The 288,358-nt window shown below is 43.3% G+C and overlaps 6 protein-coding genes across 7 annotated transcripts in view; 2 read left to right on the forward strand and 4 right to left on the reverse strand.

Annotated features, from left to right (window-relative positions):
* CYP27B1 (cytochrome P450 family 27 subfamily B member 1) overlaps positions 1–3,341 on the reverse strand; it is a gene marked incomplete at its 3' end in the record, with an annotated part of 13,066 nt that extends 9,725 nt beyond the window's left edge. The window contains exon 1 of the mRNA XM_081939208.1: positions 3,116–3,341. Coding sequence (XP_081795334.1) covers positions 3,116–3,319 — 204 coding nt within the window. The 5' untranslated portion in view covers positions 3,320–3,341. The remainder of the gene's footprint in view (positions 1–3,115) is intronic.
* A 16,465-nt stretch (positions 3,342–19,806) lies between these two features.
* On the reverse strand, positions 19,807–40,737 carry METTL1 (methyltransferase 1, tRNA methylguanosine). Its single transcript, XM_081938338.1, has 6 exons — positions 40,578–40,737; positions 38,166–38,332; positions 29,837–30,021; positions 27,315–27,428; positions 24,175–24,276; positions 19,807–20,266 (listed from the first exon to the last, which is right to left on the reverse strand). Exons 1-6 carry the CDS (start codon positions 40,661–40,663, stop codon positions 20,138–20,140), a joined length of 783 nt encoding a protein of 260 aa, XP_081794464.1. The 5' UTR covers positions 40,664–40,737; the 3' UTR covers positions 19,807–20,137.
* Positions 40,738–87,894: 47,157 nt separating this feature from the next.
* On the forward strand, positions 87,895–94,709 carry EEF1AKMT3 (EEF1A lysine methyltransferase 3). Its single transcript, XM_081937661.1, has 3 exons — positions 87,895–88,607; positions 90,713–90,824; positions 91,707–94,709. Exons 1-3 carry the CDS (start codon positions 88,425–88,427, stop codon positions 92,099–92,101), a joined length of 690 nt encoding a protein of 229 aa, XP_081793787.1. The 5' UTR covers positions 87,895–88,424; the 3' UTR covers positions 92,102–94,709.
* A 745-nt stretch (positions 94,710–95,454) lies between these two features.
* TSFM (Ts translation elongation factor, mitochondrial) lies at positions 95,455–103,778 on the forward strand. Its single transcript, XM_081937174.1, has 6 exons — positions 95,455–95,613; positions 96,502–96,645; positions 97,916–98,044; positions 100,377–100,499; positions 102,342–102,426; positions 103,132–103,778. Exons 1-6 carry the CDS (start codon positions 95,518–95,520, stop codon positions 103,548–103,550), a joined length of 996 nt encoding a protein of 331 aa, XP_081793300.1. The 5' UTR covers positions 95,455–95,517; the 3' UTR covers positions 103,551–103,778.
* Positions 103,779–107,564: 3,786 nt separating this feature from the next.
* On the reverse strand, positions 107,565–157,528 carry AVIL (advillin). The gene is made up of 20 exons (XM_081937626.1): positions 157,419–157,528; positions 139,567–139,663; positions 138,706–138,780; positions 137,522–137,718; positions 136,396–136,504; positions 136,192–136,302; positions 133,890–134,095; positions 131,885–131,963; positions 130,978–131,076; positions 128,551–128,704; positions 127,079–127,179; positions 125,269–125,406; positions 123,929–124,087; positions 117,629–117,808; positions 116,636–116,781; positions 114,963–115,107; positions 111,602–111,790; positions 110,601–110,669; positions 108,847–108,957; positions 107,565–108,094 (listed from the first exon to the last, which is right to left on the reverse strand). The coding sequence occupies exons 2-20, from the start codon at positions 139,630–139,632 to the stop codon at positions 107,981–107,983; spliced, it is 2,448 nt and encodes an 815-aa protein (XP_081793752.1). The 5' UTR covers positions 139,633–139,663; positions 157,419–157,528; the 3' UTR covers positions 107,565–107,980.
* A 4,150-nt stretch (positions 157,529–161,678) lies between these two features.
* CTDSP2 (CTD small phosphatase 2) lies at positions 161,679–215,191 on the reverse strand. 2 transcript variants are annotated; one of them, XM_081937658.1, is made up of 8 exons: positions 214,372–215,191; positions 176,720–176,868; positions 174,945–174,983; positions 171,839–171,940; positions 170,179–170,235; positions 167,271–167,363; positions 166,358–166,543; positions 161,679–165,109 (listed from the first exon to the last, which is right to left on the reverse strand). In XM_081937658.1, exons 1-8 carry the CDS (start codon positions 214,433–214,435, stop codon positions 164,984–164,986), a joined length of 816 nt encoding a protein of 271 aa, XP_081793784.1. In that variant the 5' UTR covers positions 214,436–215,191; the 3' UTR covers positions 161,679–164,983. The 2 variants fall into 2 exon arrangements, with proteins under 2 accessions (XP_081793784.1, XP_081793785.1); XM_081937659.1 differs by lacking the exon at positions 174,945–174,983 and having other exon boundaries at positions 214,372–215,187.
* Between the last annotated feature and the right edge of the window lie 73,167 nt (positions 215,192–288,358).

A 288,358-nucleotide genomic window follows, 5' to 3' on the forward strand; every position in this document is an offset into this window, starting at 1 on the left:
TTAGCCTTCTTTGGATTGATTTCCTGTGATGTAGACTCTTAAAAGTGGAACAAAAGGATTGTTGGCTCTCTAAACATGTGTAGGATTGTGCTTTTCATTCATTTGGTTAGACTAGACTAGAGCGTTCTTCAGACTCTTGAGTAGCTTTCATTATTTAGTCTCATCTTCTGTAAGTTGCTTACTCTTTATGGTTCTGTGTCTCTTTGATAAAGTAGAAAAGTGAAAAAAACTCTTAAGTAACACCAAACTGAGTTCTTAAGTTAAGCATCTGCAAATGGTTCATTTGCTTTCCCTTCTTTGGGAAATACAATAGCACATCAACAATAATAAAATAACAAAAAAGGATCATGACAATGCATATATGCCAGGAGTGTCAAACCCGCGTAGTCACGTCATCATGTGATGTATCATGACTTTCCCCCCTAAAATGGGGGTGGGGATGGCCGGCACATAATGCATCCGGCCCACGGGCTGTGAGTTTGACACCCCTGATAAAAACAATCGTTCTTAGAGGATACACATGCAAAAAGAGGATATCTATTTAATCTCAATGCTGTCCACACAATCCAAAGACAGCAGTGGTGCATAAATCAAACAGCCTCACCCACCCTAAAACCATTGTGGGTTTTTTTTTTACCTTTATGAAAATAATTGACATTTGATTACCAGTAGAGCATTCAACAAATTTAACACTGATATGATATTCCAAAATTGTCTGCTCTTCACCCTTCAGATTCTTTCCAGAGATAATCAGGACAGTGAAATGCTGGCATTTCACAAGATAAGTATTTTGAATAATTTTCTCTTCCTATCTAATGATGTACTGCTAAACCTACAAAACTATTTTGACAATGTAGGGTAGTAGCTTGCACATTAATATAACTCAGTTCAGAGTTGTCAGATATCTTTGGAAGGAAGAATTGGATTGCAATAGGAAAATATTTTATATAATAGGATCGTTGCAAATTTAAATAAAGGCAATTTAAAAAGTCAGCAGGAAAACAACCAAACCCCCTCAGTACCAAGGACACTTCAATTACTATATATATATCCCAGTAAGGGTATGGCTAGCTGATGAGAGCTAAATAGCTTGAAATAGATCTATTTATTTATCAGCACAAATACAACACAAACATAGCAAAGGCAACATTAAAAATAAAATATGGTTTTCTGCCTGGATGATTTTCTGTAATGAGCCAAAGGACAGAAAGGGGGAGTAATGAGCTCCCTCCCATATTTGGGCATACCAGGGGTTGTAACACACATACATACATACATACATACATACATACATACATACATACATACATACATACATATGTCCATTGTGCTAAAGCTATAGGAAACACAAGAAATGATGAATGGCAAAGAGATTTTGGAAGTAAAATAAAACATTCTCTTTTTTTAGAGCATGCAGAAAAGATAATCTCCATAATTATAATAAAACACCGTCTTATTGAGACAATTATTGAACATACTCATTTGAACATGTTATGTTAAAACAAGAATGGGCTAGGGCACTCTCATCCATATACACCTCAAAGAACTATCAGTGATTCAAAAATTGTGCAATTTGTCTCACGCACACGCAAGTGCAGTTTAATGCCATAAATGGCCACAAGGTCAAAATGGTTTTGCTCAACTCAGTGGCTTAGGCTTTTCAACGAAAGCTGCTGCCCGTATAACAGAGCACAGTAGACAAGCAAGCTAGGAAAGAATGGGCTGTACTGACATTCCTGAAAGAGCCTCCTGGTTGGAGACAAGAAGTGCGCACTGCAAGGTTTCCATAAATGCAAGTGAGGATCTTGACAACACAACGTTTGCACCTTGTGGGATACCTGCTGCCGTTTTATAAATATGCCATCACAAACCAGGGGTGGTTGGGGTCAGGGATGTCTTAATGTCCTTCTTGCCCTAGCTCTACTGAATTGTCATTAAATGTCCCATTGATTCCTGGGGAGCAACAGAGATCTTTAAGCAAATCTTGCAGAATTGCTCAATATTGTTTATGAGGGTGTATTTTTATGCCATGTCCTTAACTTGGAGGGTTCATTTCCACACTGCTTTAAGGATGCCAAGGGTCAATCTCTTCACCACAATTCATACAATAAGTCATTTGGATAACTGGAATTCTGGGCAGAAGCTTAAAAAAGAAATAATCAAGGCACCATCCATGAAAGATTCAAAGGGCAATTTGAGAAATCACGGGTCAAGAGCCATACATTCAGAAGAAGTTTGCTTATCCAATGGCTGTTGCCATTTTTTTCTTTTCTGGAGCTCCCCCTTCTCCAAGCATCCTTTTTTTTTGGGGGGGGGGGCATAGTAAAGAAATACTTGGCTGCCTCCAAACAGTTGGCCCTTGGAGACACCCCTGGATAAACAACTGGGGAGAAGAAAACAGAATTCATCGTATTGTATATTATTGTATATTACTTCTGTTCCCCAAAGATGCTCTATGCCTGCTGCCCATCGTCCCCTTCCAAAAAAGGAAGGAATTGCAATTGAGAAAAAGAGCTCTTAGATTAGGTTTGGATGGTGCAACTACCTTGCTTCATTCACAGACATTTTACAGGAGAGTCAGTCTTGGTTATCTCCCATCTGTGAACCTTTCTTTAAAACACACACACACACACACACACACAACATTTCCTTAGGCACATAGACATACCACACCTTGCAAAGGAAGCCTAAAATGCCACACATCTTTTGATTGCTAATCCCTTGTTTTTCTTATTTCAATCTTTTGATTGCTAATTTTTTTCCTTATCAAGTATCTTGGATCAATATCAAAGTGGGGAAGTGTCCCTAGGACCAGGTTTTTTTAGACTATGTAGTTTATTGGTTTTACATAAGCCCTGGCAAGAAAAAGGGTTTGGGGATTAAAAACACTGCGTAATTTTTAATTTTTAATTTTTTTTGATGGGGAAAAGCATTAAGGAAAAGACTCACTAGTTTCAAGCCTTAAAGGTGGAGAGGGAGGGTGGGAGAGAGAGAAAGCCATTATCAAGTTGGTGACGAGGGTGTAGGGATGATGTCTGCCTGCCTCTCTGTCTGTCTGTCTGTCTGTCTGTCAGTCAGTCAGTCAGTCAGTCAGTCATCTCAAGGCGGCTCTTACCTGGAGTTCATGCAGTCGCGAGAGCCCTCTTTTGCAGAAGAGGTCGGAGAAGAAGCTGAGAGCGCTGGGTCCCGGCATCTCCTCCAGAGTCTTGTGGCTTTTAATAACTTTCGATCGCGCCCCGAGGAGAGATTCCCCCCACAGCTCCGGAAAGAGCTTGGCGAGCAAGGATGCCTTCGTGGCCAGCTTGAGCGTCTGAGACATCTTTGCGCGGGGAAGTCTGAAGCCGCCGAGAGCGTCGGGAAGCTGTGTCGCCGCGGCATCTTGGACCACCTGTATTTATCTCCGAGCAAGGCTGAGTCGGCTGTCAGGCAGGGCCCCGCCCCCGCGATGCGTCACCCGTCCAATCAGAGGCGGGCAATTGAAGGGCTTTCACCGTCTCGTGCACGTCTGGAGGCAGCCAACTATTTCTTTGAGACTTCGGGCATAGTATCCTCTCCTCTCTTCTCCCTCTTCCCTTTCTCCTCCCTCCCTCCCTCCCTTCTTCCTTTCTGTCTTCTCCCTTTCTCTATTCTCCCTTTTTATCTTCTACCTTCTCCCTTTCTACCTTGTCCCTTTTTGCCTTCTCCCTTTCTTTCTCCATTCTCCCTTTCCCCCTTCTCTCTTTCTCCTTTTCTCTATTCTCTCTTTCTCCCTCTCCCTTCTCCCTTCTCCCTGTCTCATTTCCTTTCTCCCTTCTCCCTTTCTCTATTCTCTCTTTCTCCCTTCTCCCTCTACCTTCTTTTTCCCTTCTCCCTTTCTCCCTTCTCCCTCTTCCTTCTCCCTTTCTCCCTTTCTCCCCTCTCCTTTTCTCATTTCCTTTCTCCCTTCCCCCTTTTTCCTTTCTCCCTTTCTCCCTTTCTCTATTCTCTCTTTCTCCCTTCTCCTTTTCTCATTTCCTTTCTCCCTTCCCCCTTTTTCCTTTCTCCCTTTCTCCCTTTCTCCCTTTCTTTATTCTCTCTTTCTCCCTTCTCCTCTCCCTTCCCCCTTTCTCCTTCCCCCTTTCTCCCTTCTCCCTCTTCCTTCTCCCTTTCTCCCTTCTCCTTTTCTCATTTCCTTTCTCCCTTCCCCTTTTCCTTTCTCCCTTTCTCCCTTTCTCTATTCTCTCTTTCTCCCTTCTCCTCTCCCTTCCCCCTTTCTCCTTTCCCCTTTCTTCCTTCTCCCTCTTCCTTCTCCCTTTCTCCCTTCTCCTTTTCTCATTTCCTTTCTCCCTTTTCCCTTCTCCCTTCTCCTCCCCTCTTTTCTCCAAAATCTTTAAATCTTATGAAAATTTAAATTCTTAAGTGCTTAGTAGAGGAAATAAATTGCATCAATCCTAGCAATGAGTTATACTTGTTATATAATCACAATCAAGTCCTTTTTAAAAAACAAAATCTTCCTGGTATTTTCATTCTATGATTGAAGTTGACAACATCATAGCATTGGAATGAATGGTGTTGTGTATGTCTGGGAAATGTATCCATAGGAGGGCAACAAAACCAACCAAAAAGAAAAAGGCAGTTCACATGAAGAAAAACTAAACTGCTGAGTACATTTAGGAAGGGAAAAAATCAGAAACATGCCAAGTGTTGCACATAAATTAGGGTTGGAATTAAGAAGGCATTTATGAGTCTGTAATAGATCACTGCATGACTCATAAATTTCAAATTGCATTTGTTTTAAACACTAATGGTAACAACATTACTCTCTCCCGCATTATAGTGCTGAAATTCAGAAAGCTTGAGCTAATTAGTTGTAGAGTTAGGTAAAAGGATTATGAACTGCTTCAAGTTGCAAAATGAAGGGTGCTCTGAGTCCAGAATGCTTTCGTGTGTTTTTTTTAAAATCTGGAATGAAGACTAGCTTTCCCTGTAAATATCTATCCATAAAATGGAAACACCATCTCGTGGCTTTTACAGATGATCAGGTCAAAGTGCTGCCCTCCAGTCCTCAATGTGGAAATTGCAATGTGCTCATTGCCAACTTCTATTCTGCCACAATAAGGCTGGTAAAGAAGGTTATCTGTGTTTATTTCTTGTGGGCCAAGTTACCAAAAGGGATCAGTGGTTTTCCCAGCTCCCTTTTTCTCCCACCAAGCACTGCCTTTATCTGCCTGCACGCACACGCACACACACACACACACACACACGTGCGCACCTACGACTCAAAGTTGACTTCTGGCAAATGGCTAGATAAGTCATTGCAAGCCAAGGTAATCCAGACGACTTTGTATCTAAGGCAAGACGAGAATTCAGAGTATCCTGGTTTCTAGTCCAGAGTCTTAAACCACTACACCAAATGGTCTCTTAAGCATCATATTACTCAGGGTCAAATTAAGGCCAACTGATGCCTACGCAAAGCCCAACAATGCCCTTGCATTGCTTAGTTGACAAGACATGAAGAAGGTGAAATAAGAGGTGAACAATTCAGATATTTTTTTTCCCGGTCCATTCCCCCAGGCCAGATCCCACATCTATATTAAATACGAACTTTTAAAAAAATAGCACTAAAAAAAAATCAGCCAAAGAAATAATAAAGAAAAAGCTTAAAGATCCCTTATATGAGCCAACTGATAAGCTAAATGCTAGCCAGACCCGGACAGCTGTGCGTCACGGCCAGTTTGGACTCTGAGAAGTCCGACAATTCGCAAGCAGTTCCGATGAACCGCTGCCTGAGGAGCTGCAAGCAGAGGAGGCTGCATCGCCGCTAACCAGGAAACACAGCCGCCCCACCGGGTCTCGGAAGATGCGGAGTCTGAGCAGCCACTCCGCCCCCTCCCGGTGCAAAAGCTCGCCTTGCGGACAGCAGAGCGGAGCGAAGACGTTCTGCGAGGCTCCTCGCAAGAAGGGAATCTCGCACTTCCAAATGAGCTGCATGAGAGCTGCTTCCGTTTAAGAAAAGCAGCGAGCGCCAGTTCCCAGCAATTTATCCGTTTATCCGGACTCCGCGCGCCTTGGCTTCCCGACTTAAAGCCTCGTGACCGTGACTCTGGATTTGAACCGGCTGATAACTCTGCTGCAACGTTCAGACCCTTTGGAACCTCGCTTGACCACTCTGGTTCCTTCCTTTTGGATTTGGCAACTCTCTCAAGGCGCGTTTGCTGGACTTTGGGGGACCTGGTTTCGTGTGTGTGTGTGTGTGTGTGTGTGTGTGTGTGTGTGTGCGTGCATTTGCACTCACATTTCATTGCCGTTTGTTTATTCGCTTTTGCAACCACCTCTCGGTGTGTTTAGAACATAGAATAACAGAGTTGGAACGGACCTTGGAGGTCATCTAGTCTCAACACCCTGCTCAAGCAGGAAGTCTCTACCATTTCAGACAAACGACTGTCCGGTCTCTTCTTGAAAGCCTCTAGTGATGGGGGCACCCACAACTTCTGAAGGCAAGCTATTCCACTGGTTGATTGTTCTCACCATTAGGAAATTTCTCCTTAGTTCTAGCTTGCTTCTCTTCTTGGTTAGGGTTCCAGCTGTGGGTGCCTGGCCTGAGACAGGACACTGTGCTTCTACTGGACGGGCGCAAAGCTCTCATGGCATGGGTCGAAACAAATGTGATACCTTGAAACTTTAGTCACTCTCCATACCAATGATTTTTTTTAAAAAAAATGCAAATTAAAGCTGAACACAGCAGAGAAGGACAATTGCAAGCACATTGATTAAAGCTGAGTGGGGCAGTGAGAGGTCTAAGGACATGACAGCTGGGGAGGGGGAAAACTCTATGGTGCCTTCTCCATTTCTAGGTGCACTGAGAATATGTCGAGTGATGGGAAAAGCAACCAGAAATGCTCTTCCTCAATGTGGGTGGGGCATATTTAGACAGCTTGCAGAGAGCGGTGGGTTTGGCAAAGATGGCAAAACATGCTGGCCGGAGTGGGATGAAGGAAGGATGAAGAGAGAGGGAGGGACATCTCCAGATGCTTCTTGCAATCTCTGCAAAACCGCTAAACCCACGTTCAAAAATCATCTGGCTAGAAGACATAGGAGGAGTTATGTGGTTAAAGTGAGAGACTTAACTCCACAAGTCCATTCTTTTCAAGAACTGTAAGCACTGATTATACTAACATGAGTGGCAATGCATCCATTCCTAACCTGATGACCAAGAAGGGCAGAAAGATCTGTCCCAGAGCTAATTGAAATTGCTCTAAGAACCGTGGCCCCTGCAACAGCCAAAGCCAGAATCAATAAACCCCATGCTACCACTGTCCTCCACTGACAGTCACCTGGGTCATTGTCCTAAAATCCAATGAAAGGGCACCGAAAGTGCTTTTTCAGAAGGCAACTGGACTTTCTTGTTTTTTCTTTGAAGTCTTTTCGCTTCTCATCCAAGAAGCTTCTTCAGCTCTGACAGGATGGTGGGGAATGGAAGGATTTATATACCTTGCAGACAGCAGACAGCTGGTAATTTGCATCCTTTTAGAGAGTCATCCTTTAAAAGGGCTGCTGAGCTTGTTGATCATAAAGGCCAGCAGTTTGGCGATTCGAATTCCTAGCGCCGCGTAACAGGGTGAGTTCCCATTACTTGCCCCAGCTTCTGCCAACCTAGCAGTTCGAAAGCACATAAAAATGCAAGTAAAAAAATAGGGGCCACCTTTGGTGGGAAGGTAACAGTGTTCCGTGCACCTTCAACATTTAGTCATGCCAGCCACATGCCCACAGAGACGTCTTTGGACAGGGCTGGCCCTTTGGCTTTGAAACAGAGATGAGCACCGCCCCCTAGAGTCAGGAACAACTAGCACATATGTGTGAGGGGAACCTTTACCTAAAAGTCATTGAAGCACTTGGAGGCTTATCTTTGTCCTTGAGGTCACCTGAGTTGTGGTCCTGGTTTCTGTAGTCCGTATTTCCAGAGGAAAAATTTCAGACTACAGGAATCAGGAGCACAACTCAGGTGACTCTGAGGACACAGATAAACCTCCCAAGTGCTTCAACAATCCTCTAAAAGGATGCATATGACTAAGCTGTCTGCAAGGAGTAGAAATCCTTCCATTCCCCACCATCCTGTCAGAGTTGAAGAAGCTTCTTGGATGAGAAGCGAAACACCTTCAAAAGAAAAAACAAAGTCCAGTTGCCTCTTGAAAAAGCACCTTTGGGACAACCATGACCTGGATGACTGAGAATCTCTACAGACAATGAAAGTGCAGTTGCAGGATGCAGATGGGACCAAGATTGAGTTTGAGTTTGAGTTTTATTAAATTTATATACCGACCCCCTCTCCCCGCAGGGACTCGGGGCGGTGTACAGACAATACATATAAAACAACAAAGCAGAAACAACAAAACATTAGACAACCAACATAAACATACAGTCTGTATAATGCCCAAACTCATTTCTAGTTAAAACGATCTAAAACCAAATTAAAACCCCAAAATTTACAATATTAAAAAGCCATCCAGGAAGGTCGGTAATAGATTGTGCTTGCTTACAATTAGGCCAGGCCGGCTAGTCGGAACAGGTGGGTCTTGAGTTTCTTACGGAAGGAGCGGAGATCAACAGTAGTTCTAATATCAGGGGGGAGTTCGTTCCAGAGGGTTGGGCCCATCACAGAGAAGGCCCTACCCCTGGGCACCGCCCGCCCTCATTGTCTAGCAGAGGGTACCCGGAGGAGACCCTCCCTGTGTGAGCGGATTGGTTGTAGGGATGTATGGGGTAGAATGCAATCTCGCAAATAACTAGGTCCCAGCCATGAAGCGCTTTGAAGATGACAATCAACACCTTGAAACGCACTCGAAAAGCCACAGGCAGCCAGTGCAGCTCGCGCAGAAGTGATGTTACATGGGAGTACCTGGTACTCCCCATAATTGTCCGCGCGGCTGCATTCTGAACCAACTGGAGCCTTCGAGTGCATCTCAAGGGGAGCCCCATGTAGAGAGCATTGCAGTAATCAAGACGGGAAGTCACCAGGGCCTGAGTGACTGTGCGAAGGGCGTCCCGCTCCAGTAGGGGGCACAATTGGTGCACCAGGCGCACCTGGTGGAACGCCCTCCCGGCCACGGCCGTCACATGATCATCCAGCGACAGCCGGGAGTCTAGGAGGACGCCCAAATTGCGTGCCCTATCCACCGGGGGTAGTTGTTCCCCCCCGAGGGCCAGAGATGGAGCAAACTGGCTAAAGCGGGGCGCCGGTAGCCACAGCCACTCCGTCTTGGAAGGGTTGAGCTTGAGTCTGTTGTCCCCCATCCAGACCCGGAAGGCTTCCAGACACCGGGACATCACCTCGACGGCTTCGTTGGGGTGGTTCGGGGTAGAGATGTATAACTGAGTGTCATCTGCATACAGATGGCACTCAACCCCGAATCCTCGAATGATCTCACCCAGCGGTTTCATGTATGTGTTGAACAGGAGAGGTGAGAGGACCGACCCCTGTGGCACCCCACACGTGAGCGGCCTCAGGGTTGACCTCTGCTCCCCCGTCAACACACATTGCGTCCGACCGGAGAGGAAGGAGGAGAACCACCGCAGCACGGTGCCCCCCACCCCCATCCCCTCCAGCCGACGCAATAAGATACCATGGTCGATGGTATCGAAAGCCGCTGAGAGGTCTAATAGGACTAGGATGGAGGAGCAACCCCCATCTTTCGCCCTCCAGAGATCATCCACCAACGCGACCAAAGCCGTCTCAGTGCTGTGCCCGGGCCAGAAACCAGACTGGCGCGGGTCTAGATAAACAATTTCCTCCAGGTGTCGAGGGAACTGTTGCGCCACCACACTCTCAACAACCTTCGCTAGAAAGGGAAGGTTGGAGACCGGACGATAATTGGCTAACTCTACTGGGTCCAGAGAAGGCCTCTTAAGTAGGGGCCTCACCACCGCCTCTTTCAAGATGGCTGGTAGGAACCCCTCCCTCAGCGAGGCGTTCACTAGTCCCAGGAGCCAGTCTCGTGTAACCTCCCAGGCTGCCAGTACAAGCCAGGAGGGACACGGGTCCAATAAACATGTGGTGGCCCGCAGTCGCCCGCGTAACCTGTCCATATCCTCGGCGTCAACAGAGTCAAACTCCTCCCAGCATGGTGCCTCAAGACTCTCCACCGGTGTCTCCCCGAGATCACTCAAGGAAACCCATTCGCTCCGGATCTGAGCGATTTTGTCCTGCAGATATTCCCCAAATTCCTCTGCCCTACCCTGCAAAGGGGCTTCCCGCGGCCTCTGTGAAAGGAGGGAGCGGGTCACCCGAAACAGGGCGGCAGGGCGGTTTTCTGCGGACGCAATAAGAGTGGCATAGTATCAACGTTTAGCCACCCTTAGTGCCACAAGGTAGGTCCGTAAATGGGCTCTTACCTGTGTTCGGTCAGATTCGGCGCGAGAGGATCTCCATCTGCTCTCTAGGCGTCTCTTGTGGCACTTCATCACCCTCAGCTCCTCGGTAAACCAAGGGGCCAGGGTGGTTCGCTGCCACCAGAGAGGCCGCAAGGGCGCAACCCGGTCCAAGGCCCCGGCCGCCGCACTATTCCATGCGACCACCAGGTCCTCCATCCGGGCGCGGGTCAGGGTTACAGGCAGTGGCCCAAGCTCCGTCTGGAACCTATCAGGTTCCATCAGTCGCCTGGGGCGGAACCATCTAAGATCTTCTGGTTCCGCCTCCCCGCAATGGGGGGTAGCGGAGGGGAAGTCGAGACGGAGAAGCGAGTGATCTGACCATGACAGGGGAGTGGTAACCAAATCCCCTATTCCCAGATCACTCTTCCACCGACCAGAGATAAAAACAAGGTCCAGCGTGTGGCCTCCCTCGTGTGGGGGGCCCTGAATTATTTGGGTCAGGTCCAGGGCTGTCATGGAAGCCATGAACTCCCGAGCTACCTCGGATGATTCACCCGTCGATGGCAGGTTGAAGTCCCCCATAACTAATAGTCTGGGGGTCTCAACCGCCACCTCTGCAATCACCTCGAGGAGCTCTGGCAGGGCCGCTGATGCATAGCGAGGAGCCAAGTATGCAATCAGCAAGCCCAACTGACTCCCTGGGCCCCATCTCACACCCAGGGAATTAACCCAGGAAAACAGGAAAACAAAACCCAGGGGAATCAGAAACACATCAAAACCCATCAAACTGCAGTGAGTCACTTAACCACTGTGGCAAGAAAGGTTGTAGAATGGGGCAAAACTCGCTTAACAAACATCTCACTTAGCAACATAAATGTTTGCACTCAATTATGGTCGTATGTCGAGGACTACCTGTACTCGTTGCCCATGTAAAGCACTGGTTAAGGTGTTGGAGTAGAAATAGAAGACCTAGGTTCTAATTTACCTTCAGCTATAGAAGCTCCCTAGATAACCATGGGCCAGTCACTCTCTTTCAGTCTACGTCCTGTTATGCTATAGTGATTAAGGAATTAGACTGGCATCAGAACAATTGTATCAGCATAGGTGTTCACATTATTTTAAGATGTTCATTCATCTAGTTAGAAAAAAGCAGTGCCATCAAGAAGAGACAGTGGTGGCGCAGTGGTTAGAATGTAGTATTGGAGGCTAATTCTGCCCACAGCCAGCAGTTCGATCTTGACCGGCTCAAGGTTAATTCAGCTTTCCATCTTTCCAAGGTTGAGGACCCAGATGGTTGGGGGCAATAGGCTGACTCTGTAAACCGCTTAGAGAAGGCTGTAAAGCACCATGAAGTGGTATATAAGTCTAAGTGAGTATTGCTGTTGCTATTGCTTGTTTGTGACCCTTTATGATCCCCTCATCAGCGGTTGGGATCTCTGAGCAAGCAAGGTGGAGGACAAAAAGAAGGAGGCACACTCCCTGTACGTCTCTTTTCTTTCTCTGGATGGTGGTGTGGATTCCTAGGTATATCCCCATGTGCAGAAGGGAGAAGAGACTGTATCCTTCCAGCTCCATATTCAGTCAGGGGACTTAACATGAATCTCAATATACATACGAAGAGAGCCTATTTACAATGCAGAATTTTGGAATTTTGGCAGTCAGGATCTCTACTTACAATCCATGTATTGGTACACAATTAGATTCTCTTCTCGTGTGTGCCAACTCTACAGCAGGAAGGGATTGGTCACTGAGTGAAAGAAGGGCAGCAGTGTGTGAATATAATTCCTCCAATCATAAAGCTACGAACTGCTTTTAACCTACAATCTCAGCAACATGGAGCTGGATGGCGGAGGGAAAACATCCTGTGAGCCAGTAGCAGGGCAAGACCATATGACAGTCCATCTTACTCATTTTCCGTTGAATACCGGAATAATATTAGTAAGAGGGCACTTCTGAACTTTCCTTGAAAAAAGTGTGTGTTTGATTATGTGTGCGTGAAATATTCCATCCCAAATCCTGGCTGCAGACAGAAGACAGTTGTTGCCTTATCAACCAGCTGTGTTTTAATGAATTACCACTCAACAGAAAGGTCAAATCTTAAAAATTCTGACCTTAAGTTAAAAATGGTTGTAGGGAAGTGAAATTATACAATTGATCTCAGAGTTTATTTTAAACGCCATGACTGTATTTCTCCAAATAAACAAAGCATCAGGAGATTCAGATACTGGTTGCATGGTATAATATCATGCAGTTCTGGCATCATTCGCCGAATCTTTTCTTTCCTTCTTCTTCTTTTTTTTCTTAAGGCATTTATGATCTGAAGATACCATTTTGACTTCAGATTATGTTTACTGAAATGAGGAAATAGGAAAGTTTATTCATCTGAGCAATTTTTATCTAGTTTTATAATCAAAGAAGTCCCCTTTGGTATAGAAAGTAAAAAAATATATGCATGACTAAAATCCATTCGTAGTATAACTTCTTAAAAAAAACTATAAGCTTCACATTTAAAAAAAACATTGCAGCAATGGGTTGTATCATTTGCTCAATAATGCACTGAGGTCACTGTCTTTATTTAAATGATGGATGAGACATTCTGGTTGCTTCTAAACCATTAGTTGCATTCATGCATTAGCAATAAAGTAAGATGAAATTGGTAGAATTTTAATTAAATCGGTCACCTTGATCTTTGATCTTGGATATTTTAGATCCACAGCTTGTAAACCACACACCTTTGCAATTACAATGGGTACAAATACAATGTTGCTTAAAATATGAAGTCTAATGCTGTATGTTCGGCAAATATATTGTACAGTGGAAACTTGAGTGCTGAACTAACCTGTTCCTGGACTTCAGTTGGCATCCGATTTGGTCGTGACCAGAAGCAAGTCTGACGCGCACACACAAAAAATGGTGTGGCAGGGGAAATTGTCACATGTGTGCTTATTTGGCACCTGAGGATGTGCTCATGGAGTGAGTAAAACATTTAGTGGATTTTTTGATCGGCATCCAAATTGTTTGTGGTCTGAGCTGTTCAGGACCCGAGGTCCCACTGTACTTGGTACCATTCAAGGTTGACCCAGCCTTTGATCCTTCTGAGGTAGGTAAAATGAGGGCCCATATTGTTGGGGGCAATTGGATGTTCTGTAAACCTCTTAGAGAGGGGGCTGTAAAGCACTATGAAGCGGAATATAGGAAGTCCAAGTGCTATTGCTATTCTGCAGTTTTTAGTGCTCTCCCAGTATCACGATTCTAGTCATTTCCCAAGCCCGGAGAATTGCATATTGGTCCTGCCAATTTCTACCATGTTTGCAGTGTTTACGTTTCATTTTGTAAATAGAAAACTTGGAGACAGCTGCCTTGCCTGCTTATCCATCTAGCCTTCTTGATTACAATTGAGCTCTCCAGCAAAGGGAAGTCTTTTCTACTACCGACTTCTTGGGATGATTTGAACTGAGGATGCTAAGGAATAAAATGCAGGACCGTTTGCAGGCAAGATTAAGCAGCCCCTTGTCGGCTATCCCCCCAAAAAGGAGGCAAAGGAGTCTGGATTTCCGAAATTGGCATGTGTCAGTTTTAAGCAGAAATGGAAAAGTGGAAATAATGGATGTGATTTAAGTGAAAAAAATAGGACATGTAATCTGCATCAACGTCCAATTCAGAGGATGGAGCAACTCAGTTACAAGATTGGAAGATGTAGAGATCTTGGCCCATAGACTCTCCAAGAGTTGGTCATGACTGAATGGGTGATAGTCATCACCATCATTACAAGAGCTGTGGTGGCCCAGTGGTTAGAATGCAGTACTGCAGCTACTTCTGCTGACTGCAGTTTGGCAGTTCGAATCTCACCAGCACAATGTTGACTCAGCCTTCCATCCTTCCGAAGTCGGTAAAATGAGGACCCAGATTGTTGGGGGCAATAGGCTGACTCTGTATAACCGCTTAGAGCAGTGGTTGTCAACCTGTGGGTCGGGACCTCTTTTGGGGTCGAACGACCCTTTCACAGGGGTAGCCTAAGACCATCGGAAAACACGTATTTTTGATGATCTTAGGAACCAAGACACCAATTCTATGGTTGGGGGTCACCACAACATGAGGAACTGTATTAAAGGGTCGCGGCATTGGGAAGGTTGAGAACCACTGGCTTAGAGGGCTATAAAGCACTGTGAAGCAGTATATAAGTCTAAGTGTTATTGCTATGACCAACATCTGCACAGTAATAGAAGGATGACCAGGCAACCCAAATACTTCCTCCATCTGCTGTTCATATGTTATTTGGAAGTGGACCACTTTGATGCACCTCCTTCAGGTCTGCCTACATGTTTTTTTAATCTTAAACTGCATTTTAACAAGAAACTCCTCTCTTAACATCTTTTCTGCTTGGAAGACAACTGTAACAATGCCCTGTGGTCCTTTGCTTGAGCTGTTTGGGCTCAGGATACATCCGGTGGATTGTTATTGGCCACTGGGGCTTTTTAGCAGGGACCACATTGAGACTTGTGTAACTCTGAAGAGATTCAACCCTTTTTCCTACTTTGGGGCATTTTTAGGTAAAGCTGTAATTTATTGTCTAATTTCCAGCCACTGAGTTGCAACATGGTTCTTTGCTTATTTGTAAGCTCCACGACTCATTTGGGAAGAATGGATTTCCTGCAAAAATACAGGTGGTCCTCGACTTATGACCTGAGACAACTGAGGCCAGAATCTCCACTGTTAAGCAAGGCAGTTCTTAAGCGAGTCACATCTAATTTTATGACCTTCTTGCCATGGCTGTTAAGTGAATCACTTGCAGTTGTTAATAACATGATTGTTAAGCAAATTCGGCTTTCCCCACTGACTTTCCTTGTCGGAAACTGGCTGGGAAGGTCCCAAACGGCAATCAGATGACCCCGGACTCCGTCATCAATACATGTAAATTGCCAAGCAACCAAATTTTGATCTCATGACAGTGGCGAGGCTGTGACAGTTGTTAAGTGCGAGTATCGGTTGTATGTCACTGATGTCAGTTGGAATGGTCGGTAAATGAATAGCTGCAAGTTAAGGACTACCTGGACGTGATGGCTGAGTGGCTAAGACGCTGAGCTTGTCGATCATAAAGGTCAGTTCAGCGGTTCGAATCCCTAGTGCCGCGTAACGGAGTGAGCTCCCATTACTTGTCCCAGCTTCTGCCAACCTAGCAGTTCGAAAGCATGTAAATAATGCAAACAGAAAAATAGGAATCACCTTTGGTGGGAAGGTAACAGTGTTCCGGGAGCCTTTGGCATTTAGTCATGCCGGCCACATGACCACGGAGACGTCTTTGGACAGCGCTGGTTCTTCGGCTTTGAAACGGAGATGAGCACCGTCCCTAGAGTTGGGAACGACTAGGACATATGTGCAAGGGGAACCTTTTATCTTTACCTTAAGGACTACCTGGACTACGTATACTGTATGCTTGGATAGACACTGTCAATGTGACTTTTGTTGTTCCTTGTGTCTCCTACTTCATTGCTGAATGATTGGCTCAAATTTGCAATTTCTGCTTATTTACAAGAAAGTTACTCAGAATGCACCAACTACACATATGCAGTTTGGACATAGAAAGTAAACATTTGGTCGTAATCCGCTCTGGGAAACTTCCAAGATGGCTTTGTGTTTGGTGCATAAACAAAGTAGGCTTTAAGGAGTTCGCTGATTTATTTTAATTAAAGGCAAACAAACAAAATCTAGGCAGGAAAAACCCAGGTGACTGGAGTTTTGTAGTCCAGATAAAGTGGCCCTATCAAAGAGCAGGATAAATTTGATGGGAGGAATTTGATCTTTGCACTTTTTCTTCCATGAAAAAGCATTCACCCCAAGTGAATTTTGATGACTTTCCCACCTGCACTTTCAAACTTTTTTCCAAAACACAAGAAATGGCTCTGGAGTAGAATCCTCCCCAAAAAATCAAAGACCCCTTTGAAATTCTGAATGCATTGTTATGACCATTCACACAAAATAGTTGTCTTGGTGGCTAAGACCAAGCATTGTATGTCCAGAAGGCAAACCAAACTGTAAAAAGTCAGCTGCCATTATATATTTCTCCTCTGAGACCAAGAGGATTTTGGTCTAGACAACCACAAGAAGATTCAGACCAGACTCTGCTGGGGGAACATAGTTTTGCTTTGCAACGTACTAGTGAGTAGCTTCCCATTCATTTTTTAAAAAATTAAAAATCATCAGGGGGGCATCTTAGGGACCCCTGGCTCTGTGGGATCTGCTTTTGAAATTGCTGAACACTCTGGTTGGAATGCATGTACCAAGTGATTGAGTAATCATAAAGACCAACACACAACTGGCTTCGAAATGAAATATGCACCCAAAGGGCGGGTGCTTTTTAGCCCTAAACTGCTTAGACGGGAGTCTTTCAGACAAAGGTTTTTGCCTTCTGCTCAACAGGTATTTTAAGAGCATCTTCTTTCAAACTGAAAGCATCTCCCCTACTTTATGTATATTCATCCTTGGGCTCTCACAGAAGGTTCTTGGGGGGAAAAATAGCTGATTATTACAAAAGGTTTTTTCATGGTATTAAAAAAACAGCCATCTGGAATTGATCTGCCGTGTGCGATGGTAGGGCACCCATTGCTCAAATAAGGCCATTTTTTTACAGGTTGGAGAAAAGGACCAGAGTGGCAGGACTTTCGTTTTAGGTTCTTGGCCCCAGTGTACAAATACTGATAACTTGCAGGACCATCCAATACAAAAGGAACAAAGGTCATAAAAATCTAGCCTGATCCAGCTTTGGGAAGAATAAGGGTGGTTTTCCTTAAAAAGGCAACCCAATCAACTTAATCATGTTGAGGTCTACAGATTCTCGTGTCTGGACTTTGGGAGACATGCCTTTACCCTGAGCCACTCTCTCATCCTGCGCTTTGCTTCCTAGGAATTACCCAGCTTGCTACACCGAGCCTTTGTTACTCAAGAATTCAACATTGATGCACATCACGGTTCAGGCTGCCAACCAGAAAGTAACGAGGCCGCCTGGATCAGCGGGGAAGCTGCAGGGTGGGGGTGGGGTTAGCAACGACAACAACCCAATAAACGCAACAAGAATTTCTAACCCAACTGAGAAGTGACTCACAACTTGGGGAGTGTTTACAAGGTTTGCGTGCACACAACAATCACCTTGCATTTCCCTTTGACAGTGACTCACCCTGAATGAGAACACATTAAGTCTCTGAAGATAGATAACGTTATGCGTGATGAGCTTTTATGACACATTGCCAATTCTGTGCATTCCGATTCTGCACAAGTTGAGAAGATAGCACTGGTAGTACGGTAGTAGAAGTTACTAGTGAGAGTATCTTTAATTCCCCTCCCCCACCCCCATTTTAAGTGTTTTAAAATACATTTCTAGCCCTTAACAGATGTAATGAAAGGGCTGAAGTGGTGTAAGAAATGCCATTTTAAATTTCCTTTAAAAACAAGGAGTTCCCAAGCTCTTGCTGGGGGTGGCACAGACATTTATGGGAATCTTCAATGCTCCCGACTCTTCCTTGAGATTAGTAGCAGCAAAGGAAATTACAGAAAATACGTAAATATCTTTGTGTAATTAAAATTTATGCTTATTTAAATAATAATGTGGATGTTTGTGGTATTTTACATGCATAATCTTGTACCTACGCTAAAATATACGTTGTGTGCACGGAGGTGGGTGGGGAGTGATAAACACGTCATGCAAATTCCTCAAACTTATGTTAATTTAACTAGCCAATTAATCCAGGTAGGCTTAGATTTGGATGTCGACTGACCCCAGGTTTGTTTGAGGCTGAACTATTTCCATCCAAGTGAGTTATTTTTAAGTGGTGACATTTAATAATATTTTTCCTTTCTGATCTTGGTCTATTGGAAGGTTTTTATTCTTAAATTTTAGCTCTCCTTTGTAATTTTGCCCTACAATTTCAGGTCTTTTTAACTTTTCTAAGCCACTCAGAACTGTATAGTTGAAGCAGATATAGAATTAATGCAAAAAAAATAAAAATAAACTACCCCCATTCATATTGTGGGTAGAACTATTTGCCCCCCCCCCCCAAAATATTTTTTAATGGGGGCAAAGACCAAAAGAGGCCTTCTAAAAAAATGGGGCCTAACGTGCCTATTGGGTCATTTCAGCTACCCCCTTGCAGTCAGACATGAAAGAGATAGATTCGGATAGGGGCCGTGGTAGCACAGTGGTTAGGATGCAGTATTGCCACCTAATTCTGCCCCCTGCCTGGAGTTTGATCCTGACTGGCTCAAGGTTGATTCAGACTTCCATCCTTCCAAGGTTGGTAAAATAAGGACCCAGATTGCTGGGGACAATACGCTGACTCTGTAAAGCACTGTGAAGCGGTATGTAAGTGCTGTTGCTATTGCTATGTAAGCTCTCCCAGCCTATTCGTAGTCGCACTGATTATGATCTCACCGTTTTACTTTTAATTCCATCCTGGAGGGGAAGTGAAATATCGAAAAGGCAAAAAGGGAAGAGAAAATGACACCCACCCACCGCAATGGACTAAAAACTTTGGTGTGGAAAGACTAGCTGAAAGGTGTAGGCAGGACAAGAAGTGAGTCAACGGATTGGGAAGGAGGGAAGTTAGGTCATTTGTCATGGCTGCAATGGATCATCATTATCCCAGAACAAGCATTTTTCTCCCTCAAAGGAAGCCGCCTCAGCAAAGGACCTGCTCTACAGTCAACATGGAAAATGACAGCTGTTGTGTTTCTGCTGCTTTCGAAGGACAGGAGCTTTTTCTACCTCCTGTGTGTTTTAGGCAGCGAAACATTTAATGAGTAAGCAAAGAACCTGGCTTTCATACAGAAAAGGGGGTGAGCAAAGTACAGTTTCTCCTGCAACTGAAGCTAGTGAAGGGATGAATCACGAAAGATCAAGGATCCTAACAGATGGCTTTGGGCAGAAGGCATTTCACCCATCTGCATCTCAGCTTCTGTGCAAATTGCACTGGCTCGCTGCATAGGGGCCATGGTGGTGCAGTGGTTAGTATGCAGTGTTGCAGGCTAATTCTACCAACTGCCAGCAGTTCAATCCTGACCGGCTCAAGGATTTGACTCAGCCTTCCATCTTTCCAAAGTTGGTAAAACAAGGACCCAGATTGTTGGGGGCAATATGCTGTAAACTGCTTAGAGGGCTGTAAAGCACTGTGAAGCGGCATATAAAGCTCTACTGCTATTTTTTTTCCATATGACATTATGAGGTGAGCAGGCTGGCAACTTGTCGCTGCAGTAATTCCCCCCCTCAAAAAAAAATTCCCCAAAGGATTTTAGAACTGGCAAAGATCTGGAGGAAGAGGGGATGGCACTTGCCCTGTAACATGTACCAGTTATTGGAGGTACAAGATGTAGGTCTGAAAGTGAGCTCTGGGGAAGATAGAAGAGGAGGACAAGAAATACAAGGAGGAACCACGTCCCAAAGAGGTCTTACACATGCTCTCAAGTCAAGGGGAGATGGATCCCCTAATTCCCTTATTTTAACAAAAATTTCCAAGTTTATTATATAAAAAATAAAGTGTCAAATCTTAAAAGAGCCTCGCCTTGGTCCTGCTGTGTACTTCTGACCTTTATGTGGTCATCAGGAACGCCCATTGGATGCATTCCTTCTAGGGGCAAAATTAAGAAGCAAACATGTGAACCAAGAAAACCCTTATGCAACAGTGAAAATGTTTCACCAGAAAGGATTATCCACCCCCATTTATGAAAGGTCAATTCCAGTGCAGCCAGAAGCAACCAATCCTATACTTTCACCAGGCTTCTTGCTGCAGATATGAATGCCTACAAGGATTTAGGAAACTCTCAGTCATGTTCTTGCCATTTCTTGTTCCCTGATCCGACGGAAGACAGCTGGGAAGACTTTGCCTCCATTCCTCTGAACCTTCTTCCCTTCTTCAGTTGAGGTTCCTAGGAGGCTTACAATAGGGTCAGCCGCCTGTTTAAAGAAACAACAGTAGGAGTTTACGGGATGGTCACAACATCCAGATCAGCAAATTCATCCAGTGAAGACACGTCACATCACATAGCTCCACATAGCTCCTCAATCAGTCCTTGCCCAACTGGTGAACCCAAGATGGAAACAAAATTGTTCCAACCATCTGCAACTTCTGCAAAGTGCAAATAGCAAAGCTAAGTATTCAGAGAGTTTTGTCCCTCCCTCCCTCCCTCCCTTATTATTATTATTATTATTATTGTTGTTGTTGTTGTTGTTGTTGTTGTTGCCATTGCCCAATCATCTACATGTTTAGACTGGATTTGGCATTTTTATCCGCTAATCAAGGTGTTCCCAAGAATCTGGAATACAGAGTTGCTGTTAGATAGTGTTAAAGGTATAATCACAATATCTAAACTGTTCCAAATAAGGCTGCCTTTTCAATTGACTAATGACGATTTTGTCAATGCTGATGGTGTTCCAGGTGTTGCTCCAGTTGCTTTGGGATTGCAGTCCAGGTGCTTATTACTGTTGGTATTATCTTCGCTGCCTTTTGCCATAGTTGTTCTACTTCTATTTCCAGGGATTGCCAAATGTACTAAAAGTTAGCAAGCTGCTTTTGTGAATAAATCTTGCAGCTCTTTACTTGCAGCTCTGAATCTAGGTTTTCAATCCTAGGTACTCTTACTAGTGAGTCAACATTATGATCTCAATGCCAAGTTTGTAGAACAGAGGTGTAAAACTGGTGGCCCGTGGCCAGATGCAGGCCACACCCAGCTCCAGGAATGGGGAAAGTGTCACAAAATGGCAACATGATGCGGTGAGTTTGACACTCGTGTTATAGAACAACTTTTCTCAACCTGGTGGGATCTACAGGTGAAACTCGAAAAATTAGAATATCGTGCAAAAGTTCATTTATTTCAGTAATGCAACTTAAAAGGTGAAACTAATATATGAGATAGACTCATTACCTGCAAAGCAAGATAGTTCAAGCCGTGATTTGTCATAATTGTGATGTTTATGGCTTACAGATCATGAAAACCCCAAATCCACAATCTCAGAAAATGAGAATATTGTGAAAAGGTGTAATATTCTAGGCTCAAAGTGTCCCACTCTAATCAGCTAATTAAGCCACAACACCTGCAAAGGATTCCTGAGCCTTTAAATGGTCTCTCAATCTGGTTCAGTAGGAATCACAATCATGGGAAAGACTGCTGACCTGACAGTTGTGCAGAAAACCATCATTGACACTCTCCATAAGGAGGGAAAGCCTCAAAAGGTAATTGCAAAAGAAGTTGGATGTTCCCAAAGTGCTGTGTCAAAGCACATTAATAGAAAGTTATATGAAAGGGAAAAGTGTGGAAGAACAAGGTGCACAAGAAGCAGGGGTGACCACAGCCTGGAGAGGATTGTCAGGAAAAGGCCATTCAAAAGTGTTGGGACCTTTCACAAGGAGTGGACTGAGACTGGAGTCAGTGCATCAAGAGCCACCACACGCAGACAGATCCTGGACATGGGCTTCAAATGTCGTATTCCTCTTGTCAAGCCGCTCCTGAACAACAAACGTCAGAAGCGTCTTACCTGGGCTAAAGAAAAACAGACCTGGTCTGTTGCTTAGTGGTCCAAAGTCCTCTTTTCTAATGAAAACAATTTTTGCATCTCATTTGGAAACCAAGGAACCAGAGTATGGAGGAAGAATGGAGAGGCACACACTGCAAGATGCTTGATGTCCAGTGTGAAGTTTCCACAGTCTGTGTTGATTTGGGGAGCCATGTCATCTGCTGGTGTTGGTCCACTGTGCTTCATTAAGTTCAGGGTCAACATAGCCGTCTACCAGGAGATTTTGGAGCACTTCATGCTTCCTTCCGCAGATGAGCTTTATGGGGATGCTGACTTCATTTTCCAGCAGAACTTGGCAACTGCCCACACTGCCAAAAGCACCAAAATCTGGTTCAATGACTGTGGGATTACTGTGCTTGATTGGCCAGCAAACTCACCTGACCTGAACCCCATAGAGAATCTATGGGGCATTGCCAAGAGAAAGATGAGAGACACGAGACCGAACAATGCAGAAGAATTGAAGGCCGCTATTGAAGCATCCTGGTCTTCCATAACACCTCAGCAGTGCCACAGGATGATAGCTTCCATGCCATGCCGCATTGAGGCAGTAATTGCTGCAAAAGGGGCCCAAACCAAGTACTGAGTACATATGCGTGCTTATACTTTTCAGAGGTCCGATATTGTTCTATGTACAATCCTTGTTTTATTGATTGCATGCAATATTCTAATTTTCTGAGACTGTGGATTTGGGGTTTTCATGAGCTGTAAGCCATAATCATCACACTTATGACAAATCACTGCTTGAACTATCTTGCTTTGCATGTAATGAGTCTTTATCTCATATATTAGTTTCACCTTTTAAGTTGCATTACTGAAATAAATGAACTTTTGCACGATATTTTAATTTTTCGAGTTTCATCTGTATAATTCCCACACCCAGACATCATGGGAGCTGAAGTCATAGTTATTCTAATTTGTGTTCCTCAATGACCAAAATAGTCTTTTCCCTCTCTCAACTCTAAGATATAAAAGATGCATAATGCACCTAAATTTAGCCGCTTAATGACTTGTAGAACAGCAGAATTTGCCCCAAACGAATCCATTCTGGCATATATGCATCGTCTTCTTCACTGAAATCCCTTGCTTTCATTCAGAGTTACTAAACATAATCATTTAAAGTGGCTGTTGCACAACTGGATTATCAGTGAACTCCCAATATGTCACATAAATAAAGATGGTGTGGGTGGAGAGGAATAGAAATCTCTTTTAGAGAAGTGTGGAAGTACTTCCTGTGGTTTTTAAGCAGTTGCAACCCTATCCTCTTTCTTTCATTTATATACTGTAGATAGATGATAGATAGATAGATAGATAGATAGATAGATAGATAGATAGATAGATAGATAGATAGATAGATAGATAGGAGACAGGCAGGGAGGCAAAAAGTATATGGATGTCCATCTCATAAATACAAAAGAATTGAAAAAACAAAAATATATATAAAAACAGCTCCTTATTTCTTTAAAAAGTTAAAAAAATCACAAGGCACAAGGGAGAATAGATATTAATTATGGTAACGGAGCCACCTCAAGCTCTCACTAAGTCTTCTAAGCTTGTAAGTCAGAAAAGTTCTTAATGCCTATAGTCCGGCTTACATCCATTCATTTAGTGACCAAAGCTACAACAGCATTGAAAAAAGTGACTTATGGGCAGTTTTCACATGTATAACTGTTGCAGCATCCCCCTAGTCACAGAATCAAAATTTGGGGGGTTGGGGGTGGTGGTCTTGGCAACTGGCTTGCATTTTTGACAGTTGCACTGTCCCAGGGTTATAGGCCTGTAACCTTCCCAGTGGCTTTTTTACGAGCACATCCAATGGAGGAAGCCGGATTCACTTAAAAAACCACATAATTCACTTAACAACTGCAGTGATTTGCTTAACAGCTGTGACAAAATAAATGTCGCAAAGGGAGACACAAATCACTTGCTTAGGAACGGAAATTTTGGGCTCAATTGTGATCCTGAAGTTGAAGGCTACCTATAATTGCTTTGATTCTTTTTCTATTGCTCCACGGGTTTGATATTTTGGTCACTGTTTTAAAATGCACTTCGCCTGATTGCAGATGGCCCCAGAGAAAGTCCCAGGAGCTGCAACCGGAATCAGGAACTTTAATGCAACGTGCAAGGAGTGACATACTTGTATAACAGTCCCCATCCCCCCCTGACACATAGACCCATGCACAATCATGTCTGTAATTGCAACATCTGTTACGACAGAAATTGCCCGGTCACACACACACACACACACACACACACACACACACACACACACACACACAAAATCACTTTCTTACCAATTCTTTTAGTGGCACTTCCTCGAAAAGTGGGTGTTCTCGAAAATGCTTCACCATCCATGTGTGCACCTCTTCTACATCCGTTATGGTATATACTAGGCCCTAAGCGAATAAAGGGTATGTTATATAAACAGGGGGCAAGACAGACCCTCATGAATCAAATACCAGACTGCTGACCAAGAGAAAAAGTAGTTCAAAGACACCCCCATCTGCAAATTTCAGGTTCACTAGAAACATCTTAAGAACAAAAACTATGCAAAAACTACCTGTGCAGTAGGAAGACCAATGTCAGGCTCGTGATTAATTCCCAGCTACCTCTGACTCCCTCCCCACCTGAGGCAAAATGTTTGCAATCTTGGGGTTGCCGGGAGGATACCGCGGCCATCATTAGTTCCGTCATCCCCATAGAAAGCGCTTGGGTTGGGCTTTTCCCAACCTCTTCCTCCAGAGCGCTAACTTTGGGGAAGTCATGGAAAAGCTGAACTATGATTCATCCCAACTGGGTGAGGCCGGATGCCGCTCATCCCAAAGACAAGATTTTGCTGGGTTTCAACTCCAAAAAAGGATGGCGCACAAGCACTTTCTACTTTTTTTCTCTGGCAGGTGAAAGTGGAGTCAGCCAGAATGCCCTGCAGGAAGCAGCTAGAAATCAGGATCTTCCAAGGTTTCTTGCCAGCACCAGCTCCCTATGAGATGTAGGGGAAAGTTGATCCTTTTCCTCCGGCAAGCAACTGGCACTCTTCCCTATTCTCAGATCAGAAATTCCCAAATGGAAGCAGGGCCCTTAGGGTTTAGGGCATGCTAACATGACGGCACATCTTGACAGATTTCAATCAAGAAATTAATTGCCCTTGTGATTTAAAGGCAAAGTCCCCTCTAGAGGCCACCAATTAAAATCTGTCCTCATGAATTAATTAATCCACGAAGGGAAGACGTATCTTCCCTTCAGACCCTGTCTTACAGCAGGGGTCTCCAACCTTGGCAATTTTAAGACTTGTGGATTTCAATTTCCAGTTCTTCAGCCAGCTTTGTTGGCTGAGAAATTCTGGGAGTTGAAGTCCACAAGTCTTAAAATTGCCAAGGTTGGAGATCCCTGTCTTAGAGCACAAAGGAGAGATAAGACTGTCCAAACCAGAGGTGGGGAACAATGGCCCCTTTATGGACCATCCACTCCCAGCATGGCTGTCTCAGGAATTCTGGGAGTTGAAGTCCACAAGTCATAAAGGGGCCGTCATTCCCCACCCCTGGTCTAAACTAATGTTGAATATATACTACTGTATTCTGCTTTGACCCGGTGCCTTAACCTCTAAACCAAACTGGCTCTCGCTTCACTTATCCAGTGAAGCCAAAAATGTTGTGTGGATGGGCAGATACTGTATATGGTAAAAAAAAAATAAGGAAAAGGGCTATCTCCAAATACTGCAAACACTTAGGAATGGTCAATACAAATGTACGGTCATCATTTTCCAGTCACCCGATTTAACAGGAAAATCTCAATAGGGACTTTTGTTAGATAATTGAGAATCTAGGACTTTTACTGGCTTAATGACAAGTCATCCTGTGATCTATCGTTTGCTCATCTTTTGTTTAACTCTGCTTGGGAGTTGGCTGACTCTCCAGGGACTTATCTGGAATTTCTTCTCTCAATTTGTCAAGAGTTCTTAGAAGCCTGTCTAAGAATCTTCTAGGACTCCACCATCTGGATATACAATGTCTATTTGAGGCAATACAATTTTTCTGTCTGGACAATTTAAGGCGGTAAGCTTAACAAACCTATTTTGTCACATCGCTTCAAACAAAAAGTTTTTAAAAGAACCCAAATGTCTAGTCCTTCCATTCCACCGATTTTTACAGCCTCACTAGCATGTGTACTCCAATTCTCCCAAATGATGAAAACAAATGGATGAATTAGAAGGGCAGTGGAATTTGAAAAATATAGCCCACTTCTTTGTCAGTAACAAAATACTGTTTGGATCCTCTTTAACCTTGATGGCGAACCTATGGCATGCATGCTGGAAGTGGCATGCAGAGCCATCTCTCACGGCACATGAGCCGTCGCCCATTGCTCTTCCAGGTTCCGGCGTGCCGGCCAGCTGGTTTTCACGCCTGTGGGAGCGCCGTAAACCGGAAGAGCAGCCACCTGGTGTGCATGAAGACAAGCTGGCCGGTGGGCATGTGCGTGCTGGAAACCAGAAGATCATCTTCCCGGTGCATGCATGTGCACCGGGCAGCTGCTCTTCCGGTTTACGGCACACCAGCTGGTCTTTGTGCCCGCATGCGTGCCAGAAACCGGAAGACCAGATGGCCAGTGCACATGTGTGTGCCGGAAACTGGAAGAGGAGCCATCTGGTGTACACATGCGCGAAGGGCAGCTGCTCTTCTGGTTTCTAGCATGCGCACGTTTCTGTTTCGGCAGTTGGTGCCAAAAAGATTCACCAACACTGCTCTATAACTAAAGAAAAATGTATGCTGTTTCTCCCAGGCATGGTTTCTCCACACTACCCTATGTGTCAAAATTGGCCACTTTATTTAGATTGATTTATCTATACTATGCCCAAATCCATGATGATGTGCAATCATATGCAAAATTAACTTCAGAGTCAATGCCTTCCATTCTAGCTAGCTAGCACTACTTCCCAGTATCTTGAACAGATGCAATTGCTCAAAAATAAATAATATTTCACTGGAAGGACCCATTGTCCACAGCAGTTTTTATGGCAATTGGCTAGCACAATGATACATGTCTACTTGGCATTCAGAAAGACTCCAATTGTTGGCACTTATTTAAATATCTGAGATCAATATTGGGAAAATCCTGTGCCCCATACTGTGAAGAGTGACTTCCACTTTTCAATTTAAAAGTAGCTTGCACTGTTGCCGGAGTAGGCAAAGCAGTAATCTGAAGGTATCTGCCTGCTGACGAGTCTCGCTATTCTAAAATTGTTTGAATCACCATGGTAGGAAAGAAGCTCTAATTAATCTTTCTAATATTGTACTTATGTTTTCTTGTATGCCAAAATCAAAAGAGCCCCTGAAATGTAGGCAAGCAGGGGAAGAAACTTTGCCGAGTAATTTCATTGGATTGTAAACACATGATGCTTTGGGGAGGTCTAAGCTAACCCAGAATATCCCCTGCTCACCTGTTCGCGCAAGATGTAGGCATATTCTGCCAGCAAAGTGGAGCTGATAATCCTCCACTTGTGTTTTGTCTTCTTGAAATGAGGATCAGGGAAGAGGAAGAACATTTTGAGGAGCTAGAGAGGCAAGAAAAGATAAAAGGCTCGGAGGTGGTCAGCCTGACCTTTCAGCAACCCAGCTCTCCTACTCAGCATTCAGACAACGTTCAGTCGCTAAAGAGCATTACAAGCAGTCCTCGGCTTCTGATCACAACTGAGCCCGGGATTTGCATTGCTAAGTGAGTAATTTATTAAGGGAGTTTCGCCTCATTTTGTGACTTTTCTTGCCACATTGGTTAAGTGAATCACTGCAGTTATTAAATCTGTGACTCGGTGGTGAAGGGAACCCATGGACTTTGCTCATCAGAAGGTCCCAAAAGGGGATCACTATATGACCTTGCAACCGTCATAAATATCAACCGGTGGTCAAGAACCCAGGTGTAAATCACATGACCATGGGGAGGCTGCGATAATTGTGAAAAATGTCACTTTTTCCCCAGTGCCGTTATAATTTCAAACAGTCACTAAGTGAAAAGTTCTAAGTGGAGGACTACCTATAATCGTCTCTCCCTTTTGAATGAAGGCTGCCCCTCAGCAGCAGGACCTATGGATAATAATAATAATAATAATAAATTTGAATTTATTAGCCGCTCCCTCTCCAGACAGGACTCGGGGCGGCGTACAATAAAACATATAAAACATAAAACATATGTGCAAACACATAAACATCCAAATACACACATATACAAAGACATACATGCACGGAGGAGGTAACAAATTACATCACATTTAGACAGCTAAAAATCACCATTAAAATACCCCACTAGTAATAACACAATTTAAAAATTTAAAAGGACTGTCAGGAGGAATGAGAAAAAATATTTACGGATCATGTACAGCAGCTTCCCCTAGCGCAGGGTGTCAAACTTGTGGCCCGCAGGCCGGATGCGTCATGTGCCAGCCACGCCCATGCCTGGTTTTAAGGGGGGGCGGAGTCCCGTTATGTCATGTGACGACAACGTGGCGCAACAAGTTTGACATCCCTGCTCTAGAGTCAATCTTAGCTTTTTAGATTAAAAAACTCTTCAGGCAACAGAGACATCCGAAGCATCTAGTTGATGCTTTGGGAAGTCAGTGCAAGATGTACATAAGATGTCTTTTTTAAAAATATAATAATTCCCTCTCGTGAGCCATCCCAAAGATCCCTGAAATCAAAACTGCCCCAGAGCCAAACAGGGTGGGAGAAGACTCTCTTCCCTGCAAGCACGGAAGTGCCTTTCTTGTGCCCCGTCAGCGGATCTGGCAGCAGATTTGGACAGTGAGGATGTTGGGGAGGAACATGGTCCAGTCCTGGGGAAGGCTCTGATGAGGGCTCTGTGCCAGAGGCAGAGGGGGGGGGGCAGGGCCATCAGACAGTTATCAGTTATCAGTCGGACATCATCAGTGGGGTAGAACAGCTGGAGAACTGTTCCCAGTGTGCACAAGCGCAGAGTTGCTAGAGAAGGGAACAGCTAAGGAACAAGGGACGACTCGGGAGTAAAGCCACAGGTGGACAATGAATAAAGAGCAGCAAAAGGGGAGGGGAATTTGCAGGAGACAATGAGTTCAATTCATTAGAGTGAAGATCTGTTCCTGACTTCTTGCCAAGTATTGTCTGCTACAGAGTGGCTTTTGGAAGATAGCCGCCTGGCAGCTCTCCGAGCCTAATAAAAGTCTGTAGTTGTGAAATCTCTTGAAAGACTGTTGGCTGGTGTTCTGACCGAGGCTTCCCAAGAGCATGAAGCAAACTCCTTGTCCCGACAAAAAACCCTTTTATTCATTTTCTGTGAATACTGCTCATTCACACCCAGCAAAGTCTTTCAAGGGAGGATTTACAGTCATAGACCTTATCTGGGTTGGAGAGCTGACAGGCTGATATTGAAAAGCTTGGCAAGGAGTCTCGGAGAGTCACAAACCAATTAAATGAACAAATTGTCTCCAGCAAATTCCACTTCCCCTTCACTCCTTTTTTATTTCCTCTGGGAGGGGCCATTCATCATCCATCTGTGGCCTTATTCCCAAGTCAACCCCTGTTCTTTAGCTTTTCCTTTTGTCTGGCAACTCTGCACATGCACACACTGGAAACAGACTCCAGCTGTTTGTCTGCCTCACTGATGTCTGCCTCTGAAGGCAGCTGATAGCTGGCATACGGCTCTGCCCCCCTCTCTGCCTCCGACACAGAGCCCTCATCAGAGCCTTCCCCAGACTCCAGGACTGGCCCATGTTCCTCCCAATCTCCTCACTGTCGGAATCTGCTGCCACCTCCGCTGACCACAACAGCCGGGACTTTGCTTGAGAGGAATTAACTTTAAACTAAATAAAAGGGGTTTTATCAGGACGAGGAGTCGGCGTCGTGCTTTTGGAAGCCTAGGTCAAAACAGTCTTTCAGGGCTCCGAGATGGCTGTGCTTCGTGCAGGATCCCCAGTGATGCTTTCTGGAGACTCACCTGTCCCTTGCAGAAGAAGTTGGGCAGGTGCTTCATAGCATTGCTGCGAACACAGGAAATATTCTGGAACTGCCCTGGGTGAGAAACTCTGAGTGCCTGGATTCGGTCACAAACATAGTCGGAGACTTTTACACGGAGCTCCATGCCCAGCATTAGAATATTTGGGAACAGGGGGGACAGGGCCACTACAAAAGGAAACAGCAATCAGCAATTTTATGCCCATTTCCATATTCCACCTGCATAAAGTCCTATAGGTTAAGTGAAGTCTCCAAATGTTCTGCCTCCACCTGAATATATCTTTCCTTCTTTTAATTTCAAGAGCAGGGAGTTGACGTGTGGCAAAACACCAACCTCTCACCTCTCTTTTAAGTTGGGGCAGGGACGTGCGGTCAGGGGAGGCAAGGGAGGCAGAGCCTCACCTCTCTTCATGAAATAATAGTATATAATATAATATAATAAATATAATATAATAAATATAATATAATAAATATAATATAATAAATATAATATAATAAATATAATATAATATAATATAATATAATATAATATAATATAATATAATATAATATAATATAATATAATATAATATAATATATAATTATAATTTTATATACATCCGTCCGGCTGCGCCCGAGAGCTGCGGAGGCAGAAATGTTGTCGGCGCTCCGGGATGCCGAAGCCACGAAAGCGACTAGGGGAAGGTTCTTGTCATTCCCCAGTCGCTTTCGTGGCTTCGTCATCCGGGAGCGCCGACAACATTTCTGCCTCCGCAGCTCCTGGGCGCGGCCAGACGGATGTAGCCAGAGTGACGCTGAGGTGGTCCGGGCGGACGAAAGAGCGAGCGCAAAGTCCAGCAGAGGCAGGAAGGTTCTCGTCGTTCCCCAGTTGCTTTTGAGGACTGCGGAGCGCGAGCTGGCGGAGCACGCTCAGGAAGGCGGGGAATGGGATCATGTGTGCTGGAGGCTGAGGCAGCCTCAGTCTCCAGCACACGTGGTCCCATTCCCCGCCTTCCTGATGACGTCACCAGCCTCACCAGCCATAAACCTCACCGCACGTCACTGAGTTGGGGTGGCAAAAAGCACCCTGGGACAAGGATGGGAAACAACCGTCCCACTTTGCCTGCTGAGGAAGAGGTGTCTAAATGCACGGCAGGTCTGTCCTGGCAGAAGTTTTCCTATTCAGAAAAATCCTACAGTAACCCTTCTTTAAAGAGGAGGGAGCATTTGTGAATTCACTTTACAAATTCATTCCTAACCGACCCAGAAAGGCTGCATATCACACCTACAGGAAGACAAAATTATAGAGGAGGGAAGATAATTTTAAAGAGGTGCCTTGGATACCTTTATGTGACTCTCTTACTACCATGTTGGTGTCATTGCCTTTTTTGTCAAGTCGCAATCTTGTCTCATGCTTATTTACTCTGCTGAAATAAGTGGAACTTTTTTTTATTAAACGTGGTCAGGAGCACTTTGTCACCTACTTAGATTATAACCCTGTTAGGGCTTTTATATTTAAGGAATGGGCTTCTTTGCTTGAACTGCTCACACGATCAAACTTAATGTGATATTATAAGAGGTAAATACAGGTAGTCATCAACTTATGACTGCTCTCTTAGTGACCGTTCGAAGTTAGGTACTTATGATCCAGTTCCTAAATTCCGACAGCTGACTCTTCTCCCGCATTTTGGATGCTTAGCAATGGCCCTCATTTATGGCTGTTTGCCCACAGTCACATGCATTATGATGCTTTTACCAAAAACTGGCATTTACTTCCATGTTTTTGCAAAAATGCCTAATGGTAAAACAAAATTGCTGCATTTAGACTTCCGGTTCCGGCGGCTGACGGCGACGGGCAGAGACTGCTCGCCCCGCGCATCCCCGGTGGGCTCCCCACCTCCTGGGGGGCACAGGACGCCCCGTAGAGGCGTTCTGCTGGAGGAGCGGCGCGGCGGGAGGACCCCTGGATCAGCGGCGGCCGTCAGGGGGCTCCCACTTCGCTCCAGGCACCGAGGAGCACGAAGGGGAGGCGCTCCGGCGTCTTCGCTGTGAGGCTGTACGGAGTGAAAAAAGAAAGCTGAAGGATGCGGCGGCGGAGCGCTGAGGTGTAGACTTCCTTCATTCGTATTACCAACTTTAAAATCTGTCAGCTGTGCAAACTTGAACTTTTGGCTTGATTTGGAGAGGTGCGGCTGGAGGGGAGGGGGATTTCCCCCCCCCTTGGACAAGCGGCTGGAAACAAGTGTGCTCTCAGCCCCAAGGGAAGGAGGAGGGGGAGAGCCAAACCAAAGATGTCACACCCCTACTAAATGGATTTTCAGATTTAAACTTTTAAGTTTTAAGACAATGAGATCTGGAAGCCTTGGGAACTTTGAACTTTGAAAATTTTATTTGTTGCCTCAATACCCGAAGTTAGCAGGGCAAGATGGCACACTTCCGTTGTCTTCATGAAATGTGAAACTTGACTCCACCTTTTAGCTTCAGGCTTCCGGTCTTTGTCTCCGTGCTACCTGGATAATTCTCTTGTCGATTGTTTGCTACTGAACCTTCTGGAGTGAAAAACGTCTGCTCTTTTGCCAGGGTGATTAGAAAATTTCCCTGTGCCTGGACTCTCTGCCTCCTGGACTCTCTTAGCTGTTCTACCACTCTGACTGAACTTCCTCTATATTGACTGGACTCTTTATTACTAACAATGGCATCTAAAAGACCACCTCCTGGAAAGTCAGGCTTTGCTGCCTCTGCCCCGACATCTGCAACCTCAAGTCCTAGCACACAATCAACATTAACAGCCTTTAAACAACCTAAATCTACGGAATTGGAGTTTCACCAAATGTTTCAGCAAATTTTACAGGGACAAGAGGAAATAAAGAAACAACTGAAGGAGATGAAAGAAATTAGAGAGAACCAGGAAAAAATTAATAAGAACTCACAGAGACTGGATCTTTTGGAGGATGGGGCGGCTGAGATGAGGGGGGGGGGATAGAGGGCGTGCAGAAGGGAAACAAAGAACTTGACACCCAACAAATGAAAATAGAGTTTGAGAGAATGTCTTTTTATCTTAGGTTTCAAAATGTGATGGAGACAGATGATGAAAACATAAGGGACATCATGACAACCATTTTGGCTGAGTATATTCAGAAGGAAAAACAACAGATGGGGTGGGAAATAGACCTGGCCTATAGAGTGAACTCAGCGTATGCTAGAACACACAATGTCCCCAGGGAGGTACACATTAAATTTCTTAGGAAAAGCACAAGAGATGAAATCCTGAATGCACAAAGGGGGCAAGCCTTGACATACAAAGATAAGGAGATAACCATTCTGAAACAGATCCCCAAGAAAGTGAGGGAGAAAAGAAAATTTTATTCGCAATTGGCGAATAAACTATACCAGAAGGGGGTGTGGTTTCGATGGTTACTGCCTGAAGGTAGGCTAATATTCTGGGAGGAGACAAGAGTCAGAATTAATACACCCAAAGAGGTGCAGGCCTTTATGGAAAAAAATAAACTACTCCTAGAAAAACCAGAAGACACTTCAGTAGATATACAAGACACAGGAGGGGCCGGAGCACTGCCAACGGGGGGAGATGGGGCGACATCAAGAAAGCTCAGATCACACAAATGAGTAAGAAAATCCACGTGATATAAACTGACCGAAATTACCAATTGAATTTACCACACTGACTATATGCTATTATGTAATATTTGAACTTTATGCAAATGTATACTATGAGTCTGGAGGGGGGGGGTGCACCTACCGCATTTCGCGGCTGCCAAAATTTGTAATCTTTCCCATACCTTTTCCCTTTGTAAAATATTAAAAAACCAATAAAACTTTGTTTAAAAAAAATTGCTGCATTTAGCAACTCAGGCAGTCACTTTACATTTGTTTAATAACTAAAGCAAATAAGGTCAAAATTTGGACCAGTTATGTGATAACCTGCTTTATGACCATCACAACTAACAACTATAACAACCGTCATAACTCGAGAACTACCTGTATACAAATAGTTCTCTTGTTGAAATCAGGAGGAAACATTCACTTAACATGAACTGGATTGTCACCAGCATTGATTGCAGTCTCAATTTTTTCATTCATCTTTTTGTTCCAAGCAAACAAATGTTGTTTGGAATAGCAGGTTCTACCAATCTGGTGGCCTCCAGGTATAATGTTGTGGCTGGCCAGCAGAGCTGGCAGCAGATTCAGACAGTGAGGAGGTTGGGGAGGAACATGGGTCAGTCCTGGAGTCTGGGGAAGGGTCTGATGAGGGCTCTGTGTCGCAGGCAGAGACAGGGTCAGAGCCATATGCCAGTTATCAGCTGCCTTCAGAGGCAGACATAAGTGAGGCAGACGGACAGCTGGAGCTTGTTCCCAGGGTGCGCATGTGCAGAGCTGCCAGACAAAGAGAACAGCTAAAGAACAGGGGTCAACTTGGGAGTAAGTCCACAGGTGGATGATGAATGGCCCCTCCCAGAGGAAATAAAAAAGGAGCGAAGGGGAAGTGGAATTTGCTGGAGACAATTTGTTCGTTTAATTGGTTTGTGACTCTCCGAGACTCCTTGCCAAGCTTTTCAATATCAGCCTGTCAGCTCTCCAAGCCAGATAAGGTCTGTGACTGTAAATCCTCCCTTGACAGACCTTGCTGGATGTGAATGAGCAGAATTCACAGAAAATTAATAAAAGGGTTTTTTGTCGGGACCAGGAGTTTGCTTCATGCTCTTGGGAAGGCTCGGTCAGAACATATAAGAGAATTTGAATGTCACCCTAGCTGGCATTTTGGGGACCAGTGGATCCACACCTAAAAGGCAACAGCTTGGGATAGCTGATTTAAATTGGGTGGGATAAAATATTTCTTTCTGTATTTAAATTCCACATTTGTATTGTAAAAGCCAAGGCTAAATTTGCTTAGGATTTCTAAGCAATCTTTTATTCAGAGAACTAATTTGATCTACACCTGCCTTCTTTCAGCAAAGTGGCTGCTGCCACAACTCCTTCAGATTATGGCCCATGATGACGATATTGTGGAACTCAACACCATATTCAACTGCCTGAGCTGCCTCTTGCTGTTCTTCAAAGCAATTTTTGAATGCTTCTGGCAACTGAGATGCTCCTTGAAGCGCACGGCAAGCCTCGGCAATCTCTCAAACATGGTCATGGTGGCAATAGGTTAAAGCTTCAGGATCCTGCTGGTCCTTCCCCTCAAGCAGCAGAGGGAAGCGGAAATATTTTTTAACAACCTGTCAGGTTTTATACCCATTGTGGACCCAGAGCCATTTTGCAGAATTGGTAACCTATACGACCCCGGGTTTATAACATGTATATATTTTGTATTCTTGAGCTCTGATCCCAGCACACACAGCCCTGCAATTCTCTATCGTTCAATTTACTCTAAAGAAAACTTTAAAGAGACAAGCCTTTTTTTTTTTTTGCTGCAATTCCCATTGTCAAGCAGCATGTTATAAATCTGCAAAACAAGCATGCGGACTTAGTTAACAGCTTACATATTATGAATATGATACTATATCCTCGTGCTTAAGGGTAGAATGGTAGAGCAAGGTCCAGCTCAAACTAGCATTGTTTGCAAGATGCATAGAATTGGTGGGCTGCAAAGAGCATGCTAGCCTGACAAACACACATCTCGCTCCTATCACCTCCAAACATGTCTAGAGCCTTGGTGGCGCAATGGTTAGAAGGCAGCACTGCAGGCTACTTCTGCTGATCACCAGCTGCCAGCAGTTTGGTAGTTCAAATCTCACCAGATTCAAGGTTGACTCAGCCTTCCATCCTTCCGAGGTGGGTAAAATGAGGACCTAGATTGTTGGGGCCAAGAGGCTGACTCTATAAACCGCTTAGAGGGCTGTAAAGCACCGTGAAGCGGTATGCAAGTCTAAGTGCTATTGCTATCATCCATGCTGGCTGGGGAGTTGTGGGGGGGAAGAGGACATAGCAAGGTCAACAAAAGGTGAACAGGAGATGCATACCTGGAACTGAATACAAACATCTATCCATAGGATATGTAAGTAACAGACCAGATGTGCTTTTTTGACTCTACCCATATTTATATTTAGACTATCACCTATTGACACCAAACTACAATGAATAAATTTTGCTTCCATGGAATCTCAGCGTACCAAAGGGTAGGAGCTTTGATAGACTTACAAGTAGCCCTTGACATACTACCACAACTGAGCCCCAAATTTCTGTTGCTGAGTGAGACAGCGGTTGAGTGAGTTTTGCCCCATTTTATGACCTTCCTTGCCAGAGTTGTTAAGTGAGTCGCTGCAATTGTTATGTGGGTCACATGATTGTTAATTGAATCTGGCTTCCCCATTGACTTTGCTGGCCAGAAGCCCACAAGAGCTGATCACCAGGAACACTGCAATCGTTATAAATACATGCCAGTTGCCAAGCATCCAAATTTTGATCGCATGACCATGGGGGTGCTGCAAAGCTCATATATGTGAAAAACTGTCGTAAGTTATTTTTTTCAGTGACACTGTAACTTTGAACGGTCACAAAATGAAAGGTTGTTAAGTCAAGGACTACCTGCGGGAAGCATGCCACAGCCCCACATTTTCATGTGCTATAACCATTACAGAATTCACTGAGTCGTATCTTCAATGGGGGAACATGCTGCAAGGAGTTAAAATTTTTGACCGATGGTATTTCAGATAGAAGTAATTTAAGTCTCAGAAGCCTTGCAGAGTCTCCAAACTTTATTTCCTATGAATTCACACTTGCCTGGATTTAAAAAGTAGCTTCATAGAATCAATTCATGCAGGAACAACTAACCACGTGAAAAACTGAACACAAACAGCAGAACAGTTTTTTTTTCCCTGAACACCGTCACTCTGCTAAACAAATAATTTCCTCAACAATGTCAAACTATTTACTAAGTCTGCATTGCTATTACTATTAATCTTCTCATCGTTCCTATCACCCATCTCCTCCCACTTATGACTGTAACTTTGTTGTTTGTATCCTTAGGATTTATATTTATTTTTTCCTAGTATGATTTGATTGCTTATTTGTACCCTATGACTATCATTAAGTGTTGTACCTTAGGATTCTTGACGAATGTATCTTGTCTTTCTATGTACACTGAGAGCATATGCACCAAAGACAAATTCCTTGTGTGTCCAATCACACTTGGCCAATAAAGAATTCTATTCCATTCTATTCTAAACTAACTATATTTATGTGATACCTAGAACAGCAAGGTCATTTTAATCAGATTGTACACATGGTGGCCACAATCATAACCTAAAAATCACCTCAGTGGAAATCAGACTATAGGCCTGTGATGGAAAACCACACACATCCCTGCGGCCATCCCACACACATACCTGCGGCCAATTCGCTCTCACAGGGAGGGACTTCTCCTGGTGCCGTCCACTAGGCAATGCCAACGGGCGACACCAAGGAGTAGGGCCTTCTCTGTGATGGGCCCAACCCTCTGGAATGACCTCCCCCCCCGACATTAGAACCACCACTGACTTCCGCTCCTTCCGACAAAAATTGAAGACTCACCTGTTCCGATTAGCAGGCCTGGCATAATTATAACTGTAACCTCCTGGGAGACATATTTTTAACGGGTTATTTTAGGGGTATTGCTTTTAAATTTAATTTGTGTGATATTTTTAGGGGTTTTAAAATTATATTTATACATACTTTACTCAGCTGTACAGTTCTTTTAACTTTATTTTTAACCTCCTCCATATTTAACTCTACCTATTTAACTCTAATTGTTCAGCTATTTAATTATATTATGATGTATTTTTGTATGGACTGTACACCGCCCCGAGTCCCTTTTGGGAGAGGGGGCGGTCTAGAAGCGCAGTAAATAAATAAATAAACCTATGCACACGTGCCAGAGGTAACACAGAGAGCTCTCTCTGTGGACATATGTGCTGTCGCCAGCTGCTCTTTTGGTTTCTGAAGCACACATGTGCACCAGCCAGCTGGTCTTGGCGGGAGTGCCGGGAAATGGCCTGAAAACGCCCCAAAACCGGGAAAACAGCCTGAAAACCAGCCAAAAAACAGGCATGCACACCGGCTAGCTGGTCTTTGGGTTTCCGGCACTCTGGCAGGTGTACATACACATGCATGTACACACATTCTGGTTTGGGCACTCAGTGCCGAAAAGGTTTGCATCATCAGATGGCAAAAAAAGATATACCTTACTCCCTTCTTGACTTATATCACAAAACCTTCACAAATCTTGTCCCAAAAGCAAAAAAAAAAAAAAAATCTTGAAAAGGTTTATGATGGTATGAATATTTTCAAATAAGCTTAGTCATTTCTTATGAATCAACGGAAGGAAAAAAAATTACCAAGTAATCCTCCATAACCGCAACCGATATCAGCAAATTCCACTTGATATCTAGGCTTGGTTCTTTCCTCCACGTCCTTTGGATCATCGTGCCACTTATCCTTGGTTAAAGGAGCAAAGAACTCTGGATATAATGCAGACCAATCCATTTCCTCAGGTCTGGCAGGACTAATTGGGGGGGAAAAACAGAGGTATATGAAACAAACACTGCAGAGGGGAATCTATTAAGGCTATGCACACTTCAAAAACAATGCAGACAATCCATTTCAGACTAGACATAAATGCAGGGCTTGTCTAGTATTCAATACAGCTGTTTGGGCTTAAAAAAAAAGACTGCTTTAAAAGTTGCATTCATTTGAATAAATGGATTCCTTAAAGCATCACACCCCCCCCCCTTTTTTTTTTTTTGCAGAAGCCGAACAAAGTCTGGCTGTATTTATGAGCAGCAGAACTCCTCTTGTGTGAGTTGAAGGCCTTCTTTTGAGTCATTCTCATATCTTTGAGCGTATAATCTGGAATTTAATTTAATGTGGAGATTTTGGTGCTTTTCGAGCTTGTTTGTTTGCACCTGACTAGGTAACATTGCTAATGAATGCAGGTTTGCTCCCTGTTTACATATAGCAGCTTGCCCTGCCAGTATCGGTGGGACGTGTGGTTTTCTCCCTGGTAGTTCTTTGATTAGGGCACTGCTGTTAAACAATGTCCATCTGGGTGTAGGCTGCTGGAGAGGATTTGTGTTTGTTTATTTCCTTTTTATTTTTATTGTCTTTTGAATGATGCATAAATGTGGTTTGTCTTTATGTGTCTATTGATGGCTGACGGCTGTGGTGATGTTATAACCATGTTATAACCATGTGGTTATAACAATCTGTTGGTTATTTCCGAGATGCTTCTGAGATGACTATTTTAAAACACAGGAATATTCAAATGAGTTATACTGCTACTGACATTCCAAGGATATGTGTTAATAGTCAAATGAAGTACTAATCTGGAAGCAAAATATTTCCCAAATACAATAATTTAGGGACTTTCATGTTAAGACTAACCACGATAAATTCCAATGATGTCAATAGATTCTTAGGATTGCAATCAACCCACTAATTCAATAAATTCTCACTTTGGGAATAAAATTATCTGAGTTGTCTTCTAAAGATAGATTAAACTAGTTTATCTACCTTATTTCCTAAAGTTTTTACATACTAACATTTATTTCACATAATTATATACTGTACCATAAGTTTCTATGAGTCATTTAAGTGATATAATTTTGTAATAGTAATTCTAAGTGTTACTTTTCATAACTTATCAGCTAAACTGCACATATTGAGATGGCTGCAAAGTGCCATCTTTGATCAAAACAAAAATTGACTGACCTCTACATCAATCCATTTCTGTTTCATAGGATTACTTCTAAGCAATTATGCAGAGGACTGTAGTGTTAATGGTATTTTGAAATCAAGTCCCAAGGACATTACAGTATTTCTAAACAAAATTCAACTCAAGCAATAATGGCTGAATTAAACAAAATTTACTCCTAACACTGAATAAACACACGCTGCCATCCTCCCATAAAATGGGATATGCCAATCTTTTCTAACCGGGCACTCTCCAGGTAGGTTGGCATTGCAGTTCCCAGAATTCTTCGCAATGGCCAGGGAGGTTTTCTTTGAGCTGGTTTGCAAATAAGAATGTGCAAGATACTGGGCTATGCCTACATTCTGCCATCTCTCAATACCAGCTTGATGCTAGCTGCACGTTCAACTGTCCTTCAGACAGCCTTCCTTCTGTACATTAAACTCAAGAAGAGTCTAATCTGGTTTACCTAATATTATAAGATAGATGTCAGGTGTAAATCCTGGTAAAACACTACATTATTGCCAGTGGCCACATAAACTGGAGGTTTCCCTATCTCCCTGTTGCCATCTGCACTTCTGTAGCAATGATTATAGTGTTCTAGTGAGAAATATGTTGTCTTGCTATCTTTTAGAACGATCGTCCTTTAAAATCAATAACCTGGGTGAAAGAAGATACTTTCGTGCCCTTACCCAGGTACAGAGATAAAGCCTGACTCCTGATTATACACACACACACACACACACACACACAATCCAAATCGCTTTACATTCGGGTGACTGTTAACAGCTAGAATCACCGATAGATGTTCTGAACCACAGCTCAATACGACCAGCAGCAAAGGGCTGCATCAACATTTGAGTAATTCAGAACAGCCAAACGGGAAAAAAGACCCACAGGGACTCGTGAACAAATGCATCCCCAAGAAATGAAAGCACTAGCTGAAAATTGGACGCTCTTCCTTTTCGGAGGGACGGGCGTTTGTTGAACTTGTAGGAAAACTATTTGAAAAAAATTGAGGAGAAGGCACCGTTTACGGGCAAACCCTGTCTACACTCACTAGAGTAAGGTGTGATCCGCCAGCGGGTTTGAATGAGCGCGCTGCCGGTAGTAACGCTTCTGGGGCACCGCCGTTGCCTCCTCCATGGCCAACCCGAGTCGGAGACCCGGAAATGCCGAAACACGTGGATACCCCTGCAAGTAGAAGTCGCAGATAACTGACGTCACGGCGGAACGCAAGTGCAGGAGGAAAGTTGCCCCGCCTTTCTTTTTTAAATGCTGGTTGTGTGCCTATCATACTTGATGGACGGGGAATTTCTGGCAAAAATTGAAAAAAAAAAACCCAACATATTCAAATAAAAGACATTTTTAAACGACCACCTCCTTGTCTTTCCACCTTTATCATTCTGTATCTAGTAATTATGAAGTTAGGTTATGAGGTTAGCAAACGTTTATCGAAAGATGTATTGGGAGCCAACCTTTTTTTTTATAAAAAAAAGGCATTACAGGTACTCTTTGACTTACAACAGTCCATTTAGTGACCATTCAAAGGTACAACATCAGTAAAAAAAGTAAGGTAAAGGTAAAGGTTCTCCTTGTGGATATCCGGTTCTAGGGGGCGGTACCCATCTCCGTTTCAAAGCTGAAGAGCCAGCGCTGTCTGAAGACGTCTCTGTGGTCATATGGTTGGCATGACTAAATGCCAAAGGTGCACAGAATGCTGTTACCTTCCCACCAAAGGTGGTTCCTATTTTTCTACTTGCATTTTTACATGCTTTCAAACTGCTCGGTTGGCAGAAGCTGGGATAAGTAACCAGAGCTCACTCCGTTATGTGGTGCTAGGAATTCAAACCACCGAACTACTGACCTTTCTGATCGACAAGCTCAGTGTCTTAGCCACTGAGCCTCCGCGTCCCTGTGAAAAAAGTAACATGACCATTTTTCACATTTAGGGCCATTGCAGCATCCTCCATGATCACTTGATCAAAATTTAGATTGTTGGCAACTGTCTCACATTTATGACAGTTGCACTATCCCGGGATCATGTGATAACCTTTCATGACCTTTGACAAGCAAAGTTGATGGATAAAACAGATTCACTAAACAACGGTGTTACTAACTTAACAACTGCAGTGATTCACTTATCAAATATGGCAAAAAAAGGTTATAAACTGGGGCAAAACTCACTTATCAAATGTTTCGCTTAGCAACATAAATGTTGGGCTCAATTGTTGTCATATGTCGAGGACTACTTGTATTGTGCCACAACTCAACCCACTTCTCAGAAGTAGTAGTAATTTTTTTTTAGTGTTCAGAACTAGCCACATACATTATCTTGTTAAAGGTTTATAAACTAGGTTTTAAATTTATTATAATTCGTCACATAGTCAACAGGATGGTAAGAATGGATTTGGCATTTTGGTCCACCTACCTAGTGTACTGTACTTCCCAACCACCTGGGATAGGCAGATATTGTTTGATGGTGTTAAAGGTATCATTTTCATGGTTGCACAGAAGCTACACGTCTAAATTTTGTAGGATGTTAGCACCGATCCATCTCCTAGAATACATGATGGTGAGCCTATAACACAGGTGGCACGTGCAGCCATTTGTCAGGACATGCGAGGCGTTGCCCTGTCAGCTGGTCAGCTGACTTCAGCCTTCTTTTGAGGACAGCAGACCCATTGAGTCTGTGGGTGAGTTTTCCTGGACCTTGGCCATTTGGAACAAAGGTTTTAAAGGGGTTTTGAGTGTTGAACTCAAAGGCTGCTTGGAAAGAAGGATGCTTGCAAAGCGCGCACTCAGCGAACCAGTCGATAGACTGGTTGAGTCACACTACTGCTATCCACCCACCCCACTATACATCTACATCTCTTATCCTTCAACAATGCCTTTCCTGGAAAGATTATCCACAAAGGGGGTGGGTGGGGCATCTCTTATCCTTCAACAATGCCTTTCCTGGAAAGATTACCCACAAAGGGGGGGGGGGCTGTTCACATGTTTTTCAGCCCTTCACAGATTACTCTGCAACATGTGGAAGCAGATAACACTGACCCAGATGCTGCCTCCAGAGGAGACCTTCCATCCATTTGAGCCAGGAGTTGGGTTTGGATCCAGCCCTCCACTAGAAAGTCATCACAGCAATCATAGTGGAGCAGATCTTCCCAAGTCTGACTGACTACCCTTACCACCAAGGCAAGCCTAATGCCAGCCAGCAGACATGAAAGAAAGGACCCTGAGATGGACAAGTAAAGACTAGAAGACTCTTTTCAATCCCCAGAAGACAACTGGAAAGACTGTGAGGCAATGTAGAAATAAGTGTAAGGTTTCCTTTCTTGTCTCATTTATGTTGCAATCAGTTAAATGGACTCTTGGAGGGATTGCATTTGGGAGTGATTGCTACAGCAAGTTCTGAACACCTTGGACTTCTGTCTGGTGGGAGGGAAATTTGTCTAGCATGTTTGTATTGCCTAAATTATAAAAGTAGCTGCATACACATACACACACAGAGACACCTCATTGAGAATTAGACTGAAAGTATCCCCTTCACCTACCTACACACAAAGCTTCTCCTTTTTGTTCTGTGGCACTACGGCCTGTTGGAAGAAATGTCCTTCTGGGTTCGGCTCCAAGTGGGGAAAAAGACACTGGAGACATGGAGGCTGCTTGGAAAGATGGTTTTAATGGTGGACAGGACCACATGGCTTGAGTCCTGAACAGAAAAGGTGATCACATGCTTCAATGTTGGTGGAGAAGAGAAGAGAAGGAAGGAAGAGAAGCTGAGTCCCTGGCTTTATGCCCTCTCTGGCCTTTGATCTTGAGCTTGTATTCTGATTGATTGTCAGACTCCCATGGGACCATGCAGGGGCAACTCTCTAGGCTGCGTTTTGAATTCAGGTTTGGTTGAGTTCTCAGATGCCATGTGGGGAGTTGGGTAAAAAGGAATGCCTTAATCCCATCACTCTGGAGCTGAAGGGGGGAACTCTTTATTATGTAAAGTGGACTAGCTCAAGCTTTAATGGCTCATTGACAAAGGGGGATGGGCAGGAAGCTACAGGGAGCTATTCTGTCTTTATAATATGTTTCTTCCTTTTTACATCCAGAGAAATATTCTGCCTTTTCAATATTTCCTATGATATTTCATTTTTCTGGGGAGGGCTGGGTCATAACTTCCTACAATCCCTCCTTTTTTTTCAAAACATGTGCGTGGAACGCACATGTTCTTGACAAAAGATCAACATTGGTTAGATCAGGAAGGCTTAATTTTTCTGATGGAAAGGCACTGAGAGAGAGAGCAAAGGATCCCTTCAGTGGCTCCCAGAGAGCTTTCAACCATGAAGGTCTAGCAACCAGGGAAAGAAATTTACAGTATCCAATTTTTCATGCCAATTAATATCAGATATCACTTTCTGTGAGCTTCCAGACAGGTTTCAAGCAAGCAGAAGTCCCAAAATTCCTCACAGCCATGCTTTTCCTTTAAGTTATAGGCTGCCCATTTTGAAGGGATCGTTCTTGAACCTGCCCTAGCTCTTATTCAGGGCTCAGGTTTTGAAGATCCTTTCTACTACTCTTCCAGTGGGGGAATTGCCTGAGGGGAATTGACCCTCCCCCATAGAATTAACAGGGAAATATCCCTGCTTAGGCTTTTGTGCCAGGGCAAAAATCAACCCAGGAAAAGCTTTGTGCGGAGTTAAGTCAAGGAGATATTTCAATCTAATTCTGAATGGGGCCTCTCTCTCTCTCTCTCTCTCTCTCTCTCTCTCTCTCTCTCTCTCTCTCTCTCTCTCTGTCTGTGTGTGTTCTGTGTGTGTGTGTGTGTGTGTGTAGCTGCTTCTACAATACAGAAAATACAGACATTTTGGACAAACTTTCCCTCCCACTAGACAGAAATCTAAGGTGTTCAGAACTTGCTGTGCTAGCCATTCTCAAATACAGTTCTTACATGAATACATTAAACTGATTACAATATAAATGAGACAAGAAAGAAAACCTTACAATGAATTTCTGTGAAGGAGGCAAAGAAAGAAAACTCAGGTTTTATCAGGACGCAATCACCAGCAGCCAATTCGAGAGTTATGGTTTGAGCTAGCAGTCCTTTGTTTCTGAGGTAAAAAAAAAGAAGAAGAGAGGCCCAGAATACAGTTCTTAACAGACATATCTTTAGTCTCATGTTGTGGAATTTCCCCCATTCTGTCCAAGTGTAGAAATCCAAACATTATTTCAGAAGACAGACGATGATACATGACATTCCCACTGCCTGTATGATTGAAACACTTCCCCCCCCCCCCGTAAAATGAGTAAACTTCCAAAAGGGACAACAACTTGTGTTGCAAACAAACAAACAAAATATCATAGGGTAGAGCACCCTGACTCATAAGCATTTAAAAGTGCACTCAGGCGTAAAAGAGGGAGGGAAGAAGAACAGCTTTAAAAAAAATTGCAATTAAAAAAAAGGTACTTTGAGTCAACACTCCAAAATATCAGATTCCATTCAGATGGAAGCATATTCTCATTAAGTATGTTAAAACATTTACAAATGTAAGCAAAATATCTCAAAATTATTTCTTTTTATAGGTTTAATTAAGCATTTTAAACCTCAAAAGTTTCCAGAAGAAAAAAATCAAAATTGTATTCAGAGCAGACAAGGAACTGTAACCGCATAGCTTTTATATGCAGATGAAAAGATCACAACAGTGAAAGGTAAAGTTGCAGGAGCAGGTCACCCATTTACTCCAAATTTCTCAGAAGAGAGAGAAAAAAGTGGTTAAAGTGAGCTGAAAAACTTCAGCCGCCTTTAATGACCCAAAAAGAAGGAGGGAAAGAAGGGGGGGGGATACACAGAGGCATTCATAAGTATCACTGGGGGCATTTCATACACACACTCATGGTAAAAATGAGCACACACTCATTCTCCCTGCCTTTCCTGCTTCCCTTCAAAGAATGACCCAGAAGGAAGAGTGGGAGTGGAAATTCACGCAGGCAATCACAGATCTCTGGATCCCTTCACTTATCACTCCCTGGGGCATCAGGGACACATACTCACATTCATACTGCAATCAGACCTTCATGCTTGCTCATGCCAACCAATCATAATAAGTATTTCAGGAAGCTTTTTTCACAAGCCACAAAGCTTCATTTTCTTTTATTAGAGGATCTCACCCTCCCTTCAGGTTTGGGAATGATAACACACATGCATACACACACATACCATTAAACAACCTTGCAACTTACTGTTTCTTTATATGAAAGAGAATCAAAGTGCATTCACACCAACTTTTACCATCAACATACTCACATTTGCACTGCAATCAGACTGCTTGTGTAAATTAATTTCACATACAAAAATCCCATTTCATTCTTTCTTCATGCAAAGCAGTTATTACAATTATTTCAGGGAGCAGTACATAAGCCAATGAGCTCCATTTTCTATTATTAAGGGATCTCAACTTCCCTCCAGGTCTGGAAATGATTACACACACACATACATGCACAAATACCATGGAACAACACTTTCAGGCCTGGGGGAGGTCCTGTCCCTTTAAATCTTCATTTTTTTCCTTGGGGAACAAGAGGCTCATTCTCCAAGCATGGGGAAACTCAGAGAGCAGTTTAAATCCTAACTACACTCCCCTACTCTCCCTCTATCTCCCATAGCTTCAAGCCCAAGGTGAGATCCTTACTTATTTTGCCAGCTGGTCAAACATATCACAATCAATTCAATGCCATTCAATTCTTCATGTTATTAGTATAGATGCACACCTAAGAATTTTAACAGACATTACATCAAATTAATCAAGTCCAATTACCTAGGTCTTCCCACTCAGACAGGCTTTACCTTATTATCTGCTAAATTTCTTGCTTTTGCTCGAAATTACGCTCATTGTTCTATCTCCTTAAGCACTAGATTGTTAATACCTGTCTCTGCCCTGGGGTGTTCAGTGTCCTCCTCCTAATTTGGCATTAACACATCGTTTGCATCTGGGTGAGGCTCATGAGTCATCTGATGGTGGCCAGAAATCAGCAATTTTGTTGATAAAATCTAAATCAAAACTGCCTTCTGGAGGCCAGGTTTCTACTTTAGGACCAATAGAGTAGGTTGGCCAGATAAATGTGCAGAGAGTTTTTACTCAGGTTGAAGGCAAATCTTTAGTAGGAATTTCCTTCATCTCATACATGCACACACAAGGCAACACTCTCCTCCTCCCCCCAAAAGGAAAAAAATCTATACTCATCTGAAGAGTACAATCTTCCAGGGCTGAAAGACATGAGAACAAGGTCCCCTCCCCCACAGAAAAGGCATTGTTGCAGGCAGAGTTTGAAAAATAAAACCATCAGTTACTAAACGGATAAACTGGTAACAGTATGGGGATATCACAGATGAGAAATGGGGTCTAGATTCACATGCTTCAGGAAAGAGATGAACAGGTAAAATCATTTAAATACAATAAATGCAAGGATGAACAGTGACGTGCGGTGAGCTTTATGGCTGGTGAGGCTGGTGATGTCATCAGCGTGAGCCATGGTCCCCTTCATGTTAACTCAGGAGTCAGGAAGGAGGGGAATTCCCCTCCTTCCTGACTCCTGAGTCAACATGAAGGGGACCGCGGCTCACGCTGCGCAATCCCTCCTCCGCGATCCCTCCAGCCTCCCTCCTGCGCACGTCCCATTCCCCGCCTTCCTAAGTCAACATGAAGGGGACCATGGAGCGTGTTCCGCGGGACCGCGGCTCACGCTCCGCGGGACTGTGGCTCACGCTCCACAGTCCCCTTCATGTTGACTTAGGAAGGCGGGGAATGGGACGTGCGCAGGTGGGAGGCTGAGACTAGAGGAGCCTCCTGCACACGTGGTCCCATTCCCCTCCTTCCTGACTCCTGAGTCAACATGAAGGGGACCACGGAGCGCTCCCATTCCCGACCACGTGTGCAGAAGGCTCCTCAGCGCCTTTTCCCTTTTCCCTTTTTTAAAAAAAAAATTCATGATGAGAGCGGTGCGGCTCTGCCTCCCCTGACTGCACGTCCCTGAGGATGAAACTTTTCTTGTAAATGAACTTAAAACATTTCGTGGGTTGTTACTTTAAAGTATAGGGAAGGAAGGAAGAAAGAATACTTCTCTTTACTCTGTTCCTGTTGGCCAAACAAAGTAAAGACTCCCCTCCCCCTTCACTCAGTTTTCTGGGCCCAACAAATTGTAGCCAAATTAGTTTTTCCTGCATCATCTTTCAGCAAAGCCCATTTCTCTACATATCTGTTTTGCTTTCCTTTTTTTTCATTCCGGCCAGGACAGGCATCTTCTTTTCGTCCCAGGCTCCAAACAGCTCCCCTAGTGGGGTTTCCATGGCTGCCTGTGAGCTACCGCTTCCCATGATCCCGCTCAGATGTGGGGCTCACTTCATCCTAGCCGGGCTTGCTGCTTCATATTCCCCGCTTCAAATTCGCGTCCTTAGAGAACCTATCACGCCCTTTTAAAGGGACTTTTTTTTGCCCTTCGGAGGGACTTTTCGCGCCCTTTGGAGGGACTTTTCACGTTCCTCACCGCGGGAATCTTCTTTCGCGCTCTTATTCGCAGGGACTTTTCGAGTTTTCAAGTCTTGGGGAAAGACTCAGGAGGACCAGCTGCACAGCTACCCAGAAGGGGTCCTGTCATCAGCAGGTATGTGCACCTCCTTTTTTCCTCTCTCTTTACACACAATGGGCATTTGCTTTTTGCTCTCACAGGACAAAAACAGCAGCAGCAACAACAAAAAAATTTCATTCACTTTTCCATCCATTTTCACACACACTAGTCACACACATGCAAGCATACACACATTTCCCATACTTTAAAATTAAATTTTAGAGAATTAAAATTTAGAGGTACTCACCTTCTTTCCAGGCCACCTTTGAGCTCAAACTCAAAACCCCTTTAAAACCTACATCCAAATGGTTAAGGCCAAGATAAAGTCCACCCACAGACTCAATGGGGTCTGTGCCGGCATGGGCCATATCCATTGGTTAGGCTAGCTTGGAGTCCCATCTGAGTTGCCAATTGTTGGAAGAAATGTCCTTCTGGGTTCGGCTCCAAATGGGGAAAAAGACACTGGAGACATGGAGGCTGCTTGGAAAGATGGGGTTTAATGATGGATAAGACCACATGGTTTGAGTCCTGAACAGAAAAGGTGATCACATGCTTCAATGTTGGTGGAGAAGAGAAGAGAAGGAAGGAAAAGAAGCTGAGTCCCTGGTTTTATACCCTCTCTGGCCTTTGATCTTGAGCTTGTATTCTGATTGATTGTCAAACTCCCATGGGACCATGCAGGGGCAACTCTCTAGGCTGTGTTTTGAATCCAGGTTTGGTTGAGTTCTCAGATGCCATGTGGGGAGTTGGGTAAAAAGGGATTCCTTAATCCCATCACTCTGGAGCTGAAGGGGAGAACTCTTTATTATGTAAAGTGGACTAGCTCAAGCTTTAATGGCTCATTGACAAAGGGGGATGGGCAGAAAGCTACAGGGAGCTATTCTGTCTTTATAATATGTTTCTTCCTTTTCACATCCAGAGAAATATTCTGCCTTTTCAATATTTCCTAGGATATTTCATTTTTCTGGGAGAGGGCTGGGTGATAACTTCCTACAGGCCCAAGCGGTCATATCTCCCTGCTAATTCCATGGTGGTGGTGGGGGGAATCCCCCTCAGGCAATTCCCTCACTGAAGAAGTAGCAGAAAAGAGATTTCCAAAACCAAAGCCCCGATTGTGAGTCACAAATGATGCTGCCCCGTTGCCTAGTAAAAGCAGGATATGTTGCACTGGTGGTCTCATTAGTAGGAGTCTCAGGGCTCATTATGTGTAATTTGAAAAATATTAAATAGCCTGGTTTGCACACTGGCTAACCTCAATCTGGCCTTACAAACCCTGGAAACTAAGAGCTAGGGCAGGTTTAGTAACCAACCCTTGGAATTGGGCAGCCTGTAATTTAAAGGAAAACCATGGCTGTCAAGAATTTTGGGGCTTGTTGCTTGCGTAAAACCTGACTGGAAGCTCACAGAAAGTGATATCAAATCTTTGAAACTAATTGGCATGGAAAATTGGATACTGTAAATTTCTTTCCAGAACTTTTGCCCTGACTGCTAGACCTTCATGGTTAAAAGCTCTCCTTTTGGAAACCACTGAAGGATTCCTTTTCTGTTGCCTCTATCAATGCATCAGAAAAATTAAAAGCCTGATCTGATAAAGTCTCCCTGATCTGATCAATTTTGAATCTTTTACCAATAATATGTGTGTTCCACCCACATATTTTGGCAAAAGGGAGGGATTATAGGAAGTTAGTACCCACCCATCTCCTAGAAGAATGAAATATTCCAGGAAATATTAAAAATATAGAATATCACATTTTTCCTAAAGGAGAAACATGTTTCTAAAGACATAAACTCAGAGCCTCAGTTCCCTGCCCCCCCCAGCAGATATTTTGGTGACAATCTATCTCAGGGGTGCCCAAACTTGGCAACTTTAAGACTTGTGGACTTCAACTCCCAGAATTCTCCAGCCAGCATAGCTTGTGGACTTGTAGACCTCAACTCCTAGAATTCTCCAGCCAGCTGGCTGGAGAATTCTGGGAGTTGAAGTCCCCAAATCTTAAAGTTGCCAAGTTTGGGCACCCCCAATCTATCTACAAGACAAAAGACTGGGCCAGTTTATCTACAAAACAAAAGACCTTCACCCTGAGGACATAATAGGATTAGCCCTCTATCCATCTCAGCACATGGACCTGGGAAGATTGCATCACCCAGCAAGGTTCAACGAAGCCTGGGACTCAAGACAGCCTATAAAGTTACCTCTGCATAGCCCCTGGAAGTCTGACAACCAATCAGAATACATGTCCTTGCCACAGAAATAGGAAGCTCAAATTCAAAGCCCAAGAAAGGGTATAAATCTCTCTCTCCCTCCCTCCCTCCCCCCCTCTCTCTCTCTCACACACACACATACTCACTCACTCTCACTCTCTCCCATGTGTTCATTTACCTAGGACCCAAAAAACCCCATGTGGTCCTCAGCTCCCTGCCATCTTTCCAAACAGCCTCCATATTTCCAGTGTCTTTCTCCCCACTTGGAACTGAACCCAGATGGACATTTCTTCCAAAAAAATGATTTGATATTTTTGTCTAATTTATCAAGTCCTTCCCAAGGAAAAGGGCATATGTTGTTTGATGGTATTGCTGTTAAAGGTATTGTAAGCATTTTCAAGTAAAGCTGCCTTCTGCAATTGACTGACGGCGATTTTGTCACGAGAAACCAAGAAGGAGAGCTGGAAATCTACTAACTCTGTGCAGTTATGTTGTTGTATTGTAGATACGATGTTGCTTCTGTGGATACAATTTTGAACAGCCTATTTTTAAATCATTTTACTACTTTTATTATTTCGGAAGGTTCGTATAAAATCAGCACAATTCTTGTTCTGATCATTCAGTGCTTCCAGGTTCAGTGTCACCAAAGAGAGATCCCACCTAGAATTAAGGAGAAATTTCATGTCAACAATTAATTGTAATTAAAAGAACAATTAATCAATAAAATGACTTGCCTTCAGATTGGACAGCCATTTGTCTGGCATATATAGGGTTTCCTCAGGGGTGGGTTCCAGCCGGCGTTACTGCCAGTTCACTCGTGGGCACACTTCGCGCGTGCTGGTTGCACGCTGCGCATGCATGGACACAGTACAATAGAAATTGTTCTGCGCATGTGCAGAATTCAAAGCAAGATGGCCGCAGTGACTGCAGCGACCAGGGAACCAGTTCGGAGGCATGGCCAGGCCAGCATACCACTACTGGACAGATGGATATGCAAAGAGGAATTACAAGGAACATCAGGCAAACTCCCACTTCACCACATCCCCTCCACCCCCAATGCCTGCCTCTTGTTAATTGGGCTAAATTCATTTTACTGCTCTGTCCTATTTTAAGGAAAGAGAGTGGTCATTGTTTTTCATAATATTATTACTTTCTAATACTTGTTGGGAGGGAAACAAAGCCAGAAGAATTTTCTTCCTTAACATATCTGCTGAGGCATACTGTGATGACAACACCATTTGTTGCCTTATTTATTTCAAAATAGAAATAAAAAATAGGGCCACATAATTTATGCAGGCATACTTTTCTGCTGGCTCGCGAAATTGATGGATAACCCTTTAACTCAGTCTTCTGAAAGAGCTATGTGTATCTAAAAACAAGTGTTTGGATTTCTTTGAAGATCTCAGGGTCTTTAAAAACACCCCACAGAAAGGACTCCTTGAAGATTATTCATCTTCAAACCAGAACTCAAAGGTGGGATCTTGTCCGAATCAGTCCATTTGCCCTGGTCACTACTGTAGCAGTGGGCTCTATAATATCTTCTATATAAGCCCAAGTGGCACAGTGGTTAAAATGCAGTATTGCAGACTAATCCTGACTGCTAGTTGGCACTAGTTTGGCAGTTTGAATCTCACTAGGCTCAAGGTTGACTCAATCTTCCGTCCTTCTGAGGTTGGTAAAATGACTCCAATTGTGGAGGCAATAGGCTGACTCTGTAAACCGCTCAGAGAGGACTGTAAAGCACTGTGAAGCAATATATAAGTCTACTGCTATTGCTATTTTCCTTATGTGCTTCTTTAGGTAATTGCTGGGGGACATAAGCAGTGTACCAGCAATTCAACCAGCCAAATTATGTTATTTCAAATTTTACTGAATTACAGTTGGTGGAATTACCACTTGTTATGCTGGTTAGATGTTGTGGGCCCTGAAGTCAAGCACATTGGCCATGAGATGCCAAGCTTGCTCTAGAGGCAGACTATGGTTTATAGTCTCCTATGTTGCTAGATTATTTGGGGTGATCTCTGAAGCAGATCTTAATACTTGGGTAGGCTCATGTAAAAGAAAGCAGTCTCTGCCTGGTACTGCAATTTATGAGTTTAAAGCTCAAATAGCACTTAGCAATGGCACGTAGACTTATATACCACTTCATAGTGTTTTACAGCCCTCTCTAAACGGTTTAGAGTCAGCATATTGCCCCCAACAATCTGGGTCCTCATTTTACCCACTTCGGAAGATGGAAGGTTGAGTCAACTTGAGCAGGTCAGGATCGAACTCCTGACAGTAGGCAGAATTAGCCTGCAACACTAAGCACTGTGCCACTAATGGCTCTGGGTAGCCAAAGGCTCAAAACCAACACTTTGGGGTTTATTTGGATTTGGCTTTGCATATAGTGTGAATTCAGGCAAGTGTGGCTTATTCAAACTTAGTGTAAAGATCATTGAAAAGTGTCTGGAAGTCATTGGGATTTAGAGCAGCTGATTCAAAACAGATGTGGCAAGTTGTGTTCATCAAATCAGAGGCAGACATAATTCTGCTATATTTTGGACTGACTGGATAGTCTTTGAATGCAGCTATCTGAATGCTACATTAGTTTATCCAAGTAAGCAATTATCAAGGCATAGGCAGATGGTTAGCTCACATTCCAGAAACCACACGGCCTTCTGAAATCAAGATTGGAATAAAAACACAAAGAACTGCTATTCTTTGATCTAAATAGCCCGAATCTTATATCTTCTATTTCCCTCGTCACTCATTTCCCTGGAGAGTATGATCTCAGGAGTAGGCAGGTTATAGGCATAATCCTTAAATCAACCAGAGCATCAATAGGAATGCTGACCATGTGAGCAAGAAGATTCTCTGGAAGTGGTTCCCAATCTTACCACTGAACCACAGTAATCTGCTAAAAATGCATTGTGTTGGTTGGAATCTTTTGAAGTAGACTTTCGATAAGTGTGACCTCAGTATGTGACCTCTTAGCCTCTTTCTATCAAAATGGTCACTTTGCAATATGTTATTCGGGGTCACAAGAAGTTGAAATTCTTTGATATTACTATTGAGTCTGTATGTCAAACTTTTTTTTTAGTGCAAAGTTAAAATACCTGATAAAGTACAGATAATATGTCTCACATGTCTTACATCTTTACAACCAATCTCTTTTCCTGCCTTCCTGTCCTTCATCTTGTCAGGACCTAATCCTTCCATTCCCCCATCATCACCACCATCAAGCTAGAATTGTTGAAGTTTCTTGGATGAGAAGCAAAACATCTTCTTCCTCAAAGGGAAAAAAAGTTCAGTTGCCCTTTGGGGGAAAAAAAAACACCTTTGAGAAAATTAGGTATGTTTAGCTGGACAAAGAGAAGGCTTAGGGGGTCACATGGCCAACCTCAATTCTTGAAAGGCTGTCCCAGGAAAGAGAGGTGGATTTATTCTCCAAACCACCTGAACAGGGATGAAATGCTACCAGTTGGCACCAGTTTGCGCGAACCAGTAGGGACGATTGTCATTGGTTCTGTGAACCAGTAGTAAAAAAAAAAGGTTCCGAAGATCACATGGATCAGCTGTGAGCTGTGCGATCGTTGGAAGCTTTCCTCCCCCCCCCCTTTTTTTATAAAGCATTTTTTTTCCTGCTGGTTTGCCCGAACCTGTAGGAAAAAAATACTTTAAAAAGTGGGAGGGGGAGGATAGATGACAATCAGCTGCGCCATGCAATCGTGGGAACCTCTTCTTTTTCACTTTTTGAAGCATTTTTTTTTCCTGCCTATTCGCTTGAACCGGTAGTAAAAAAAAATGCTTTAAAAAGTGGGGAAAAAAAGGTTCCCATGATCGCATGGCACAGTTGAATCTTTACAATACAATACAATACAATACAATAGTAGAGTTGGAAGGGACCTTGGAGGTCTTCTAGTCCAACCCCCTGCCTAGGCAGGAAACCCTATACCGTTTCAGACAAATGGCTATCCAACATCTTCTTAAAGACTTCCAGTGTTGGGGCATTCACAACTTCTGGAGGCAAGCTGTTCCACTGATTAATTGTTTTAACTGTCAGGAAATTTCTCCTCAGTTCTAAGTTGCTTCTCTCCTTGATTAGTTTCCACCCATTGCTTCTTGTTTTACCCTCAGGTGCCTTGGAGAACAGTTTGACTCCCTCTTCTTTGTGACAATCCCTGAGATATTGGAACACTGCTATCATGTCTCCCTCTCTTTTTTTCCACTTCTTAAAGCATTTTTTTTTACTACCGGTTCAGGCGAATAGGTAGTAAAAAAATGATTTAATTTGTTTTAAAGTTGGCCACGCAGACCCAGTCATATGACCCATCCCCACCCCCACCACCAAGTCACGGCCGCCAAGCCAAGCTCAGAGAACCGGTGGCAAAAAGTTTTACATTTCACCACTGCACCTGAAGGCAGGACAAGAAGCAATGGATGGAAGCTTCTCAGAGGAAAATCCAATCTGGAACTAAGGAGAAGTTTGTTGAAAGTAAGAACAATCAGCCAGTGGAACAAGTTTGCCTCCCAGGGTGCCCCATCACTAGAGGTGTTCAAGAAAAGATTGAACAACCATTTGTCCAAGATGGAATAAGGATTCCTGCCTTTGGGTTGGACTAGAAGACCTCCAAGGTCCCTTCCAACTCTGTGATTCTATAGGTCAGTGATGGCTAAACTTTTGATTGTTGGGTGCCAAAAATGCAAGGGCGTGCGCACAATAGTACACGGGCATGCTGGCACCAATAATGCAAAGTGTGCCCCCACTTGCGCATGCGCAAACAACCCCCCACATACACACACTCCCCAAGCGCGCATTGCACTACTCGCCTCCAAGCTGAGCTTGGTATTTCCTTCCGGGGGCCGGGGGAAGCTGTTTTCACTCTCCCCAGGCTCCAGAGGTTTAACTGAAGCCTGGGGAGGGCGAAAATGGCCTCCCCCGACCCTCTAAAAGATCGAAAATCAGCTGGCCGGTACAAACATGCGCTCTGGAGCTGACGGCTCCCGTGCCAGCAGATATGGCTCTGCGTGCCACCTGTGGCACATGTGCCATAGGTTCGCCATCGGGGCTATAAGTAATGAAAAGAATTGCAAAAAAGATGAGAAAAACCGAGAGGAATTGTAGTAAATGAAGAAAACAATGCTACTTGAATAGCAGCCTCCGTAATGCAGACCAGGACAAGAGGAAACATGGTATGAAAAAAAAAAGATCTGTTGGACAAATGAACAGACACCAATCCAAATGGACCTTTCCCAAATCAGCTGATTTTTCATTCTTCTTTGTGTGGGATTGTTGGGGCTCTTTTTTACTGGAAGAATGGCTCCACAGGGAATTTTTTTTGTTAATATGAATGAATCACGCACTCGCTCACTGAATGGCAGCTGTTTCCAGTTGAAGAATTTGCTACATGATTAAACATTTTATTTCTTAATATAGATGTAAGGATTGTTCCATGCCCCAAACAAACCCTCAAATATTTTCAGGTAGGCAGGAAGGGATTCAGAAGAAACCTATATAAAAGCAACATTCAAAAAGAATTCTAACTGTACTCAAAATCCTAATTAATTATTACAGATTGGTGAATCTGTCAAAGAAAATAAGGACATAATATAGATACTTTATATTATTCTTCCTAAATATCCTGCATGTACTACATGGGGTTGAGTGTTTCCAGAGAGCTCAGGGTAATTAAGTGATAAGAGCAATTACAATGGCAAAATGTATGGGCTAAAACTTCTTGCTATTTGAAAAAAACTGTTGTCTTTATATATTTTATTTGCATTTCTACCCAGCAATAACTGCGCTGTCTTCAGCATGGAAAACTACTTAACTATGATTAAATTAAATATTACCTAGTTTTATTATTCAGGTTTAGATGCAAATTATGACACTCCCACTCAGAAGGTTGAGAGTTCAATCCTAGGTAGTGGCAAATATTTCTCTATCACTGCGCAAAGGAAAAATATGTGCTGCGAACTCTGTATAGGTGCCAGGAAGGGCATCTGATCAGTAAACACTCAGCTCTGTCTAATTGCCCTGATTTTATCCAAGGTAGGAACCACAAGGTCATAAAAAGGTAGGGTTTAAATGCAAATTGCATATGAAGTCTCACTACTCAACTGCTGGTAACACAGACAAAATGACACTGTCACTTTATTTAAGACAAATAGGCCAACCTCAGAACTGTTAGATATTTGGATATCTTATCCTTGCATCTCCTAATTATATTTCTGTTGTAAATGAATAGGAACTTTTCTCAGACATCGATGATCCAGAGTATTTATATGATCCATTCAATTTATATGACTCAAGTCATATCCTCATCCAACTGACTTTGTCGGGACACTTTACCAAAGGTTGGTGGGAGTTTCTCACGTTATTCAAATCTCTGAGTCATTTATTTAATTTCTTCCTAATTTCATCAGCAATTTGATTGAATCTTTTTGGAACATCGATGCGATTTATGAAAAATGCAAGTTATTTTTCTACTTTCCAACAGGCTTACAGTATTTCAGTCATAGCACCCTAACAAAGAGTCTGTGATATCATCATCTTAGTAACTATTCTTGTACTATTTCTCAGTAAACATTTTTGCTCATCCTCCAAGAATCCTTTGTTTCAGCTTGGAATTTTGCCTTTTGGTTTCCACCCAACAACACTCATATTTTTCAGAAAAGAAGCATTTTTTGGTGAGATTATTAATCCTGGCACTTGACCACTTAGTTAGATCCCTTTCCAAAGAATCATCTAAAATGATAATTTTAGCTTCACCTTTCTTAAGGAATTTAGTTCCTACTAATGTACGTGGTATAAATCTAGAACTGATCATGGAGAATGGATTTCTAGCTAATACACAAACTTCCCAAATTCTGGATCAGCAACACTTCCAATAGATAAAGTTCCATTACTTTACAATGCTATTAAAGTTCCATTACTATTACAATATTATTACAAGGTTGAAAGTTCCTTGACTGTTTGTGCTGTTATCAGACATAAAGAATCTTATCAGACACCTGGACATCTTCCACTATTTCTTCAAAATGTAATGTACTGTAGTTTGTGCCAATCCATTCATCAAAATGTGAATCAGCTCCATAAATAAAGGACAATCCCATCCCCATTACTATCTTATATTTCTGCAAGTCGTTTTTTTGATGTTTGAATTGAGTTATTCTGTTACTGTGTTTCCCTTGCTGTCCTTACAGAATGAAAACATCTAATGCATCAGAAGCAGAGGTGGTATTCAGCAGGTTCTGACCAGTTCTGGAAAACCAGTAGTGGAAATTTTGAGTAGTTCGGAGAACCGGTAGATACCACCTCTGACTGCCCCCCACCATCTATTCTCTGCCTCTCGAGTCCCAGCTGATCAGGAAGGAATGGGGATTTTGCAGTAACCTTCCCCTGGAGTAGGAAGGAAATGGGGTTTTTGCAGTACCTTCCCCTGGAGTTGAGTGGGAATGGAGATTTTACAAAATCCTTCCCCTGGCATGGCCACCATGCCATGCCCACAGAACCGGTAGTAAAATATTTTGAATCCCAACACTGATCAGAAGGGAGATTGGCCCCATTCATTTCAAACCATGAAATAATTCTTTCCTTTCCTCTCAACAGCTAAATGCTGCTAATTTAAATATTTATACAGAAAATTGTTAATTTAACGGTCATCGTTTCTGATTTCAGTCCAAGAGCAAGTTGTTTTCAAGGAGTTTTGCTTTGATGATCTTAGTAAACCCAACTTGGAGTAGAGTCAGTTGTTTAGAAATGTTGTAAGAACTGACAGCAAACTAAGCTTAATAACATTTATAAGGAAAAGATGAACATAGATTTAATCAAACAATAACAATAAAGACATAATCATTTCCTGTTTCCTGTAAGCCATCTTGAGTTGCTTTAAGTTAGTAGGCGGCAATATAAATTTTCCAAATAAATGAATAAAAATAAATAAATCATTTCCAAAATAAACTCCCCCAAAGTATTCCTTCAAATAACCCAAATCAGTATGAGCATTTTGATAAGGCCTGATCCTCTCAGCAGATCTGTGTGTGTTCTGAATGAAAGTCCCTTTTAAAAATCATTTCACACTAACAGTGGCATTTTTTTCACTGTTATTTCTCCCTGTTACTCTGGATTGGTCCCTCAGCTTTCTCTGTTCTTTTTCAGAATTTATTACCTCTCTTTCATCCAGAGTACCTTCCTCCTTCCCTCTCTCCCTGCATCCTTCCCATTCTTCTCTCTTCAATCCAATTGACTTTTTCTTCCGTTGCCTAGGTAACCAGCTGTAACCCCAGATCTGCTGTAGCCACTCAGGCATTCCATGTCTAGCTGTAGCAACACCCATCAGGTCAAGGTGTTCCACCCATCACTGCTTTGGGAAGGGTTAAAAACCTACCTATAGCTAACTGTGGGATATAGGAGAGTGAAAACTCCTAAATGCTGAAGTGCCACATGTCTAGTTTAATACCCAATCATGTATTCACAGATAAGCCAAGAATTTTAGATAGCAAAATACACCCCAAGAAATCAGATTTGGGTTATCTGTGGATGGGCTTATTTGCGAGGATAATTTAAAAAATGACAACCTGCATTTCCTGATATACTCACAGATAAACCCATCTGCAGCTAAGCAGACTCTCACATTTTTAACCAAAATATTAAAAATGTGGGTCAGTTTATCCATGGGTGGCCCATTTTTCATGGTATCATGGTTGATGATTCATCTGATGAGTTTGCCTTCAATCCTGAACAAAGGTAAATGTCAATCATAAACTTAAGAATTCAAAGAATTTAGCAAAAAGCTAAATAAGATTTTGATCCTAGAAAGTTATAAAAAGGCTAAGGCAAATTAGATAAATTTGGAGTATTGAAATCTTTGCAATAGGATTTTTTTCAAAACTATAAAGCGCAAATAAAATCTCATGGAAGTAGATCCTGTTTTTGGTTTTGCAGGTTATGACAAAGATAAGTAATTGCATGATTTTAAAAACTAAGCACTTCAGGGAAATAAAGGTAGACAAAAAATAGAAGGCTGCAAAAAATACCAATGAAAATAATGAAGGACACTTTTGAAGAATGGAATCAGAAATTAGCAGGCAGCAGTATCAACAATGTCAGTACAGTTAGTCCTCAACTTATGACCACCATAGAGTTCAAAATTTCTGTTGGTAAGTGAGACAGTGGTTAAGCAAGTTTTGCCCCACTTCACAGCCTTTCTTGCCACAGTTGTTAAGTCAATTACTGCAGTTGTTATGTTAGTAACACAGTTATTAAGTGAATCTGGCTTCCCCATTGACTCTGCTTGTCAGAAGGTTGCAAAAGGTGATCACATGACCCTGGGATACTGCAGTCGTCATAAATATGAACCAGTTGCCAGGTATCTGAATCATGTGAGCATGGGGATGTTGCAATGGTTGTAACTGTGAAAAATGGTCATAAGTCACTTTTTAAGTGTCATTTTAACTTCGAACAGTCATTAAATGAACTGTTGTAAGTCAAGGATTACCTGTAATGGTGTATGCTTATATGGATAGACTATGTTAATATAGACATATAAATATGGCTCTTGATAACATTATATAAACTATTTGCATACTTGAACCCAGCCATTGTATTGTGGGATTTTATTCCCCACAAAGGAGAATTGGAAATAACGAAGATTAAAAAAGAATAAAAAATATGTTAAGATAGAGTTATAAACAAGATGATAACTGTTAGTATTATGATGAGGAAGATAATTATGCTTAATGTTATTATAGTTTTTTATTAGAAGTTATGTTAAGAGGAAATGAATAGATTAATAATTTTTAATTGTTTAATAAACTTCAATTTTAAGATTAGCAAATTAATATGAATATGAAAGCTGAAAGCTGTTGCACAGAGATATTTGTACCCAGATGACACACTGTTTAAGGAAAGATTAAATGTACAGTATGTTGAAAAATTAAAAAAAACTTTTTAACATAAAATAAAATATAAAATATTTCACAGCATTGTATTATTGTTATTGTATGGTATCACTGTGGTAGTTGCCTTTCTACACTGCTTCTAGTAGCTTTGATTGAAGTAGTTGATAAATTAATTAATTCTTTATTCATTAATCAGTAAATAAGATGGTATTATTCCATCTAGTTGTGTGCTGCCTATTGTGAAATTTCTTTTGAAAATCCCAAAGTGGATGATGGCCAGTCTCAAATTTTCCACTTTATTGCAAAGCACTCAGACATGAAATAGCACCTTGATTTCGTGGATATTGGATTTTCTTTTTTTCTTTTTTAATTGGTAAAGCATATCTTTTCAATTTACCATTGTAAAAACACTGGATTTCATTTTAATGTTGTTTAGTTTTATTTCTGCAGAAATAGCAAAATAAAAAATAAAAAAAACCCCACCCTCCTGGCCTCTTTAGTTACCTAGAATCTGCCAACTTTTTGGTGTTCCCATTTTGATTGGGATGATTAACTGGAAGTATCCATCTTGGTTGATTCCATCCCTTCCTTGGTGGTAAGTAAAGTAAAGTAAAATAAAAAGGTAAAGTAAAATAAAGTTTGGTTTGGTTTGGTTTGGTTTATTTGGATTTATATGCTGCCCTTCTTCAAAAGGACTCAGGGCGGCGTACAACATTAAAAAACACACACCCCAAAAGTTAAAAAAGATTAAATCCATATCCAAAAAAACCAAACCGAATTTTAAAAAAACCAATACATTTAAAATAAGTTAAAATTAAAATTAACAGGCCAGGCCGCCTTGGTGGTAAGTAAAGTAAAGTAAACTTTTATCTTATTAAAATGGTATTCCCTCTCTTTTTCTAATACACATCTTGCCATACAAACCCTGAAGACTCTGTGAAAAACCTAGTGATGACACAGTCGGGCAGTAATATGACCTGGCATTTAAGTCTGCTGCAGGTCCCCTTGCCATCCAGTTACAGGGCATTGCCCTCTGTGCCATTTGGCTTGGGACATATAGCTTCTTTCTATTGTTTTTGACAAGAGAGTATTGATCGCCTGAAAGACTGATACTATTTTCCAAAGAAATGTTTCCAGAAGATTGAATCACATGTGTTAAAAACTAGCAAACAAATATTAGCTGACAAGTTGGTGGCCTTTGAGATGGACTTGGTATACTGAGAAGATCAGTTGATCTGCCTGCAAGCTGCAGCCTGATTGACAGGGGTAGGGTTTTCTATTGCTGTTTGTTGTCATAGTTGTATCAGGCAAAATAAAGAAAGGAAGGAAGGAAGGAAGGAAGGAAGGAAGGAAGGAAGGAAGGAAGGAAGGAAGGAAGGAAGGAGAAAGGAAGAGAAAGGAAGAGAAAGAAAAAGAAAGAAAGAAAGAAAGAAAGAAAGAAAGAAAAGAAATGAAAAGAGAAAATAAGGAAGGAAGGAAGGAAGGGAGGGAGGGAGGAAGGAAGGAAGGAAGAAAGAAAGAAAGAAAGAAAGAAAGAAAGAAAGAAAGAAAGAAAGAAAGAAAGAAAGAAAGAAAGATCTCTTGATCTAGTGCTGGAAACTATCCTCTGCATCCATTTTAAGATGGGCTACAAGACAGACCAGATATCCGCCTTGCATAGAGTAGAATTGTCAGCTGAGGTATTTTATTTGTTTATTTATTCTGGCACACTATCAATCACCCAGGAGATTGATATCTTTGTGGCAAAACAAACAGTAACATTCTGTATAGGAAAATCACTGAATGAAGAACACCTCCCCAACCCCATCCTGTCACAGGTTACAGAAAGTAACTAATAGTTGTTTTTCATGCCAGCAGATGATTCTGTACGGGAGGGGGGAAAGCAGCCAGGATATCTGTCAATCATTGCCTGAAATTCTTCTACAATAAATCTACAAAGACAGCACTGCTCCCCAGCCTAGTTCCTTCTATACTATAAAGCTGATTCAAATTCTGCTAGCCAACTTTTCTGCTGACTCTAAGACAGGAGGAATGCAGATAGGATAGCTGGACACAAGGACACTCTAGGTGGCAGTGAAAAAAATTGTTTATTACCTTAAGCTCCGACTTTACTAACGATTAATAAGTTACACAGCTTCTTTAATAAAAGCCAAATGGCATTATTGGAGTGAGAGTCAGACCAAAACAAACCACATTAACTTTTTGGACATGTTTAGGCTTCTGTGGAAGTAGTCTGTGCTTTGCTGTATTGTTGGATAAAGTGATTAAAATGGTCAAGTTAGCAGCTGCGACCTCACAATCAACCCTCCCTCTTTTTTATATATGTTTCTTCTAGCTCAGTACAAATTTCATTTGTTCCCTTCTTCTATGATTAAAATATATTTCCCATAGTAGAACATCTTATTCCAAATGTGTTGGACCAGAATTCCCAGCCCACACCAAAAAGTTGGCTTTTCCAGCAAGCCGGCCTGGCCTGTTAATTATAACTTATTTTAAATGTATTGTCTTTTAAATTCGGTTTGTTTTTTGGATATGTATTTAATTTTTTTTTTTACTTTTGGGATGTGTGGTTTTTTTTATGTTGTACGCCGCCCTGAGTCCTTTTGGAGAAGGGCGGCATATAAATCCAAATAAACAAACAAACAAACACACACACACACACACACATATACACACACACCAGTGGTGAGATTCAAAATGTTTTACTACTGGTTCTGTGGCCGTGGCTTGGTGTAAGTGGCGTGGCTTGGTGGGTATGGCAGGGGAAGGATACTGCAAAATCCCCATTTCCTCCGGACCAGCTGGGACTCGGGAGGCAGAGAACAGATGGGGGCGGGACAAGTCAGAGGTGGTATTTGTTAGATCTGGGCAACGAGAGACAGACTGCAGACACGAAGTGACTTAACAGCTCTTTATTAGTAGTAGTAGTGATCCAGCTTGCTCTGTGGTCGGAGGGTTCCCCTTTTATAGGGATCGGGTACGCCCCTCGACCAATCAGAACGATACCTGTTTCTCGCTGTAGCAGCGGACCAGAGGGGAGACTTGCCACGATATATGCTAATATCTAACACCCCTCCCCTCCTAGACGGAACGTTGCGGTAGGTAACATAGTCTTTTAGGTATGTTGGGGGTTGCCTTACTCGGGAGGAACGTCGTGGTTCCTGTTGGTCAGAAATGGTTTCCGGATCGGATGCTTTTTCCGTTCCACGTTCGGGAGGTTTCGTGCCCTCGTTGCTAGGGCGTTCCGGAGTCTGCTCGGTTTCGTTGCCTGGGGGTTGCTCTGCTTCTTGCGTGCTTTCTTGTTCCGAGCTTGGTTCGCAGGTGTCGTAGTTTTCTATGATGGGGCTCTCGCGTGGCTGACTTTCTGTAGGCAGGAAAATCTCGTCTTCGTTTCGAAGGTCTGAGTGTGCTAGGCGACCCCGAAGTTGATCGATGTGCCTTTTCCAGTTCCGCCCATCTTCCAGTTCCAGCAGATACGATCATGGACCCGTGATGCCAATGACCTTTGCCGGCATCCACAATGTTTCCCCTGCATAGTTGTGGGCGTATACTGAATCCCCTATGCTAAAAGACCGAATTTTGCTTGTGGAGTCTGGGGGAGCTGTGGCAGAGTAATTTGGGTGAAGACGGTCCAGGTGAGACCGTAGACGGCGGCCCATGAGTAGTTCAGCGGGGCTCCTACCCGTCGTTGCACTTGGGGTGATATGCTGAATTAAAAGATAATGATCAATGCGTGTTTGCCAATCACCTGGACCCATCCTAGCGAGGGCCTCTTTTGCGAATCGTACCATTCTCTCCGCCTGTCCATTTGATGCCGGATGGAATGGCGCGATGAGGGCGTGCCGAATTCCCTGACCTGCTAGATATGTCTCAAATTGCATGGCCGTGAACTGGGGCCCGTTATCGGAGACCAGGAGGTCGGGCAGGCCATGGGTGGCGAAAAGTCGCCGTAGAACCTTAATGACTGCCTCTGCCGTGGTTGAAGTCATTAGGACTACTTCTAGCCATTTTGAGTATGCATCCACAACTATGAGGAAAGTCTGACCTTGGAATGGCCCTGCGAAGTCGATGTGTATTCGCGACCAGGGTGCTTTAGGTTTCTCCCATTCTGTGGTGGGCGCTTCCGGGGGTGCTGGTCTCGATTCCTGGCATGGGTCGCAAGTGGCCACCCACTCCTCTATTTCTTTGTCCATGTTTGGCCACCAAACGTAACTTCTTGCTAACGCCTTCATCCTAACAATCCCCAGATGACCCACATGTAAAGCATCTAATACATTCCTACGTAAAGCATACGGAATAACAACTCGATCCCCCCACAATAAACAACCTTGCAACACTGAGAGTTCGTCCCGTTTTGACCAAAACACTTTGAATTCCGGGCCCACGTTTCCCTTCGGCCACCCCCTCCAAACCCAAGTTTGAACTTGCTTTATTAAATTGTCTTTAGAGGAGAACCTTGCAACGTCGTATGAAGAAACCGGTCCAGAGTCCAAGCAGTCAATGAGCAATACCGGTACTTCTGGAGTGGGGTCTGGCAGAATTTCAGGTAATGGGCAACGGCTGAGTGCGTCTGCGTGTCCGAGAGTGGAGCCCGGTCGATGAATCAATTTGTATGAGTACGCAGCCAGGAAAACAGTCCACCTGGTCATGCGTGGAGAAAGGGAGACCGGAGTGGGGCGGTTTCCCGCCAAAAGTCCCAACAACGGTTTGTGATCTGTAATTAGTTCAAAATCGCGGCCGTAGAGGTATTCGTGGAAATGCTTTCCTCCAGCTACAGCAGCCAGCGCTTCCCTGTCCATTTGGCTGTAATTCCTTTCGGCCGATGAAAGAGTCCTGGAGTAGAAGGCGATGGGCGCTTCTTTTCCATCGGGCATCCTGTGGCTGAGGACTGCTCCAACTCCGAAGGGTGATGCGTCGCAGGTCAATACCAGCGGTAGGGTCTGGCTGTATTGGACAAGCAGTGAGTCAGTGGTGAGCAGGCGCTTTACCCCGGCGAAAGCTGCAGCTTCGGATCGTCCCCATTTCCATGTTGCGTTCCTCTGGAGTAGACGGTGTAGTGGCTCAGCAACGGTCACCTTCTGCCTCAGAAAAACGCTGTAGAAGTTAAGTAGTCCGAGGAAGGCCTGCAACTCGGTCTGATTTCGTGGTGTGGGGGCGTCCTGGATCGCCTTAATTTTCTTTGAAGTGGGGTGAATTCCCTGACCATCGATTCTATAACCCAGGAATTCTACGCTAGGCACGTTAATTTGGCATTTTTCCTTTTTGAGGCGGAGACCCTTTTCTCTGATTCTGGCCAAAACAGTTCTGACTCTTTTATTTAATTGCTCCTCGTTTGCAGCGGACACCAAGATGTCGTCAAAATAGGGGACAACTCCCGGTATCCCTTGCAAAAGTCGTTCCATGACGCTCTGGAACAATCCTGGGGCAATACTCACACCAAATTGTAGCCGGTTGCATTTGAATGCTCCTCTATGCGTCACTATAGTTTGGGCCTCCGCTGTGGCGCTATCAACTGGCAGTTGCTGGTAAGCTTGTGCCATGTCTAATTTAGCAAATACCTTTCCTGGCCCCAACGAGTGCAATAAGTGCTGTACTACAGGCACAGGATATGCGCTCTGTTGTAGCGCGACATTAATTGTGCATTTATAGTCCGCGCAGATGCGGACTGATCTGTCTGGTTTGACTGGGGTCACGATGGGTGTTTCCCAGCGCGCGTGATCCACCGGCTCAAGGATTCCTTGCTCCACTAACTTATCTATTTCCTTATCTATTTTTGGGCGGAGTGCAAAAGGCACTCGTCTCGGTTTAAGTCGGATTGGCGCCACTTTGGGGTCTAAATTGAATGATATTGGTTTACCCACATACTTACCAAGACCGGGGCTGAACACATCCTCGAACTCCTTAAAAATCTGCTCAGCGCTGCTGTTTCTCACGGCGTTGATTCCGGTGACTTCTAACCCCAGGGCTTCAAACCAATCAAGCTCCAGAAGGTTCTGTAATGGCGCGCTGGCGATGGTCACGGGCAGCTGGGCTTCGATGTCCTTGAAACGGATTTGGAATGTGCCTTGACCCACGATGGGGACTTGGTTCCCCTGGTAGTCTCGTAGCAGGACGTCTGGAGCGCGTAGTTGGCTCTTTCTGAGGCTAGGGATAGCCTGTTTCATGGATGCCCATGAAATAATCATCAGGGTCGATCCTGTGTCAACTTCTAGCTCGCAAGGTGAGCCCTCCAAGAGGACTGTGACTCTCAGCCTTTTGGGCCGCTTAGGGCGGACCTGATGTATTGTGGTGAGATACGTTCGCAACTCCTCTCTCTGGGTCAACTCTATCTCATCGTCTACATCCTGAAAATACTCTCGTTGAGCGTCTTGATAGAACGCTCTTTCAGCTCTTTGTGTGTATTCTCTCTGGGGATACGCTCGCTCAGCTCCTTGTGAGTAATCTCTCTGGGGATACGCTCGTTCAGCTCTTTGGAAATTTTCTCTCTGGGTAAACACTTGTGGATTTCTCTCTGGGCGCCCTTTTTGATTTCGCCAAGCCCCTGGGTTGGGCTTCTGTTGGCCGTACATGGGTGGCTGCCGTGAGGCAGGGACTCTGCTACGGCACACTCGTGCGATGTGCCCAAGTTTGTTGCAATGCGAACAAACAACGTTCCTGAACCTACAAGTAGACCTGGGGTGATTCCCTCCGCAGCTTGTGCAGGGCGGCAAACGGAATCCGGGTCTCCCCCCAGGCCTCAAGTGACTGCTCTGCATCAGGTGACTGTCCTCGAACTCGGAATTCTCGTAGTCGGGGCTTGTGTCCTCGTAGTGTACTCTGGTTTGCCTTGGTGCTGGCTGATTTACGTTGGCCCCTCGTTGTATGGTCACCGATGATTTCTCTGCTGACTCTGACGCTCTTGCTTCGTTTAGCGCTATCTGTAGGGTTAAATTTGGGTTTGCCAACAGCTTCTTTTGTAGTGCAATGTCTCTTAACCCACAGATGAGCTGCGCTAAGATGTGCTCGTCCAGATCCCTGAACTCGCAGTGAGTTGCTGCTTTTCGTAGGGCTGCAACATATTGATTGATGGATTCTCCCGACTTCTGGTTCCTCGTGTTGAATTCCTTGCGGCAGACATGGCGGGAAGGTTTTGGCGCGTAATGAGTTTGCAGGGCCTGTTGCAACGCCGTCCACGATACTGCCTGTATTGGAGTTGGCGCGGTGAGGTCTCTTGCCGTGTTGAAAACTTCTTTTCCGCAGTAGCCGAGGAAGATGTTTTTCTTCCTGGCATCGGTGATCCCCGTGTATTCGTTCGCTTCGAGGAAACACTCGAAACGAATCATGAAGGCTTCCCATTCGTCGTTCGCTGGGTCGAATGGAGCGGGGGGAGCGTGCATCGCCATCTTCTTTGCTTGAATTTGCCGCGCTGCGGTGACCTGAGATGGCTGCCGGAATTTCTGCCGAATTCCTGGGCTGGATCAAATCCGGAGATTCTGGAGGTAGCGTTCTTCGTCCTATCTGTCTCTCAATCCCACCCTCGTCGCCAATGTTAGATCTGGGCAACGAGAGACAGACTGCGGACACGAAGTGACTTAACAGCTCTTTATTAGTAGTAGTAGTGATCCAGCTTGCTCTGTGGTCGGAGGGTTCCCCTTTTATAGGGATCGGGTACGCCCCTCGACCAATCAGAACGATACCTGTTTCCCGCTGTAGCAGCGGACCAGAGGGGAGACTTGCCACGATATATGCTAATATCTAACAGTATTTACCGGTTCTCCTCAAACTCCTCAACTACTCACAATTTCTGCTACCGGTTCTCCAGAACTGGTGAGAACCTGCTGAATACTACCTCTGACACACACACACACACTCTGAGGAGTTGGAGACCAATACAGCTACAGAATATAAGATTGGAGAAGACTGATGTTCGCCGTGAGATGTATTTTTTCACTTTCTTGTTTCATTAAGCCTTTTTCTTACTGGATTTATCACCTTCAGTTTTAGAATATTTTTATCTGCTAAACTTAGTTCATTGTCATTTTATTGCCATGTTGTCATTTTAATACAGTGGGACCTCGGGTCCTGAACGGCTCAGACCACGAACAATTCAGGCGCTGACCGAAAACTCCGCTAAATGTTTTACTCATATCACGAACACATCCTCAGTTGCCGAATAAACACAGCCGCTGCGATTTCCCCTTCCACACCGTGTGTGTGTGTGTGTGTGTGTACGTACGCATGTGCAGTTTCTCTTGCTTCTGGTCATGACCAAATCGGGTGCTGACCGAAGTCCTGGAATGGATTATGGGTGGCACCCCAGGTCCCCACTGTAGTACATTACAGCAAATGGCAGTTTCTGGCTGACCTTCGCTGATCCTGCAAAGCTAAACCCAATAGGGCCAGAACTTGTTAGTACATGTATTCCTCAACCTACGATGAAAGTTGACCCTGAAATTTATTTTGTTAAGTGAGACATTTGTTTTGAACCATTTTACAACCTTTCTTGCAATTGTTAAGTGAGTCTGGCTTCCCCATTGACTTTGCTTGTCAGAAGGTCACAAAAGATGATCACATGACCCCTGGACACTGCAACCCATCATAAATATGAACCATTTGCCAAGCATCTGAATTTCGACCACGAGACCATGGGAATGCTGCAATGTTTGTGTGGAAAAAATGGACATAGGTAACTTTTTTTAGTGGTGTTGTAACTTTAAACGGTCACTAAATGAACTGTTGAAAGTTGAGGGACTACCTGTACTTGGATGGGAATTCACCAGGACTAACGTCCAGGGCTCTAGGTTGGACTAGAATCATGATGGCAAACCTATGGCACGTGTGCCACAGGTGGCACATGGAGCCCTCTCTGTGGGCATGTGAGCCGTCGCCCAGCTTAGCTCCACTACGCATGCGCCTCCTGCCAGCCAGCTGATTTTCGGGCCTCTGCCACCAGGGCCGGATTTAGATGAAAAGAGGCCCTAGGCTATTCCACTTATGGGGCCCTTTCACCTCCCTTTTTTAAGTTTGTAAATTACATGAAAGATAATAAAATACATCATTACTGTGATATATATCAATATATTAAATGAAACATGTTGTAATTGGTACTAACCTTTATAAAAAATGTGGCACGGATAATAAATAAAAATAAAAGGCCCCTCTTGATCTTGAGGCCCTAGGCTGAAGCCTAGTTAGCCTATAGGAAAATCTGGCCCTGTCTGCCGCACATGCAGGAGACATGTACATGCGCATGCACAGGGGTGGGGGGAAAGCGGTAGGGGTGTGTGGCGCACTCCCCCACAGCCCCTTTTTGGTCCCAGGAGGCTTCAGGGAGGCCTGTTAGGCCCAAAATGGACCGGGGGTTGCATGCTCGTGCAGGGGGGCGCAGGGGTGGTGGTGTCACACGCATGTGTGGGGAGGGAGAGCATGGGGAAGTTATGCCAGGTGCGCAGATGCGCATTGCATTATGAGTGTGGGTTCGTATACTATGCACGTGCAATTTCGGCACGTGGGGAGAAAAAGGTTAGCCATCACTGGACTAGAAAGCTGGGGGGGGGGGGAATCCTGGAAGAAGGCCAGGTAAAAATTCTGCACTGCTGTTTAAAAAACTCTACAGAGCTGCCCACATGGAGGGATTACTTTCCCCTGCCCAGCGATTGACCAAACACGATAAGTTCCAGGTCTTCCTGTTCTTTTTCCACTGTTTTAAAACAGGTGATAACACTCTGCCCTGTTTAGAAATCTGCTGTTCTTTCTGTGGATGGAAATGTTTGTGGGTGGTGAGGTTGGCCTGTACCTGCCAGTTTCCGCCGAGGATTAATTGCCCATTGGATTCCAGAAGTCATGGCCATATCCATCACCAGGAGGACCTTGAATCGGAGAAGCAATCTGTAGGCAGCATTGCCAGCTTCATCCTCCATTTATTTGCAGGCTTGCTTGCTGTGTAGAGGATGATGGGATGTGCGTGTGTTTTGTGTGTTTGTGCGTGGGGGAAATACATCAGAAGGAAAAGGAATACTACTCATCCTGTATCTACGATTTTCAAAATCCCCCCCCCCCATTGCTACATTTACTGTATGAGGGGAAATTCCCTTGCAATTAAAGTAAGCTGTTTTTCTAAACTTAATTATTATTTTTTGTCTAGGGGATTTTTCAGGAGGGTATAAATGTGGAGGAGAAATCTAACTCTTCACTATTCTTCTCCCTCCCTCTCCCTCTCCCCACCTTCTCTCCCTCTCACCAACACTTCTGTAGGAAGTTAAAACCCATCCCTCTCCTAGAAGAATGACATGTCCTAGGAAATATTGAAAAGGCAGAATATTATATTTCCCTGGATGTGAAAAGGGAGAAACATGTTTTACAGACAAAGTAGCTCCCTGCAGCTTCCTACCCATCCCCCTTTGTCAATGGGCCATTAAGATGCCGAAGCCAGTCTATTGTACATAATAAAGAATTCTCCCCTTCAGCTCCAGGGTGATGGGATTAAGGCATGATAGTATTAGCCCTTTACCCACCATATGGCATCTGAGAACTCAACCAAACTTGAGACTCAAAACACAGCTTAGAGCAGCGATGGCGAACCTTTTTTGGCTCGCGTGCCACAAGTGGGGGGGAGCGCAGGGGGGTCGAGTGCGGGCATGCCACACCCATAACGCAACTCGCAACCACCCCAGTGCGCATGCACACAAAACGCGCGACCACCCCATTTTTACATGTTTTTTTCCCTCCCCAGGCTCCAGGGGCTTTATAGGAGCCTGGGGAGGGCGAAAAGAGCCTCCCCCGACCCCCCGGAGGCCCTCCGGAGGCTTCAGGGACTGTCCAGAGGCTTCCCTGAAGCCTTCGGAGCGCTTAAAACCACCCTCCGAGCAAACCGGAAGTGACTTCCGGGTTGCTCGGAGGGTCGTTTTAAGCGCTCCGAAGGCATCAGGGAAGCCTCGGACAGTCCCTGAAGCCTTCGGAGCGCTTAAAACCACCCTCCGAGCAACCCAGAAGTGACTTCCGGGTTGCTCGGAGGGTCATTTTAAGTGCTCCAAAGGCATCAGGGAAGCCTCGGACGGTCCCTGAAGCCTTCGGAACGCTTAAAACGACCCTCCGAGCAACCCAGAAGTGACTTCCGGGTTGCTCGGAGGGTGATTTTAAACGTTCCGAAGGCTTCAGGGACGGTCCCTGAAGCCTCCGGGGGAGCGGGGGAGGCTCTTTTCACCCTCCCCAGGCTCCTGTAAAGCCTCTGGAGCCTGGGGAAGGCAAAAAATAGCTTTTAAAAAGGTGAACTCAGCTGGCCAGCGCGCGCATGCGCGCTGCCAGCTGACAGGGCAGCGCCTCGCGTGCCCTGACAAATGGCTCCGCGTGCCACTTGTGGCACGCGTGCCATAGGTTCGCCATCACGGGCTTAGAGAGTTGCCTCTGCATGGCCCCATTGGAGTCTGACAACCAATCAGAATACATTTTCTTACACAGGAACAGGAAACAGAGAGGTGGGGCCAAACAGAGAGTATAAATCCAGGAACTTTCAGCATCTCATCCTCTTCTTCTCTTCTCCACCCAACATTGAAGCATGTGATCACCTTTTCAGTTCAGGACTCAAGCCATGTGGTCTTGTCCACCATTAAACCATCTTTCCAGGCAGCCTCCATGTCTCCAGTGTCTTTTTCCCCACTTGGAGCCGAATCCAGATGGACATTTCTCCCAACACTTCCACTGGAGAGATTTGGGAATATAATAGCACATAAGAACAGGGAGGTAGTGGTTAAAATGTAGATTAGTTCTGGGGAGACCATGGACATTCACCGGGTAACTTTGTCACTCCAAAGACTTCGTCACTTAATTTTTTTTTAAAGCAATAAATAAGGTTAACCTTCCCAAGTATAACTTCTCTGGAAATACCTTTCCAGCATGACCTCCTCCATTGGCACCTTATGTGGGCACCATATATACTGTAGTAAGATAGTTTCTATGAGAATCTTTTGTCTATTCTCAAAAAGCTTGTTACATGGTTTTTCTCTATTTTTTAAAAAAAAGGCACAATCTGTTATTTTCCAGAAAGGGTTGATGCAGAATACGAGCAGATTCAATGTAAGAATTTTAACCCATAAAAATGGACATGTGCACTGCAACCCTTGTTAATAACTGACAAATGAAAGGAAGTGCGTAGTAAGAGAAGTGAGATTCTTTGTTGAGTTTGAAAAATTTAAGGTTATCTAGAAGTTGCAAAAACAATATTTAGGTGCTCAAAAGTCTGAAAAGTAATACAGTGGTCTGGGACTTTTATTCCCTTAATTTAATATAATATCTTGTTTTAGTTTATGATGTTTTTATAGGTTTTTAAAATTAAAATGTACCCCTGAGAACTGCTGCAATTAGTCAAAGGGTGACTAATATCAATAGAAGAGAATGTTCGTAGTTCAGGGTTGAACAGTTTTGGTTATAAGAGTTGGTCAGATGTGAAATCAATTTACCTTCGTTACCGGTTCGCAAATGTGCATGCGCAGGACCTTCAGTGTATGTGCAGGACCTTCCACGCATGCGCAGAATGTCAAAAATGGGGCATGATGACGTCCTGGTGGGTAGGCAGAGCCTCCCACCGCTGCCGCTATTGGTTTGCCCGAACCAGGTAGAACCGGCTGACTTTCACCACTGAGTTGGGTTGACTTGAGAGTTCCTGTCAGCTAGGGGGGAGGAAAAGGGATTTATATAATGGAGATTTGAGTCCTTTTCCAGTCCTTCCATTCATTGTGGCTTTACTGACCATGCTGAGTCACCAGTGAGCCTGGGGATGCTCCTCTTGAACTTCAATTCATTCTCAAACAGAACTTAGAATATATGACTAAGAAAATAGAAATCTTTCCAGTATTCCTGACAGTGGTGGGTTTCAAAATTTTTTAGAACCTCTTCTGTAGGTGTAGCCTGCTTTGTGGGAGTGGCTTGCCAGCCATGTGACCAGGTGGGAGTGGCTTGCTGGCCATGTGACCGGGTGGGGGTGGCTTGCTGGCCATGTGACTGGGTGGGCGTGGCCAACTTGTAAAATGTGGTGAACCTCACTTAACAACGCTCTTGCTTAGCAACCAAAATAGCAACCAGAAACTCTGGCATTTGAAGCACGCAAGTCTTAAAGCTGTCAAGTTACAAGACCCTTGCACCCCTAACCCTTTAGAAAAAAAACCCCAGGGGTGTTCAAACTTGACAGCTTTAAAACTTGTGGACTTCAACTCCCAGAATTCCTCCTCCAGTCATGTTGGCTCAGGAACTCTGGCATTGAAGTGTGCAAGTCTTAAAGCTGTCAAGTTACAAGACCCTTCCACCCCCAACCCTTTAGAAAAAAAAAACCCCAGAGGTGTTCAAACTTGACAGCTTTAAGACTTGTGGACTTCAACTCCCAGAATTCCTCCTCTCACTCTTCATCTTGATGATGTGCGGATGGGTGGGGGGAGGGAGCTGGAACCGGTTCTAAATGGCTCTGTAGATTTGTGGAATCTCTTCTATAGAAGAGGTTAGAACTGGCAGGAACCCACCTCTGATTCCTGAACTAATTGAAATGATAAATGGGGACAGAAATAAAGCATACGGAGGCATTTTTAAGCAATGCGACTATGGGGCCAATTTTGTTCAACATTTATTACTGTGCCCCTCCCGAATTCATCATCTTTCCTAGGCAAAATTTATTCAGTTGTAGGTATTATAAGTTTTTTCTTCGAATTAGTTTACTTTGCTCAGAATACTTCCTACAGTTGTGCAATTTATACTTGTTCTGACTCATGGCTTTTTCTTTAAGATAATCCTTGAAAATCTTCTAACAGCCTATCTTAGTGCATAAATGATGGGGATGGAGAAATTATATTTGGGGCTGTAGTTCTCCTTTTTTCATATTCTTAAGTGGCTTTATAAGAAAACAAATATTTTACGATTCAGCTAAAAGCTAAATTGAAAAAGAAATAGCAGCTGTGGATCGATCCCTATTAGTTTGTTTTTTCTTTCCAGTAATCCTGGAAAATCTTGAGTGGAGCCACAACAGATCCCAGTGCAGCTTAATTTGAATCGCTGTCATTTTCTTTTTCTCTCACATACCTGGTTCTGACCAGCCGGATGTCATTTCTTCAGTATTGCCGCCTTCTTTCCTGCTTCCCTGTCTTCTACTTTTAGCAATATTTTTCTTGGTGGTAAAATCAAGATTGTTTTTTATTCTAATATGGTTTTTGATTTTTTTTTTCTCATGGCCAAAGCAAATTACCTTTCTTTCTTGTGTCTTATCACTACAGGTAGTCCTTGACTTACAAAAGTTCTTTAGTGACTGTTCGAACTTACAGCAGCACTGAAAAATGTGACTTATAATTGTTTTTCACACAACTGTTGCAGCATCCCCATGGTCTCGTGGTCAAAATTCAAATGCTTGGCAATTGGTTCATAGTTTAATTTTAATTTATTTATTTGGTCAAGCATGTATAAGATAACAGATCAAGTATAAACATGACTATGAATACAGGAAATGGATACAAATAAGTGGGGACAGTAGGACAGGGACATTAGGCATGTTAGTGCACTTATGCAGACCTTACAGACTTCTGAGGAAAGGGGTGAGGTCCACGCTAGGCAGTTTAAGGTTAAAGTAGTTTGAGAATATAATAACAGAGTTTGGGTAGGGCATTTCAGGCGTTGACCACTCTATTGCTAAAGTCGTATTTTCTGCAATCGAGTTTGGAGCGGTTTACGTTAAGTTTGTATCTGTTGTGTGATTGTAAGTAAGTAAGTAAGTAAACTTTTATTTATAACCCGCGCCCTTTCCTAAACAGGACTCAGGGCGGTGTACAGACATATTAAAAACCATATAGATACAAAATATAAATGTGCATAAATATATAAACATATAAACGGAGGAGGTAGAATGTGCTGTACCAAATTTAAATTAAAATACAAATATAATTAAAATTTCCCTTAAAAATTACACAGTAAGATGTTTGCCAGGAGGTTAAAGATGGGACTATACATCAGTCAAACCAGCTAATTGGAACAGGTGGGTCTTAAGCTTTTGTCGGAAGGAGCGGAGGTCGTTAGTAGTTCTAATATCGGGGGGGAGGTCATTCCAGAGGGTTGGGCCCATCACAGAGAAGGCTCTACTCCTAGGCGCCGCCCGCTGGCACTGCTTGGCGGATGGCACCTGGAGGAGTCCCTCCCTGTGAGAGCGGATTGGTCGTGAGGATGTGTGAGGTAAGATGCGATCCTGCAGGTAACTAGGTCCCATACATGATTGTGTACTGTTGCGGTTGAAGCTGAAGTAGTCATTGACAAGTAGGACATTGTAGCAGATAATTTTGTGTACTATGCTCAGGTCAGACCGAAATCGGCATAGTTCTAAGTTGTCAAAGCTCAACATTTCATGTCTGGTGTCATAAGGCATTCTGTTGCGAGCAGAGGAGCGGAGGACTCTTCTCGTGAAATATCTCTGGACTCTCTCAACTGTAGTAATATCTGATATGCAGTGTGGGTTCCAGACAGATGAGCTGTATTCGAGAATTGGTCTGGCAAAAGTTTTACATGCCCTAGTTTGCAATGCAGTATTACCAGAGAAGAAGCGCCGCAAGATTAGGTTAACAACTCTTAATGCTTGAAATCTTAATCTTAAAATTTTAATTTAAAAAAATTAATTTAATTTAAAAATCAAATCTTAGTTATCATGGTTGCAGTATCCCAGTGTCATGGGATCACCTTTTGACATGCAAAGTCAACGGGAAAACAAGATTCGCTTAATAACCGTGTTACTAACTTAACAACTGCACTGATTCACTTAACAACGGTGGCAAGAAAGGTCATAAAATGTGGCAAAATTCACTTAATAAATGTTTTGCTTAGCAACATAAATTTTGGACTCAATTGTGGTCATACATCAAGGACTACCTGTATCAGAAATACCAAGTTTGTCTTCGATGAGTCAGATGGTTGTCTATCTACTCCCAAAATTATTTAAATATCCCAAATCATACACCTACCAAATCTGTTTGCCTGCATTGGTCATCATTTTAATTAAGGACTTGCAAACTAATTAATTAATTTATTTATTTATTAGATTTCTAGACCGCCCCCTCTCCCCGAAGGGACTCGGGGCGGTGTACAGGTATAAATTTAAAAAACCATACAAACAATAGTATACATAGCTAAAATTAGATTAAATAGCCCCTGTACGAATTTATAAAAATTAAAAACTTAAACCATAAAACCAATCATAAAAATTTAAAAATAAAACTGAGGTGGGAAAGCTGGGATTAGGCCAGGCCGGCTAGCTTAAACAGGTGGGTTTTGAGTTTCTGACGGAAGCAGCGGAGGTCCATAGTCATTCTAATGTCAGGGGAAGGTCATTCCAGAGGGTCGGGCCCATCACAGAGAAGGCCCTTCCCCTAGGTGTCGCCCGCTGGCACAGCCTAGTGGACGGCACCCGGAGGAGTCCCTCTCTGTGTGAGCGAATCGGCCAAAGGGATGTATGGGGCAGGATACGATCCCGCAAATAACTAGGTCCTGTGCCATGGAGCGCCTTGAAGATGATGTCAACACCTTGAAACATCTGAAGGGAGCTAGGTGGCAGAAGGCTAGTCTATCTAGACTCATTTCAAATCAATCCCCCCAAATTCAGACAAAGCCTCTTTCTCTTCCTCCTTCGGTTGTTCTGAGCAACAACAGACATTTGGTGGCAATGAACATTATAGTGGCAAGTGTCCCTCCTGTGTTTGTGCAGCTTTACCACCGCAGCATGTGATTAATTGGGCTTATCCCTCTTTCCAAAGCACATTTTTACAATGCCGGTTGTCTCAGGGTTAAGTTAATGAAGTGGGAGACACTGGTTTGAGAAATCTAGACTCCCCCTTCAAACCAGGGTGACCCTGTGGAATAGGGCCCAGGAGGAGAAGGGATGTGTCCACATCTGTCTGAAGTAGCCAATAGAAAGATGGGCCAATCCCGCCTCCTAGGGGTTTAACACTAAAAGAATGGCTGATCCAGTGTTCAGACTGTGTACCTGGCTAACCACTGTTGGAATGGGAAGTGGGAGGGGACATAAATGTAACACTGGAATAGCAGAGGAAAATGTAAGGGTATCCAAGGTTTGAGCCAGGCATTAGGTAAAAGCAACACTAGAGCATAGCAGGAAAAAAAACCTCATTGCCAGAATATGTTTTATAAGAGTCAACTACAAGAAAGCCTTAAAACTACCTATCGCAACCCTGAATTCTATATTGGATGGGTGAAAAGCAAGGATGATGGGAATATACAGGTAGTCCTCAACTTACAACCACAATTGAGCCCCAAATGTAGATTGTTAAGTGAGAATTTTGTTAAGTGAGTTTGCTCCATTTTACAACTTTTCTCACCACATTTGTTAAGCGAATCACTGCAGTTTTTAAATTAGTAACACAGTTCTTAAGTGAATCTGGATTTCCCCCATTGGCTTTGCTTGTCAGAAGGTCACAAAATGGGATTGCGTGACCCCCCAGGCCACTGCAACCGTCATAAATGTGAGTCAGTGGTCAAGCATTTGAATGTAAACCATGTGACTAATTGGATACTGCTACAGTCATTACGGTGAAAAATGGTCATGTTGCTTTTTTCAATGCCGTGGTAATTCTGAACCGTCACTAAATGAACTGTTGTAAGTCGAGAGCTACCTATACCATAACAGCTCCCAACTGGGAATAAGAGCTTTTGCTTTCTCTTGAAATATGGGATCCAGGGGGAGGGAGAAGTTTCATGGTTTGGGAAACGAGGTAAGATGGGGGCTTTAGGAGAGGGTGAAGGCCTGGAGAGCTGAAGGAGGGGGTGGGGGAATCTCCTCAAAGCAGATTAACTGGCTCTATTTTTAAAACTCCAAGTCCACCAAGTAATGGACATTCCCAAACTACAATTTGCATTTCTGTTTAGTTATTTTTGGCAAAGAGTCAGAGTTTGCTTTGGGATTACTTACAGTAATTTTCCAGAACTCAATTTAATCAGGTTCTGGGGGGAAATTGGAATCAGTGTGCAACGATGCCTTTCTTTAATAAGATATCAGTTCAGGTTATATTATCTCTATGTGTGAGGTCTCCTCTACTTAGCCAATTTGGACCAAATTTTCCTCTAGGGACTGTGGCTCTCAACAGAAAACAATTTCCCCTTCCTGATTTCCTAAAGTGACAACCAATCAATGTCTTCTTCCACTGCTTAGCTGAAGTATTTATTCACCCATTCTTGGGTAGGCACAAAACTACAGTCCTAGTCTTCCCTCAGTTTCCAATTGTTGCCAGGCCCCTGTCCTCCCTCTGAGGTGAAGTCATATTCAACCCTACAGGTTTTACATGTTGAGGCTGTATTCACTTCATACTAAGGTCACTTCCATGAGGCAGCATCCAAGTATCCAAGCATCCAAGTAAAATTTACTAAAGTAAAAAACCTCCATGTAGATGTAATTCCATTAAGGACTACAGTACCCAACATGTAGTTCACAATGGAATTACAGCTACATAGAAGGAAACATGCAATGGGGAACCACAAGCTTCTGTATTGCGGCTAAGTATACTCTTCAACATCTTCATAAATGTTCTAAACAAGGAGATAGAAGGAAAACTGATCAAATTTGCAGATACCAAACTGGAGGGAATTGCTAGAAGATAGACTCAAGATTCAGAAGGATTTTGAACAGACCTGAACATTGGTCCCTAGCCAACAAGAGGCAGTTTACTGGTGAGAAAAATAAGCTTCTGCACTTAGGCAGGAAAAACCAAATGCCCAGGTATAATGTAGGTAGTACCTGGCTCAAAAATAGTAACTGAGAGAGAGATCTAGATGTTCTATTGGACCACCACTTAAGTATGAACCAGCATTGTGCTGCAGCTGCTGAAAGAGTCAATGCCATCCAAGGTTGCATCAACAGAGGGATAGCATCAAGATCATGGGACGTGATAATACCCCTTTATACTGCAGTGGTGAGGCCACACTTGGAATACTGCGTATATTTCCAGCCATCACAATACAAAAAAAGCTGCTGAGACCTTAGAAAGTTTGTAGAGAAGAGCAGCAAAGATAATAAAGGTTCTGGAGGCTAAATCGTATGATGAATGGTGAGGAACCAGGTATGTACAGCCTATCAAAGAGAAGGATTAAGGGGACATGATAACTGTCTTCTAGTACTTGAGGGGCTGTCACAAAGAAGACGGGATTGATTTATTCTCCAAAGCATCAGAGAGCAGGACAAGAAATAATGGATGGAAGTGTGTTAAAGTGAGATCCAACCTAGAAGAAAGAGGCATTTAACACCTATCAGTGAGAACAGTTAATCAATAGAATAGCTTGCCTCTTGGAGTACTGGGTGCTTCATCATTGGAGGTTTTCAAATTTAGACTGGACAACCATTTGATCAAGATGGTATAAGGTTTCCTTCTTTGAGCAGGGCAAAGGACTAGAAGACCTCCAAGGTCCCTTCCAGCCTTATGATTCAAGACAGAGTCCTGGTCCCGATAAAACTCCTTTTATTAAATGAATGTGAATTTCTCTCATTCACATTCAGCAAAGGCCTGGCAAACAGTCTTTCAAAGGAATATTTATGACCACAGACCTTACCTATCTTGGAAAGCTGCCATGTAAATATTTTTCAAATGAGATGCTGTGCAAGGAAAGACTGGGCACAGAGACCCTGAGATTCATGGACGGATCTTCATGCTTCTGAAACGGATCTAATGACTGAACAAATTAATTGTTTCCTGCAAAAGCCCACTCCTCTTTCGCCCCTCTTTTATTTCCTATGGGAGGAGCCAATCACCTTCCACCTGTGACTTTACTCCCAGGTCTACCCTGATTTCTGAGTTGTTATTTTCTTCTGGCAGCTCTGCGCATGCGCACACTGGGAATAGGCTCCAGCTGTTCCTCTGCCTCACTGTTGTTTAGCTCTGTAGGCACCTGATCACTGCCAGATGGCCCTGGCCCCCTCTCTGCCTCCAATGCAGACCCCTTGTCAGAGCCTTCCCCAGCCTCCAGGACTGGCCCACGCTCCTACCAAACCTCTTCACTGTCCCGACTCTGCTGGCCGCTGGTGGGCCACAACAGATTCTGTGTTCTATGCTTTTTATCACAAACACATTTAATTTGTATGCTCATTTCATTGTTGGGTTTTATTTATAAAATTATTACTGGTATTCTCTAAATCCATTCATAAATACAATATTCTGCAGAGTGCACATATTAGTGCTGAATACCATAGAGCAGCTGTGGAGGAATTTATCGCAGTACAAGTAGAAATATCCTGCACTTTTCAGAAATGATGTTTTAAAAATCTATCCAGTTTTTCTTGTACTGTTTTGAAAAGCAGAACTTTCATTTATTTAGTCATATTTCTTGAAAAGCAGAACTTCAATTTTCTTTGAAGGAGTGTACCCCCTCATTTTATGAGCTCTGCCAGTAACAGGATGCAAGCAAACTGAAATTTCAAAACAGCTGCACAATAATAAGTCCCATCTTTGTTACGCAGATGTCTAGTAGAATGATTCACGTGATTTTCAGAATAGGAAATAGAAATAAAATTGCAACACTCAGAAATTGGCAGAAAGAGGCTACACGGGAGCCATAATTAGTAACGTTGCGCCATCGATGTGAAACGCTGTCTTCAGAGAAAATACCTCTTGAATAAGGCAAATTTTGAAAAGAATCAGACTTCTTCAGAAAACCCAAATACTGTTTTGGTTTGGACTTGTGAGCTTTTTAATCTATGCAGAAACACAATCAGAGAAGTGTAAGAGGAAATTTCATCTTGCTTCAACCAGCTTGTCAGGCAGAATGAGAGCCTGGTCAGACTACATTCCCTCTCTGCAATGATTTCATTGATTTATTTAACTGAATCATTCAATTTATACTGCTGCCATCTCACTCTACTAAACAAAAAATTCCCTCAACACTGTCAAACTATTTACTAAGTCTGCATTACTATTACTATTCATCTTCTCATCATTCCTATAAACCAGTGATGGCGAACCTATGGCACGCGTGCCACAAGTGGCACGCGGAGCCATTTGTCAGGGCACATGAGGCGCTGCCCTGTCAGCTGGCCAGCGCACATGCGTGCGCTGGCCAGCTGAGTTCACCTTTTTAAAAGCTATTTTTCGCCTTCCCCAGGCTCCAGAGGCTTTATAGGAGCCTGGGGAAGGCAAAAAGAGCCTCCCCGCCCCCCCGGGGGGCTTCAGGGACCGTCCCTGAAGGCTTCGGAACGCTTAAAACCACCATCTGAGCAAACCAGAAGTGACTTCCGGGTTGCTTGGAGGGTCGTTTTAAGCGTTCCAAAGGCTTCAGGGACCGCCCGGAGGCTTCCCTGACACCTTCGGAGTGCTTAAAAGCACCCTCCGAGCAAACCGGAAGTGACTTCAGGGACTGTCCGAGGCTTTCCTGATGCCTTCGGAGCGCTTAAAACGACCCTCCGAGCAACCCGGAAGTCACTTCTGGTTTGCTCGGAGGGTGGTTTTACGCGTTCCGAAGGCTTCAGGGACGGTCCCTGAAGCCTCCGGGGGGTCGGGGGAGCCTCTTTTCGCCCTCCCCAGACTCCTATAAAGCCCCTGGAGCCTGGGGGAGGGTGAAAAAAGCATGTAAAAATGGGGGGGTTGCGCGTTGTGTGCGCATGCGCACTGGGGGGGTCGCACGTTGCATTATGGATGCGGCACGCCCGCACTCAACCCCCCTGCGCTCCCCCCACTTGTGGCACGCGAGCCAAAAAAGGTTCGCCATCACTGCTATAAACCATCTGCTCCCACTTATGACTGCAGGACTGTAACTTTGTTGCTTTTATCCTTATGATGTATACTGATTGTTTCTTAGTATGATTTGATTGCTTATTTGTACCCTATGACTATCATTAAGTGTTGTACCTTATGATTCGTGACGAATGTATCTTTTCTTTTATGTACACTGAGAGCATATGCACCAGGGGTGGTACTGGCAGCCGCTTACTGCCGGTTCGCTCAGGGGAGCGCCGCACACCCATGCATGCTTCACACGCTTGATGCACTCTGCGCGTGCATGCACAGTACCACTAAAATTGCTCTGCACATGTGCAGAAGCAAAAAGGAAGATGGCGGTGCTGTAGGCACCACTGGGAGAACCAGTTTGGGGACATAGCAGGCCTGGGTTGTTGCCAGTTCTAGCAACCCAGGCTGCCAAGTTACTACCAGTTTGGCCAAATCGGGCCGAAACGGTAGGAACCCACCTCTGATATGCACCAAATACTTGTGTGTCCAATCACACTTGGGCAATAAAGAATTCTATTCTATTCTATTCTATTCTATTCCATTCCATTCCATTCTATCTATACTTGGTTCTCAATTGCCCTAGCTCAGGGATGTCAAACTCGATTTTCCTGAGGGCCGCATCAGCATTGTGTTTGACCTCAGGAGGCGGGGTGGGGATGGCTAGCTATATGTCAACTCGTGTTAGGGGTGCCAGTGGTGGCCCAAAAGCTCTGCCAACGAAAGTGGGCTGTTTCCAGGGTGGCCCTGTGGGTCAGATCTAAGCACCCCATGAGTCGGATCTGGCCTCTAGGTCTTGAGTTTGACACCACTGCCCTAGCTCATTACCCTTGACAGTGTCCACTGCAGAGAGTGATCTAAATGTCAGAAGGTGGGAAAGAGGGGCAATTTTTCCCTTCCCGTTGTGTTGACAATTACTCTGCATGACAGAGGGAAGTGTTGAAAGCATTATCTGATGGGTTCAAGCAGCAGTTGCAGTCTTAGCAACCAAGGAAACCAATGCAACCAAGGGTACCATCCCAGTGGTGATGGAAGCTGCCATACTGGATGCACTATGGAAGAAACACAGCGGTCCCATTAAGGGTGCTGCTGTTCTGGTGTTGGAATGTCAGAGACCAAACAAGAGGGTACAAAAGCTAGAGAGGAGAGGAACAAATAGGAGTGGAAATGTGCCCTCCGGACCAGGCTCCATCGAAGTCGCTTACCGCTTTACTCATTGTTTTCTGCTACGAAAGATTCATGCCTACAGTGAATTACAGCCCAATAAATTGTAAAGAGATGAGCCAAGCAGGGGAAAAAGAAAGGAAGACAAAAAGAAAAAGGGGTTTTGCTCCTCCTGCTTCTTCCTATTTGATTTGAGCACTAGGAGCATTAAATACAGCATATGGACTTCAAAGCAGGGACGTGTGGTCAGGGGAGGCAGGGGAGGCAGAGCCTCACCGCTCTCATCATGAAAAGAAAAAAAGGGAAAAGGGAAAAGGCACACGTGGTCCGATTCCCTGCCTTCCTGAGTCAACATGAAGGGGACCGCGGAGCACACTCCGCCGGCTCGCGCTCCGCGGTCCCCTTCATGTTGACTCAGGAAGGCGGGGAATCGGACCACGTGTGCAGGAGGCTGAGGCTGCCTCAGCCTCCTGCACATGTGATCCCATTCCCTGCCTTCCTGATGATGTCATCAGCCTCACCAGCCATAAACCTCACCTCACATCACTGCTTCAAAGCCTTGATTTGGCCATGGTTTCTCTTCTCTGTCTAGACCTGAAGGCACCCACTTTCTTTTCCATGCTCCATGTCCATGTTCTCTTCTTTCCAATAGGATTTTCAAGTCCTGCACTTTGTAATATTTTCATGACATTGGGGAAGTGCCATGTTGTGTTCTTTGTGGAATATTTCTGGATGTTGCTAGCTGTGGCTGTTTCTTGCCAATATTGCCATCCCTGGCCATTACACGCTTCTGTGGAAACTAGGATGAAATCAATAGTTTTGCCACTTTATCAAGTGTAGAGAAGTCCATTAAATCTGGGCCTAAAAACACGTCATTTGACAAGCTGATGGAGCAGGGGATCAACCAGGAAGGAAGTAATTTCACTGTATCATATAAACTCTTTATCTGCATCTCTTCTCTAGCCTGTTTTGGAATGTATGGTTATCGGAAGTGGGCTCCAAATCCCGGCGCTACAGATTTGCTGTGCTGATGCGCACATGCTTCTGCGCATGCACCAAAGCGTCTGGGCGGATGGGCAGAGCTTCCTGCTGCCACCATTACCGTTTCACCCGATCCGGGCCAAACTGGGAGCAACATCCACTTCTGAGGTTGATTACTTGGACTGGTAAAGCAGCCCAGCTGACAGATCTGTGGGGTGATGGATAGATCTGGGATAAAGCAGGAGGAAGCTATTTTGATGTGCAGTTTTTTTTTCTTGGGTCTCCTCTCCATTATGGCACCTTTCACCAGTTTGACCACGTGATGGCTCTTAGTTGATTCTTATACTGGCTTCCCACTCACTTCCAGAAGGGTTTTGTCTTTACCTTGTATCCCATCCCATCCCATCCCATCCTGTTCCTTCTGTTAGCCCATCCTTTAATTCATCCAGTTGAACCACATTTGGTCTCTGAAGCTCTCCTGTTCCTCAAATGTTTCTGTCCTTATTGGCTTCCTCACTCATTATTGGCCATTTTGCCATTCTTTATGGAGTTGTGGTTTCAGCCAGCACTTGGAGGATGGCTTGCTATGAACCCACTCTAAAAAAGAAACATGCACACAGAGAAACATACACAGACACATAATTAAAACATTTGAATGTTGTGTGCTATTTTCAAAGAATTTGCTTGCAAAAAAAATGTCAATGGGCCATCAGCAGAATTTCCAATGCAATGGGATGTTAAAAAACCCATACCATGAAACTAAGTAGTACTCTCTTAGTAACTGTGTCATGAGCCTCCAGCTCACTTCATGGTATATCAGCTAGGAAATCATCTTCAGAGAGTTAATTGCCCAAGATTTACTTCAGAACATCACAATGACCTGTGGCTTTGACGCACATTGACAAAGAGAGATGAATGGCTTGGCTACTCCAGCAGGAAACTGAAAGGGCAGTAGTTAAAGAGTAATCACCTTTGTACAATTGACAGCCTATTGCTCTGTGAAGAGATGTGGATGAATGATCAGAGAGAGGATCTTAATTTGATACATCTTTCCTTTTTCCTACAACCATCCAGCAACTTAGTTGTTTTTATTATTAGTTACTTTCATCCATTTACCTCTTCAAGGCTATAATTTTATAAATAAATCACCCCAATATTAATTTTGAACAAGATAGTCTTGCTTAATGAGTAAAAAAAATCTATATAGAAAATATCGGAATGCTTGGTTATGTTATTAGATAGGGAAACTTAAAGTGAATGGTAATATTTCTATAAAAGCAGCAACGCAATAAAATGTGAATGATTCATTCTTTGGCACCTGTATCAGTGGTGGGTTCCTACCAGTTTGGACTGGTTTGGCTGAACTGGTAGTGGTTTGGTGACCTGGGTCACTGGAGCTGGCAACAACCCCAGGCCTGCCATGCCCCTGAACCGGTTCTCCGGCCGGCACCATAGGTGCCGTCATCTGGTTTTTTGCTTCTGCGCATGCGCAGAACAAATTTTATTGCACGGTGCATGCGCACGCAGCACACATCAAGCACACGGGTGCACAGGCAAGCGAAGCGGCAGTAGTGCATGCCAGAACCCACCCCTGACCTGTATGTATCACATGGACATAATTGAGAAGCATTTGGACTTTTTGTGTGTCTCTGCTTTCCAGAATATTTGACAGCAAAATATTAAACTGAGCCAGTGTTAAAGCTGTTCTCAATTTGAATATCATGTTATAATCTAAGTGTCTTGCCACTCTGAAAATACATGATTGATTACTCAACATTCCTGGGCAGGAGAGGCTAGTCTTGTTGTCTTTCAATGTTCAGAATGTGTTGTATCAGAATCGTTTTGACTTGCTCATATCGAAAGTAGGGCTCCTACACATCACCTATAGTAATGTCACTATACTCTGCAACCAAGTCCAGCACATTTGCCATAGCAGTAGAATTAGTCCAATGTGTAGTTCTTTCTTTTTAATAATTTTGTAGAACAAAGTATTAGTATTATTGAAGGTTGTCAGGTAGGCTATTACAGACTATAGATTCTTTATTACATCAATGCCCAGTTTATTTAAAAAACACTGAATATATACAATTGATTAATTAAGTAGATAAGTATGTTAAACTGCTATGTATCTTACACATTATTTGATAGAATTTGACATACACTGAAAAAAATAGAATCACCCAAGTCTGAAAATCGAGTTGTAAATAAACCTGATCAAAAGGACCAAGGTACTTGATTAAAGGTGGGATTAACCACATCTTTATTAAAAAGCTATTTTGCCCCAAACGAACATCATAAAATGAACAGTGTATTAAAACATGTCTGATCGTTTCAATAACGTCTGCAAATATACAGTACATTTAGCATCTAGCTGGTACCATAATTATTTTCAGTTTTTATTCTCATATAGAGAATTTTTTTAAAAGAAAAGAGAATGAGGAGCGGAGTTGGAATTATGTTAGCAAATACAACTTCAAAACAGCAAAACAACTACTCCCCCCCCCTTCTGACAAATAATAGAGAAGGACGTGGATTTTTAAAACCTGACAACAAAAACAAGTACCTTGAAATACCCTGAAAAATTAAATAAAAAGAATGGAAATATACCAAGGATTCAGTGGACCTTTTAATCTTTAACTCTGTGTCAGTTTCTGTTAAATGCTTTAACTAGATCAGCCAAACAAGAGCATCTTTTCTGTCTGGATGTCTTGCAAAGATAACTTTTAACTGTGATATGCGTCAAGAGCTGACCCCACCTCTCCATGCTCAGCATTCAGCAAACAGATGACTTTTCATGAATGTGGGAATGGCTTTCCTTCCCTGTTCTTAAACCTCCAGTCTTGTGAAGCTAACAGAGATGGGTCAGGGAACACAGAATGTCCTTCTGATCCTTTGGGACCTAGCTCATAAATCAGCTAGCAGCAGCGTTATTATTTTACTAGTCAAACGCATAGTATGACGCTAGAGAGCAGGGTTGCCAATGGTAGGGTACTTCAGCAGGCTCCAAGCCAAAAAAATTCATGAAAATAAGCAAGTAGGACATTGAGGACTAAAGGTAAGTGTATGTTTGTGTGAACGATTGCCATGACTTAAATTATATGTTGTCTAATACAGCACATGTAATAGTATAATGGATAAACTAGTACATTTGCCAAAAAGAAAATCTGCATTAATGAAAGCAAGACTTTGGAGGGGAGAAACTGTCCTTATTTTGATACAATTTACAGATTTGTTACTGTTTATTAGCTAGATTTCTATTCTGTCTTTCTTTTATAGTGAGAGCCATGATGTTTAGCAAAACATTTGTATTACATTTTGGGCCCAGCCAAGTTACTGTAATCATGACTAAAGCTGTGATTTTACACACTTACTTGTTACAGTGAATTAAGTCAGAAATATTCAGTGAGATTATTTGGACTAGCATTCTTTGGGCAACTACCCAAACCTAGCCTTCTGGCAGGGTTAATCACTGATATTCCCCTGAGCCTCCTCCCTGTTGAATATTTTTGGACAAGTGTTTTTGTAATTCACAGCTGCATCAAGCTTCTGGCATAGTGACTATTTGAATTCCCCTCCCAAATGTTTGCAGCGCATCAGACTATTTTACAGAAAAATAATAATATTGCTGGTCATAATGACTTTTAAGAATTTCTGAGGTACCAAATATAAAAATAGCCCTGTTTTTCAATAAAACAAAGAAAAGACATCCAGGGATGCAAATACCCTGTATGATCCTATCTATGGATGTTCTAGAAGAAAATGTTATTGTTCCCCCGGGGGTGGTGGGTGGGGAATGAATGCAGTGTTGCATTCTGAATAACGACTTCCTTGGTTTCAATAGCAGAGTAATTTACTTTGATCTCATTTGTTCAGATAGTTGTCAGAAGGAAAAGTTATGTCAAGATTCTTTAGCTCCTGTTACCAACGTGTGGAAATGTTTTCCTCATCAGAGACAATGCTGTTCTATGTAATAAGTGTTTTGATTCCGCATTAACAGAATGGCCAGATGATCTTCACTATCTTCGTTCCCATCTAATATTCGTCTGCGTTTGTTTTTTTTTGTTTTTTTTTGGCATGGATCTGGTAGCCCTGAGATTAAATCTTTGGGATGTCTAAGGAACACCTGCGACCTGTCGCTCATTCCGAGTGGAACCAAAGTAAACACTCGCCACCAAAACAAATCACGTGGAGAAACTCAGCAAGAGTAAGCTCCTCCCCTTTTCCCATTGAGATCCAATAGTGATTAGAGGCGCTGTCCCTCCCGTCCAATCAGAATAGGGTACGCCAGCTGTTCCAGGATCTTTCTGTGCTACCTCCCCCCTCCCTGCCCCCAGGAAAAACTTGGAAAGATGGCGGCGCTGGTGTTTGCAGGCGACGTGGAAGTGGGTTTAGAGTCGGTGTTTCCGCAGGAACTGGAGTTGTTTGCTGATGCTTTTCCTGTGCAGACCCGGTATCGGCTCTGTGGGCACGAGCTGAACATCACGCAGTACCACGGGGCGCGGTTGGGAGTAGCTGCTCCGGTCTGGGAGGCGGTGAGCGCAAGTCCAGCTTGGGACGGTCGAGATTGAAGGGTCCTTGATGCTCTCTGAGCTCGGGTTGCAAGAGAGCACAAAGGAGCCCTCATTTCAACCCTGAGCTACAAAATATTCTCCTCCTTTAATGGTCCAGATGGTTACGCCAGTAACTGGCGCTGCTAGTTCAAGCAGATCTTTTATGCACGTATAAGTAGTTGGCAGAACAAAGAAAGTTCGGACTGTTTAACCTCTTAACAATTTATGTAACGCCTCAACAACAACAGAAACATTACGAATATTTAAAGCTTCCTTAGGAATATTTAAAGCTTTTTGTGTTACATAAATACATGGGAGTGTTCTGGTTTCAAAGAGGACAATGTGGATTTGGCAGCCCTAAATGCACATATTTAACTCCCTTTTGGCACCTCTTTTCCTCAGTTGACTTCGCTTTGAAGCTGGATTGGTTGCATATCGTTAATACATGGAAAATATAAATTATACAAAAGAAACTCGCAACAAGGAATGAACATAATTGTATCGGTTTCTTTAGGGGTGCTTAATGTACTTTGGAACATCATTTGCCTAATTTCTCAGTGCATATTCAGATCTGCGTCTTGACTTTACCAACTTTGTCAAGTAAGACAATATAAGACGTGTGCTTGGCATGTGATAATCCAGAACAATTTAATATGTTTGTGCAAGTATTTTCATAACACTATTCTATTTGATTGAGACTTAAAACCAAAAGAAAACTTACAAACATAAAGAAAAAGTCAAAATGCTAAAATAACATCTGAATCAGCAGTCCATTATAATGAATAAGTCAAGCCCTGCTACCAAGTTTGCTTAACCTTTTTATGTATTTATATCTTAATGGCCATATTAGCATCTCTGAGTAAGCATATGACTATTCTGAAAGTCTAAGGATAAAGGGTATCTCAGATAAAAATGCCTCATAGGTGTTTGCAGTGGGGAGCACAATGGAGAGGGGCTGAAAAGTGTAGCAATGTCATGATGACACAAATCCAGTGAGTTACATATGTGGATCTAATGTCAAAGTGCACGGACAAAAGAGTGATGTTTACACCGTGGCATTAATGTATGCATGCTGTCACTTTTTCATTATCATGGTTACCTGCCAACAGTCAGGTACCTGGGGATAAGTAGAGATAAAAGTGCCAAAGGAAGGAAAGAGTGTCTTCTTTGGATAAATAGCAAGGCCAGGATGAAGAAATGAAAGAAGAGGCAATTGAATAAGAACAATAAGAAAGAGGGCTAGAGGAAGATGTTAATTGAGTTGTACGTAAACTTGTGCAAGATATATTTAGTTATAAGGAACACATCAGGTATCGACTCTAATTACTTATTTGGAAAAATGTAAACATCGGGGAATCATAACATTTTTCCTTGCAAGAAAAAAACATCTAGAAAAAGGTCAATCCGATATATAATATTTGGTGGTAAATAGGATTCTTCCTAGATTTGTTACATTCTAGGTATGAACTCTGTTGAGATCACTTGAGAGGAAGGAGCACCTAGAAGAGTCACAAGGAATATGGATGAACAAAGACAAGTCCTTCTAGGCCAGTGTTGAATAGAGGTCTGAGTAGAATACACCTGGGATGTCCAACCTTCGGCAACTTTAAGATGTGTGGACTTTAAACTCCAGAATTCCCCAGCCAGCACCCCTGAATTAGACTAAGACCCATCTCATCCAGCATTCTGTACTGTACAGTGGCCACCCAGATGTGCCTGAAAAAGACCTTCCTTTTTCCAATTGGCAGCACCACTCTCAGTGTTTCAGTTGTTCTGGGAAAACATTGTTTCTCAGAAATTTGACGGATAAATGAATTTTGCAAGTAATAACTTGTGATGTGTGGGAAACAAGGGTGATGAAATAGAAGGGAATAACTGATGTTAAAAAAATAATTGGCTGCAAAATACCTCAAAAAAATTGCTAGAACATTGCCCCATTGGAAACAAAAACCCTGTAGAATAGAAAACATGGTGCCCGCATCAAAAGAAGTCTGTGAAGCATAAATAACTCATATATTTGGACTGATCTATTAATTTTTTATTTGAATTTTTCATTTCAAAATGTTATTCCCTCATCTGTTTTTAAGGCTCTAGCTCTCTGTGAATATTTTGAAGCAAAGAAGGTGAACTTTCAGGACAAGAAAGTGATCGAGCTTGGTGCTGGGACAGGTGTTGTCGGGATCCTCGCATCGCTTCTTGGTATGTTGAATTAACTGCAGACAAAGATAGGGAAGATAATCCTCAATTTACAACCACAATTGACCCCAGGATTTCTGTTGCTAAGCAAAATAGTTCAGTGAGTTTTGCCCTGTTTTACAACTTTTCTTGCCACAGTTGTTAAGTGAATCACTGTTAAGTTAGTAGCAATAACACTTAGACACATATACCTCCCCATTGTGGTTTACAGCACTGTCTGTATAGTTTACAATGTCAGCATATAGCCACCAACAATCTGGGTCTGCGTTTTACTGACCTTGGAAGGATGGAAGGCTGAATCAACCTTGAGCCCATTAGGCTCAAACTCCAGGCTGTGGGGAGAGTTAGCTTGCAATATTACATTCTAACCACTGTGCCACCAGCACTCACCAAGTTAGTAACATGGTTGTTAAATGAATCTGGCTTCCCCATTGACTTGTCAGAAGGTCACAAAAAGTGATCACATGACTCTGGGACACTGCAACCGTACGTCATAAATACATGCAGTTGTCAAGTCTCCCAAATTTGATCATATGATGATGAAGATGCTGCAATAGTTGTAAGTGTGAAATATGATCATAAAGTGACTTTTGGTAGCACTGTTGTAACTTTGAAGATCACTAAATGAACTGTTGTAAGTTGAGGATTACCTGTACATAGTTTTTTTATTACATTTATATGCCACTCAATCTCATGGTTCCTTATTGGTATATTATTATGCATGGAATTATTGAATTCAACATGCAGCTTTATGATGATATTTTTGACTTGCTATTATTGTTTTTGACACAGTTGGAGATAATTTGGTTATTTGTGGATAATACCTGTGGTCTAAACCCTTGAAAGCTTTTTGTTGTTCAGAGTTCCCTTTCTTTTTCTTTTTAGGAGGCCATGTAACCATCACAGATCTTCCTGTAGCCTTGAAGCAAGTAGAGGAGAACGTCCATCGGAATTTGCCTGCACAATGCATTGCACGAACCAGGGTTTGTGCTCTATCATGGGGTCTGGACCACAAGGATTTTCCTCAAAATTATGACCTCATCCTGGGTGCAGATATTGTCTATCTCAAGGACACTTACCCACTCCTGATAAGGACTCTCCAGCATGTATGTGGTGAACAGTCTATTATCTATCTGTCTTCAAAAATGAGAGAGGAACATAGTACGGCACTGTTTTTTGAGAATCTGCTCCCTATGCACTTCACCACAAAACTCACCTTTAGGAATGAGAATGAGAATATTAATATCTACAAAGTGACCAGCAAGAATTACATTGGTTAAAGACTATCTTTGGACCTACACAGTAGAACATTCATTTTCCATCTCTTTTAAGGAAAACAAACATTGTGATTTGAGAATTCAGCGTGGAATGAACTTGGTAAAGGTAAAAGTAAAGGTTTCCCTCGCACATATGTGCTAGTCGTTCCCGACTCTAGGGGGCAATGCTCCTCTCCGTTTCAAAGCCAAAGAGCAAGTGCTGTCTGAAGACGTCTCCGTGGTCATGTGGCCGACATGATTAAATGCCGAAGGTGCATGGAAAGCTGTTACCTTCCCACCAAAGGTGGTCCCTATTTTTCTACTTGCATTTTTATGTGCTTTCAAACTGCTAGGTTGGCAGAAGCTGGGGACAAGCAATGGGAGCTCAGCCCGTTACGCGGTGCTAGAGATTCGAAGTGCCGAACTGCCGACCTTTCTGATTGACAAGCTCAGTGTCTTAGCCACTGAGCCACCGCATCCCATGATGAACTTGGTATCTCTCACTAATTTCTGTCAGAACAGATCTGCAAACCTTGCAAGGAGGAATCCTGTCTGAGAAACAACAGCAGTCCTACCAAGCATATATTACCAGTGAAAATTTAACAATAGGAGACAGCCATTCTCTACTGTTTTCCTCCTCTTTTCCTGAAGAGACCGTGAGTGAAGTCTGAAGTTATGTCTTTAGGAGTGTGTATTTTCTAGAGTGAAATGGCTTTCAGGGATGGCTCATTTTGGGTTTTTTTTTTTTTTGCAGGTATGTTCAAAAGTGGCTATCAGGCACCAAATGGTTTGTGTGCAGAAGACAGAATAGCAATAGCACTTAGACTTATATGCCGCTTTACAGTGCTTTACAGCCCTCTCTAAGTGGTTTGCAGAGTAACCATATTTTCCCCAACAATCTGGGTTCTCATTTTACCCACCTCGGAAGGATGGAAGGCTGAGTCAACCTTGAGCCTGGTGAGATTTGAATTGTCAAATTGCAGGCAGACGGCAGGCAGCAGAAGTAGCCTGCAGTACTGCATTCTAACCACTGCACCACCGTGGCTCATATGAATGCAGTAGTTCTAATGATGAACAGAGGTGGACTCTTTGCTGCATTTAGGAAACTGTATTCATTTATTTGAATTGCATGTCTGCCCTTTGACATTCGATCCTGGGTGGGAAAAACAGCAAGTTAAAAACACACACTAAAGCACATAACAGTTGGGGCAATATAAAAATCCACATCAGAGTCAGGGCATCTGAATCTCAGGTGATATGCTGTTTCACAGGGATGAACAAAGATATATTTTGTAGATCCACTAAGATGGTACTGTTGAATGAAAAGGATTTAGAACATGTCCAGAAAGAATTGGAAACAGGTGATCCCATAAATAATCTAGACCCTGAGTCATGCAGAATAACAACCAGCATCTTGAATTGATGCAGAAATCTACTAGGAGCTTATGCAGCTTGTGCAGTTATATTTACTTGGGTGTAGCAAGGTGGTTCCTACTTATTGCTGCTGCATTCTGGTTCAGTGATAGGCTTCTCGTGGTTTTTCAAAGTTAGCTCCATAGAGCACATTACAGTAGTGCAAATACAAGGTGATCAAAGCATGAATGATTATCCCAAGGGCCTCCTGGTCCAGGTAAGGGTGCAAATGATGCACAAGATGGATTTGTACAAAGTATCTTTTTTGACTCTTAAGCAGGTTAGAACTCCCTGAATTGCATATCAATGATGCCTAGCTCAATGCAATCCCATCCAATACAATGAACCAGTGATGGAAAATCCCCAGATAAACCCCATAGCTATTCAAATTTTATTAAGATTGAACCTAAGCTTGTTTCTCTCCATTTGGGCCCCGGGAGTCTGCACACCCCAAAATAGAAGCTCAATAACATCACTTGGTTTATCAAGAGTCAATATATATAGCAATCATCAGCACACCTATGATACCTGACCTTGTGCTGTCATGATTTCACCCTTGCCCAATAGGTTCATGTAACTTAAACAGGAGTGGGGAAAGCCAAGAACTCTGGGACCTTGTAAAGTGGGACCAAGGAAGGCTTAAGATAGATGCACCACTTCTGACCTCCAAAGCTGCAAATTAACCCACTTCCCCAACAGACAAATTGTCCAGTGTTGTTGAATTTAGTGACTGCTTCTAGAGTAGGGAGTCCCCCCCCATGACTAAAATCCTGATTTTGCTCTTCACCCTCTTCCAGCAACATTTTATCATTTAATCTCTAACTAGAAAGTCCTTTGAAAACCAGGGCTCTCTGGAATCAAGCCATATAGGCACAATGTGATGCAAGGCTGTCACATTCTCAATCCAAAGTGGTAATTAAGGCCGCAGTTAAACCACTAATCAGAATCTCAGAAACAGACTCAAATTCCCTCTGAAATCCACAGGGTTCCATAAAACTGTCCTAAGAAGGATGTGGAATTCAAGGGTTGGTTCTTGCTTAAAAGTACACGTTCAAGAATGTGCCAGCTAGGCGAAGTGAAGCATATAATATGTGCATTAAAACACATGGTGCCTTTTCTCATTTTGAGATGTTTTTATGTCTTCCTCTTTATAATAACTTCTACAAAGTGGAACGTGATGTTTGTATGTGCCTGTAAATAAACACTGTGCATTTGTATTTCCAACACTATACTGTCCTATTCATTTAGGAATCAAGGCTTCAGTGGAATATTATATACTGTATCTTAAAAACCCCTGGTATGCCTAAATATGGGAGGAAGGTCACTACTCCCTCTTTCTGTCCTTCGGCTTCATCACAGAAGACCATGCAGGCAGAAAACCATATTCTTATTTTTAACGTTGCCTTTTATATTTGTGTTGTATTTGTACTGATAAATAAATAAAGGGAGACTAGTATAGATCTATTTCGAGCTAATTAGCTCTCATCAGCTAGCCATACCCTTACTGGGATTTGAACCTGTGCTGTTATATATCTCAGGCAGGAGCCTTAGCCACTAAGCCACAGGATCGCCTCCTTATATATATAAAATCTACATTGCATATCAATTGTAGAAGTACAGCTGCAACAATATTTATTCTTGCTGCATTGGATAGAAAATATTATGGTTCCTTGGGATTTTTTGTCAACTGTCATATGCCAACTATTTCATGAACTAAAATAATTTCTTATTTACGTTACTTGACCTCCGTCAATTACTATACCGCAAATGGTAAATCGCTAAGTATTTGCATCATTAAACAGCATTAAAGCCCATGTTTTTAAAAAGTGCCAATTTTTTTTTTGTGGGGTGGGGAACCATCTGCTCCCTTCCCCTCCCTACGGCTCAGCGGCGTCTTGCTTCAACCAATGAAACGCCTAGGTGAGTTAGAGCGAATCAGCTTCGAGGGAAGGAGGGCCTGTTCTGCGCGCGCGCGGGCTTCACCCCTAGGAAGCCAGGGCTCCCTTGTCGCATAGCGTACAGGGTTGATGACGTCTAATTCTCGCGTCCTCGACATGCTGCGCGTTTCGGGGCTGGGGGGGACTCTGGTCTCCTTGCAAGCGAGGGGCGCTCTGGTGCCGCAGGTGAGAAGGGCGCCTGCCGGGGGGCGATGCCGAACTTGACCCAGTTTACCGGCAATGGTTCTGTTTGCGGTCCGTTTCCATCTCTCTCTCTCCCTCCCTCTTCCTGCCCTTCCCACAAGTTGGATATTTTATTGTGGAATTGCGTGTTACAGTTTTTAACCTATTAGTAAATACACTGTGATATTATAGGTGTTGTATTTTGTATTGTAAACTTCCTAGAATAATTTATTATAAACATTTTAAGAAAAGAATAGAAATTTGCTCCCACACTCCCAGTTTCAGCTGGTTGGGAAAAACTGAGAGGTTTCTTCCATGCTTCAGAAGCCAGTTTAGCACTATGGACTACATATCTGCCCTCTCATTTCTTCAGCATCTGAGAAGAACATCTCATTTCTGTTACGTTCTCACCAGATCAAAAGACAGCCTTGCTACAGGTGAATCGGTACCTGCACATTCTCTTTGGGACTTTGTCAAACTTAGAATTCTGATTGTATGTTTTTCTGCTAGAGGTCATTTCTAGTAAGATCAGTGGAACTGATTTCCAAGTGTCTTTATGGCAAGTCCCCAACCTATGGCCCATTATCAGGCCTTGAGAACTGGGCCGTGGAAGTGGCATAAGCAGCGGGCAAGCACATGCGTGCACACTTTATTTGTGTGAGCGGCGGTCACACCTGCCCACCGCTTGTGCAAATGGAGCTGTGCATGCTTGTCTGCCACTCACATAGAACCACCCCACCCTAGAACAGACTGCAAAGCCAGAAGGGTAGGGGAACTCTGCTGTATGGGATCACACTCTTAATTCTTCTGATTAATTTTGCTATCCACAAGATGGATCAATGTAGCAGTATCAAACCTTTTCATTTGGTTTTGTTGTTTTTCCCCATACAGCAATGGCATTTGCCTCATTTCCTTCATCTTGGCATTCCTGCCCTGCCAGCAAAGGAAGCACTGATGAAACTTAGGAAGAAAACTGGCTATTCCTTTGTGAACTGCAAGAAAGCCTTGGAAAAATATGACGATAACATTGAAGAAGTAAGAATAATTTGTGCATGTAAATGATATTGTAATCCATATTTCTCATTTTCTCATTCTTTCTCTGTCTATCAACATGCTGCTTCCAAAAAAATTCTTGTTTTAAAATCAGAGGTACAATTTCATCTTAAAGCAGCAAACTTGTGCTTGCTGACAAAACAGTAAATCTGATCGACATTGGAGAATTTAGCCTGGAGTAAAAATAATTAAATCTGTACTGACTCTTGTTTCTTCTCGCCTTGTTTATCCATGCATACTTTCATAGGCAAACAAATTATAAAATCATATTTTTGGCACTGTCTTTTCTGTGCCACTGACAAACTTTTATACCGTTAAAGAGTGAGCAGGAAGGGGAGTGCTCAGATATGTAACCACACACTGCTATTCCTGCTACTCTGAAAATCCATGCATGGGAAAAACTGGAATGTGACCGAGGAACTTTTAAATGATTTTCTAACTTTCTACATACAAAGTATTTTTATAATAGGAACACGTTCAGAGCTGTTCACTACTTTTGTAGAAGTATAATGGGAGAAAACATTTGTTTTTATCTAATATCCCTTCAATTGAACAACGTCACTTTGGGATACAGGAAGTGGGCATTCTTTGTCATGGTACTGCCCTCTTGAACACTATTCTTCCCAAGATTTATATGTTCCTCAGGCCCTGTTTAAGTTAGCCGTTTAACATATGTCTGTCTCTCGATCAGAATGGGTGGTAGTTCCCTTGTGAGATGTTTGATGGTTTAATTTATTTTGGTTTTTTTTTTCTGAATTTGCTTCTGGATTATATATGCTTTTCTCTTTATATACAGACAGTCCTCAATTTATGACCACAATTAAGCTCAAAATTTATGTTGTTAAGTGAGAAATTTGTTAAGTGAGTTTTGCCCCATTTTACGACTTTCTTTGCCACATGTGTTAAGTGAATCACTGCAGTTAAATCAGTAACACATTTGTTAAGTGAATCTGGAAGCTTCCTCATTGACTTTGCTTGTCAGAAGGTCGCAGAAGGTGATCACATGATCCCAGGACACTGTAACCGTCATAAATGTGAGTCAGTTGTCAAGCATCCAAATGTAAATCACATGACCATGGGGGGAATGCTACAGTGGTCATAAGTATGAAAAACGGTCATAAGTCACAATGTTTTCAATGTAACTTTGAACAGTCATTAAATAAACTGTTGTAAGTCAAGGACTAACTATTTGTATGTATGGGTGGATAGATGGGCAAATAATTTTATTTCATGCTGGGGTTTGTCTTCAAAGGCTGAGGTCTGGCTGCATGAACAAGCAAAGAAGGAGGGATGGAGCAAAGCGTTGAAACTTCAAGGGCGGAAGACCAAAGAAGGTCTCATAGGGCTGCTTCAAGAGGGAAGCTCAGCCGTAATGGTAGAGGTGAGTTTTCCTGTAATGGTAGAGGTGAAGACCTTGTTTTCTTCCAGGCACTGAGGCCAAAATGTTTATAAAGACGGCATAGGGTGGGTGGTGGGTGGGTGAATGTTTTTATCAGGGTCTCAGTGCAGTTTACTGTTTGAAGTGGCTTTATTGAATTGTGTTTCTGTGTTGTTCACTGCTCCGGTTTCCTTTTGGCAGATGGGCAGCTATATAAATTGGTTAAAGAAATAAACAATAAACAGCTTGGAGTAAGAATGATTATATGGGAATATGCTTCCCCTTAGCATATAGGTCTGCTCTGCCTTGAACATGCTGCTCTTCGACGTTTGGGGCTACGAGTCTCTTTAGAAGGGGTCTTTAATTTTTAAAAAAATTGAACCATTTAAATTAAAAGAATTCATCCTAAATTCAACCTTAGAATAGAATAGAATAACAGAGTTGGAAGGGACCTTGGAGGTCTTCTAGTCCAACCCCCTGCCTAGGCAGGAAATCCTACACCACTTCAGACAAATGGTTATCCAACTTCTTAAAGACTTCCAGTGTTGGGGCATTCACAACTTCTGGTGGCAAGTTGTTCCACTGATTAATTGTTCTGTCAGGAAAGTTCTCCCCAGTTCTAAGTTGCTTCTCTTCTTGATTAGTTTCCACCCATTGCTTCTTGTTCTACCTTCAGGTGCTTCAGAGAATAACTTGACTCCCTCTTCTTTGTGGCAGCCCCTGAGATATTGGAACACTGCTATCATGTCTCCCCTGGTTCTTCTTTTCATTAAACCAGACATACCCATTTCCTGCAACTGTTCTTCATATATTTTAGCCTCCAATCCCCTAATCATCTTTGTTGCTCTTCTTTGCACTCTTCCCAGAGTCTCCACAACTTTTTTACATCGTAAATTTCAGACAACCCTTTTGCGTTTAAAATAGGCTGCCTCACTTGCTTAATAGCGAGTTCAAAGTAAACAGTGTCAAACTTAAATGACTGCTTCTAAAATTCCAAAATGGCCTATTTCAAATTGCAAATGGGATAATTTGACTTTGAAACGGGTCTCTGCACCACTGCTCTCTGACCAGAGGCAGCAGAACGAGTGATCAGGGATAGCGAGAATGTCAAAAGACAAAGAGAAATGAACGTTTGCATGATAGTTTGCTGTAATTCCGAAAAGCCTCTCTGGGTATAAGTTTGGAAGGAAGTGCTCTCTTTAAAAAGTCACTTTCTTTTACGTCTCCGGGTAACACTATAAACATAAATACTTGCTTTTGAGGCTGCTGAGGTAATGCAGGAAATATTCCTGGTCTTTCCCAGATTCAAATATCAGGAAATCTAATTTATCTTAAAAGTATAGGTCAGTTCACTGGTCATAGGTTTTTAAACACATGGCTTCCTGGGTTTTCCCCTTTATTTTCTTGTTTTTCTTGAGCAATGCTGGCATTGAATAAAATGATATAGTGCTGGGATTCTGTTTTTGTAATAGGATGCTGCTCAGATCAAGAGGTATGCAATGGTTTAGCAGCTGTTTTCATTTTTTTTAATCTGGCGGTGGGATGGGGGTGGGACAGCCAAAATCACATGGCCATGGGGGGAATGCTATAGTGGTCATTAATGATCCTATTAGCAGCCATTTTACATCTACTTCTTAGACAAGCACAAACCGTACAATAGTGGGGCTATCTTTAAAAGTAAGTCCAGACAATAATTAACTAGTGGTGTTGAACATGCCTGACGGACACAGTGGCTAAGACATTGAGCTTGTCGATCAGAAAAGTTGGCAGTTCAGTGGTTTGAATCCCTAGCGCCACGTAAAGGAGTGAGCTCCCGTTACTTGTCCCAGCTTCTTCCAACCTGGCAGTTCGGAAGCATGTAAAAAATGCAATTAGAAAAATAGGAACCAGCTTTGGTGGGAAGATAACAGTATCTGTGCGCCTTCGGTGTTTAGTCATGCCAGCCACATGACCACGGAGACGTCTTTGGACAGTGCTGGCTCTTCGGCTTTGAAACGGAGATGAGCACCGCCCCCTAGAGTCAGGAACAACTAGCATATCTGTGCGAGGAAAACCTTTACCTTATTGAACATGCAGTAAACAGAGCGCTAAAATAGTATTTATCAATTGTTTTGCATACAATGCTATATTTAGCTTTCATTCATTGTAGTTTTAGAATACAGGATATTCTTACAGGGTAAGGAAAAGAGAAGAATGTCAGATTTCTAAAAATTTAGGATCTCACTTTTACCCAGCTTTGACTTTGGGAAAGTCTTTGTGTCTAGCTCTATTTTAACCTCTTTAGTAATATATCTGCTAGTGAGATATTTCTAAGTTAGCCATGCTTTTCTGCCAGGTAAACTGTGAGACCGATTTCGTGGCCCAAAATGTTAAATTTCAACAGCTGGTTCAGCAAGTAGCTATTGGAACAATGATTCACCATAAGGAGACCATAGACCAGTCAAACACATATGCTAAGGTAAGAACGATGTAAACATGTATTTGGGGCTCAAAAATATCTGGTAATTTTAAAGAAACGATACTGATGTTTCAAAGCACTGCATTTAAATCTTCTTGCTGGTTGGTTCTTCAGGAGCACCTTCAAACAAAACTCTAGTTGGGCAATTAAAAATGTAGGAGATATCAAAGGTAGCTTTTTAGGTGGGGGCCTGGCCAGCATGGCACATGAGACTTAGTCTAAGAAACTAGTGCATTGCTGATCAGAAACAGGTATGCATTCCCCATACTGATACTAAGGTATCTTCTCAGAAGCGCCTGCAAAAATGCAATGATTCTTTGGTAGTAAGTCCTTCAGAAGAAAAAATGCACTTTGCTGCAAAATTGCCTTGTAGCCCATGTCTTGCATCTATTAAGTAAATGGATGACATTTATTTATGTACAATTTCATCTATTGTTGTATTGTGAGAAAACCTCTAGTAATCTAGGCCATTTCCTGGTTCAGGATCATGTTACCTCGAATCCACCATTCTCTGTTTTTTCCAGGCTAAATATGTTCTATTCTTATGGTGGATAAAATTCTCCAGAAAATATAGGAGCTTAATGCTCCAGGACAGGGGTCACTTGTTTGTTTTTCATGGCAATGGTCCATTGCTGACATCTTTTTGTGAGGTGATGGGCATAGTACATGGACCAATGATGCAAAATAAACAGAATTTCCACGTCAGTTGATCTGGGGGTTTTGTTCTATTTTGGGAAGTTGAGAGTAGTAGTTATTTACATTTTGAGTTGTGTAAAGAGTATCTCAAAACACACAGATTTCAAGTGTTGCTTACTTTAAAATACTATAAAACATAGGGGATGCGGTGACTCAGTGGCTAAGACGCTGAGCTTATCGATCAAAAAGGTTGGCAGTTTGAATCCCTAACGCCGCATAATGGAGTGAGTGCCTGTTACTTGTCCCAGCTTCTGCTAACCTAGCAGTTCGAAAGCACGTAAAAATGCAAGCAGAAAAATAGGGACTATCTTTGGTAGGAAGGTAACAGAGTTCTGTGCACCTTTAGCATTTAGTCATACCGGCCACATGACCACGGAGACGTCTTTGGACAGCGGTGGCTCTTCAGCTTTGAAACGGAGATGAGCACTTCCCTCTAGAGTCGGGAAGGACTAGCATATATGTGCGAGGGAGACCTTTATCTTTACCTATTTTCAAAAAAAAATTATAACTAGGAATTGAAACTTGGCTAGAAGGAAGGAGGTGTCCTCTGTAGCTCTGTTGCATGTTGCCTTACAGGAAAAGAATAGAACCTACAAGTCAGTTAGGCTTTTTCTCCCTCAAATGCTGGTCCACCAGTGTTGTTGTAATTACTATGCGTGTTTAAAACTTATTTACTGTTTGTTTAAAAAAATAGTTCTACTGTATAATTTATTTGTAACCCAGCACTACATTAACTAGATTGCAAATGGTCTTTAAAAAAATTAAATGCATTTTAAGTTAAATAACTTACAAGCCAGTAGCTGGCAATTTCTTAAGCTTTCTAGATATGATTTGCTTTAAGAGCACAACAGTCCTATTTGTATTTGTGGGTGGCAAATTGAATGAGTTTCATAAAAGAAAAATACTGCAAGAAAATAGTGTAGAAGCTGTTGCTGGGATGTTAGACTACTGCTTCTTGCTGACAATTTGCTGCTGATGTGGTTTGCACCTTTCTCTTCATTCTATTTTTATTATTCCAAATTCCTTACCACATCAGAAGAAAAGCCATGCATACAGCCAAGTTGCTAAAAAGAACTGTCCCTGGATTTACTTAGCAGGTTTCCATTAAAAAAAAATTAATTGACACCATGTTTGAATGTTTTCTAGCATTTCTTAAATTCTGATGAGCTTTCTCAACTCAGGACAGGCCCAGAGGGATCTTTGCTTACTGACCAACTTGCTCTGGCGATAGGTGAGTGTTTGGTGCCCAGTTAATAACCAGCAACGGGCAGAAAGGGCTGGTAACAATTTCCTGTTTTCATGCACTGTCACTTTTGAATGGATGGCATTTATGACTGATGGAGAGATGTAATATTCTATCTACCCTGTTTTTTCCCCAAAATAAGACCCAACTGGAACATAAGCCCTAGCATGATTTTTCACGATGCTCATAATATAAGCCCTATCCCCAAAATAACACTCAGTTAAGATCATCAACCAGATGGATGCATTTAGTACTGTATTTCCCAGAAAACAAGGCCTAATCAGAAAATAAGGCCCAATGTGTCTTTTGGAGCAAAAATTAATATAAGACCAAATTTTGTTTTTGGGAAAACATGGTATTTATATACCTGTTTTCCCAAGAGCTCAAGGCAACATACATGTAGGCCCCTGCTCATTTATTCCTCCGGCTACAACATTCCTGGGAGAGGGAAGTTGGACTGAGAAATTGGCCTAAAGAGACTCAGTCCAGTCTCCACCATCTGGGGGATATCCAACTCTTAAACTAGTATCCTAATTTTAAGGGAACTCTTCAAATATTCCATTTTATTCACATTGTTGCTTTGCCACATGTTGGTGAGCCCCGAAACGTTCTCTGCACCTTTAGTGGTTCATGCTGGCCTCTCTGCTTCTCCTTCTCCGCCTTTTTAATTTTTTCCCCTCCTTTCTTTTAAAGGCAAGCTAGGCGAGAACATGATTGTTAAGAGGGCAGCATGCATATCAGTGCCTGAGAATTTCTTCATCGGCTCTTACGTACATGGGTCTCCCTCCGAAAGCAGCTCATGGCTTTCTAACATGTTATTTGGCAAATACGGTGCCATGGTGATCGGCAGTTCCTCGGAGGAAGATCCAAAGCCTGACATTACTGAACTGAGCAGGAGACTGGCCCAGCATGTGGTAGGTATGGCCCCTCTCTCTGTGGGCTCTGCGGAAGACGAACCCGGAGATGAATCTGAAACAAAGATGCTTGCCCAGCCGTATGTGATGGAGCCAACTATTTCCTTGGGACAATTCCTTCAGCCGACTGGTATATCTGTCTTGGATTTTGTGCGGTTCGAATGTGGAGAAGATCCAAAGTTGTCCGAATCAAGCTAAGCAAGATTGGTTTGTCAGGCTGGGAATGTCAGACTAGTTCCCAGTTCTGCTTGGGCTTGGGAGCGATTCGCAGAAGTAGCTGGGAATGCCCGTAATGCTATGTCTACAGCCAAGAGTGAAAAACATAGAACGTCTTTCGAAAACACAGAAATGACTTTTGTGGAATGTGACCAACTAAATATGGCAAACAGATGTTAATGTCACAAATAAAGTACGAGTTCCTTCTGTGATAGTAATGGTAAGTTTATGAGGGGTTGTGGCCTCTGATTCAAGCCCGTCATATTGTTCGCATTAGCATTCTGAAATGTGACAAGTCTGTCTTTATTTTCTGTAAATGAAATCAATAGGATTCTTTGAAACTTACTGTCACAAACGCCATGTTGCCTTTGGCCTACATTTAAAGCGTTTAACCAGAGGGGCAGGATATGTATTTTGCTGAGTAATTAATACCTCTATTATTCTGATTAATGGTGTGTTTGTGAAGAAGTAGTAAAATAAATAGGGTAAAGGATTCATGGGGGGGAAGGAAGGGGTGGGTTTTTCTGAATGCCAGTGACAGGTTAGGACTGACAGTCATCCGGAAGACACCAAATGAGAGAGAATTGTCTGTGATGTAAATAGCTGAATCATGAAGAACAGACATTCCTCATAGCCCTTGGAAACTTCCTGCAGCCCTTCCCAGACGAGCACAGATCCAACTATCCTCAGTTGTATTGTGTTAACAAGACTAGAATTGCCTTCCTCCTCCTATTTAAGTCAGCTGTAAAGTCCCTTTAACATAGTTACTACCAATAAGTAAATTAGTCTTACATTTTTCTTGCCGTGCGCCCTTTGCCCCACATCCTGAAAGTGTCTGGAATAGCAGTGGTGGGGCATTGTGGTTGCCATCCACCAGAAGAATGGCTCTTCTTTAATAGAAGATCGCGTTCTGTTTCCTGCTGTAGTTTGTAGTATTTGAACAAACGTAACAGGTTACTGGGCCACTGTTGTAGACAAACACATATGTTTAGTAACCCATGCTGAAACTGGCTTTTGGACAGTGTAAGACGGACGTCTTCAGTACCCACATGCAACATCAGTCTGGTTACTTTATATCCATATTAACTTTCTAAAGAGTTGGCATCTTTTAACATAGCTTAGACCAGTGATGGCGATCTATGATACATATCTTAAAGGTGACACGCAGTGACATTTTAGGTGATAAGCCAGCATTCACCAACACTCAACAACTATTCTTGAAAGTGCACTCCACTATTACATAATTTTCAGAGGCTATGTGAGAATGGGGTAAGCGCTCACACAGCTTCTGAGTCCTCTGAAAATTGCGCAAGAATAGGGTGTGCTTTCATATGGTTTTTGGAGGCTGCAGAGAAGTGTCTCTGAAGTTTCTTCAAGGACAAAGGCCTCATGAACCTGAACTAGCCTGGGCTAGTTCCACAGGGTTCTGTCAACAGAAAGAGAATGCTGCTTGAAATAATGTGTGGCAGATCCTGGTAAGTACTGAATCTCGGGGGCAATTACAGTGTTCCCCAAGGTTTGTGCATCTTGGGGAACAGCGTGAGATGGCCTGGTGGTGGTGGACAAACTTAGGTCTAACCTTGGTGGTGCTGATACTGAATGTCACTGTTCAAAGTGGCCTAGATGGGGGCAGGAGTTAGGTTTTTTTTCTTTTATCCAGGGGTGTGTGGTCTGATACATCAGCAGAGTGAAGTTAGACAATTGCTAGAGACCAGCATGGCTTTGTCAAAAACGAATAATGCCAGACAAACCTTATTGCCTTTTTTGACAAAGTGACTAAATTGGTGGATCAGGCTAATACTGTGGACATAGCAGACTTAGACTTCACGAAGGCATTTGACAAAATAGATTGCATCTTCTTGGTAAGCTAGAAAAATTTGAGATAGACAATAAGACCACCAAATCTTGACAGACTTGAACACTGGGTCCTATCCCACAAAGTGCAATTCAGTGGTGAGATTAGTAAGGTCTTACACTTAGGCAAGAAAAACCAAATGCCCAGGTATAGTATAGGTGGTACCTGGCTCAACAACAATAACTGAGAGGGACCTAGATGTCCCAGTGGACAACCAGAGAGAGCCAGGAGTGTGCTATGGCTACCCAAAAAAGCCAATACAGTCCTGTGCCTCATCAATAGATGGGTAGTATCAAGATTATGTGAAGGGTTAGTACCATTTTATACTGCGCTGGTAAGACCACACTTGGAATAATGGAATGCTGTGCCCAGTTTTGGTCAACACAATACTAAAATGATGTTGAGACTCTTTAAAAAAGAGTGCAGAGAAGAGCAAGAAAAGATGATTCAGAGACTGGAAGCTAAATGATGCCATGAATGGAAGTGGTGTTTCTAGTCTCATGAAGAGAAGGACTAGGGGTGACATGCTAGCTAGTCTTCTGATATTTGAGTGGCTGCCACAGAGAATGGGGTCAACCTATTCTCCAAAGTACTTGAGGGCGGAACAAGAAGTAACGGATGAAAGCTTATCAAACAGATGATCTGATCTAGAATTAAGGAGAAATTTCCTATCCAGTGAGAACAATCAATCCATGGAATGGCTTCTCTCCGGAGGTTGTAGGTGCTCCATCGTTGGAGGTTTTAAAGAAAAGATTGGGCAGCCATTTGCTTGGGATGGAGTGAGAGTGCTACTTGAGCAGGGGGCTGAACTAGAAGACCTCCAAGGTCCCTTCCCACTTGGTTATTCTGTACACTATAACTTTGTGACCCATCCTCACATTCATGACCTTCACGGTCCATAAAAGAAAAGTTGGAGTAAGATCATATACCCAATTGCTGCTTCGTTTAGTAACAGCTTTACCTAATGACCAAGTTGCCAATCCCGATTGTTCAATGAGACCTGCCTGACGCAGGAGCTGAAAGCATCCTGTTTGTTGGTGCTGGGTAAAAGATGGCTTACTTGTATACAATGCCAACATGGCAACTGCTGAGATGTGCTCCTGCAGTAGTGGGTGCGCACAGGAATTTGTTGTGCACTATGCCTGATTGTGAGTAATTGGAAGCAGATCAGGGAAAGAAAGCATGGCAGGCTTATTCGAGTTTCCTCAAGTCAAAGCTAGAACAGAGGTAGAAGACTAAGAAGGAAAATTGGGCTTTTGGTATATATTCTTGTTCTTAGATAAGCCTTGATAGATGGCAATCAATGCTATAGATGACAGGTCCTGAAACTTGTGAGCAACTTAAAGGAGGGTTTAAAAATTTTTTTTAAAAAAAAATGTATACTATCAAAAAAAAAAAAACATACAGCATATGTATCTTGTCCAGAGAAATTAGCTTATTCCATTATTTAATTTTCTGGGCTTTGTATCTGGCATTCCCTTCAGGTACTTCATGTGGTACTATGTAATTTGATGTAGGTTGAACTGAGAATGAGTGTCTGTCCCACTGAATGAAATCCAGTCGTTAAAAGTAAGTGATATGCTTGTTTCTTGCCCAGCCCTAACCTCCGATTGTTTGTTTTATTCATGGGTAATATAAAAATTCACGTAAAATTTCAAAAAGTGGAAGGGCAAGAACAATCACCTTGCTAAACTTCTGAAATGAAGCACCTATAATCCAGGGCCCTTTGTGTGCAACCTTAAAGGGGAAGGCAATCACTGGATAACCTCGGGTACCCATCCATCCCAATAGCAATATACCGCTTCACAGTGTTTTACAGCCCTCTCTAAGCGGTTTACAGAGTCAGCCTATGGCCCCCAACAATCTGGGTCCTCATTTTATCCACCTCTGAAGGATGGAAGGCTGAGTCAACCTAGAGCCAGTCAGGATCGAACTTCTAACAGTGAGCTGAATTAGCCTGCAATACTGCATTCTAACCATTGCGCCACCACGGTTCCTAACCAGCATAATCATTAGGAATAATGGGAGTTGCCATCCAAGAAGGCCTGAAAGTTCTTCCTTTCACAGTTCCAATATTCCTTGAAAATAGATAATACGGTTCAGAGCAAATAAGGTACTATTCACATGTTTAATAGTGATCATGTAACAGTACATGCTTCAAAGCGGCAGCCCTTCCAAAAAGCTTGGATTTCCAGGAGTCAAACCAGTTGCTATTTATAGGGTAGATATTTGCCCAAAGCACAGCCCCAATTACTAATGGGTCTGCCAAGTTTCAGCAGTTCAGTTTACTTTAAAGGCAGTGACTTTTCTGCTAATGGAGACTTGCTAGAGAGTGGGTAGTTGATGATAGCGGGGAGAATAAACTTCCTGGGCAGCAGCAGCCCTTAATAGATTAAAACAACTTTCTGAATGTACTTAGGCCCAATATGGATACACTCTTAAAAGAAAGACAGCTCCTGAAGCAAGCTGCTTCTGGACTTGGCTCCTCAAACGAAGAGAAACCCAAGAAAGATGGTTCCCAATTTCAAGTTTGAGAAATGCCGTATTTTCTTTTTCCTCAGAAAAGACCCTTTTCTTTTTTCATGTGACGTTGCTTCCAAGTAGGGAGGGTAGCGAACGTTTCCCGGGGGATTCCAAAGACTCTCATAAAATCATCATCTGACAGGAAATTCTATGGATGGGGAAAAATAACAACAGATGAGTAAGAAGGATGAGGCTGGAGCAGAGTGTAGAAACAGTGGGATTTCTCCCAATTCGGTTAACATTAGCTCTACAGTTCCCACCAGACTAAATTAATCATGCCATTTGCTCTTAAGGGTCTTATTTTGATTAGAGGAAGAAACCACACTGGCTAGTCTATTCTATTGAAACTTAAAGGTCTTACCACACTGAACAGTATGCACTAAGAAACATAACTTGATGTTGTTTAGAATTTGATTGTCATGAGAAACGTTTGGCAAAGGACTAAAAAAAATGGATTGAGGTAATGATAAAGGAATTAACACATGCTGTCCTAGTTATTTAACTGCAGGCTGACCATATAAGAGGGAAAAACAAGCCTTCAATGAGAGAGTTAGAATCCTTGCTAATATGCCAATTTTGTAGATGAATGAGAACTGGGGAGATATACTTGCCATTGAGTTGCAATTCCAACTTCCGAAATCCCTGTATGTGTGTAGGCGGGGTGTTTTATCTCTTAATTTTCTGTTTATGATTTCAGAAGCCCGGCACATTACCAGGTATAATCCAAAATATTTAGAGGTGCTTTGTGCAGCCAAGAGAATTAGGATATATACTACCTGCAAGCCTAAAATGAGCAATCCTGCCTCTCAGTTTTAAAACAACCGGCATGTCTTTAGGGAATCTTTGAGGCTAAGTCTGGTTACTTTTCTCAGCCCGTGGAAAATGCTCAATAGGACTCACCTCCTTCTTAGTTGGATCCACATCTTCAGGTAAGTCCTCCAGGCTGGAGAGCAGAACTTCTAGAGAATAGATTGCACTCTTGCTGCTGCTCAGGGTTTCAAGTCCGTCATCCTAAACAGAGCACAGCAAATTCTTAAAAGCTTGCTGAAAATTTTATCTCCTGGACCAGCCTTCTGGTATCCTCAAAAGCGGAACTACTGAGCTGTGGTGGCACAGTGGTTAGAGTGCAGGACTGCAAGCTATTTCTGCTGACTGCCTGTAATTCGGCAGTTCAAATCTCACCAGGCTCAAGATTGACTGAGCCTTCCATCCTTCTGAGGTGGGTAAAATGAAGACCCAAATTGTTGGGGGAAATATGCTAACTCTGTAAACCACTTAGAGAGGGCTATAAACATTGTAAAGAGGTATATAAGTCTAAGTGCTATTGCTATTGCTACAATTCCCAGGCTTCCCTGCTAGATTGTTTTCCAAAACATCTGGAGGTTATTGGCGGGATATTCCATAGCAAGGAAAAGACATCCTCTCCAGATGTGGCTCTAGATAACAATGGTAAATGAGGCTAGAAATTATAGGTAAACATATGGATGGTCACAGGTTTCCCATTCCTCTTCTAGCCTAATCTTTGCTGGTGCCCTTTTTTTACAAAGATTTAGTCATATCTCATCGTCAAATACCAAATGGCTTAATTGAAAGAGTAAGAATCACCTTTTCTACCCCGTGTTCTCTCACTGTTTTAGGTATGCAGTGTTTTCTCCTGCTGATTCTCTGCTTTGGGGACAAGTTGTGCCTGATACAGAGATTAGGCAGAGCATCTAGTCTTCAGTAAAGGTGTTTGAGGGGAAAAATAACAATAAACTGTGTATGATGTTGTGGAAACCCTTCTCTGAAATTAGATCCTTTGGTCTTAACAGGAGCTTTAAATTGTTCTATCACTGCCACCATCTTTCAGCAGCACACAAGCTTAGTAATGGCTTTTGCCCAGGAAACTCGAAAAACACGTCATCAATCCAAAGCCGCCTTCACTGAGGTACTGAAGAGGCTTAAGAGGAGATGTATAGAGGAAGGTGAACAAAAGTGTATTAGCACGAGCCCAGTGTGACTACATTGTTTGATAAGGCTGCAGGTTTTATAAGGCTGCAGGATGGAGTATGTAACGTGACCGGAGCTCATAGGCAAATCATGTTTTCAGTTTCCAACGTTTCCTGTTTAAAGGATCTTAGGAAGCAGTTTCTGAGAAAGCCCCTCTATCCAAGGCCATGGAGAGCTACTATAGAAAACACAGAAATGTATCATCTCAGATCACATATGTTCCTTTGGTATTACTGAATTGTAATGTCTAGTATCGTCTCTGGGTTGACAAAATCACAAATGAGGTGGTGATAAGCCGCCTGGGAAAGCAAAGGGAAATAATCAAAGCCATTAAAAAGCGAAAGTTAGAATATGTTGGACATGTGATGCGACACCCAGAAAAATGCAGCATCCTTCACTTAATCCTCCAGGGAAAGATTGAAGGCAAAGGAGGTCCAGGCAGAAGAAGAACATCATGGCTTCAAAACATAAGGGACTGGTTTGGACAAAACTCAGCAGCACTTTTTCATGCGGCTGTTGACAAAAATAGGATTGCCAACATGATTGCCAACGTCTCATAGGATTAGTGACTGGATATGATTGAAATACAGCAGCTTCCAATTTCTCTTCCAGCCAATTGCTTAACCATGGGCAGTGGTTCTCCCAGTATAAGCAGAGTGACTTACACCTGCGATTCTGATAACGTCATTGGCATCTCTCAGTTCCTTCTTCAGCTGCTCGTACGTCTTCCCTTCCTGCAAAAAAAACAAAAGCCCATCACTTAAAGAGTTATTTCACCATTAAATATGAATGCTGGGAACTGAACTTGTGATATACACATGGAGGAGAGTCACTCTTAGCCGTAAACCAAGAAGTTGAGAAAACTTCTCTACCAATCTGCACTCCACCCTGGTCACACCACACTAGTTCAAGAGGTGCTTTAAATCAGAATTCTACCAAATATGGGATAAATGGTATAAGTAGATGGAGGAAAGAAACAAGAATCAATGAAGGAATGTAACAGATATGGTTTCTAATACGGTACTAATAATACCAGGGGTGGGCTTCAAAATTTTTAGCAAGGGGTTCTCTGCCTGGTTGCTGGGTGGGCGTGGCTATGGTAGTCATGGCCTAGTTGGCCTCCTGCACCACGGAGGGGGGGGGCATTTTTGCCCTCCCTGGTCTCTGGAGGCTTTCCTACGGGGTGGCGAAAACAGCCTCCCAGGCTCTGGAGGTTCTTTGGAGGCCAGAAATGGGCCCATTTCCGGCCTTCCTGAACTTCTGGTAGGCCTGTTTTTCATCGTCCCCACGCTCCCTGCACTTACCTGCATCCAAAACAGGCCGCTTGGGGACTCCGGGGAGGGGAAGGGAGGGCCAGGAGTGGGACTTGGGGTTCTCCGAACTGCACAGAACCTTAAGCTAGAAGTTCTCCTGAACCCCTACGAATCCCCAGCAGCCCACCCCTGAATTTATAATACTCTGAGGGAGATGGGTAGTTCTTAAACATTATAAATGAATCGATAAATAAATATTTGCAACACTAAAAGTCCAAATACACAAAATATGTGCTTTATTCGTTTTAAAAAGTAATATGCTGATGGCTTCTAATTAAATATTCCAGGGCTGAGGTAATAATCCTCAAAAATAAGAAGTAGTGCGTTTTAGATACACTATAATTTTTACTTACGCTCCATTTGTTAGGGTCCCAAGCCAGGAACCAGCCAGTGAAGTTGGGCGGTTCAAAACCTTGCTTAATCAGTAGAATGGGAGTATCAACCTCCCTCCCACTAGGGTGGGTTTGCAGATATTCCTGAGCAGTTGCCAATGCCTCCTTCTTCTCTACCTCGTTGGCTTCTTTGCCAACCCACATGAACACCTGAGGAGGGGGAAAGGGGAGAAGAGGAGCAGTTTTCATGTAACTTGAGCGAAAGGCGAAACTTTTAGTTTGGAAATGGTGAGAGTTAGGAACTCTTCTGCTGAAACAAGTTTCTAAGTAGACATGACTTTTATAGCCTGTTGAGTTTTAGGACCAGGGCTGTAGGAAGAGTTTACAGTAGTCTATTGTAGTAGGGACGTGGTGACTCAGTGGCTAAGATGCTGAGCTTGTCGATCAGAAAGGTCGGCAGTTCAGTGGTTCGAATCCCTAGCGCCACGTAACAGAGTGAACTCCCTTTACTTGTCCCAGCTTCTGCCAACCTAGCAGTTCGAAAGCACGTAAAAATGCAAGTAGAAAAATAGGAACCACATTTGGTGGGAAAGTAACAGTGTTCTGTGCGCCTTCGGTGTTTAGTCATGCTGGCCATATGACCATGGAGATGTCTTCGAACAGTGCTGGCTCTTCGGCTTTGAAATGGAGATGAGCACTGCCCCCTAGGGTTGGGAACAACTAGCACATATGTGCGATGGGAACCTTTACCTTATTGTAGTTAAAAAAAATAGAAGAATCTGGTAATATCTCTTCTAACTAACACATTTTATTAAAAGGCACAAAAGGTAGCTCACTTCAGCAAATGCATAGGTGGATACACTAAAACAGCATTTAGATTAGGAAGTGGTGAGGGGAATACAGGTTTTGTTATATAGGTTGGTTACAGATTACATATGAGACCAATTCCTAGTATCATATCAATTACCAATTCTGTTAAAATTCCATTGTGTTTGTTGAAACATTGAGATAAATCTCTAAGTGAATGTGAGTTTGCTGAACTCACATACTGTACATCAAAAGATTTCAGGCTATTTTTTTCCCTCCCTTCCCTACCTCATCCCCACTTAAATCCTACATCTGTCTAGCTACCCCATGCTGAGATTGCGGGAAAATCTAAAAGGGGCACAAGTTCCTCATTCACAGTCAATAAAAATACTTCCCCCAAGTTCCCCTGACTGGAAATATTTTTCCAGTCAGTTGTCCAAAGTTAGCTGAAGGGCCATCCGTTGTGAACTCTTGTGAAAGAATATGTTGGCCTTCTCATGAACTGAGGGAACAGGGCTATATCATCATTCAAGTTCATTTCCATAATGAACAACATTTTTTCTCCCTCCCTGAATCATTCATTCATATTTAATAAATAAAAATAAAATCATGTGGCAGATGCTGAGGGCAGCTATAAGGAAAGATAGGGGAAAATTCTTTAAAGAATCACAAGCAGGGACTGTCTGCTCTACCACATAGTTCAAAGCATGCTTTGCATTGACTGCATACAGTAGAAATGTCCATGCTTTGTCAGACTATTGGTAGTTCTTGACTTACGACCACAATTCAGTCCAAAATTTCTGTTTCTAAGCGAGACAGTGGTTAAGTGAGTTTTACCCCATTTTTACGACCTTTCTTGCCAGGCTGTTAAGCGACTCACTGAGGTTGTTAAATTAGTTGCATGGTTATTAAGGGAACCGAGCTTCCCTGTTCACTTTGCTTCTCAGAAGTTCGCCATCATCATGCGACCCTGGGACATTGCAATCGTCACAAATACGAGTCGGGTTGCCAAGTGTCTGAATTTTGATCACGTGATCGTGGGGATGCTACAACGGTCGTAAGTGTGAAAACTGGTCATAAATCACTTCGATCCGTGCCGTTTTAACTTTGAATGGTGACTAAACGGATGGTTGTAAATCAAGGACTACCTGTATAAGAGCTGTACCTTCCTTCCTAGACTCTACTAGCTGCTCTTGTAAAACTTTGGAAGCACAGAAAAACAGTGACAGCTACCCCCTGCTCTAGACAGTCATGGATATATTAACCCAGTTTCCTAGAAATGCAACAGGCTATGGCTATTTTCATTGTATATCCTATTTGTCCTTCACGAAGCCTATGTCAGAAAAGCTGTTTTTGTTATCTTAGAAGCTTAACATTTTGAGCATGAAGCTAACTGTGGGTCAGCCTAACCCACCTCCCTTTCCATCCTCTTCTAAATAGCTGACATTTGAGAACTGAGGCTGTCTGTTACTCAAGGTTGTACTCAGTCCTTAACACTAACATTCATTAAAGGCTTTATCCTCCAGGATTTTGTGAGTCCTCTCAAGTCCATCCCAGCTTGTAGCCATCAATATATCTTGTGACATGATGTTTTAGTTAAACAGAAGTACATTACAAAGCTGCTGTACCTCTGTAACTGTCTAATTGGGCTCTGCAACCAAACAAGAGGGACACAGAATTCAACGGATAATTAGAACTGCAGAAAAAACAATTGCCATCAACCTGCCTTCCATTGAGGACCTGTATACTGCACAAGTCAAAAAGAGGGCTGTGAAAATATCTACAGACCCCTCACATCCTGGATATAAATAGTTTCAACTTCTACTCTCAAAATGACGCTATAGAGCACTGCACACCAGAACAACTAGACACAAGGACAGTTTTCCCCCCGAATGCCATCACTCTGCTAAACAACTAATTCCCACAACACTGTCAAATTATATACTAAAACTGTATTACTGTTGTTGTTCTCTTCCTTCCTAGTTCCTATCTCTTCCCACTTATGACTATAATCATGTTGCTTGTATCTTTACAATTCTTATTGTATTATTTGTTTCCTAGTATACTTTGATTGTTTATTAGTAAACTATGACTATCACTAAGTGTTGTATCTTATGATTCTTAATGAATGTATTCTATTTTATTTTTTTCTTTATGTACACTGAGAGCATTTGCACCAAAGACAATTCCTTGTGTGTCCAATCACACTTGGCCAATAAAGAATTCTATTCTATTCTATTTTTGCATTTAGCTTCAGTGGAGTGAAGCACGTTGCACGCTCTAGATGGGAATTTTTGAACATCGGAGTTCATTGTTTTGCTTTTCTGCTTTTAGCTAAATTTTCATCTCAACCTCTAAGCTATTTATGTATCTATCTTCTATCTATCATCTATCTATCTTTCATGTATCTTAGAATATAACACAACCCTCCAATGCTAAAAGGAACTAAAACGTCAAAAACTGCCTTGAACTTTCTAGTAAGCAAGATTAACACGGGCAGGAATCAGAGATATGCATATGTAAAAAAATGATAAGACATTGAAAAGAAGGAGGTTTTCTTGCTGCCAAATATCACCTGGTCCCAAGTATCCAGCAGCATAACATCACTTTCACTCAGATCATCTTGAGTAAAGTCAGTTATCTCAATGACCACAAAACGTCCAGTTTTGTTGGAGCATTCAAAAAGCCGTGGAGGATGGTCAGGGATTTCTTGCTGCAGTCTGTAAGACAAAGGTGGATAAGGTGACCTAGAGATCTTTCAAGATGGGCAACCACTGAGGTTGCTAAACTGTCCCTGCAGAAAATAATAATAATGAACCCTGGACGCATCCTCAAGAATATCTGGAGAGCCACAAATCCTCCACCCTTGCTCTAGGTCTCACTTACAGAGGCTCCAAAATTGTATGGATGGAGGATGGATAACAAAGCCTCAGATCAGCTGACTCTTTCCCCGACCTCTTTGTTTATATTAGGCTGTATCCAGTGGTGGGATTCAGCCAGTTCGCACCACTTTGGGAGAACCGGTTATTAACTTTCTGAGCTGTTTGGTGAACTGGCTGTTGGAAGAAATCATTAGGGCAGAGAACAAGTTGTTAAATCATTTGAATCCCACCACTGGTTGTATCTAGCATAAATCTCTCATGAATGGAATAGTTTACTGCAGGGGTGTCAAACTCAAGGTCCGGGAGCCGGATTTGGCCCATGGGGTGCTGAGATTTGGCCCATGGAGCCCCTGGAAACAGCAAAAGACCGGCCCTAATGGTGCCTCTGCCAGCAAAAATGGAGGTCGCCATTTTCACTGGCAGAGGGTTGCAGGAGGCCGTTGCAGCTGAAAACAGAGCTCGGGAGCCTGTTTTCTCTGGCAGAGCACACAGGCGACCACAGGCCTCCCGATACGAGTGATGTCGAGCTGGCCACGCCCATCCCTCAAGATCAACACAACCCCGATGAGACCCTGAATGAAATTGAGTCTGACACCCCTGGTTTACTGCATCTGGGGGAAGCTTTTCACCTAGTGAAGCTTTTCTGCATTCCTTGCAGTCTCAGGATCCCTCAAAAATCTGCTCTGGGTGATCCTTCTTTTTATTAGTTAGAGTATTTTGAGTTGAACTCTAGTGGGAAGATCCTGCCAATGGAATAATTTTTAAAAGTTCTTAATTCAGCTGTACTTTATACATTACATCACTTGATTTTTGCTTTTCTTTTACCATTTATCCTTCCAAAGTGCTACGAAATCCTTAAAATCAATGTGAGGTTTTCAGTAAAATACGCTTCAATATTTGAGTTAGTGTACAAATGCACAAATTCAAACATCAAACATAAACATTTAACTCAAAAGATTATACAGTAATAAGTAATAGCCATAGAAATAATTTCAGCTTATGAGTTAAAGACCCTATAAAATAAAATTAAAAAAAATGGCCTCTTTGGAAGATTTCACATTAGGCTTAATTAACATTCTGAAGAAGGCCAAAATATTAATAATTGAGATAAAAGTCATTAGAGTGCTGCAGTGGCCTAGAGGTGAAGCTCTCGCCTCACAATCAGGAGACTGTGAGTTCGATCCTAGGTAGCGGCAGATATTTCTCTCTCTGGGCACAATGTGAAAATATCTGCTGTGAACTCTGCATTGGCAACAGGAAGGGCATCCGGCCAGTAAACAATCAGCTCCATACTGTTGCCCTGACGCTACCCTGATGCAAGGGATTACGGGGTCATTAAAAGACCAAAGAAGAGAGAAGTCATTACTTTTTATCACTTGAATAAGGGGCTTTGCCTCCGAGCAGCTCCCAAAATTCAGCTGGTTCTTGTCCCTCAGCCACAGTCTCTTGAAGTCCGTCACAGATAATAGCAGCTAGCTCCTTAGCCATTTCTCGTTCATCTCCGCTAGAACCCTGCCATGAAAACCACAGAAGTGGGGGGGGGGGGACCACAGAGAAATTGAGCCATTGGGTAGTAATGCCATCCAATTGCATTTCTTCCCAAACTTTCTTAAATAAAAATCAATGAATTCTCCCTCTTCCCTAAAAGCCTAGATTCTGCGTGCCAAATAACCATTTTATTTTAATTGTACATGTGCACACCGTTCCTTCTGATGTAAAATCTTCTTCTTTTCTTTTTTTCCTCTATAAAAAGGATGTATGTATGTATGTATGTATGTATGTATGTATGTATGTATGTATGTATGTATGTATGTTCGTTCCAGCACTCTGGAATGCCTCGAGCAATTTCAACCAAACTTGGTACACAGATGACTTCCCTCTGGAAACAAATACTATGGGGGGAGGAGGGGGAGAGACACCCCTGGTGTGTGTGTGTGTGTGTGTGTGTTCCAGCATAACTGTGGAACACCTTGCCCATTAAGGAGAGCAAGTGGGGCGTTGTTTGTGATGTCAGTTCCTTCGCAGCTTCCTCTGAAAGCCAGTTGTGACATTCGCCCTCCAGTGGACCAATGGGGAAGTGCCTGATGGATTTGGGGCAATGTGCCAGGATTGTAGACAGGGTGGGAAAGAGGAGTGCATGGGAGAGGGAAGGGAGAGGGCAGGAATGATGGGCATGGGAGCAGGAAGACAAAAAGCCCCTCTCAATGGCTCCCTCTCAAACGCTTCAACATCTATAAGTACCCGGGCAATACCAGGTCATTGGCTAGTAGTAAAATAAAGGCCATTGTCTTAATGACTTGGAAGTTAATGGAAGGCTAATGTAGAAATTTTCTCCAACTCCTAAGGCTATTGATCTCACCTTGCCATACCATAGGTAATGGTCTCCCTGTGTCTTAAGCAAGAAGACATCATTGGAATTGAGAGATGCAGCAGAAGCCGGCACCTCCACTGCTTTTCTGTTGAAAAGCTCTATTCCACGGATCTGAAAGAGCCTCACTGAGGGTTCCAATTCATTTCTGTCTTTCCTGGATGTCCCGCCCTGCAGAGAATGTGACAAAAAGGCAGAACAAACCAACTTTGCTGCAAACCAAGTTCGTGATGCAAAAGGCACCCTCCGGGTGGTTTTTGACCAACTCCCAGCTGATGGCAAAGGTTTCTGGGAGTTGTAGGCTGAAACTTCTGAAAAATACCATGTAATTTAGACTTTTTTATTAAGACGATCTGCAGTTTTGTTAAGGTTAAAACCGGCTGAATAATTTTCATTTATCATGCAAATCACTGGAAGACTTGAAGGACCAGGTTAGGTTATTCTAGAGGAAATCTGTATAGTAACTAAGGAACAACATTGGCTTGATGGCACATAGCCAATCAAAATTTAATTAAAAATATTTCAGGATGGAATATTTGACTTTCCAAATTGTTCTGTGATGACTTATTTTCCAATGTCATTGGAATTACGCAATATTGTCACTACATATGGAAGAAGGATCTAATCTGTTTATTGCATTCCCAATGTTTCAGGGAAACAGAGCTGCTAATTTTAATAACTGTAACTGGAATATTTGAAGTAAATTTAATACTTTGTCTGTTCCCATAGCTCCATCTCTATTAGGGTATTCAACCTTTGCATCCATTTAATCATATCATCTTTGACTTGTTCAGATTCTGAGACATATTTTACTATATTCCACTGTTCCTAACAAATGTTGAGAATTATGAATTAGAATATTTTTTCCAGACTCTCAAAATATCCTTTTGTTTCCCTAATTCTTTTGTTGCTGAGCTGTTTATCTAAAGGTATTGAAACCAGTGAAGTATAGGAATCCACCGGGTAGCAAAAGACTCAAAAATCTTTAATGCTGTCCTGCTCATAATAAAACCTTTTAATCTGAACAAATCTTTGCCTTTCTATTTCTTTAGTATCTTCCTCAACATAGACATTCATAGGCAAGAAGACATAACTTTCCAGGAAAATAATAGGATCATCTAGCAACAGTGCTCATTGCATTGCAAAATCTCCTAAGGACGTTACATCAGCCCAAGCTTCAACCAAACTTCTCAGACAACCTACAGGGTTAGCTATGACCCCTACCATAGCCAATAGAATACATGTTCTTGAACAGGAACAGGAAGTTCACGTTCAAAGCCGAAGAGAAAGTATACCGTATTTTTCAGAGTAAAAAACACACTTTTCTTCCTTAAAAAAGAGGCCGAAAATCTGGGTGCGTCTTATACATCGAATACAGCATTTTTTGCCTCTTAAAGCTCCACCCTTTCACCAAAATGGCTGTGCATACCCTTTTGGAGGCTTTCAGAGAACTCCTGGGGGCTCTGGAGGGCAGAAATGAGCAAAAATGGGCTGTTTTGCCCCCCCCCCCAAGCCCGCAGCAGCACTCTATAAGCCTCTATAAGGCTATGCAAGTATGTGTGACAAAAAAATGGGCCCGTTTTCACGAAAAATGGGCCGTTTTGGGAGGTTTGCAGAGTGCAAAACCTTTTTTTTCCCTTTTGGAAAGCTCTTTAACTGATTAATGAGAATTACATTGATCAAGTGCTGTGCCAGCAGAAACAAAGTCTTAAGGTGCTGCAGGTTGTCAGCGATTTCCTTCTCCCGCACATGGATAAATACGCCTGGAAACATCTACCTACCTACCTACTCTCTCTCCCTCCCTCCCTCCCTACTGTATCTCTCTCTCTCTCTCCCTCTCCCTCTCCCTCTATCTACCTACTTACCTACCTACTCTCTCTCTCCCCCTATTTACTGTATTTCTCTTTCTCCCCCTCTATCTACCTATGTACCTACCTACTCTCTCTTTCTCTCCCTACCTATCTACTGTATTTCTCTCCCCCCCCCTCCCTGTCTACTGTATTTCTCTCCCTCTCTCTATTTCTCTCTCTCTATCCTTCTACCTACCAACCTACCTACTCGCTCTCCCTCTCCCTCCTTACCTACTGTATTTCTATCTCTCTCTCTATTTCTCTCTCTCTCTCCCTTTATCTACCTACCTACCTATCTAACTACTCACTCACTCTCCCTATCTACCTACTGTATTTCTTTCTCTTTCTCTCCCTCTCTATCCCTCTATCAGTGGTGGGTTCCTGCTGGATCGCACCGGATCGCGCGCGCTCCCTTTCAGCGCTCCACCTGGTTTGCGCGCTCCCTTTCAGCGCTCCACCTGGCTTGCGCGCTCCCTTTCAGAGCTCCACCTGGCTCTCGCGCTCCCTTCCGGCGCTGAAACCGGAAGTACAGTCTTGCCCCGCCCCTGGCGAAGCAACGACGCCTGCCTGCGCTCCACCAGCTCGGCTGGGAACGGAGATGTTTCCTCAGCGGAGCGGAGCGCCTGAAAAGACTTTTCAGGCGCTCCGCTCCGCTGAGGAAACATCTCCGTTCCCAGCCGAGCTGGTGGAGCGCAGACAGGCGTCGTTGCTTCGCCAGGGCCGGGCAAAACTGTACTTCCGGTTTCAGCGCCGGAAGGGAGCGCGAGAGCCAGGTGGAGCGCTGAAAGGGAGCGCGCAAGCCAGGTGGAGCGCTGAAAGGGAGCGCGCAAGCCAGGTGGAGCGCTGAAAGGGAGCGCGCGCGATCCGGTGCGATCCGGGAGGAACCCACCACTGCCCTCTATCTACCTTCCTACTTTTTTTTAAAAAAATGGCCTCTTCAAAACTTTGATGCGTCTTATATTCCGAAAAATACGGTAACTATCCCTCATTCTCTGCTCCATGTGGTTCAGCTGCCCAGAATCACCCATGTGCTTCTGCTTCACCATTAAACCTTCTTTCCAATCAGCCTCCATGTTTCCAGTGTTGCTGAAATTTTTGAAGCCCACCCCTGGTTTAGACCTTAGGACATGTTAACCCTAATTATGTGGAGATTTTCTATTAGAATGTCTTTTTCTTGTAGCTTTTCCCTTGAAGAAAAAAGTGAGCAAAAAGGGAAGTGTGAGATTCTTGTGCTGAATATAAAAAGGACCCCAAATCTAACCATCACAGTCCTTTGACAGTCCCTAGACTTCAGGTGATCCTTAACCTAAGCCTAAATTCATGGTTTTTTTCCTCAGAATACAGGTGAAACTCAAAAAACTTGAATATCGTGCAAAAGTTCATTTATTTCAGTAATGCAACTTAAAAGGTGAAAGTAATATATGAGTTAGACTCATTACCTGCAAAGCAAGATAGTTCAAGTGTCATAATTGTGATGATTATGGCTTACAGCTCATGAAAACCCCAAATCCACAATCTCAGAAAATTAGAATATTGTGAAAAGGTGCAATATTTTAGGCTCAAAGTGCCCCGCTCTAATCAGCTAATTAAGCCATAACACCTGCAAAGGATTCCTGAGCCTTTAAATGGTCTCTCAGTCTGGTTCAGTAGGAATCACAATCATGGGAAAGACTGCTGACCTGACAGTTGTGCAGAAAACCATCATTGACACCCTCCATAAGGAGGGAAAGCCTCAAAAGGTCATTGCAAAAGAAGTTGGATGTTCCCAAAGTGCTGTGTCAAAGCACATTAATGGAAAGTTATGTGGAACGGAAAAGTGTGGTAGAAAAAGGTGCACAAGCAGCAGTGTTGACCGCAGCCTGGAGAGGATTGTCAGGAAAAGGCCATTCAAAAGTGTTGGGGACTTTCACAATGAGTGGACTGAGACTGGAGTCAGTGCATCAAGAGCCACCACACACAGACGGATCCTGGACATGGGCTTCAAATGTCGTATTCCTCTTGTCAAGCCGCTCCTGAACAACAAACAACGTCAGAAGCGTCTTACCTGGGCTAAAGAAAAACAGACCTGGTATGTTGCTCAGTGGTCCAAAGTCCTCTTTTCTGATGAGAGCAACTTTTGCATCTCATTTGGAAACCAAGGACCCAGAGTATGGAGGAAGAATGGAGAGGCACACACTGCAAGATGCTTGACGTCCAGTGTGAAGTTTCCACAGTCTGTGTTGATTTGGGGAGCCATGTCATCTGCTGGTGTTGGTCCACCGTGCTTCATTAAGTACAGGGTCAACGCAACCGTCTACCAGGAGATTTTGGAGCACTTCATGCTTCCTTCCACAGACGAGCTTTATGGAGATGCTGACTTCATTTTCCAGCAGGGCTTGGCACCTGCCCACTGCCAAAAGCACCAAAACTTGGTTCAATGACCGTGGGATTACTGTGCTTGATTGGCCAGCAAACTCGCCTGACCTGAACCCCATAGAGAATCTATGGGGCATTGCCAAGAGAAAGATGAGAGACACGAGACCGAACAATGCAGAAGAGCTGAAGGCAGCTATTGAAGCATCCTGGTCTTCCATAACACCTCAGCAGTGCCACAGGCTGATAGCTTCCATGCCACGACGCATTGAGGCAGTAATTGCTGCAAAAGGGGCCCAAACCAAGTACTGAGTACATATGCGTGCTTATACTTTTCAGAGGTCCAATATTGTTCTATGTACAATCCTTGTTTTATTGATTGCATGCAATATTCTAATTTTCTGAGATTGTGGATTTGGGGTTTTCATGAGCTGTAAGCCATAATCATCACAATTATGACAAATCATGGCTTGAACTATCTTGCTTTGCATGTAATGAGTCTTATCTCATATATTAGTTTCACCTTTTAAGTTGCATTACTGAAATAAATGAACTTTTGCACGATATTCAAATTTTTCGAGTTTCACATGTATGTTTGTCCCTTAGTTTTTTCTATGAGGTAAACAATCAAAAAGAAAATGTAATATGCTCACTATACATACATTCTCAACCTGAATTTCAATGTCATGCTTATTCTAAATTAGATTTCAGGAATTGCTAACCCTAACCCTAGATGCAAATCTTATCTCAGGTTCAGTTTTTTCCATAGGATAAAACTAAGCCACTCCCCCCCCCCCCCCAGATGTAACAGCTCACTAAGGATAAAATATCAGCTCCAATCTTATCATCCACTGCTTAAAAGCCATTGCCAAATTCAAATTGAATGAGTGTTGACATACAACATAATTAAAAATCACCCATCTGAATAAGTAGTTTGCGGGAGTTTCTAGCCAAGCTATGGAAGCCCATCCTTATTATCCTGAATCAGACAAAATCTATTAAATTAAAGTATTATGTTAGGAAAAATCAACTGCAGATGTTGTACAAGTTTTTGTGCAGAATTATACTCCATAAATGGTCTCTTAGGTTAAAAAAATTAATTAACAGATTAGTTATTTAAGTACAAAGTTAATTCTTGACATTGAAGCATGCTGACAAATTTTTGTCTGCCTTTCTTCTATGAAAGGAATTATAATTTTCAGTAAGACGTGCAAAGAAACTTAGTATCTTCTATCATCTATAGAGCCAATTCTGTATACTTTTTTCAGAAATTGTGTGGCAAGAAAATTAGTGGTGAGAGGGAGAAGTCAGTATTTAAAATTTATTTCAATCCTCCAGAGTCTTTGAACTTTGTACAAAAAGTGTCACTGTGTACAAAAAGTGATCCAGCCTGATTATTGCATTTCCAGCAGTTTTTGAGCACAAGTTATCTATTTTGGCAATCAGTTTGGCGGCAAGAAAAAGCCAACAAATAAGCATCTTGCACCAATTTTCTCTGAAGATTTTTGCCGTAAATGTAATATTTATTTTCTATTGGCATCGTCATTGCTGCATATCAAATTTATAGATTATCAGAGTTGGAGGGGACCTTGTAGGTCATCTAGTCCAATCCCCTGCCCAAGCAGGGGACCCTACACCATTTCTGACAAATGGCAGTTCAATATCTTCTTGAAAGCTTCCAGTGATGAAGCTCCCACTACTTCCGAAGGCAACTTCTGTTCCATTGGTTGATGATTCTTACTGTCAGAAAATTCCTCCTCATTTCTAGGTTGAATCTCTCCTTGATCATTATTCCTTGTCTGGCCTTCAGGTGCCTTGGAAAATAGCTTGACCCCTTCCTCTCTGTGGCAGCCCCTCAAATACTGGAACACTGCTATCATGTCTCCCCTGGTCCTTCTCTTCACTAGATTAGCCATGCCGAGTACTTGCAACAGTGCATCATACGTTTTAGCCTCCAGTCCCCTAATCATCTTGATTGCTCCTCTCTGCACTTTTTCTAGAGTCTCAACATCTTTTTAATAGTGTGGTGACCAAAACTGGATGCAGTATTTTTGCGGGAGAGTTGATGCCGCATAAACCTGTTTCCTACCTCAAAGATAACAAGCTTGCCTTTGAAGATGGCCAGGAAGTGACGTGGCTCCTTGCCCATATTCACTCGGACCTGCACAGGTTCCCCATTCAATTGTTGATCCATTTGCACTGCAAGATAAGCCGAGGCTGCAAGCTCATCCACTGTTGTATGGCGTCCCTGGATAACATAGTGAAAACACTACATGGTTTAATTGAGAAGGAATTGTGGGTGCTTTTGTCATCTTACACTTACAGTACACATTGGTTAAGAATCACCACTTGCATGTCCCATTAGCGGTCTTGGAATTAGATCTGACGAGATCTGGGTTCAAATCTCCATTTAGCCCTATCATCACTGGCTGATTGTAACATCAGGATTTCTCTAAACTACTTCACAAAACGTTTTATGCAGGAGAAATCTCTACCTGTCTATCTAAGCTTGTTATGGAGAGATTTTGAATTCAGATTTTATAGGAGTAGGTACTAACACTTTGGATTAATCGCAAGAGATGATATAAATCTACTTCACAAGCAAGTAATACATCTTTATCTCCAGCTAGCTTTGAAATTTCAGTTGTAAAACACTATGATGAGATATCTGTGGCGATTCTCAGTCTCTATGATTTCATCATAGCTGAGACAACTATGATGAAACCGGCAAACGTGAAAAGGGGTTATACAATTTTCTGTCCTCGCATCAATTGTCTCACTGAAATACTGACATTTATCCTTACATTTTCTCCTCCCCAGTAAAAACATGGGAGGGGGAGAGGGAAGGATTAGAACAAGGCAATTACATTTAAATAAAGTTCTGGACCTGTTCCTAAACAACCTGGCTCCAGCGCCATCTATATGAAGGACATTCTGTTGAAATTGCTAATATATATTGTGGACCTAGGAAGATCCAGGGAGGGTTCAAGGAAACAAATCACTTTATAGCAGATTCTAGCACAACGTAAATATTCTCAGGCCTTGGAGAAACAATTCTTTCATTGCCTGGCCAGATCCAGTGCATAAGCCAGTGCTTCCCAATTTTTTTCCTTTCATAACTCCAAACTTAGCAGAATGTCCTTTTTACCCAATGTAGGGAAAACGCTTTAAGTCAATCTAAATATCCCTGTTGTGATAGGTGTGTCTGTTGTTACCCAAACAAAACCCACTTTTACCCAATTTGGGATAATTGGAATGAGCAATAAGTAAATCTTGAAATGTAATTCAATTGTATCAACGATGGGCAATTCAGTCCTGGTTTGAATGCAAAGAAATTGCTTGTACCTGTTAATAATGTCTATGGAGTTTCTCAGTCATTCAGGTCATGGTTATCCCAAAGGTGCTTTTTATTTGAGATTCTACACCTACCTGCCAGATGTAAAGTATGTAATGTGGCTTATTTTTCAACTCATAGGTATACAGGATTAAATAACAGTCTCCACCATAGAAAAATCCATGCCATTGTTTGTCCACTTCTACCAACTCCAGGTTCTCAATCCTCCAGATCTAAAGATGACAAAACAAAGGACAGACATAGCTGTTGTTGGGGAGGGGATGTGTAGCCTAACTTTTAACTTCTTGAGATGGAGAATCATCATCATCGCCTTGGAAGCAATCCCAAAATAACTGGAGCACCACTTGGATACCACAGGCATTGACAGATTTGCCATCAGTCAATTGCAGAAGGCGGCTTTACTTGGGAATTGCTTCTATCCTGCAATGATATCTGTAACACCATCAAACATCCAGAATTGCCTATCCCAGGTCCTTGGTAAGGACTCGATAGGTAGACAAAAATGCCAAACCCAGACTGAACATCTGGCTGACTGTGCAATTATTATTATTATTAATAATAATAATAAATGAGGCATTTGCTTTGTGGACTGGTAGTTGAAATGGATGCACAGCCTTATCTACATCTTTTGACCTACCAACATTTCAAGACCTGCATACCATAGATATTGTAGATATTTCCTATTGATCCTTACTTGCAATGAAAAAAACATATATGAAATCATAGTAAAATGTGGGAAAGTTAGAAATTGATGATGATGATGATGAATGTGTCTGGACTTTCAGTACAAATCTGTGAATAAGACAGATTATTTGCACATTAATAGTTTTATCCGGTTGTTTGCATATTAATAGTTCATCTGGAAGCACAACAGATTCCAGCAGGCATATGTTTCATGCTTCCAACTTTCTAGCATTTAGGACCTAGCACATGTATAAGCACAGATATGGATCTCTCCAAATGTCAAAAGCTAAGGGACAAACACTCTTATTCAGTGGTGGGATTCAACTGATGTAATAACCGGTTTGCTGAGCTCGTGCTTCTCACACACACGCTCGCTTCGCTTGCAGCTCGTTTCAAAACAGTTCTAAAACTTACCTTGCAGCCCCAGTGAGTAAAACAACTGAGGTGCAGCAATCAGTTCTGCCACGCCTATCAGATGGGCTTCAAAACAAAAGAAATATAGGACAGACTAGTGCAGGGACGGGTGGGCAGGCCCAACTGATCACCAGAACTACCGGTTTGCACGAACTGGTCCGAACCGGCTGAATCCCACCCCTGCTCCTATTCTGTAGTCAGTATATATAATAGGAACATAAAGGAGTTGCTGCAGGTTTTAGTCCGCTAGTCGTTGCTGACTATAGGGGGCAGCATTGCTCATCTCCGTTTCATGGAGCCAGCCCTGTCCAAAGACGTTTCAAAGGTCATGTGGTCAACATGATGTCACAGTGTGCTGTTACAGAGCGCAGAATATATAATGCCTGGCATGATAATGATGCTATGTCGTGCATCTCTGTGCCTGCAGAATTCGCTATTCCCCATCAGAATAGAATGAATGAGCTGGAAGGGACCTTGGAGGTCTTCCAAGCCCCCTGCTCATGCAGGAGAAGCTATGCCATTTCAGATAAGTGACTGTCTAGTCGCTTCTTAAAAACATCCAGTGATGGAGTGCCCATGATTTCTGAAGGCAAGCTGTTTCACTGGTTAAGTGTCCTCACTGTTAGGAAATTTCTCCTTAATTCCAGGTTGCTTCTGTCTTTAATCAGTTATCAAGAAGATTCAATTTAAGGAACATGGGGAAAAAAAAGTCAGGTTATATTCGCAAGAAAGTCAACAAAGAGAATCCAGAATTCCACAGCAGAAAACAGAAATTGTAACTCTTACCTCAACGTTTCCTTCCCCATCATCTACCATCCTCTCCTGGGCTGCCAGCTGTGGCAAAGTGTGCAAGGCCATGACGTCAAATCTCTCCTGGCTCACCTTAGCTTGAAAAGAAGGATGGGATCGTTCAGACTAGAGCTCTGCCAGGGGGAAAGCATGCTCTCACGCGCGAAGACGGGTGAAATTAAAGTAACCGAAAGCACTCACAAATCATGATTAAGTGGAGGCATATCACAAATCAGATTGGCCTGAATTAGGCAAGAAGGACACGTGGCACTCCAGAGATTGCTAAACTATTCAGTGCATGTAATCCTCGACTTCAAAATGTTCGTTTAATGACAGTTCAAAGGAAAAAAATTGACATATGATCATTTTTCATACTTACAACCTTTGCAGCAGCCCCTCCGTAACGTGATTTACATTTGGATGCTTGGCAACCGGTTCGTATTTATGACTGTTGCTGTGTCCCAGAGTCATGTGATCCCCTTTTGCGATCTTCTGACACGCAAACTCAATTGGGAAGCCAGATTCACCTAACAACCCTTACTAGCTTAACAACTGTGGTGGTTCACTTAATAACGGTGGCAAGAAAGGTCGTAAAATGGGGAAATGCTCACTTAACAAATTTCTCACTTAGCAATGTAAATGTTGGGCTCAGTTGTGATCGTAAGTCAAGGACTACCTGTATCTCTCTCTTAAGACCTGCAATGGTAGGGGGAAATTGGCCATTAACCCATTTGTAGTTCAGCAACAGATGGCAGCTCATAGTTTTTCTACCTCTGGCATGTGGGTTGCAGGGCAAGTTACCGTCTAGTGTTTGATCCTAATTTTTTTTAAAGGGAGGGGGAGCCAAAATTCTGGATAAAAAGTTTAGAAATCAAGGGATTAATGTTGCAGATGGTGACAGAATATTATTACAGAGGGAGAGATTGGCATTGTCTGTTTTGGGGACTGGAGCAAGGATTTGTGCAAGGGTGAATAATGACTGAGCAGTGACATATGGTGTGTGTGTGTGTGTGTGTGTGTGTAAAACTCATCCATCCCGAAATTATGTTGATGAGATGGTTTCAGCATGGAAATCATTATATTTAGATTTTACTTTTCATTTCTACAACTCAAGATGGCTCATATAATGTTCCGACCTCCTATTTTCCCCACAATAGCCCTGTGAGGTAGATTAGGCTGCAAAGCCACCCAGCCTCACCTGTTTCATGACCATTTAGCCCAGCACCTAACTAGTACACCAAATTGGCTCTCTATTACTTGAGTTGATCACTAAATAGCGGCCAAAAGACCCAGAGAGCTCTATAATTCTTTGGTGCCATCTAATGGCCATCTGAATTTTTGTAGCCCTGGGATTCTGTAGCCTTGTTACAAGATGGTTTCAACGACAAGAAAAAATCAGATCAGGATGTTCTGAAATTCTATTTTCAGATGGCATACCGCATCATATTCAGCAACAAGATCTTTCTTACCGATTCTTTCCACGTTGTAGGCTATTCCTAGCCCTACAGTCTGTTCCTGGACTGTCCAGTTTTGAAACAGCTGCTTAAACATGGCAGACTCTGCTCCATCATGTACAGTCTCCACATTGGTGATAGAAGAATAGCCTTTCTTCCTAATAAATTCCTATAGGAAGAAGACAAACAGCATAACAACTCTGTTTACACTCTGTTATCACCTGTCAAGCCCGAATTTGACATATGTGTAGCCATTTTATTTAGCTCTCTATTATGCTCATGTATTCCTTTTCTTTCTCTTTACTGTGTGAGGAAGATTTTCAGGCTCGCCACATTTTTAAGGTGGAGGGGAAGGAGCGGATAGATAATGAGGATTGTTTTGGCTAGGTGACATTCTTTCCCGTGGAAACACAGGCTACTCCTGGTGAGAACGGGAGATGGAGTTTGAAGACACCGGGCAATGTGGATTGAGTGTTTATTGGAGAATGTGATTTTTGAGGGATGTTTCTAACTTACAATATTATGTGGTGTAATTCCTGTTTGTGTCAGATCTGGAATTACAACAGACTTTGCCAATTTGATGTCTACCTAAATAAAAGTAATTTGTTTTCGAAGATGTTGCACATTTCTTCTTTGAATAGGTTTCATCACTTGGAAACCTGACAATCACCCTAACTCGGTAACTTTAAGATGTGCAGACTTAGGAAACTGGTTGGGGAATTCTGGGGATTGAAGTCCAGAACTCTTAAAGTTGTCAAGGTTGAAACATATTGCTTTCAGTAAATCTGGCCTTTGCTTTTCAACAGAACATTGACAAATGTTTGTTAATAGGAAAGTTGTGAGGAGTAACTGATCTGTTCTGTCAAATTAGATAACAGAAGTGAAAATGGTTATTTATATGAGCAATTTGAGCATGATTCTGCTGACTTGATCCTATGGAAGTGACAATTGTACATGTCTTGTGAAACATAAAGTAAGTCAAATGCAATGAAATGGAGTATATTGGAAGTGTGTATGATAAAAGAGAGTTTTTTGAATGGGTGATGAATTAAGCTTGATTGAATCCAAATTGGTGAATAGCTGGAAGGAAGTCTATTGATATGATTGGGTAATATAGAAAGAATGACTTAGGAGAACAGGTCGAGGGAAAGGAGAAGACAACGAATAGCGTGGATGAACAGAGATGACAAAATCCTACAAAACTTAAAAGAATAAAAGGGAAGACACAAAGTAGTGTGTATAGATGGTTTGTCATGAGAAAATGTTCCACAGAAATAGAGTGAATAGTGATAGTATAAATCATATCTACATCTACATCTACGTAGATATAGATAAAGATAGATACACACACAGACACACACACACACACATACACACACATAACATATTTCCATTTGTTTTACAATTAAAACTTTTTATTAGTTTTATTACTTTTTTATTTTTTATTAAACCTTTTCCATATGCTGTATTTTTTGGCTTACTCTTTCTTACTCTTTTTCTGCTGCTTGTGTAACCCTGCAGATCCCAAAAGGGAAATGCATGATAGATGTACCAGTATATAGCTGCCTTTTCTCTCCGACAATTTTTCTTAGATATATTATGTTATCTGGGCTGCAGAAATCCAGACAACCACAAGATGGCAACAAAGCTACATAAGGTTCTCACTCTACTGTCTTCTTAATAGGGCTGATTCAGAATTTCACTGTGCAGCTCTGAGCACTAAGTAGTTCAGGCGTACAGTAGGCCTGCTGAAGATCCTGCTCTGTCTAGGGATTATACTGTATGTGTACAATCTGCAAAGGTTTGGGTTGTTCTGTTAGAATAGAGCCTGATGCAAATTAACACTGATTTTAAAAACAAACAAACACACAAGTGTATTAATTTTTTTAAAAAATATTTCACACCACTAGCCACTGGAGCACGTAAGCTTTACTTTTTAAAGTGCCACGTTAAGAAATCTATTTAGAATCTAGTTTTTAAAAGGGAAATAATGGGGAAGCAGGCAGGGGTGGGCTGCTCCAGGTTCAGAGAATTCTCTAGCAAAGATTCTGCACAGTACGGCAAACCCCCAAACCCCACTCCTGGCTCACCCCGCCCACCCCAACCTGCCACTCTAAAAGAGTCTCCACGGGGCCCATTTCGGATGCCAGGTAAGTGCAGGGCCGCGCGGAGGCTTAGGAAGGGCGAAAAACGTGCCTCCCGAAGGCTCCGGAAGGCTGGAAATTGGCCTATTTTTGGCCTCCAGAAAGCCTCCGGAGCCTGGGGAGGGCGAAAATGCCCCCACCCTCACCCCCTCCGTGGTGCAGGAGGCTGACTAGGCCATGCCCACCATGGCCACGCCCACCCAGCAACCAGGCAGACAACCTGTTGCTAAAATTTTTGAAGCCCACCCCTGGGTTTCAAAAGCGGCCATTTGAGTTGGAATGGATTACTCCACCATACCAGAGCTTTCGACATGGCTGTTTGTTTCTCCAGTTTAGTGGCTCCTTTTCCCTTCCAGACATAGATTTTCATCCCGCTGTGGTCCAGAATGTAGCAATCCTAAAGCCCAAAGGAGATTATTAAGAGTATGGTATGCATAGTGTGACTCACTTATTGCAAAGACGTAGTTTAATTCAGTGCAAAAATGGCTTTCATGGGCCGCTAAATTGATTTTACAGCAATTGGGAAGTTAATAACAATTAAGAATCCTGATTTCCTGCCCACACCCCTGACAAAAAGACTATAGGAAAATGCCTCTGCACACCTAGGGCCATTCATCCACCTGGCTCAATTCTCTAAGGTTTTAAGGCAGGAGTCTTAGTCTTACCAGCAAAGGCCGAAGCTCAAATCCCTCTTGAGCAAAATAGGTGTCCGCTACTAAGCTAAGGTCCCTGTCTAACATCAACCCTAAATTGGACAGTGAGCAAAAATATTTGATATATTTTGTGAGGTAGCAAGCAGGATAAGGTCAAATTTACTGACAGACAAGTGGAGAAAAATTTCCACTTGTAGCGTTCAGATATTCCCAGCTGTATTCACACAACACACTGAGATACAACTCAGCCAATCACATTTTAGCCTAGCCAATTGTGCAAACCCAAGCTATGTTATTAATGTTCAAGAGTATCATTTGCCAGAAAATAGAGTTTTCTGACTAAACTGATTAAATTGACCATAGCAAACATACACTTATCTCTCCAAAATCTTGTGCCATCATATGTTTGCCATATGTTTGGATTTTAGTTAAACATTTCTAGGAAAACATTGCTAGCAAAAGAATGTAGGGCTTCAATCCGCTTTATGTAATAATCCAACAGACTATTCGGTTGATATATTTGAGCTCAGTTTAGCGCAATCTTAGACTTACATTGTGGTTTAATAATTCCTGCCTGAGAGGACGTTTGGCTTCTTCTGTGATTTCTATTTGTCCTCCAGAGTCTGTAACACTAGAAAAGAAGACAAGATTGCTTGTTTGGTTAGTTTGAGTGCTGGAAGTGGCACAATTCCTGAACTATTTCTTTTAGAATTTCTTATAGATTTGATTAATTCTTCCCAGAGTATCCAGTGTGAAGTATGAGCGTGAGACCACACAAGTAAATGTTAATTAATTGATTGATTAAGTGTAAATTAACCATCACAAATGAAACACTTATAGCAATACTTCCCATTCTGACAATCTCAATAGAGACAATTACCATTTCATCTCTAATGCAGGGACCGCCCAAGTTACTATAAATAACTGATGCATAAGCATGTCTGAATTCATCCAAACAGACCCTCATTCAGTTGTGTGATTCTTTAGCTGTTCCTTCTCTGTTTTAATACCTTGGTAGTTAGTTTGTGATTGTATTAACTATAGTCTGGCAAAGTCAGGGGTGGGCTGCTGCGGGTTCGCACGGGTTCAGGAGAACCTCTAGCTAAGAATCTACTCACTTTGGAGAACCCGCGAATCCCATCCCTGGCTGGCCCTGCCCACCCTGCCCCTCCCCTCCCACCCGATCCCTCCCCTCCCAGGAGTCCGTCTGTGGCCAGTTTGGAATTCCAGGTAAGTACAGGGCTCACCTGGAGGCTTGAGGAGAGTGAAAAGGGGGCCTCCTGGAAGTTTCGGAAAGGCAGAAACAGGCCTGTTTCCAGCCTCCGGAGGGCCTCTTAACAGTCGCCCAGGGGAGACTGTTTTCGCCCTCCGGGAGGCTCGAAAAAAGCCCCTGGCGCCCAGAGACGATGAAAATGTCCCCCACACCCCATGGTGCAGGAGACCAACTAGCCAGTGCCCACCACACCCATGCCCACCCAGCAACCGGGCAGAGAACCCATTGCTAAAAATTTTGAATGATTTGTGAATGTACAGCAAGTATATAACCCTGATCTAGAGCAGAAATGGGTGTTAAGTTACTATCGGAATATAATTTTATAGATTTTATTTAAAACAAAACAAAACAAAAATCTAGAAAAAGTAAGCAGCATCAGTGAAGAAATTCCAGTAAACTTCAGAGATAGTTTCAAAGATAGCTACAGTAGCTTCAGAGATATTTTTGGTTTGGGTTTTGAAACCATTCACAGACCTACAAGTAAGATTTATTTTATCAAGATTGACATATTTATCCCAACTTTTCTTGCCTGGCTGACGTTATTCTGGCTTTACCATCACCCTGCATGTTAGTTCCACATACTTCCCTTCAGCTGCCATCTATTCCAATCTGCCTTTTTCCTTGCCTTGACACACCCAATTCTATAAGCTTCGAGGCATGACTTTCCAGTTTCCCCCAAATCTCACATTTCCTTTCCTTTTCAAAGTGTTGCTGAAAGCTGAAGTTGGCAGTTTTTGCTTTCTTCCAATCCAAATCCATCTAGGTCTGTGATGGCAAACCTATGGCACGCGTGCTACAGGTGGCACACAGAGCCCTCTCTGCAGGAACGCCAGCCATCGCCCCAGCCCAGCTCCCGACGGCCAGCTGGTTTCTGGGTCTCTGCCGTGCATGCAGGGGGGTGGGGGGCGGAGCGCATGCACAGGAGCACTTGGATTGCATTTTGGGGGTTCACTTGCATACACGTGCCTCCCCGCGCCCCGTTTTGGGCCTGGAAAACTTCCTGTGCCAACCTGTGAGTCAAAAAGGGTGAGAGGGGGGCGGGATGCAAGCGCAGAGGATGAACACGCATGCGTGTGTGGGGGGCACTCGCATTGCAATTTGGGGTTTCGCGCGCGTAAGCTTTGGGCACGCAGCACCAAAAAGGTTAACCCTCATGGGTCTAGGTTGTCTATATGTTCAATGGACATTTCATCAACATTCACAATCCATCCCAGTCGTGCAATTGCTGCATCAATAACAACTATGGTCAAGTCTTGGCCATAAAAGTAACATTTTTCAACACACCAATAAAGGAAGAGGCCGGCCTTCTGTTGTTGGTCCACCATCTCATCAGAAATGGCAGGTTTGATTTCTTGAGTCCTTTCTCCCAGCTCACTCTCCAACACTTTCATCAAATCTGAACTGGCTTCTTCGTCGTCACCCTCTATGACTCCAATTTCAGCACGGCCTCCACGTTCTCTATCGCGGATATCTTGGGCAAGAAGCATAGCCTAAGAAAGAGAGATGGAACATGGGAAGTCGCCTCATATGAAATTGGACTTTTGACCAGTCTAGCTCAGTTCAGCTCCTGAATGGTATTGATTCTCTATGTGCTGTATTAGGAAATTTATTTATTACTAGCCGATAACCCGGCATTGCGCGGGTATTTATTTATAGGGGGAAAATGTCCGGACCAAACGTAATTTCTAATGTTGGATTTTCCCCCTTACCAGAGGGAGGCCCCTTGTGGAGTACTGTGAAGTTGTTACCATGGCAACTCCACTGCGCAGTACAGTAGAAGCCATTTTGAGGCACAACAGGCTGTATCTTAACAGAACATACACACCCCGAGGGGTGTTAGGGGTGTTTTACCCCCACAGTATTTGTTTCCAGAAAGTAAGTAATCTGTGTGCCAGGTTTGGTTGAAATTGCTTGAGGCGTTCCAGAGTTATGCTGGAACATACACACACACACATACATACATACATACATACATACATACATACATACATACATACATACATATGTTAAAGTTATATAGAGCTATCCATCTCACCCAAAATGACTACAGTAAAACCAAGAATTAAAACATTTTGCAAACCGATTAAAAGTATAAATATGGCTTAAAAAGACCCTGAGAGGGAATATGTTTACATGCAATATAACCAGCATGCAGGTTTCCTGTTACCAGGAGCTCCCCAGGCTTGCTGAAAACGAACACATTTTGAGAACTTTTTGGAAGGCCATAAGAGTTGGGGCTAACCTCATCACAGGATGATGTAAGAAGATGAATGCAATGGCAGAAAACAGTCACCTCCTAGATCCTGTCAGATGGAATGCAGACAGGACCCACAGCATGTCTCTCTGTGGACCTGATGGGATTGGTGGATGTCCCTCAGGGAAGAGATGGTCCTTCAGGTAACCTCAAATTCTCTCTGTCTTTTCTGAAGTTGCTAGGGATTGAACTCAAGACCTTTTGCATGTTAACCATCCACTCTTCCTCTGAGTTTTGCTTGCCACGGTGTTACCATAAGCAAATATAGCTCGTTTCATAACTTCTTTTAGCTGTGTGTGGCTTCATGTACACCACAGATACATGAGATGAAGCCCTAGAGATCCACGTAGCCGCAAAAGGCTTAATTATGATCCTCCAAAACAGCATTAAATAGAAGAGAATATTTGTAGCTCAGGATTGAAATGGGGGGGGGGGGGGCTTGGTGCTCTCAGAGCTTACATGTTTTCTTGCAGAGGTTTCATTACCAACTAGGCCCTGATTATGTTACCTAGTTTGGTAATGAAACATCTGCAGATAAACAACCAAGTTCAGAGAGGACCCCACACAATACTAAATGCTGCCCTTAAAATCTACATTTGCATGTGATAAGAGGGAGAAATGGTTAAACAAGTGAAAATTAATCTTGCTAATGACATTATTTAATTTATATTAAAATGATAGGAAATGATTTCATTAAACATCAAATTTAGTTTTCAGTTTGGGACAGCCCCATTCTTTATCCTAGCAATTTCTGGATTTGGAATAAGATCTTCAGCTCAAACAATGTTCTATATCCACAGAAGCTGATCTATAAAAACAATAGTTCTATAAAACTTACGTTCATAATGATACTGAAACAAATATAACAGAAGAGTGTTTGCCTTCCATTTGTCTTACAATTTTTTTTTTCTTTTCCCTAACGAAGAATCTTTGGCAATTCTTTTCTTCCCCACTCCATAGCTTTCAGAAGGGACATGCCTGACTTAGGGACAACAGAAACAAAAAGAAACCCAAAGGTGATTTTTCAATAGGTAACTGGACTTTTTGTTTTTTCTTTGAAGATGTTTCAGTTCTCACCCAAGAAACGTCTTCAGTTCAGCTTCTTGGATGAGAAGCAAAACGTCTTCAAAGAAAAACAAGGAAGTCCAGTTGCCTCTTGAAAAAGCACCTTTGGGACAACCCTGACCTGGATGACTGAGAATCTCCATAGAAAGGAACAAACAGAAAGTTTTGCAAAATCCCTGTTTGTCATAGATTCTCAGGTGGAGCTGAGAAGAAGTACCATATTCTAAGCAACCCTGCTACCCTTTTGGTCAGTGTCTAAAAAAATACCTTCAGCCGCTCCTGCTTGTTGCTTTCTGGACCATTCCACTGGACAATGATTTTACCCAGGTCTAGGAGGAACACATCACCAAGGTTAAAGCTGTCCCAGCTTATCTCCACCTGTAGATGAGGGGCATGACAAGAGCAGACAGGGAACGATCAAGAGATGCAGCCAACCATAGTGTGTGGCTTATGGTTGGGCCTCAAGCTCACCTCTTTGGCCATAACGTTCCTTTTTCCTTTGACATGTAGAAGCCGCTTGACATTGTAGACATTGATCTCTATGTGGTTGAAGCCAGATGCCCGGCCTCCTTTCTTGTAGCTGTCCCAAGTTAGAGGAAAAGGAAAAAAAGATATGATAGCCAGACAAGCTGGATAACAATTACTGAGGATTAAGAATACTTAATTTTGATTTTGTGCTAAAGATGACCCTTAGAGATTTATACAAAGTAATACCCTGTGTGTGTGTGTGCGCGCACGTGCGCATGGACAACCAATTCCCACCAGTATAGTTCTCTGTCAATTACTGTCAAGGACGGGTGGAGGATATTTTAAGTCCACAGTGGGAAAGCCTGTTGTTTGCACGAACTGTGGCATGACTATCCCCATCTAGTGGTTGGATTATGTAATGCATATCCTGTAAATTCAGCTCATGGGTATGTCTGATAAAAGCAAAAGGCATATTGTGGAAAGAAAACAATTCTTCTGCAATAGATGATCAGCACCTCAAAGTATCCTTCAGCAATTTTATGCTGTGAAGTGCCATAACTGACACTGAAGCAAATACATGGGGTAAAATGTTTTTTCCTTCATGCCATCACTTTGCTAAACAACTAATTCCCACAACACTGTCAAACCACCTAGTAGGGCTGTATTACTATTATCCTTCTCACCTTTTCTATTAATTATCTATTCCTTATCTTCTTATGACTACAACTTTGGGGCTTGTGTCTTACAATTTATATTAATTATTTTATTTAGTATCCTGGTGTGATTTTATGTTGATTGCTTGTTTAGCATCCTACGACTATCCCTGAGTGTTGTCTCTTATGATTTATGATGAATGTATTTTGATGACTAAGATCATGATTTATCACTTGTTGCTTGTATGTACACTGAGAGCTTATGCACTGGAGACAAATTCCTTATGTGTCCAATCACATGTGGCCAATAAAGATATTCTATTTCTATTATTTCTATTTCTATTTTCCAGCCATCATGTGCACATAGGCACACATCATATTCACCATTAAGGAAATCCTACCCACCCACCCACCCACTCCCACCCTTCTTCTCAAATGATCTTTTCAGCCTTTCGGCAAAGACCAAGCATACTCACATGACTCCTTTCTTAAAGTAGCCCCTGAAGAGCTCAGATTCATAGCCTTGTACCTCCCGGTGCTGCACTGGGACTCCTCCGAGATAGTCGTCCAGTTGAATGGTATAGATGGCAGCAGAGCCCTGCTCATCTCGTGAGGAGCAGCTTCCAATCCAGTAGTGAACATCATAGGAAAGGGTGCTGCCCAATTTACGGGTCTGTGGATAGGATAAAAGTTTTGGGGCACATAAATCGAAGCTGAATACTTGGGGGTTGTAAACAGCTGGATTTACCCTTACTTTTTATGTCCCTTCAGAAAACTAAAGAAGGGATTTAATTGACCTCCTTGGATGCTTCCATCTTAGTATTCCGCTGAGTTTGTAACCAAAGCCCCAAAATATGTTTGAATCCTGGTGGTACATCAATATTACCACTAGACAACTTAACAGCACAACTTTATTTGCAGATAATCTGAGGTTCAAACCAGGGGTGAAATGCTTCCGGTTTGGACTGGTTCGTCTGAACTGGTAGTAAAAAATGCTACCTGTTCAGGTGAACTGGTATTTCCAACGATCAGCTGTGATGTGCAATTTATATTAGCTAGAATCGTCAGATTTCCTGCTTTCTAGCTAATCCACATGGCACAAAGGATTCCCACCCCCCTTGCTGTTCTACTTACATTTGCAGACTTGAAATGTTCCTTTTTTAGCACTGCGTGGGTGCACCTTAAGCGCGCATGAGTGCAAATCATGTGCCCAGTAGCAGACTCACCGAACCCGTAGAAGACTTCAGAGGATTTCACCACTGGTTCAAACTCCAGGTTTTAAAGCATGTTTTTCAACCTTGGCAGCTTGAAGATGCATGGCCTTCAACTCCCAGAATTCCCCAGCCAGTTGGACTTTGAAATCTACACATCTTCAAGCTGCCAAAGTTGAGAAACACTCCTCTAAAGGTTGAAGAACTATTAGCTTAGAGAGTAAAGTCCTTCTTTGGCTGTGCTCTTCGCTGCTTGTCCTAACTGTCAGTTCTGGGATTGGATCATTTGTCTTTTTCTGGAGTTACATAGTGCTCATCACCATATGACGCCATAATATTTGGTGTTTGGTCTATGACTGCATATAGTCTTTTGAGTATGTGGCAGGTTCAACAAAAAAAAAAGTTACATTGTACAGAAATGCATCATAGCCAACTTTCAGGTTACTTACTGAAAGGAGAACATAGCAGTCACCTTCATAGAAGTTGCCATGAGTTTTGGGAGGCACCAATACTAGATCCATTTTCTGGAAAGAAGAACATACCATTAAAAAATGTGCCCAAAGAAAACCATGGCTCTAGTCAAGATCTTGACCCGTTGGGTCTCTGCCCAATGGCAATAGCAGTTAGACTTATATACCACTTCTCAGTACTTACTTCCTCAATGACTTAGTTCAGTGATGGCGAGCCTTTTTCATACCCATGTGCCGGAAATGGCACGCAAAACCATCCTGTGTGGAACGCGCAGCCTCACTGGCCTTCGCACACGTAGGAGCACTGAAACCCAGAAGAGCAGTGTTTAACTGCGCATGCATGTGGCAGCACCCAAATTTCTGGTTTCTGGCACAGGCCCAACAAACAGCTGGCCATCGCGCATGCACACCAGGAATTGCTTTTCTGGATTTTGGTGCTCCCAAGCGCTCAAAGGCCAGCTGGTCGTCACACGTGTGTGCACAGGAATGCGGAAGAGGAGCCACTGATGCCGCAAATCCCACGTGGATGGCTCTATGTGCCATAGAGCACGCGTGCCATAGGTTCGCCACCACAGACTTAGTTTATGAGAAGTTTGCAAAGGGTGATCACATGACTGTGGGACATTGCAACCATCATAAATATTAGTCAGTTGCCAATTCAACATCTGAATTTTGATCATTTGTACAATTGGTAAACACCCTTACAATCTAGCCCGAATATTACTTAGATGTCAGGTTCTAAAGGGGCCCAACATGGAACAAAATGGTCAACATTCAACAGTGAATCTGGGAGAGGAAAGAAGCCCTCAAATGGACATTGCAAGGTTGCATTTATCCCACCTCAACTCTCCAGATGATCAGTCCGGGCGTATTGGTTACAGCCTTGAATGCGCTGGTGAGAGCCATGCTGTCTTCCAGTCTTTAGACTATTCACAACCTGCCAAGCAAAAAAAAGGACACCTTCTTTAGCATCCTCATGAAACCACTGAGAGAGGTCATCCGTTGATTGAGCATTATAGCACTTAGCACCTAGACTTGGATACCGCTTCACAGGGCTTTACAGCCCTCTCTAAGCAGTTTACACAGTCAGCACATATTGCCCTCAGCAATCTGGGTCCTCATTTTACCCACTTCGGAAGGATGGAAGGCTGAGTCAACCTTGAGCCAGTGAGAATTGAACTGCAGGCAGCTGGCAGACAGCAAAAGAAGCCTGCAGTACTGCATTCTAACCACTGCATCACCGCAGTGGTCCCCAAAATGCCTGTCTTCACTCCAGGTTCCCCATGCTGCACTTTTTGGCTTAGACAACATGTTGCAAGCAGTCAACCCCTGAGGGTTTGGTGGGTTAAGGCCTATGTGTCTTCAGTGCCAATCCCTCATGTTGGAATAACTTGCACCTAGAGGGCCATTCAGTTCCCACCCTTTTATTATTATTTAAAAAAAAAAAACTGAAGAGTTTACTCTTCCATGGGTCTTTTGCTGAATGCGTTTTATGGAAGCAACATATATATTTGTTTTCGTAGATTTTCACGGGTGTAGGTATGCTGGTTTTGTTGTATTCGGGTCTTTTCCAATCAGCACCAATCAGCACCAATCTACCAATCATGATACAACCACATAGCCAATCATTCCACTTACTGAAACAAAGCCAGCACCCCATCCCCTCCCACCAAGATTTACAGAAAGACGGCAGCTCCGATCGCATTTTAAGCCCAAGCCTGAAGATGGCAAGTGAGATCTTGCCGAAACGTTGCCAAGACAATCTCAATTCTGCACGGGAAAAAACCTGAATACAACTTCACGGGTGTAGGTATGCTGGTTTTGTATATATATGTTGTATTTGTGCTGATAAATAAATAAAGGGAGACTAGTATAGATCTATTTCAAGCTATTTAGCTCTCATCATCTAGCCATACCCTTACTGGGATTTGAACCTGGGCTACATACATACATACATACATACATACATACATACATACATACATACATTGAAAACATTTTAGGTTTTATGGGTGTTTTTAATGTATTGTTGTAAGCCACTTAGAGTCATTCAAAGGCGGGCATATAAATAGTAGCAATAAACAAATAGTTCAGCCTACTGCAGCCTTCCAAAGCAGATAAGGGCGAGCACATCTTGGAGAGCAATATTCAAAAGTTGTCTCTTTGCAATGTTAAACGCATGAGTTCCAGTTGGTGTTCTGACAGACACAAGATAATAGTTTGTGAAGTGCATAATGGGTTTATAATAACAACTGTCATCATGATTATTAATAATTTTTGATGGTAGTTGCTTTTTATAATAAGTCTGAAAATGGCTATTTTTGGATATGTAATAATTTCATTACAGTGACCATAATTTAGTATGACAGCAAACCACTAGGGGGCATTCTTGCTCTGTGTGTGTGTTTAGCTAGGTTATGGAGAGATCCAGATTTTTACTAATCAAGAGGCAACATCATAGAATTTCATAGAATAACATAGTTTGAAGAGACCCTGGAGGTCTTCTAGTCCAACCCCTCTGCTCGAGCAGGAGACCCTCTACCATTTCAGAAAAATTGTTGCTTTTTTGACAGCCTCCACTGATGAAGCACCCGCAAGTTCTGAAGGCAAGCTGTTCCACTGGTTGATTGTTCTCACCATTAGGAAATTGATCCTTAGTTCCAGGTTGCTTCTCTCCTTGGTTAGTTTCCATCCATCGTTTCTTGTCCTGCCTTTTGTTGCTTTGGAAAATAGTTTGACCCGTTTGATCATTTCAACCCAGACATTCTCTCTGATACATACACAAGCCAATGTGAATCCTCCTTTTACCGACCTCGGAAGGATGGAAGTCAACCTTGAGCCAGTGAGAATCGAACTGCAGGCATCCAGCAGTCAGCAGAAGAAGCCTGCAGTACTGCATTCTCACCACTGCATTCAACATTCCATTCCCCTATGCCATGGCTGAGAAGCTGAGTTCAAATGGTCAGGTTGAGTCAGACATGGGACATCCTGCATGATGCAAATATGGAGATGTGTAACTTTGGATTTTCACATCTCTGTGTTAAAGATAATATGTGTATGTGGATGCCAGTGGTGGGTTCTGGCTCCGTTGCAACCAGTATGCTGCAACAGTCTGTATGATGGTTCAAGAGGGCAAATTGAAATCCCAGTGAAATGAGTTTCCTCCTCTACCCATGCCTAAGCAGCTCTCAAAAGAGACTCCTAAATTCTCACGAGGGACAAAGAGAAAAAAAAGTGCAGTCTTGTGGGATTTCCACTTACACTTTAGGTGGGTAATGAGAAAGCACTCTTGAGAGCAGCAGGGTTCCTGGTGGCTCTAAGGACATTTTTAGGGGAGGTGGGGAGAATATAAAAGTAATTTGCCCTTGCCTCCTTCTTAGGGCTGAGACAGAATAACTGATCCAGAGTCACCTTAATGCCTAAGGTAGGACTAGAACTCAGGGTTTCCTGGCTTCTAGCCTGATGTCTTACCATTACACCAAACTGCCTCTACCATTGCAATTGAGGTGAATATATACCGTACGGCAAATCTGTGACACGCATGTCAGAGGTGACACACTATGATGTTTGGGTGGCATGCCAGCATTCATCGACACCCAAAAACAACTATTCTCAAAAGCATGCTCTGTATTTGTGCAATTTTCAGAGACTGTGGAGTTGCGCGGAAATGGGGTATGCTCTATGTAGCATCTGGTCCTTCCAAAAATTCCTTTTGCTTCTATTTTAATTTCTTTGTAATTATTTGACATTTCTTTATATAATACACTAGCTGAAAACCCAGCATTGCCCGGGTATTTATTTATCCCAATCCTGTATTAGATAGGAATGGCGATGTCAAGTGGCAACTTAAGTGCGGAATGGACTGTCCTCCCTCCTTTCATTAACATCACCGCAATTCCTGAAGAGGTGATGGCAGGAGCAACTTCTCCCTGAGCCCTGATTTCGGCGACAATTAAATTGGTTAAAAATGTTTTCCCTGTGCCCCCAGAAGCATAATTTCTAATGTTGGATTTTCCCACTTACCAGAGGGAGCACCCTTGTGGAGTACTGTGAAACCGTTACCATGGCAACTCCACTGCGCTGTACAGAAGAAGCCATTGTAAGGCAGTATAGTAGAAGCCATTTTAAAGCACAATAGGCTGCATCTTAACAGAACACATACCCTGAGGGTTGTTAGGGGTGTCGTACCCCCACGTTTTTTTCTATTCCATATTTTAAAAGAATAAATGAATTGTTTCTATATTGTTCGCAGACTGGGCGGAGTTCACAAAGTCAAGTTAAGCATTAACTTAATTTTGGATCCACCAAGCTCCAAAGGGTTGCCTCTCTCCATTTACAGTGCATTTGTTTTAGGAGCTCTCTGCTTAACATGTTGCAGAAAAGGATGTCACGATGTTAAAAAGTTTGCTAGGCCTGAACTGAATGAATTGACACTCAAGAGTTAAACTAAGAAAGCTTTATTGTGCAGGTCATAAAACAAAATGTTATCTGAAAGTGATTTATTGCGCACGCGTTACACATTCCAAATTCTTTTCTTCTTTGTTCGGCAGCCAACTTTGGCAGACGGAGCTTTCATTATCAAAATGTAACCATTAGTTATTTTCTGTTTCATTTACTTTTATTATTTTATTATTAAAGTTTGTTTATTAATTAGAATACTTAAAGACTTTTATTTTTCTCAATATCTCAAAAGATATGCAGAAGGGAATCAGCCACGATCCATTGATCTCAGATATCAGGCGTTTTTTCCCCTGACAACTTGGTATGCAGAGTTTGGTTTTGATGATACCAGCTGAGATGGTTACAATTTATGGCTGTATTTTCTCTTCGCGCTATCTAAAGATAACCGACTAAGCCTAATTAGCAATGTCGGAGAAAAAGAAAAAGAAAAAAAAGAAAAGGAAAGATGGGGCGAGCACAGATGAATCAGCTTCCTCTGACAAGGAGGCTCCCTCGGACACAGAGAAGCAAAAACCTTCAAACATACTCCAGGAGCAACAAAGTGCCGAGCCAAATATGGGGGAAGGAGCTACAGGACGCGACATCCACGAAACGAGGTCAGTGGTTCCTCCTTCTAAAATATCTCCAGGAGATTATGAATTTTTGGGGGCCAAGCCAAAACTTCCCACTCTGCCAGAGCCACTCCATTCCCAGACCCTCGCAGATTATCAAACAATTGATGAATGGCAACTGCTGGCACAAAAAAAATCCTCCCACGCAGAAAGCAGATTTTATGAAATCCCCCCAGATGATGAGCAAGAAATGCAAAGCTATCTTGATCAAATAGAACGTTTCGAAAGATATGCTAGGGAGGCGAGAATGTGCTTTGAGGAAATAAAGCAAAGTAGGAGGAGCTCCCCCACTCCCAAAATGTCTGAGGACGCCATCTTGTCTTCAAAACAACAGCCTAAGACACACCCCACAGAGTTCATTGGTCAATTAGAACAAAGAGACATGTACACGTCACCGAGGTCACGTGGTCCCTTTGAGTCAACTGAACTTCCGCATACGTATAGAAAGATGAGGCAGCCAAAAAGTGAAGCTGCACTGCCATCTGCTGGCGGAGAAAAATTATTACAGCAAAAGATGAAGCAGTTGGACCAGATTTTTAGAGATCTGTCTATGAGTTTTACAGAAGCCCAAACTTTGCCCTCAAAGGTTAAGTCTTCAACACCCCCTGGCGGCGTTGAATCCTCCCTAGATAGAAAAAGGCAAAGTCAAAGGCGAATTCGAGGAAGCCAATTTGATGTTGCCACGCAAAGGCCAATGATGCAACCCCAGCATCCCCTGGTTCAACAACCAGATTTGCAACCAGAGCAACAAATTGTTCCTCAGCAGGTATTCACAGTCACCCCCTTGACTGGTGAGTCCAAATTAAAGGAGTCAGGAGAGAATTATAAAGCCTGGGTCAGTGAAATTGCGCTCTTGCTTCGAAGAGAAGGCACACATTCCATGATTTTTAATCCTCCTCCTCCACCGTGGATGCCTGCAATAAGAGACCTCGAAAACAGAGCAATCACGACTTTGCTCATGTCAATGGAAATTGAGATCCAAGGTATCTTTCCACCTGATGCAACTGCCCAAGAAATATGGGCTATTTTGGAAGATTGCTACAGGCCCGTTTCAATTGAATCCTCATGTTTGCTCATGTCTGAGTTCCATGGTTCGAAGTTGAAACCTGGTGAACGAATTGGTGGACATTTGACCAAACTGAAAAGAATGAGAAGTGAATTGAGACAAAATGGCCATGTAATCGATGATATCCAAATGATTAGCATCATCATTAACTCATTGAATTATGAATGGAAAGATGCTGTTGCAAAGATTAACTACGTGCCTATTGCTCAACGCACAGTTAACCACGTTTGCAGACTTTTAGTGGAAGACGAAGCTATCAGGTTAGCTACACCACATCTGCAACGGCCTCCAGCATCAAAGGCTCCAGCCAGACATCCCTTCCGAGGAAGAGGCTACGCTCCAAGGATGCCAAAATGCTACACCTGCAACCGTGTGGGACATGACACCCGGGATTGTCCCCAACGAGTTCCAGCTCCCGCCACGTACCAGCCCAGAGGAACAGATTCCAGAGGCAGAGGTAGAGGTGGAAGACAAGGACGTCGTGGTCCAAGGCGTGATTCACAAGCTCCACTTGTGACACTGGCCATAACCAACGTTCCACAACCTGATCCAAAGTTCGACAGACGTTTTTTGTGGACTTTAGATAGTGGAGCAGCTGTGCACGTTACCCACAGAAGGGAACTTTTCACAGAGATGGGCGAACCAGAGCCCGAGTATCGAGAACTGTATTCCTTCACCAACCACACTTGCAAGGTCATGGGAAAAGGAACTGTTTACATTGAAGAGCTCGATACACACATCCCTGATGTTTATTACATACCTTCAGCAACCAGTAATTTGCTTAGTCAAAGTCACTTATCTAGAGAGTTAAAGTTCCAGGTTCACCACCTCGAAAAAGCAAGTTACTTAGTTAAAGATGGAGATATTGTTGCTGAAACATCTGCTGATTGGTGGTGTTTATTACTTAAAGCCAAAGCCTAAAGGGCAAGCACAGGCAAGTATGCAAACTCCAAAAAGGCACAACACAGACCCAGAGAGAGTTGTCCCAGAGAGAGAAAACGTTACTGTGCCAAAGGCTCCTAAAGCCAACAAACAAAGAAAACAGAAACAGATTGCTCAGAGCAAGCCTGAGGGTCCTCATGAAACTGTTAATGTTGAGAATTCACTAACTGGTAAACCTTTGCATTCCAGGTGTATTCACAAGTGGCACAGAAGATTGGGACATGCCAGTTTCAGTGTTCTTAGAAAGATGCCGGAGTTCGCAAAAGGTTTGGATCTAAAGGGGTGTAAGGTGTTTTTGGATTGTGCGGTTTGCAAAAAGGCTAAATCCAAGGCGGCTGCAATTCCCAAACACGCTACACGCCTGTCAACACGCATTTTTGATTTGGTACACACTGACATAGTGGGTCCTTTCCCACCAACACTTGGTGGCAGAAAGTATTTTTTAACAATTGTAGATAATCATTCTAGATATGGATTTGTATATCCTATGAGAGAGAAATCTGAGACCTTTCAGATCTTTAAAGACTTTGCAGCGTTTGTTTCTACACAATACCAAGTTCGCATCGCCAGAATCCAGAGTGACCGTGGTGCAGAATTCATGTCTCAGCGTTTCCAGGACTGGATGCGTAAGAATGGAATTCTTCATCAGACATCTGCTCCATATACACCGGCTCATAACGGAGTCGTAGAAAGAAGACAAGGGGTTCTACAAACCATGATGCGTTGTCTTCTAGAAGATGCCAATCTCAGTAACGCATACTGGGGTGAAGCAATCAAATATGCAAATTACATTGTCAACTGTACTTGGAGCAGTGTAATCAATCAAACTCCTTTCTACATGCTGTATGGCTACAAGCCTGATCTCAAGAACCTCCACATTTTTGGTTCATATGCTATGGTGAACACTCCCTTAAGTCAAAGAAGAAAGGGAGGTACAGTAGCAAAGAGACTGAGATTTATGGGTATTGATGATAATTCAAAATGGTACAAATTCATTGATACTAAACATGTGATTGTCATTTCACAATCTGCTAATTTTGAGGAAGATATTGACTGGTCCAGGATTCATTCCAATGATCCTGAAGTTTATTTTCCTAGAGATGGTGTTCCAGATGCCACGCAGCCTGATGACAAGTCGCAGGCAGATATTCCTTCTACCAGTTCTTCACAACCTGATGTTCCGTCTTCGCAAGCCGCGGATGCTGATGCTAGCGACGAACGTGAGGACGAGGATGATGATGATGAAGAAGAAGAAGACTGGACTGATGTTCCTAGACGCTCCAAGAGGGCCACAAAAGGAATCCCTCCACAACGTTATTCATGGCAACTGACAAAAACACCAGTACCTTTGATTTGCAACGTTATTCTTCCTCCAGAGACATTCACACAAATCAAACAGCTTCCTGATTCAGAACAAGACAAATGGTATGATGCAATGCAGGATGAAATGGACAGTTTAAAGAAACTTAATGTATTCACACCTGCAAAACCTCCAGCAAACAAGAAAGTCATTGGCACCCGATGGGTCTACAGAATCAAGAAGAAACCAAATGGTGAGTCTTTATACAAAGCCAGACTTGTAGCTCAGGGTTTCGCTCAACGTTATCCTGAGGACTACACAAACACTTACTCACCAACAGTCAGAACTGAAAGCGTAAAAATTGCTTTAACCACTGCAACTATTCTTGGTTTAGAAGTTTTCCAATTTGATGTGGACACAGCTTATCTACATGCAGACCTAGATGAAGAGATCTACGTGAGAAGCCCTCCAGGATTCCGAAAGCAAGAAGGGGATACCTGGTTCCTGAACAAAAGTCTTTATGGTCTGAAACAGTCAGGTTTAATGTGGTATTTATGTCTTACTGACAAACTAAATTCAATGGGCTTTATTAAGTCCGAAACTGATGAATGCGTGTTCACAAAAAGATCTAACAATGCATATGAGATAATTCTTGTTTATGTTGATGATATTGTTTATATTGGTCCAAATAAGAAAATGAGTGAGATTTTTGCTAAAAGTTTGCAGAGATACTTCACACTAAAATCTTTAGGACACATTAGCACTTATTTAGGTGTTTAAATTGAAAAGACACAGAAGGGGTTTAGTCTTTCACAAGAAGAGGAAATTGACCACATTCTACATCACTGCAACATGAAAGATGCTAGCACAACAAAGACACCCATGCAAACAGATTTTCACAACTTAACACATGAACCAAGTCCTGAGTTCGAGGATCAAACACTTTATCGTTCAGTCATTGGTTCACTATTATACATTAGTAGTTGGACCAGACCTGACATCGCACTTAGTGTTAATCTTTTATCACGACACGTAGGTAAGGCAACAGAATTTCATTGGTCATGCATTAAGAAGTTGTTGAAATACCTAAAATACACTAAGCACGTGAAGTTATTGCTAGAACCAACACACACTGATCAACCAAAGCTGATTTGTTTTGCTGATTCCGACTGGGCGAGCGACAAGAAGTCACGCAAAAGCACTTCTGGTTACATGATGTTCCTAAATGGTTGTCCTGTTTACTGGTAAGTGAGAAAACAGAGTTTTGTTTCATGTTCATCTACTGAAGCTGAATATGCTTGTGTTTCAGATGCTTGTAATTCTCTAACGTGGTTTGATGCTTTGATCACAGATATCTGGACACATCCGATTCGACCAATCACCGTGATGGAAGATAATGTATCTGTGGTTTATATTTCTGAGTCACATTTTACAGGTTCTAGGTCCAGACACATTGACATTCGTTATCAAAACACAAAGCAATTAGTTAAGCAAGGTTTTGTTAAATTGCAATATGTTTCTACACATGATCAGATCGCAGACATGCTTAACAAACCACTTGCCGCAAATCAACACGAGTATCTGCGAAAGAAGATGTGCCTTAATTGATGATTTGATGACGTCAGCCCAGACTAGCAAAAGAAGGGGTGTCACGATGTTAAAAAGTTTGCTAGGCCTGAATTGAATGAATTGACACTCAAGAGTTAAACTAAGAAAGCTTTATTGCGCAGGTCATAAAACAAAATGTTATCTGAAAGTGATTTATTGCGCACGCGTTACACATTCCAAATTCTTTTCTTCTTTGTTCGGCAGCCAACTTTGGCAGACGGAGCTTTCATTATCAAAATGTAACCATTAGTTATTTTCTGTTTCATTTACTTTTATTATTTTATTATTAAAGTTTGTTTATTAATTAGAATACTTAAAGACTTTTATTTTTCTCAATATCTCAAAAGATATGCGGAAGGGAATCAGCCACGATCCATTGATCTCAGATATCAGGCGTTTTTTCCCCTGACAAAGGATATGCAGTATAGCAAAGTCCCCCAATGTTTATGGCTTTGTGGATTGGGGTGGGGGTGGCAGAGGGAGAGGAGATGGTTCTGTGTGAGCGACAGGCAAGTGCACACATGTGCAGCTCCTTTTGCATAAGAACGCTGTTACCTTCCCACCAAAGGTGGTCCCTATTTTTCTACTTGCATTATTACATGCTTTCAAACTGCTAGGTTGGCAGAAGTTGGGGCAAATAATGGGAGCTCACTCAGTTACACGGCGCTAGAGATTCGAACCGCCGAACTGCCAACGTTTCTGATCAACAAGCTCAGCGTCTTAGCCACTGAACCACCGCATCCCTTACATATTGTATATCTTCCCATAATGAAATATGTGGACCTCCAGAAGATAATATTGATAAGTGAGGATTGAAATGAGGGGTCCTTGATACTCTCTAATTTTGATAGTTTTCTTGCAGATGTTCCATTACCAAACTAAGTAAAATCATTGGAGCACTGATGATTTTACCTAGTTTGGTAATTAAGCATCCACAACCACCTCTCCCATCAAATTTTTTTAAAGTAGTAGGTGGCTCAGTGGCTAAGACACTGAGCTTGTTGATCAGAAAGGTCAGCAGTTCGGCGGTTCGAATCCCTAGCGCTGCGTAACGGAGCGAGCTCCCGTTACTTCTTCCAGCTTCTGCCAACCTAGCAGTTCGAAAGTGGGTAAAAAAATGCAAGTAGGAAAATAGGGACCACCTTTGGTGGGCGTCAAATCATGCTGGCCACATGACCCCGGAGATGTCTTCGGACAGCGCTGGCTCTTCGGCTTTGAAACGGAGATGAGCACCGCCCCCTAGAGTCGGGAACGACTAGCAGAGATGTGGGAGGGGAACCTTTACCTATCCATTTACAAACCGTTGACCTCTCATCTATGTGCTACAAAATATGTGTATATTTTGTCTGAAACGGTATAGGATTTCCTGCCTAGGCAGGGGGTTGGACTAGAAGACCTCCAAGGTCCCTTCCAACTCTACTATTGTATTATGTAAACTCAGAGAGTACCAAGGACTCCATATAGACGTCTCCAGGGGTGGGTTGCTGCCAGCATTACTGCCACTTCGGTGCATGCGCAATTTTGCACAAATGCAATCGAAGCGAGCGCGCCAGATGAGCTCTCTGTGTGCGTGGTCATTTGACTATAAATGCATTACAAATTGCTCTGCGCATGCCCAGAAGCAAAAAAACAAGATGGCAGCGCCTATGGTGCCGCCGGGAGAACCGGTTCGGAGACGTTTCAGGTCTGGGTCGCTGCTGGTTCCAGTGACCCAGGCTGCCAAATTACTACCTGTTCAGCCAAACCGGTCCGAACCAGTAGGAATCCACCACTGGATGTGTCTCGGTCTCTGTGAGCTTAAGGAAAGGTGGGCTGTGTATAAATTTGGATTAAGTAGCTTTTCTGAGATTATCCTTTTACTGGAGTTGATCTGAATAGAATTCCAAAGCTCTGGTGTCCCCCTGGATATGTAGAAGCATTGCTAAGATGGGGGATTTTTTGAAAAGAGTTTTTTTATTTTTCCTTTCAAATTCATTCTTAAATATACATTCTTATAATTGCTATTTAACATTTATCAATTCATATATTTTTCCGCCTGTATATTTACATTTTCATACTTTCTTATTTCCCCTCCCCCTGATTTAATAATGTGTCGTCTAAGTTATTTGTTTTATGCTTGGTTCCTTTCTCTTTCTATTTGCATCTTTTTTCAAGCCAATCATAAAATCGCCCCCCAGTCCTGTAGTACACTGATTCCTCTTTGTCCTTTATTCTCAATGTCAACCTATTCATTTCTGCACAATCTAATATCTCCTTTATTATCTCTCCTTCTGATGGGATTTTGTCTGCTTTCCAATTTTGTGCAAATACAATTCTAGCTGCCATTGCTAAGACGTTTTATGGAGCACTTACAGGGTGCTTTAAGCACCTCTACCCTGTCCTTCCCCTGGGATAAAATAGACAGTATTCGTTTCTGGGATGGAGGAATTAACATTGCAGCAAGTGCACCACTGCCAATTCTTTCTAACACACACATTCATAAACATACTCTTCTCCCCGCACCCCTTTGATTCTTGTTATAACGGGAACTTTCTAGTCATCCATGAAGAGCACTGGAAGTGGTGCAAATATTTACAGTACAAATCTCTATTCTTGCAATTGGGACAGCACAACTTTTCTCCTGAATGTAGCCTGGAGGGAGACACACCAAAGCCAAGTGAAGCATTTTGGGAGATTGAAGTGGACTCCACTGGCTGCCTTGGAACAGGCAAAGCCATAAAGGAGTCTTTCCTACTTCTGGCTTCTCCCCAGTTCATTGAGGCCAGGTGGTGGGGATTAACAGGAGTCCAGCAAGAGGCAGACTCCTGTTCAGGCCTTGAAGACATTCCCTAGGGGATGTCCCACAGGTGCTTTTCCAAAAGGCAACTGGACTTTCTTGGGGTTGTTTTTTTTCTTTTCTTTGAAAACGATTAGCTTCTCATCCAAGAAACTTCTTCAGTTCTGAACTTGGATGACAAATGAAACATTGTCAAAGAGGGTGGGGGGGGGGACAGGGGACTCAAGAACGTCAAGTTGAGAATCTCTATAGACATACCCTAGGGATGAAATTCATTAGTCTGGACCAGCTGGAGTTTCAGAGCAAAAGGCAGGGCCTTGGCCTTCACTCTGGAAAGAATTGTCGAGCCTTTCCTCTCTTGGCTAAGGCTCAGGCTTGAGAGATCTGGCGAGGCCTTTCACACGCTGGAAGCAGAGAGTCTCCTATGCAAAGATTAGAGGGCGAAGCTATTGTCTTTTCTAAAGTAACTCCCTTATGGAGCAAAGTGAAGAGCAAACTTCCTCCTGAAGACAAACTTTCGTAGAAACAATGGCATCAGAATGAGTGAGCACCACCCATAAGGGGTTTTTCAGGAAAGACATTCAGGAAGGACGCTGCACTCTCCTTCCTGTTTTTGGGTCAGTCCTGCAAAATCAATGAGTTTTCTATTCATACCTAACATTTCCTTAAATACATCCTTCAGAAGAATCATCATTCAGGACATTCAGTTTAAAAGCCATAGCAGAGAAAGGCCTCCTGCCTCCTCCTCTCAATCTAATTTGGGAGATACACACAATATTTAGCAGGCACATTAGCTAATTCCGAGCTCTGTCAAACTCTGCAAAATTATCTGGATCCCACCAGTCCCATCCCCTCCATGTCACCATAAACAATGCTCATAAACCTTTCTGGAAATTCAACTGGGTGTCTCTAGAAGCTGGAAGAACAAGTCACTGGCAGTCCAGCTAAGTTCCTGTCCTGTTATCAAGTTCTAGACTGCTCAAGAGTTTTCTCCAGAATCATTGATAGTTGGGATAACATTGGAAGCAATGAAGTTGCCCAGCACCAGTCACTGAATTCTGTCTGAAAAGCATTTCATTTGCACACGGCCAAATTTTAGATTCTATAAACGACAAAGAGTCATATAGTAATTCAATCCTGGTCTTGTATCAGTTGTTCCTGCTCCCTGTTAACAGCAATAACACAAGTGGGGGCTCTGTAGGATGTTCTGAGAGCAGTGCCCAGTGCTATCCAGCAAAGAAACCTGGTGTTCTGGTAATGTGCATTCCATGTAGAACAGGGGTGTCCAAACTTGGGAACTTTAAGACTTGTGGACTTCAACTCCCAGAATTCCCCAGCCAGCATGGCTGGCTGGGGAATTCTGGGAGTTGAAGTCCACAAGTCTTAAAGTTCCCAAGTTTGGACACCCCTGATGTAGAATAACCTATCGTCTCAAAATAGTCATAGAATTTCCAGAAGGGTGGGGTTTTTTTTTTGTAATGCCAAAGGTGTTTATGTACTATGTCCTTAATAGCTTTAGATATTTTCTCTAAGCAAAGGTAATCTGCTTTGTACTAATCGGTTACAATACTACAAGCTACTTAAATGCTTAAGGAAGAAAGTGATCCTTCCTTTTGTCAGTATGCTGCTTGTGGAATTAACTCTCTCCCAAAGGTATGACTTGAACCGATGCTGATTCCGCCCTCCCCCTCCAGGTGCCAGATATTCCTTTTGTTTCACTTGCTGTGGCATACCATATGTGGCTTGTCATAGTTATTGGTTTTATCTACTCATCTACTTTGTTATGATGATTTACTGCTCTGATTGTATGCGTCACTCTACGGTTTTCTCAATGTTGCTGAACTACGGCTTGCAACATCCTCAACCAGTGGTGAGGAATGCCGGGAACCAGGAGTGGAATTCTGGTTTGGATCGGTTTGGGCGAATCGGTAGCTCCAATGATCAGCTGGGAGCAAACCGGTTCGCCCCGACAATCAGATTGGCCCACCCCCCTGCCCACGCTATTTCCCTACCTTTATCCTCTCAGCTGATTCGCGTGGCAGAGCAGATTGCCGCGCGAATCAGCTGTGTTACTCCTCCAAAGATACCCGGAAGTGAAGATTTCTTCAAACTGCCCATGCTTGCACAGCATGCGTCAGGTGCGGGCAAATCATCATGCTATCCCCAAACCAGTTGTTAAACCGGGAGGATCCCACCACTGCCGGGAACTGTGGTTCAGCATGGAGGGACATAGGTTGCCCGCTCCTATTCTGTGTTATCGATAGAGGAGAATATTTGTAGCTCAGGGTTGAAGTAAAGGTCCTTGGTGCGCTCTGAGCTTAGTTGTTTTCTTTCAGATGTTTCACTAACCAAGCTAGGTAACATCATCAGTGCCAAACTACCTGTGTAACGTCCTATCTTGGGGGTGGGGGGGATGGACAGTTCTCTATTTTTATACAATGTATATCTTCACAAAATGTAACATCTGGATCTCTAGAATATATTATGTGTAACTCAGAATTGAACTGTGGGGTCCCTTGATGCTCTCTGAGCTTGGTGGTTTTCATGCAGACGTTTCATTACCCAAACTAAGTAGCATATTTGGAGCACTGATGATGTTACCTAGTTTGGGGAATGAAGTGTCTGGAAGAAAACAAGCTCAGAGAGTACCAAGGACCTCTGTTCTGTATTGTGCAACCAATTCTAATAATCCTTTTCCATGCCGTTCTCCTACTACCCACGAGTAATATTTCAAAATAAACAAAAAATGAAGTCAATAAAACATCCCCTACACAGCCAACCCCATCGAAAACAGGCATTTCATAGGGCCTGATCAGAGGTGGGTTGCTCCCAGTTTTACTACTGGTTCTCTTCGCGTGTGTGCAGTTCAACATGCCGGCAATGGCAGCGGTGACCAGGGAACTGGTTTGGGGGCGTGGCCAGCCTGGGTCACTGATGGTTCTGCGACCCAGGCCAAAATACTACTACCGGTTTGGCCGAACTGGGCCGAACCGTGAGCAACCTCTTCTGGTCCTGATGTAGATAGCTCTCTGAAGCAGTTTACTGCTTGCATTAATGCCTCATTTGCATTTCTCTTGAGGAAGGAATCCTCAGCACAATACTTTCTGAAGGATTGGTGATGTCACTCATGCACTTCCACCTCACAAGTCATCACCCTGGGGACTGACTTAGCATGATACAAATAGGACAGCTAGCCTGCTGGGTGGCTGAAAGTGGATAGTGGTATTGAAGCTGCAAGGAAGGAGTGCCCTGAAAAAAAAAGAGGCAACACTAGAAAGATATAGAGAATGCTGGAGATGGAATGGGCATTGCTCAGTGGTAGAATACCTGCTTTTGACATAGAATATTCTAGGAACAATCCATGCATCCCAAGTGTGGTTTAGAACCCATGGAAAATTCTTTCCCACTCTCAGAGGAGTAATTGAGTGGGAGTAGTGAAAGAGACAGTAAAACACAAGATAGTAAGATCCAAGACGGGAAGGAGGGTGGCACTGAGGCTCTCTCTGGCGACAGGGAGGAAGAAGCAATATCGAAAAGGCTCAGATCTCAAAAATAAAATTATTTGGAACAATAGCAGTTAGTGATATATCAGAAAACGACAAAGAGAAACATGTAGGAACACAAGACTAACAATATAGAGTAAGATTTGGTTTACTGTTTTCTTCTATAAATTTGTTGTACAATGTTACATAAGTGAGTATCGTGCTGGGATCTCTACCAGCAGTATGAAAGCTGCCAAAAAAAATTGTATACCTATTTACCCTCCCCTATATATTTGAAAACCAATAAAATTTTGTTTAAAAAAAAAAGAACCCATGGAAAATTCTGGGGAACCAATGTCAAACTGTATCAACTATTGTTGGACTGTCAATATTTTGATATACAATATAAGCTTCTTCTTCCAAAACCTTCAATTAACATGGGTTGATTAAAATTGGAAAAAAGAAGAAGAGGGTGGTGGAAAATTGTGCAAATGGGACAGTATTGCCAAATTTAGTTCTTTTATAGTCCTCTGGGGAATTGCTATTCAGATGCTGGTACAGCAAAAGTTAAGGATGCCCAAGGGAGAATGAGCAGCCTTGGGAGATGAAGATACGATCATCAAACTGGTATAAAGTCTGAAGCCATCGGTGTATAATTTTGACGTACTACAGCTTTCAATATCCTGGAAGGAGCTTTGTCAGCTCTAAAGTAACAAAAAGCAGAATCATTGTGGTCAGTCAAATTCAAAAAGCTTTCTGCTATCAAAACAAATGCCTGAGAATGGGCTTGGCATTCATTGTAATCACATTGATTAATTTGGCTTCTTCATATCTTCCATTTGCTTTTTCAAAGCAAAAGTCTGATCTCATTGTTTTGCCTTGAACAGAAGGTTTAGCAGGCTTGGTTGTAGCCTCTCTACCAAGTATTGAAGTTTGCTCTTCAAGTACATTTTCTCTGCTCCATACTCTTTCCCTTGTTTTCTATCACCTAGCTTTTGTTCCAATATTTTGCAATTTTCATAATGTAAAACTTGTAGAAAAAAATGCATTTGATTGGACTGAGTATACCTAATCCTTCTTGGTACATTTAGATTTACCGTATTTTTCGCCCTATAAGATGCACTTTTTTACTCCAAAAAAGAGGGTGAAAATCTGGGTGCGTCTTATACGCCGAATGTAGCCACCTGGGTCATCTAAAAATGGGGCAGGCAAACACCAGTGAGGAAGAAAGTGATGACAATGACTGCGTGGATCTGTCCTTCCTCATTTCTGATAGCAGCGAAGAAGAGGAATTCTTGGGGTTCGAATAAAAACATTACAGCCTTATTTTTGTTACTTTCACAGTTTACTGACTTTACTGACTGTTAATGAGAGTAAAGATAGTTCTTAATACGTTACATGGTTGACATAAAATTGTTCTTAAACTGCTGTTAACTTTATACAGTTGATATAAAATATTTTACTACAGTATTTGGTTCAGAATCTTTTTTTTCTAGATTTTCCTCCTTTAAAATTGGGTGTGTCTTATATTCCGGAGCGTCTTATAGGGCGAAAAATACGGTAATTCCAGGACCTGCCCTCTGAAACACCCAAATCCCCCAAGATCAGATTGGCCCTGTTCCCGCTGGGCTTTTCTAAACCATTGAAGACCTGGATGTGCTCTGTGGCCTGGGCTGGGGACATTAGATGGCCTATTAGAATGCTTGTGTCGATTGCTGTTTTTCTTGGTGTCTGTGGTAGATTTTTATCCTTTGCTAATATTTGTGGGTTTTAAGGTGTTGTCAGCTGCTCAGAGTCACATTTATGAGATGGGCAGCCACATAAATAGATTATATAAATAAACATAATAGAGCTGTCCAAGAAAATTTCAAAGAGCCACTAACCGACCTTAGAAGCTGTAGACAAAAATGTCCCTTATTGGATGCTAAAGCTCAATTCATATCAGACGTGTGTTCACACAACCACATGGAACTGAAGTTAGCCGAGCCCAAATTCTGTCTCTGACTCTTACCATATCCCAGTTTCAACCTTGTAAGAAATGACATCCCAACAAACAGAGGGCGTTTAAGAGTATACAATGGCCGCAACCAGCCCACACCTATCTCAGAGACTTAATTTGCTTAAAGAAATATATTCTAATTCAGTTTCCACAGTTCAGTGGATTGCCTTGAATAAGCTCCCTTCGGGCATTCTTAAGGCTGCAACCTTCGGTGGGGCTCAAATATGGTGTAAGACCACACCGCTAGTTAAGTGCTCGCATTTTCAGAAACCTTGCCACTTCTTTCTTCAATCTGACTTTTCTCCTGGGGCTGTTCTGGGAAAAGCAACTTCCATCAGCTTAGCTTGATATCCATCCCTTATGGAGGGTCTCCATCTCCTCCCACTCTTTCCGATCTTCCTCCTAGGCACGGCTTCGACCACCCCCGATAAATCACGCCGCACTTACCAAGAATTTTGCTGGAGATAACTTGCACTTCTCTCTAGGGCTGTGTCTGCCAGGCAGAGAAATGGTTCCTTCCCATTCAGAGCAGCCTCTGACCGGAAGATCCAGGCCAGCTCATACAGATTTGATTATATTTGCATTCTGCCTGCCTGTGAGCTGCCTGGTCCAAACAGTGCTGGCCTTGCCCAATGACTTCGATTCATGTAGGGAAAACATCTGTTTTTTTTTAATTGTCGTTGTTGAAAACCTTGAACTAGGAGGAGCTATCAGGTCCTAGGCCAGCCCTCTCTCTATGGCTGCCATCCCAATTTTCCATTGATTTTTCTGAAATGCAGGGTTGCATCAATAATGCAACAAAATGGGAGGAATATGGCATTAAACCACATTAAAGTGGTTTGCTCGGAAATGAAATGCAAAAGACAGTAGACAGAGAGGCAGAGCAGCTCATCTTGCGGGCAAGAATAGCCGATAGCCAGAAATGGGACTATATTATTGAAGCCGCCCATGATCCACGAAACTGCTGGATTGGGAATGGTTGGGATTTGGGGGCATCGAATTGTAGTGGTTGTCTTCCTTTCTTTGCAAATGGTTCCAGGTGGTGAGGGTTGGGAGGGGAGAGGTCACTCCCCGGGCTCTGCTACTCCTTTTCATATCATCAGTATGGAGATGATATACGACTGTTATCAGTAGTGGGTTCTAAAAAAGTTTTACCTCCGGTTTTGTGGGCATGGCTAGGTGGGGGGGCATGTGACTGAGTGGGCATGGCCAACTTGACATCACTCATGTATACTCAGTCATATGACCCCCCCCACCAAGCCACACCCACTGAAACAGTGGTGAAAATTTTGGGGATTCTGACTGAGGGAAGGGGTAGGGAAAACTCCAAAAAATAGACCGCCAGAGGATTTAGGGTGTGGAAAAGCCATAAATTTCCTAGAAGGAATCAAAGTATTCAACTTTGTAGCCCAGATACCACGCCTGTGTTTATAAATTTGGTGGGCAAGTGAGGAGGTGTGTGAGAGAACAACGGGAAGGAAAGGGTGGGAGATAGGAAAAAATGAAGGCGGAGGTGCTGGACTGTGCAAGCAGGGTGTGAGGGAGGGAGGAAAGTTCACCCAATCCTGACTGGGACGAGGAAGAAAAGAAGAAGAAGCCTCCAGGCACTAGCACTGAATTTCAACAGCCTCACTTGGCTAGCCTGGGATCGAAAGATACAATTCAGAGATGGGTTGCTCCCAGTTCGGAATGGTTCAGGGGTGTGGCCAGCCAGCCATCACTACTGGTTCAGCGACCCAGGCCCAATTACCACTACCGGTTCACTTGAACCGGTCCGAACCGGGAGCAACCCACCTCTGAACTGTATCTTTCAATCCCAGGTTAGCCAAGTGAGGCTGTTGAAATTCAGTGCTAGTGCCTAGAAGCTGCTGCTGCTTCTTCTTCTTCTTCTTCTTCTTCTTCTTCTTCTTCTTCTTCTTCTTCTTCTTCTTCTTCTTCTTCTTCTTCTTCTTCTTCTTCTTCCTCTTCTTCTTCTTCTTCTTCTTCTTCTTCTTCTTCCTCCTCCTCCTCCTCCTCCTCCTCCTCCTCCTCCTCCTCCTCCTCCTCCTCCTCTTCCCCTCCTCCTTCTCCTTCTCCCTCTTCATCTTCCATGTCTAGATCAAACTTTAAACTGCTGGAATGAAGCCACCTCCTTGACTTATTTTTTGCCCAATATAAGTCACTATCACCACGTTTCAGGTAGTAGGCGATATACCAGCAGGTGGGCCAGGCTCTCTGTCTCTCCATGTTCACATAATGTGTTGTTATTGTGCATATTACCCTTAGGCACTCTTACACTTAGTATGAGGGAATGGAGATCCTTCAGCCACATCCTCCTTTAATGTTATTCCTTGCTCGATGGTCTCCTTTCTCCATCTTTGAATTCGATTTTGTTCTTGTGTACCCTCAAGAATGTTTGTTCTTGCACATAAAGCTGTTCCTAGAACTGAGTCAGCGGGTTAGGAGCATACAGTATGTCCGTTCAGAGGATGTCAAGAACCATTCTCTTGCTTAGTTCTCTCAGCATCTGCTGCTACCTCTCTCTTGGTCTTAGCTGGGGCAATGCCAGCAAAAGGATATATTTTATCAATTGGTGTAGGTTTGAGACAACCTGTCCCTAAGCATACTGCTTCATTGATGGTGGCAACAACTTATTTCACATGTGCAGATCATGTGTCCACACTGGAGTAGTAGGCTCTGCTGCAGAGGCGCTCAAGGCTGATGTGCGTAGATGGTTGAGCATCCCATGTGCAGTTTATCAATTGGAGGCTGATTGGAGATAAACCAACTACAGACCAGTCCTACCATGAGTGAGGGGCTGTGATTGGACTGTGTCTGGACTGTCCAGGCACAAGGATTTTCCGCCTTCTCGATAGGGTTACAGCTTCCTGGTCAGGAATGGTGCGCAACTTGGGGGCTCTCCCATACTCACAGCTTCTGCTTGAAGAGCAGCTAGCTGATGTGGCCAAGAGGGTGTTTGCACAGCTCCATTTGGGCATCAGTTGCATCCTTCCCTGGATCAGTCAGTCCTCCAGTAACATCTCACAGCTCAATTATTGCAACATGCTCTACATGGAGCTGCCTTTGAAAATCACTCTGAAGCTTCAACTGATCCACCATACAATGCTACAAGCAGTGATAATATTGTCTCAGCCTGTTGACACATCTTTCTGCTCTGTGAACTAGACTTTTTGCCTGTGTTTCCAGGTGCAACTCAAGGTGCTGGTTATTGCCTACAATGCCCTATGTGGCAGAGCCTGGTTATTTGAAAAACCATGGTCTTCTTTGGTTTCTGCCTGCATAATATGACCCAGTAGAGTGCTCATTCCAAGTCTGTTGTATTCCAGGAACCAGGAAGGCTGACTTGCCCTTTAGAATAGGGCTCCTGCCACCCAAGATCCGTATGACCCTCTTCCCGATGACTTTCTGGAAGGCCTTGAAAACCTGGTTATTTACCCAGGACTTTGGATAGGGTGGATGGGATTCTGATTTGTAATGTTTTATATTGGTTATTCGGACTGTCACATTACACTTATTTTGCAATTATGTTTGTACATGTGAGAGAGAATTTTCCATGTTTTGTGGGTTTCAACGTTGCTCCTGCAATCAGACAGCATTCAAAGTGAACGGATGAATAAACCAACTGCTGGTGTTTTCCTCACTCCCTGAACCTAGCTTATTCAAGATATTAAGAGAAGCTGGCTACCCTTAGCCTGTGAGCCAACTGCAGTTCTCCAGGCCTCTTCGCTACCACTTCCAGACTCTTGCAAGGTGCATCCCCCTCCCCCTTTCAGCTCTTCAAACTGGTTAATGTATTGCTTTCCCCATCCAGCTGCCTCACAACTTAAAAACGGAACTTTGTACAGACAAGTTCTTCAAGCATATTAAATCCTCCCCCCCCAGCCCAATTCCTTTTGATGGGGAAAAGAAACCCCAAAATCCCTTCTCCCAGGATCTGGATCTATTCTTCTCTACAATGAGGGTACCAAGAAAGTTCAACTAAATAATTTGGATTAGGCGAGGGAAAGGCTCTTCCTGAACTTCTACAACCATTGCGGGTCCTTCAGGGTGATGCTTATTTGCTTGGCTCCAGTTCAAACCAGGTAGAGTCCATCAATGCTTATGTGGTTCATAAAGGTTGTCTGAAGGTTCTCCACTTCAAAGGATAAGAAGTTATGGGAGGAAGATTTCCAAACCCTGACACACAATTGATAAGACAGGAGGCATATCTCAAACGTTCCTACTCTCCCTCTCCAATCCAGGTGCTGGCCTATAGGTTGGGCAGATTGGGACTGTCCGATGTATCTGAAGAACGCTAGGTTGGAAAATGGAAAACAGACCCTACATCCAGTATCATCTGGCTGCAATGCAGAAATATGCCTATTTCATTTATAAATCAACAACAATTAGATGACTTTGGAACAGAGTTTAACATAAATTATACTTGGCTTTCAGGTAGGATTGGCAGCTGAATTATGCAAATTGATTCTTTTGGAGGGGAAAAAAAACCAAAAGCAATTTTTACACTGGGATTTTTAAACGTGCATCCGTTACCTGATGCTGCAGTCACTCTGAGAACCAGCCTTTTTGTGCAGCTTTGTGCATTTCTCCACTGAATACCGTAAAGGATATTTAGTGTTATAGACTTACCTAAGCAGCTACAAAACCTTGGGGTTCCCCCCCCCCTCAGAGAGCTACCCACTCAAACGTTTAATGAAAAGACAAGAGTTTGATTTCTTTTTATTTCTTTAATTGCAGTTAATACAAAGATTCCAAAAATAGAAAGAGTTCATAATGGCAACAAGTGCCAGCTTCAAGTTTTGGGATTTTTTTTCAATTAAAACATTTTTTTTAAAAAAAACAAAACAAAAACAAAAAAACCAGCAAGTGAGGACATGTGATAAATTTGTACAGTTTAATGAGAAGGGAGAGGAGAAGGGAAAGCTGGAGGCTTTTTTTTTTCCTTCAAAAGCCAACAGCTTCCATTTCTTGTATGAAATGGGAGCACCAAACATGACTTGATGTAAAAAGGTACCATAACAAGCGTGGGTAGATTTGTGTGTGTATGTGTCTTTAGTGTAAGTCAGTACATGGGGCAGCCATAAAAGGCATGGCCCTGGTAAAGTGCTGGGGCCGCCTCTTGGCTGGAGCTCTACCCTCATTAACCATGGTTCAATCAAGGCACAATCCCAACATGGTAGTTTGGACCCAGGAATCCTTATGGCTCTAAAACATGATTTACAATCTTGACTCAAGAGTGGGCTTGGGCGCTTATGGGCAACATGGCAGGCGCTGCTACATACTGAAGTCCTATGATCACCCTTTGTTTCCCTCCACGCAGGATTGTCCAAAGGCATCACCATGTCCACATGACTCTCAGCAATCCGTTTCTTTTTCCCAACTTGATAAAATCAAATAACCCCGCTCCCCCCAAAATCTGCCTCTTTTCAGATCAGACTCCTTTCGTACAGATCCCTCCACGCCAGGACTGCGATGTTGTCCACTGCAATTTAGAGAGGAGAATAAATGGGTTGCCTTCTTCTCTTCGTAATTCCACCCTCTTTTAAGGCTTAAAAAAGTGATTTCTGCAGCAAATGTAGATAAGAGTATATTGGACTACAACCCCCAGCATCCCTCACCTATGACCATAACTGGCTAAGGTTACTGGGAATTGGTTTTTTTATTTTCTTTTATTTTTTTCCCTTCAGGGGGCAGCATCTAACCTCGGTCCAACAAAGGATTAGAAACCTGTTTCATCTTGAAGAAAGGGCTGGGGCAGCTGCTGGCATGAGAGAGAGGAAGGAAGAGAGGGGCAATTGGTCTTCGGCTGACACAAAGCAAGAACAAAACTGTGAGAATAGGAAGGGAAAACAAAAAAGGTTTTGTTCTTTCCAACATTCATTAACTCTGCAAAGTTTAACGGCTCCTCCCAGCTTGTGTGCGTAAGCAGCTGCTGGCTGAACTGCAAGGGAGGGGAAGAACTTCCTTGTTGGGTGTTTGAAATTGGAAACCTATCCCTCCTCCTGTCTTCCCCCAAACAAAGGAATCCAGGCACTCAACAAGGCAGACCAAACAGGACCAGAAAAATGAAGCCAGGGGGAAAATGGGGCAACAGGGCCCATTCCACTTCAAGACTTGACTAGAGTTTGACTAAGCATGCACACTCTCTCAGGAATCCACTGAAAACCGATCAGCACACTTGAAGCAAGGATGAAAATATCAAGTAGCATGTTGGTCAGGCTAACAGCTGCCTGGCCAACCAACAGCAGAGCTCAATGCTTTGGTCGTGAGGTGATTAGATGACCTGCAACTTGCCCTCCGCCCCTTAACCAATAAGGCAGCACCATTTTTATTTTTCAAAAAGAACCCCAAGGACTCTACCCTGCTCCTCCCCTTTGCTACCAGCCCTACAATGGCTAAACACAGATTAAATTCTCTTGCAATATATATTGCTGATAGTTGGCAGAGGGGGGGGGGGGGAGAAAGCAAGCCGGCACTGTTGATCCATTTGGTTTCCCTTGCTTCCACAAGTGGCACTTGAGAAACACATGTTCACAGTATGTCAGGCACAGTTCGAAAGGCCAAGAGGACCTTAACCCTAGGAAGAAAAAAAAACCAATGTCTACGGGCAACTCTCTGCGATATAAATATTCTCTCCAACTACTTTTGGTTGCTTGGAGCTGAAACCAGCTTGAGAATGCATTTGGGGGGGGGGGGAGAAGAGCGGGAATTGGAGAGGCCACACCAGAAGAGGCACAGTTGCTTGCTGCCAAGCAGCTGCAGCACAGAGACAGCAAGGCAGTTGTTAAGGCAAATGACACAGGAAGCAGGCTTGTGCGCATATGGGGAGTCTCCTAGCTTCTAACAGATTCATTCCCCAACTCATTGTCACCATCCAGGGGGGGATGCTGTCATGTTATAATGATGGAACTTAGAGCGAATCCTGAGTGGGAAGTTATGCCTTCAAGTGAGGTAAAACCACCAAGGGACGAACATCAGAATCCTCCCGTCTTCCAGGCAATCATTCACACTGAAAGAGAGTGGAAGAACTGGGCCGAGGAGAGGCACCCTACTGACCTGGCAGCCTCCTAACAGGGCGCCGTTTAAGGCAATGGAAGTCACTTCCTTCACCCACCCGCACCAAAGAAACAGATCAAAGCTGGAGTGCAGGGACGCTTGATCTTTGAGCAAATAAGGGAGTGTGGCACTGGTGGGACTGGCTAGCTTTGTCCCCACTAATGCTATGTGCTACTAGTGTTGGGGGAGGGAGGTTTGTTGCAAAGGCCTTTTTTTAAGTCCAGGGGTCTCACCTTTCATCAGAGGCAAAACACAACTGCAAGACAGAATGTTAAAACGCACGCACGCGCACACACACGTGAGGAAGGGTTTCTCAAAGCCAGCAGGGCAATGAGGCCCAGGAACCAGAGGTTGTGAAGCAAAGGTAACTTCACAAAAAACAGGCAAAGAAAGCAGCAACTTCAAAACAACCCAGAAAGATCCTGTATCAGAAGATCAGGCAAGAACAGAAATATCTGAAGGGTGTAGAGGGGGCCATCCTGACTCCCAGCCAAGAGCTGAGAAGTCTCCACATATTTTCACCTGGGGGCTGCGTAAGAAGCACTGCCAAGAATATGTAAAAGCAAGTGAGGAGGATGTACCTTTTAAAGAATCCATCCAAAACATTTGGCATTGCCTGGTGGGGGTGGGGGGGGGAGGGAGGATCCCCTAAAGGTTGGGGTGCAGTGCATAGATACTAGCACTATTGGGAATGGGGTGGGGTTATTTTGGATGTCCCTGCTCTTGGTGGAAAGGCTAGAAGCTCTAGCATCCAGCCATACCCTGGTTGGAAACTGCTCTGGCATCGCACAGAAGGCAGCCAGGCAGGTTTATTGCCTCCAAAGTGCTTGTATCTGCCTTGTGGCAGGGTGAATGGGGAGCAATTGCACTGTTCCCTTTCCCTCCTGGCCAATACTGAAGGCACAGAGTGAAAAAAAAAAGTAGTTTTCCCCAGCGGCCACAGCACTAGGAAAATGTTAGGGTGCCCTTAGTTGGCCGAGGCTGGTGTAGACGTCTTCTGCTCCACTCAACTCCTCAAACACAGGAATCAGGTTCAGCAGCTCCGTGTCTGTCATATCATCAAACCAAGACTGGACCGGTACCTACAGGACAGTCAGAGAGATAAAGAGAAGTCAATCGGAGGCAAGCAGGCAGGGAACAAGGCATTTATATTTCGAAAAAAGTAAAACAACCCTGGCAAAACTAGGATCTGGAGAGTGGCATTAAAATGTTAACAGCAATTATTTAACTCTTGGCTGCATCCCTTTTGGCCCCTGCTGGATCAGGCCAAGGCTAGTTTCTCACAGTGATCAACAGATGCTCTAGTAAGCTACAGATGGAAATATAAATCTCCCTGCTATTTTCCCCCCTGTAATGGGCATTTGGGAGAATATTGTTCCCAAGTTGTTGGGAGGCCATGTAGACATTTTTAAAACCCATTGCCCTTGAGAGAACTGTCTTTCAGGAATTTAGTCCAGCCTTTCAAAGGCTGTCCAAGTTAGTGCCTATTAGCATATATTGTGTTAATGAGTTCCACTACTTCGTGTATGGATTGTGTGGGGGGAGGGGGTGTTCTGTTTTAATTCTCCTTGCAATTCGGATCTGATGGATGGCCTCTGGTCCTAGTATTTTGAGGTGGGAAAGTGGGGGCGGGGGGGAATCCCTGTCTACTTAGAAGTGTAGCGATGGGAGTTTTCCTACACTGGAGAGTGAAATCTGTGAACTGCTTGAAGCTGGTTTTAAGAAAAAGGGAAAAAATATTTCAAATATTAAAGAGGGAAACAGAGTGGCATGTTACTGGGATGAGGCCACTTTAAAAGGCAAGGAGCTAGACAGGGGCTGTAGGAACAGCAGTCAACCAGAGGGAATTAGCTGAATTATTTCTGATTATAACCTTGGTGTGTAGGACAGCATTCAGTAAACTGGGAAAGGCGGAAGGAGAGGGAGTTGAGAGAATTTCTCAGCCATCTCTACAGGAAGATGAGAAAATCTTGCAGTGATAAGGTGAAAAAGAAGATCTGCCTCCATCCTGTTCCTATAAATCTCTGGCTAGGGATCTGAGAAGACACACGTCTCCCCTTTCTGTCACTGAAGAGGGAATGCCACTCCCAAAGCAGACCATCTGTCATTTGTGTTCGGCTCAAGAATGCAAATGTCACAATAAACACCAAGAGTTTAGAAGCAAGGGAACAACTCTTGAAGGTGCTATTGTTTTTTTTTTTTTAATTCTTCCCCAAAACCAGATTAAAATGTTTTTTAAGCCAAGTGGTTTATCAAAATCAGAACTACAAATTAACCCACAATAATCCCACTCCTTAGCCATCGTTTATGGAAGGTTAGAGAGTGCCCACCGCGTTCTCTGGATGGAAGATGTAGGAAGCTGGAGAATTGTCCAGGATCAGGGTTTTGCGCAGATCACGGCCCAGCCGGCTGAGATCCTTCACGTAACATCCCTGGTGGAACACGCACGACTCCCGGAAGAGGCGGGTCCGGAAGACTCCACACTTGTCCAGAAGGTCCGTCACTGGGTCAGCATACTAGCCAGAAGGAGAGAGAAAGAAATGAAGGGACTGCTTTGTGCGTAGAAACAAAACAATGACAATGAAAGGACTCAGCAATCAAGATAACCTGAATACTATGCCTCTGTGACCAGGTCTCATAAAAGTAGAATTTGTTACTTGGCATTGATTCTTTTAAGTGAAATTTTGTGGAATTGGCTATCCTTTCCTTTCCTTCTTTCTTTCATTTCTCTCTCTCTCTTTCTGTATTCATATCTATCTATCATCTATCTATCTATCTATCTATCTATCTATCTATCTATCATCTATATCTATCATCTATCTATCATCTATCTATCTATCTATCTATCTATCTATCTATCTATCATCTATCTATCTATCATCATCTATCTATCTATCTATCTATCATCTATCTATCTATCTATCTATCTATCTATCATCTATCTATCATCTATCTAATCTATCATCTCCAATTTTTATAACTTACTCAAGATGGTGAACATAGCTAATACCCCTTTTTCTCCTATTTTCCCCACCTATGTGAGGTGAGTTGCACCTCACTTAGGTGCAGAACTTTCTGTGGTCAGTTATTAATAAGAATTTAAACTCCCTGCAAACCTATAATTACATCGTACTGATTTCACAAAATTTAAGTGACAAATTCCTTCTCATTATAGCACCAGGCAACTTTGAAAGCAGAGCAGACCAGCCACGTGTCCGGCTAAGCTATTGGGAACCCACTCACCTTAGCTAAGCTGGCAGTGAAGAGCACACATTCAAACAGCTCCCCCATTCGCCTCAGGAATTCATCTACAAATGGCCGCTTCAGCACATACACCTAGAGATTAACAGAAAGGCGAGGAGATGGGTACATAAAGTACTTGCTTATATCTGCAGTGTGCTTTAGAACTGGAATAGTTGAAGGTCAGGCTTAATCCCAGTGTTGCCAAAATATGCAAAGCATGGCAAATATTTTAAGGGTGAAGTGAAAGGAGGAAATGAGTTGGCAGAATGCTTCTCCAACCCATAACCCATTTTTGTATAATTTTTTATTAAACATTTTCTTGAAAGAAGATAAAAACTAATACAAACTAATAGAAGTGAGAAAAACAAAAGAAAGAAAGAAAACGCTAAAAATGCAAGAAAGTAAAGTAAAAGAAAAAATAGGGAAAAAAAACAATACAAAGAAATAATGTCCAGACTTCTTTATAGCACAGGGGTGTCCAAACTTGGGAACTTTAAGACTTGTGGACTTCAACTCCCAGAATTCCCCAGCCAGCATGGCTGGCTGGGGAATTCTGGGAGTTGAAGTCCACAAGTCTTAAAGTTCCCAAGTTTGGACACCCGTTATAGCAGTTAGAAGTCCAGTTATAAATTTACCTCTTTACTTTTAAGGTTACCACATAGCTCTTTTCTTTCTACAATCTCTTCGGTCTAATCAACAAAACCATAAATCATAAGCTTAATTTTTTTTTCTGTTTCAGGCAAAAAGCCTAAAAAGGTGTTTCCAGGCCGCAATAAATGCAGACATTGTCTTTTCTCTGGTCAGAGATCCCAACCCATAACTCTCGTTTCGTAATCTATCCCACCACACGCTCTTCCCTTCATTACCCGGCCTTCTTTTATCCCTCAGGGCTTGACACATAGGGGTAAGTCACGTAGGAGAATAACAGCATTTCCAGTCTCTATTCATATTATTATTTGGCAAGCATCCAGTTACAGAGATCTGCATTTGCTCAATAAAATGAATGAAGGGTAGGGGAAAACTTTAGCAGAACTGGAAATCTAACTTTGCAAATCTAACAAGTTATCTAAGCCTAAGTTTCCGGAATGGCTGCATCATTTTATTTTATTTTATTTTTTCAAATTCTGGGAATTACATTTCCAATGTGTCTTGAAAATACCAATGTTTTGGAAGATTGCCTTAGATATCCAGTGTCTGATCATCTCAGAGGTGAGAAGATCCTGGAAGAAATGCACAATATAAATCTAACAAATAAAATAGGAATGGAAGGGAAGAAGGACAAATCGCTATGATGGAACTTCATACTGGTACCTCCTCAGTGTCACCAATGAAAGCCAGATGATGAACTGGTTGAGGTATCAGCCTTCGACAGGAAGACCTCAGTTCTAGTCTCTGCTCAGCTGTTACACTCAACAGAAGACACCATATTTTAATCTAAGGTATCTCACAGGATTTTTCTATAAAGATAAAAAAGGCAGGAAGGACCAACTACACTATCCTAAATTCCTACAGCCCACCATTTTAAAACCTGCCAAGTTCATTGTAAGAACCCTTTCTCTTGTTGATAGGTAAGGAGTAGTTATGTTATCAGAAGCCAACAGCAGGATTCAACTGTAGGATTATGTAGCTACAATTTCAGACATTTTAGGGAGCAGAGAGAACTGAAACAAATGTAGATTGAGTCTCAATAGTCCTTGGTAGTCTCTGCCATTCTTCACCTGGTGACTTTTTCTCTCTGGAAGTTCCTGCTGTTGCATCATCCAATTTTCTTCCCTATTTCAACTTGTGTTCCTAATCTGATTTTTGTGGTGCTGTTTTTGATAGGTTGGACTGTTTTATCCCTTTGTGTAAAGACAGATGCAAAACATGAATTAAATAGTTCTGTTTTCTCCCTGTTGCTTGTCACCTTCTTGCCACTTTCTCCCAGCAATAGACCAATTGTTTCCTTAACTTTTTTCTTGTTTTTAACATGTTGGAAGAAGCTTTTTTTGTTATTTTTTACTTTTGTGGCAAGCCTTTCTTCATTGTGAGCCTTAGCTTTCCTCACTTCATCTTTACATGCTCGGGCTATGCTGATATTCTGCCTTAGTTATGTCCCCCCCTTTCCACTTTTTATACTTAACTTTTTTTCTTTCAATTTGTCAGAGAGTTCTTTATGCAGCCATGCTGGTTTCTTTTGGGAGCTGTTATTTTTATTCTTCATTGGTATTGTGCTAGACTGGGCTTTCATAATCTCATTCTTCAAAATTTCCCAAGCTTCTTGAGTTGTTTTCCCCTTGAGGATTCTCATCCATGGAATTTTTCCCAAGCTCTCTCTAAGTTTATTGAAATTAGCTCTCTTAAAGTCCAAGGCTCTAGTTTCACTTTGTTCTACTACTTGTGTTTGCATAATGTTGAATTCCAATAGTGCATGGTCACTCGCCCCCAGGGTTCCTATATCTTCAACACCTTCTATCATTTCTTCTCTGTTAGTGAGAATTAAGTCTAATATGGCCGATCCCCTTGTTCCCTTCTCTACTGTTTGGGAAACAACGTTGTCTGCTAGGTTCGTTAGGAACCTGTTGGATCTTCCACTTGGTGCAGAGTTTGTTTTCCAGTTGATGTCAGGGTAGTTAAAATCTCCCACTACTATTGTGGTGTGCTTCCTACTATGGTAGAACATCATTCCTTATGTTGCAAAGAAGCCGCCTCCTGAAACAAGTAATCAAGAATAGGCCGTGTTGCCTGGTAACAGCCTATCCTGGATTACTTGAACCAGGCTGAGGCCTTCACCGCAGGCCTTCCTCTTCTTCTTCTTTTTTTGCAGGTGGTCTTGGCTAAGAGAAGAGGCCTAAACACACACTTGGTGCCAGAAGCAAAATATTGCCAAGCCCATCAAACTCCCAACTGTGAAGAGCAAGAAGCTTACCTCATGAGTTGTTCCCTCTATCTCAACCGGCACAATGAAGTCAGCGTTGTTGATTGGCTGAGAATTTTGTTAAAAGGAACATGTTAATTTGGCAAACAAACCTTGCACTATTCTCCCCCCTCCCCAGCAGGACCCCCTCCCCAAATTTTCTGTCTAAAGGCAGCTCCTGACTTCTTTCCAGGATTTTTTTAATGACGCCGTTTAATAGGCTCTGCTCCCATTTCCATTGCAAGATTCTGCATTTTATCTCTCTCTCTCTCTTTTTTTAAAAAGAACTACCGGTATCTTAAATGCCTGAAGCAATATATATCAAAAACCTAAATTCCTGATGGGTCAGGCATCATTTAGTCATGCTAATTCTAATTTCTGACAGATTCTTCCCACTTGTTGATGGCAGCCAACAACACAAATTTGTTATTATATAATTCGGTGTTCCTTAACCTCAGAGAATTTAGGATGCATGGACTTGCAGAATTTCACAGTCAGCATGGTGGCTGGGGAAATTCTGGGTGTTGCAAATTGCTGAGATTAAGAAATACTGACCTAGAATAAGCACACAGCCTCCAACTAAGAAGCTCTGAATTCATAAGTTGTAAAATTGCTCCTACTACTTGGGGCTTAGAGGAGATGTAGTTGTGGTGATGGAATAAATTTTGATCTTCTTTGGTAAGATCATCACTCTTTCCGAGGGCAGACCTAAATGAAGAGATGTGCTGAACATCTGCTCCTTTTAGTGTGATATAAGTCAGGGGTGTCAAACTTGATTTCATTGAGAGCCGCATCAGGGTTGACCTTGCTGGGCATGGCTTGGGGCATTGCCAGCTTGACCTTGGTGGGCATGGCTTGGGGCATTGCCAGCTTGATGTCACTCATTAAGGCTGTGTTTTCAGCCGCAATGGCCTCCTGCAGCCCTCTGCCAGCAAAAGCGGAGGCCTCCTTGAGCTCTGTTTTTGCTGGCAGAGGGTTGCAGGAGGCTGTCACAGCTGAAAATGAAGCCCAGGAGGGCTGTGCGCAGCCCTCTTGAGCTCCATTTTCACTGGCAGAGGCACCATGAGCCGGTCTTTCGTTGTTGCTCACTGACCATTTGAAGTTATAAAGGATCTACCTTGGAGCTACTTATGAACAGGATTCAAAGCTCCAATGGTCAGCCAGCCCCTCCCCTGATGCAGTCACATGGCCATACTTTGGGTGCTCGGTAACATGGCTGAACTCAGTTGTTTGCAGGGTCCTGTGATCACATGACCACATTTTACTGTCATTTTGCAGAAAATTGGCACATCCGGGTTTGGGCCAAAATTGTGCCCATAGCAAACCATTATTTTGCTTAACAATGCAATGTTCATTCAACAATGGATTTACTTAATCGCTGCTGCAAAAAAGGCCGTAGAATCAGACCTCGGGCCAATCACGTGACCAACCCATTTGCAACATTACAACTCATGAGCATGATGAGTAGATACCATTACAATCATAAGTCAAAGACTACCTGTATATCGGCCAATATATCTGAAAGGCATTAAACATTAGGAGGAAATTTAAACCAGTGTTTCCGCTAAAGCAGACCTTCGTTCCCCTGATCTAGCATGCCCTCCGGGTCTCCTTGTACTTGTTTATCCATTATGCAACAATACAGAACCAGGGAGCTACTCAAGGGTTTCACCTTGAAGGAACTGTGCACTAAGGTCTCATCCAGGTCAATCACCACACATATTCGGCCCTGGTCTTGTTGAGTCACCTCAGGGAGAAGGCATGTTCCAGGAATCTAGAAAAAGAAATGTGAGCTTAGCTTCCGCGGGCTGCAAGAACCACATTTCGTGATATGCATTGTATCCTGTTTTAAGTCTACAAGTTTAATTTTGGAACTTTATCTTACAGCTGTGCAAAAGTGCAGGAATACAGCAACTGTCAGCAACTCTTTTCAATCCAACATCGAGGTGCAATTGCCTGGACCAGATACAGCTGCTTTAAGGAACTGCTTGAAAATGTTAACCGAGCCCTGTCTCATGTATCATATCCCATTTCTCTCTCAATCTAAATTCCTGCCCTGCTCTGCTTTATATGCCATGCATTCCCAAGTGCTTCTGGGCAGCTTACCAAAAAAATGACGCTTTTGTGAGGCACATTTAACAAGCTTCACGCAGTTATATTAACAAGTGCCATATTTTGCCATTTGGAAAGTTCTTTTTTCAGCAACTAATCCACCCTGGGAGAAGGTTTCGAAGTATTTCTAGCAGGACTACCAGATTCTGCAACAGCTTTTTTCCCTTTGCCATTCATCTGGTAAACTCACAAGATTAGTTTTCCTCACCATGTACATGTATACATCTGAACTAAACTGTGCTGTTTCTCTGTGTCATATAATATATGTGGGTACATGCATACTTTTTGTATTTATTGATTTAGTCATATTCATGTAGCGTATATTGGAGGTGGTGACTCTGAGAGTTGTATGCAATGAAATTTCATTTTAGTGTATGCCAATTAGCGTACATTCGAAGTGACAATAAAATTAGTCTGTTTGCAGAGAAAAAAAGCATGGCCAAAAATGAAGAACCCCCTAGGCCTAATATTTAAAATGTGCATATCACCTCAGGATTTAGTGCTCTAGAGATCCTTAACTTCCACAATAAAGATACAAGTATCTTTGACATATGACCATTCAATTAGTCCCATTTGAAATGATGATGGTGTTGACAAAAGTGATTTTCAACTGGCCTTTGTACTAATAACTGCTGCAATGTCCTCAGATCCCGTGATCAAAATTTAGGCGCCTGGCAAGGGCCTTGCATTTATGATGGCTGATAGCATCCCAGGGTCATGTGATCACCATTTGAGACCTTCGCAGCTGATTTCTTGGAAACAAAATCAATGGGGAAACCAGAAGAGAATGTTGCAAGTTGTAGTCATGGGGTATCTCGCTTAATGACCAAATTTCTTAACAACAAATGTTCTGGTTTTAAGTCAAGGATTACCTGTATCTCAAAAATGCCTTTCTTCCCGTTAACTAACAGATCTATTTTTAATCCACACTTATTTTTAACACAGGAGTACAATTAATACAGATGCTTTTTAAAATGTGGAATAATTCCAGTGTTATACACTGTAGGCTCCCTGTGTCTTTCTATTGTCTCTCTCGCCATCCAATAATCACCTCATCTCCACATTAAAGCCGCAATGACTTTATTTTTAGGCGAAGGATGTACCATTGTCCAGTTAAGTTTCAATTTTTTTTTCAAAAACTTTCTAAAAGCAAAGTGTTTTCCATTATGTATTCTTTCAGACAAGTACATTTCAGAATTTGGTTAATGCCTGTTATGAATAGCTGAATGTGCCTTGAATTTGCATACTGTGTTGACATATTAAAATTTTCTATAGAAAACATTAGATCCCTTTTCAAAGTAGTTACAGCCATTTACAGTTCAGAGAGTACATTTATTTATTTTTAAAAAAATAAGCCTACTTTTGTGCCATTAATGTCGCAAGTGGTATTATTTGGATATTTTTATTTAGATTTTACCTGTCTTGTTTTTATCATTGAAATGTATTTTTCTATTTATATTGTATTTTATTATATTTAATAAATATATTATACCCTTATTAATGTTTGATGACCCCTGCCCTAGACACCATTTGCTGCTAAACTGGGCCACAAATCTAGGAAAGAAATATACACAGAGCCAGTGGGAACACTGTCCCACATTTCTGTTCACTATAATATTTCTCCCAACAGAAACTTGCAAATTTTCAGGCAAACAGGGAACAACTTTTCTCTTTATTGCCCCATCATTCTTCACCACAACATTCTTTAAGCTCCAGGGAAAACTGTCTCTATTTATTTGACAGACAGCTACATTTTCCAGGAGCAATTTACTTGTTGATCCATGTTGCTGGCATGTGGGAGGACACCTCTACAAAACAGAGAAAGGGAGTGCGTATACACACCAAAGAAGAAGCAGCAGTTTGCATTGAAGAATATGTTTGGCAAAACTCCCAAACTGTTGAGTTGGGAAAACACTGCCATGAGAGAGATCCCCCAGATGTCTCGGTGACTTCGTTTAGACAAAACTATTGATAAACCCATGTCTGCATTCTATCATTTCTGGCTGCAGAAATAGCTTGAGAATTTTAACTTTCTACTGATGATAAACTCTTGTTGTACTCCAATCTCTACTCTGAATGAAGAAATTCTTGCATCTCAAATGGGAAAATGGCCGTCAGTCCTGTGAATGCTCACCAGCAACTGACAGAGGAGAGTTTCACTAACACATTTGCTGTTGGTGTGAATTACACCATGCCACGTTCCTGCTCACAGAAATTTGCTCTCAACAGCAAGACAAGCGGACACCCCCCCTCCCCCCCAATTTCACTGGAGATGAACAGAAATTTGCTTAGTCAGAGCAGGATCATTTCCCTTTGTTCACATATACAAATGTGTGAGTGTGCATACACACAGAGAGGCACGATTGTTACCATCAAGCTAGAGCTGGGTATTGACTGCATTATTTTCCTTCCTTGCTGCCACACACATTATTTGGATTAACACATCAAAACTGAAGTTAATTGCAACTAAGTCTCACTGAAAATACTGGTAATATTAAACCAGCAGACCCACTGAACTGCTGCTCAATTCATATTTTGCTGCCCCTTACTGGGGATTTTCTCTCAATGGGGAACTCCCTACACCGGCCATTTATTTCCAGAGGAAAAATGAAGACTTGGCTCAAGAGTAGATACAGATCTCTCTTGCCTTTAGAACAAACACATACCTGATAAAACTGGTATTGAAGACACTGCAACAGATCAGACTAAAAGGGGGGGAAAAAGAGGAGAGCAAAGATGTAGGTTTATGAGAAAGATGAGACTGTGATACTATTCTTCGGGGATTTCAGCAAAGCCTCTGTCAAGGAAGAGCGTTGCAAAGGCTGGCTTCACACATTACTATACATATTTCTCACCCAGAACAGCCATAGCACATAAAGAAAAGGTAGCCGAGGGACTCTGAAAAATTACAGGCGCTACATGCTTGAAAAGCTTAAGAGGATGCTTTAGATTAACACATGAAGGGGACTTTAAGTCTGTTAATGCAGTCCTAATTTCTTTGATCGTGCTGCAGGCATTTGGGGCAACAGAAGGAAATCAAGCAGTGCTCTTACTTACAGGCGTGTTTTTAAAATAAAGAAATCACAAGCAAAATAGCTACACTGCATCTCTGTTAGGTTTGTATCTAATTTAGTCAACCACAGGCCAAATTAAAAAAAGAAGGGGAGAGCAGATGACACATGGTTTTTAAGAGCTCCTGCCCATAAAAAGGTTCCCCATCCTTGCTATGCATAATGAAAGATTTTTTTTTTTATTTTAATAGTGGAAATTAATATCCTCTTTTTAAAGAGGATATTCATCCACATCTCAGAGAAACTATGTAGTTTTAAAGAAGGGTAAGACCATCAGCTATAATATTTAAGGTCTTTTTCTATCTGCTTACACAACTATGGAAAATAGAATGAAGTCCATTTCTGAATAAAATAGGTTTACTTTTCACTGTTCTACTCTCCTGTCATTAGCTGTGGCTTCCCAACACATGGAGAAGCAGAGAAATCTTCATATGCTCAATTTATTTCTTCGTTCTATATTATAGCACTCTACATAGATACCAGTACAGATACCACAGCCTCCCTCAATTGGGCATGTTGTTAAAATATTCATGATTGGGAGAGACATGGGATTAAGGTCAGCCAATGAATAAGCATAGCAACTAAGTCAGCCAAAGGGAACTTAAACAGATCGGAGTCTGTGCAGAGAATTGAAACAGAAACTTAACCAGTCTGCTGCTCTGAGAAGTAAACAAGCAGTCTGTCTGGGCTTGTTTGCTGAAATGAAACTCTCCTGCCTTGTTTACTTGGAAGAACCACCTGCTAGTATTGAACATTTATTCATCTATTCTTATGTATATAAAGAAGTTAATGTATTCAGCTGAATCAGTTATCTGTGTATGTTTTCTGGATTTGATTTTTCTGCAACAAACTCGGACACATTTTCTAGATGTGTTGAGACTGCAGCTTCCAACATCTCCAGTTGCAAATTCTGGGAATGTCAGTCCTTACACAGTGACAAACGGTTGGGTTAGGAAAAGCTGCCATGATTTCCAAAACAATTCTAAAAGCAATTGATTCCAATCCAACCAGGTATTTCCCTGCTGCAGGCAATTTTATAAAAGAACAAAAGAAAGAGCCACTGGCATTTTTTTCCAGAGCATAGGATCAAGAGTTTGTTTGCGCAATAAAAAAAAAGGAGAGATACACAGGCGGGATAAAATTAAAAGCAAGAAAGGACATTCAGAGACAGAATAGCAAGGTGAGTATTTGATGCCTGGGGAAGCAGGTAGAGATTATATCCTAAGGACACCCATTTAACATCGGGAATGCCAAAATCCAGAAAGAAAAAGGAAGTAGATAAAGTAGCTCCCAAGCCCACTAATTGCGTTTGCAAACCCTCTGGGTAGATGGGTGGATTCAGCTGTCACCGCACTCGCGTACTTCCTCACCTTGGCAATGGTGTTTGTCTCTTCCTTATGCAGCCCATGATTGTTGCCAAAGGCCGTCTGCCCCACATTCTGTGCACGAAGGCAACAGAAAAGAGCCTTGAAGATGCTCCGGCCACGAGGCTTCTTCGGAGAGGATTTGGACACCAACACTACAAACAGAAGAATAGTTACAGTAAGAACTTGTTACAGGTCTGCAGTTCAGGAGAACATTTCATCCCCCCGAGATAAGCATTTTTGGCAGGCTACCCTCAGGGACTTTGGATGATGACTAGTCAGAAATAGTCAACTTTTAAAAAAAAAAGAACCCTTTCCCACATTCTCAAATGTACTCTACAGAGTGCGGGACAACAACATGGATCCATCAATACATCTCATCTCTTCTTTGCTTTATTGCTGTCAATAAGTCAATATTTAAGCTTTGGGGAAAGGACTTCATTTTGTCAGAGGTTATGAAAATAATGAAGAGGCTGTATCTTGCCTCCACTACTCACAATGTTCAGGAGAAACCAGCAGGTGGCACTATAGATCCACAAATATTGACCAATCCATGTATGCTCTTCCATCATTGACACTTATGGGAAGACTGGGAAAACTTATGAAGTAGGTTACAGGCAAGTCCTCGACTTACAATTGATCATTTAGTGACCATTTAAAGTTACAATGGACTTCCCCAGAGCTACTTACAACCCGGTTCCAAAGTTCATTTCATTTCTGATTTCCAGCAAAAAAAGACCCATTGGGTTCAGTTAACGATTAGCGTAAAAAGGATTGTAAAATTGGCCATGGTGACATGGAGACTCACTTAACGAACACAATTTATGACCATAATATTGGTTTCAATTATGGCTACAAATCAGGACTACCTTCACACAAATACAGTTGGATAGAAGTATCTAGAGATAAAAAAAAGGGGGAGGGCTGCACTAATCTGACCTGTGGCCGTTGTGCCACCGCAGACAGAACATATCCAGAAAGGATTACTAAAGATGGGCTGAAATGAGGCTTCGCGTGCTAGGAAATGGGACAATTTCATAGGCAGCCAATGAGAAGCACGGAAACTCAGGAGCCATTGGACCAATTAGATACTTCCGTGCAGGCCTGTAGGTTGCACTCTACAAGCTATGTATGCTTTGATGAGTTCATCCAGCAGGATTGGATATGAAGAGCTAAGGCATGATTATCCTGAAGTGTCCCCGTCCCCCAATCATATTTAGTTACAATGCATTAGTCATATAAACTCATTCTTTGTACTGGATTTATCCAAGAAAGCGACCAACATTGCTGGACTTTTGAGCAAGATCCTGGAATGATTCATCCCAATGAATAGGAAAAAGCAGCTCATTTCTGAACAGTGTTAAATTTAGCAAGTGTTTGTTTTTACATGCGTTCTCTCACGTTTTGTTTTTAATCTGTGCTTTACCCAAATAACTAGGAAAAACTCCATCTAAACTTACAGTCTTGAGTGCATCTTCTCATAGCATATGGTTTTCTCTCTCTCTTTCTCTGTGTGCGCGTGCGTGTGTGTGTGTGTATGTATATAAATATATATATTCTAGAAGTAAGCACATTACTGTAGCAGCAGAATTAGTGTTATGCTTGATTTGCAAACTTCAGAGGTTCACACCTGCACATTACCCTGGAAGATGCAGCTCTGCTCATCTTCCATTGGAATTCAAAAACTTAACCCCGTTTATCTGCATTCCAGTAGAGTAGATAAAAGGTGTTCTACAAGACTTCTATTGCAACAAAAAAGAGTTGATCCAGGTCTTCTGAATGTAACAGCGCTGCGATTTCAAAAAATTGCACTATGAACCATCAAATCCAAACTGTAAGTGAGACTCATGCGGGAATGTAATCTCCATCTGTATGAAAGCAACAGAGAATGAAGTGGTCCAATGGATAGTCCAAAATTCAGTAGCCCCAAAACCTTTTTAAATGATCGGGCCAGTTTTGACTATTCCGCCACATTACTAAAGTCCCAAGAGCTTCCATTTAAAGGCAAATATTTTTGAGCAAGGGCTCAGTGACTAAGACACTGAGCTTGCAATCAGAAAGGTCGGCAGTTCAGCGGTTCGAATTCCTAGTGCCGCGTAATGGAATGAGCTCCCGTTACTTGTCCCAGCTTCTGCCAACCTAGCAGTTCGAAAGCACATAAAAATGTAAGTAAAAAAATAGGGACGACCTTTGGTGGGAAGGTAACAGTGTTCAGTGTGCCTTCGGTGTTTAGTCATGCCAGCCACATGACTACGGAGACATCTTTGGACAGCACTGGCTCTTTGGCTTTGAAACGGAGATGAGCACCACTCCCTAGAGTCGGGAACGACTAGCACATATGTGCGAGGGGAACCTTTACCGTTACCTATTTTTTCATATTCTTCAACTGTAATACATGTAGAACCCGAAATACTCCGTATGATTCAACACAGAAAGTAGTAACGTACTGCTTTCGGTTTCTTTGCCATCAATAAATGGGATCTCTTTAAAACAATGAAATCTCAAGTCTTAAAACTTCTGCAACAGCAGAGATATTTAGACATGCTCGCTCTGCAAACTACGGAAGGAGTTCTCAGAGGCCGAGTAATCAAAGTCCTATTTGTATGTAAGACAAACGAGAAGAGAAGCAGAATGTCTAAGACAGATTCCAATGTTAAAAGTCAACAAACCTTGTTCCTATGTGAAGGAGATAAGAAATTATCAGAAAAAAGCATCCTTTCTATGTCCCAAATTTACATCTCCAAATCTACAAGGGAACTGGTTTTTTTTTTTACTCAATCAAACCCAAACCTTGCTTTGGATGGACACCCTTGGTTCTCAAGGTCATTGTATAATATCCAGAAATAAATCATAGGTACACCCTTAAGACCTCAAACTGGCCATCCAAAATCAGATACTGTCCCTCTGGCTCTGGCCTTGGTTAATGGAAAACTTTTCATTTGCTCTGCTAGGAGTCCCAAAGAGCCTTTCACTTGAGTAAGAGGGAAGGGGAAAAGCCTGAGATACAGATCTGGGAACCAAGGGCTTGGTTGAAAAGTTCAAGGCATGATTAGAATGAGAACTGATGGTCAGCAGATATTTTGTGATCCACTACGGGCTAGTTTTTGACAGACTAAAGTCGCGATAGCGAACCTATGGCACATGTGCCAGAAGTGGCACGCAGAACCATCTCTTCGGGCATGCGAGCCATTGCCCGTTGTTCTTCTGGGTTCCAGTGCGCCGGCCAGCTGGTCTTCACATGTGTGAGAGCGCCGGAAACCAGAAGAGCTCTTCTGGTTTCCGGCATGTGCATGCACACCAACCAGCTGGGTTTTGCATGCATGCGTGCCAGAAACCGTAACAGCAACTGCCCAGTGTGCGCATGTGCACCAGGCGGCTGCTTGTCCGGTTTCCGGCACACACACATGCGCTCCCGTTTCGGCACTTAGTGCTGAAAAGCTTTGCCAACACTGGACTAAAGCGTATGGCAGGAATGGACAATCTAATATCCTACAAATATTTTGAGGGAGCTTCATTAACTTGATGGCCCAGAGGGCTGGGGGCTGTTATCCAAGATACGAATCTATGTAGGTTGCAGAAACTTGTGTGAATTACGAGGCCCTTGCTAGCTATGAGGCCTTGTTAAGAGTTCAGTTTATCAAGATTGCACTTTCCTGATCCTCTTTCCATGAGTGAGCAATGCCCCACCTGCTGAATGATCACAGAACATACTCCTGATTCACCTATGGAAGCAGACATGGAAAACTGAGTCTAGAATTAACAAGAAAATAAAATCTGTCAATGCAAGCAAGACCCAATCAAGACCCAACTACTCCTACTTGATTCCAGGTTTAATGAACAAGTCGCTTAGTCCAACTTCATCTAAATAAAGGCTAAGTTCTTGTCTCAAGTGGAAAGGGTTGACAACAGATATGATATAAGATACGAATACAGGATCAGAAAAAGCAGCACAAGCAAATAGAAACTGGTTGTCTTGGGGATTCAGAAGCCGAAAATGACCCAATCAATTATATGATACAGCTGCAAAAAAATATGCATGGAATCCTGTTGCATTCACAGAAAAACAGCATCACTATCAAGAAAAGTCATTACTTTTGAATAATCTGCATTGGCCATTCCATACCTAGAATATTGCATTCAGGTTTAGACATTGTATTTTAGAAAGGACATTAACAGACTGAAGTGTATCCAGAGGAAAGCAACCAAAGTGGAGGAATGGTTGGAGGTATCAAGTGTATTTAATCTGGAGAAGATTTCAGGGAGACATGATAGTTGCCTTCAAGCATCTGAAATGTGTCACATATAAGGAAGTACCATTCAAAACAGTTGAAAACAGGACAAGAAATCAAAGGATTAATAGATTACAAACTACATTTTAGCTGTAATTTTTTTAAAAAAAATTCTAAAAGTAGGAATTGTTTAACTATGAATTCTCCTTCCCTTATATGATTTAATCAAAGCAGAGAGGTAGGAGGAAGTAATTGCCAAGAAAATGGTGTCATTGTCTATGGAGATTCTCAGTTATCCAGGTCATAATTGTCCCAAAGGTGCTTTTTTAAAAGGCAACTGGACTTTCTGGTTTTCCTTGAAGACGTTTCACTTCTCATCCAAGAAGCTTCTTCAGTTCTGATTGAAGAACTTTGTTACTTGTTTATAGGCATTGTTTCAATTCTGGATTAAGGTTGAAGTCTCTACTGAAGGTTTCCCAGGATAAGACAATTTTGAGGAAGACCTGAAGGCTTATGTTAACATTTAACTAAAGAACAAAATTTGGCAATGGATGATAAAACTTATCTTGGGAAATGTTAAACCATGGCCCTAGAACCTAAATATGTTTGTTGATTTCATGCTTTCAGCAAACTGTACCTTAACCCTAGTTTAAAAGGGAAAAATCCAGTCAATATTGCAACAGCTGGAGCAAAATTAAAAGCTGGCAATAGGCACTATAGAAAATATGTTTTCTTTTCCTTCATCTGCATTGCTACTGCCATCAGTTTTTCTTCTCCTCTTCCTCCTTCTTCTCATGTTTATATCCCGTGCCTTGTCTGTCATCTGTCAAGTTCAGCTAAGGTATATCTGCAGTAGATATTATAACTGGCAGCAAGCAAGACCCTACAAGGTAAATTCAAATAGGTATTTCTGATCCTCAAAGTAGACCTGAAAAATAATTTTTGCACATGTATTTGCCATCTTTGCAAATTAGTTTTGGGTAAAGCAGCAAAAAGATGTTGGCTGAGTTTGGGTCAATGACTACAGATGGCCCAGCAAAAATATTCTACTCAACCACGAACGTAACTTCACAGGATTGTAATCAGGACAAAATGGTTACTAAGAAGGAAGGCATCACCGCGCAATTCAAAAATCAAAATGTGGGTCAGCCTTATGTTGGAGATTTCACAAGAAGTCGTCCACATACTTTCATATCTTTGTTACCCCAAAAAATCTGGAAACTTTTTTTTAAGATAAGAAGAATCAACTTTCTTGAGCAAATTTATCAATCACTCAATGCTCTGCAAAGAATTGCCAAAAGTCACAAACTCCACATTTAGCACTTTTTAAATGAAAATCAAAGCTCCACTTTCCAAAATATGTCTCTGTTACTTCCCTCACAGATCTTCAAGGTTCGGTTTCTGACTTTTGAAGCAACACAATGAAGAAGCAACACACAGATTTTAAGGGGACCACCACAAACTTATCTAGGAAAAAACGTACAATTGATAAGGAACACTAGGCTGACATCACACCAAGCTACAGCTTTTTTTGGGGGGGGGTGCTTTCACTTAGCACAGGGGTGTCAAACTGGCAGCCATGGGCCAGATGGTCACATGCAGGCCACGCTCACCCCAGCTCCACGAATGGGAAAAAACATCATGAAACGTCATGTGACAGAAACGTGATGCAGCAGGTTTGAGACCCATGGCTTAGTTATTTAAAGCCAACCTAATATGATTTAGTCAACAAACTATGGCCAAGCAAATCATGGTTCAGCACAATGTACAGAACTAATCAATGTAAGGTAATTCCAGCATATAGGCTCATACAGTAAAAAACAGGTTATAAAATGAGAGAGAGATATGGAGGGAAGAGAGCAAAAACAAGAAATAATTATTAAGCATAAATATCTCATTAATAGTAGAATATAGATCTCTTTAAAATGAGTTTTTTTCCCCCCAGACAGACCAAGAGATCTTCTATCTCACTTGGATTAAATTGAAAAAAGTGTTCAGGGTCACACAAAAAAGGGGGAAGAGACAGGTAAGAATGTGTGCATTACGACACTGTGATCCAACTCTACTCCTTCATATTTGCACACAACATTACAATGCAGGTACAAAAGAACAGAAATTCACTGATGTCACAGTACATGTTTTGACACTTTGGTGACATCACAGTTTGCAACGAACACTTAGGTGCAGATAACAAATTCAGACAGGGAAAAAGATAGGAGGATTCAATCTCTCCTAGATATACTGCTCCAATATGAAAGCCCTTGCACCATTAGCAGATGTTTTAAGGTGTTAAAAAGTTATCAGAATCTATTTTAATTCCTGCTCTCCATTTTGAACAAAAGAAAACAAAATACCTGGCAAGGGGGCAGCCCACACTTTGTCCCTCTATGCCTATTTGTGTAGATCTGCTCATACTCAAAAGTATATCCAACTTCCACCCTCGCTAGTAGAAATTCTGCCTTTTGGAGATTTTTCTCTGCCAAACCAGTTTCTGTATTCTTAGTTTCACAGCTCAAAGCCTAGAATGATCCTAATTACTATCCAAAAATTGTCCCAAATTCAATCACAAATCTTTATAACATGCTAACTGGGTGAGAAAAAGGTGTCACTATCAAAACAATTTTCTCTGTAGTACTTTCACCCTAAATGCACATACTTTCTGCTGGTTTAGAAATATTAACTGGGAAAAGGTACACTGCATTCACTCTGCCCACTTCAACTGAAAATATAAATTGATTGTATCATAAAATGCTCATCTGTGAAAGACAAACATCCATAATAAGAGGGATTTTAAAAACTCAATGCCGTATTATTTCAACGTACTCGTGGAATCAGGGACCAAAATATCTTGCAAAAGCTTTCCCACTCTATGCTTAAAACCTGCTAGTCTTTAGGCCTATAGTATTATGGGTATAGGGAATTTACAGGTAGCCTCGCCGTAAGACCATAAATCTTAACCCTGTCTATTACAGCTGTACGTTGCCATGGTTATAAAGCAAGTCACCTATGTGACCAACCTGATTTTATGACTTTTATGGCAGACATAAAGCGACCACCAGAGTTGTTAAGTGAATGCTGTGGACGTTAAGCAAACCAATTGATCACTATGAGTTGGTTTTGCTAAAAACTGGAAGTAAATGCCACTTTTCGGAAAAAATATTGGCAAAAAATTTGGTCATGTAACAGTAAGACACTGTGAAAGGCATAAATGCAGGCCGGTTGTCAAAAGGTTGGGTGTGAAAAAACTGGGTCAGAACTGGGTCATAAGTATCCCCATTATAACTATGAACAGTCACTGAGCAACCTTAAGTGAAGGACTAGCTATATCCAGGGGTGGGCTGCTGGGGGTTCGCAGGGGTTGGGGAGAACCTCTAGCTAAGATTCTGTACAGTTCAGAGAACCCCCAAATCCCACTCCTGGCTGGCCCCGCCCACTCTGCCCCACCCCTCCCAGGAGTCCCCAGGCAGCCCATTTTGGATGTGGGTGTGCCCGGAGGCTTGGGGAGGGCGAAAAACAGGCTCCAGAGGGCCTACGGAGCTTGGGAAGGCCATTTTCGCCCTCCCAGAGGCTCGAGGAAAGCCTCCAGAGCCTGAGGAGGGGAAAAATGCCTCCAGCCGAGTAGGCCACTCCCATCCAGCAACTGGGCAGAGAACCCCTTGCTAAAAATTTTGAAGCCCACCGCTACTTATATCCTGCCTCTTTCCACATGTATGTTCCCTACACTATGGGACTTTTTCCGAGCAGAAAATAAAAGCATTTCTGCAATTGTGATTCTTACATGGGCAATACAATATGGAAGGAACAGGAAAATACTGTTTTGGGATTCCTGGCCCTACAGAGCTTAAAAGAAAGAAAAAAAAAGGGGCTACAGTAAAATTAGCCTTCTCGATTTTGCACTGTCAACGACAACGAAGGCTGACAGTTGTACCTCGGCTATATTTAGTGTCAAGGAACCAGGTTAGAAAGCAGGAGGCTGTGAGTTCAAGTCCCACCTTAGCCATGAAAGCCAGCTGGGTGACTTTGGGCCAGTCATTCTCTCTCAGCCTAACCCATCTCACAAGGTGGTTGCTGTGGAGAAAAATAAGAGGAGAAAGGTATGTTGGATATGTTTGCCGCTTTGAGTTATAAAAATAATAAAAACATGATACAAATAAAGAAACAGATGTGCCTAAAATGTTTTACTGCTTACATCTACAACATGAACTAAAGATGGGCCTTGGGATATTAGAGGATTAGGAGGAAAAAAAGGAAAGGAGAAGAGGAACTCTAAAATTGCTTTTCCCGTGAGCCCTTCCTATACTATATACTCTTCTTATCTTCACCACACTGCTGAGATTTTTTTCCCAATCGGTGCAGCCTTCTGCCACTTATGCTCCACTTGTACTGTATTGTGAGGCCAAATATTATAACAAATCCCGGAGCTGTTTTTAAGGTGCAAACATATGCTTTCTCCATTTGTTGCATTATTTCAGCTGTCTGCCTTATTCTCCATTATTCTGTCCTTTAACCAAGAACAGCCACCATCTTCTCTTTCTAACCAACTCTCCATCGGCTCATTAACAATTAACCAGTGGAAAGGCCCCTTCAGAAGTTGTGGCTAATCCATCACTGGGGGCTTTTAAGAAGTGACTGAATGTACGGCGTGTCAATTTTTTCAATTTCCAAATATTAGGGGTGCTCAAAAATTGTGACACGCCTTGGGGATTGTAAAGATATTTTTGTTACTTTAATGTAATTTAGATGTGCTTGGTAAGTAACTACGTAAATATCATATTTTTTAAACATTTTGTTTGTTTTGTGTACCTGTCTGGAATAATATAAGGTCTCCTGAATGAGCAGGGGGTTGGTCTAGAAGACCTCTAAGGTTCCTTCCAACTCTCTTATTCTGTTATTATTCCATTATTTTCTGGTCAGGTGGAAAGGATTAAGAGAGCAGTACTTCCTTCGTTTTGTTTTCCCCTAAACACCTTAACAGGAAACAATTTGTTTTTGCTAAATGTGGTGATATGTAATGAACACATCTATCTGAATGCCCATCAAACTAGCTAAAATGAAACCACTTTTTGCTGAGTAAGCCATGATAGCCTGGTTCAAAGAACAGAAATAAAAATAAAATAGTAGGACTGCACTGTATTTAAGCTGAACAAACAACATTACAACATATCCTTATTTGTGACTACTTTATGCTACACTGGAAACAAAGAAATGGAAACAAGAAATTCTGGCCAATGGAACCATTCCTTGCCAGTTTCACTGAAGGCTGGCTGAAGGGTTAGCAGAAGACAGAGGGTACTTGAAAAACTGGGGGGGAAAACGTAAATTATGTTTAACGATGAGCCATTTGTACAACCTCAGACATGCAATACAATACAATAGTAGAGTTGGAAGGGACCTTGGAGGTCTTCTAGTCCAACCCCCTGCCTAGGCAGGAAACCCTATACCGTTTCAGACAGATGGCTATCCAACATCTTCTTAAAGACTTCCAGTGTTGGGGCATTCACAACTTCTGGAGGCAAGCTGTTCCACTGATTAATTGTTCTGTCAGGAAATTTCTCCTCAGTTCTAAGTTGCTTTTCTTCTTGATTAGTTTCCACCCATTGCTTCTTGTTCTACCCACAGGTGCCTTGGAGAATAGCTTGACTCCCTCTTCTTTGTGGCAACCCCTGAGATATTGGAAGACTGCTATCATGTCTCCCCTAGTCCTTCTTTCTATTAAACTAGACATACCCAGTTCCTGCAACCGTTCTTCATATGTTTTAGTCTCCAGTCCCCTAATCATCTTTGTTGCTCTTCTCTGCACTCTTTCTAGTCTCTCCACATCTTTTTTACATCGTGGCGACCAGAACTGAATGCAGTATTCCAGTTTGGCAATATATTTTTATAGCCTTTATATGCAGTTTGGCAATATATTTTTATAGCCTCAGATTTGTACTTTGCCATTAGTGAGCCAGGGTGGTGTAGTAACTAAGGTGCTGGCCTAGAAACCAGGTGACAGTGAGTTCTAGCCCCACCTTAGTATGGAATCCAGCTGGGTGATCTTGGGCTAGTCATTCTCTTTCAGCTCAATCTATCAACCTCATAGGGTTGTTGTGAGGAAAATAGGAGGGTGTTAGATCGGGCAATGAGAAGGCAGACACTGGCTTAACGCAACAGCACCTCTTTATTCAGACAGACAAGTATGTATAATCCAGCGACTGTTCGGTCTGACAGCAACCCTTTTATAGGGAGCTGTCAGACCTCTTAGCCAATCAGGTTAAACTTCTGTTCCCGCCCTACAGAGGACCAGAGTGGAAACTCTGGTAGCTAGTGTTAATATCTAACACCCCTCCCCTCTTGGTTGGGATGGTCCTATTGGTCACATAGTCTTTAAGGTAGGTCTTTGTTTCGCTCTACCAGACCTGTGCAGTTCATTTGGAACCGGTTCTTCAGGCAGGTTGGACGGACCTGTCTGCTCTCCAGCTCCACTCTGTGGAACCTGCTGGAACTTACCCCAGGCCGCGGCTGGAGTTTCCTGGATTTGCTCGCTTGGACCTCGCTGTGGGCCTGCAATAAACTGAGATAAGTTTTCCGGTACCCTCGGGTTTGAGCTGGCTGTAGAAGGAGTGAGTGTTTGCTCCTTTTGGGTAGGGCCTTGGCTGATTTTCATCTGGTGTTCTAAGATTGGAGTGGGAGAGGCAACCACGGAGTTGGTCAACATGCCTCCTCCAATTTCTACCATCCTCTAGCTCTAATAGATAAGAGCGAGGCCCGGTGATGCCTATCACCATAGCAGGAATCCACAGAGTCCCCCCAGCGTAGTTGTGGGCGTATACTGAATCCCCTATGCTAAAGTTCCGAAGCTTGCTTGTGGAGTCTGGGGGCGATGTGGCAGAGTAGTTTGGGTGTAGCCGATCTAAATCAGACCTTAGTCGGCAACCCATGAGAAGCTCAGAGGGGCTTCTCCCAGTGGTGGCACTTGGCGTGATATGTTGGATTAGCAAATAGTGATCAACCCGTGTTTGCCAATCACCCGGGCCCATTCTGGCAAGGTTCTCTTTAGCCAATCATACCAGTCTCTCCGCCTGACCATTGGAAGCCGGATGGAATGGTGCGACCAGGGCATGCCGAATTCCCTGGCTAGCTAAGTAGGTCTCGAATTGCATAGCTGTGAATTGGGGCCCATTGTCTGAGACCAAGAGGTCGGGCAGGCCGTGCGTGGAGAAAAGTCTCCGTAGCACCTTGATGACCGTTTCTGCCGTGGTAGAGATCATCAGGGCTACTTCTAACCATTTCGAATATGCGTCCACAACTATGAGGAACGTTTGGCCATGAACAGGGCCAGCAAAATCAATGTGCACCCTAGACCATCATGGTGCCTGAGGGCGCTCCCACTCCTTAGTAGGCGCCTCTGGGGGAGCTGGTCTGGATTCCTGGCATGGAGTGCAGGTAGCCACCCACTCTTCTATCTCCCTGTCCATGTTAGGCCACCAGACGTAGCTCCTAGCCAAGGATTTCATCCTGACAATGCCAGGATGCCCCACATGTAATGCCTCCAAGACTGCCTTTCGCAGTTTGCTTGGAACAACCACCCGGTCCCCCCACAGTAAACAGCCCTTGATTACCGACAACTCATCGCGTTTAGTAAAAAAACATTTTAAATTCGGCCCCAATAGGCCCCTTGGGCCACCCCCTCCATACCCAGTTCAAAATCTGCTTGACAGTGGACTCCTTAGCAGAAAAATGGGCAATGTCATTGGACAAGACAGGTCCAAAGTCCAGGCAGTCAATAAGTAGGACAGGTGTCTCGTCAGTAGGGTCAGCAGCAGTTCAGGTAGGGGACAGCGGCTCAAAGCATCAGCATGTCCCAACGTGGAACCAGAGCGGTGAACCAGTTTGTAGGAGTAAGCAGCCAGGAAAACAGTCCACCTGGTCATGCGCGGAGACAAAGATACCGGAGTAGGTCGGTCCCCATCCAGTAGTCCTAACAATGGTTTGTGATCCGTCACAAGTTCGAAGTCTCAGGCATAAAGGTACTCGTGGAACCTTTTGACTCCGCTACTGCAGCCAAAGCCTCTCGGTCCATTTGGCTGTAGTTTCTTTCAGCGGGAGATAAGGTTTGCGAATCTACAAAATTTGGTGTTGTCCTCCTTTAAATTACTTAGTTCCCTTGTCTCTTATCTGACTTATGTTAGCAAAGACAAAGCCCAACATGGCTGAAGGAGCCAAAAGCAATCTGACTCCCTCTGGCAAATGTACCATTTATTCTACAGGCAAGCTCATTCATGCATGTCATCACATGACAAGATGCAGGTGTGAATGGGCTTGCTGGTGCTGCAAGGAGAGTCTTCTCCTTAACTTGCAGCCAGCTTTCTTTCAGAAGCTCAAGGTAGCAAACAAAGTACTCCCTCATCCTCATTTTCTTCACAAACGTGTAAGTTAGGCTGAGTTGAGAAGAAGCATGTGGTCCAAAAACACCCAGCTGCTTCTGTGGCTGATCCTGGATTTCTCTGGTGCCAGTCCAACACCCCATCACCACTGCTTTATCAATGAGAATATCCAAAGTCACTTTGTACAGAGAGTCCTTGACGTACAACAGTTCATTTAGGGACCGTTCAAAGTTACGACAGCACTGAACAAAAGTGACTTACGATCATTTTTCAAAGTTAGTTCTCATAGTTTGTAGCACCCATAATCATGTGATCAAAATTCAGATGCTTGGCAACTGGTTCATACTTATGACCATTGCTTTGAACCCGGGTCATGTGATCACCTTCTGCAACCTTTTGACAAGCAAAATCAATGGGGAATCCAGATTCACTTAACATCTGAGTTAGTAACTTATACAACTGTAGTGATTCACTTAACACCTATGGCAAGAAAAATCATATGGGGCAGAATTCACTTAAAAATATATCACTTAACAATACAAATTTTGGGCTCAATTGCGATCATAAGTCAAGGACTATCTGTACTGGGCCAGGTGGCTTATCTAGTTCAGTTTTGCCAAGTTGCCATTATTGCTCTTGCCCAAATGCTGAACTACAATTCCCAACTAGCTAAGTCAGTGCGTACAATAATAAACAACACCAATGTGTAATTCAACAACATCCAGAGGGTAACAAGTTCCTCATCCTGAGTGGGTTGACACCTCACATTAAACTCTAATTTGGGTTTGTTTTGGCAGGTCCAGGTGTGTGAAATCAGATTTGCCAACTGCCAACCACTGCCAGGGTTTCAGGTGGAAATCTTTTGTTGTGGTAGATTGAACCGGAAACCTTGTGTGAGTCCTATCCCTGAGCAACCTCCATTCCTCTGTCTATTGTGTGTGAAGCATACTGCATTCCGAGTAAACCATCCAATCGCTGCAGCGTAAGATTTAGTTGAAACCCAAGTAGGAAAGTCTGCCTGAATAAAATCCCCCTCTAGGAAGGGAGGTTAGGTTTCCTCCATGTACAACTGCCATGATACATCGCGCAGCAGAGCCAGAGGCTGCTCAGGAATTAATTACAAAATGGCGTTTATATTTTAAAGGCCTCTCGGTGCTGGAAGACGACAATCTGGAGCGTTTTTTCAGACGGCTCGACTGTGTTTTGATTCCTGAACAAATAGCAGCAGACCTGGGGAGCCCAGCTGTTGCCAAAATTGTGACAATGGGAGAAACAGGAAAATTGCACAAGTTGTTGTTATTCCAGGTTTTTTTTTTCCATGACAACTCTGCTCTCAAAAAGAAAAATGAGAAAGGGAGGGAGGGAGATGTTAGCAGACATTTTTTTAAAAAATCCTATTTAATTTTTGAGCATGTTTAGATCGTTATGGAATTTGAAAATAACTATTCAGTAGTAACAGGAAGAAAAAATAGAAACAACAACAAAACCCACCCAGAATCCATCAGCAGAAGACACCTAAGACATGATAGGTAATGGAATTCCATCGTTCTTTTCATGAAAATATTTTTGCAGATTTCCACAGCTACCTTTGAAACCGTTCTCTCTCTCTCCGCATGTACATGTGTATTATCTATAATTAACTGCCTTAGAAACCGTGTTGCTGTTATTTATATTTTTGTAAATCACAAACACTTTCTTAAAAAATAAAATATGCTCTATGTCAGGGATCTCCAACCTTGGCAAAGCTTGCTGGAGAATTCTGGGAGTTGAAGTCCTCCAGGCTTAAAGTTGCCAAGGTTAGAAATCCCTGCTCTGTGCCTCTATGCAGTCAACAACATACAGGAAGAGGTGGGGGGGGGGGAGGAAAATAAAAGTTATTCTATATGGCCAACAATGTTTACCAGCCATCCTGTTGAACTAAATAGTCACATCCACCCATAACCCCATCTTGTGTCCAAAGAAGATGTCACTCTAAGCAGTACATCCTAGACCCGTGACGGCGAACCTATGGCGCGCGTGCCACAGGAGCCATTTCTGAGGGCATTCAAGGCGTTGCTCTGTCAGCTCTAGCGTGCATGCATGCGCTGGCCAGCTGATTTTCGGCCTTGATTTCTGGCTGTTTTTTGCCCTCTGGAGGCTTTCTTGAAGCCTCCGGAGGGCAAAAAAAGGCCCAACACATGAACCGGAAGTTTGGGAACACAACTTTTTGTGTTCTGGGTAGGGCGAAAAACAGCCGAACAGGGCCCAACGGAAGTTTGGGAAAGCCTCCTGAAGTCTGCAGAGGGCAAAAAACAGCCCAACATGCCTCACAGAAATCCGGAGGCTTCAGTGATGCCTGCACGCATGTGCATGGGGGTTGCGCGGGCATTTGGGGGGGGAGGGCATGTGTGAATATTTCCCCTTACTGTAGTTCAAGCAATATCTACATTGATTGTACCATTTTTCACTCGCCAGTTCAATATTCTCCACATTTAATATTCTTGCACTATGCCATTCTGCCTGTAGGAAACATGGTAAGTCCATCTACTTCCATACCAGTGGTGGGATTCAAAGAAAGTTACTACCCTGTGGCCATGGGATGGCGGGCTATTGTAAAATCCCCATTTTCTCCCCATCAGCTGGGACTCGGGAGGCAGAGAATAGATGGGGGTGGAGCCAGCCAGAGGTGGTATTTGCCAGTTCTCCATACTCAAAATTTCTGCTACCGGTTCGCCAGAACCGGTCAGAATTGGCTGAATACCACCTCTATTCCATACCTTTTCACAGCCTAGGAATACACTCAGTTCTGGTTTAGCAACTGCCTCGTAAGTAACCATTTTCTGTTATGATTTTGAAAAAAAAAACCTTTACAATCAATCCTCACATTTCACAGGTCTATAAAGCAAAAGGAAAACTGAAAACTGATCCTAAGCAGAGTTATGGTCTCACTTAGTGAATACTTTGCTTAATGACTGAGTTGCTGGTCCCAGCTAGTCACTAAATGAGAATTACCTGTGCACAATATTGAAGGCTAAGGCTTCTGGGGAAGAAGTGGCTTTTAGCATAGCTGATCACTGTGACAGAATGAAGTTAGTGAGTAGAACAATTGTTTGACCATTCCTGTCTGGACAAGGAGAGGACTTGAGATTGCCAATAAGTGGGCAATGGGTCTGCTTTATGTCCATGGTGTTTATTTAACAACGACCATAAACACATATAGTCCTCCCCCCATTCTACCTCTTTCTGCTTGTATAAGATGCATATGTATATTTTTTAAAGCAAACCAAAACCCATTCGCCCAAAGAAGCCGTGTAATTTGTTCCGCGACTACCTGCAGCCAATCACCAGTAGCATCCTTCTGATGGCAATTCAGCATATTGGAGGGCACTAACACTGCCCTTGAAATTGTTACCCCTCAACCATGACGTGAAAGAGGCACATGGCGCTTTATGAGTTTTCCTAGATGTCCTCCAGAAGTGTTCAACCAACAACTAATATCCTTAACCTGCAGCTAGGAATTGAAGTCCAATGCATCAGAACCGCAACAGGATGAGAAGGCTTGGTTTATGCTGAAATTACTGGGGTGACCAAGTCTAGTGTCATCTTAAATTCAGGTACACATAAAATTTAGATCACAACTGGCAAGCACTGGGGCAGGGGGGAAAGCTTAAAGCAAACTATGGCTTTGTTTTCAGATAGGGTTTAAAATTTAACAGCAAATCATATGCCATTGTCTGTTGCCAGATATAGTTTTAGATATTCAAACAAAATTCAGTTAAGTGAAATGAATTCCACACACCTAAGTATGATGTGTGAAGTAATCTAAGAGCTCTTCAGGTATATGGATAAATACAAATACACAACCACGTTTTTATTTCAAAAGTTCCAGTCATTTGCACTCACCTTGGAAAACAGGAAAAGGACGAGAAACCTACTCAATCCCAACACTAAGAAATAAATCATCACCACAGATTACAAGCAGTCCTTGATTTACAAGTGCTCATTTAATGACCATGCGAAGTTACAACAGCACTGAAAAAAGTGACTTAAGACCATTCCATTCCATATGTACGACCATTACAACATCCCCATGGTCATGTGACCAAAATTTGGACACTTAGGAGCCAGCATGTATTTATGGCAGTTGCCATGTTCTAGGGTTGTATGATCACCTTTTGCAAATGTCTGACAAACAAAGTCAATGGGAAGCCAGATTCATTTAACGACCATGTTACTAGCTTAACAACTGTAGTGATTCACTTAATAATTGTGGCTAGAAAGGTTGTAAAATGGGACAAAACTGACTTAACAACCCTTGCTTAGCTATGGAAACTTTGGGCTCAATTGTGGTCATAAGTCGAGGAATACCTGTATACAATATATTTCAAGAGTGCCCTGCATTGTTAGCCTCAAACCATTTTGGCGCTCCCAGAATCTCCCAAAATCAGAGATTCATGATTGCTAAAAAGCAAGTGGTTTTGAAAACTCTTTGAAGAGAGAGACAGACACAGGGTTTAATGCCATGTAAATGAATCACATGACAAAATGGGGGAAGCGGTGGCTCAGTGGCTAAGATGCTGAGCTTGTCGATCAGAAAGGTCGGCGGTTCAAATCCCTAGCACCGCGTAATGGAGTGTGCTCTCGTTATTTGTCCCAGCTTCTGCCAACCTAGCAGTTCGAAAGCATGTAACAATGTAAGTAGAAAAATAGGAACCACCTTTGGTGGGAAAGTAACAGTGTTCTGTGCACCTTCAGCATTAGTCATGCTGGCCACATGACTACGGAGACGTCTTCGGAGAGCGCTGGCTCTTTGGCTTTGAAACAAAGATGAGCACCGCCCCCTAGAGTCAGGAACGACTAGCACATATATGCGAGGGGAACCTTTACCTTTACCTAAATGAATTAAAAGATCCAAGATCACTCGCTCAAAACAAACCTTCCCTTCTTCAGGCAAATTGCCACCTTGATATTAGAGTATATTGCTGCAAAATATTTATGAGGGACACACCTGAAACTGGTACACCAAAAAACACAGCAGCTGTTTTACCAACAAGGTTGGTAGAAGCTGTTGCAAGGGTTCCAAAGTGAAGCCAGGCCAGCCTGACATCCAGATGCAAGCAATTACAACTCCCATATCCCAAGACAGTAGGCCTGAAAATGTGAGAGTTGTCATCTCCAGCCTCTGAAAGACATCAGCCTGCGGAAGGTGGCTCTAGGTTGAACAGCAAACAATCTCAAACCACCCACATGGCTCCTTTGATCTGTGCTGTTGAATGGGCCGCTGTCCCATTTTCCAGAACAATCAAAATTTCCCTTCTCATTATCCTGCTTTCTGACAGATAAAATGTCAACGTCCTTAGAGGAATGTTCCACTGAAGTATCCAAGCCATGTCAGGGGGAAACTGCACTTGTTTTTTGTCCAGAGAAAAGAAATGTTCTCTTGGGTTTAATAATATTACTATCAACACTTGGAATATCAGGTGTGCCGCATCTCAGTCACTAGAAATCCAAGTTACGATTTCACGCTGCAAGTGTCAATTACAAACAGCTTCGGTTCAACTTAAGCTTCTGCGTCTCTCTGAAGTGAAAAATTGTCTGAAAAAAGTTATCTTTCATCTGCTTTTTATTATTGAAAAATGCAACTAATTGTAAAATAACGAATGTAGATTTTCAGGCACAAAGCAGCATTGTAATGTTTCGTTACTGTGTATTGGGGGGAGGGGGAATCCAAAAGCATATAAACCATTAACTTGGAAAGAATGTTAATTGTTTAAAGGGGTGGGTAGGCGGGCCATTCTTTCTGAAGTCAGTACATGATGTTTCAAACTCTCTAAATATAAAGGAAATGGGGAAGGAAAGAAAGAGACATAAAAAAAGGTAAGGAGATGAAAACGCCCCATGCATTTCCTTTGGGGCAAGCCAAATTAAATTCAAACTGATTTTTCCTTTGCAGATGATGTTTAAAAGAGCAGCAGATGGCAGCACAGTGTCCGCCCACCTTGTCTGGAACCCAAACATATAATAGAGTTGGATCAATTAATAGTTGGACAGCCTAATTCGAGGCTGTAGACTAGACTAAGAAGTTGGGGGGGAAATACTTAGAAGGCACAATGGCCAATCACTTATGTACAGTTGCCACGAAAAATACCAGTAGACACTGAATTCAACCTTAAGGAGTATTTCCCTTTTGAAGAAAACACAAGTTAATTCCAGAGACAACATAGAATTCCTGGAGCCTTAATCAAGCTTGAATACAGGTAACCAGAATTGGGACTGGCAACTCAGTCATTAAAGGAAGTGGTCACTATGTGAAAATGTGACTGCCCCTAGGATCTTATTTAGGTTTCCTTTGCAGACCTGTCAAAAATGCAAATAGTTACTTTTTCATTAACATAACTGTGAATGGTTGCTGTCCGTGGCACTTATTAAATGAGAGTTACCTATATAGTTACACTGACATCCAGCAGCAAGTGTGTTATTATTGCTTTCTTAAGACAAATCTAGAGGTTTCAGGGACAATGAAAACACACTCAATACGTATAAACTCTGCACCATTTGCAGGCCTGGAGACCAAAACCCAATCTTGATGTATCTCAAACTTCCAATGGAAGAAAAACTCCACCTCCTACTTGAAATTAAACCTTATATCTGAAAAGGTTCAGCAAACAATGCACTTTATACGGACTTTTTGTATACTTGAAATTCAAGTCACAGGGTTGATGTAAACAGCAGCCATCTTGGATTTAATCTTGAACAAATATGTTATTTGACCCAAGTTACAAAGACTTTGACTGCAATGGACAAGTTTGACTTTCTATATCTCCATACAGCAGATCAGGAGATCTGATGGTTTGTTGTGTGGATCTGAAGGTGGAGATCAAGAAGACAACAGGGGTTCTACTGGTATATGTTGTGCTTGCCGACAGCTGAACTTTCCCCTATTGCCAGCATACCCTTCCGAGACAACTTGGTGAAAACACATATGGCTGTTTCCTTCAGAAAGCAAGTTCTGCTCTCTCTGCTTGTCGTTCTCCAGTTCCCTCTCCTACCATAGAGAATTTTTGCATAAATGTTATCCCCACATTCCTAATGTATTAATTGGAAGTTCCGTTTTAAGTAAAGTATATTTGGTAGCAAAACACTTTATTTTCTCCAGGTGGTTTTAAAACCAGCTTTAGAGGCCTTTCTGAAACCATTACTTATGACAGCTGGGACCAGAACCATCATTTTTAAATGTAGAAAAATAAAACATCTAACTTGCTCAGAGCTATTCTTTGCCTCCACACACATGGCTACAACCAAACTCAGCACCTAATGCATTATTCGTACTAAGGTTTCCTTCCTTCCTTCTTTCCTCCTTCCCTCCCTCCTTCTTCCCTTCCCTCCCTCTATGGAAAAATATATGGGAGGGATTTGATGAGGGAAATTGATTTAACGTTAGGGTGTTTTTTTTTACCTTTAATCCGCCTTGCAAATGTTTTTTTCCATCTAGGGCAGTGGTTCTCAACCTGTGGGTCGGGACCCCTTTGGGGGTCGAACGACCCTTTCACAGGGGTCGCCTAAGACCATCAGAAAAAACATATTTTCGATGGTCTTAGGAACAGAGACACCAATGTTATGGTTGGGGGTCACCACAACATGAGGAACTGTATTAAAGGGTTGTGGCATTGGAAAGAGTGAGAACCACTGATCTAGGGCATTCATGTAGGGCAGGGGTTACCAATCCCCGGGCTGTAGCCCATTGGGAACTGGATCATGCAAGTGAGCAAAGTTTCATCTGCACATGTGCAGGATCTAGGTAGCACATGAACCCATGCCCCTCCCAGTCCATAGAACATTTTTTTCATAGATCCAGTCCCTGGTTCCCAAAAGGTTAGGGGCTGCGATGTAGGGAATCTACCCTATTAGGATGGCACAATCACCTTGTTTTTTAAAAACAAAATAAGAATATAATTGGATTAAGCCTTGAATAGGATTGCTGCTCTCTATGCTTTTGACATGAAGGAGGAAGAAGACATTAGTCCAGACTCATTCAACCTGTTCTCAAAATTTATGATTTCTATCAGACTGCTATAGCAACCCAGACACAAGTGGTTTATCCAAAGTTTCTCAAAGCTCTTCAAATCAAGGACGACTCTACTTTCATGTAAGAAACATATATAGGCAAATTAAAATAGCATGTTTCTGGTGAAAGCCTGCACATGTTCAATGTAAAAGTGGGGAAGCTTGGCTCTTTTTTGTAAGTGGGGCAGTTTTTCCCTTGTGGTTGCTTTGGAAATGGCTTCTAGTCTTCCCATCAATCTGAGAATCACTTCTCACTATCTCATATTCTCCGCATCCTTAATGCTAACTATTAGTTAAATACATCAGATGGGCACCAGGCTGGAAAGCTAAAAAGGGAAACATGCAGGTACTATTCCACCTAATTGTCAAGCACTTGCTAAACTTGTTTAGGGCGTTCCTTGAAACAAATGCAAAAACATCCAAATAATTTTATTACACCCCCATCTTCCCTCTAGAGAGCTACAGAAACCTCTCCCACACCACCAGTATTTTGTTGCTGTATAGCACAGGTTAGAAGCAGGCTAACCTAGGTCAATGCATGACCATGCAGATTTACAACCACTTTGCTTTTATTTCATTAGAGTTATTTAATATTACATATAATAATAAAATATCTTTTGAGACAGTCAGATCCTCCCCCCCCCCAACTTCCCTAGTTAGTCTATAGTTAGAGGATTTCTCGGTTGTCTTCCATCCAAATATGAGGAAAGTGAGAGATCTATTGTTCTAGGAAACACCAGACTGTTCCATTTCCTTTTATAGATGATACTAGTTGGAACACAATGAATTATTTGGTTCTGTAAAACTGTGGAACTACCCTAGAATGGCTGGATCAACATGGATCAGCTAACCCTGCTCAGTTTTTTTATGATTAGTAAAGGTATATGTTGCCATCTTATTATTGTGCATGCTCTATATACAATGACTTTGTGGGTTCATCTCTGTAGTTTTCTTTGGAGTTGGCCAGAAAGGATAGCCATTCCTTCATGGAAGAAGAACTTCATACTCCCAATTTCCAGCCCTGGCATTTCTTCCATACAGATGCTGACCAAGGCTGCTTATTTTTTTCCCCAAGATAGCCATTGGATAGAGCAGCTCAAAATATTCAGAGTTTAGTGTGTTTTGTCTGATGGTTTTTGATTTCCACCTGAAAGCAACCATTGATAGAGCATGCTGGCTGGGAAATTCTGATAGTCGAAATCCAAGCAAGCTTAAAATTGCTAAGGTTGAGAATCACCATTGTAGAGACCTAGGAATAGTCCCTGCTAAATTATTATATAATAATAGTCCCTGAAGCCTGCATTGTAGATTTCCAGTGTGATCAGGAAGCAAGCACACCATCCTTTCCTGAGTGCTGGTTTTTGCCCTCCTATCAAAACAAGCTTGAATATGTCTTCTGCATTTCCTAGTGTAAAATATTTTAGAACACAATTCCCTAAAACAGCAGAAAAGTTAGCTTCCAATTTTCATCTGATTAATTTGTCATTTTATCCCTCAGCTGAGTTATTCCCCTTAGAGGTATCCTCCATATTTCCTTGTGTTACATTAAATACTATTTTGATATTATTACAAGCTGTTTTTGCTTGCAATAATCAAATATCACTTCCTATTTCAATTACCATAGTATTACCGGTAGTACAGCTTAAAATAAGATCAGGTAGGGCCTTGAGTTTTGACAAAAGAAATATTGTGACCATGATTAAAGTGAAGGATTTAAAGAGGATGAGGTAGCAATGCAATGCTTATCCACCATGTTTAAAATCATTCTGGAAAATTTCTCATTTCATAGCTATGGTCTTCCTAAACTCGATGCCCTTCATATGTATTCCCTTGGCCCCACATTCACTGCTTCTTCATTCTAGTCATTTTTTCCCTTTCCAGGTTATGTGGAGAAAAAATGTAACCATGTGATTCCAAGCTCCCAAAATCTTTTCATGAAATATGCTGTAGGCATTACAGTAGTTCCATGGACATGGTGTTATTATGCTTGTAGTGCATTCTGCTGAACAGCTGAACCCAGAATGAGCATATCCAGCAACTTTGTCAAAATATTTGAAAACAAGTTATGCAAATAAGAGCCCCTTCTCTGTTTGTGCACACCTAGTTACTTTCTATGCATGGAGTTGCTCCTGGATGAAGTCCATACAACTGCATCAAATCTTCACTTTGCAGGTACCCTTAGTGGGAAACAACATTGATAGTCCCAACTGGTGAACTCTGATTCTGCTGAAACCAGCATATACACCTTGCAAAGAACTGAAAAGAAGAGGAAGATAATGTCAGGGTTCCAAATAACATCCAAAATTAAATCAGAGTCTGAGGCAAAGCATTCCTCAAAGTTCCAATGTCAGCGTTCCAAATACCATGCAAAAGTAAATCACAACAATACATTCCATAATCCTACTCTCTTCTATTCCCCCCTCCCAACTACTACACTAATGAAACACATAGGAAATTACAAGAAAGTGTGGCAGGCCAAAGATTCTTAAAGGAACCTCTGCAGGCCTGACATCCAATTTATTAAGAGAACTATATTGGCACATCTGGGAAAACCCGAATCTGAAAGCTTCCCAGTTTCCCCCAGCCAGTTGAAAGTTAAAGATCTTGCCTCCACACCCACAAGTCCATCACGTGGTCCAATCTTCCACTGCGATGCTGGCAGTTCCACCCATCCAGTTCCAGTCAGGTGCAGAGGTTCAAAGACAAAGGATGACCTTGGCTTTCTAGAAAGAATTTTGTTATGGCTACATATCATCTAACTCCGTACAATCCCACCTCCCATTTTCCCACAATAGAAAATGCCTAGTAGAATAATAGAAAGTGTGGCACGCCAAAGATCCAAAAGAAAAGGTGGCTGCAGGCCTGACAGGGGTGGGGAAAACTGGGAAGCTTTCAGATTTGGCTTTTCCCGGATGTGCCAACATGGCTCTCATAATAAATTGGAACTTTGAGGAGGACTTTGATTTAATTTTGAATGTTATTTGGAACCCTAACAGAGAAAAATCAACGAGAAAACACTGCAAAGACTGATCAGAAAACTCATCAGAGACCTGTGTGTGTATATCTTCCAGACTGGAGGGTCCCTGGACCTTCAATTCCATTTTAGATCCACTCTGTCAGAAATAAACTTCCTAATGATTCTCTCAGAAGATCTTTGAAAGTAATATCCTGTAATTTCCATTTTAAGTTCGGACTGGGGGAGTTTGTTAATAATGATAGCAAGATTATTGAATGCACAAAGATGGAAAGATTTGGCAATTCCCAGAATGGAGCAATGGTTGGTGAAGACGATAAAATTTGCTGAGGCGACTAAACTGACTTGTTTGATTAGAGAAGACAGTATCTATGTTTATGGCTGACTGAAAACTCCTTACACATTTTTTGTATAAAATGGGGGGGGGGGGATGAACTTATGATTTTTGTTTTTTATGATCAGACAGGATAAATTATAGAAAGAAGAAATGAATGATGTAATTTTAGAGAAAAGGTATGTTTATAATTATACTTACAGCTGCTGTAAAGAAAATAAGAAGCTACGTTTTTGGCATCTTTTTCTTTTCGTTTTTTTTTCTTCTTCTTTATTTCTAGCATTTTTAGCTCTGTCTTCGATTTCTTTCTTTTTGTTGCCGATTCTATATTACTTTACATCCTTGTTTTTAACTTTTAATAAAATTATTTATAACAACAACAAGAAGAGGAGGAGACTGTTTGTAGGCAGACAAAATATCTACTCTGCTGCTAAACAATGAGCCCAATAAAACAGTAGCAATGTCCAATCACAACCAAGATGACAAAACAAAGCAACCTTAATAAAGACCCACAGCAGTTTGGTTGAAAGCTTCAGATATTTCCTTCTTGCTGCCAATTCCCTTTACTTCCGTGGAATGGGGTGAGGGATGATGGAAAATATAAGGATGCATATTTTAAAACTTTTTATTTCCTGTATTGTCCTAAATCATGGGTTGCAGTTCTCTTAGGGGAAAAGTGTCCCGCAGATCCAGTGACGAGATTCAAAATTTTTTTACTACTGGTTCTGTGGGCGTGGCTTGGTGGGCGTGGCGGGGGAAGGATACTGTAAAATCTCCATTCCCTCCCCACTCCAGGGGAAAGATATGCAAAATCCCCATTCCTTCCCGATCAGCTGGGACTCGGGAGGCAGAGAATAGATGGGGGTGGGGCCAGTCAGAGTTGGTATTTACCGGTTCTCCAAACTACTCAAAATTTCCACTACTTGTTCTCCAGAACTGGTCAGAACCTGCTGAATACCACCTCTGCCCAGATCATAAACAAAAACAGCAAGAACCATTTTAAGATCTGCAGGAAAAAATAGGCATATATGCTAGGCACAATCCTATACCAGCTGTCCCAATCTGGTATCATTTAGCTATGTTAAACTACAACTGTCATCATCCCAGCCAGTACTGCCAATGGGCAGACTTGCTGGAGGCTATATAAGTTATATGTACTAGTTCCTGAAGGAGCACAATCAAGGAAGACCAGTCAATACGGTCTACTACAAGGAGAAACTTTCAAAGAAAAGAGTACAATCTAGAGAAACCATTCCTCCAGTCCTGTTCTCTCAATATGTTAGATAAACCATTTCAATAATCAGCTCAGAAGATAAAGACTTATCTTCTCTTACTGTTATCAGACCCTTCCACAACACAAGGACAAATTACTTAAAGGCCAATTGTTAAGGTCCCACCGCCACATCTGCATTTAAATGTTCCATTGCCTAAAGCAAAATCAAATGAACTGAGGGAGCACCTCAGTTACCCAATCGTAAAAGAGATTAGCAGCCCCACCTCTAAGGACAATTTGACATATTAGGAGGCTACAGCTAATCCACTCTTGGTAATTTTATATTTTGGTTTCTTAACTCAAGATACACCGCAGACAACTGTATTCAATCTTTGGATCCTTATTTTGTACAGTCCAATTAAATTGGGAATGCTGTAATTAACTAACATTTTTGAGAGAAGCTATGGTTACCAGCACTGAAGCAAGCCAAATTCTAAACCATGTTGGTTCCAAAACTGAATCACCATTTCCCAATTTAAGATGAATCAGAAATTATGGTTTTTATTTAATTAACTCTGCCTCATCTTTTTTCCAGGAACTGAAGGAAATATACATAGTAGTTCCTTCTCTGATTACAGTAGCTTTCAAGATATCAACCTAAAATAACAACTCAATTAGGTAACATGAGGTACTGGTAATTGAGAGAAAATGGATGGATCCATTCATGGTAGTTTGGTTGTTTAATATCATGTGAACCATTTTGTGCGTAAAATTTGATGGCCAGGTGACAAGATTATTCTGATGTCATCATTCCATTTTTTTCCTCTCAAAAAACTCCACCTGAATTGTTCTAAAGGCCAGGAGTGATTATTCTGGAATGGGACATAGTTGGTAGCATACTGGACTAGGTCTGATCCTGTCCACTGAGCATAATTAAGAAAACCAGATTCACATAAAGTCTCATTAATCAGGTTTATAATGCCAGGGGATTAGGTTACAGAATCTTGGAAACTAAGTTAGTATACCTCAGCCCACATTTATTTGTGAGTGCATTACGGTGGTATTTCTATGAAACGATTGTTCCTCTTTTTGAGAAACCCCTTCCTCCAATGAATAGATTGATGCCTCTCTTAACAGATAAGACTGAAATGTCTATTTGATCCTTGTCCACCATGTTTTGAAACCTCTCACTCTGTGAGACAGTAGATGTCCTGTTACTGGACCTCAGAGTTCCTCGCATCCCTAGAGCGTGCAAAGCTACCACATTTTGTAAGTCATGGCTTAGAATGTCCATTAGCATGTCCATTAATCCCTGTTGTTGCTCCTCCAATAAACTATGGCAGAAGACAGTGCTTTAATCCTGCCAGAAGCTAAAACCAATTTCCTTGTTCCATGCTCCATGCTCCACCTGGTTCATTAATTAGATTTTTGCAGAGCTTGTTCACAAACAGGCTGCTTGCACAGGTAAAAAGGTTCCTTCATATCTTGGCCAACGTCCAATAACAGCAATCAGAGATAGAGGATTCCAAGCCAGGCAGCATTTTAGTGTTGCATTTTGGCTTCATCTTTCCCTGACTTCACCTCGTATTTTATATGCAGATGTCTGTCTGACACATCCCAGAACGCTCCAATCTTTACGCGAATTTTAGAGGAAGCAAATCCTTCGTGGTTCTGCAATTAAGGAAAGGAGAAATTCCCCATCATCTTCTTCAGAGCACTCAGCTGTACTTTATTACATGAACAGGCAGCTGCACTTTCAGAAGACTGCTTCCATTTTAGTAATGTTACAGCAGTGATTTTTATGCCAGTTTTAAGGCTGAAGCTCTATACAGCTCATCACTCCATAGAGGTGAGAGAAGATAATGACTTCCCCTACTGCTGGTTAACAACCAGTTATGTCAGGAAGCATAAAGGACGGAACTACTACTCTCTGAATCATGAGCAGGTTGTTTTCAAGCCTACTAGCAGTCAATCCTTTCCTTCAGCCATCTTAGCCTAGTATCAATTACTAGCTTCAAGGAGGAACTTGGAGATCTGCCAAAGCCTAAGCCTTTGAAGGAATGTAAGTCATCTTTTTCAATTGCAAGGAGCAGATTCGGGAATTGGAATGGTTACGGACATATTTCTGCAGCCTAATTTTAATCTGTTTCTATTTCCTAAAAGTGCCTGCTACAATAGGAGGGGCAGGAATCAGAAAATAAAATCTAAAATGAGCCTTATACCATTGGCAAAGGCAGGCATCAGCAGTTCAACTAGAGTAGGATAAGACCACCTCCTGCTTCAGGAGGACAACTTGGAAATAGCTGTGGAAATAATTCTGATAACGTGTTGGCTGTGATTAAAAAAAAGGGAAGATGTTGTTTTGTTTTCTGTATGAAGCGATTAAGGTTGTTTTCAGAGCAACGGATGAAAAATGAGGCAATGGCTTATTCAGAGGCTTTGTAAGAGCAACGGAATGGTATCCTGGCAGCTTCTCATCCCCCCACCCCCACCCTGCAACCTAATACAGCAAAACACATGCAATGCAATGAGTAGAAGAAGCAGAACTCAAGCACCTCTCTTAAAAAGAAGCTAATGTTTTAGCACCAACCACAGAGTTTTGTGCATCCCTACAACCATGCATCTGGAATTGTTCCAGCTCCTGCCACAAGTTTCATTGGTTCAGCAGCTATGCTGCATTTTAAGAATAGAGGTTTACATATATATTTAAAGGAAAAAGAAAAAACCCACAAATGCAACAGAAACAGCAGAAGTATTTGTCTTGATAAAAACTTAAAACTCTTCAGAGGAACTGCAATACTGAAAATGGAAACCATCACACAATGATGATAGGATTGCAACATCCAGAAGGTTAGTCAACACACATAGAAAACTACTGGCATCTTACTAGCTTATTATGACTGGTTTGAGACTGCCCGGTGCACTAGTCTCTCCTTTAGTGCATTTTCTAATGCTGCACACAAACACAGACAGACATATTCTCAGAGGGAAGTCAGCACTAGGGTCCACAAAATGGAGGCAGTGATAATGTTATCCAACCCCCCAACCTAACGCCAGAAATGTGGATGCACATTAAATATGCTAAGAGGGGTCATTTCCTCCCTTATGAAAGACAGAACTACAGTATAAAAATACACTTTGGGGCCAAAGTCATATCTCTTTCAGAAACTTTCAAAAAAATAATGCATGTGTGTATAGAAAACAAAACCAATTCTCCAGTAAGAAATAAACACTCCTCCCACTTTCTGATGGTCTTAATAATAGTACATAGGTAACAGGATTACTAACAAAAATTTGCAATACTGATCCTTTATTCAATCAAAACTCTTACTAATGGGAATAGCTGGGTATTCTCAATGGTTTGGTTCACACTGTTAGCTCTAATGTGCCCTGCTTACTTTTGGCTTTATGGATCCAGCCAATGGATATAGATATAAACACTGTTCAACTAATTACCTCCATAAATTCTCAGTTATGTGTAGAGGAAGCCATGTCCCTTGAGCACAACCCCAGCATCCCCCATTTGCACAGATGTAACCTCAGAAATTCACTGTCAACTTTGAACAAAGCTGAACAGATTTCCATTCTGCAATTAGTGGGTATTCCCAATATCAACCTCTTTGAGGATTCTGGGTGGGTTAAGCGAGATGTGGAAAGCTTTTCCTTCAAGTTTTGTGTTTACCCTATAAAAGCCCAAAGCTGCAGTTGCTGTGGATAGACAGTCGGTCTTGACTTCCCTCGTTCATTCTATGTAAACAGTCCAAGAAGAGCTTTACTGCCAAAGCAGGTGGCAGCAAATGCCAGTTCCTGGCACTAGGAATTCCCAGGCTTCTCAGATTGAAGGAAGGGTGGGATGGGATGGGAATCCCAGAAGGAAAGAGTCAATCATTTCATAGCGTTGATAAGAAAACAGATGGGTTCGTGGAGTTCTCAGGAGATGACCATCATTCAAGGACCGAAGAAGCTTTCTGGATGAGAAGTGAAATGTTTTCAAAAGAAAAAAAAAACCCCAGAAAGTCCAGTTGGCTTTTTAAAAAGCACCTTTGGGACTACTAGATATAAAGTGAACAAGGCATCAGCCCAGCTTTATCTCTTTCTAAGATGATTCTAAGAAACAGCTCATGTCTTTTCTCTGGTAGCTATGGTAGTTATATAAATCTGCTGGTCCTAACAAAATTAAGTGCTGGCAATAGCTGGATGTAAACTTCCTGTAATTTCGCATACTTCTAACATATAATTCATTAATGAATAAGGAAGAGAAGGAAATACGGGGTGAGAAAAATAGCTTATGATGCAACTGATATTCAGAAATTGCCCTTCCTTGAATGTTTCACTACATGGAGTCTTCCCTATTATGGGGGGAATTGGAGAACCAGAACAGCTTTTAAGCAAATGAAGACAGGAAAACTTTTTATGTCTTTGTGATATTCTTAGGAGGAAAAACCTTGCTCAGTCCCCAGACTACTGACTCTAACACAGTGCTCCCCAACCTTATGAACTTGAAGATGTGTGTACTTCAACTCCTAGAATTCTCCAACCAGCCATACTGGCTGAGGAATTTGGGGAGTTGAAAACCAGACATCTTAAAGTTGCCAAGTTTAGGAAACACTGCACTAGTAAATGACAAGACACAAGGTTTTCCACAAAATGACAGGCAAAAGCACCTCTTTATGTAGGGGGGGACACCACAAATTTCAGAGAACAATTGTGCAACCAGATGCTTTTGTGAAGAGCCTCTTCTTCCCCTCCTTCCTGGTTCTTTCTATATTGGCTTTCTAGTCCCTGGAGTTAGATCTGGTTGCTAAAATATCAAGAAATGCACGAAGAATATAAAATAGTATTTGGAATTCCAGCTTTCTCCAGATCTTAATTTAAGCCACGCAACCATTTCTCTCACTCTTTGATATATACTTTATTAACCAAGTATATGCTTAAATTTTAATACGGGTAGTCCTCAAGTTTTGACCACAATTGAGCCCAAAATTTCTGTTGCCAAGCAAGACATTTATGAAGTGAGTTTTGCCTCATTTTATAAATTTTCTTGCCACAGTTGTTAAGTGCAGTTGTCAAGTTGGTAACAGGGTTGTTAAGTGAATCTGGCTTCTTCGTTGACATTACTTATCAAGTGGTTGCAAAAGGTGATCACATGACTGTGGGATAGGCAGCCGTCATAAATATGAGTCAGTTGCTAAGCATCTGAATTTTGGTTCTGTGACCATGGGATGCTGCAACTGTCGTAAGTATGAAAAACTGTTGCTACTTATTTCAATGCCATTGTAACTTCAAACAGTCACTAAATGGGCTGCTGTAAGTCGAGGACTATCTGTAACCTATTTTCAAGCTTGCTCACTAACTTGATGGCAAAAGCATACTACAATGTATGAGTTACTATCCATATTTCATCCCATAAACTTGTTCTACCTGTATATCCAACTGCACATATCCAACCCATCTCTTTCCCATGGATCTTCTGGTACAGCCTTTCCCAACTTGGATACCCTCCAGAGATATAGCCTTCAACTACCAGTATTTGTCTATAAGCGGGGCAATTGCTAAAAGTTCTGGAAGTTGAAGTTCACAGATCTAGATAACCGCAAAGATGGGGGAAGGATGATCTAATACTTACGTAACTCCATCAACCAGTTGAATCCATTATGGATACACACACACACACACACACACACACACAGTTAACATTTCAAAAACAAGTAGAACCTCAAATCAGAATTGGGCAGGCATACTCTGCTATCTCCTAAAATTTAAATATGGTCCCAGAAGAGGAGTTTTTCATTAGATAAATTAAAATGTTGAGTGGGGGGATTTGAAGAATGAAGATTCTGGGTGAAGGAATCCCTCTGGGGTACAAATCTGTTCTAAGGAATTTCAGAACTGTTTTTTTTTTTTAAATTTTTAAAAGGGGAATTTGTCCCTTCTGTTAGCCCTGCTAACTCAAACATGAAAGAAGGAATATTCTGCTAGCAGATGTCCTCGCATGACATCATTGCTGACATCAAATACATTTTCTTCCAAGTAGTTTCTGTATAACTATTTTCTAACTATTGGAAGGGGAATGTTCTGTAATCAAGGGTAGATTTCTTGGAGCCTTTTAACTACAACAATAACTCTGTCTGAGGATGCTTGAAATCCATTTAGCAATTCTCATCAGGCAATTACCTCCTCTTTGCTCGAGCATTAGTCTACCTCTTTAAAACATGGGGCAGAATATAAGGCTGCCCCTTTTCTTTGAAGCATCACAATAATTACTCAGTGGAAAAAGCTTCATTGGTGAAGAAACCTATATCACCACAATGCTATGAAGCGACTGCCCCATTAAAGGCAATATTTAATGTTACCCATTTGTACAAGTGCCTAGGTTTTATTAGCAGCCTAGCCCAGTTTTTTAAAACCAGTGTGTGTGACAGTGTGCATGTTTGTGTCTCACAGGTATACAACTCAACTGAAAGCTCGTGGCCTTTAAATAGCATTGCAAAAGTTTTATACTCTTAAGGAGGTAGTAGACATTTTAAAAAAAGATTTAAAAGTTGAACTGTGTTAATTAATCCTAGTTTATGATTTCACCTCATGAGGTTAATGATTTTCAACCCATCATTTAAACATTCAAATTGGACGACTCTGGAGGTCTTACCCAAACTAACAAGGTCCTGGAACCAAAGTACTCATACCCATAGTTCATCTCTGAGACTGTGTGTGTATTCATCCCTAATGTTTAACCCACATGTTTGTCTCCCACAGAACTCTTTAACTAGTTTTTATTTAAGTACTTGGAGTACTCATTTCTTCCTTTTAAAAAAAGTCAGTCAAAACTTTGCACTCATCTGTAAAAAAAAAATACGAAACCCATCAGATTCAGGAAAAATTTCTTTATGGAATATTCTAGGCAGCAACCTTCAGTTATTAAGCCTGTATCAACGCATGCTCCAAGAGATGCCTTTGCTTTTTGGGAAGCTGTGTATGGTATGACCTAAACAGAAAGGAATGCCATTCCAAACATTCCTGTACAAATTAAACCAACGTTTCTTTTACTTTTCAAACTTTAAAACATAATTATCACAAACTTCTAAAATTTCTCAAAGCCCCCTTGCTAAAAGCAGCTAATCAGTAAAAAGGACATTTGCTGCTGTGTTCAAGCATTTCCCATTAATTCTACAGTTAAAATAAAAACAGCTTGGCTGCGAAGCCATTCCTCTCTCCTTCTGGAGTGGGGTGTAGGAAGAGCACTTCGCTGGCTTCATCCGCTATAGGAATCCTTTTCTTCTCTCCACCATTTCATACATTTCTACACACACACACACACCAGTTGAAAGTGTTTGGGTATCCTACCATTTGAGACCTTCCATCCAAACAACTCTTATTTCTTGAACCCATGAGACAAAAAGACAGACTATTAAAAAAAAAAAAGACAGCAGATATCGTAATTAAACCAATCCCTACTAAATTCCAAAGACAGATTTTTCAGTCTTCAATATTAATTTTAAGACTGTGGGTGCTACAATAAAAAGCAAAACCACGCAAGGAGCATGTCCTCTGTTCATAAATAGAATTCATCCGGGCCCATTAAACCCGACTAATGTTAGCTTTGTTCCAAAGCTCCTGGGAACAGGAGTGGGTGGACTCCCAAATGGCGGTTCTTGGTTTTACAGAACATGAGACGCGGATGCCTAGCTCCAGAACGTGAACTCGGCAAAGGGGAAGTAAGCTGAAAACCTGAATGATGTCACCTACTCACCCTAGAATAGATCAATCTGAGAGGCAACTACTGTCTGCAAGCCTGAGAGCTTCCTGCATCAGTCTGTGCTACTAACTCCTGCACAAAATTTTACATGTTACAGGAGAACAAAAGAGCTCATGGCAACAGCTGATTCCTCCTGCGATTCCCATTTAATGGATCCATACGCTCTCCCTCCATCAGAGTACAGAATACAAAAACCTAGAAAGGAATGTAGTAACTGGGACAGACTTTGCCCTGGACCGATCCTCACAACTCCAGCAATGTTAGGAAAAATTGGAATCCTTTTTAAAAAAGCTCTTCTTGTTGTTTGGTATATTGCTATGTTGGACAATGAAAAGCTTCCTGCTTGCCTAGCCTCATGGATATTCTGAAAATATGCTAATGCTGACAAACTGATCCCAAAAATGTACTTCTAAATGGAGAGGAGCGCAAGGATTGATTGGAGGCCCAGCCCCCCCATATCAAATTGTAGCCAAGTTCACATTAGACCTAAGATTCAATGGCTGTGACATATTCATACGAGCCGAATTACTACATTCTGACCTAGGTACATGTTATGTATAGAATTGATTTTCTTCTCCCCTTTCAGATTCTACTGATTTCTGAAATTTGCATTTATTAATCTGTCCAGCATTGATGAATGCCTTTCTTGTCAACAAAAATAAGCTTGCCACCATTTTCCTTCCAGAATCCACATGCTTCTTCATATAAAACATTGAGTTTCATTTCTATCTCTTCTTTCTCTAAAGTTCATAGCTATTTGCAACAATTCGCAATGTTTCACATCTCTAAAGATCAACATCAACTTGTTTTGAACTTAAATCCTGCCAATTTAAAGGTAACCTTTAATGAAAAGCAGTTCCATAACTGAGGGACAGTGATTATAAACAATCGCCTACCAATTTGTTCTCTTCTTTCTTGCTGGTTAATTTTGAAATGGTTGAGAAGAAGTCCCAGTGTTACTCTGCTCTTATTTATTTTTTACCATTTTTTAAAACTTAAACTAAGCACACAGCCATCAGATCCTCTTCCTGTGGACACTAGCATATTTTATTTATATCTTTATTTTTTAACAAATAACCAACGCACCTTCCTCCTCCTATTTCCCACAAAACAGAAGCACTGTGAGGTGAATTGGGCTGAGAGAGCATGATTGGCCCATGGTCACCCAGTTAATGTCTAAGATGAAACTAGAAATCATGTAATCACTTTTTCTAGCCTTAAACCACTAGGCCAGTGTCTCTCGGTTAAAAAAAAACCATTTATCACCTTATAGGGGAAGAGACGTGGTGGCACAGTGGTTAGAAGGCAGTTCTGCAGGCTGCCTGCAATTTGGCAGTTCGAATCTCACTGGGCTCAAGGTTAACGCAGCCTTCCATTCTTCCAAGGTCGGTAAAATGAGGACTCAGATTATTGGTGACATTTGTAAACTGCTTAGAGAGGGCTGTAAAGCACTATGAAGCAGTATATAATTCTAAGTGGTATTGCTATAGTGCATTTCAGTAACTTTTCTATTCAATTGTGTTTGATTCTTGAAGATTACCCGATTCATGCAGTTTTCTTGGTAAGGGTTTTCAAAAGTGGTTGGCCATTGCCTATTCTTAGGGCTGAGAGAAATGACTTGCCCAAGATCACCCAGCTGACTTTGTGCCTAGGACAGAACTAGAACTCACCATCTCGCCCCTCCCCAGCCTATGCCTTAAGTACTGCACCAAACTGGTTCCCTTTCAATTAAAAAAAAAAGCCAGCATCAGAAAATAGAGACCTGGTTCAGAATCCAGGATCCTCTCCCAAGAGTAAAAATCCTCACCTGACTGCCAATCCACCAAGTAAAAAAAACAACCTGCATTCTCTATTTGATGCCACCTATACAGATTGCTAACAAAATGCACCCAGTCCCCAGGCTTTGCCCCAAGGCCTTTATCAACAAGTCCTCCTACAAACCTTCATTCACATTCCTTGATCAAGAAAGATTGCAGAGAACACTGCCTGTTAAAATTACAGGGGAGAGCTGCAGTATTCTGAAACTGGCTAGTGGGCTTAAATGTACTTTGGCAGGCCCTGCTAAGGCCTTAGCTTAATTTGCATCTTGTTTGTTCACTAGAGGCTTCCATATCCAAGCTTCCCTGGATGGCTGCCACCAAAACCTCCATTTCCCTGAAAAGAGACAACTTTAAAAAGAAAAGGAAAAAAAAAAGGGGGGGGGAGGAGGGCAAGTGGAGAGCTGGCAACGAAACTGTTCCAGGCACTTAGGAAAAGCAGGGGGGGGGGGGGGGAGAGAGAATATGATCAAGCATTTCATTAAATACACCAATTCAATTTTATGCACGACTGTTTACTCCAAAGCAAATCTTTTAACACCAGCTATTTCCCCCTCTCTTCAGCCTTTTAATCTTACTTTAAGGACCTACTGTTTTTTTTGGGTCTTCCTCCCGAGTCATTTTGCACAGGATTACTTTGCTTTCTCCAAATCAGTCCCTTTCACTTTTCTTGACACCTGCTGCATCTATCTATTCAGGTAAACAGGTTTGGGTTCTTGGCAAATAAGAACTTTCGAACCTTCCTCCTTCCCCCGCAACCTTCCTTCTTGAAGAGACCCATATCAAGAGAATTTGATGAATGACCCCTTCTTTTGGAACATCTGAAATTCAGATTCCATCACAAAACACATCCAGCTCTGCGGCACTGCAGAGCATCCGATTTTTTTGATCTGGCAAACTTTTATCAAGACCAATGACAAAATAATGGGATGTTATGGATGATTAGATGATTTAGATTGTTATTCACAAATCACTATAAATGGAAAGAATCAGAAGCAGTTGGGGCTAAAATAATCTGGACTCATAATAGCTGTATTGGGTGGGAGACACGGCCCAGAATTAAGAACATAATGCAGAAATGAAACTCCATTTTTCATTCCCTCTCCACCTTAACAAGAGAGCAGGTATGCCCAATCCTCCCAAGGTGCCTGCCCTAACCTGACATCCTGATAGGGCGTAGGACTGCTACTCCCACAGTTGGCAAACCACCTGGAAGGCAACAGTTTGGGAAGAGGTGCCGGAATGCATCTGGGACAACTTTTGCATATTTAGTTGCATGTAAATCTGCAAGGTTATTGGGGGGTGGGGATGGAATTGACTCCTACGTTCATTTATCTGGAGAGTGTGTGGAGGTAGCTACACCGAATCTAGAAGATTTGCAACTGGAGAGCAATTATGTGACACCCAGCAGAGGACAAGTTGTCCAGCCTTCCCATCCCCACCCGTTGCTTCTCCCCAAGACCCTTTCTGTCAAGAACGTGCAAGGGGAGGCGGAGTCGTTTGGCCAATAGCGAAGCAGAAAAATCTGGTTAGCCAACATCAGCTGAATAAACACAGCACAAACGAAAGGGGAGGGGGGTAGGAGAAAAGCAACATAAATAGGTGGCAACATTAAAACGCAACGATCTCATCCAATCCTGTGCCGACCTCCAAAAAGGAAAGCAATGGTTTTTTTGTTTTTGTTTAGGATACTGAAAATACAAGTCTCAAACGCTTTAGGAAACGGGCATTTTCGCCGTCTTCCCAATGGTAGCATTATTAAAACTATCCGGAGGAAACCTGTTCGGTAGCCCGGTTTTCTCACTCGATAGTAAATGTGATCCGGATTGTCAACCTCAAAAGCCCCCGTAGTACTACATGACTACATTCCTCGGAATATATTGTAAGCACGGAAAGTCGTTCGCGTAGAGAATATGGCTATGCCGTCATTGACACTTTCGGTCTTTTTAAGGTGTGTGTGTGTGTGTGTGCTTGTGTATGTCAACGTAATGGCTTCGTCTTCATTTTGGACGCTCGGAAAAGACCTGGGGTGGGCAAAAAAATTAAAAAAAAACTTATTCCGATGTGACTTAAAATTTGGGATTTGAAGGGCGGGTACAAAAAAAAAAAAAACCACCCACCCTCTCCAGATCCGGAACGATTCAAGAGCAACGTTTGGAAGGGGTTCAAGTGCCTGTTTAGCTACGCAGGCGCGGAAGAGCTACAAGCGGGGGGGGGAGGGAGAGATGGGTGAAAAACAAACGTCCGGAGAGTTTTCTCCCTTCCTCATTAAGGGATCGTGATGTCTATGCAAGAAGCGCCCCAATTTCTCCCCTGCCTGCCCTACCTCCCTCGGACCACGCGGGGTGGGAGGAAGGCGCGGGAACGGGGGAAAACCGAGGGAGAAAATAAGGCCGTTCCCAGGGGAGGCAAACCAAGAGAAACCAAGTTCACTTCTCCCACCCCACTTCGCACAGTGCCCGGCCGAGTTCGACATTTGGGGAAGGGAGGGGAGGAGAGTCCTCGCACAGACCTGTCGCTACTTCCCCCCCACTCCCATAAAAAAAATCGAAACGGATTGACTTGACGTTCGCAGCTCTACGCGATACATCAGAACGCGAAGGGGAGGGGGAAGCTTTTTTTCTCTTAAAAAACGCGCATCCCCTCCCCACAATTTGGTAGGAAAGTGGTTTTTTTTTTTAAAGAAACACGCATCTCCTTCCTTCCACCCACGCCAGAACTTCAGAGTTCCTCCTTTATTGTTATATTATTATTACTGCATTGGATCAAGTAGTAGTGAACCACCCGCGCGCGCACTTTTTTTTTAACCGAGGCTGTTTTAAGTGGGGGGAAGAGAAGGGAGTCTCTTCCTCCCTCTCCCCCCCCACACCCCCAGGACGGGTGGCCACCTAGGAAGAAAACAAGTTTCCAATTTCGACTTCGCCCTTACCTTGTTTTGAAAAGACCAAGGCTTCGTCCCTCTGCACTTGGGTGATGATAGACCGGCTTTCCATCTAACAATCCCACAGACCCTGGGGATCCTTTAGTCCGGAGGAGGGAAATATCCGAGGAGGAGGAGGAGTGGGGACGGGGGGGAGGGGGAGGAAGCAAGAGAAGGAATGGGCGCGATGGAGAAGGGAGTCCGCCCGGCTCCTCCTTCAGTTGCAAAGCCGAGGAGTCAGCTCTTTGCAAAGGCAGCGATGTAGATGCTCCTCAGATCGGGTCCAACATGGAGAATCCAGGGCTGAAGCAAAGGTGCGGGGTGGGGGTGGGGGTCAACCCCGCACACTCTCTCTCTCGCGCACACACACGCAACACAACACACGCGCGGGCGCGAGGAAATGGGACACAGGAGGCGGTTTCCAGTCTTCTCCCTCCAGATCAACAACAAGCGAGCTCGGGATCCTTTTTGCGCTTCGCTTCCGCCCGGTGGGCTTCCCACAAATCGGGACCCAAAACGGACTCTCCGCCGTGCATAAGGGCCCAAAACGGGGAGCGAAGCCGAGGAGGGTGAGGTGGGGGTTGAAAGAAGCCCCGTTACTCTTGCAACCTTCGACGCTTTTGTTATTTTGTTACCACCAGCCCAGCGGCTCTCTACACAGGGAGTAGCCTTGAAACCGCTCCAGCCTTTCCATTGGCTCAGAGCGAGAGGGGGAGAGAGCGAGCGAGGGGAGAGCGGAGGAGGCGAGGCTAAAAACTCTACTATGCGGTGTTTACCTAACAAACATTCCAGGCGCCGCCGGAGGAAAGAGAAGGGCAGGGGCGGCGACGCCCCTTTTGGGGCTGGCCCCTTTGTAGGACGACTGGCTTCTCCCGACAGGCACCGCTGGCTGGAGGGGAGGGGAGGGAGTTGGGGGGAGGGGAGGAACTGAAGATTTTGAAGTTTTACGTTCGGGAGCTTGCAACGCCCCCCGAGTGGAAGAAAATTTTTTTAAAAATAAATTACTGCAAGGAATGTTACAGCTCTCCAGGGAGAAGGAAAGTCGATCCTTCTGTTCCTCGGGTTACTGTAGACCCTGATACGTTCCTGGACTATATTTGGAGTAAAAGAAAAATTAAAAAGCAGACCAAGCGTACTACGTTGACGGGCCCGCCCAGTGGTTCTTAAAACTGCAGGTCGGCGCCTTCCCCGAGAATCTGGCCCTTTTTATTAAAAAAAGAAAAAAGTTGAAAGTCGATTCTAAATAAAACGAACAGGAAACGATGACTCTGCTTTGCGAAGGCTCTTGTAAACCCACGATTAAAGTCTTGTTTGTTTCTTCTCGTGGATGTATCTGCCCTCTTTTTTTTTTCCGGAAGAGGGGTATATTTATAGACGGGGAAGCAGGCAGAACTCCGAAGAAGTTGGTAACTTTTATTAGATGAAAACCCTTACTACAATATGTGCCATTTTTATATAGCTCAGGTCCCCGCGTGCATTTTTACACCTCAGCCTTAAGACATTTCCTTGCTTGGTTTTAGAATGGTTAAAATAGCACTAGTCAATATTTCTGGTCGTATTTCTGTATCTTCTTATGTTCCACTAAATCCACTAAAAGTCCACCAGTTAGATTTGGGGAAAAATAAAGAGTTTAAAAATGGCAAAGGATGTGATTGATTGGTTGAGGAACCGACAAGTCTTAACTATTTGTCCTGAGGAAAAAACCAAAGAAAAGCAGTAGGCAAACGGCAGAGGCCCATTTGAGTGCTGTTGTAGGATCAGCTAGTTCACCAATCTCTTTCTTTTCGTCTCTGTTGACATTCAGCTCCAAAACAAGCAGAGTTAACATTTGGTCAGAACTGAAATGAAAATTTATGATTCATATGAAGCTTTGTGTCCCCTAGTAAATACCACTCTGTATTTGGTATGTAAATGCATACCATGTATCGTATTTGCTGTAACACATGGAACAGAGTCAAATTAACCTTAGAGAAGTGTAGAGGAAATGCTTTGAAAAAATGGCTGCTGTGCTGACTCTGTTACATAAGAACACCAAGGAGCATATTACAGAGATTGTGGTTCTTCCTCTCCCTGCCTGGATTGTAGCAGTTGTTATTCCAGATAGGGCCTTTCCCTGGCTTCATCTGTTGGAGGAGAGGAACTTTCAGGAAAAGGATCTGGAAAGAACTGAAAAATAATTGAAAAATAAAACTGCAATTTCCAACTTGTGGCCAAGGGTATTGCATTTGGAGGGGCTAAACTGCAGCTTTCTGTTACATCTGACATAAACTAGAATGCCAGCTTATGAACCGTAGTAATAGCTGTAGTGGAAGGAACGCGGTGGCTCAGTGGCTAAGACTAGGGGTGAAATCTACCTACCTTTGCTACTGGTTCAGTAGCAATGTGAGCACGTGCACGCATGCGCAACCTCTGTGCATGCGCAGTATCTCCACATGTGCAGTGTCAAAAAGGTAAGATAAGTAAACAGCAAGGGGTGGAATCCACTGTACCGCACAATTTATATTAGTTAGAAAGCAGGAAATCCTGCTTCCTAGCTAATATAAATCGTGTGGCACAGCTGATCATCGGAAAAACCGGTTCACCCCAACCGGTTTCATTTATTTTACTACCAGTTCGGGCGAACCAGTAGCATTTTTAATACTGGTTCCGGCGAAACGGTCCAAACTGGTAGCATATTACCCCTGACTAAGACTCTGAGTTTGTTGATCAGAAAGGTTGGCAGTTTGGTGGTTCGAATCCCTAGGGCCATGTAACGAAGTGAGTTCCCATTATTTGTCCCAGCTTCTGCCAACCTAGCAGTTTGAAAGCATGTAAAAATACAGGTAGAAAACTAGGAACCACTTTGGTGGGAAGGTAACAGCGCTCCGTGCGCCTTCGGCGTTTAGTCATGCCGGCCACATGACCATGGAGACGTTTTTGGACAGCGCTGGCTCTTCGGTTTTGAAACAGAGATGGGCACCGCCCCCTCGAGTCGGGAACGACTAGCACATATGTGCAAGGGGAACCTTTACCTTAATAGCTGTAGAAAGTTGATTTAGATCATGACTAAGGCAGGGCATATAAAGAGAGGAAAAAAGGAATGGCAGAATTGCAGTAGATAGGCCTGAACCTTGATTTTATAAGCCAGAATCTTTACACCCCCAAAGGACTTTATTTCAGCCTATGTTAGAACAGGCTTCTTTTGCAGCTGGATCTCCAAAATCTGCTTCTACCATTCCATGGAAAAACATAAGGCAGAGCTTGAACATTGAGCACTGATGGTGTTCTTTGTGATGGGAAAAGAAGCAGCCGTAGCAATGAGGAAGTAGGTCCCCTAAAGGTGACTTTGTGGTTTAGACCAAAAGTCCTGCATTCTCTTTGCCACAAAAACTAGCCATCTGCCTTGGAGCATATTCCACAAGCAGGTCATGTTCCTGGGATTAGGCCTTGCAGTGTGGAATCTGCCAAACAGGAATGGTTGTTCACATACAGGGGTGAAATTCAGCAGATTCTGACCAGTTCTGGAGAAGCGGTAGTGGAAATTTTGAGTAGTTTGGAGAACCAACAAATACCCTTATGACTGGCCCCAGAGTGGGGTGGGAATGGAGATTTTGCAATATCTTTCCCCCAGGAGTGGGGAGGGAATGTGGATTTTGCAGTATCCTTGTTCTGCCACACCCACCAAGCCATGCCCGCAGAACTGGTAGTAAAAAAAAATTGAATTTCACCACTGTTTACATGCCTTTATACACACCTTTATTATGCCTTTGTGCCATTCCTCTGTAGTTAGTCCCATGATATGGCAGTCTAAACGAAGGCTACTCGTGCACACACCTTGCACGGATGCGGAAGATCCGGTACAGTTGAAAAGGGCCCGGCGCCCCCCCCCACATGGACGCACGCTATGCATGTGCACACGTACGCGGCACACACATGCTTTGTAGCTGCAAATGATGCTCCCGCAACGGAACGGTATCCGGTGCTCCGGGCAGGCTCCGGTACGCATACCGCCTGCTACCCACCACTGGGAAGATCCTAACTTCAGTGACCAGAATCTTCAGAAGAAAGCAACTCTGAAATTCTGGAGAAATCTGATTGAGTCTTTATAAAATTATTTCTGGTGGATCTATAACTAGATCCCCAGCTTTAGCCAAATCTAGCTTGCTGCAGGACGTTATTACAGAATAAAACTATGAGCCTGGGAATTGATTTTAAATATAAAATCTCATACCTTTTCCACATAAAAAATATACTCTTGAATAATATGAAGGGTTTTTTGGTGGGAGTGGGAGGAGTTTTTAACTGTTACAATTACAAGGCAATTGGTATATCTTTTTGATCTTCTGCAAATCAGGTCTACCAACAGATTTGATTTACTCTCTATCCTTACCAGAACAAACAATGATCTAATTAACGGGCAACCAACCTTTTGGCTTGCCTGGGCTGCATTGAGTGAAGAGGGGTTGTCTTGGGCCGCATATAAAATATATAGTATCGCTAAAAAAGCTAAAAAATTACATAATAATGTTAAATGTTTATGATCTTGTGGGGCCACATTACTCGCTGTCCAGAGCTGCATGAAGTCCATAGGTTGGACACTTCTAATCTAAAAAGAATCATTGATTTATTTCAGTGACTAGATTTCCACATTGCATGGTCTGTTTTTACCATGGTTTGTTGAACAAGTAACCATAGGATACTTCACACTTAACTTCAAGCACCTACGCAAGCCAAAATTAAACACCGTTTTTGTTTAGTACAAGGTGTGAAGCTAGCTAGGTATAATGTAGTTTCCCATATTGCCAAATAATTGTGTGTGTATGCGCGTGCGTGTGTGAGAAAGAGAAACTGAGAGACCAGCACAGAAATGTAATATGTTTGGTCCACTGAAATGTCTCAGCAGGTGGCAGCACCTGGCTGATCATGTCTGGGCCCCAAAGCTTAGAAGGCTTGAGCCCCCAACCACTCCTGGGATGGGGGACCACCAAGGAATTCCGAGACTGTATGCTAGACTGGGAAGTAAGCAATCCTCTAGGAAAAAGGGATTCGCAAAGTGAACTTCCAGATTATAGTCAAGAAAACTTAATCTCCATGTCAACAGGGGCAAGCATGACTTGAAGAAGATTTTACCTTATTCAGGTAGTCCTTAACTTACAATAGTCCATTTATGTATGATTCATGCAATAGTTCTACTTCGTTTGAAGTTAAAAGGGCATTGAAAATGTTTTGCATAGCTATATAGCATGCCTTCAGGAGTTGTGGGGGGCTCCATTACTAAAGGCTTCCAAAAAGAGACTGGACAACCACTTGTCTGAAATGGTATAAGGTCTCCTGCTCAAGCAGGGGTTGGACTGGAAGACCTCCATGGTCCCTTCCAACTCTATTTTATGTTCCATGTTCAACAGAAATTTTGAGCTCAACTGTGGTCGTAATTTGAGGACTATCTCTATTCTAATACAGATTTCCCCAAATGCTATTATATACAGTATATTTTTTTTATAAATTTCTCCTCCATTCAAGAGGAAAAACGTATGCAATGCCTTTTTAATCATGGCTGCAAAGGAAGGCCTCCCATGCAAGGAGAGTGAACAATGTAAACCTAGGATGTTCTGATGGATGAAATGGTGCTCACTCTGGCAAGTAGACAAAGAATTATTGGTCAAACTGCTTTTTATTTAGGCGGATATTTGGGAGGAAAGTCCAACTTAGCTTTTATTTTTATTGTTTCCTGCTGTTCACATGTTTTTCTTTCTTTAGTGCACATATAAATCTGTATCTTTTAAAAAACATTTTAATATCACATCAAAGATAGTCTTCCGTACTGTTGCCACGTCCGTACTGTTGCCAAGAAAACATTAAGGGTGATGGATTCATGAAATCAGCTAGCCTTGGAAGAGACTGACCAGAGTAAACATAGCTAGGGTTGTGCTATATTGCCACTCAAATAAAATCAGACATAAATGTTTATATCCACTAGTTACGATAACTATGCTGCTATAAGCAGGAAATCCAGAAAAGAAAAATATTGGACCCCCTAAGTCAGGGGTGTCCAAACTTGGCAACTTTAAGACTTGTGGACTTCAATTCCCAGAATTCCCCAGCTCTGCTGGCTGGGGAATTCTGGGAGTTGAAGTCCACAAGTACAATACAATACAATAGTAGAGTTGGAAGGGACCTTGGAGGTCTTCTAGTCCAACCCCCGGCCTTAAAGTTGCCAAGTTTGGACACCCCTGCCCTAAGTAAAGGTAGGGAAGCAGTGTCTCAGTGGCTAAGACACTGGGCTTGTCGATCAGAAAGGTTGGCAGTTAGGTGGTTCAAATCCCTAGCTCCATGTTACTTGTCCCAGCTTCTGCCAAACTAGCAGTTCAAAAGCATGTAAACAATGCAAGTAGAAAAATAGGAACCACCTTTGGTGGGAAGGTAACAGAGCTCCCTGCACCTTCGGCGTTTAGTTATGCCAGTCACATGACCATGGAGATATAATTCGGACAGCACTGGCTCTTCGGCTTTGAAATGGAGATGAGCGCCGCCCCCTAGAGTCGGGAACGGCTAGCTTACCTTTAAGTAAGCATATGAATTATCCAAGGGAGGGAATGGAGGTGGGGGTGGGGCTGGAATTGCGATTGTTTTGCTAGGAAGACTAGCCTAATTCTTGTTCCTGCATTGAGGTCACTGCTAGAGATGCTATGGAAGCGATGAAAGGTGATCATTCATACCTGTCCTTTTTACACTTCTCTCTCTCCTGCACATCTGGTGCTGCTGGCCTTGGGCTAAATGGGACAATGGGGCTTTTCCCCTTTGGCAGGAGCCCCCTCCCCTGCCTTTGCCCTTTGGCCTCATTGTCAAGAACAGTTACCCTTCTAAAGCAGAGGAACTGGCCTGTGTGACCCTGGGGACACACAGATGGGCTTGTCCAGGCCATCTGGAGAAGAATGAGTCACAGTAAGGAGCCCAACCGATCGCTTCTCCTCCTCCTCCTCCTCCTCCTCCTCCCTGCCTCCTTGACCCCTGAAGAGTTCACCCTCTCCTTTTTGCCTTCTGTCTCACTTTATCCCGTCACAAAGCAAGGAGAGAGACTCTTTTCTTTTGTCTGGAGGGTAATGACAGCTTCCCTGCGCTCCAGGGGTCCCTATGAGGAGCTTTGAAAGCTTGCTTGTGGTATTTTTTCCCAAGTTCATGTGGTAAAAGAGAAGATACAAAATGCTAGCTGTCGGTATGTGTGCAACCATTGTTTTAGGACTGCCAACATAGACTTTTTCATTTTTTGGTATGGAGGAGAGGCTCTGCTTTGCTTTAAGGAGTTTAGAAGATGTGGATTCATTTCAGATTGGTTAACAATAAACTCGGGAAGGCAATTATGTGGATGCGGTTATTGTGAATTCAGATAGTGACAGGTAGCAAGAGATACGACCGAAGATCGTCAGTGAAGGGGTGACCAGGCATGAATTACCGAGATCTGAGTGTGATGGGTGTGTGTGTGTGTGTGTGTGTGTGTGTGTGTATGTGTGTGTGTGTGTTCCCCTCTCTAAGATGTGTTCAGCTGAGTTCCATGTGTGACACCGGCCATGTCCCCAGGGTATAGTTGGTGAGGTGGCAGTGGTTATCCAAGATACCTGGGAGGCATTTAAGGTTGCTGACCCTCAGATTGATGGGTACAAGACTCTATTCGTCAAGTTGGGCACGGTTGTACCACCCTCTCGGCTGCATAGCAACCTTCCTGCCTGAGATCCTTGACTCCCTGAGTTGGTAGGTGGTGGAGTTCCCCAGGATTATGGTTCTTGGGAGATTTCGACTTGCCTTCTCTGGTTGCAGGGTCTCAGATAGCTCAGAGGCACATGGCTACCATGACAGCCAGGAGCTTCTCCCAACACATCCAGGGCCTGATGCATAATAGAGGTTCATTCACTTGAGCTGGCTTTCCTGCTGGAAGGATGGCAGGGTGCTCTGGAATTGGGGGAGATAGTTTCTCCCCTGTCATCATCAAATCACAACCTGGTGAGCCTTAGAGAGTGATCTGATGATGGCATCAGCCCAATGGTGGGATTCAAATAATTTAACAACCGGTTCTCTGCCCCAATGACCAACCGGATAGGTGTGCCTCAGTGGTCATGTGACTGGGTGGGTGTGGCCAACTCAATGTCACTCACGTCGATGGTCTCTTCTCCTTAGCTGTTACAATGTAATAAGGGTTAACCGGAGAGGCAGTTTCTGTAAGCAGGGAAATAAAGATTAGGCTAGAAACAACACCAGAACGTTTCCTTCCTGCCTTCCTTACAGGATTAGCCCTGAAAAGTGGAAAAAAACAAAATATTTATTGCAACAACCGGTTCTCCGAACTGCTTAGAAAGTTAACAGCCGGTTCTCCCGAATAGGTGCGAACTGGCTGAATCCCACCACTGCATCAGCCCTTCCACAAGAAAGTTGGACCTATTAGATCAAGCAGGAAACTGATGGACCCAATTGGATTTAAGAGGGAGCTTGGGATTGTAGTCTGACTGAAACCTTGGAATGGGAGCGCAGCTGTGGTTTTGGACCAGATTATGCCTGAGTGGCCTCTCTGCACCCCATGGTTCCCACAATCCTCCATGGTATGTGGATGAATTAAGGAAACTAAAGAGAGCCATATACCTACAGGACTAATGGAAAACAACACGAAACAAAGATGATAGAACGCAAGCTATGGCTGCTGTTGGAGCCTACCGCATGACCATGAGGGCGGCAGTAATTATTTCTCTGCCATTATTGCATCCACAGATAGTTTGCCAGCAGTCCTGTTTTGGATGACCCAGTCTTTTCTTCGAAGGAGTAATATTGGGATTCACCTACAGGGTTACTGTGAGGAATACACAGCACATCTAGCAGACAAAGGCACTCATATTTGTGCTACGTCGGACTCCAGCCTTTGGGCAGAACTGGTGAATGTTATGAGGGTTGAATTGTACACGGTATGTCTAGTTTAATAGAAAGAAGGACTAGGGGAGACATGATAGCAGTGTTCCAATATCTCAGGGGTTGCCACAAAGAAGAGGGAGTCAAACTATTCTCCAAGGCACCTGAGGGTAGAACAAGAAGCAATGGGTGGAAACTAATCAAGGAGAGAAGCAACTTAGAACTGAGTAGAACTTTCCTGATGGTACAATTAATCAGTGGAACGACTTGCCTCCAGAAGATGTGAATGCTCCAACACTAGAAGTTTTTAAGAAGATGTTGGATAGCCATTTGTCTGAAATGGTCTAGGGTTTCCTGCCTAAGCAGGGGGTTGGGCTAGAAGACCTCCAAGGTCCCATACAACTTTGTTATTCTGTTCTGTTCTATTCTATTCTATATTGAAGAAATAGTGGAACAGAATCATTAAAGAAAAGTTGGTTATTTGGGGGGGGAGTTCATTCCTGTTGAATCTGAGGAAGTGGATAGGGCTACTGCTAGTTTGTTCACTTTGTGTTGGATCCATACCCCCTCCTCCTCTGGCTGGTCAAGGCTTCCTGGGAGAGAACATGAGACTGAGTCTTGGTGATGATTAATTCTTCCTTGGGGGAAGGAGTAGTCCTCCAATTCTTAAGGAGGTAATGGTATGTCCTTTCCTCAATTGTTGCTGTAAATTGAGGACTACTGTACTTGCACTTGGCTTTTAATGATTGTTCACCATCTACTTATAGAACATTGAATCACAGGGCTGGAAGGAGGTCTTGTAGTCCAACCCCATGCTGATGGCAGGAGACCTTATGCCATCCCAGTCAAATGATTGTCCAGTCTGTTTTTGAAAACCTCCAGTGATGGAGCACCCAACAACCCTAGGAGGCAAGCTATTCCATTGATTGTTCTCACTGTCAGAAAATTTATCCTAGGTTGGATCTCTCCTTAACAAGTTCCCACTCGTTACTTGTCCTAATGCTTTGGAGAATAAGTCAATCCTCTCTTCACTGTGACTACCCCTCAAGTACTAGAAGACAGTTATCATGCCCCTCCTAATCCTTCTCTTTGATAAGCTAGATATTCCTAGGTCCCTCAACCATTCACATTTAAAATGGGTGGTTACTGATATTGAACAAACAAACACCGTACATTCTGGTTTAAACTGTTAATGTCTTGCTCCTTTCCAACATTATCTGTTTTTCCATCAAAATTGAGCTGTGATGTTTACATCAATAATTATTCCAGTCACCCCATTTTGTTCTGCAGAACTTTTGATGGGGCAAGGAAATGGCAGCTGTGTGGTGAGTGGGATTCAGCTTTATCCTTGATGTAGCAAGGAATCGCTTGCCAATGTATCACCTCAGTAATAGCCTCAAAGAGCACTAAATTTCTCTGAGCCATGAAGTTCCTGTTTCTGTTTTATTCTGATTGTTATTATTTCTTTCTTAAATTGATACCAGAGGTGGCATCTTACCGGTTTGACAACCGGTTCGCTGAGCTCACACAAGCACCTGATTCATTACTTGGAAAACCGCTGAGGCGTGGCAATCCACTCTGCTGCACCGTCAGCTGGGCTTCGGAAAAGGAAATATAGGTGAGTATATAGGTGAGTATAGTACAGGAGCGGGCGGGCGGGCCCACTTCAAAGTTGGAGCAAACAAGTTAGCTCCCAGCTGATAGTCAGAGCTAACAGTTCGCCCGAACCGGTCCAAACCAGTAGAATCCCACCCCTGATTGATACGCAACTTTTATCCAGGAGTTTGGAAGTGTAGTAACCTTCTAGTTCCTTGACCGGAGCTTCTTTAAAGCTTTGCATGACACCATTCAATGACACTTATACATCCAGTTCCATTCTCTTCTCCCAAATTCCAGCACAGGGGTAACCCACTCAAGAAAGAAAACTCCAAAAGCAGACATGCAGATTAAGGGGCATCTTGATAAACAACAGCCAATTCTTGAAAGCAAGGGAGAAGGTTATCTGAGAAGCAAGTTTAGTCTTCTGTTAATATTGCTCTGTGTAACTTTCGCTTTCCTCCCCATAAAAAAATAAATGGCTGTTTATTCTTATGAGGAAGATGTAGGAACATTGCCTTCCATTTCTGAAATTATAAATTTGACCACCAGTCATACAGACATCAAGGAGGGATGGAGGTTCACATACACATGTTAAAAAAGCACAAACATTTTGTGTTTTCTGAACGTCTAAACATATTCAAGGTTTTTGTGAATACAAGCCCTGCTGTGCAGATCATGGTGGTTATATTACCAGAAATGGAAAAAAAATACATTTTGTTTTTTAAAAAAAGGAGGAAATAAATTGCAAGACATCTGATTCTAGTTAATTCTGTTTCTGAGAAGAAAACATTGTGCTTGTATATATATTTAGTACTTTACATTCTGCAGCTCCTGGACAAGAGGGAGGTGGGGTGGGAAACACCAACATTACTGTTGTTTTAATAGCAGCAGCACAGTTGAAACAAGCACGTTGTGTTCCAGCCGTACATGTTTGTAACACATCCGTTACAAGGCGTGCACACACACACACACGCACTCTCCAGCATACTTGCATAACAAAATGCACTTTAGGGCTGTCTAGGTTAAAGAGGCCCACTGAGAATGTTTGGCCAGGACCTCTGTTACCAAATCCTGCAGCTGGCACTGAGGCCCACAACAGGAATCTACTATTTTCAGTAGAGAGTAAAAGAGGCAGCTGGACTTCATAAGCTCACAATTGACATGGCTGAACTGAGTTGGCCTGGTCTTGGAGAATCAATGGGAAAGCATTGCAAAAGGCACACTTTTTCTTTGCAGGGCAAGAATGGGTTTTCATCTCAAGCAAGAAGGTCTAGGCTAGATTCTCCAATCTAAAGACTTCCTTAACTTCAATTCCCATAACTGTCAGCCTCCCTTAAATCAATTTTGAAATCTTGAAATCAGTTTTGAAAATGTAAATTGCACCACAGTTGGAGGGCACCAGGTTGGGTTATGAGGTTGATGAATGGCAACAATTAGATACCGTGTTTTCCTGAAAATAAGGCAGGGTCTTATTTTCTTTTGACCCCCGAAATAAGCACTTGGCCTTATTTTCAGAGGGATCTGATTATTGTTGAAGTGCGGGAGGCGGCAAGCATGGTCACCTCATGGCTGCTGCTGTGTTGCAATATTTTGGGGGGAGGGCTTATTTTAGTGCATGCACTCAAAAGCCCAATTAGGCTTATTATCCGGGGAGGTCTTAATTTCGGGGAAACAGGGTAATGTTTTCAAATGTTCAAAACTCATATGATGGTGTGGGGAGGAATTCTGACTGATGTTTTAATAGGGTCTGTGTCATTTAACATGTTGCCAGTCTGGATGTCTTTGAAAGCTATTTGAGAACTTCAGGAAGTCCCAGATCAGGTGTGATCCCATTCTCCTACAACCTGACATCTTCAGATGCATTGACTATCTTAATTTGAGGTTACCGCAACAGCACTTATATACCACTTCATAGTGCCTTTATAGTCCTCTCTGAGAGGTTTACAGAGCCAGCCTATTCCCCCAACAATCTGGGTCTTCATTTTATTAACCTCGGAAGGATGGAAGGCTGAATCAACCTTGAGTCCGTCAGGTTTGAATTCCAGGCTGTGGGCAGAGTTAGGCTGCAATACTATACTGCACTTTAACCAACTGCGCCACCAGGTCTTTGGGAGTTGTGAGCCAGCACATCTGCAGCTGGCTGAGTAAAGCTGCACTGCCTGTATCCTTACATATGTAGTTTGGGGCAATATGCTGACCCTGAAGACCTCTTAGAGAGGGCTGTGAAGCAGTATATAAGTCTAAGTAGTATTGCTATTAGATGCATGGAATATACCCTTCCACATTTGACAAGTTGCTGCTCAACTCAATTTGGAGGATTGCATCTCTTGGAGGCCTTTAATTTTACGTGAACCTGCCTGTGTTAATAGTCATCTTCTCAGTTCCTCTCTGGACATCCTTTTCGGCAGTGATAACTGAGAAAAGAGTTTTTGCTGTATGGTCTCCCTACAGAGGTCCCATCTTTCTGGACATGGTACCAGCAGTCAGAAGACACTGTACGTGTTGTGTTGTCTAGTCTATCCTTCATTAACAATCACAAGTGGTGGGAAAATATAAGTCAACTGCAAATGGAAAACAATCTTCAGCTCCTCCTTTCCCCTAAAATTCTGTAAATGAGCAATTGTATAATACAAATGTAACTAATGGAGACGCCCTAGAGATTTAGCTGTAAATCCCACCTTCAGATGGATCTACCTTGATTTAGGGAGCTCTTGCTGCACTGAGACTCAAACCAATAATTTTCAGATTTGTGTACCTGAATCCCAACCATGAGAAAAATAAAGAATTAAAGTAAAGGAATTCAGCAATTCCAGACAAGAAACCACCTAGGGAATGTTCAGAAATATCCAGCATTTCCTCTGCCAGCGCTCTAATTGCTTCAACCAACGGCAGAAACCTTGAGAGGAATGACTGCCTGCCCTTTTCTATTGGAGAACGGTAGTCCAATGTAGAGGAGATGCGTTGCACAACCAAACATAAATGAATGTGCAAATTATGATTAGAGTCAAGAAAGACTCAGTGGTGCACTAGCTTAAAATCGAGGTTCAATTACAGGTGGTCCTCAATTTATAACCATTCATTTAGCAATCCTTCAATGTTACAATGGCACTGGAAAAAGTGGCTTATGACCGGTCCTTACACTTATAACCACAACAGCATCTCCACTGTCACGTGATCAAAATTTGGGTGGTTGGCAACCAGTGTGTATTTTAAAACGGTTGCAGCCTCCTGGGTCATGTGATTGCCACTCGTGACCTTCCCAGCTGACCTCTGACATGCAAACTCAATGGGGGGAAGCCAATTTGCTTAATGACTATGTGATTCACTTAACAGCTGCAATGATTCACTTATCAACCGGGGGAAAGAAAGTTTTAAAATCAGGCAGATCTCATTTTAACAACCTCCTTGCTTAGCAGCAAAAAATCTGGTCCCATTTGTGATTGTAAGTCAAGGACTACCTGTATACATTATGGGGATTATTATATATCTTTTGTCCTGTGAGGAATGCCTCCCTGCTCTTATCTCCCCTATAACCATAATGTAAGCATGGTATTACATCACCATACAATATTAAGGATGGACAGACAGCTGGCTAGATAGACCATGTGATGGCCACAGCCCAGCACAAAAACAATATGTAACAAAATGTACCGTTCACCAAGAACAATCTCAACTGTTAACACATACTAAACAAACTGAAGAACAATATAAATAACAAGACTATATTTAATATTTTTGTGTGTAATTTTTTTTATACTGTACTTAATGTGAAGACAATAAGGCTTCATAAATATAATGCATGCCACAAAAATGAATATTAAAAGGCTTAGGTAAGTTGGATGATTAAAACAAAAAAACCAAACCTAAAAGGCAACTGACTAGTTTAAAAAAAAATTAAATTTATCAAAGGACTCTGAATTTAACATTGGCAGCTGCAGCAGCCCTACGCATTAGATATACCATACATCAGGAGCATCAAACTTGATTTCATTGAGGGCCACATCAGGATTATTTTTGATCTCGGGGGCCGGGGTAGGCGTGGCTAGCTCAACACCACTCGTGTCGGGAGCGCCCGTGGTGGCCTGAGTGCGCTGCCAGCAAAAACAGGCTCCCGAGCTCCGTTTTCAGCTGTGATGGCCTCTTGCAGCCCTCTGCCAGCGAAAATGGAGCTTGGGAAGCCCGAGCTCCATGTTCATTGGCTGAGGCACTGCGGGCCAGTCCTTTGCTGTTTCCAGGCAGCCCCTGGGCCAGATCTAATCACCCCATGGGCCAGATCTGGCCCCGGGCCTTGAGTTTGACACCCCTGTCATATATCACCCTTAGAAACTTGAAACAAGCTTCCTGCCCAAAAGTGGAGTGATGAGCACTGTCAAACACTGTCTAAAGTTGGATTCAGCCAGCTTCCTTCATCCATACCCACATTCATGGGACTGTGCAGCAGTTTAGATTGAAAAGCAGAAATGACTTTGGGGTGTGCTTGGGTATGCCATTGCCACCTGTCAGCAATTCCTTAAATCAAAAGTGTCTATTCCCAGAATTGCCCTGCAGCTGCAGAGGGCAGCTGTGCAATCTTGGGAAAAGATGCAGCTGCTTTAAGAAGTTGCTAACAGGTGCCACACAAATACCCCCGGGGGCACTTTGAAGCACCTTTTCCTCTTCCAAGCCAAACAGCTGCAGAGTCTTCCGATCGTGTCCCAATCAGGCAGCAAAGCATCCTGACTGGGGGAAAAATATATATCTACCTGCTTCAACCTGAGACAACTCTTGGAGCCGATTCTCTCAGAGACAGGGCTTTGAGTCAAGAAAACGCAGGAAGTCCTTGATTTATGAGCCCAATTGGGCCCAAAATGTCTATTGCTAAGCAAGACGGTGGTTAAGTGGATTTTGGCCCATTTTATGAATTTTCTTGCCATAATTGTTAAGTGAATAACTGCAGTTGTTAAGCTAAGTAACACGGTTATTAAGTGAATCTGGCTTCCTTATTGACTTTGCTTGTCAGTAAGTTGCAAAAGATGATCACATGACCCTTGCACACTGTACTGGTCATAAATGTATGCCAATTCCCAAACATCCCAATATTGATCGTGTGACGAGGGGGATGCTGCAACAAACCTTTCTTGCCTCTGTTGTTAAGTGAACCACTGCAGGGGTTAGGCTAACATAGCTGTTAAGTGAATCTTGTTTCCCCACTGACTTTGCTCATCAGAAAGTCGCAAATAGTGTTTTACATTAACTTGGGACCCTGCAAAGGTCATGAATATGAGTCCATTATCGAGTATCTGAGTTTTGATCTCATGACCGTGGGTAATGCTGCAATGGCCATAAGTGTGAAAAACAGTCATAAGTCACTTTTTTCAGTGCTGTTGTAACTTTGAGCAGTCACTAAATGAACTGTTGTATTGTTTTCCAGTCATGCTATCAACACTTTGAAATAGCATTAGCTGGAAAAATTCAGCAGCATACAAATTTAAATACGGTAATAGAAGATTTTAGCCAGATGAATCGTTATTTTTTTACCTACCTGGCAGTGATGGGATTCATTTTTTTTTACTACCGGTTCTGTGGGCGTGGCTTGGTGGGCGTGGTGTGGCTTGGTAAACATGGCAGGGGATGGATACTGTAAAAACTCCGTTCCCATCCCACTCCAGGGGAAGGATACTGCAAAATCCCCATTTCCTCCCGATCAGCTGGGACTCGGGAGGCAGAGAATAGATAAGGGGGGGGGGGGGCAGTCAGAGGTGGTATTTACCAGTTCTCCAAACTACTCAAAATTTCAGCTACTGGTTCTCCAGTACTGGTCAGAACCTACTGAATACCATCTCTGCTCCTAGGCCAGTTCAATCCCATTTAGAGCATTTAGCCAGTCCTTGTTCTCAGAAAATCTTCCCTAGGGCAGCAGTGTGATATGTTCTCAACACCTTAGGATCATTATTGTCTTTTCATTTGTCCAGAAGGACCTACATATGTTTCTTCTTCTCTCCGGATGCCCAGCTTTGCTTAGAAAGCACAAGCAAGGGGGAAATACTGTCGTCGTCCCCTCCCCCCCAAAGAAAGGCCTACATTGAGGTTCTATACGTGCAAGGCTTTACCTTCTTAAGCAGCAGGGTGAGGTTTTAGCATTCTCCTCTGCTGGGACCAGAGGTCAAAGCATCTCCCATCAATCACCTGTGGTTCCTCAGGCCAATAAACAGCATGAATAATGGGCATTGAACTTTAGAACCGAAAGGTCCAAACTGCATGTTCCAGGGAAATAATATGCAGATGCCACAGACTGTATCTCCCTGGTAACATTTTGTTAAAGGGAGAGAAGGTGAAAAAGCATGGCCTCATCACAGTGGCACTTTCCTCGCTTTGCCACTGCTCCAGGGCGTGGCTGGGATCAATTAAGATCCATCAGATGTCAAGATTCTTCAGGTTGTTGGTGGCCAGAAGGTTGGACTTGGTATGAGGTCAGCAAGTGATTTTTTTTTAAAAAAATAGGAAGTTAAATTGGAAATGAAGACAAGGTCATCCTATGTCATAAATACTATAAATTTAGGTCACACAAACTGTTTTATTGGCTTTTAGTATTTGTAAGCCATACAGAGTTGCCTCTACGTGAGATGGGAGGCAAACAATTCCGACAGATAGATGAGGGAGGGAGGAAGAGAGGGAGGGAGGGAGAGAAAGAGAGGGAGAGAGGGAGATTGAAGGTAAATAGATGAGAGGTAGATGAGAGAGGGGGGGAGGGGGGAGGGAGGGAGGGAGGGAGAAATAGATAGGTACATAGCTACGATAGATAGATAGATGATAGATAGATAGATAGATAGATAGATAGATAGATAGATGATAGATAGATAGATAGATAGATAGATAGATAGATAGATAGATGATAGATAGATAGATAGATGATAGCTAGATAGCTGGATAGATAGATAGATAGATAGATAGGTAGGTAGGTAGGTAGGTAGGTAGGTAGGTAGATAGATGATAGCTAGATAGCTGGATAGATAGATAGATAGATAGATAGATAGATAGATAGATAGATAGATAGATAGATAGATAGATAGATAGATAGATGATAGATAGATGATAGATAGATAGATAGATAGATAGATAGATAGATAGATAGATGATAGATAGATAGATAGATAGATAGATAGATAGATAGATAGATAGATAGATGATAGATAGATGATAGATAGATAGACAGACAGACAGACAGACAGACAATATTTTCACGTTATTTATTTGCAGTAATCCTTATGTAGGCCCTCCTCCATTTCCCCCTTATTGCAGGGAGGAGAGATGAGCACCCCAAGACTTCTCAGCTAATTCTATTTTATTGGGTCTGCCCAAGACATTTGCATTGGACACAAAATGAGGATTCTGCAGTTCCGCATTAGAAGCTGATCCTTGTAATAGTGAAATGTTACTTCAGTATTGGAAATGTAATAGTCTGCTTCCCCAATATTGAAAGACAACAAAATAGTAGGTGTGGTTATTACAAACAACAAAGCTCCAGCAGATTAATTTTCCATTATTGATCTACTACCTGGGAAAAAGTTATCATGGCATCTGCTGGACTGCCTGCAACTCTTCAGGATTGCTGGCATTGTTTTAGGTGACTTTTACTCCGTCCTGAGTAGGCAATTTTAGTTCCTTTGGGAGATCAACTTCCAGAGAAATTCTGGAAGTTGAAATCCTCAGGTCTCCAAGGTTGGAGACCCCTGGTCTAGTACATTTATGCAGCAGCCCCTATGTGAGAGCTATTTGTATTTCAGGCTATGGTATCATAGTTTGGTAATGATGCCCAGTTGGATATTGCATGCCCGGGGCATCTAGGAGATGCTGTCAACATCTTGACCCAGTATCTGGAGATTGTCCATGCCTGAATGGGATGAATTTAAGTAAGATACTTCTTGTTGATGAATGCTATTCATCCATTGTGGGGTGGGGTTTGGTTCTAGGCTCTTGATAGGGTGACATTGCCTGGCTTCAAAAAAGCAGGTCTATAATTCAAGGGTCCTTGAGGATTCGTGGTTACTGCTGAATGGGCAGTGGAGACCCTAACCATGCTCCATTCTTGTGGCAACACCAATGTACCTTCAATAGTTTCTATTTTGTACTTCTTATTGGTTTACTTTAGGACATTTATATTTTCATCTTGTATATTTTAGTGTTACTGTAATTTGCTGTAAACCCTGTAGGGTCCTGTAATGTGATTGCAGGAGGAAGGGAGGGAGGCAGGGAAGGAGGGAGGCAGGGAAGGAAGGAAGGAAGGAAGGAAGGAAGGAATTGCCTTCACATAAGGGAGCAGGGAGCAGCTGAGACCAGAATGATAAATGAATCTAATGCCCTAATAAGGCAAATTATGACACTAAAGTCCACAGCGGATTATGCTTAAATTTCCAAACATTTCATGAGCTAATCATTTCTTCTTATTACCCGTTAGCCGCTTCCACAAGTTCATGACCTCAGTGCCCAAGTGTGACAGTTGATCCTGTATTCAAGCCATGAAATTCACTGCAGCAATTGATCTCATCCGTCATTCTCAACAAAAATGTGGGCACTTCAACCCCCTTATGACCAAGAGTTCAGCGTCTGGTGAAATTTCTGAAGGCTGTGAGGCTGTGGAGAAAAGTTGAGCAATTTTCCCAGGAAGCAGAAGTCCAGACTTTGGTGCCACCCACATATTGTTCTTTGTTCCTCCTGTTGCTGAGAGGGGGCAGGGTAAAATATCCACATCCGAAGAGATTTTCCTGGTAGTTTTCTAGAGGAGGAGTCCACCCTATGACCAAAGTCGCTTTCTTTCAGTTCCTTAAGGACCCTTGCTTCCCATTCTTGTTCTCTCTGCTCCCTTGTAGCAAGCAAGCAAACTTAGAGGGCAATGGGACCTACAAAAACCCTTTAAGTACTGTAATGGTGTACTTTCAATCTCAGTAAACTCTCCCAGGATTCACGTGGGGAAAGCACCAGACCCTGTGTCTTTAGGAACTAGGAGAGCTGGTTTGCTGTTCCTGGTGGAATGCAGAGAAACTGCTAGAAGGGGCTGATTGACAGGCTGATGTCTTTTTGCCTCAGGAGTCATGGTCCCTGATGACATCCGGAGATGTAAGAAGCCTTCAGATTTAGTGCTGCTTGATCAGGAGACCTGTCATATTTGACAGCTGAAAAGCCTTTTTAGTACAACTAACATTCACTCTCTGGGAGTATGCAAGAAATTTCAAAACCACATGCCTGATTCCTCTGGATTGAGAGTACAGAGGGGGGGAAAAACACAGGGCAAAATAACAATTTAATAAGGTAATGGTGCAAGAGACTTGAAGTTTGAATGCTAACTAAAATGCTCCATGATACTTTGGGAAAAATCTGAGAAAACCTTCCTATTTATTGAAGCCAACTTGTTGCTGCTGTTGTTATTGTCATCTTTTTTTAACATCCGAAGCATTCCTGTTTGCCTTGATAATCTGTACTGTGACTAAAGCAGTAAAGCTGACTTCTGAGTAGACATAATACTGTATGACTGTGCTCTAAGAGAAACGACTTTTAAAATGAAAAATAGCCAGTGAACACTTCCATGCCTATCAACTGCGAAATCCAGAATTGGGGACACTCATAAAGTATCCATCTCTCCCATTTATACTTGTAGTTATGCATTTCAGATGCATTTATGCCATGCTGAGATACTCATCGATATACTCCAATTAGACCGGCTGGGGAGAAGTCTAATGCAAACAATGCATAATAAACATGGACTGTAAATGGCAATTGAGAAATGGAAGATAAATAAAGAACTTGTAATTGCAGATGATAAATTTGGCTGAATTAATTACCCTTTGATGACTTGCATAATCTGGAACAGCTTGGAAAACAGCATTTAAGCTCAAGACAATCACAGCTCCTCAGAGGTTTCTGATGGGACATGTTCATTCTGACTTGGAAAAACCCACGTTTTCTTTCCTCCCATGTTTAGTTAAGACACGTGGGAAGGGCAACTATGTTGCCCTTTCCATTAATACATTTGGTAATATTAAATGCAGAATATGTAAGGACCTTGCCCTGTTTGCACCTAACCATGGAGTAAGCATACCCTGGCAACATTTTTTTTTTCAACCATGATTTTTCCATGACTTGTCCTTCATCTTCTCTCCAGGTCATGACTGAAACAGGCTTGAATTATGTTTACTTTAACTGCACTAGCATTAAAGTATATTTTCTTCTAAATTCTAAAACTTTTCAGGAAATTAGAAGCTCTTAGACCTTGTCACCTATTACCTCAGAGAAAAATTAGGGGACTGGGATTAATTTAAAACACAGGCAGGATAGGAATCTGCAATATCATGAGGGAGCTGGGGAGATTTAAAATTAGATACCTAGGTGATATATTAGAGGATAGATAGATTGATAGACAGACAGACAGACAGATGATAGATAGATAGATAGATAGATAGATAGATAGATAGATAGATAGATAGATGATAGATGATAGATAGATATAGATTAGATAGATAGATAGATAGATAGATAGATAGATGATAGATAGATAGATGAGATAGATAGATAGATGAGATAGATAGATAGATAGATAGTTGATAGATATAGATATATAGAGATAGATAGATAGATAGATAGATAGATAGATAGATAGATAGATAGATAGATAGATGATATAGATGATGGATGGATGGATGGATGGATAGATAGATAGATAGATAGATAGATAGATAGATAGATAGATAGATAGATAGATATAGAAGGGGGCAGACAGGCAGGCAGATAAAATATGGATAACAAATTTCATCCTTGGAAAGTTTTCTGTTGATTCAAGGATAGGTGGAGAAGTTTTCACCTCAACAATAAAGATCCTGCAATGTGACTATGATGATGATGATATCCATTCAGTGTCCAGCTCTTGCCGATTCCATGGGCCAGGTCTCTCCCCATCTTCCGATCTTGCACTACTTCTTTGAATTGTTCTATGTACTGGCTAGTGTCAGCTTTGATGGTGACAGTGTGACTATATGATGGCCTTAAAAACTTCTATCTATTATCATAGATTTAGAAGTAGTTCATATTTATCGATGACAATTGGGATTGGCAACACACCCATTGAGTGAAACGGCCACCAAATAAACTTTATGTCTGCTTAAGATCTTATTTCAGCTTTCCTTAGCTTTACAAACCAGCGCAGATGATAAAATACAAACATTGGCTGCAAAGTTATTTTTCCATCACGAACTATGAACTGTCACTAAACAAGGACTAACTTGGGGGTTTGCAGGGGTTTGGGAGAACCTCTAGCTAAGATTCTGTGCAGTTCAGAGAATCCCCAAATCCCACTCCTGGCTGGTCCTGCCCACTCTGCCCCAGCGCTCACAGGAGTCCTCACACAGCCCGTTTTGGAGATAGCTAAGTGCAGGGCGCACATGGAGGCTCGGGGAGGGTGAAAAATGGGCTTGCAGGAAGTTTGGAAAGGTCCATTTCCAGCCTCCAGAGAGCAAAAACGCCTCTCCCCCCCCCCCCCGGACCGTGGTGCAGGAGGTTGACTAGGCCACACCCACCATGGCCACACCCACTCAGCAACTGGGCAGAGAACCCCTGGCTAAAAATTTTGAAGCCAACCCCTGCTATTTAAAAAAGCAGGCTCTTTCCTTTTGCTGTATCTTGATTTCTGAAAAGGTAGGAGAGATGTGTGAAAGCAACAGGCGCACGTTTCGTTCTCTTGGAAACAAAGGAATGTTTAAATGGAGGGGAAAACCCCCATTCTTTTATAGTTCTTCCAGTATTAGCATCAACTACCAGAACGTGTCTCATACATGAATGTCTGCAGGGTATGTTGATATGTTGCATAAGCCTGACAGTCCCGGCAAACTGTTGCATTGCACCGGATTGTAGTGCCCAAGTTACAGCAAGTTCTCTCCAAGTCACAACAACCCAGGAAAGCGTCAGGATATGAGTGGCTACGGAAGGACTTCCGCAGCCCGCCTTGGGTGGGCTGGAGAGACTAATCAGTGTCTATTAAAGGAAAGTTTACTTGTGCTCTTGGGGTACGGCAGCCAGGATGGTTTCAAAAAGTAGCTGCAAAGATTTGAGTAGGGGATCAGGATGTTAGTATCCTGTTAAGACTGCCAAACTGCACTAAAAGACTGGAGATTTCCTCTGAGGAAAATACCTCTTCAGCACAAAGAAAAGTGGAGTCAGCAAGAGGGGCGGAATGCCTTGTTAAGTAGCGGTTGGTTTGATGCAGACCTTTGGCTAGTGTTTTTCAAGGATCAACCTTGGCCCCTTAAGAGTTGCTCCACTGATGAACCAATTGACATCTCCTGCTCATGAAATACATTCTCCTTGGGCTCTGTCAGGGGTGGACTGCTACAGGTTCGCCTGGGTTTGGGAGAACCTGTAGCTAACAATATGGCCAGTTCGGAGAACCTCCAAATCCCACCCATGGCTGGCCCCTCCCACCCCACCCTGCCCCTCCCAGGAGTCTCCACAGGGCCTGCACAGAGGCTCGGGGAGAGGGAAAAACAGGCCTCCTGGAAGTTCCAGAAGGCTGGAAACAGGCCCATTGTTTATCCTTCCTTCCACCCTCCCTTCCTCCTTCCCTTCCTTCCTGCCTCCCTTCCAGTTCCCTCCTTCCTCTTTCCTCCTGCCTGCCTGCCTTCTTTCCCTCCTGCTTATCTATGCTTCCTTCCTTCCTTGCACCTCCCTCCCTTCTGCCTGCCTGCCTTCTTTCCTCTTTCCCTATCCTTCCTTTCTCCCTCCCTCCTTCCCTGCCTCCCTTCCAGTTCCATCCTTCCCTCCTTCCTTCTGCCTCCTTCCTGCCTGCTTGCCTTCTTTCCTCTTTCCCTCCAGCGTGTCTGCTTTTCTTTCCTTCCTTCCACCTCCCTTCTGCCCTCCTGCTTTCTTTCCTCTTTCCCTCTTACTTGTCTATCCCTCCTTCCACCCTCCCTTCCTCCTTCCCTTCCTTCCTGCCTCCCTTCCAGTTCCCTCCTTCCTCTTTCCTCCTGCCTGCCTGCCTTCTTTCCCTCCTGCTTATCTATGCTTCCTTCCTTCCTTGCACCTCCCTCCCTTCTGCCTGCCTGCCTTCTTTCCTCTTTCCCTATCCTCCTATCCTTCCTTTCTCCCTCCCTCCTTCCCTGCCTCCCTTCCAGTTCCATCCTTCCCTCCTTCCTTCTGCCTCCTTCCTGCCTGCTTGCCTTCTTTCCTCTTTCCCTCCAGCGTTTCTGCTTTTCTTTCCTTCCTTCCACCTCCCTTCTGCCCTCCTGCTTTCTTTCCTCTTTCCCTCTTACTTGTCTATCCTTACTCCCTCCTCCCCTCCTTCCCTGCCTGAGTGGGCTTCTTGCATGGCCCCAGCCCTCCAGCCGGTGGCTCATCTGCGGTCCGAAGTGCCTGGCTGGCTCGGGTGCCCCAGAAAAGCAGCGGCAGCCACAAGGGGACGGGCAGGAGCGGGCAGACGGCCCCTGCAGCCAATCCCACCCCAGCCAGAAGCAGCACTATGACAGCCACTGAGAGCGAGGGGGCGGCAACGGCAAGAACAGGCTTTCCTCCCTCCCCACCTGGGCAGGCTACTTGCACAGCTCCAGCCCGCGCTCTGACGAGGATCCAGTCTGGAGCGCCTGGCTGGTTCAGGCGCCCCAGAAGAGCAGCAGCTACAGCCACAGGGGGAAGGGCAGGAGCAACCGGGCAACCACTGCAGCTGCTCCCACGTCAGCAAGCCAGGCTCGGTGGCATCTTTATGAAGGTAGCGTGCCTCCCTGCCAGCAGCTCCTCCAGCATCCCAGCTGGAAGCAGCAGCACAACAGTCGCCGTTACCAGGGGCAAAGGGGTGGCGGTGGCAAGATCGGGCGACCGCCGCCCCTTTGTCCCTTCCCCAACAGCGGCTCGTCCTTCTTTTTAAGCAGGCAGTTATCAGAGAGAACAAGGCAGCGCGGCTTGTGCAGCAGCAAAGATCGCCTGCTTAAAGGTCGCCTGCTTAAAGATCGCCTGCTTAAAAAGAAGGACGAGGCTCCACTGGTTCAGAGCTCATCCGCGGGGGGGGAGGGATCCCCCTCGCGTTCCTCATCTTCCCGGATGGGCTAGTAAGGGGACAGAAAAGGTTGTTCTCCAGTTGGGATGGAGAGAGGGACAGACAGACAGAGATCGCCTGGTTAAAAAGGAGGAGGCTTCACTGATCTGAAGCCCATCCAGGAAGACGAGGAATGTGAGGGGGATCTCTCCCCCCGCGGATGGAGCCTCCTCCTTCCAATTGGGGGGATCCATGCAGAGGATTTCTCCCCCACCCCCCAATTGGAAACGAGGTGACTGTCAAACCAAGGCAGCACCCCCCGCAGAAGAAGGAACAGGAGAGGAGTTCGCGCCAGCCGCCGGCTGGCCACAGTCCCCCCCCCCAGCTGCTTCCTCCTGAGCCGTGCCCGCGCCCCTGCCCAGCCTGCCTGCTGAGGAGGAGGAGGAGGCGTGGGCGCGTTGCTGAGAAGTGGGCAGGGCAGAGGTGGGCGCAGCACTGCTGCCCTTGCCATTTTTTGCATCGGGGCATGCTGCAAGGGGGGGGGGGAGTGAAGACCTTATCCAGCTGGCGCAAAGGACTTCCCCGGACTTGCTTTAGTGAGTACGGCCCGCACCTCCACCACCACCAATCCGGAAAAAGTCTTTGCTCCCTCTCTCTTGCAGCAAGCCCCGATGCAAAAAAACGCCAAGGACTTACGAGTGAGTGACGGGGGCGGGGCTTCCGGGTTCATTGACCAACCAGCAGAAACCCACCACTGCCCAGGTGGCTACATTCGGCCTATAAGACGCACCCAGATTTTCACCCTCTTTTTTGGAGTAAAAAAGTGCGTCTTATAGGGCGAAAAATACGGTATACATAAAAGAGATATTGAAGGCGAGAGTGGCAGTGGATTTCAAACTTTTTCTTTTTTTCTGGGAAATATGCATTCATATACAGATGAAGAAACCCTAAGCTACCAGGATTTTTTGGATGGAATTTTAAAGATATTGGAAGGATTTGAGAGGTTTGATAAGAAGCTAGATAGATTATTGTCTGGCTCAACAAAAGATGAAGGGACTGGAGCCTCAAAAATTAAAGAAGAGAGTGAAGATATAGAAGATAAAGACAAGATAACAGATGAACGTAATAATGGAGCACCTAAGAGTGAAAGTGGAAAAGAGGGAACATGGAAAAGTGAATTTGATTATTATTACATACTTGAAGATTTGGAGCTCTACCCCCCCTGTCAAGATATGGATTTGATGATGGAATTAAGAAGAGAAACAGCCTTAGTAAGACATTGGATAATTAAAGACATGCCAATTTTAATACTAATTCAAGGGCCACAAGACTATATGAGAGATCTTTCAAGCAAAAAAGTGCGGAGAGAAGTTTTTAAAAACTTTATAAAAACGTTTATAAGAGAATTGACCAACAACTGGCTAAAGAGATAAGACAGTTTTGTTCCTGGAAAGACACAGCCTGATGATGAAGGTTGATAACTCAAAACGTAGTTAACTTTTGGTGATTAATAAGTAGGATTTCCTAGACACTTTTAGAATGTTTTTGTTAGATTCGGGCAACGAGAGAACAGACTCCGGACAAGAAGTGACTTAACAACTCTTTATTAATAGTAGTAGTGATCCAGCTTGCTCTGTGGTCTGAGGGTTCCCCTTTTATAGGGATCGGGTACGCCTCTCGACCAATCAGAATGATACCTGGTTCCCGCCCTAACGGCGGACCTGAGTGGAGACTTGCTGCGATATATGTTAATATCTAACACCCCTCCCTTCTTAGATGGAGTGTTCCTGTTAGTAACAAAGTCTTTTAAATATGTTGGTTTCTGTCTTACACGGGTGGATCGTCGTAGTTCGGGTTGAACTGGAGTGCTCTCGGGATCGGCTTGTTCTGCTCTCCCTATTTCGCAGTTGGGGGTCTGGAGGCTTTCCTTGTTGGGGAGCTGTTCCGATTCGCTATCGACCGCTGGTTCTACCCTGGGTTCCAAGGTGTTGTGCTCTTCTGTGTTTGGGCTCTCGGGTTGCTGACTTTGCGCTGGCACATAGTCCTCGTTTCCGGATCGTAGTTCTGAGTGTGCAAGGCGACCCCGGAGTTGATCGATATGCCTTTTCCAGTTCCTTCCATCTTCTAGCTCCAGCAAATATGATCGTGGACCCGTGATACCAATTACCGTTGCCGGCATCCACAATGTTCCCCCTGCATAGTTGTGGGCGTATACCGAATCTCCTATGCTAAAACTCCGAATTCTGCTTGTAGAGTCTGGGGGTGCTGTGGCAGAGTAATTTGGGTGAAGACGGTCCAGGTGAGACCGTAGACGGCGGCCCATGAGCAATTCAGCGGGGCTCCTACCCGTCGTTGCGCTGGGGGTAATGTGCTGAATTAAGAGGTAATGGTCAATGCGTGTTTGCCAATCACCTGGACCCATCCTAGCGAGGGCCTCGTTCGATGCCGGATGGAATGGCGTGACGAGTGCATGCCGAATTCCCTGACTTGCTAAATATGTTTCAAATTGCATGGCCGTGAATTGAGGCCCGTTATCAGAAACCAGGAGGTCGGGCAGGCCATGAGTGGCGAAAAGTCGCCGTAGCACCTTAATGACTGCCTCTGCCGTGATTGAAGTCATTAGGACTACTTCTAGCCATTTGGAGTATGCATCCACAACTACAAGAAACGTTTGTCCCTGGACTGGTCCTGCGAAATCAATGTGTATTCGCGACCAGGGTGCTTTCGGCTTCTCCCATTCCGTGGCGGTTGCTTCAGGGGGTGCTGGTCTAGACTCTTGGCACGGATTACATGTGGCCACCCATTCCTCTATCTCTTTGTCCATGTTTGGCCACCAAACGTAACTCTTTGCTAACGCCTTCATTCTAACGATTCCCGGATGCCCAACATGTAACGCTTCTAAAACATTTCTTCTCAAAGCATATGGAATAACAACTCAATCCCCCCACAACAAACAACCCTGTAACACTGATAGCTCATCCCGTTTCGCCCAAAACAGTTTAAATTCTGGCCCCACGTTTCCCTTGGGCCACCCCCTCCAAACCCAAGTTTGAACTTGTTTTATTACATTGTCCCTAGAAGAGAATCTGGCAACATCGCATGAAGAAACAGGCCCTGAGTCCAAACAGTCAATTAATAAAACCGGTACCTCGGGAGTGGGGTCTGGCAAAAATTCTGGAAGTGGGCAACGGCTGAGTGCGTCTGCATGCCCTAGAGTGGAGCCCGGTCGATGTATTAGTTTGTAGGAATACGCTGCCAGGAAAACAGTCCACCTGGTCATGCATGGAGAAAGTGAAACTGGTGTGGGGCGGTTTCCCGCCAAAAGTCCCAACAGCGGTTTATGGTCTGTGATGAGTTCGAAATCGCGGCCGTAGAGGTATTCGTGAAAACGTTTGACTCCAGCTACAGCGGCTAACGCTTCTCTGTCCATCTGGCTGTAGTTCCTCTCGGCTGATGAAAGAGTCCTTGAATAGAATGCGATGGGTGCTTCGTTCCCGTTTGGCATGCGGTGGCTGAGAACTGCACCGACGCCGAATGGTGATGCATCGCAGGTCAATACCAGTGGTAGCGTCTGGCTGTATTGCACTAGTAGCGAGTTGGTGGTGAGCAGGCGCTTGACTGCGGCAAAAGCGGCTGCTTCGGAACGTCCCCATCTCCATGTTGCGTTCTTGGCGAGGAGTCGATGTAGCGGTTCAGCGACGGTCGCTTTCTGTCTCAGAAAAACGCTGTAGAAGTTAAGTAGTCCGAGGAAGGCCTGCAACTCGGTCTGATTTCGTGGTGTGGGGGCGTCCTGGATCACCTTAATTTTCTTCGATGTAGGGTGTATGCCCAGACCATCGATTCTATATTCCAGGAATTCTACACTAGGCACGTTAATTTGGCATTTCTCTTTTTTGAGGTGGAGACCCTTCTCTCTGATTCTGGCCAAAACAGTTCTGACTCTCTTTAATAGTTGCTCCTCGTTTGCAGCGGACACCAAAACGTCGTCAAAATATGGGACGACTCCTGGTATCCCTTGCAATAACCGTTCCATGACGCTCTGGAACAGACCAGGGGCAATACTCACACCGAATTGTAACCGGTTACATTTGAATGCGCCTCTGTGCGTCACTATAGTTTGGGCCTCCGCCGTGGCGCTATCCACAGGCAGCTGCTGATACGCTTGTGCCATGTCTAATTTTGCAAATATCTTTCCTGGCCCCAACGAGTGCAATAAGTGTTGGACTACTGGCACAGGATATGCGCTTTGTTGTAGCGCGACATTAATTGTGCATTTATAGTCCGCGCAGATGCGGACTGACCCATCTGGTTTAACTGGGGTCACGATGGGTGTTTCCCAACGCGCGTGATCCACCGGTTCAAGGATCCCTTGCTCTACTAGTTTGTCGATTTCTTTGTCTATTTTGGGGCGGAGCGCAAAAGACACTCTTCTTGGTTTAAGTCGGATTGGCGCCACATTTGGGTCTAGATTGAATGAAATAGGTTTACCCACATACTTACCAAGACCGGGGCTGAACACATCCTCGAACTCCTTAAATATCTGATCAGCGCTGTTGTTTTCCACGGCGTTGATTCCGGTGACTTCCAACCCCAGGGCTCCAAACCAATCCAACCCTAGAAGGTTCTGTAATGGCGCGCTGGCGACGGTTACAGGCAGCTGGGCTACGATGTCCTTAAACTGGATCCGGAACGTGCCTTGTCCCACGATGGGGACCCTGTTCCCCTGGTAGTCTCGTAGCAGGATGTCTGGTGTGCGTAGTTGGCTCTTTTTGAGGCTAGGGATAGCCTTTTTCATGGCGGACCATGAAATGATCGTTAGGGACGATCCTGTGTCAACTTCCAGCTCGCAAGGGGAGTCCTCCAGGAGGACTGTGACTTTCAACTTTTTAGGTCGCTTGGTGCGGACCTGACCTATCGTGGTGAGATAGGTTCGCAGTTCCTCTCTCTGGGTCAACTCTATCTCAGCATCGGTATCCTGGGAATACTCTCGCTCAGCGTTTTGGTAATACGCTCGCTCAGCTCTTTGTGCGTAATCTCTCTGGGAATATCCCCCTTCAGCTCTTTGTGAATACTCTCTCTGGGTAAACTCTCTTGGGGTTCTCTCTGGGCGCCCTTTTTGCTTTCGCCAAGCCCCTGGGTAGGGCTTCTGTTGGCGGTACATGGGAGGCTGCCGTTGTGAGGCAGGGACTTCGCTCCGGCACACTCTTGCGATGTGCCCAAGTTTGTCGCAGTGCGAACAAACAACGTTTCTGAACCGACAAGTAGACCCGGGGTGGTTCCCTCCGCAGCTTGCACAGGGTGGCAAACGGAATTTGGGTTTACCCACCGGTCTCATGTGACTGCTCCGCATACGGTGACTGTCCTCGAACTCGGGACCCTCGACTTCTGGGTCGGTGTCCTCATAATGAACTCTGGCGTGTCTGGATCCGGTCTGGGCCACGCTGTATCCGCGTTGTATGGTCTCGGATGATCTGTCCGCTGATTCGGCCGCTCTCGCCTCGTCGAGTGCAATCTGTAAGCTTAGATTGGACTTTGCCAACAACCGTTTCTGAAGGGAAATGTCTCTTAACCCGCATATGAGGCGGCCCAGGATTTGCTCGTCCAGATCCCTGAATCCACAATGTGTGGCTGCCTTCCGTAGAGCTGCAACGTACTGGTTGATAGATTCCCCCGCCTTCTGGTTCCTCGTGTTGAATCCTTGGCGGCAAACGTGGTGGGACGGTTTTGGCGCGTAATGTGTTTGCAGCGTTTGTTGCAGCGCCGTCCATGTTACTGCTTGTATAGGCGTTGGTTCGGATAGATCTCTGGCCGTCTCGAAGACTTCTTTCCCACAGTAGCTCAGGAATATGTTCTTCTTACGAGAGTCAGGCACTCCCGCGTATTCGTTTGCTTCGAGAAAACACTCGAACCTGATCATGTAGGACTCCCAGTGGTCGTTCGTTCGGTCGAACGGAGCTGGAGGAGTGTGTGCATCGCCATCTTATCTGCGTTTGAATTTGCCGCGCTGAGATGGCTGCCGGAATTTCCGCTGAATTCCTAGGCTGGATCGAATCCTTGGATTCTGGAGGTAGCGTCTTCGTCCTATCTGTCTCTCGATCCCATCCTCGTCGCCAGTGTTAGATTCGGGCAACGAGAGAACAGACTCCGGACAAGAAGTGACTTAACAACTCTTTATTAATAGTAGTACCGTGTTTCCCCGAAAATACGCCAGGGGCTTATATTTTTTTGACCCACGAAATATGGCCTTGGGCTTATTAAAGGGGAGGGCTTATTATTTTTGGGTTGCCGGGCGGCTGCTCCCTTGTGACTGGGTTCCCGAAGAGCCGGGCACTGCCTCAGGGTCGAATGGCTGTGTTGCGCTGTCGCAGCAGCAACGCAGCAGCCATGAGGTGACCAAGCTTATGAGCAGCCGCCCGGCAACCCCCCTTTCCAGCCGGGTACAGCGCCGCTGACCGACCTAGCAGTACCCGGAAGGCACCAAGCAACGCGAGCGCCTGTTCGCCGCCCTCCGCCTCCCGTGGCTCGGTGCCTTCGGAATGCCCCTAGGTGAGTGAATGGGGCTCTGCATGGCTGGAGGGGAGTTCGCAGCGGCTTTTCCTCTCCCCGCTCGCGCGAAGGGCATCTGCGCTGCTGGCGCCGTCCGCCGCTTGGGTTTTTTTTTCAAAGCACGGAGGATGGATGCCGCTCTGGAAGTACGCTCTATGGTTGTGGGCTGCAGATTGTACAACCATAGAGCGTACTTCCAGAGCGGCATCCATCCTCCGTGCTTTGAAAAAAAAAACCAAGCGGCGGACGGCGCCAGCAGCGCAGATGCCTTTCGCGCGAGCGGGAAGAGGAAAAGCCGCTGCGAACTCCCCTCCAGCCATGCAGAGCCCCATTCACTCACCTAGGGGCATTCCGAAGGCACCGAGCCACGGGAGGCGGAGGGCGGCGAACAGGCGCTCGCGTTGCTTGGTGCCTTCCGGGTACTGCTAGGTCGGTCAGCGGCGCTGTACCTGGCTGGAAAGGGGGGTTGCCGGGCGGCTGCTCATAAGCTTGGTCACCTCATGGCTGCTGCGTTGCTGCTGCGACAGCGCAACACAGCCATTCGACCCTGAGGCTGTGCCCGGCTCTTCGGGAGCCCGCTCGCAAGAGAGCAGCTGCCCAGCAACCCCCCCTTCTTCAGCTGGGCACAGCGCCGCTGACTGACCTAGCGGTACCCCGAAAGCACCAAGCAACGCAAGCGCCTTTGCCCCCACCTCATTCCCGTGGCTTGGTGCCTTTGGGATACCGCTAGGTCGGCGAGCGGTGCTCTGCCTGGTCGGAGGGGGGGGATTGTCCAGAGGGTTTATTTTCGAGGGTGGGCTTATATTTTTGCGCACGCGAAAAATGTCGCAAGGGTTTAGTTTCAGGACATGGTGTATTTTCGGGGAAACACGGTAGTGATCCAGCTTGCTCTGTGGTCTGAGGGTTCCCCTTTTATAGGGATCGGGTACGCCTCTCGACCAATCAGAATGATACCTGGTTCCCGCCCTAACGGCGGACCTGAGTGGAGACTTGCTGCAATATATGTTAATATCTAACAGTTTTCTTTAAAAAAAATTGTTAATTAATAATTCATTATGGTAATAATAATAATAATGAAGTAAAAATCTCAATTAGTAAAAATAATTTGGATATAAACTGTAAATTGCGACCTGGGGAAAAGATTTATCAATTCCACTAATATATTTTAGTTTAGATTATAAAGATGCATTTTTTCTTGGGCACTTATAAACTCTACTAACCTTAGAGGTCACTGGAGACCCGTGTTAGGGCCATGGATGAGCCCAACTGACTGCCCAGACTAAGACCAAGAACAGCTGGGCTTAGAAGGCCACCCCTCATTCACTAAGGAACCCACATCTGTACTACATCTATTTTCAATCCACCTTGGACTGTCACCTCATTTTTATGATATCTCCACCTGCTTCACCTTCACGTCCTGGAAATATTTGGAGCATTTTTCCCTCCAGCTCCCCAGTAACATCTCAGCCTCCGGCTATTAATTATTAACTTTTACCATCTGCACCCTTACCCAATTGGGTTTTAATATTTTATCAATCTACTCAAGGCTAGACCTGCTCCGCCTGCGAGAGGCCCCTCTCTCACAGGTACGGCCCTTGGCGCTTTCAAGGGCCTGCCTTGATGACGGGTTTGTGAACCCCGAGAGGTGGAAGAAACGGAGGCTGAGGGGCTTTTTATCTAAATGTTTTTTATTGTTATTAAGGGACTCCAGGGAGGGGGGGTGGGATAACCAGGCCGGGAGAGGAGCCAGTGCCAGTGCCGGACGGGCAGGTGAGTCCGGGAAGGAAGTGAGCGGAGTGGGGGGGGAGAGGGAACAAGTTATTCCAACAGGGGGTTGTTTGATTACAACGGTCGCGGGGAGGGGGGGATGCGAGGACAAGAGAAGATCACAAGGTCGGTTGGGAGACCGTGGCTGCTGGCTACGCCCGGTCGTTTGTACCAACCCCCGCAACCTAGGTGGTCAGGAACTACAGAGCCGGGGCCTGCGGCTGATGCTTTGCAATGCAAGGTCCGTAACCAACAAGGCCCCCCTCATTAATGAGTTGATCTCTGAGGGGGAGCTGGACCTTGCAGGGATAACGGAGACCTGGTTGGGCCACGAGGGTGGTTTACCCCTCGTGGAAATGTGCCCACCAGGTTTCCGTGCATTCCATCAGCCTCGGGCCCTGGGTAAGGGTGGTGGGGTGGCGGTAGTTATACGGGAAGGTCTAGAGCCGAGGGAGTTCACTGTTCCTCAGATATCCGGGTGTGAGTCCCTTGGTGTGAAATGGGGCCCAGGGAGGCAGGTGGGTTTGCTGATTGTATACTTGACTCCTCGCTATACATCAGCGGCCCTGCCCGAGCTCCTCGAGCTGATCTCGGAGACGGCGGTTGAGATCCCCAAGCTTGTGGTTATGGGGGATTTCAACCTGCCGTCGACGGGAGCAGCATCTGAGGTGGCTCGGGAGTTCATGGCTTCCATGACAGCCATGGGCCTGACCCAATTAATTCAGGGCCCCACACACGAAGGTGGCCACACACTGGACCTTGTTTTTGTATCTGAGCAGTGGACGAGTGATCTGGGTATAGGGGACTTGGTTGTCACACCCCTGTCATGGTCAGATCACTCATGTCTCCGGCTGGACTTCCCTGGCGCTACCCCCCACCGCGAGGAGGCGGGACCAGACGGTCCAAGCTGGTACCGCCCCAAGCACCTGATGGAACCGGATAGGTTCCAGACGGAGCTTGGGCCATTACCTGTAGCCCTGACCCGCGCTCAGTTGGAGGACCTAGCGGCCGCCTGGAATAGGGCGGCGGCTGGGGCCTTGGACCGGGTTGCGCCTTTGCGACCTCTCCTGCGACAGCGACCCACCCGGGCTCCTTGGTATACCGAGGAGCTGAGGGTGATGAAGCGCCATAGGAGACGTCTAGAGAGCAGGTGGAGGTCCTCACGCTCCAAATCTGATCGAACACAGGTAAGAGCCTATTTACGGACCTACCTTGTGGCATTAAGGGCGGCCAAACGTAGATATTGCGCCGCTCTTATTGCGTCCGCGGATAACCGCCCTGCCGCCCTGTTTAGGGTGACCCGCTCCCTCTTGTCACAGAGGACGCGGGGGGCACCCTTGCAGGGCAGAGCAGAGGAGTTTGGGGAATATCTGCAGGACAAAGTCGCTCAGATCCGGAGTGGATGGGCCCCCCTCAGTGGACCAGACGGGCCGCCAACAGCGAGTCTTGTGAGACCATCCTGGGAGGAGTTTGATTCTGTTGCCCCCGAGGATTTGGATAGGTTGCGTGGACGGCTGCGACCCACCACATGTTTAATGGACCCGTGTCCCTCCTGGTTGGTACTGGCATCTTGGGAGGTGACCCGAGGCTGGCTTCTGGGCCTGGTGAATGCCTCATTGGGTGAGGGATCCTTGCCAACCGCCTTGAAGGAGGCGGTGGTGAGGCCCTTACTTAAGGGGCCTTCGCTTGACCCAACGGAGCTAGCTAATTACCGTCCAGTCTCCAACCTTCCCTTTTTAGCGAAGGTTGTTGAGAATGTGGTGGCGCAGCAGTTTCCACGACACCTTGACGAATCCGATTATCTGGACTCACGCCAGTCCGGCTTCCGACCCGGGCACAGCACGGAGACAGCCTTGGTCGCGTTGGTCGATGATCTCTGGAGGGCCAGAGATAGAGGTTGTTCCTCTATCCTGGTCCTATTAGACCTCTCGGCGGCTTTTGATACCATCGACCATGGTATCCTATTGCGCCGGTTGGAGGGGATAGGAGTCGGAGGTACCGTTCTGCGGTGGTTCGGCTCCTACCTCTCCGACCGGAAGCAATGTGTGTTGACAGGGGGACAGAGGTCGACCCCGAGGCCACTCACTTGTGGAGTGCCACAGGGGTCGGTCCTCTCGCCTCTCCTGTTCAACACATATGTGAAGCCGCTGGGTGAGATCATCCGTGGTTTTGGGGTTGAGTGTCACTTCTACGCTGATGATACCCAGCTGTATATTTCAACCCCAAACCACCCCAACGAGGCTGTCGAAGTGATGTCCCGGTGTTTGGAAGCCGTCGGGGTCTGGATGGGGGACAACAGACTTAAACTCAACCCCTCCAAGACTGAGTGGCTGTGGCTACCGGCACCTCGGTTCAGCCAGCTGATTCCATCGCTGGCCATAGGGGGCGAACAATTGCCCCCTGTGGAACGGGCGCGCAATTTGGGCGTCCTCCTTGATGCCCGGCTGTCAATGGATGACCATGTGGCAGCCGTGGCAAGGGGGGCTTTCCACCAGGTTCGCCTGGTGCGCCAATTGCGCCCCCTACTGGACCGGGATGCCCTACGCACGGTCACTCATGCGTTGGTGACGTCCCGCCTGGATTACTGCAACGCTCTCTACATGGGGCTGCCCTTGGGACGCGCCCGGAGACTGCAGTTAGTTCAGAACGCAGCCGCGCGGGCTGTGATGGGGAGTACGAGGTACTCCCACGTAACACCTCTCCTGCGCGAGCTGCACTGGCTGCCTGTGGTTTTTCGGGTGCGTTTCAAGGTGCTGATTACCATCTTTAAAGCGCTCCATGGCACGGGACCTAGTTACTTGCGGGATCGCATCCTCCCACATACATCCCTGCGGCCAATTCGCTCACACAGAGAGGGACTTCTCCTGGTGCCGTCCACTAGGCAATGCCAACGGGCGACACCAAGGAGTAGGGCCTTCTCTGTGATGGGCCCAACCCTCTGGAATGACCTCCCCCCCGACATTAGAACCACTACTGACCTCCGCTCCTTCCGGCAAAAATTGAAGACTCACCTGTTCCGATTAGCAGGCCTGGCATAATTACAACTGTCCCTCCTGGCAAATGTATTAACTGGTTATTTTAGGGGTATTGTTTTTAACTTATTGTGTGTGTTTTAGGGGTTCAAAATCCTATATTTATATATATTGCTTTGTACAGTTCTTTTAATTCCATTTTTAACCTCCTCCATTCCAACTGTACATATTTAATTTTTATTGTATTTTGATATATTTGGCATGGACTGTACACCGCCCCGAGTCCCTTTTTGGGAGAGGGGGCGGTCTAGAAGCATGAATAATAAATAATAAATAAATAAATAAACTAACAAATTTTTGGTTAGACTTTATTATAAAGATGTAATTTTTCTTGGGTCGGTGGGGAGGAGATGTGATATAAATGTCAAAAAAATCTTTTTTTTTAGATAACTATAATAATAAGAAAATGTTAATGGATAATGTTTAATGATTTTTATATGTCTTGGCATTGGTAAAAGCAATTAGATATAAGCCTTGGATAGTGAGTTGGAAAAAAAAAAGGGAATATGCTATAAAAGGGTAATTATTGGAGGTTTATAGGAATAGCTAATGAATGCCAGTAGATGGTTGTGTCTTCAAGTGCAAATGATTCTAGATAAAAGCATATTTAAATAATTACAGCTAAATGAGAATGATGGTAAATTGATGGTAAAATACATAAAGATCTTCGATTTTAAAATGTAAATTAAAAATATGAAGGATGAATAGTAACGCACGAAATTTATTTGTAATCAATCGACATGCTTTCTACAAGATGTAATGAAGAATGGGGTTTTTTTTGTATTTTTGTTTAACTAAAACAATAAAAAAAATTCAAAAAAAAAGATGATTAGGGGACTGGAGGCTAAAACATATGAAGAATGGTTGCAGGAACTGGGTATGTCTAGTCTAATGAAAAGAAGGACTAGGAGTGACATGATAGCAGTATTACAATATCTCAGGGGCTGCCACAAAGAAGTGGGAATCAAACTATTCTCCAAGGCATCTGAGGGCAGAACAAGAAGCAATGGGTGGAAACTAATCAAGGAGAGAAGCAACTTAGAACTGAGGAGAAATTTCCTGACAGTCAGAAAAATTAATCAGTGGAACAGCTTGCCTCCAGAAGTTGTGAATGCCCCAACACTGGAAGTCTTTAAGAAGATGTTCAATAGCCATTTGCTTGAAACGGTATAGGGTTTCCTGCCTCAGCAGGGGGTTGGACTAGAAGGCCTCCAACGTCCCTTCCAGCTCTACTATTGTATTGTATTGAACTGATTTTTGAAAGATTGAAGTATTCAGAATGCGTTCATATGTGCCCTTCTCATTCAGAAATTCCCCCAATCTGCTTTACTTAATCTATCCTCACTCTTGGAAAACCAACTTCAGGCAACACCACTGTAAAAACCTACAGCTTCTGCAGATCATAAATAATTCAGGCAATTCAAAGTGTTTTGTTCAAATAGGATAGTGTAGCATTTAAGTGCAAGCAGAGAAGGTACATGAGCAGAGCTATGGTTTTCAGCCACGGCATCTCCAGCCGCTGATTTTTGTAGTTGAGGGGAGCCTTCAAGCCTTCATGATTGTTCTCCTCTTGTACGCTCCCTCTAAACACAATTGCTGAAAATAAATTTCACACAGATTTAAAAGGAAGGAAAGAGATCCAACTGCCCACCCCCGGGAAACCTAGGAAAACATCTGAAAAACCATACGTCTCCTCATATGACATGGGCAACCCACTGTGTTCCCTCATCCCGCCCTGTATTGAATCACCAACAGTGTGTAACCCTGAGTCTGGAGTTACCCACAAACTCAAAATATATGTTAGCATCTGAAATGTAGCCAGCTTCATTCCGTTTTATAGATAGAATTAGCTTAGTAGGGCACTTAAGCTGTTCTCTTGTGAAATATCACATTTGTACCAGCCCTAAAACCTTGGTTTGCTTTCCAAATCCAGAGAGTACCTCCTTTTTCCAATCATTTTTGCTTTCCCAAAGTTCCTTAACCCTTTCTGAAAACTAAAGGACATCATGCCCGCCCTGGCATCTTAAATATTCTCCTCTGGCTTCCCTATGTATTCTTGCAAAGTGCAGTATCCCCAGTGGTGAAATTCAATTTTTTTTACTACCGGTTTGTGGGCATGGCTTGGTGGCTGTGGCAGGGAAAGGATACTGCAAAATCTCCATTCCCACCCCACTCTGGGTCCAGCCAGAGGTGGCATTTGCTGGTTCTCCAAACTACTCAACATTTCCGCTACCGGTTCTCCAGAACCTGTCAGAACCTGCTGGATTTCACCTCTGAGTATCCCACATTCATTGTGAAAAGGAAAAAAAATGAATATTGTAAATGAGATATGAACTAATGCTAGAGAGTTTCCTCCTTGAGCAGGGGGTTGGACTAGAAGACCTCCAAGATCCCTTCCAACTCTGTTATTCTGTTAATTCTGTGGCTAAATATAATCGGAGTACCCTCACTATTCCCATAACGCTTCTGTGAGTGTTCAGCTCCAAAATTAAAAAGTGCCACATCATGCATTAGCTGTGATCTTCCGCCTCCTCACCACCATATCACTGTCCCCACTGTATTTAATAATTTAAAGATTAATATGATTTAAAAAGGAATATCTCTGACTCCAAAAACTATAAGGCATATTTAGTGCTTTTGATTGCACAGGTGAAGACACCCTAAGAGAAATCCTATTGCTAAACCTGTCTCTTGTGTGATCCCAGTTCTGACAGAGAGGACTGTTTCCTTGCCAGCAAAGGTAGGGAAATAGCTGTGTCTCATTCTTACGGGTTTGATTCCCTTTTTCTTTCTTGCATGTGGGTGTTCTTGGTAATCCCTTTTTAAGCCTCTAAAATAACCACCTATGTTAACTTCTGGCAATTCATGAGAAGAGGAAACATCAAATATGTAAGCAAACTTTTTGTTACAGGGAGTTTAAAAATGGTTTGGGGCAGGTATGGCAGGGGGAAGGAGGGAAGGGGAGATTTTCTAGCTGTAATCATCTAATCTCCTGGAGCTCTGAGAGCATCCCACAAGAAGGTGGGGAAGGAGTGGGCAAATCAACCCTTTCCAATCGCACCGCAAATCAAAAGCGCAACACTTTTTTGTCTTCTCTCCAGCAGCAGAAGTGTGAAAAATGAAGCTGCGAATGGAAACTCTGCCTTTTGTGGTAACCTGTAGCATTCCAGATGTTGCCTCATTTCCAACGCTAGCAATGGGGAAGGTTGCTTGGAAAGGCAGTGCAGACATTTCCAGTGTTCATCTATTTCCTAAGTGTGTCATCTGTTTATTGCAATTAAGGGTCTTCCAGGGCCACCAAAAGAGGATTTGGGGACATTTGTCCACTTTCTGTGGCCCTGGGATTTCTAGTTGCCCAGCAGTGGTCCTGTCTGATGGTCTCAGTTCAGAAGATCCTCTGAATTGCCTTGCTAGAACTATTCAATCCAGCAAAGGCCAGCCAGATAATCTGATATGCTTCTGATAACCTAAGGAAAACAGCTCTCCCTTTTTATCTGTGAAATCTAGTATTCAAAGGACTAAGAAGCTGCAGGTCCCAGTGGATCTTCTGTCATTCAACATCTCTTTTTGAAGTCTAAGTAAATATATTCACAGACACTCCACTAGTCCTCTGTAAGCAGTGGCCATTTCAATTTACCATTGTTTTTCTCCTCAGTCACTATTCTTTATTACTTCTCAACACCCACTCGCTACAGGGACTCCGTGTCCTCTTTAAACAGCAAATTCAGAAAAAGGCATTCAGAGAAGATAAAACACATCCAGTTTTTATCCGGAAGGATAGAAAAAAGATATAACATAATGTGTAATTTCAGAAATATGGAACTATGACACTTCTATGCCACAGCTGCTAGATTTACATTTTTTTAAAAAAATCAAGCACCCTTCTTTCATAGCATAAGACTGGTTTATTACTATAGGAGAGGTGTGAATAAAGGCATATGTTACTTTAAAATGTTATTGGCTAGTTAGTCTTTAAGCTTTTAACATATGAATTGCATTTTTAAAAAGGCTGTAAACAAATAATGAAAACTAACAAGTATGTCTATTAAAAAAACCAGACTGTTTGAGAAATATAATGGTTTTGAATAACCTGTTTAATGTTAGTTTCTAAAAATAATATCTTTGGGGGGGGGGAAATATGGTTAAGATTGGGGGAAGATGGTAACATATAGTCTAGAAGAGGGCTATATGTGCAGCAGTTAGATACGATGTCCAGTTCTGTTTTGCAGAACAGACAAATAATATTATCAAGTCCTCCAAGGTCTCTTCCAACTCTGTTATTCTATGTTCTATATACTTTATTCTAAGATGACCAATCGTCCTCCTTTAGGGAGGACAGTCCTTCTTTTGTAAGTTCTGTCCTCTCTTGAAAAGTGTCTTCCTACATGTCCTCCTTTTCGATATTTGAAGACTAATCTGTTGCGCGTTATGTGACGTATTTGTATTTGACATGACAATTAATCAAGGCTCGGTATAGTGCAGTATAAGATGCGATTATGAGACGCATGAGCTCCGCACGGGAGACCTTGAGAGAGAGCGCCGCGTGCAAGTGGCTTTGTTTACTTCTTACCGAAACACGACATGGCACATACGCACGCAGTAGACTCACGGCACGTCGGCAATTGAATGACTCATGGTAATTATTTCTTTCTCAGTGAATATTCAATTATACAGAGGTAAGTACAATTCACGTTTTATTAAACAGTTTTTAATGGTGTTTTTTTACTTCATCGCAAGTATATTGGACAGATATTGAATCTTGTGTTGAATTTTTATCTAAAGAAATGCTAGACATTAAAATAGACGACAATTGTCTCTTTGAAGAAATTAGAAGACTGAATGTATATTTAAATTCTGAAAAATTAATACAATGGGAAAATCAACATGTTGAAATTGATAAAAGATAGGTGGATATTTTCAGCCATTTCAAAAATGAACATATTCCATGTGGACATTTATTTATACTTGTTCAATTTACGTTGTGCTGCCCTGGAACTAATGCAGCAGTTGAAAGAGTTTTTTCAATTGCCAATGATTTTTCGACAAGTGAGAAATCGAGATTGAATGTTGATACTCTAGCTGCAGCACTTGCCGTAAAATTCAGTATGAAGGATATTTCTTGTTCAGATATTTCCAATATATTGTTAGAAGATAATACATTGACAAAAATATTAATTCAATGGAAAAGTACTCATTTAAATAACAATTAACAGGCATGTAAGCATAATTACAATATAAAATGTTACAAATGTTTTTATTATGCATATATCATATTTTAGTGTATTATTGTTGCAATGAATAAAATATTTCTTTTATTTACGATATTTTTTTTCCAATTTATTTGCCTTCCTTTTCATTGTAGAAAAGTTGGTCACCTTATTTATTCTATATTCTACTCCACTCCACTCCTCTGCACTATATTCCACTCCACTCTATTCCACTCCACTCCATTCCATTCTATTAATTTTTGAAAGCGCTGATTATTTGATGAGAGATAGAAGGAAGATGTCTGGAATCAATTTATTCCCCATTGGATATGTTATTCCCAATCGATACTGCCAATTGGTAGCTTGAAGATCCCCAATATGTAAAAAAAAACCCTCTCCCTCCCCCCACAAAAAATTATGCCCCTCCCTTGACCTTTCAATGGACCCTCCATGACTTACTTTTTAAATGCTAAAAACTTATTTTACCTTATTTTAATTTTCATTCATTTTAAAAAGGCAAAGCTGCAGCCTCCAGATGGCACCTGGATTTGGTCCCCTCAGCAGCAATTCAGAGATGCTTGGAAATATGCCTATGTGCTCTGAAAAAACATAAAGGTAAACAGATTGGGGCTGGCAGTGAGTGAATCTGTCCAGGAAGCTGACCTAAGGTACTAAAAGCTGGGAGGGGGGGTTCTTACCTAACTTTGTAGACTGTCTGTGTCCCAGGCTTGGTTCAGCCTTGCTGGCTGATGTAATCTTCCCAGGTGCCATGTGGTGAGATGGGTAGAGGGCTAATCTTATCATGTCCCGAGGGCCATATCTTTTGTGTTGCAGATGAGCTGGCTCAGGCCTTAATGGCCAATAACAAAGGGGGGGGGGGTATTTTTAGGAAATATCCTAAAATATTTCATTTTCTAGAAGAGGGTTGGGTGCTAATTTCCTACCTCACCTATCCATTGTGGTCATTTTCTCAGAGCACCTGCCACATGCTCTTAAATACCAAATGTGCCTGGTGATGTTTGCAAACTTGGGCACCCCAGTGAAAGACCATCTTCTTTTTTTAAAAATCTGCAGAAGGAAGAGCTCAAGGAGGGCTGTTATGTCCACCTGCAAGGCCTGGATGCACCTCTGCTGAGTGGCTGCCATGTCTATGTAACTAATTGCACCCAAAAATGAAGTTCTCACATAAGACAGGGAGAGAGATTGGGGGCAACAAGAAATCCTGTCTGGAATTCGTTAAGAGTCTCACGGTGATTTCTTTTTTTAAAATTTCAGGATAAGCACCACCTTCCGAGCGGTACTTGTAATTCGTTGCCCAGCAAAAATACAGAACAAGGCCCTGAAGTAACAGAATTAAGTAGGAAGGCCTGAAGGTCATATTACAAAGATGATGGCAGCCAGTCCTGAGATGGTAAACGTTTAAGAATCAGCTTTGCCAGTCCATGGCTGCCACTGCTAGCTGTGGAACCACCGATCAGCACAGTAAGGTCAGCTCTGCTTTCAATTGGCTTGCAAGATTCCAGAAATTTTAACAATTGGTCCTCAGCAATTGATATGAGCCCTCCCCAGCCCACCACTGATGGCAATTCTTTAAGTTAGACTATCTAAACAAGCCGGACAATTGCAGAGAACTAATCAACCCAACGCCAGTAGAAAAGGCGTAATTTAAGGAAACCTCTCTGCATTTAAAAAGGCATTGTGGTCTAGAAAGTTATCACCCAGCCCTATCCCAGAAAAATGAAATATCCTAGGAAATATTGAAAAGGCAGAATATTACATTTCCCTGGATGTGAAAAGGAAGAAACATGTTTTAAAGACAAAGTAGCTCCCTGCAGCTTCCTACCCACCCCCCTTTGTCAATGGGCCATTAAGATGCCCAAGCCAGTCCCTTTAAATAATAAAGAGTTCTTCCCTTCAGCTCCAGGGTGATGGATTAAGGCATGATTAGCCTTTACTCACTCACCACATGGCATCTGAGAACTCAACCAAACCTAGATTCAAAACACAGCCTAGAGAGTTGCCCCTGTGGCCCCACGGGAGTCTGACAACCAATCAGAATACATTTCTTATACAGGAACAGGAAACAGATAGGTTGGGCCGAACGGATTATAAAAGACCCTGCAATTTATAATTTTTATAAATTCGTACAGGGGTCTAAAGTTTAATCCGATTTTAATTATATTTAATTATATTTATTATTGTTTGTATGGTTTTAATTTGGTACCTGTACACCGCCCCAAGTCGCTCCGGGGAGAGGGGGCGGTCTAGAAATCAAATCAAATCAATAAATAATAAATAAGCCCCTCCCTCAACCCTTCTCTTCTTCTCCACCCAACATTGAAGCATGTGGTCACCTTTTCTGTTCAGGACTCAAGCCATGTGGTCCTGTCCACCATTAAACCATCTTTCCAAGCAGCCTCCATGTCTCCAGTGTCTTTTTCCCCACTTGGAGCTGAACCGAGAAAGACATTTCTTTCATCAGTAGAATGGTAGTTTTGAGTAGCTCAGCACGGGTCACAACCAGACCCAAACAGTTATTCTGCCACAAAGCTCATCCCAAATGTTTCACTGTCTTTCAGCCTCACTTCCTCAGAGGGCTTTTGCAAAGATGGGCAGCAGTAAATAAAATGGCGGGTGGATTACTTGGTTTTTGTTTTTTATAAAAGGCCAGTCACCACTTCATTTACTGCTTCTCATAAAAGAGTAATATTAAGAAATAGGAACAACGGTGCAATAAAAGAATTCATATGCCATCCATCCAAATAACAAGTTATTGACCAGATTAAAAATATTAGCGATAAATAAGCAAGCTGTGCTCGGAGGATGTAAACAATAAGTAAAGGCTTCAGACTGAGACTTCTAACATACAACCCCTTGCTGTGAACCTTTGGGGCAATAATTCGCTAATCCTCCCTAAGCAACTGTCTTTGTGCACATCATTAGTGAAACAGCAAAGGTGAGTGAAAGGGGAAGGAACTAGAGTGAGTCTCCTCCTCCCTCCCTCCCTCCCTTATAATAGAAGGTTATGTGGGAAAGTATAGCTTGACTGTTATTTAGAGAGAAGCATAAACAGACATAAATAAGGATGGGTAGGCAGGAATGGGATCAGCCGCCTGCCTTCCTATTGGGTGCATTGCTGGAATGAATAGTAACCTTATGCCGTAAGGGTCACATGACATCATACCCCAGGAGTCAAGAGTTAATTTAGCAGCCCCACTCCAGCAGGTTCTCCTAAATAGGGAAACTCTGGCGATAGATTGGATTTCACCCCGACTGCGTTTATGGAGATGCTTTCACAACTCTTTCAACAGCAGAGGCCCCTTAGTGGGCTTTCTCCCTTAGAGAAACCTTGCCCACCTAGCCCTACCGTTGCTGAGCCAGCTGGAGCACCAGAAATCTTCTCTCATGGTAATCGACAACCAAAAGGGTGCAGTCAAAGAGAGAAAATAGTACTTCCCTTTCATAGAAACATTGCCGCTTCCTCACACTGGCTGCCCACCTCAGTTGAGCTTGGCCATGTGGGGAATTGTGAAGGTTGCTGTGTGCCCCCCCCCCCTAATCTCTATCCAGGTTACTTCAGGCTGGTCTCACCTGCAGAAATATAACATGTCGCTCACATAGACGCAGCCGATGTCAGTTGTCATGAGGGCAGTGGTGGAGAAAGAGTGGGTATTACTGCACTGTGCTGCTAGCAATTAAAATGTCCTGAGTGTTGCCCAACTATATTGTACAGGCTTGTTGCTGTGGGGATAAATTGATGGGTGAGCTGTACTCTGTGTTGCTCTACGTTCCTTAAGAACAAAGGCAGGGTACACAATTAATTTCAAAAACCCACTGCCCTGCTAAAAATAAAAAAAATCGCAGCGTAGCTTAGTGCAATACAAAACAGCAGGTAAAGGCTATGGGCAAGAAGCCTTCAGACAATTACGGTATATCTTGTGTACCAATTGAAACAATTTCTGGAACAGGAAGCTTTCCTCTCATTGACTCATATCTTGGTTACCTTGCGGTTGGAGTATTGCAGTTTGGGCTACTTGGGGCGGCCTTCAAAGGCCATTCAGAGGTTCACCATAGTTCATTATCTTGAACTAAAATAGCAATAGCAGATTTGTATACCACTTCACAGTGCTTTACAGCCCTCTCTAAGTGGTTTACAGAGTAGCCCCCATATTGCCCCCATCAATTTCGTTCCTTATTTTACCCACCTCAGAAGGATGGAAGGCTGAGTCAACCTTGAGCCTGGTGAGATTTGATCCACCAAACTGTAGGCAGCCGGCAGTCAGCAGAATTAGCCTGCAATACTGCATTCTAACCACTGCGCCACCACAGCTCAAAATACAGGTAGTCTTCATCTCATGACCACAATTGAGCCCAAAATGTATGTTGCTAAGTGAGAATTAAGTGAGTTTGCTCCATTTTGCGACTTTTCTCGCCACATTTGTTAAGCGAATCACTGCAGTTCTTAAATTAGTAACCCGGTTGTTAAGTAAATCTGCCTTTCCCATGGACTTTGCTTGTCAGGAGGTCACCAAAGGGGATCCCATGACTCCAGGACACTGCAACCATCATAAATGTGAATCAGTTGTCAAGCATCCAAATGTAAATCACACGACCGTGGGGATTCTGCAACTGTCGTAAGGGTGAAAAATGGTCACAAGAAGTCACTTTTTTTCAGTGCCCTTGTAACTTTGAATGATCAGTAAATAAACTGTTGTAAGTCGAGGACGACCTGTAGTTATGGCAGTACCTAGACTGAATCATGGGCCAGGACTAACACAGGATCTGCACTGGTTTTCAGTGCAATTCAGTGGCAGTTATCACCTCTTAAGCTGCAGTTGATCTCTCTCATCTTTTCACAGTTCACAGTCCTCCTGCCTGCCTGCCCACCTGCCCAATGAAACCTAGTGGACAAGACTTCCTGGAAGTCTTGAATCTGAGAGATTTATTTCATTTCTACGCAGTTGCATAGACATCACCGCACAGAGGAAAAAAGAGCAAACACTGTGTCATGAGTGGCACCACACTGTTTTCATGTTTTCAATGGGCATATGCAGGACCTTGTTGGCTTGGCCAAAATGATGAAAGCAACATCATATTGCTGGCTCCACCACTCACATAGGACATCGCCACACAGACCCAAAAGGAGCAGGACTTGCAATCCCATGACGCTGTTTCCTTTTGACTTTCTTCTGACTGCCCGTGGATGCCGTCAGCCCTGGCAGCTACATTATTTTAGTTAACTCTCTACTAGTTGCCGTGCAAGTATCACCTCTGACTTCAACGTGAGCTATTCTTTTATGTGTGTTTGGTTTGGTTCACTGAACTTGTGCAGAACTCTGAGAAAGACAGTGTTTTTCTCTTTGGTTAACAAAATCTGTTGTGTTAGCTTTCATGACATTCTGAAACACTAAGTCCCTAGGCTTCACACAATAGGTAAAAGTAAAGGTTCCCCTCGCACATATGTACTAGTTGTTCCCGACTCTAGGAGGCGGTGCTCATCTCCATTTCAAAGCCGAAGAGCCAGTGCTGTCCGAAGATGTCTCTGTGGTCATGGGGCCGGCAAGACTAAACGCTGAAGGCTCACGGAACGCTGCTACCTTCCCACCAAAGGTGGTTCCTATTTTTTCTACTTGCATTTTTACATGCTTTCAAACTACTAGGTTGGCAGAAGCTGAGACAAGTAATGGGAGCTCACTCTGTTACACGGCGCTAGGGATTTGAACCGCTGAACTGCCAACCTTTCTGATCAACAAGCTCAGCATCTTAGCCACTGAGCCACCGCGTCACACAATATGCCAGACTAAAATATAGTTGGCTGCTTTGAACATCATACCAACAGTACGAACCTACAGTAAAAGACTGGATGATTTGAATTTACCGTAATTAAAGCTAAACTGGATTCATGCATCATGCTAGACCATAAACCATAGCTGAGTTCACGCATCACACTAATCTAAAGTGAAACAAATCATATTGTGGTTTAGCATGATGATGGTGACTGAATACAGATTCTAGGTCAGTGTCCTCCTTATTCCTTTGTCTTGCCATCTGCCTAGTTAAGACTTCTAGAGAACGGAAAAGATTGGATGCAATTTGGAGATTTCAAATTGTCCTAATAAAAATGCTATCTGAAAGTGGAACTTGAAAGTCTGCAGACAGCCAACCTAGCTTTCTATTTTTTCTTTAAACCTAGGGAACTGGAATGGATAGAGATTAGATATTTACAGATTTATAGCCTTAGGATTTCAGCTTGATCAATTCTTTTTTCCTACCTTGTCCCAAAATTCTGTTGCTCCATAATTTGAAAGAGCATCATTTATAGACGCATTGAATAGATGTACATTATAAGAAAAAGGATGCAATTTTATTTATGGTTTAATTTTTAAATATGCATATGGACTGCTCTGGGAAAGCTTTGTCATGACATGTAATATAGAAATAACTGTGGGGGGGGGGAGGGGGTGTCGTTGTTGTTCTGAATGTCCAAAATTGGAACTGGTATTAGATTTTGTCTAGTAGAAGATCTGGTTTCTGGCATCAGATAGAAGCTGCTGCTTCTAATGCCTTTCTAAGTTACAAACATTAAGACCAGCAAGTAAAGAGGAAAAGAAGGGGTATGTATTTGTAAAACAATTCCATGTACATTGTTAATTCAGCTGTTTGGCTTAGCTTAACCTTTGAATAGAATCTCAGAGTTAATGTATGGGTGAGGAATAAAAGCTGGCAGGATAACTTTGGGCTGATCACACTCTCTTAGCTCAATTCACTTCACGGGGTTATTGCTGTAAGGAAAATAGGAGGAGGAAGAATATTACATATATTTGCTGCTTTGAATCTCTCGCTATATAAAAATGTGTGTGTGTGTTCCAGCATAACTCTGGAACGCCTGGAGCAATTTCAACCAAACTTGATTCACAGATTACTTACTCTCTGGAAACAAATACTGTGGGAGTAAGATACCCCTAACACCCCTTGGGTGTTAAGATACAGCCTGTTGTGCCTTAAAATGACTTCTACCATACCGCCTTAAAATGGCTTCTATTGTACAGTGCTGAGGAGTTGCCATGGTAACGGCTTCACAGCACCCCACAAGGGGGAAAATCCAACCTTAGAAATTGCGGCGACATTCATGAAAGGAGGGTTGGGATAAATAAATACCCAGGCAGCACTGGATTATCAGCTAGTTATTTATAAAAATAAAGTTGGGATTTTAACAAAAGTTTTCAAAATGGGCCAGGTACCTGATCTTAAAGGTCTTAAGGACGTCACAAAATATAAAGGACCATGGTTGCCTCGCCTTGTAAATATATTAAGGGATTCAAAGATTCAAAGAAGGAGATAGCAGAGCAAGAGGCAACGTTTATATTGCTCCACCAAGAGAATAAGCAAACATCATACAGGTAGTCCTCAACTTACAACAGTTCATTTAGTGACTATTTGCAGTTACAAAGCTACTGAAAAAAGTGACTTACGACCATTTTTCACATTTATGACCATTGCAGTGTCCCCATGGTCACATGGTTTATATTCAGATGCCTGACAACTGGTTCCAAGTTATGACGATTGCAATGTCTTGGAGTCATGTCGTCTTTTGCGAACTTCTGACAAGCAAAGTCACTGGGGAAGCCAGATTCACTTACCAACCATTTTGCTAACTTAACAACTGCAAGTGATTCACTTAACAACCGTGGCAAGAAATGGGCAAAACTCATTTAAATATTTTGCTTAGCAACAGAAATGATGGACTCAATTGTGGTCATAAACCGAGGACTACCTATAGTTGTCCACTCTGCTATTTGAGGAGGTTTAAAAGATCCATGTTTGTTGTGACAGCAATGCTGGAGGCCATTGTTACCATTTGACTGGATCTTTTAGGGCAGGGGTGTCAAACTCATGGCGTGACGTAATGTATCGAGACTTTCCCACCCTTTGCTATACTGGGGGTGGGCGTGGCCAGTGTGTGGAGCATACGGCCCACGGGACGCGAGTTTGACACCCCTCCTCTAAGTGAAAGCAAAGCCCTCCATTTAATTTCATCCAATCCTCAACATTCCCAGTTTTTCAGGAAACTCCAGTCCTGGGAACTGCATAATTCAGTGATGGTTAACCTTTTACATCACCGCGTGCCAGAAATGGCATACAAAACCATCCCGTCTGGACTGCGCAGCCTTGCTGGCCTTCATGCCAAAACATGGAAGAGCAGCGTTCTGTCATGCATGTGCATGCTGGCACACAAACTTCCAGTTTCTGGCATGGGTGCATGCCCAATGAACAGCTGGCCGTCGTGCATGCACGCAGCAGAAACTGGGAAGTTCGGGAACACTGCTCTTCTGGGTTTTGGTGCTCCCATGCGCACGAAGGCCAGCTGACTGGTGCACGTGTGTGCACAGGACTGCAGAAGTGGAGCCAGCGAGGGTGCGTGTCCTATGCGAGATGGCTCTGCGTTTCCACTTCCGGCATGGGTGCCATAGGTTCACCACCACAGACATAGTCCTTTGAGAAAAGCTTCCTCTTACTAGCAAGTTTCATGTTTTGTAGTAGGTTATTGTTATCATGGTTTGTTGAACAAACCTCCATGGCGGGACTCGTGCATTATGCTACATCCCATCAAAAGAAACCATGTGCAGCTTGGTACACTTTGAACCTAGATTACATGCATGTGCAAACAAAAGGAGGAAAGGAAGCTATGCCAGAGCCAGTTGGCTTTTATTCCCACTACTGTCACACTCAAATGTAGCTGGCTTTTCTCATAATGATTCTTCTAAGATAGATTCCTTCCCTCTTTCACCCATATTAGGGGAAGTGCTTCATCTGTCAACTTTGCCTATTTCTGCACAACTGTGCTTCCTTGTGACCATCTCCACCTCCCTCGTGGGATTTCAAGTCTGACATCCAAGAGAAAGGAGAGGAGGAGGTGGTGGTGGACGAGGAGAATTCCAGAGGGATACGTGCAGTAGTTGCTGTTTTTCCATTGTTTAAAGGAGAAATAGGATAGTACAATATCCCTCTTCCAGTTAGAGCCTGGCAATTGTTCCCTTGGATTCTGCTTTTGAACTGAATAACCAGGGAGTTTAATCAGTAATTTCCAAAGGTTAGGATTGTGAAATTATCCTCGGCAGGCAGGATAGCCTTTAAGACCTTCTTTTTAAAATAGATGCAGAAGAAATATTATTCAACAGTTTGGACGTTAACCTTGGTCAGAGGAACTTCTGAAATAAGTCCGTCTTCCGGAGCAAGTCAAAAAATATATGCTTTTATCAGTGTCCAATACCAGAAGCTTGAAAAAACAAGCAGGAAGCAAAATATCATGGATTCCTTTTCTATCTATTTTTGGACTGGGCATCTTCTCCCTGAGGAAAAACGTGGCTAACATTGTGGATTATTGTTGTTTAATCCTTTAGAATTGAGGGGAATGCTTTTGTTTTCCCGTGTGGGATTAAGGGAAAAGAAAGACTAATAACTTTCATTTGCTCAGAACTTTATTTTTCAAGATGATTCTCACTTAGGGCCACTGAGAAGATTATTAAATGCTGGAACAAGACTAATATGGACCCCCTCACCTAAACCTGGACACATACATCAATAATGTCATAATTGAACATTTATTAATTACATTCAAACATACTTGCAAATATATTAAAAAGAGGACAGATACTTCCGTAAAAGATAATAAAAATAATAATACACATTAGTATATAAACAAGGTACTCTAGTACCCTACCGGGAAGCTGCTAACCCCCCCCCCCCCAGCAGCGGCTGAGTTTGGTGCTCCACCGCTGCCGGAAGCTGCTGCCGCCGCTGCCGCCATAGCCTCAGGCGACTGATCACCAGCCTTCGCATTCTGTGCAGGCACACCTTCCAAACCGACCAGCCTGGCCCAGGCGAAGGCAACTAGAAACCGCCAGCCTACCCGCTAACCAGAGATTCAATCCGGCACACACTGTTAGCTGCAAAGGTAGGAGGTGCTACCCTGTTCACTGAGTTTCAGATTAATAAAGGTTATGTCAAACAAGTCTGCAAGGTGGTTTTGCTATACACACAAGGTATAGAGTATGAAGTATATACCCAATATTGTTTTTCTTTTTAAAAGTTTGGTTTTGTAAAAATTTTAAATTTCCCCCTTCATGGGCCTCCTTTGAGCTCCATGGGCCCCGGAACAATGTACTGGTGGAACTTTGAGTTCATTGAGGGATATGAGCTGCTTTTGATTTTCCTAATGGATTGGCTTTGTGACGTCCCTAGCTTTGTATGTGCCTCAGGGTTACCAATCAACTGGTAATGTTCTTCTAGAACAGGGGTGTCCAAACTTGGGAACTTTAAGACTTGTGGACTTCAACTCCCAGAATTCCCCAGCTGGCTGGGGAATTCTGGGAGTTGAAGTCCACAAGTCTTAAAGTTCCCAAGTTTGGACACCCCTGTTCTAGAATAAGATGATTGAAGGTGTAGAAAACCAGTTTTTGATGAAGTAAGCCGCTAACAAAATTTTTGAGAAAGAATGTCAGGTAACATATTCTTCCTACTCTCCAAAGCTTTATCTTTGTACTCCAGGTTCCAGAACAGTAGAAGAATTTTGCATTATATCATTGCCTTTAATAACTGCATGGCAAGTAATAGATAGGGTTCCCCTTATGCCCCAAAGGGAAGTGCCTTCTGTTGTGTATGCAGGTAGTCCTCGAAAAAACCCGTTCATTTAGTGACTAATGGCACCGGGGGGGGGGGGGGGGAATGACTTATGATTGGTCCTCGCACTTACAACTATCAGAATATCGTCATAATCCTTTGTTCAATGTTTGGACACTTGGCAACTGGCAGGCATTTACGATGATTGCATCCCAGGGTCATGTGATGGCCATTGGTGACCTTCTTTGCTTCAACAAGCCAAGTCAATGAGGAGAGACAGATTTGCTTAATGCCCACATGATTCACTTAACAATTGCCTTGTTTAGCAATGGAAATTCTGTTCCCAATTCTGGTCATAAGTCAAGGACTACCTGCACTATAGTTCCTAAAGACACCAGTGACGTGCAGTCAGGTGAGGCAGGTGAGGCACAACCTCACCACTCTCATCATGAAAAAAAAAAGTAAAAGGAAAAAGCTGAGCTAGTTGCTGCCTCACCGTGGATGACTCTGCTTAACCTCACTGGTGCTCTCCCTCCCCAAGTGTAGTGACTTCCTCCCCAGGCCCCCATTCATTTCTCTCTCACACACACACAGCTGGGTAAAACTATATAAAAATCTAGCCCAGCTTCACTGATTACAAGTTTGAAAAGGCAACGTGGCTCCACCTGCAATCAACTCTGCTTAACCTCACTGGTGCTCTCCCTCCCCAAGTGTAGTGACTTCCTCCCCAGGCCCCCATTCATTTCTCTCTCACACACACACAGCTGGGTAAAACTATATAAAAATCTAGCCCAGCTTCACTGATTACAAGTTTGAAAAGGCAACGTGGCTCCACCTGCAATCAAACTACACTTGGGGAGGGAGAGCACAAGCGAGCACTGAGGAGACCACAGGAGGAGGCAGGAAGCCAGGCAAAGAGCCATGCTGTAGTACACACACTTTCCCCCAGCCTCTTTCTTTTGGAAGGCTCGGCTCAGCTCCCCTCCGGCTTCTCTGCCTCTCCTCTCACCCCAGCCTGCCAGCAGGAGGTGGTGGGTGGGCTTTATTGTGTTCCAGGCATTTCCCACCCAGACAGCAGGCTGCATTTGCAATGGTGGAGGTGTTTGGGAAAGGCAGCAGGGGAATGGGGGGGGGGGATGGCAGAGGAGCTGCTTTCAAGCCACTGGAAAAGATATCCAATCCAACTTTTGTGTGTGTGTGGGGGGGGTTTGTTTGAGAGTGAGTGAGAGAGGGAAGGGGTAGGAAAGATAGTCCAATCCAACTTCTCTGTGTGTGTGTGTGTGTGTGTGTGTGTGTGTGTTTGAGAGAGGGGGAGGAAGGGAGAGAGGGAGGAAGAAGGGGAAGGAGAAGAAAAAGAAAAAGAAAGAAGGAGCAAAGGAGAAAAACAAATGCTGTCGCTTTAAATTGGAACTGAGCATGCCTGGCTGTGGAATTCTGGGAGTTGAAGTCCACAAGTCTAAATATATTTGAAACCCAGCACTGTGTCAGTGCCTCACCAGTCATAAACCTCACCGCACGTCACTGAAAGACACAGATACCAATCGTTGTTCTCTTTAGCAGCAATATCAGAGGGGAGGAAACAGAGCTGGGGTACTACTTCAGAGTTAACACATCTTCTAATGTTAGCCACACTGTAGTACGATGGTTTGGTTCTGACTTTGCGTACTAAGCCTAGTTAGGGAAATTATATATTACAATTCTGGCTTGGATTGTGCAGTTTATTGCACAAACTAGGATTAAGCATTTAACAAAGCAAGCATTTATCCCATAAACCATGGTTAAATCAATTAACTAAGGTTTAGCATGAGGCACAAACCCAGTCACTGAGCAACTGTTAGCTGACCGCATTGACGGACTCTTTCTTCAACATTCTGCAAATGTATGAGGTTCCAGCATACAATTTCCCTTGATATATTAGTGTTTTAATCACTTTTTATACATATGCAATTTCCCCATCTGCAAGCTGCACGATGCAGCCCTGGGAAAACTGTCTAAGCATTTACCAGAAATAGCAGTATTTTCCTGGAAAGAGGACCGTTGAAACACAGAAATATTATCTTTCCACACCATTCCAAAAAGCTCGCTTTACATCACTTTCAAACTTGTTGACCTAATGTCTCTTACAATTCATCTCATTTTTAAAAAACAGATTAACAGATTTGGAAGGGACCTTGTAGGTCATCTAGTCCAACCCCCCCCACCCCCAAGCAGGAGACCCTACACCATTTCTGACAAATGGCAGTCCAATCTCTTCTTGAAAGCTTCCAGTGATGAAGCTCCCACAACTTCTGAAGGCAAGTTGTTCCATTGGTTGATTGTTCTCACTGTCAAAAACCTCCTCCTTATTTCTAGGTTGAATCCCTCCTTGGTCAGTTTCCATCCATTATTCCTTGTCTGGCCTTCAGGCGCCTTGGAAAATAGCTTGACCCCCTCCTCTCTGTTGCAGCCCTTCAAATATTGGAACACTGCTATCATGTCTCCCCTGGTCATTGTCTTCACTAGACTAGCCATGCCCAGTTCCTGTAACCGTTTTTCCTGTTTTAGTCTCCAGTCCCCTAATCATCATGGTTGCTCTCCTATGCACTTTTTCTAGAGTCTCAACATTGTTTTTATAGTGTGGTGACCAAAACTGGATGCAGTACTCTAGGTGTGGTCTTAGTAGAGTTTTATAGAGTGGTATTAGTACCTCACTTGATTTTGATTGTATCCTTCTGTTAATGCAATTTAGGATTGCATTGGCTTTTTTGGCTGGCAATGGACATTGCCGGCTCTTTAACCTCTTTAACCTCTCCTCTCTACCATAGATTGTCCCATATAATGTTTATTCTTAAACGTTAAGGTGGGAATAGCATAGTTCTCCCCATATTACAGGGAGCTCAGATTCAGCTGAGATGGTTTGCTGGAAGTTATCCAGCAAGTTTGCTTGGCAGTTAACTGTTGAATTACCCCACCTGCTTCCTGTTACTTCTTTGATCAAAGCAAAGAATTAGACTTTAGAGCGTCTTCCCCCCTCCCCCCCTCCCCCGGTGCTATTCTGCAGTACCAGTGGGTTTAATGCCTATTCCACAGAAGGCTGTCCACATGGGAAGCTGCCCCCTCCCCTGAATATGCCCCAGAGAGCAATTCGATTCTCTTTCAGCAAGAGAAGTTCTTTGTTCTGGAGTCACAATCAAATTGACCTGAATTTGTGTGGTTCAGCTAATTATAGTGGCCAAGGCCACATTGAAGCCAGGAGAAAACATTTATCCGTGTGTGCAGTTTTTCCTGTGCCTGACGCTGGCAAGGGAACAACGATCCATCTGGTTAATCTCTTTATTTCAACCAAGTTCCTTGAAGACTTTGGCTTGGAGCCTTACTAAGCCTTTATTGTCCCGATCATTATGAAATCCAAAGGGTCCTTTGAGGGCAGCGTCTTTCCTATTCATCTCGAGAGGGTCACGCATCAGGGCAGGAAGGAATATCGATGTCCCTCCGCACTTCCTCTCCCATTCGGGCCCCAAAATCTGCAGCATTAAAGAGTTAAAGACGTGTGTTGACATGTGAAGGTGGTGATCTCAGCACTTTGGATTTTGGTCTGAACCTGGGACAAAGTAAGCCTTTAGCAGCTGAGCATTCCTCTGTATGAGTGCAGGGAAAGCAGGTGAAGAGGCAGCTGCGAGCATCCTGTGGTTTTTCCCCACCTCTCCGCAAAGGTTGTTTGTGAAGACTTCCTTTTTGGCTTTGTTGTTATGCAACTGTTAGGAGAATGATTCCATTTCACACCTGCTGCTTAGAAGGTTCTCTCCCAGCACTTCCTCAGGGCACCCACTTTCTTGCCCTTTCACTTTCTCCCTCTCCTCGGAGGTGAACTTTCTGGATTTTTTTTTTTAACAAAACCTTGTGATTTTACAAATCTTCCTGCCCTGTTTTTTTTTTAAACTCCCTGACATTCAGCTTACAAAAGAGCTTTGGGGTGAAGTGAGAACAGTAGCAAAGAGAAGTCAACCAAAAATAATATTCAGGGTTATACAGGGCATGCATTAAAAAAAAAACAGCAGCAAATTAAAAGTTCTTTGAGCAGACAAAATGAAGAATGTCCTGTTTGATGTGAGCAGGATAGATGCTCTTAATTTCTTATCAAAGAGGCTCTTCCCTTCTAATACTTTTTAATTACATAATTCAATATGTAATAGTATATATAAAATATGCTCCAAAGCATGCCAGTCTTTTCCATCCTGGTGTGCTAAAGCAAATTCCCCCATCCCCTACCAGCATGGCCAGGGGCACTGGCAGGATTGGAGGCGTCCTAGACAATATGCTCTCTACTATTCCTGGTAGGCATTGGCCTATTTCCATTTCCCCCACCAGGCTCTTTCTTACCTTGTACACATCTCTGTCTCCCCTCCTCTCCTTCCAGGGATATCTGGGACATCTTTAATCCATTCTTTTAAAGATAGGTAACACAGGACCCTTAGTTTTCAGATGGATGCCCCCAAGACTATTGATCACTTACTCATCACTTGTGACTCCAGGTTATTATTATTATTTATTTTATTTCTTGGATTTCTAGACCGCCCCCTCTCCCAAAAAGGGACTCGGGGCGGTGTACAGTCAATGCAGATAAAAATACAATCATAAAACAATTAAATACATTTGGATGGAGGAGATAGGCTGTACAAGAAATAAATATATTCTAAAACCCTAAAAACATCCCCAATTAAAAACCCAAACCCAATTAAAATAAATCCCCGGGAGGTAAAACTAAGAAAGTGCCAGGCCAGCTGATTGAAATAGGTGAGTCTTTAACTTTTGACGGAAGGAACGGAGGTCGGTGGTGGTTCGAATGTCGGGGGGGAGGTCATTCCAGAGGGTTGGGCCCATCACAGAGAAGGACCTACTCCTAGGTGTCGCCCGCTGACACTGCCTAGCGGACGGCACCAGGAGGAGTCCCTCCCTGTGTGAGCGAATAGGTCGCAGGGACGTGTGTGGTAGGATGCGATCCTGCAGATATCTAGGTCCTATGCCATGGAGCGCTTTAAAGATAGTGATCAATACCTTGAAACGCACCCGAAAGGCCACAGGTAGCCAGTGCAGCTCGCGCAGGAGCGGTGTTACGTGGGAGTAACGTGTACTCCCCATGATAACCCGCGCGGCTGCGTTCTGAACTAGCTGCAGTCTCCGGATGCGTCCCAAGGGAAGCCCCATGTAGAGGGCATTGCAGTAGTCCAGGCGAGACGTCACCAGCGCATGAGTGACCGTGCGCAGGGCACTCCGGTCCAGTAGGGGGCGCAATTGGCGCACCAGGCGAACCTGGTGGAACGCCCCCCTTGCCACAGCTGCCACATGGTCCTCCAGTGACAGCTGGGCATCAAGGAGGACGCCCAAATTGCGCGCCCGCTCCACAGGGGACAGTTGTTCGCCCCCTATGGCCAGCGATGGTGTCAGCTGGCTGAACCGAGGTGCCGGTACCCATAGCCACTCGGTCTTGGAGGGGTTGAGTTTGAGTCTGTTGTCCCCCATCCAGACCCCAACGGCTTCCAAACACCGGGACATCACTTCGACAGCCTCGTTGGGGTGGTTTGGGGTTGAAATGTACAGCTGAGTGTCATCAGCGTACAGGTGGTACTCAACCCCAAAGCCACGGATGATCTCACCCAGTGGCTTCACATATGCGTTGAACAGGAGAGGCGAGAGGACCGACCCCTGCGGCACCCCACAAGTGAGTGGCCTCAGGGACAACCTCTGCCCCCTTGTCAACACACATTGCTTCCGGTCGGAGAGGTAGGAGCCGAACCACCGCAGAACGGTGCCTCCGACTCCCATCCCCTCCAACCGGCGCAATAGGATACCATGGTCGATGGTATCAAAAGCCGCCGAGAGGTCTAATAGGACCAGGATAGAGGAACAACCCCTATCTCTGGCCCTCCAGAGATCATCAACCAACGCGACCAAGGCTGTCTCAGTGCTGTGCCCGGGTCGGAAGCCGGACTGGCGTGGGTCTAGATAGTCGGATTCGTCCAGGTGTCGTGGAAACTGCTGCGCCACCACATTCTCAACAACCTTCGCCAAGAAGGGGAGGTTGGAGACTGGACGGTAATTAGCTAGCTCCATTGGGTCGAGCGAAGGTCTCTTGAGCAAGGGTCTCACCACCGCCTCTTTCAAGGCGGTTGGTAAGTAACCCTCACCCAATGAGGCGTTCACCAGGCCCAGAAGCCAGCCTCGTGTCACCTCCCAGGCTGCCAGTACCAGCCAGGAGGGGCACGGGTCCAATGAACATGTGGTGGGTCGTAGCCGTCCACGCAACCTGTCCAAATCCTCAGGGGCAACAGAGTCAAACTCCTCCCAGAATGGTCTCTCAAGACTCGCTGTTGACGGCTCGTCTGGTCCACTGACGGAGGTCCATCCGCTCCGGATCTGATCGATTTTGTCCTGAAGATATTCCCCAAACTCCTCTGCTCTTCCCTGTAAGGGTGTCTCTCGCGTCTCCTGCGATAAAAGGGAGCGGGTCACCCGAAACAGGGCGGCAGGGCGGTTATCCGCGGACGCAATAAGGGCAGCACAATGTCTGCGCTTGGCCGCTCTTATTGCCACAAGGTAAGTCCGCAAATAGGCTCTTACCTGTGTTCGGTCAGATTCGGAGCGTGAGGACCTCCACCTGCTCTCTAGACGTCTCCTGTGGCGCTTCATCACCCTTAGCTCCTCAGTGAACCAAGGAGCCCGGGTGGGTCGATGCCGCAGGAGAGGTCGCAAAGGCGCAACCCGGTCCAAGGCCCCAGTCGTCGCCCTATTCCAGGCAGTCACTAGGTCCTCAGAGCGGGAACGGGACAAGGCTACAGGTATTGGCCCAAGCTCCGTCTGGAATCTATCCGATTCCATCAGGTGCCTGGGGCGGTACCAGCTTGTAGAGTCTGGTTCCGCCTCCTCGCGGTGGGGGATAGCGCCAGGGAAGTCCAGCCGGAGGGATGAGTGGTCTGACCATGACAGGGGCGTGATGACTAAGTCCCCTATTCCCAGATCACTTGTCCACTGTTCAGATACAAAAATGAGGTCCAGTGTGTGGCCCCCTTCGTGAGTGGGGCCCTGCACTAATTGGGTCAGGTCCATGGCCGTCATGGAAGCCATGAACTCCCGAGCCACCGAGGTTGCAGCCTTCGCACTTCTGTAGGTAGACACACTGATGTGATGTACAATGCACAGAGTCCAATGGCATTTCCATTGATGTAATGTTATTATCCCATCTCAGGATGATTCTCATGTTTGCTGGAAGAGTGCTGTCTCTTCTCTCCCACCAAGATTGCCAAGCTGAGGTCTGGGTGGTGGAATAGATTCCCCACCAGTTTGCCCTAATATAGAAAAGATAATGCTCTAATGTTTGATGCAGAATGGGACAACTCGCCACAGCCAAGGAGCCATGGCCAACTCACCATAGTTGGACAATTCAACAAATAAATACGTTAAGTTGATTTTGACGAAACTCTAGCCAATAAGGTCAATCCAGTGTTACACTAATTAGGATGAAAATGTAGTCACCAATAATAGAAGTACCTGAATGAAACAATTAATAAAGTGTTCAATTGTCCCTCGGCAAGTTGTCATGGTGAGTTGTCCTGAGACCCTACTGGGTGAAACAATTGCCATTTGAACCTCTGGTCTTGTCTATCTGTTTCCTGTTGAAACTGAAATGACTCCAGTTTAGAGGGCATTTTCACAGACTACAGAATGTTTTACAGAGAATGGCATAAATTCCAAAGATATATAGTCCTTTCCTTTGGCCATTTGGACCTGGCAGTAGTTGTTCTATCAAGTTGCAATAAGGAAGTAGGAAATTAGTTCCTATCACTAGGAGGTGGTGAAAAGCCATCTCCATCAACATCCACTTCTATCAACTGCCCTCGGGCATCAGACAGGCAAATGGGGGAGAAAAAGGGATGGGCTTTCTTGGAACATCAACATTTTCTGGCTCTTTTTCAACCAATTAATTATAAAAAAAACTTTTAAATTAGGATCTAGTTGCTAGGTTGCTTCCCATGTTTTGTAATTTCTCTCCCCTTTTGATGCTGACTTTTAGATTATAATCCTGAGGGTAGAAACTGTTTAATTGTTCTGGAAACCTTTTTTGACTTACACGCAGGAGTGACAGACTACTCAAGTATTCCAATTGGCTGGCTTCGTTCATTCATTTCTCAGACTTATAAGCCACGCCAGTCGAAACCAACTCTAAACAGCATAGGCAACCTGACAAAGGAGAATACAGGTAGTCCTCAACTTACAACAGTTCATTTAGTGACCATTCAAATTTACCTCGGCCCTGAAAATAGTGACTGACCCCCATTTTTCATACTTACAGCCGTCACAGCATCCCCAGAAGTCACGTGATCAAAATTTAGAGGCTTGGTATAACTGACTCATATTTATGACGGTTGCGGTCTCCCGGGGTCATGGGATTAGCTTTTGCGAACTCCTGACAAGAAAAGTCAAGGGGGAGGCCAGATTCACTTAACAACCAAGTTACTAACTTAACAACTGCAGTGATTCACTTAACCTCTGTGGCAAGAAAAGTTGTAAAATGGAGGGGGGATCAGTTACCTGTCTCACTTAGCAAAAGAACTTTTAGGCTCAGTTGTGGTCATAGGCTGAGGACTATCTGTGTTTGTAGCTGAAAGTTGGCATGGGAGGATACTTGATGCTCTCTGAGCTTGCTTGCTTTCTTGCAGATGTTTTGGTACCCAAACATCAACATCCAGATCACTCCAAAGGTGAAAAGAATCCTATGAAAAGCAGCATCTGACTTTGAGAAATGGTTTCTTTTATAGGCTGCAGGCTTGACCAGCTCATAAAACTGGCCACTGCCAGCTTCTGTGCATTGTTTGAGAGTCTTCCTAGAGGCTGTGGGGCCCTAAATCAGTGCTTCTGATCGGATGCTAGCAGCATCACCCATGGCTCCACCCTCTCCATCTCTCTTGAATGTTTTTAGGTGGGACTATTTAGCCCTCTATTTAGTCCTCCACTATTTAGGTGGGACTATTTAGCCCTCCACAACATAAGACCATTTCGGGATTGCCTTGTTTTGTCCAAACTTTGAACAGGAGCGGGGCAACAATTGAGCAGAGCTAAGCCTGGAGGATGCCGCGAGGGTGGGGGAGGGGAGGACATCTCCGTGGCAGTTGGTGGCAGATGCTCCGTTCAATTCAAGCGATGCTTGCAGCTAGGAAGCGGGCTCTGTGGCAGTTTTTAGACAAGGCGACAAGGCAAAGCCGAGGTTTCAGCACATTAGAGCAGGAGAGATCTGCCACCAACTCGAAATAGTTCTGTCAGCAGAACCGGCCTCAGCTGTCTCTGAAAAGGGCAGCTGCCAGGCTCACCGATTTGGGGAGCTTTGCATCATTCCACAGCAACAGCTGCTTTGATATATAGAGGAAGCCCCCACCACTTCCTGGCAAGCAGAAGGCTGGGCTTCGTGCAGGATCCAAGTCTCAACTTCCTGGTATATTCTGAAGGCTGAATGAGGTACATTCAAGCTGCGGTAATTTGAGGAAGAGAGCCCGGCTGCTTCCCTCTTGCCTTTGCACCATCTCATTAACATTTTTTTTAAAAAAAGGCATTGCTGTTTTTTTCCCCCCTGTAGCGCTGAACACCTCCCTCTATTGCACACGGAGAAGCATAGAGGCTGTGAGGGAGCTTTAATTGATGCAGGAATGTCCATTTTAAAGTGTGCATGTAGGAATCAACCGCACCAATCGTTATAGCTTCTTGTATCTTGCTTCATCTTACATGAAGCTTTTACGTTAAAATATTTGCAGATCCAATTGTCATTATATGTACAGAAATGAAGAAGAGGTGATTGGTGTGTGTGTGTGTGTGTGTGTGTGTGTGTGTGTGAGAGAGAGAGAGAGAGAGAGAGAGAGAGAGAGAGAGAGAGAGAGAGAGAGAGAGAGAGAGAGAGAGAGCGCTATTAGCATTAAATTACTGATGATGTCAGATTTCCTTTATCTGCAGCAGAGGTGGTATTCTGCCAGTTTGCCCTGGTTCAGGAGAACCGGTAGTGGCAGCGGTGGGGGGGGGGAAGCTCCACCCACCCGCCCAGACGTCATCACAGACGCTCTACGCATACGCAGAAGCACCATGCATAAGCAAAGTGAGCATGCATGCGTGCACGCTCCCAGTTCCAAACTGGTAGCGAAGATTAGAGCATTTCATGCCTGATCTGCAGTCTTATTCCTCCTTCTCTTTTAGGGAGAAAGTGGCTGCCTCACAGCACTGGTGAAGCACTCCTAAAGAACAATGCAGACAAATCTTAATGAAGCCATTGAACTGTTTGTAGTAAAGCATCGAAGAAGCTACACAAGGAAAACATAGCTTCTGCCTTTTATTGTATCACTGCCAGATTGGTAACTTTAGAGGTATTCTGTAAATGTCTTTCTATATAGATAAATTGGGTTTGTAGTTAGATCAACCCATGCCTTTGCCTTGTGCATGCAAAGATACCTCTGCAGTGGTGGGTTGCTAACTAGTTTATTACCGGTTCGCTCAGGCTCACGCACATGTGCAGAAACCTCTGGGCAGGTGGACGGAGCCTCCCACCGCCGCCACTACCGGTTCAGTTGAATGGGCCGAACCGGGAGCAACCCATCTCTGCTCTGTATATAATTATCCAAAACCTGCTTCATGGTATTTTGTTTATAGACAATACAATTGTATTGTTTATGTACTATACAATAATACAATTGAAGAGTTGGAAGGGCCGTTGGAGGTCTTCTAGTCCAGCCCACTGCCTAGGCAGGAAACCCTATACCATTTCAGACAAATGGCTATCCAATATCTTCCTAAAGACTTCCATTGTTGAGGCATTCACAACTTCTGGAGGCAACTTCTGTTCCACTGATTAATTGTTCTGACTGTCAGGAAATTTCTCCTCAGTTCTAAGTTGCTTCTCTCCTTGCTTAGTTTCCACCCATTGCTTCTTGTTCTGCCCTCAGGTGCCTTGGAGAATAGCTTGACTCCCTCTTCTTTGTGGCAACCCCTGAGATATTGGAACAGTGCTATCATGTCTCCCCTAGTCCTTCTTTTCATTAAACCAGACATACCCAGTTCCTGCAACCGTTCTTCATATGTTTTAGTCTCCAGTCCCCTAATCATCTTTGTTGCTCTTCTCTGCACTCTTTCTAGAGTCTCAACATCTTTTCTACATCATGGCGACCAAAACCGAATGCAGTATTCCTTGTAATAGGGATGCTCAGGCTTTTCTGTATCTCCAATAGACAGCCACTACCTCCTGTAAATAAAAGTGATTTGAACAGAATAGAATGCTAACAACTTGTTTAGTTCTCATTTTCCCATGCCAGCTGTTCAGAACCATCGGTTTGCATATTTAATCAGCTAGACTTTATGGGGTACATGTGCATGTGGGAGAGAATCATATGCAGTACTCGCTTTGTACTTTCATTCAAGTGGCAAATTGCTAAATTTATGTGGTACATAACTGGAAAGTAGATCCATGGTTGCTCGCTCCAGCTTCTCAGTGTGTTTGGTCTAACTAAAACTTCTTGGCTTGTCCTTTGACACGTCCTAAAGAATCTCCTCCTGAAAGAACAAAATATTTGTTCTGTACCATATTTCTTCATCAAGAATAATTAGGGACATAGGAATTTGTTTCGCAAGTCTTTCATTCATTTTGTTCCTTGCAGTTCCTCCTCGGTAAAGAAGAAAACAACGGCCGTGTGTCTGAGTGAGCAAATGTTGAGGCAAATAAATATGTTTATCAACATAAAAGGGACAAGCATACCTCAAGCATTCTGAATAGAAGGAAATGGAACATAGGCAGGACTAATGACACGAAGACCTAACATTTCACTGCAAAAACATTTAAAGTATGAGTATAGGTGAGAACTGCCTCTGTAAGTGCTCTTATTAGCCCCACCTAAAAAATGCCAGTACAGGTAGTCCTTGACTTACAACTATTTGCTTATTGACCATTCAAGGTTACAACAGCACCGGAAAAAGTGACTTATGATCGTCTTCCACCACAGCAGCATCCCCATGATCACATGATCAAAATTCAGACGCTTGGCAACTGGCTCATATTTATGATGGTAGCAATGTCATTTGATCTGCCCTTCAAACCTGACAAGCAAAGTCAACGGGGAAGCCAGATTCACTGGACAACTGTGTTACGAACTTAGCAACTGCAGTGATTCACTTAACAACAGAGGCAAGAAAGGTCATAAAATGGTGGCAGAACTCACTGAACACCTGTCTTACTTAGCAGTGGAAATTTTGGGCTCAATTGTGATCATAATTGTGATACTGCCTGTATCAGAGGCCCGATTCGGCTGAACTGGTAGTGGTATGGCAGCCTGGGCCGCTGGAACCGGCAGTGACCCAGGCCTGCTATGCCCCCAAACCGGTTCTCCGGTTGCTGCTGTCCTTGCCGCCAACTTTTTTTAAAAAACAAAGTTTTATTGGTTTTTTTATATTTTACAAAGGGCAAAGGTAAGGGAAAAGTTACAAATTTTGGCAGCTGCGAAATACGGTAGGTGCACCCCCCCTCCAAACTCATAGTATGCATTTGCATAAAATTCAATATTAAGTAATAACATGCAGTCAGTGTGGTAAATTCAATTGGTAATTTCGATCAGTTTATATCAGATGACTTTTCTTACTCATTTGTGTGATCTGAGCTTTCTTGTTGTCGCCCCATCTCCTCCCGCTGGCAGAGCTCCGGCCCCTCCCGTGTCTTGTATGTCTGTTGAGGAGTCATCTGGTTTTTCTAGGAGTAATTTATTTTTCTCCATAAAGGCCTGCGCCTCTATGGGTGTATTAATCCTAACTCTTGTCTCCTCCCAGAATATTAACATACCTTCAGGCATCAACCATCTAAACCACACCCCCTTCTGGTATAATTTATTCGCCAATTGCGAATAATGTTTTCTTTTTTCCCTCACTTTCTTGGGGATCTGTTTCAGAATGGTTATCTCCTTATCTTTGTATGTCAAGGCTTGCCCCCTTTGTGCATTCAGAATTTCATCTCTTGTACTTTTCCTAAGAAATTTAATGTGTACCTCCCTGGGAACATTGTGTGTTCTAGCATAAGCTGAATTCACTCTATAAGCCAGGTCTATTTCCCACCCCATCTGTTGTTTCTCCTTCTGAATATACTCAGCCAAAATGTTTGTCATGATGTCCCTTATATTTTCATCATCTGTCTCCATCACGTTTTGGAATCTAAGATAAAAAGACATTCTCTCAAACTCTATTTTCATTTGTTGGGTGTCAAGTTCTTTGTTTCCCTTCTGCACACCCTCTATCCCCCCCCCCTCATCTCAGCCGCCCCATCCTCCAAAAGATCCAGTCTCTGTGAGTTCTTATTAATTTTATCCTGGTTCTCTTTAATTTCTTCTTTCATCTCCTTCAATTGTCTCTTTATTTCCTCTTGTCCCTGTAGAATTTGTTGAAACATTTGAAACTCCAGGTCCGTAGATTTAGGTTGCTTGAAGGCTGTTAACGTTGATTGTGTGCTAGGACTGGAGGTTGCAGATGTCAGGGCAGAGGCAGCAAAGCCTGACTTTCCAGGAGGTGGTCTTTTAGATGCCATTGTTTATGATGTAAAGAGTCCAGTCAGTATAGAGAAGGATCAGTCAGAAGAGTAGAACAGCCAAGAGAGTCCAGGAGACAAAGGGTCCAGGCAGAGGGGAATTTTCTAATCACCCTGGCCGCCAACTTGCTTTTTAATTCTGCCCATGCGCAGAACAGTTTTAATTGAACTGCACAGGTGTGTGCATCCATGCACACGAATGCAAAGCATGCACACACACAAAGCGCATGCATGAGCGAACCAGCAGCAAAGCTGGCGGGATCCACCCCTGGCCTGTATCTAATGCACACTTGAGACATGGGGCTCCAAACCAGGACCAATCTAGATCCTTTCTTACAAGGGTAACATGCAGAAGGTACTTGTTTATAGACAGTGGAGGAGAGCAGGAGGTAAAATGGGTTTCTTTGAGATATTATATCCAGCCTGTCCTACCAAAACTTCTCCTACAGCTGAGCCAATCACAGAATGGCTGTTGCACGGTATCTGTTCTTCTGTGTGGGTTTTGTAGTTTCCTCTCCTTTTGGGGGGGACAAGAATCCTTATTGTGGGTAGACAACTTAGTATTCTTTGCATAGTTTAGATATCAGCTCCCCCACACTCCTCAATCATTGTTTATGGTTGCTGGTTGATTTTGCTAAGCCACTAAAGGCAGACTCTAAAGAATTTTCTTGGCTGATTGAATCAGTAACCTCAAAAAATGGAGCTTATTCACAATGCAAAACATCAACGGTTGGTTACTACCGAGTGGTAGCTCTGATTCAGTTCTCATATTCTGTTAAAGATGTGAAATTTCATTCTCAATCTTGGTCTTTCTGGTTGCACCTAATTATGACTCCAGAGTTGCTAGGTCCTTTTCTCTGCAAGAAAGCCTGTGCATATGGTACTTGAAGATTTGTGATTTTATTTCACCAATTCAAATGTAAGTAGTTAAAATTGCATAATGGAAATTAGCTTTACTTGGAATTTTTTTGTCTGTGTAACTCTCATTTCTCCTTTTTCCATCAACATTTCCATCCAATAAAGGTTTATGTATATGTTTGATTTCTATCCCATTTTTCCTCCAGGAGCGAAAAGTAAGTTACATTTTACAATTTATCCCTGCAGCAACTCTGCAAAGTAGGCTGGGCTGTAGCTTTTGAGTGATTTGCATTGTGTTAAAATATCATTTCTCATTAAATCTTTCTATATATGGAAGTCTTGCTAGTTACCCATTGAATTTTATAGATTTTATTTCTACAACTCCTGGGCTTTTGGTAAGTAAATTCAAAGCGTGGTTCCCCCCCCCCCCCAAATGTTATGCTGACAGGAGCAGCTTGGCAGAATAGCTCAGAACTCCCCTGAGGCCTAATGAGTCCAATGTTTACTTTGTACTGTGTTATTCATAAGTATGGTTCCTGTGATACTAAAATTAATCTATAGCCATATAAACCATTTGAAGTTGGACTCCAAGGAATACTGAGACTCCTGCTGCTGTACCAATGTCCTTGCTGAGCTTCCCGGTGGCTTCCCTGCCTTAGCTATTCAAACCCTTCACTAAGTTGGTGGAGAGGCGCAGTACCTCAGTGGCTTAAAGATACTGGGGATGGTCTCTGCTCCAGCAGTTCGAGTCCTAGCACCGTGTGGCAGAGTGAGCTCCCGTTACTTGCTGCAGCTTCTGCCCACCTAACAGTTGGAAAGCATGTTACATGCAAGTAGATAAATAGGTACCATTTCATTTGGAAACATGGCGGGGTTTCATGCAGACAGTCAGACCCCTGCCAGTGTGGACCTGCCCGGATGTGACACCTGATTGTGAGGTAACATTGATGGTGAGCAAATGCCCCAGATTATGTTGCTTACCTTATGCCATGAAGCTAGATCGCCCCTTGTAGTGCACACTTGGATAAGCACATGAGTGTGAAATATATAGAGCAGTGCTCTTCGGAAGCCAAATAACTAAGTACTAATATTGTAGTCTCCTGGCCAATAGTACTATCACTATATGATGATAGATAGATAGATGATAGCTAGATAGCTAGATAGCTAGATAGCTAGATAGCTAGATAGCTAGATAGCTAGATAGCTAGATAGCTAGATAGCTAGATAGCTAGATAGCTAGATAGCTAGCTAGCTAGATAGATAGATAGATAGATAGATAGATAGATAGATAGATAGATAGATAGATAGATAGATAGATAGATAGATAGATCAGTGGTGGGATTCAATTTTTTTTTATTACCAGTTCTGTGGGCATGGCTTGGTGGGTGTGGTGTGACTTGATGGGCATGGCAGGGGAAGGATACTGTAAAATCCCCATTCCCTACCAATCAGCTGGGACTCAGGAGGCAGAGAATAGATGGGGCGGGGCCAGTCAGAGGTGGTATATACCGGTTCTCCAAACTACTCAAAATTTCGCTACTGGTTCTCCAGAATTGGTCAGAACCTGCTGAATTCCACCTCTGATAGAGAGAGGGGGGGAGGGAGGGATGGAGGCAGGCAGGCAGGCAGGCAGTGGAGTTTCCTAGACTGACGGTTTCCGTCTCTTGGTGAGGTTTTAAAAGGGCTTGAAAGATCAGCATAGTAACCATGAACCTAAACCAGATGACTGAGGGCCCACATGGTTGCCTGCCCATTAGATCTGTCTTGGTGTAGTTGTGAAATGATCTGAGGATGAGTGACATTAACATCTTTTATTATGATGATCAGATCATTCCCCCAATTGCTCAGGGACTTTGCAATGGAGCTCCCTCTGCCAGGGAGCATGAGCCAGTTTGATCAGTGTGCCCCAGACTTTGATTCCAGAGAGAGTTTGATGGAAGTTGTCAGAACATGTCACATTGTGTTCTCTATCTTTGATTACAGTGGGAGCGATTTTGGATTTGGCCTCTATACTCCCATCAATCAGGTAATGTTACGGCTTTAGAGTTAACCATATTGTTTACAGCTTTTATGAGACAACCCATGATCTGTTGAGTCATTGTTTCAAAGATATTTCTGTACCTAAACAGAGAAACAATGACCACGGGTGGACAAAAAAAGCAATGGAAGTGGGGGCAAGCAAGTCCTAATTGACTTTCCTTGTACAAAGTTGACAGGGAACATTGGAAATAGCAATCATGTGACTGCAGCTGACGGTAGCTGTATGGTGGCATGGTGGCACTGAAGTAGCCACAAAATTTAGTTTGCTAAATTTTAACCCCATGGGAATCATGGGTCATGGATTTTGGATGCATTAAGTTCTTGCCCTATTGTTGCCCAGGATTTTGCCCAATTGAAGGTTACAAGTACTATTCAAAATATACAGTAAGTCACAAAGGTTTATAAATGAACTGGAACTATTGATCTGTATATATCGCTTGCATCCAGTTTAAGATATAAAGGAATATATGCTATATATATATTTAGTATAGCAAGGAATTAGCAGTAGCCTCAAGGGAAAGCATCAAATAGCAAACATTCAGTTTTGTTTCTCTGTATATTTATTAATCCTAGATAAAGATAAAGGTTCCCTTCGCACATATATGCTAGTTGTTCCCGACTCTATGGGGTGGTGCTCATCGCCATTTCAAAGCCAAAGAGCCAGTGCTGTCCGAAGATGTCTCCATGGTCATGTGGCCGACATGACTAAACGCAGAAGGCGCACAGAACGTCGTTACCTTCCCACCAAAGGTGGTTCCTATTTTTCCACTTGCATTTTTACATTCTTTTCAACTGCTAGGTTGGCAGAAGCTGGGACAAATAACAGGAGCTCACTCCATTATGCGGCGCTAGAGATTTGAACCACTGCACCACCGACCTTTCTGATCGACAAGCTCAATGTCTTAGCCACTGAGCTACTGCGTCCCATAACTGCATAGATGGAGTTCCTATTTTTCTAATTGCATTTTTACATGCTTTCAAACTGCTAGGTTGGCAGAAGCTAGGACAAGTAACGGGAGCTCACTCCGCTATACAGCACTAGGGATTTGAATCGCCGAACTGCTGACCTTTCTGATCGACAAGCTCAGCGTCTTAGCCACTGAGCCACCGCCTCCCTCCTACATTACTATTATTACTATTATTACTACTCCTATTATTACTCCTATCCATTAATCCTACCACTATACAAATTCTAGATTCCCTTCTTTCCTTTTTTTTTAGTTTACCTTTCATTAAGGTAAGTATAAATATACCTCAGGCTTGTTACTGAGGTAACGTTTGTGTGATCTTGGTGTTTTCAATTTAATAAAATGACCTGATAGTTTTAGTACTACTATATATTGCTAGATATACAGTGAAAAGTGTGAAAAGTTATTGTCCTTCCACAATGACCATGCTCTCTGTGGATAGTAGGAATTGTCATTTATTAAATCTGAAGAACACCCAAGTTGGACAAGGCTATCCCAGCTTTGAGAGTTAAAACCATCACCTTGGTACTTTATCTTGAAATAGTCTGAGAACAACTGGAGATAATCTGAGGGTTAAGGTATACCCACCTAGATACTTCCTTTGCTTCTACAAGTCCCCGTCGACTTACAACTACAATCGAGCCCAACATTTCTGCTGTTAAATCAGACATTTGTTAAGTGAGCTCCCCCCTTTTTACAACCGTTCTTGCCACAGTTGTTAAGTGAATCACTGCACTTGACTAGTTAGTAATCTGATTGTTAGATGAATCTGGCTTCCCCACTGACTTTGTCAGAAGGTTGCAAAAGGTGGTCACATGATTTGGGACACAGCAATGGTCATAAATATGAACCAGTGGCCAAGCATCTGAATTTTGGTCACATGGGGAAGCTGCAAAGGTCATAACTGACAAACAGTCATAGGTCACTTCTTTCAATGCCATTGTATCTTTGAATGGTTACTACATGAAGTGTTGTAAGTTGAGGACTACCTATATATATTCTGTAATATTTTACAGACCAAAAATAGTTCTTCAAAGAATGGTTTGCCTTAGTTTACATCAGCCCCATCTGCATATCTGACATTTTCCAAAATGGTAGCTGGAACACAAAATATTTGTATAAGATGAATACCATATGTGTTACCTATATAAAACAGATTTGTATCTAGACCTGTAAAACATACATCTTTATTCTCTTTTTTCAAAGATAGGACTTTTTTTTGGACTCTGACATAACAGAAACACAACAATGAACTGAACCAGTAAAGTCCTTCCATTTAAAATAAATTATTGCATTTGATTTGTTATCAAAAGATGAAAGATACCGGGAACAGAGAAAGGTTCCCAGTACATAGTAGAAACTTAGGCCATTCATCACGATAATAATGTTTAGTAAGAAAACAGCCCAGTCTCACACAGTATATATTGCCACAGAAAATAGAAAGATGCTTGATTGAACTTGTTTCAAACGCAAATATTTTTTAATGAAGACAGTCCATATTCTGATAACAGTTTCACCAACATCATAGGCAGGTAGCCTATATGCTTTATGCAGTAACCTCTTTATCCTAAACTAATTCTGTCAAGTTACATACAAAACACTTTATAAACTGTAGGTAACTTAAGCTACAATGCTTCTAACCAAGCTGAAGCAAAGGGAAAATACTTGAAGTCCTTTTTGGTTTAGAGGCCAAGCTATATTAACTGCTTCCTGAAAACAGACCTCACAGTCATACTGCAAATGTCTTGAATCAGACATAAAATCACATATAAACACATTTGTAATAATAATGACCTTAAATAAGAGCCATAGCGGCGCAGTATCGCAGGTTAAGTCTGCCCACAGAAGCAGGAGTTTGATCCTAACCGGCTCAAAGTTGACTCAGCCTTCCATCCTTCCGAGCAGAGGTGGGTTCCTTCCGGTTTGGCCTGGATTGGCCGAACCAGTTATAGCAGCGGCGGGAGGCTCCTCCCACCTGGATACTTCTGTGCATGTGCAGAAGCAGCGCACGCACACAGGAGCATGCCCAAACCAGTAGTAAAAAAGTTGGCAGCCCACCACTGTTTCTGAGGTTGGTAAAATGAGGACCCAGATTGTTGGGGGCATTATGTTGACATTTGTAAACTGCTTGGAGAGGGCTGTAAAGCCCTATGAAGCAGTATATAGGTCTAAATGCTATTGCTATTGCCAAATGGGATGTAGGGAAAAGGTGTGCAATCTGCATCCAACTTGCACAAGGTAGATTTAGACACCTGATGAAGAATCCAGCACTTTATATCTGCTTTATCAAATTCCACATGGGGAGATTAATGTAACAAGGGCATTTGCATGGCTGGATGTGAAAACACATCAATTACCTGTCAATGTCATGTTTTTTTGCACCTAGGCAACCTCTTAATCAAATTGGGCTCTCGGGTAATCACTATTGATCAATCCATGAGTTCTGGTGTGTGGCTCTGTTGTAGAAAGATGAAAAACGTCTGCTTAGCAGTGCAGATCTCTTTCTCAGGAAGAAAATTGTTTTGCCAGAAGAGTAAACTCTCTTTGAGCTTTGCTTTTACGCATCTTCTGATACAGATGCACCTCCTGAGGGCAACACCTGGATTTTATAAATGAGAAAAGCCCATAGGGTAGGCTTGAAAATGAAACTTTTTCTATTATTAACTTCTGACAAGAGCTAGTTCCTGAATAATACCCAGGTTGAAGGTTGCCCAAGGAACTCCGTGGATTATGAACAACTTTGCAGGTACCCATTAGATTCACTTTCTGCCTAAGAATAAGACTTATTAGAACAGAAGCTGAAATTACTCAAAATAATGATTACACTGGAGCCCAAATCCTTTACAGGACTGTAGTAGCATCATACCTCCAGCTCTTGTCTGTTGGTATAAACCTGAGGAAGGCACCATCATTGCAGCTGCGACTGCATGTTTACTCCTAATATTTTTTATATGAATTAACTTGTGGAAACAGGCTCAGAAATGTTCTCATTTTCTCTCCCCCTCCCCGCCCCTCCCTCCCTCCCTCTCTCTCTTAAAATTTATTTTGCTTTGTTGCTCTTCTGGTAGATGAATAGTACAATAGTCCACTAGAGGTTTTACAAATTTATTTCATTGGCTGCTTATGCAGAGAGAGAAAGTGTAGAACCTCTTAGTTTAGTGTCCCAGTGGGTTTTTCTTTTTAATTTAGGGAGTTGGAAAAAGAGCCTATGGACATGGTTCAAAGTCTCTATAAGTTTGTCTCCTTCCAGTGATGATGCTTAGAGATTGATATTTCTCAAATTGCCAGTTCAGGTTATGCCATGAGTGTGAATCCTGATAATGCTGCCAAATGTAGCAGCTACACATAATGTAGTTATTTATACATGTATAAGTAGCAGATCTTTTATTCCTTCGAATGTCCACACTTGTGGGTATAACTTATACAATAACTGTGCAGGCAGATTGTTTTTAGGTTGTTCCTCTATCCTGGTCCTATTAGACCTCTCGGCGGCTTTTGATACCATCGACCATGGTATCCTATTGCGCCGGTTGGAGGGGATAGGAGTCGGAGGTACCGTTCTGCGGTGGTAATGTGTGTTGACAGGGGGACAGAGGTCGACCCCGAGGCCACTCACTTGTGGGGTGCCACAGGGGTCGGTCCTCTCGCCTCTCCTGTTCAACACATATGTGAAGCCGCTGGGTGAGATCATCCGTGGTTTTGGGGTTGAGTACCACCTCTATGCTGATGATACTCAGCTGTATATTTCAACCCCAAACCACCCCAACGAGGCTGTCGAAGTGATGTCCCGGTGTTTGGAAGCCGTCGGGGTCTGGATGGGGGACAACAGACTCAAGCTCAACCCCTCCAAGACTGAGTGGCTGTGGTTACCGGCACCTCGGTTCAGCCAGCTGACTCTTTCGCTGGCCATAGGGGGCGAACAGTTGCCCCCTGTGGAACGGGCACGCAATTTGGGCGTCCTCCTTGATGCCCGGCTGTCAATGGATGACCATGTGGCAGCCGTGGCAAGGGGGGCGTTCCACCAGGTTCGCCTGGTGCGCCAATTGCGCCCCCTACTGGACCGGGATGCCCTACGCACGGTCACTCATGCGCTGGTGACGTCCCGCCTGGATTACTGCAACGCTCTCTACATGGGGCTGCCCTTGGGACGCGCCCGGAGACTGCAGTTAGTTCAGAACGCAGCCGCGCGGGCTGTGATGGGGAGTACGAGGTACTCCCACGTAACACCTCTCCTGCGCGAGCTGCACTGGCTACCTGTGGTTTTTCGGGTGCGTTTCAAGGTGCTGATTACCATCTTTAAAGCGCTCCATGGCACGGGACCTAGTTACTTGCGGGATCGCATCCTCCCACATACATCCCTGCGGCCAATTCGCTCACACAGGGAGGGACTTCTCCTGGTGCCGTCCACTAGGCAATGCCAACGGGCGACACCAAGGAGTAGGGCCTTCTCTGTGATGGGCCCAACCCTCTGGAATGACCTCCCCCCCGACATCAGAACCACTACTGTCCTCCGCTCCTTCCGACAAAAATTGAAGACTCACCTGTTCCGATTAGCAGGCCTGGCATAACTACAACTGTCCCTCCTGGTAAATGTACTAGTAACTGGTTATTTTAGGGGTATTGTTTTTAATTTAATTTGTATGTGTTTTAGGGTTTAAAATTATATTTATATACTGGCTCTGTACAGTTCTTTTAATTTTATTTTAACCTCCTCCATTCCTACTGTACATATTCAATTCTATTTGTTGTATTTTGTATATTTTCTACATGGACTGTACACCGCCCCGAGTCCCTTTTGGGAGAGGGGGCGGTCTAGAAGCTCGGTAAAATAAATAATAAATAAATAAATAAATAAATAAATAAATAATAAATAAATAAATAAATAAATAAATAAATAAATAAATAAATAAATAAACCTCCTGCTCATTTCATTT

Source organism: Natrix helvetica (assembly GCF_964273705.1).
Source record: "Natrix helvetica genome assembly, chromosome: 1".
NCBI lineage: Eukaryota > Metazoa > Chordata > Lepidosauria > Squamata > Natricidae > Natrix > Natrix helvetica.

Excerpts from the sequence above, each read along its gene's own strand:
- METTL1 (XM_081938338.1), bottom strand. The coding sequence starts at position 40,663 with ATGGAGGAGGCAACGGCGGTGCCCCAGAAGCGTTACTACCGGCAGCGC. Across the intron at positions 38,333-40,577 it reads GCGGATCACACCTTACTCTA|TCCTGCCAGACCTGAGGAAA; the intron begins GTGAGTGTAGAC and ends CCCCCCAATTAG. Across the intron at positions 20,267-24,174 it reads AAGTGCCACTAAAAGAATTG|GCGGCTGACCCTATTGTAAG; the intron begins GTAAGAAAGTGA and ends TTCTTTAAACAG.
- EEF1AKMT3 (XM_081937661.1), top strand. The coding sequence starts at position 88,425 with ATGGCGGCGCTGGTGTTTGCAGGCGACGTGGAAGTGGGTTTAGAGTCG. Across the intron at positions 88,608-90,712 it reads CTGCTCCGGTCTGGGAGGCG|GCTCTAGCTCTCTGTGAATA; the intron begins GTGAGCGCAAGT and ends TCTGTTTTTAAG. Across the intron at positions 90,825-91,706 it reads GATCCTCGCATCGCTTCTTG|GAGGCCATGTAACCATCACA; the intron begins GTATGTTGAATT and ends TTTTCTTTTTAG.
- TSFM (XM_081937174.1), top strand. The coding sequence starts at position 95,518 with ATGACGTCTAATTCTCGCGTCCTCGACATGCTGCGCGTTTCGGGGCTG. Across the intron at positions 96,646-97,915 it reads ATGACGATAACATTGAAGAA|GCTGAGGTCTGGCTGCATGA; the intron begins GTAAGAATAATT and ends TTGTCTTCAAAG. Across the intron at positions 100,500-102,341 it reads AGTCAAACACATATGCTAAG|CATTTCTTAAATTCTGATGA; the intron begins GTAAGAACGATG and ends AATGTTTTCTAG.
- AVIL (XM_081937626.1), bottom strand. The coding sequence starts at position 139,632 with ATGGCTCTCACCAGCGCATTCAAGGCTGTAACCAATACGCCCGGACTG. Across the intron at positions 131,964-133,889 it reads GCCGGCCTCTTCCTTTATTG|TGTTACAGACTCTGGAGGAC; the intron begins GTGTGTTGAAAA and ends CTTCTTTTCTAG. Across the intron at positions 108,095-108,846 it reads TGGATCCAACTAAGAAGGAG|AATTTCCTGTCAGATGATGA; the intron begins GTGAGTCCTATT and ends CCCCATCCATAG.
- CTDSP2 (XM_081937658.1), bottom strand. The coding sequence starts at position 214,435 with ATGGAAAGCCGGTCTATCATCACCCAAGTGCAGAGGGACGAAGCCTTG. Across the intron at positions 176,869-214,371 it reads CTTGGTCTTTTCAAAACAAG|TGTTGGTGTCCAAATCCTCT; the intron begins GTAAGGGCGAAG and ends TTCTGTTTGTAG. Across the intron at positions 174,984-176,719 it reads AGACAAACACCATTGCCAAG|TCTGATCTGTTGCAGTGTCT; the intron begins GTGAGGAAGTAC and ends CCCCCCTTTTAG.